The sequence below is a fragment of the Amblyomma maculatum genome, chromosome 3, assembly GCF_055883805.1.
Source record: "Amblyomma maculatum isolate TAMU_Amacu chromosome 3, ASM5588380v1, whole genome shotgun sequence".
Taxonomy (NCBI): Eukaryota; Metazoa; Arthropoda; class Arachnida; order Ixodida; family Ixodidae; genus Amblyomma; species Amblyomma maculatum.
In genome coordinates this window covers 32,943,508-33,231,865 of record NC_139346.1, presented here as the reverse complement: position 1 = coordinate 33,231,865, position 288,358 = coordinate 32,943,508, and the positions used below count along the sequence as shown (strand labels likewise).

At 46.3% G+C, this 288,358-nt stretch overlaps 5 protein-coding genes and 1 non-coding gene across 9 annotated transcripts; 4 read left to right on the top strand and 2 right to left on the bottom strand.

Moving 5' to 3' along the window:
- Positions 1-117: 117 nt before the first annotated feature.
- On the bottom strand, positions 118-10,528 carry LOC146194479 (hemoglobin-2-like). The gene is made up of 3 exons (XM_084596568.1): positions 10,166-10,528; positions 4,440-4,532; positions 118-399 (listed from the first exon to the last, which is right to left on the bottom strand). The coding sequence occupies exons 1-3, from the start codon at positions 10,526-10,528 to the stop codon at positions 118-120; spliced, it is 738 nt and encodes a 245-aa protein (XP_084452694.1).
- A 56,316-nt stretch (positions 10,529-66,844) lies between these two features.
- Positions 66,845-78,251, top strand: LOC146194478 (uncharacterized). The gene is made up of 4 exons (XM_084596057.1): positions 66,845-67,074; positions 67,974-68,103; positions 73,934-74,188; positions 77,866-78,251. Exons 1-4 carry the CDS (start codon positions 66,857-66,859, stop codon positions 78,157-78,159), a joined length of 897 nt encoding a protein of 298 aa, XP_084452183.1. The 5' UTR covers positions 66,845-66,856; the 3' UTR covers positions 78,160-78,251.
- An 11,318-nt stretch (positions 78,252-89,569) lies between these two features.
- Positions 89,570-89,675, top strand: LOC146194477 (U6 spliceosomal RNA). Its single transcript, XR_014706264.1, has one exon. It is a non-coding gene; the product is annotated as a U6 spliceosomal RNA (small nuclear RNA).
- A 22,884-nt stretch (positions 89,676-112,559) lies between these two features.
- On the bottom strand, positions 112,560-164,385 carry LOC146194476 (uncharacterized). Of its 4 annotated transcripts, XM_084597430.1 has the most exons (17): positions 164,109-164,385; positions 162,900-163,020; positions 153,363-153,622; positions 151,046-151,227; positions 146,303-146,492; positions 143,456-144,756; positions 140,523-140,960; positions 138,500-138,748; positions 136,816-137,063; positions 133,831-134,114; positions 132,970-133,184; positions 126,797-127,075; positions 125,453-125,569; positions 125,046-125,171; positions 124,402-124,529; positions 118,505-118,602; positions 112,560-117,627 (listed from the first exon to the last, which is right to left on the bottom strand). In XM_084597430.1, the coding sequence occupies exons 3-17, from the start codon at positions 153,520-153,522 to the stop codon at positions 117,614-117,616; spliced, it is 4,029 nt and encodes a 1,342-aa protein (XP_084453556.1). In that variant the 5' UTR covers positions 153,523-153,622; positions 162,900-163,020; positions 164,109-164,385; the 3' UTR covers positions 112,560-117,613. The 4 variants fall into 4 exon arrangements, with proteins under 4 accessions (XP_084453556.1, XP_084453555.1, XP_084453554.1 ...); XM_084597429.1 differs by lacking the exon at positions 162,900-163,020 and having other exon boundaries at positions 164,104-164,385; XM_084597428.1 differs by lacking the exon at positions 162,900-163,020.
- Positions 164,386-164,514: 129 nt separating this feature from the next.
- Positions 164,515-166,073, top strand: LOC146194475 (uncharacterized). Its single transcript, XM_084597432.1, has one exon. It carries the CDS (start codon positions 164,622-164,624, stop codon positions 165,237-165,239), a length of 618 nt encoding a protein of 205 aa, XP_084453558.1. The 5' UTR covers positions 164,515-164,621; the 3' UTR covers positions 165,240-166,073.
- A 275-nt stretch (positions 166,074-166,348) lies between these two features.
- clu (clustered mitochondria protein homolog) lies at positions 166,349-286,635 on the top strand. The gene is made up of 32 exons (XM_084597427.1): positions 166,349-166,528; positions 195,695-195,924; positions 198,205-198,376; positions 203,388-203,531; positions 206,409-206,524; positions 211,713-211,782; positions 211,912-211,996; positions 212,898-212,976; positions 213,978-214,128; positions 219,991-220,219; positions 221,136-221,253; positions 222,300-222,497; positions 223,694-223,734; positions 223,860-223,914; positions 224,485-224,563; positions 228,020-228,125; positions 231,003-231,096; positions 235,353-235,497; positions 238,486-238,548; positions 239,985-240,043; positions 242,203-242,280; positions 243,725-243,795; positions 244,247-244,319; positions 245,109-245,273; positions 246,820-247,143; positions 249,195-249,500; positions 252,427-252,552; positions 254,524-254,609; positions 265,106-265,235; positions 267,047-267,181; positions 272,373-272,446; positions 281,756-286,635. The coding sequence occupies exons 1-32, from the start codon at positions 166,405-166,407 to the stop codon at positions 282,009-282,011; spliced, it is 4,182 nt and encodes a 1,393-aa protein (XP_084453553.1). The 5' UTR covers positions 166,349-166,404; the 3' UTR covers positions 282,012-286,635.
- Positions 286,636-288,358: the final 1,723 nt, after the last annotated feature.

The window sequence follows — 288,358 nt, the reverse complement described above, 5'->3', positions numbered from 1 at the left end:
GCGAACCAGAGTCAAAGAATAACGTCGACTGGTCGCGGAGGATTTCGAGAAGTTCGTAAAGCGGCAGAACTCTTCATGAACGAGGTTGAAAACTAAGTCGACAGTCCGCCAGCCTCCCTAGGTCTTGACGTCCGGCTGCGCCGACGACGAGGCGGCGCCGGTGTCGGACTGGTTTTTGTGCACCTTCGACGACGAGCCGGACTTGGCCCGCTTCTTCTTTGCGGTGCCCTTGTTGCCGGATTTGGTGGGTTTGGCAGGACCAGAACTGCCCGGAGAGATGGTGCGGACACCGCCGCTGGGGGAGTCCACCGAGGCGTCCTCTGGATGGGTTCCGGTGGGTCCCGTGTCCTTATCCTGGGGGCACTCCTCGAACACCTTCACGGTGACCGCCAGCATGAACTGCGATACACACGAAGTTCACAAGGTCAGTAACGCCGCTCATCATTCAGGTGGCATAGAAGCAGATGATAAAGGAGATGAGCGGAGGCTTTACCTGGGATTTATTCGCATAATTACACGCGCTATTGTAGATATTGTGAAGTACCTGACTCAATGCTAATATTTCAAACCACGCATGCTCTATCCTCATGCATAAATAGAGACCGCATTTTCAAACGTAGCTTTATCACTTACTTCGTAATGCGAGATGCACAGAGATTATATATTGAGTGGTCGCAGCCACTGCTCCCACAATGTTCTAAGATGTTGTAGTACTACTGCTTTCGCCGCCTTATCTCGAAGTGCTTCCTTTTCTGAATCATGAATCATGAATACCTTCTTCAGCAAACGGAAAAACCGGAAGGGGACATGCAAGCATGGAAGCTTCTTCAGCATGGAAGAAGCCCTAACTGGGAGATAAAAAATGAAATTGATTACATGCTATGTTCTAACCCCGCCATTATACAGGATGTATAGAGGCAATCGGAAAGGTGCGATGCAGTGCCCGCAGGATGTTTAAGGTCTTGAATTAATCTGGATTTGAAGGGGGAGCGGAACAGATTAGTGAGGAAGAAGAAAGCGGTACGGGTATAAAAGGAAGAATTCAGGCTATCGCTGCAGAATATAGTATACTGAGTGCCAACCGAGGAAGCCGACCTCAGCCTAGAGGCAAGCATTACTGATTGCGAGGTAGAAGAAGGCGATAGAATTGTTAGAGAGGATACCGATAAGCTGTCTAAGGAGACAAAAGATTTGATTAAGAAACGCCAAAGTATAAAATTTTCCAACCCAACGAACCAAATAGAACTGACAGAGGTATCAAAACTAATCGATAGGCGCAAGGTAGCCGACATAAGGAAGTATAACATGGGAAAAATTGAGCAGACTCTAAAAAATGATCGTAGCCTGAAAGTGGTAAAATGGGAATTAGGCATAAGCAAAATTCAGATGTATGCACTGAGGGACAAGGCTGGCGATGTCATTACTAACATGGACAAGATAATCAAGGTAGCCGAGGAGTTCTATACGGACCTCTACAGTAGCCATAGTAGTCAGGACAAGAATGAAATTGGCTGTATTGAAGAGCAATCAGACGTTCCACCAGCGACGAAGGACGAGGTTAAGGAAGCCTTAGACACTATGAAAAGAGGGAAAGCAGCTGGGAGGGATTCGGTAACTACAGATTTGTTGATGGATGGAGGGGTATCGTGCTATAAAAACTGGCCACCTTGTATACGCAGTGCCTGGTGTTATCGAAAAACTTGAATCCAGGAAGAACGCTAATATTATCTTAATTCATAAAAAAGAGACGCTAAGGACTTGAAAAATTACAGGCCGATCAGCCTAATATCAGTTACGTACAAGGTATTTACCAAGGTGATCGGTAATAGGATCAGGACATCCTTAGACTTTAATCAACCAAAGGATCAAGCAGGATTTCGGAAAGTGTACTTTACCATCGATCATATCCACAGTATAAACCAAGTAATAGAAAAGTGGTAGGAATATAACCAGCCCCTATACATGCAGGCTGAGTCATGCCTGCATGACTCAGCGGTCATGCAGGCATTGCGAGATCAGGGTGTAGGTGAGCCATATGTGAAAGTACTAGAAGATATCTATAGTGGCTGCACAGCAACCATAGTTCTGCATAAATAAAGTGATAAAGTTCCAATTAAGAAAAGTATCAGCAAAAAGACACGTTCTCCCCAGTGCTATTTACAGCTTCCTCAGAGAGTGTATTTAAAGGCATGAAATAGTACCACTGTGAACTAGAAATAGATGGTGTAGCACAAGGTGGTTTCCGCGTGTCCCCAGAAAACGCCGTCTGCCTCGCGACGATTTCAAGAGAGTGCGATCGTATCGCCACGAGAAACTTAATGGTTTATGCATAGATTACAATGGCGCTTGAGCGGTTGTCGTTTTGCACTCAAAATACGGTCCGAATACTGACAAAGTCCAAACTCCAAAATATTCCAAAAGGAATATTTCGCTGTTTTCTGCATCTGGCATGCGGCGCACAAGGGTGGCCGGTTCTGTTTGCAGACGAACTTAGAAACCTCACAACGACACGTGTAAACGCGTTCAAAAGCGAATGAATGCACCGCCGCTGCTTCGTTCGTATATTTTTGAGGACAAACGCAACACGGAAATCACACCCGGGCGCGACACTGTACTTCTAATTCACGGTAACAGTAGCCTCGATAGAAAAGGTTGGACAGTTGCTGACATAGCTAAGATGGCAGAGCAATACGCATGGCATAAGGAGGCTACGGGTTCGGAATCTACAGGCATAGCAAGTGTAGGTGTCCACCGTGAAGAAAGATACTGCGCCTTTCTTCGCCAAAAGCCAATTTAATAAAAAAAAGATACAGCCTGCCACTTTTTACAAAACAAAAAACCTCGCGGCATGAAAAGGTGCGGTAAAGGGGATATCGCGTCTGCTCCTAGGTGAAGCTTGACTGCCCCCCTCCCCCTAATTTATTGAAGCTTCTTCACCTCAGTACATATCTTGAGATGTTAACGCCAACAAGTTCTCACTGAATCTTGAGCTAAATAGACCTATTTCGCTGGAAGAGTGAAATAAGGTATCGAATATGCTGCCACGAAAAAGGCAATATATCTCGTATCGTTCGTACGGTCGCGATCCCCATATGCCTCTCGACACGCTGCTTCTTATGTCAGCTGCTCCACATTCTGCGTACGTCCACAATGCTATTGCTCGTACCGACCACAGGACGGTTACAACCGTAGTCACCGCAATGTCCTTTTTTTCCCCGAGTTCCATCATCTTGCTCTGGACACAGCATCGCCGCATCAGAATCTCAGAAAAACTTCTCTACCATTACACAGGCCTATACCGTACTCTCCGTCAGGTCACCGCTGTCACCTATAAGATCACCCCCTCCCCCTGTATCGGAGTCTACATCAAGTACGGCCCCGTCTGACATGGTGCATGCATGTCTCAAGCCTGAAACCTACCACTCGCCGTGTCCTGGAACCGCCTAACCAAAACCGGGACGATGTTTCTCGTACCGGGGGCCACACCATGTAGAAGGTGAGAGAAGGGGACGAAGTGCTGGCGCGTTTGCTCTGCAGTTCTCTTCCGCTGTATGCCTTTTCTTGTGCCCTGGACCTAACCTCGAACCACTTAACAATATGATCTACAGCTAAAGCTCTAGCCACTGTACCTCAGCAAGGAGTGTAGCGGGCAAGACCCCCGTACCAGACTCCGGCTACAATAGTGCCGCTACAGGTTGCTGTGGCGTACTGCTAATTATTTTTCGAAACTTTACTGCAATACCTGCCGATATTTTAATTCCCGAGTATCAGGACATTGTCCATTCTACACGGACCTGGTTTCTCCTCAACGTTATCACTAATTTCTAGCGCAACTACTTAAGTTAATACAATAGGCACTACAGAAAGTCCTACGGGCCACCAGAAGGCACAGTCACTGCTTCTTAACCTAAAGAAGGACCATTTTCCAATAAATTAAAAACCGACAGTGGGCAATTCACCACGGTGCGCTTTGAGGTGCAACCGACACTGGGATATATTTTTCGCAGAAACAGAAGTGGATATAAATCCCCATATCAACCACGGCAACTAACTTCTATCCTGCCATGTTCATGCATCTCTACGTATTACATCAGCAAAAAATAAAAAATAAATAAACAAAATGCTTTACCGAGCCGTTCTCCTGATGCCATACTGCACACACACCGAGCCTTCCGCACAGTTCAATGTCGCTGCTTTCGAATGTTCCCCACAGAGTTTTGTTTCGCATAGGTGCGGCGAAGCAGCGCTTTAGACGAAATCTTGTTGTCACACGGAATACATTGTAGGCGGCATCAATCACTGCATGATGGCATGATAAACCACGCCGTACGTAATTCCATGGCAGAACGACTGGAATAACTGGTTTCGATCTTTACATACGCGTGAGTTTTAAAGAGAGCGTGCGATGGGGATGCCCGACTGCGCGGCCATATACTCACGGCGAACAACTTCTCCCAGCCTGCCACGGCCAGCCAATTCATAGACTTTTCGTCCCTGGCCTTCAGCGCCTCGATGACTGAATGCCCCAGGCTCTGAGTGGAAGAGGTGAGAAACCATTTCATGGGGTCACATTGAGCTTGTACGCCATGCCTAGACAAAATACAGCGCCGCTGACTGGGGTGGTGAAGGTATATGGGGGACACGGAGGCGCGGACAGTCACCCTTGTCACCTGCATATGTTATCTGAAGGGACAGTGAACAAAACTGCGTTCAATATTGCAATGAAAGCTGTTTATAGAATTGGTGCAGCCATATAGCCCTGTATTCTACGCTCGAATTTATACCGTCAGTCATGAAAGAATGATTACGTAAGCAACTGATTAATGTATTGATTCAAATAATAATTATAAAATAAATAACTACTTGGAGATGAAACAACATAAGTAAAGTAATATATTTATAACTTATAATAAAGACCTTTAATTTATTTGGGGGAGGATGACTGTAATTAAATACACAGTATTTACCCAGCGTTTATTGTGCTAGGAAAGAAACTGGGGAAGGAAAGACGGAATAGAGAAGGGCAGGAAATGGGTAAGATTGAGAAAAACAAATAATTGGTTTTATTTTCCCCGAATGCACCAGTAGTTCTGGCAAAGGAAGGGTGAGTTCCTCTTCGTTATCCTCATCCTTTACTTATGTTCCCGACCGTAGCCACGTAGTTCGCATACATCTGACTTTCGCGGAAACGCACGATAAAATGCTACTTCTTACCCCGCCGGGGTGGAGCAGTGGTTACAGCGCTCGACTACTGTTTCCAAGTCCCTGTTCCAAGTCTAAAGGAAGGAAGGATCAAATCCTGACCTCGGTGGCCACTTTTCGATGGCGGCGCCATGTGCTGTGCGATGTCAGTGCACGTTAAAGAACCCCAGGTGGTCGAAATTTCCGGAGTCCTCCACTACGGCGTCTCTCATAGCCTGAGATGCTTTGGGACGTTAAACCCCACAAACCAAATCAAACCACTTCTCGGCAGATATAGTTGGCATTGAACAAGACACTCCGCGCCTGCGAGATCGGCGTCCTCGTATAACACCACAGCCGCCTCTTTTTGCAGCTCTATGTTCCAGGAGTTCCACCTAATGTATCCAAGGTTTTAAAGGATATGACGTGATCTAGCCCGTGTGAAACCAACTAAGACCTGTTCAGAGTAGGGTGACGCTAGCATCGAGGTGCACCCTAGATTAAGTCGCCTAACCTAATCTGGAGTATTTTTGTTCACCTAAACTAACTGAATACTAATTAGGTATTTTTGGTTGCTACCTTGACGGGAAAAAGTATCAATCTAAGAGTCGTAGATCGCTCAAGAAATGGCTAGGTATACGTTGTGTCACACTACGTTTTAAGTAGCTCTATTTATTGGTCTTCAAAAGGAAGTTGTCACATGACCGGCTGCTTTTTTAAAGGTTCGCGGTTTTCTTTTTTTTTTTCTTCCTCTGTGACTGCGAGACGTCGCCCCCGGAACGCAAGAACACAAATAATTCTTGAAAATAGTAATTAGTAGCTCTGTTTTAGCCACCACAAACAACCGATTCAGTCATGTTTCTCTTCTTTCGTTCCCTCTCAAAGGGTTTTCACTCTCCTGCCTGGCCGTCTAGCGTCCCCACAATTCTGCTTCCTCCTCTACGTTTGGCGGGAGGCATGCTGTGCAGTGCGGTGTGGAGCGGTCGGTTCTGCGAACGAAGCGAAGGCTGTAGGAATGCACAGAGAACGGTCTCGAGTACGGACTCCGTGTGCGCGACAACGAAACGGGTCAGGGAAAAGTGCGCAGAGAGCGGCGAACATAATTAGCGGCCCCTGCACACCGTCTACACGTCAGTAGGAGAGAAGGACCATTGGATTCTGTCTTGGCTGTTGACGTCACCGTCCAAGATCGGCGACCAGAGTAGAGAGCAAGGAACATGGCTTTTGAAGAGGAGCACGGGACAACTTTGATTTCTATTTTTGTTGCTCCCCAGGGCGCCACTCGCTAGAGTACTTTGGAAAGCACTGGGCTTCTTTAAAATGCCATACTATATTGGACAGTGGCCCTTACTTTGTCATTCGCGATGTGCGTACACAAAGCTTCACCTGAGGAAGCAGTGCAGAGAGGTGGATTTTTTTTATCTGGGACGCTTATATGAACTTTAAAGTGACGTCGTCACGACGTTTTTTTATTCCGCCATGTAACGTTTTCGGCTGGAAAAACAAATTTATTTTTCATAAATGCTAGCTTGTTGGAAACAACCTAACTGGCCATTTATTGAGACGATCGGCAGCCCTTACTTTGATACTTTTTTTCCTCGTGGCATTAAATAAAAAGTTAGCTAATTATTATTCACGAATTAACCTATGAAAACAAAAAATATTGCAGACTTAACCGGACGACTCGGGACACCTTTTAGCTGATTTCCTCGGCTAGGATGTAGCGTATTTTTTATAACCTTGGTTAAATTTAGCTCAGACACCTGACCTATACTTGTATGAGGTAGTTGATACATAGTAAAAGGCGTCTGGATTCAGCAACACTTACCTGCTGGCTACGTGGTCTTTCACGATGTCAATGAACCAGTGCATAGAAAAGGCAAGATGCGAGGACGGTGATACGGTTTCCTTTAGTTTAGATTACATAAGGTTCACGAAGCGATATCGGCTATGACGGGCACCGTAATGGAGGGCCATGGTACTTTCGAAATCTTCAGACTTTTAACATGAAACGATTATGGCAAATATACGACTGCCTTGCTTTTCGCCTACATCAAAAGGCCTTCTCTGCGACCGGGTGTCAACCAACTCACGCCCTCGTGATCAGCAGCCTATAGCCAATTATTAGCTGCGGCGAGGAGAAGGACGACACGGAAGGATGCGCTAAACGTTCAACCTTACCTCGCAAGATAGAGGGTCATTATACGTTCTGCTACCAACGAATCAGCCGGGTAAGGTCCATTTGATATCAACTAAATTATCAGGAGTACCAAGACGTAATGTAACAAATAGAAAAACCTTACTAGCACAAAATTACGAAGCCAGCAATCATCTAGAAGCCTGTTTTTATTACACACAGGGAGAAAAAAATAAAAAATTTCGCGAGCTGCGCAAGAGGGTTATTGCGAAAAAGAATGAAAAACAAAGTGAAAGAAAGCACTGCGATGCTGAAAACGAAAAGCGATAAGATGATGAAAGGCCAACAGAAAACGATTCTAAAAGCGAAGTGTAACGCCAAAGCAAAGGTGAAGAAAATATCAGCAGAAAAACAGGAAAAATACTTCGACTCACTCAAATAACAGAAAACAATAGTATGGCAAAAAAATTGCCGACGATTACGTTAATTCCTAATGCGAAACTTGAGCCCAGCTCATCAGGTGATTCGGCATTTCGATAGATCGAGGTATGCGTTTCGGCTCGGGCAATGTACAGGGTCGTCCACTTTAAGTGCGAACACGGCTCCGCGTGGCCGCGCTCCGCGGAGCGCCAGCGGATCCGGCGCGTTCGCGCATCGAAGCAAAGCCGCGCAGGCGCACAGGGGCCCGGGGGAGGAGCTTCGTGTCGTCTGCTTTCCAGCAATGCAAGCGAGGTGCGCGCCAGCGCTGTAGCAGACGACACGAAGCTCCTCCTCCGGGCCCCTGTGCGCCTGCGCGGCTTTGCTTCGATGCGCGAACGCGCCGGATCCGCTGGCGCTTCGCGGGGCGCGGCCACGCAGAGCCGTGTTCGTACTTAAAGTGGACGACCCTGTACATGTCGAGGTCCGCCGCCACCGATCCGGCGCTCTGATTGCCGCCGTACAGGGATGGCATTGGAGGAGGAGCGAAGAGAGCATCTAATTTATTGGGAGGTCGCGGGAAGCAGTGCGTGGGCTCATAGGTGGCGGCAAGAGCACGCACTGCCCCGGCTGCGGAACTGGTTACGAGGGACAAAGGCGACGCCGACGACGACGCGAAACGCAGAAACGAGCGCCAAAGCGATGCGCTCTAAAAAGCATAACTGAATTATGTAATATTTGGAATCCTGTTATCCTGGGATGCCTTGAAAACAAACCCCATGACCCCCTGCTGGTTAGATCTAGTGATATAGCTGGCTGGGCCTTGGGGCAACGGAACATGTAAGGAAAAGAACGGGAGAAGGTGACGCTTCAGCTATCATTTCTTAGCTTAAGTAGATGGCTGGATATGAAGTATTTTTTAAATTAGAGACCAGTGCTTAATCGCTAATGTTTTTGTTTCTAACATGCATTGTTTCTGATTTGGTTTTGGGGGTTTAACGTCCCAAATTGATATTGTGACCTTGCCTGGCCTTGCCGTCACGACCTTGCCGTCTCAACCTAGCCTTCTTTCACAATATGCATTGTTTCTATGCGAAAAACCTGAGCCAAAAGAACAACCCCTTCTAGAACACCGAAAACACGATTTTTTATCAGGTATTACGCAGAGTATATAAAAAAATGTGTTTGTGCTCTAGCTAGGGGACTTAGGTTAGCTCAGCGAAAACTTTCGTCGGGCTTCCTGTCCTTTTGCAACGACTAAAAGGAGTAGCGCTGATACCACGTCACGGGAGGTGTCCGCAACACGACCGATGACGTGCACGTGTTGTCGGTCAACATGAAGACTCCTAACATCCGCCTAGTATGTCCTCTTAAAAAGGGCATATCGCTATAAGAAATCAATGTCATTTGTCATCCTACGGAGCTCAGCACTGACAGCGAGAGTTCTATATCGCGGCTCCCCTACCCAAAACAGCCTATTCGCGGCCCCTGTGGTTACAAATAGGGAATTATGGGTCGGATCGAACTGACTTACACGTACACAGTCGACAACACCCACTGTGAGCAAAGGCACCCATACCCAGAATAACATTCTCATCGTTCAGCAGGGAAATACGAAAGCTTTCGGTTAACACGATGTATAGTGAAGAAAACGAGAACGCGTCAATGCCACGACGACGGAGCTTTTTGACCCGGTAGAGTTGTCCGCTGGGGCCCGTTTGAGTTCGAGATACTTCTCCAGAGCATTTACCGTTCCGGGACTCGATCGGCCTATGGCTATATACCCGCCTCCAAGGCGCTTTCAGCGTATTTCACATGCAACGAAGACGGTGCTGTTGTTGACGCCAAGTAGCATTTATTGAGCTGCCACTTCACAAGGACTTTTATATATGTGCACCGATTTTGCCTCTGCCATCAAATAACAAACTGGATCCATAAAGTGTGCAGTCAGTCAAAAGAAGGCCTCGTCCGACTCATGTCACTATGGCGATGTTGTTAGCTGTGGTGGTGGTGGCCATGATTATGGCAAAGAAGGCTTTGTTGGTCGCATTAATTTGCTACCAGACTATTCGCAGCGTCGTTCACTTTCTTATCGCAATCATATCAACAGTTTTTATTTTCCCTTTCCCTTTCTCGAAAACATCATGCTTATTAGTTTTTCGATGTCTCTCGACCCTTAGCGGATGCCCAAGCGTATGTATGCACCCTCACTTGTTAGTAAAACAACTATGTCCCCCTACGCCGTGTCCCGATGACAACGACCTTTTGCACTACAGCAAGGCAGGAGCGCAAGGGACGGTAAGTAATGTTAATGGGATGAGGTGGTCTCAGCAGGCGCGAAACAGCGATATATTTGGGTATACGACTAAGGGAGGCTTGCAAAAGACTCATGTGGGGGCCCAAATGACGAAGGCCCCATGGCTGCCCTACCTGAAAGTGGAAAGGGTGGACGCCGGACCTCTCGAGGTGGGCGATGGCGTTCTTGCGGATGAGCGCCTCTAGCAGTACCGAGTCGCCCAAGCTGTCCACCATGGATGAGAGCTGGTAGCCGACGGCGCAACCGTGCGCCCGAAACTGCGGGTCATCCTGTAGCTGGGGGACGGTCTTGCCGCGGAACTTGCTGAACAGCTCGATGTACTCTGGGTGGGCAAGAAACAACGCCGAGAAGATGACGACGCCGTAGTCTTGGTTCGCGCTCACGAACTTCTTCCACGACGCCTGGACGGCGCGCCGCTCGCGCTCCTTCAGCCCCGTGCGGGGGTCGGGGACGTCCTTACGCAGGGCAGCACCCATAGCTTATTTCGTCTACGGGGCTGGGCGTGGTCTTCTTCCTCTGCCTGCCTTTATCTCGGCCGTCTTCTTCTTTTGCCTCCTACAGATGAAGGAACGAGCGAACAGGTTGCTTGTTGACGCTTCATGGAATTAAACCGACAATGTAAGCCCAGTAAAGATGGCGAAATGCACGAAGGAACTGAAGATGCAAGTGAGTCGGCAAAACTGAGAAACAAATATATGCTGCATCTGCAAAACGACCAATAAAATTCTTACAAAATGCTGCATGATTGGTTATCATATACGCGTGTCCACCGAGCAGGTGTTATATCAGTCGTTAACGCGACCACCGCAGCACTCTTGACTTCCCACGCTACCCAATTCACATACAGCTCATTCCTGTCCGTGATGTACTGAGGGCGGCTAACTCTGCCCACGTCGCCAATCAACGTGTGTGTGCACTTGCCGAGTAGACGGTGCACCAACACGGGCGTAGGATGGCGAGCTATCGAGACACTCTACGCGGATGCAGCACACAACGCCTCCAGCCCTATTATATTAGACGGTGGTGATGGTGGTGAAAATATTTATTATTATTATACACAGAGGTACAGTTATTAGGTGGGATGCCTAGACAGGCACTCCATTGGCGTTTGCCGCAGCCCGGGCGCGCTGCGTTATCGCCTTTTGGGCCTCGAGGGTGCAGCATCCGGACAAAGTCGCCTCCCAGATCTCTCGAATGAGGTGGGGATAGGGGGTAGGGATGGGTTCTTCTGAAAGGCCCACGCCATGTGGTAGGTGTTAAACACCTCCACACAGTGCGAACACCGCCTATCAAATTGGAGATCAAAACGTTTAAGAGTTGCTGGGCACAACATCGTATTGGTGAGCAGGTGGAGGAGGACCCGCTTGTTAGCCTTCCCCAGCCTTCTGCACGAATGAGTGAGTGAACTTTATTAACTGCTCGGGGATCTTTTTCTTCGCCTCTTCAGCCGAGGCTGACAAGCGGTTGGCGCCCCCAGTCCAGGGCACCACTGGCTTTCGCCAGTTTGCGAGCTCTTGTGACCAGGTAGATCTGAGCCTCCGGGTCAGAGCTGGCCAGCAAAGCCTCCCACTATGTTTCATTTGGGTTTTCAATTTTTTGTAGTTGATGTGAGCTGCATTCCCATGTTATGTGGTACGGGGTAGGGGTCTTCCCGCACCACGGGCACTCGTCTCTGAATGTCGTGGGATGCATCATGTGTAATATGTGTAAATTAATGAAGGGGCCCGTCTGTAGCCGCCTCAGATCTATGGCCTCCTCATTGCTGAGCTTTTTATGCGGCTTGAGATATACTTTCAGCAAGCCTCTGTAGTGTTGTAGAATTGTGGTGTAGTCAGGGTCAAGCGGAATCAGGTCCTCTGCCGCGAGACTGTTGGCGCACGGTAGGTTGCATGTCCTCGAGCCACCCTGTCTGCGTACAAATTCCCCGTGATCCCTGCATCCCTGGAATCCACACTAGTGTTTGAATGTATTGTTTTGTTGGCTCGCTTGTGGAAGTAAAGATTTGGTGCGCTACCTTAGATAATTTACCCCGTTGAAAATTTCTGCACGCGGATTGAGAGTCCGACAGTATCGTCAGACTCTCTCCCGTTTCTCTTCCTTGCCTAATGGCCAGTGCGATAGCCACTTCCTCTGCCTCCGTGACCGTGCAGTTTTGGATCGAGGCGCTAACTACCTCCCGGCCTCCGCATTCTGTGACCGTGGCTATCGCCCTCTTTGCGTTGGTTTCGTATAAGGCTGCGTCGGTGAACCTTGACGTGTCTTGTTGGTCGATTGTGTTTTCATAATACTCTACCCTTGTCTGTCTCCTTCCCGGGTGTAGGCGGGGGTCCATGTTTCTTGGTATGGGCCGAACTCGGTACCAATTTCTTACTTCCCGCGATACCTCTGTTGTCTTGTATAGACCTGTAGGTGTGTGCTATATCCCAGTCTTCCTAACACCCGTCTTCCCGTCCTCGTTTGTAGGTCTGTTTAGCTGTGACTTGATTTGGGCTAATTCTTGTATTGTATTGTGTAGACCCAGAGCTGCTAGCTTGTGGTTTGGTGTGTTCTTGGGGAGCTTGAGTGCGGTCTTCATTGCCATTTTGATGATGGCGTCCGCTCTGTCTTCCTCTCCTTTGGTCATATTGTCATATTGAAGTAGGGTAGAGCATACGCTACTCTGCTAATAACGAGGCTCCGGACACGTTTGAGTGTGTCGGGCTCCTTCATCCCCATCTTTTTGCTGGTCACCCGTGCTATCATTCGGGTGACCTGCTGGATCGAGGTCTTGAGCAAATTATGTGTTTTGAGACCTTTGATTCGATTGGAGCCACATCCCCAGGATCCTCACGGTTGTCTTTTCGGGTACTGTCTCTGATTGCAGCCAGATCTCGAGCTTGTGGCCTTGATCTGTGGGAGCAGAGCGGTTGCCCTTCCCTCGCCAGAATCTGATCAGTTCTGATTTTCTTGAGAAGCACTCCAAACCCCTCTGCTTTAGATATTCTCCGATGACAGAGGCTGCTTCTTGCAATTTTGCTTCTTTCTCCCCGAGTGATCCTGTGGTCGTCCAGATGGTGACGTCATCAGCGTACATAGCGTGCTGTATGCCCTCCACCTTCTCGAGGCGCCTGGCCAGGCCATTCATTGCCATGTTGAACAGCGTGGGCGAAATGACTGCTCCTTGAGGTGCCCCTTTGTTGGGCGGAGAGAAGGTCTCTGTTTCTATATTACCAATCTTGATTTCGGCCGTCCGGTTACTCAGAAAGCTCCTAACGTACTCGTAGACTCTGGTTCCACAATTCGTGTCAGCCAGACCATCTAGGATCGCCTTGTGACTAACATTATCAAATGCACCTTTAACGTCCACTGCCAAAACCACGTGTTCTGCCGAGCATGGGATACCCGTCAAGACCTCTTCTTTGATCTGCAGGAGAACGTCCTGGGCTGATAGCTTTTCTCTGAAGCCAAACATGGTGTCCGGCATCTGAGCGCTATCCTCTAAGTAATTTTGCAGTCTATTATTGACAACCCTCTCGAACATCTTTCCCAGGCACGAAGTTACAGAAATGGGCCGCGAATTCTCTATTGCCAATTTTTTCCAGGGTTTCTGGATCATGATGACCACCGAGTGTTTCCACTGCGCTGGCACCGTTCCTGCTTCTCAATGCTTTTTCATGAAATGCGCCAGTGCCTTGATATTGTTGTTGCTCATGTTCCGAATTATGCTATTAGTGATCTTGTCGTCACCAGCCGCTATGTTTCAAGTGGCACTTGCTATTGCCGTCCGGACCTCTTCCTCCGTGATTGGCTCGTCCCTTTTCGGATTTGGGTCTCCTTTGTAATCTTCTGCGTATGGATATGGATCCTCTAGCTCTACTCCGTAGCATTTGTCGTGGACGGCCTTGATCACATCTTGATTCGTGCCTGGGAATGTGTGTAGCAACCGCTCCAGCTACTTCTGCCCCTCTCACTTGGTCTTGGTGGGGCCCATGATGGCTTTTAGCATTCGCCATGTCTTGAAAGTTCTGAGCGTCCCCTGCAGAGAGTCGCAGAATTTGCCCCAGTTGGCTCTCGTCAGTTGTTCAGCGTACTACGCCGCCTTCTTTGTGATCTCCACGATCTTCATCCTAAGCTTTCGATTGTGCCTCTGTTTCTTCCATCTTCTTAACAGTCCCCTTCTCGCTTCCCACAGGTGAAGGAGATGGGCGTCTATTTCTGGTGTCGCATTTGTGCGCGTCAGTTCTTGCGTAAATCTCTGCTTGTTTTTTCGCAGCGCCCCGCACCAGCTATCAAGATCCTCAATCTCGCCTTGGTCCTCCTCCTGCGCTTCTCTGAACTTGTGCCTCTTGGTAATCCTGGCTGCGCCAACCTGATGCCTGATCTTGTATGTGCAGATGGTCGTGCTCACTATATAGTGATCACTGCCCATATCGTTAAGCGTATTTATCCACTCAACATCGCCGCAGCTCTTGACCATCGTAAGCTCCGGGGTAGTGTCCTTGCTCACACAGTTGCCCGTTCTCGTGGGCACTCCCGGGTCCGTTATCAGTGTTAATTCATGTCTGTCTATTAGCGCTCTAATAATGCGGCCTCTCTTGCCCTGTCGCGTGTATCCCCAGGCCGAGTCTTTTGCATTAAAGTCGCCTAATATAATTAGCTGATTTCCTCTTACCAAGTTTATTGTTTCTCCGAGAAGCCTGTCGAAGTCGATCTTTCGTTGGGAGTGGGGGCTGTATACATTTAGGATAAAAGTGCCCTGTTTTTTGTCACTCTTTTGGACCACCCCCACCAGGATATGGGGTGTTTCAATCACTTTAAATTGGTCATGCCGAATTGTTATAATGGTCTTCTCCGCCATTGTCGCCACCTTCCAGCTTTCGTCGTTGGCAGCAAAGACCTCGTACCCGCTAATTGAAGGGGAACTGCCAACCTTCTGTAGGGCTATCACGACCGGTGGTTCCGCTTGTGAGGCCAGCAGCTGTGACAGCATCCCCTTCTTGCGTCTGATACTTCTACAATTCCACTGCCAAATCTCTAGGCGGTCTTGCTTCTCCTTCTAGTGTCTAGTCATGATCGGTCTCAGATTGCAAGCTGGTCAGCCCGGGCCTGTGATACGGCTTCTCAGCTGTTTCTCTTACTGTGGTGGCTGTTGTTTGCTTCCTAATCAGTTTGGTCATCTCGATTTGCATCGCCTGAAACTTTTGCTCTATATAGCCTGTGACTTGTTCCATGCCTTTCTTTGTGATTTGCCTCCGACCTGGACTGGGACCTGGACCGCTGACGTGATGTTTCCTCCTCCCCGTCCGAACTGAACCACCTCTGATGCGTCTTCATGATGCCCCTCGTTTCTGGGCGGCTCTGACGTGACTTTGAATGCCCCTTTGTCTTCTTTGGGATCTCCTTGAGCTTGCTTCGGCAGCCGGTGGCTCCAGTCTCAAGTGCTCCTCCACAGAGAGCGCATTGGGGTTCGCACTCGTGACTTTCCTCCGGATCTTGCTTGTTGCATCATCTACATGCCCTGGTAGACGGGTTCGGGCATACGTCTGTTCGGTGTCCTGGCTTTCGGCAGGTGTTGCAAAATTGCTTCGTTGGCTTGTACGGATCGCATGGGGTCTCTCTCCCATGGTAGTACACCCACTTCAGTAGGATTGGCCCCTCAAAGACAATGAGGGCTGATTCGGACTTGCCCATTGCTCTGGTCGCGATAATTTTCACGGCCTGGGTCCTGACGAACAGTTTCTTTTTCCGTTGCCCCGGAGTTGATGCCGTGGGCCACCCCTTTGAGGTATTCTTCCGGTGTAGTCATGAAAGCGTTGACCGGATGGTCTTTTCCCTCGAAGTTCAAGCTTCGGATGCTCATCATGCGCTCCGCCATCTGCATGTCTGGGGTGCTGGTGACGATGATGTTGGATTCCGGTCGGAGGCGGACCAACAAGTCTTTCAGACGAAAATTCTGTGGATATCCGCAGGCTTGCGCTATAGCCTTGGCTGCTTAGGGTGGTGGGGAGAGTCTGACATGTGATATTCACATATTTCATTGAATTTGTATGCGAGAATAAAATCACAGTCCTGATCCACGTTATGTCCCATGGGAAATGTCCGGAGAGAGAGCGCGCGGACTATGTCGTTGGCTGCCTCGTTCCCATGGAGACATTGGTTACCTGGACCCAAAACGAGAGATTGTTACACGGGAGCCGAATCTCTACTACAAGTAGATGCGGTAAGCCAGAGGAGCATTCTACCCTAGCTGAACGTTCAGACTAGCACTCGTGAGTCCGTTATATTATGATTTTTGAAGGAGGCATCGGAGGCGGCTAGGGCGAGGGCAACCTCTTCTGCGTGTGTTGTTGACTGGGCCTTGAACGTTAGGCTGTCTACTGTTTTGCCCTTGTGGATGACCGCGGCTGAGTACCACCCCCTAGGGTTCGGGCCGGAGGCATCCACGTAAAAAGCACCTGGTTTGCTTCCATATGGGCGGTCCAAGGCTTCCGCCCGCGTCAGGCGCCAACCATTATGGTCCTCTGGACATGTTGGCGAGAGAGGCCACACGTGGAGGGCTTTTCTCCATTTTTTAGGAATTCGACATATCTCCTCTATGAGTTGGGTGTATTGGATGTGAAGTCGGGCTAAAAGACTGTGACCCGACTCTGTATTTGTCAGACACATGTATTGGTTGGAGAGGTGGGCCTCCCGAAGCTCCTTGAAAGTATTCACCACACCCAGCGCCCTTCTTCCAGAGCGGTTGGATGAACGCTGTTATGTTTGTGGTCTCAGCCGAGGCCCATGCGCCTCCAGCAGATGAAGGAAGGAGTGAAGCGGCTGCCGGCGAGTGGCAGCCATCGAGGACGGCGACGACGACGGGCGTTCCATTCCTACTTGCTGCGGCGGTCAGTTATCCTGCTGAGCCGGAACAGGGGTACGCGACCCTCGTCCTGTCTTTTTCCGCCATGCGAAAACAGGTCCAGCGAGGGGCCCGTCCCAGCTTGACGAAGAGCCTCAACCAGCCTTCTAGACGGAGGCTGGTTGAGGCTCTGTACTCTGCTTCCCCCCCCCCTCCTGGCCCCCCAGCCGCGGAATGCCCGGTCAAGAGGTTTGGCCGTCCCGACAGCACATGGCGTGACACTTCAGTCGACGACCTATGGGTACCAAAATTCTGTCCTTCCCCAGGGACAACATCAACATCGCCACCAGTGGAGCTGACTCTCGCCGCCAAGAGCTGCGAGTATGTTTCGGTGACACCTCGGGAGTGGGCCGGGCTCCTGTTGACCGCGCGCGCACCGGTGACTAGATTAGGTCAACTTAACTACACTTCCCCAGCTAGAGAACTGTGGATGGCGGGCGCTATATTAGGGCGTGGAACTGTATCCACGAGCAACTCTGTTCTCGTCTGAGTTTCTCCCCCGGACTCGACAAGCAAAAAAGTGTATATAAAACTTCTTTGCTGCTCCCGTCCGCCTGATCACGCTGCCCAGAAATCTCGGCCCCCGATCGCATCAACGCTCATTGGAAAGCCTTTAGCGAATGGTCTACCTGACCATAGCGGTCGTTGAGGTCAGCGTAGTCCTGCATTTTTCCCTCTTTGTATTCGACTTCAGCATTCGTACCTAGCTTGAACTTGGGCGAGATGGTGCATAGCTGTTGAGCGCTTCTTCCCTTTATCAACAGCATTAGTACCAAAATTATTTTCTCCTCCGGCATTCGTGAATGGGCTCTTTTTCAGACAATGACCGACTCTAAAGAATGCACTCTAATTATCAGAAAGCTGTAGTATTTTTGGCGTGAGAAGGCTCAGTTCGCGGATATTCCAATAGAGGGGCACGTCATTTAGCCAGTGTACAGCAAGGTTCAGTTGTGACACACGTAGTCTCTTTATATCTTGCTTTTTTTTTCTGCAGATTCAGCCAGGAACCACGGAAAACCGTATTCCTTGCCGGAAGAATAACCTCATCACTAGATAACGACATCTAAACTCAACTCAATTTCATGTCTCATATTCCTAGTGAAAATTTAAATAGACATTGGCGTGTCGGCTCCTATTAGAAGTGAGGTTGCATCCACATCAACGGCAACCATAGGCGTCACAAAACTGTCGCTGCTTCAGAGCAGGCATGTAAACTTCCCTAAACAAAGCACATTATAATTAATACTTTCGCATCTTGCTATTTCACAAATTCATTTACGAAATCGTATTTACTGCTCTATATTAAACGACTCTAGCGGTGTGTTCTAGACATCTCTCAAATAATATTCAAAATACTTTACCCTCGGCGACTCGTAAAAGGAGCGAAGTGTTTCCGGAAGCTTAAGCTCCGCCTATGAGGATATAGGGCAGGACAGCTGCTCGCGTCTGCGGTTTTTCTTGCAGATCATCGTTCGCATACATGCACTTTGCTGCTCGATTAGTCACTAATACTTTAATTTGTGGCTTCATTATCTCACACGTACTTATTAATACACAGTCACGAACTACCGCGTTATGTCATGGACTACCCGGCATACGTGTCATCCTCTCTTTAGCCTAGCCATGCCTGTGTATCCTGGGAGTAGCGTGTCTGACTTATAACACAAGGGACCGTAGTTGGCAGCTCCTACCTGAGGTGGAAGCTCCTACCCGAGGTGGGAGCTCCTAACAAAGAGCTAGCTACCCGAGTTGGAAGCTCCTGTCAAGCAGATCATGTCATGTGGTCTCGTGATGGCACACTTCCCAGCGGCCAGTCATTGGACGACCGTGTCAACGACGAGCTATCCTCTGCCAGATCCATGCTCTTAAATTTTCGCTCGAAACACCGAAAACGCCGAATTTTCTGGAAAACGGAGCGTTTCACACTCACGCGTTAAAGCGAATAGCCTTAAAAGAAGAATTCCTTCATTTACCCATACTACGAGGCAATAGAATGACCTAAACAGGAGGGGCTGTGAATAAAATCAGAAGCAAATAAAAAGAGGTGTATATTAAAAACAGCCTCAAACTTTAAAATATAAAAAAAAAGTGAAATGTGGTAATCAGACGAACGGACGTTCCATGTCAGAGGCGGGCCTCGCAGAATCAGGAGCAGCATCGTCAGCAGGAACGTCCTATAATTTGGAGGCCAGTGCACTTCTCTTTAGCCCCTCCCCAAGCACTTTTGTTACTAGACCCCATTCGGGAAGCATCTACCTTCACCTACAGTGAAATCGCGGAGTCTTCGAACTGGGCACCAAATCTAGAAGAAATCTTTCTTTATTGCAAAATAAAAATAAAATTGAGAAAGGTGGCGTCCACGCACAGGTCATGGCAGGCTAACCTAATTAAATTAAATAAAAACACGACCTTAATTGAACACCGAACTCAGACAAGGTTGCCTAGAAGATGTTAGTGTAAAATTACTGGTATACGCTCATCACTACCGACCAAGAATCTTGTCCGATCCTCTTTGTGCCATCGATCTGATTGGATAAGCTGTTTCGTGAGGTCACAACCACATGGTCTCGCGCGGATAACCGAGACTTCAACACGCCAGTCTCCTAGATTGATATTTTAAATTCTCCAGCCAGCAGAGATAGTGGTGTAGCCTACGGCTGCGCAGTGATCGATCATGCCTTCTTGTAGGGCATTCACATTTAAAAACAAAAATCGGAGCGGATGGCAACCGGCAAGGTTCTTGATCTTCGGATTTATCTTTGACAGAAATGGAATAAGTTACGAATCATGAATACCTTCTTCAGCAAACGGAAGAACCGGAAATGGACATGGAAAAGTCCGAACGGGGAGACTAAAAATGAAATCGACTTCATAAAGTGTTCAACCCCCGCCATTATGCAAGATGTAGAGATAATCGGGAAAGTGCGATGCAGTGACCACAGGATGGTGAAGTCCCGAATTAGCCTAAATCTGAAGAAGGAACGCAAGAGATTAGTAAGAAAGAAACCCATCAACGAATTAGCGGTGAGGGGGAGGGCAGAAGAATTCAGGATCTCGCTACAGAATAGGTATTCAGCTCTAACCGAGGATGGCGACATTACCCTAGAAGCAAGGAACAATAATTTCAGAGATATCATTACTGAGTGCGCGGTAGAAGTAGGCGGTAGGACAGTTAGAGAGGATACCGGTAAGCTGTCTAAGGAGACGAAAGATTTGATTAAGAAACGCCAGAGAATGAAAGCTTCCAATTCAACAGACCGGATCGAATTGGCCGAGATGTCAAAGCTAATCAATAAGCGCAAGGTGGCCGATATAAGGAAGTATAACATGGAGAAAATTGAGCATGCTGTAAAGAACGGGAGAAGCCTTAAAGCGGTAAAGAAGAAATTGGGCATAGGCAAAAACGAGATGTATGCGATAAGGGACAAGGCGGGCAACGTCATCACGAATATGGATAAGATAGTCAAAGTAGCTGAGGAGTTCTATACAAATCTCTACAGTAGCCAAAGTAGTCAGGACCGTAATGAGATTGGCGGTAGGGACAAACATTCAGACGTTCCACCAGTGACGAAGGACGAGGTCAAGAAAGCATTAGAAAATATGAAAAGAGGGAAATCAGCTGGAGAGGACCAGATAACTACGAATTTGCTGAAGGACGGGGGGGATATCGTGTTAGAAAAACTGGCCACCTTGAATACGCAGTGCCTGGTGTCATCGACGGTACCGGAACCATGGAAGAGGGCAAACATTATCCTCATTCATAAGGAAGGGGACTCTAAGGATCTTAAAAATTACAGACCAATCAGCTTACAGTCTGTTAAGTATAAAGTATTTACTAAGGTAATCGCTGATAGAATCAGGACAACCTTAGACTTCAATCAAGCAAAGGATCAAGCAGGGTTTCGGAAACGGTACTCTACTATCGATCATATCCATACCATCAATCAGGTGACAGAAAAATTCTCGGAATATAACCAGCCCTTATACATAGCATTCATTGATTACGAAAAAGCATTTGACTCAGTTGAAACCTCGGCGGTGATGCAGGCATTGCGAAATCTAGGGGTAGACGAGCCGTACGTGAAAGTGCTGGAATATATATATAGTGGCTGCACAGCAACCATAGTTCTGCATAAAGAAAGTAACAAAATTTCCATAAAGAAAGGTGTTAGGCAAGGAGACACAATCTCCCCAGTACTATTCACAGCTTGCTTAGAGGAAGTATTCAGAGACTTGGAATGGGAGCAGTTAGGGATAAGGGTAGATGGAGAATACCTTAGTAATCTGCGATTTGCTGATGACATTGACTTGCTAAGCAACTCGGGAGATGAACTAGAAATAATGATTGATGATCTAGACAGGAAAAGTAGGAAGGTAGGCTTGAAAATCAATATGCAGAAGACTAAGGTAATGTTCAACAGCCTCGGGAAGGAACAGCAATTTACATTAGGTAGCGAAGTACTGGAAGTAGTAGGCGAATATGTCTACTTAGGACAGGTAGTAACCGCAGATCCGGACCATGAAAAGGAAATAACAAGAAGAATAAGATTGGGATGGAGCGCATTTGGCAAGCACTCGCAGATTATGTCTAGCAGCTTACCGGTATCGCTAAAGAGGAAAGTATATAACAGTTGCATCTTACCTGTACTCACCTATGGGGCTGAAACGTGAAGGCTAACCAATAGGGTTCTACTTAAGTTGAGGACAACGCAGAGGGCTATGGAACGAAAAATGGTAGGGGTAACATTAAGAGATAGGAAGCGTGCAGAGTGGGTCAGAGAAATAACTCAAGTTACCGACATTCTAGTGGAAATTAAGAAGAAGAAATGGACATGGGCAGGACATATAGTGCGAAGAGAGGATAACCGATGGTCGCTTAGGGTAACAAACTGGATTCCAAGGGAAGGAAAGCGTAGCAGGGGGCGGCAGAAAGTTAGGTGGGCGGATGAGATTAAGAAGTTCGCAGGGGTCAAGTGGATGCAGCTAGCACAGAACCGGGTTAAGTGGAGAAATATGGGAGAGGCCTTCGCCCTGCAGTGGGTATAATCAGGCTGATGATGATGATGATGAAATAGATTGCCGTATATTGATTTCTCGTTTTGAGACATCTACAATTAGTTAATTTGAAATAAACGTGGCACTGAACCATGTAGATAGTTAACTGGGTTTGCGCTCAATTTGTTAAATATGATCTCCCGTGGCTACTTTAGAGCATGCGTCGTCCGCGCTCATTTAAGGAGTGGCTAAAGATAAATACTAGTTGCGGCTGAAACGTTTGGTGCATGTATGAATAAACCAATAACGCGAAACATGGAAACAAAACACTTTTATTCTCCTCAAATTCACATCTTTTGCCCTCAGTAAACTTTTGACATCGTTGATAAAGCTGCTGGAATGAATCGGCGAAACCCTCGTTCGCGGTCGATCGAAGCGCAGACGTCACACCTCTTTCAATATATGCTACGTGTCTGCAAAACACGTGCCCTTCAGAACGGTAACAGATCGTGCACTTCATAAATATTTGGTAATGATGGTGATGGCACTCTCCTACTAATCCCTAATTCCTCCGGTATCCATACGAAGTATCCTCAATAAACTGAACCACCACAAATAATTTCATTGCTCTATATGACATCACCCTCTATTCCCGCGCTAACTCAGTCACAGTCACTCAAGTCAATGTATTTTTCTCTATTTTACTTTCCTTTTTCCCTCCACCAGTTTGGTGTAGCAAACCAGGGTTTCTACTGCCTGCCGATATCCCCATCTTTAATTTCATTTAATTACTTCCTCTCTCTCTCTCTCTCTCTCTCTCTCTCTGATATCTACACAGGTAGATTCTACCATTTGACAACAGCACCTGTCGCGCCCGCCCATATCTATAGTTAACCCTTGTTAATTGGGTCGACCCGAACGTGGTTTGTCATCCATGTTTTTTCATTCCCTCCCGAAAGTGTTTGAACCAGCCCTAAGCGCATTTTCTGCTCATGGTATCTCTTCCGTACAAGCACCTTGACTGACACTGCATGTGCTTTTTTGACTGTTTTTTTCGAATATTAACAAAACTGCACGTTAATCCGTTGCTCTGCTTTAATTTGTCGAGATTTTTGCCCACGCGCCTTTTGACTGCCCGTAGCACTAATCTTCATATTTTTTATCGCTCCTTATTATGTGATATCTCTCCAAAAATGTGCGTCTGCGTAATAGCGTGACCGCATTTTTAACTCGCGTTGCTTCTCAAATATCAACCCATTCGCCGAACTTTTTAGGTGCATTTTTAATCTGCATTTAATGAAAAAAGTATATATTTAGTGAACTTACTCATATGAAGCAATATATAACGTTAGTGCAACTACAATGTCGGCGCTATTTTGTGTACCTTGCGAAGGATTCAAAAGCATTGTGATTAAGGCATTATTGCTTCAAGTGTTCTAATTTTAAGTAACTTGCGACGCTTGACACACTTTCTCCACTCCGCGTTGACCGGACCAAATATTCCATGTGGCGTTTACAGTGCACCCTCGATTTAATCGATCCACCTCGATTATGGGAGAATCGCGGAGACCCACCTGCTTCGCTATACCCGTAGGCCCCACATAGGACTGGCAAAAATGTAGCGCCGGGCTTCCCTTACGATTAGAGTGCCGTCCTCGAAGAAGCAGAAATATGAAACAAGAAAACAAAGATAAAAGCAGGAGAACATCCATATCGCTTTCCCGCTCAAAAATAACCGGTGGTGGGATAAGACGGCCTGTTTTATCGCTGCGTTTTTCGCACGTCGGACACCCTGTCAGCGAGATGAGCCGGAGGATATTCGTCGATAAGGAGACTTACGCGTGACCTCGAAAGCTACGTAAGGAGGTCGATCGAAAGAAATCACCCGGCGTTCGCAGAGCTGTAACCACCGCAGTAGAGAGCGCCGCTTCTCGTCGCATGTCCTCTTTTTCTACGAAAAAGGAAGAACCATAAAAAGAAAAAAAAACGCACTGCGCGGAATTCGATGGCTCCCGTCGAAATGCGTATCCATCCTCATGCCGTTTTCACCGTGATAGGAATGCGCCTACACTGCGGCATGCGACGCATTCTGTTTATTTTTCATCTCTCTCATTTTTTATTTATTTTTAAATGAGAGCAGTGCACCGAAAACCGCGCCGACATAGGCGGCCTAGAAGGCTCCTCGAGCAACTATCTTATTCATCGCTGCTCGTGTTGACTTTTTCGCTTGCTTATTTCGATATTTATTTCTCTTAGCAAGCACCTTTAACATTGCAGAACGCGCGACGTGCTGCCAGTGAATTCAGTGACGCCTGTATACATACGTAAGAACACACTCGTTATCATAGATAGGCGCTACACGCTTGAGGCTCGCTCCGTGCCATAACTTTCTAAAGGCGAGCACCCGACCTCCATAGCTCCAGCATTTTCTTCCTTGGTCTGTATCTCCATTTCTCTCGTGGAGTTGATTAAAATCGGTGCTGCTTTAAGCCCGAACTCCTCGTATTGCATGCACTGCAAGAGGGTGTAGGCGCATGAGTAGCGTCGGGCCTAGCGTGCCTCCGACTTGCTCAGGGCGTCGGCTCTTGGCCTAAACCGAAAAAGGGACTCTTGCAAAATGACGTACATTCGTTGGCTTATTTCGACCATCCTCTCCTAGGTCTGGTGCGTGAACTGAATCTTATTTACTGCTTCTCTGGTATCCGCGGATGGGGAAGCATTACGTGAACAAGGGGTCGCACAGTATAGGCCACAGCCTGAGGCAACTTTGTTAAAGTCGGAATCTTCGATCGTGCAAGACGGCCAGATGCCAGGAGTACCATGCCTATTCTTTTAACTCCGCCATGAAACAAAAAATCATAAGTCAGTAAAAAGAGATCAAAAAATGGGGTACATCTCGTGAGTTTCCGCATCAGTGATCTGGGACAATGCGAGAGACAGCGAGGCCGGAATGGAAGTTCTGGCACGGCAAACATGTCTACTTAATGGCGTATAGCACGTGACGTTCGACTGCTTTATTAATCGCAGTCGCTATTAATCGGCCCCGACTGTTGAAGTGTTTTGAATCCATGGAGGGGAACATTTTGTACTGTACGACCTGGTTCGAGGCCTAGAGCAGCTTCTGCATACGGTATATCTGTAAGAGCATCGTGGTCACGCACCCTTAGCAGCAAATCTCTAATTAAGAACTGTAGTAAAACTGCAGTTTAGGCATGTATATAAAACAGCGCAGGGCAAAGACAGAGAAAGGACACACATTGCGCTGAGCTTCCAATTGCGATTATTAGAAAGGAGGTGCTGCTTTTTAAAGCAAGACATCAAGCATGCGCGCATGCGCTTTGCCAAAAATGAACTTTTCATGAAATAAAATTGTCTTGTATCCGCACGTGTGATCATCGACCTTCACGTCTATTTGCAAGCCCACTTCCTTGGAAGACAAGGCTACTGAAAACTGGTCGACACACCCGTTTCCTTTATAAAGATATGAACTACCGCTTACTTGTCTTGTACTACGATCACTGTGAATAAGAAAATAATCAAGACTTTGATTTCGACGAAGAAAGGTGTACACTGGCACTCGAGGCAGTGCTTCGCCAAGTTTTGTTGAAGGCTTTCCAAAAGAATGTTGGGGCCCCAAAAACCGTACATTCACGTACCGGCCTGTCTGGCTAATGTACAGTGTTTCTCAAAAATGTAGATCCCAGGGGGTCTGCTTCTGAGCTGCTTCGTGCGGCTTGTATCGCATTTCCAGTGCTCCGAATCTCTCGGTGGTAAAGACATTTTTTGCCCTGCCCTCTCCGATGGAAAGGGCCTCCACTGATACTAAATCAGCGCCACTACACGGCTCAGAAGCAGAGCTCATGAACTCTATTCTTTTGACAAAGGCTGCACGTAAGGCCACGGAGCACGGGGATGTGATATATACCACAGCAATCTTACAGGGGACGCACTTGACTTCATAAATAATTTTTCAATTTGTCGTCTTGCCATTCCATCTTTCTTTATTTATTATTTATTTAATGATTTCTTTATTTTTTTTCTTTATTTATTTATTTATTTATTTATTTATTTATTTATTTATTTATTTATTTATTTATTTATTTATTTATTTATTTATTTATTTATTTATTTATTTATTTATTTATTTATTTATTTATTTATTTATTTATTTCGACAGCTGCTTCCACCTTATTACTTACTAGGAGCCAAGAACACAACATTGACATCATATTTGGGCCCTGCTTTCTTAAATGTGTGCGAAATGGAACGGACATGTGGCATCAAAGCTATATTTTTGCATCTTTCATCTGTAATGGTGTGCTGCTCAGAGTCGTGTTCAGGGAGTTTCAATTTTTTGAGGATCTTTCCTGAAGAAGAAACAAGAACGGAGTCCGAGAAACGGGCCTGCCTGCAGCAGTTCACCAGAGCTATGAGGTTATTTAGGTTATTTCTCATTTTGTGGAAATGATATTTCTTTAGTGCCATACTAATGCACCCAGCTGATGTCCCGTTTTTTTTTTTACAAGTTTGGACTGCAGTTGCAAAGAAGACAAACCTGGTAGAGTGTGTTGTAAGGCCTTCCCTAAGAACACGTAACAGTGCGCAATCTGAGTTAACCCGACGACAGATCAAGTATACTTTACAGGCCATGTCATTTTATCCAGCTGCAAACATTTACATCTTACGCATGTCAGCCTGCTTTATTTCCCTTAACACTAAGTTCTGATACTGCTACAATCGAGTTCCGTACCGTATGCGTTTGTTGACAAGCCTTATTCGCGAGAAAGAGGTTTTCGATTAATACTTTTGTCTTAAACGCTCACTAACTTTTGACGTCATCAGTAAATTTAGTACAGAAAGCTTGGTTAGTGCCTGACGAGTGTCAAATCTGATGAGCTACGCGCAGAGCAGGCATCGGCGGCAGGAAGGAAAACAATGGACGAAAACAGGCCCTTTGGCAGCGGCACAGCTGACGACCATACAGCTGCAGGCGACTCTACGTCGGGCGGCCATTAATATGTGTTTCCACAAGCACGGTGATTGCCCCGACCAGGGACCACAGGTGTACCGTGAAATCTGAAAACAGATAACCCGGATCATGCATTCTATGCAGAGGGTCGAATGGCACCCCGAAAAACTCAGCGAACTTCGCATATGATTGCGAGGTGCCACCTGGCGTTCCTGATGTTCTCAGGTGGCGCCTGGAAACAAAAGGACGCTGAAGTCGGCTCGCGTGCTGTGTACAGAACTGTGTCGTGCTGTGTGTGTGTGCTGTGTGTCGGATTGGATTGTAAAACCTCTATTGCGTCGCTCAGGAAGGTTGAAGGAGAGACGTACTATAGATGGCCGCTAGCCTATCGCTGGCGGCTACCTCATTATCCCGCTCGATAACCCGTGCTTGAATCATCGGGTACGATCAGACCAGCATAGCCTCCCCCCGCTTGGGAGAAGGTAACTGTAGTAATTCCGCCAGGGACGGATAATTTGCGCAGTTCCAAAGAATGTGGTCGTACGTGGCTCTTTCGCCGTATTTATGGCAGTTTGGGTCGTACTGGCCAGGTGCATGAAGGCAAGCACCGCCGGATTTAGAAGGAAGCGTGTTTGCAGTCGGCGCCACGCAACCATTACCACCTACTCTAACAAGAAAATGTTTCCTTAAGACGTCTACCTCTTACATCCACTCTGCCATCTCCCACAACTTCTACCCCACCCCTCCAACATCATCCCAGCACCTCGTCTCAGGCGTCGACTTCCACTCCTCCGCAACCAAAACATACTACCTCCAGTTCACCCGCTAAGCACAAAGCTACCTCCCACTTCGCGAGCTACGTACGTTACTTTTGGAGACCTGGAAGAATTTGAGGCTCGCCTAGAGGAAAAGTTAGAGGCAAAAATTGATGCTAAGCTAGAAACAAAATTTGCTGCGTTCTTTCCACAAATCCAATAACAAATAAGTCGCACAACAAATGCAACAACAAATCCAGCAACAGTTTAACATCATCATGCAACAAATTCAAACACGCGTCACAGGGCCACACGTTCGAGGCGACGCTATGACAGCCCTCCCTACAACCCGGGTCAAACCATACGGTAACTTGCCTCCCACTGCAGCCTCCTAGCTCCACCCGCACTTCACCATGGGGCCCTGCCATCTTCATATTGTGTAGCAATGAAACTGTAGGGGATTCCGCCGTAAGCGAGGCAACAGGAAGCAATCACCCCCCCCCCCCCCCCTATATAATCGCCCTTCAGGAAACTCATGACCCAGCGAAACTACCTGGCTATATAAACTGTACTCTCCGTGCATGACGGCGCTCCCGAGAGTGCTATGCTTATTCAACGCAGCCTGCCGGACGTCCAACGCTCCTTAGACGACGTTTGCGTTGACTGCGTCTTTCTGGAACTCCTCCATCGTAAAAGGTGCAATCAAAGCTCTTCATTCTAAATATTTATAGGCTCCCAAAAGACATAAGACGCGACTTCACCCCTCTTCTCTCCCATGTCAACAAGATTTCGCACCCCTCGGTTATCGTCATTCTAGGACATTTTAATGCCAACCACCCCATTGGGGGTACCGCAACGCTACACAAAGGGTAACAATCTGTGGCTGCGAGTGCAGGAATGGGGCCTCACCCTTATTACTGACTCTCACACTCCAACCGGCGTAAAAAACAGCATGTCTCTTGACACTTCGCCCGATCCAGCATTCTGCAAACATCTGCTGGTTGATCAGTGGCTAAACACCGAGGATACATTCAGCAGCGACCACTATATCCTCGCGACTACCGTTAGTACCTCCCCGTACTGCCGAAAAGCAGGCCCGACCCTAATCACTAATTGGGATAAGTTCCGTGAACTACGTTCTCAGAACGCCCCTACAACCTGAACGATTGGGTCTCCACCCTCCAGGCAGACGTCCCTACTGCTACAACGAAATCCGTTACCACGGCTGAACAACCTCGCACAAGCAGCCGTCTGCTCCATCAATGGAAGGCCCGCGAAAGCTTGCAAAACTATTGGAAGTCACAACGCCACAATAGAATGCTTCGGCGTGGAATAACTCATACAGATAAGCAGATCGAGGCTCAAACTCTTGCTTTGGCTACCCAATAATAGGGCAAAATTTGCGACAACATGCGCAACCCAGCTCGGGCTAACCCGCACCTGGAAACTTCTCCGCTGCCTTTTAGACCCAAGCGGTTGCGAAACATCCCAACAGGGCAGCATTTCATGCTTCACAATGTCTCCCCCGCCACTATTCTCCCTAGATTTCCCTTGTTAAAGTACCTACTAGTATATACGCACATTTCTATCCGGCCGTACGACTAAAGTAAGCGTTGGCTCATTACTCTCAGGCCCTATTGCCCTAGATAGCAATAGCACACCCCAAGGATCAGTACTCTCCCCCTTCCTTTTCAATCTCGCCTTGCTCACGCTACCTTCTAAATTAGATACTATCTCCCGGCTATCCTATACCTTATACGCGGACAATATCACCCTCTGAGTTTGAACAGGCAACGATGCCGAAATTGAATCCATACTTCAGCAAGTGGTGGATGTCATTGAACGCCACGTAGCTAGAGCAGACCTTTCGTGCTCCCCTCAGACGTCCGAGCTGCACCTCACCCGAGGTCCGCCCGGCTTTAGCGATCATCCTCCCACCTGCATTACTGTTAGCGGCCAGCCTATACGGGAAGTTTCCACCATTAGGATATTGGGGCTTCTTATCCAGAGCAATGGGAAAAACAACGACACTCTAGCTGGACTCACAGCCGCTGTCACACAAGCCATTCGTCTCATCGGTGCATTGCTAACAAACAGTGGCATGTGGGAGGCTGATTTACGAAGTCTGGTCCAGGAGTGTGTCATCAGTTACCTAACTTATACCCTCCCTTACCGCTAGCTGGCAGAAACAGGACCACGTTTACTGCCTTATTAGACAGGCATACAAGGCGGTTCTTTATCTCCATAACCGGACAACCTCACCTACAAAATCCTGGCATTAGGGGTCTATACCACTGTAACGGAGCTCGTGGAGTGGCATCTCACCTCTCAGTCCGAGCGCTTCACCCACACCCCCACGGGACGTCTCATACTCGCAAAGTAGGATTAGGCTTCGAAGCGACCGTTGCTTACAAGGCCCAGCTTCCACCTCGCATCCACAGTATCCTCATCGTTACCCCTCTCCCTAAGAACATAAATCCAATGTATTATATCGCCGGATAGTTAAGCGGGCGAGTTAGTGATACATTATCCGAAATAACAGCGCGAACAAACGGGGATGAAAGGAAGAAACCACAAGAACAAGCGCTGACTCTCAACTATAGTTTATTCACATGAAACGCTCTTATATAAGGAAACCGAAACAATAAAACACCAAAACCAGAATGCACGTGTTAATATGTGATATCCAGATATGCAACCTCACCGTCACGCAGGAGCAGGGATGGTTTGCTGACACACAATCTTTCTTTCTTAGCCATATTATACGCCTCAGTGATTTCTCTGGTCAACTGGTCGGGGTGTTTGCACAAAATGTCAGTAAAATGCAAGGACGGAAAACAGGATTGACACTCACGGCAACGATCAACTAGATTAGTGGAGCGATTAGATTCTAATGAGTTTAGATGTTCTCTGAGTCGTGTGCTAATACACCGTCCCGTTTTCCTAATGTATATATGACCACAGGAGAGGGAAATTTTGTAAACTACCCCTTTGGAGCACGGCACAAATCTCTTATCGTGTTTAACAGCACAAGACACTAGAGATTTCTTAGGATTGCGGGACTTATTTTCTATCACTAAATAAATTTTATTGAGCTTATTAGGGGCCGAAAAGACAACATCAACTTATATCTATGGGCCACATTTTTAACACCATGAGAAAGGCGATGTACACAGGGAAGGAGTGCGAACTTTCTCCGTTTCTGTTCTTTGTGTAAAGACGAAAGCAATGCCGGCGATTTAAGCTTTTTGACTATTTTATTGCAACCCAAAGTTATAAGCTCAGCTGGATAATCTTCTTACCTAAGCCTCTTAGACTGGTTACCGAAACTTCGTTTCATAGCATGGTCACAGGATTTTGACAACACAGGAGACAATGGTGAAACAACAATTCCACATTTCACTACCTTAGAATGATGCGATTTATAAGCAGCGGTTTATTGGCCCGTGGTGCTTAATTCCAACACATGTGTACCTTCCCTTCAGTCAAACACAAATCTAAGAATTGTATCTTGTTATCAACCGGTATCTCAGAGGTGAACTGCAAACCCCATGCATTAGCTTTGAATACTTCTAACACTATAGACATGTGCCTAGCAAAGTCCGTTTTTTCGATGAGAATCAAAAAATCATTGACGTATCTGAAAATTCAGGACGGTGTCACAACCAAATCTTCTGGATACCTTGATCCACGAATGACAAAAAAAAATTCACTAAGCGAAGGCGCTACTCTAGACCCAATACAAACGCACGCCTTCTGGGTATAGAGTGTGCCTTCCCATTCAAAAAAGGTAGATTTCACATAAAAAGACATCACTTCGCACTTGCATCGCTTGCATCACTTCGGACAATGCTGAGGAACAATTTATAAGGGTTTGCGGTATTTGAGTGTCTGGGTTCCTGGAATTGTTGTCTTTTTATGTGAAATCTACCTTTTTTGAATGGGAAGGCACACTCTATACCCAGAAAGCGGGCGTTTGTATTGGGTCTAGAGCAGCGCCTGCGCTTAGAGATATTTTTTTGTCATTTGTGGATCGAGGTATTCAAAAAGATTTGGTTGGGACACCGCCCCGCATTTTCAGATACATAGATGATTTTTTTTATTCTCATTGAAAAAATGGACTTTGCTAGGCACATGTCTACAATGTTAGGAGTATTCAAAGCTAATTCGTCGGGTTTGCAGTTCACCACTGAGATACCGCTTGATAACAAGATACAATTATTAGATTTGTGTTTGACTGAAGGGAAGGGGCACATGTGTTCGAATTACGCACCACGGGCCAATAAACCGCTGCTGAACTAAAAATCGCATCATTCTAAGGTAGTGAAATGTGGAATTGTTGTTTCACCATTGTCTCCTGCGTTGTCAAAATCCTGTCACCATGCTATGAAACGAAGTTTCTATAACCAGGCTAAGAGGCTTAGGTAAGCAGATTATCCAGTTCAGCTTATAACTTTCGGTTCCAATAAAATAATCAAAAAGATTAAATCACCGGCATTTCTTTCGTCTTTACAGAAAGAACAGAAACGGAGAAAGTTCGCAGTCCTTCCCTATCTACATCGCCTTTCTCATGGTCTTAAAAATGTGGCCCATGGATATGAAGTTGATGTCTTTTCAGCCCCTAATAAGGTCAATAAGATTTGTTCAGTGGTAGAAAATAAGTCCCGCAATCCTAATAAATCTGTAGTGTCTTGTGCTGTTAAACACGATAAGAGATTTGTGCCGTGCTCCAAAGGGGTAGTTTACAAAATTTCCCTGTCCTGTGGTCATATATACATTGGGCAAACGGGACGGTATATTAGCACACGACTCAAAGAATATCTGAACTCATTAGAATCTAATCGCTCCACTAATCTAGTTGATCGTTGCCGCGAGTGTCAATCCTGTTTTCCGTCCTTGCATTTTACTGACATTTTGTGCAAACACCCCGACCAGTTGACCAGAGAAATCACTGAGGCGTATAATATGGCTAAGAAAGAAAGATTGTGTGTCAGCAAACCATCCCTGCTCCTGCGTGACGGTGAGGTTGCATATCTGGATATCACATATTAACACGTGCATTCTGGTTTTGGTGTTTTATTGTTTCGGTTTCCTTATATAAGAGCGTTTCATGTGAATAAACTATAGTTGAGAATCAGCGCATGTACCTGTGGTTTCTTCCTTTCGTCCCCGTTTGTTCGCGCCGTATTTTTTTTTTTTTTTTTTGATATCATATCGCTCGCTGCAAGGACACGGTTCAGTCCCTTCACAAAAAATATTCGACAGTCTATGCCGATGCAGCCGAATACTGCTTTTTCGCTCGCGGTAGTAAAGCACTATATACGGCCATTGGTTACGTGCTCCATCCCCGTCAGATCGTCTGAAGAGGCCGAGAAGGCGACAATATAGCCTTGGAAATAGCCTCCACCTCTGCAGAGACCATCTTCAGTGACTCCACATCTACAATTCCTAAATTCGCCAAAGACCGGGAGCTCCCTCGTCGTCCTATTTCTCCTCCACTCCAACAAACTCCAACTCCGTCAGATCCAACTTATCTGGGTCCCAGCGCACTCATCCCATCCAGGGAACGAGGTGGCCCACAATTATGCCCGAGGATTCGTCGAACGGGCTGTCGTGTCACCCGTTCTGCGGACGGCGATAGACGGCGTGGTGACGTCATGATGGTTACGTTTCATGACGTCACCACGCACTACTTACACTGGGCTTGCCTCGGGACCCTCTCCCGCAAATTTGCAGCTCTCGAATCAAGGCCAGTGAGAGGCCGCGTAGTTTAGCTCCGGCTCGGACACGCAGATCCGGGTCGTGACAAGAGCCCTATACGTCGCTGAGCGCCACGAGCTCATGGCCCCTTAATGGGGATATACCTCCAAAATATTTGACTACTTCCTTTCGACGGAAATAAAGTTCATCCTCCTCCACTAATGATCTGTGAAGAGGGGGATATGTGCGCCTTTCTTACCTGAAGGGGTGGGTGATGTCATGAAGTGAAATTAGGCCGTCCCTCGTAAAAATCTGGCCGGAGTCCGCTCTCACTGCCCAGTAAACGAAACCTTGAGATTGCGCGGGAGCCGCATCGTTCCTCGAATTAGACAAGTTGATCGGTACCCAGATTAATTCAACTCATCTAATTAGAATATGTTTCACTTTTTTTTTTGAGGTTGCGAAGGGAGGTAGCTTTGATGCGGCCCCTCAAGAAATTGCGAATGGCTGTTTTAAATCGCTGATTATAGTATCAGCGGGCATGTTTGCTATAGCTAATGCTATGGCCGCTTCCTCCGCCGTCCCGGAGAAGGTGGTTTCGATCAATGTGGCTGACAACGGAAAACCATCTGCGTTTACTGCGACCATGAGAAAGTTTCTCTCGTGATTTCTCGACATTCCACCGCGTCCACGTACGCTGCGTTGCCGTTTCGACCGTATTCTCGGGCGGGGGCTTAAAATCAAGAGAGCGCTCCTGATGCGTGAAAGTAACTGTGTTTTCGCGTCCCTGTCTGGAAGTTGCTCGCACATATTCAGTCTGAAAGGATGGCCCTTTCTACTTTCTTGAGAGTAAGTCTTCGAGCTGGGAAGCAAGGTGCGTCTCACACAGCTACGAAAGAACGTTGTGAGCCCCAAGGGCCAGCAACCTTTCCGTGCGCGTGCTGTGCGGGAGCCCAAGTGCCTCCTTGTAGGACTGCCGGGTTAGGCCCTCTACCCTGATCCTCTACGCGAACCGCAGTTGCGTGAACAGGAGGGAGTAGCCCAGAAAATGTTTCGTATGGGGCATGGAAGGGAAACAGAGCGCAATCGAGCTGTTCGTTCGTTCGAAATCTTCGCCGCAGCTCGATATTCCCTGCGCTCTGCACTCACCACAAGAAACGAAAAAAAAAAATAGCGGAAGATTTAGCCTGTGGTTCAACCTGGAGTTACGCGAGAGCAATCTGCATGGCTATGCTTAGGTTCGGCTTGAAATTAAAGACAATGGCTTTGGTACATAGTAGTTTACTCTATGGTTGCAGCTTTATTTATTCCATGGGGGAGTCACTTCACGTATGAGCACCCCTTGCCTCTCGTCGTTGACCCTTCTCATTCGGGTGTAGAATGCTTCTAGTGGTACGATATCATCTCTACGTCGAACTCCGGGACACACCACCATCACAACGTTCGGACGAACCTTCTGTCCTAGCAACTCGCGGTTGTCGTTCGTCTCTACAAAACTACCGAGTTATCTGTCTCCTTCTTCTTTTTCTTTTTCTTTTTTCTACCAAGTACCGAGTTATCTGTCTCTTTTCTTTCTTCTTCTTCTTATTATTATTTTTTTTCTTCTCCTTTTTCTTTTTCTTCTTCTTCGGACAGGCACAAGCAGGCATGGCGAAATGGCGAGACTGTGGACATTGTAGCTCTCGCTGCCAAAGTAAACAAAACAAAAAGGGTAATCATGACGTCAGCTCCACATAGTGATGCCGTAGAAGCTACGTCACCCCTGTTGTCCCGTGTCCTGACATGAGCAACGTGCAAACTGTGCGCGCCGGCAAACTTAGATGGCGACGTCACTTGGTTAGCAGTATCTGCTTGGTTATTTCATGACTTCCAAAGCGGGGTGACTGCTTTTCGAAAAGGATAACAAATAAGACAGCACGTTTCTTTTTTTTTTTTAAAGGGGGGGGGGGGAGAGAAGGAGAGAGAAAGAGATCTTTGTGTGCTTTCTTTTTTGTGTTCACGTTTCAACTTTCGAATTCACGTCTCATTTGACATCACCGTATACGGGTTCGCCGATACCCATGCGTTTCCTCCATCGTGCCGTGAAACCAAGCCGATAAGACAGTCACGTATCTTCTCCACCTCGGCCCACGCAGTTCGGCCTGCTTCTTCTCGCGACAGCATCTTCCCAGCCCTCGGCATCACGAAACGCACGGCTGATCGCAAGCGACTCGCTGCCATCAACAGCCGCTCCTTGTAGCCCAGGGTGAGGGTTTGCAGGGGCCATGCTATTCATCGAGCACGCGCCTTGCGCTTCGTTTGGCACCCGGCCGAACTGCATGCACGCTTCGAAGACGAGCCGAATGTCGCGCGCCAGGATGCCGTCTTTCTTGGGCCGCTGCTCGTGCCTTTCTTCTTGATTAAAATGCTACGCGTATTTTGCTTGAATGCGCTGTGTGGGAACAACAAGTAAATGAAGCGACTGTCTGAGGCGTAGCCATCAACTCAAGTTTTCTTCGATGAATGAGGACATTAGAAAGGGTGTCAGGCAGATTGTTTTCGAAAGACTGAGTTGGGAAGGTGGTGGTGGTGGTGAAAACATTTATTATTATAATACATATAGGTATGTACACTAGGTGGGATGCCTAGACAGGCACTCCATTGGCGTTTGCCGCAGCCCGGGCGCGCTGGGGAAGACTTGCAGACAAAAGGTAATCAAGAATGCAGCAGTAATTACCCACTAATTGATGACGATGTGCTGTTAAGAATCTCAGAACAGCAGAGGATGATAGAGGACCTAAAGAGGGAAAAAGGTATAACTTTTAGACATACCTCAGAGGTATAACTTTTAGACATAGAGGGAAAGAGGTATGTCTAAAAGTTAACACAATGAATACTAATGTATTGTTCAATGATGTGGAAAGGGAACAACAACGAAGGTGTACTAGAGGTGTTGTTTAGAGATCCGTACATTGAGAGGGACTTAGCTAGGATAATAAGGGTAGGTTGAAGAATCTTTGGTAGGTACTTACGCATCGTATATCTGCGCACCGGTGCCCCTGAAAGAGAGATGGAACAAGAGTGGGGGGGTTCTCGCAGGTATTCACTTATGGGGCAGAATTTCGGATGCTATTGAGAAGAAGTAAAATAGAGTTAAGCGAGTTGTGGAAAAGAACAATTCATTTCACCTATTTTTAACACTCAAGGTCAAGGGCGCTGCAGAAGGAGAGCGGTGAAAAGGGGAGGTGAGCCTACATATTATAAATGCAGAAAACTAAATAAATTAATGATAACTGTAACGCTGAGAGGCAAGAAGAGAGCAGCTTAAGTCAAAGAACAAGTACGGATCACTGCCGTGCTTTGTTAATACAACCTTACAGTTAATGCGGACGACTCAAAATGTGGAAGTAATTGCAGGGACTAAACTCTTTCAGCGTAGTTATGCCTCGTTAAATGTACACTCCCTATCTGGTCAATGTACATCTTTTCTGATTTCTGCATGCAATACATAGGCCACAGAACGTTAGTAAGGTCAAGTACCGGCCCCAGTGGTCGCAGTTTCTAGCCCAGCGCAGTGCAAATGTCCAAGTGACTTAGCAACAACCGCATTTTGTGTAATAACTAAATTCTTTCAATTCTTTCTATTTAAAGGTGCCTGGTTGACGTGCCTTTCCATTCGTAATAACAGCAAGAATCGCTCCCGACCGAACCTCCCTCCTCTACAGTCTACGTTACGCTCAAAGCTACGTTAATTTAGCCTATATCAGTCGACTGCGTACACCTTACGTAACTAGAGAGTTGAGAAATATATTCTCAATAAAGCTGGCAAACCCAAACTTTGTTCGAATCTCAAGAGACTATTCGTTCGGCGTGGCCCATTATGCCTCCAAGAGAGATGATATCAATCTCTAAGCTCCCAAGTGGCGGGATACACGCAGTCTTTCTTGCAACATTCTATGACAAGCAGTGTTCAGCAAGGAAACTTGGCGTCGCCCCGCGACACGTTTGCATTTACGCATCGCTCAAAAGCAGGCCACGAAACAGCGGGCCGATTGGTATTGCCAAAACGTTCGAGGTAGCTCGCATTTGATCTCGTCGAAAGCACGCTAAGTGGGACAGCGGCTCACCTAGTGCCGATGCATACAATGCACGACGCGAGGCGAGCTCCTACACAACGCCACATTACTGGCACCCCCTTCCCCCGTTATGTCGTTACAGGATTGGAGCGCGTGCGTGCCACAAAATAGCGCCGCGGCGCAATCGGCACAAAGGTCCGTCTCATCCGGGTCATTCCAGACGCGAATATGGGGTACCGTGCACTCTGCGAGTGCGGCGCAACCGCAATACAGCTGGCCGCCACCGAGCATGAACAAAGTGGGCGCGCGCGACCCTCTTTTGTCTACACTGTGCCAACAAGTTCCGTGCACTGGACCGGAAGCCGGTGTCTGCGTATACATAGAGCCATGAGGTTGAGGTAGTCCCGAGGGGCGAGTATAGACGGGTCAGTTAATTTCTAGAGGGTGATGATGTCCCTGCTTTGGGGTTATCTGAGATTTATGCCCAACAGTCTCAGTCGTTGCTCTGAATTTATTCAAGATGATGGTAGCCTGCATATGAATAAACAAGCAGCTTGAAGATACAGGGATAGTAGAAGCAATAATACCAATAGCTGTGTAAGAAACAAACAACATAGATGTCTGAAATCCCAGATGAAGTGAAAACTTTCTCATCTGCTGCCAAACCCGAACGCATGTGGTGTATCAAAAGAGCGGGCCCACTGGGAGAGGCTGCTTAGTTAAGGGAGAGAGGGGGAAGAGATTATTACTTCCTCATTCACTTCACTTCGCAATCCTGCGCAAAGGGTTTTGGTTTGCTTACTTAAGGGCACTATACGTCACAATTGTCATCAATTCATCCCTTTAACAAATGGACAAGCTGTGAGCCGCATTGACCTTGCATCGCTTTTCAGCAATTCGAAATTATACGAGGACGAAGACGAGCGCGTCACAATAGGGGTCGCGTACTGCACTCGCCTTGGTCCTCGTATTACTTCGATTTGTTTCGTAGCGATCTTTAACAAAGCTCTGTAAAGGATCACGTGTTCTCAATAACTCACTGTTCACACCTACCTGAGCTTTCTGAGGGGGGAAATGAGCACGGTATTTGGCTTATTTTGGCTTGCAATATCGGCCACCGCTAATGGTTTGGTTTGGTTTATGGTGTTTAGCGTCCCAAAGCGCGTCGGGCGATGAGGGACGCCGTAGGGCTTCGAGAATTTCGACCACCTGGGGTTCTTTAACGCGCACTGACGTCGCACAGCGCACGGGCTTCTTGCTTTTTGCCTCCATCGAAAAGCGGCCGCCGGAGCCGGGATTCGATCCCGCATCCTTGGGAACAGCAGTCGAGCGCCCTAACCCCTGCACCATCACTTCAGGGCCTACCGCTTCTTCTCCATTAGGCGTTCCATGTGGAGTCCACATTTATCTTCTGCCTCGAGATTTCTCATAATCATTAGTAGATTTTTGAAGAGAGAATTGAGAAAAACTGGCGGAGAATGAACATATAGTTTTGCCAGAACCGAGAACACCAAGTGCCGGTTGGACGTACCTTTTTTCGCTATTTCAACAAGAGACGCGTATATCCCGGAAATGTTTCAAGCGTCTAAAGAGACCATACAATGCTGCTAGTTTGCCTCGTTGGGACTGTGAAGATATCGATTAAATTCGCGTTCCCGCGTTCGGCATCTTTGGACGCTCCACTCAACTCGTGAAACAAGATACGCGCATACAGTCCGGGCAGAACCCGCAGTAGACGTTACTATGAAGTGGTACCTCTATAAAGGCATAAATTGGTAAAGTGCTACGGGAGAAGGAGGCTGCAGTGTATGCAGAGGTGCACGCACGCTCTAAAAACGTTTTCTCAAGTGGTGGAGAGGAGGGTCACTACCACCCCTTGTCATGCCTTTCTCGGGGCCCGCTCGGCACGAGCCGATCGGTCTATCCGATCTCGGCACACCTGCAACAGTGGCCTCTCCGACCGCTTTGTGCGTTGAGAGCACAGTGGCCGCGGCGACCCGCAATGGGCCGGTTCCAGGGCGCAAGAGCTGCCATTCCAGGCCACGCGACGCCGCTCCCTCTCACCACAAAAGCGTACGGGTGTTTTTGTCCCAAGGTCAATCATGGCTGCCCTGCTCTCTCTTCCTACCCGTCGCGCGCAACATCTTACCCCTCACCCATTAATCCAGGGTCGCTTCTTCCACAACTTCTCTCCATCATTTCGCCGGCTGGGGTGACCATGCGCCCGCTGGCCAAGAAGGCGGTGACTGATAGGCGTGCATATGACCCCGCCCCCCGACGCAGGGGAAATAGAGGCTAACCACTGTTTGGACGGTCAGCGCACGTCTTCCGAGCACGACGCTTTCTTTGGGCGTGAGCACGTGATCCGAATAACGGTCTTCGCCGTGACGAAGTTCAGAGGTCGTGCTCGCGGAGCTCCTGTAACTGCAGTGGAATCGCGTTTGGCCGTGGTTATACATTCACGCGAACGAGACTACAGCAAAGCGAGGCCGCTACGTTGCGCTGCAGAGCAGTTCCTCCGCCCCGAAACTCTTGAGCGTGCAGAGTGCTTGGGGCGCAGGTTTGTGGCTAGAGGCTCAGTACGTCTCGGACCAACGACGGAGCAGTAATTTAAAGGTGTTCCAGTAGTTTGGCCTACCGCTTACAGACAAGGCAACGCGATCGGAGGAATAGTAGAACAGCGGAGGCGTCCCTTCTTTTGCAGCATCGACGTTATGCGGAGGCAAGATTGTTTCGCGAAGACAAAGGAGGCCATGACTAATGGGCCACGCCAGGACAGCGCGCACCTTTCAGACGTGCGCGCAGAAGGCACGCATCACAGTAATCGGAGACTACAACGACTCGCAGAACGGAAGGGTTGCTTACACTGTCAGACTTTACCAGTGGTTGGTCCCACGTCGACGCACTGTCATGCTGAGTGCAGTGGTGCCTCAGACAGCATAATGCAATGATGTAAAATGAGCAGCTCTAGGACGCGCCCTCTCGGCCGCTTCAAAGCCTGTCATTAGAGACCTGTGGGATTGAGCTGTTCACATTGAGGCTGTCGGATTCGCATGTTTGACAGTCTTTTCCTGCCACCAGCTGTGTTAATCAGCGTACGGTTTTCTACGGACGCTGATGGTGACCCCGCTATGCAAACCACTGCTGTGGGCTGCCCTTGATTGCTTTGGAGAAAGAATTAATAGGGCGGTCGAAAGAGATTATTTTTTTTCCTTTCTGGCGAAAATGTAAAATTTAGTAATTCCTTTAAATCGCGAACTACAGCTGCATGTCACAATTTTGGCGAAAGTTTGAACGCAAAGTCGTCTGGAACAGCACAGAACTCTTCGACATCGGTACAGGCTTCTTAAACTGAAACCATGTGTTGTTATTTTTGCGTCCGTTACTTCACCCAAGGCACCCAGCTGTTCTTCGGCGCTTACGCTGAAAATCAGAACAATGGAAGTCATTCACCAAACACAAGAGGCACATGCGGTAAGCAGAGCAGAATTTTCGGCATCGTAATCGATGGCAACGATATCCAAATCTTCATACGCACACTGAGCAGGAGACTGCGAGGCATAGTAATCTCACAGCCGCTTTTATTCAGTGTGTGCTTGTAATTTTTAGTGAGAAGTACTGCAATGAACAACCAAAAAGCGCTCATTTACACGCCCCTGTGAGATTAATCTGTACTCTACTTCTTCATTCCAAGACGATCGATCATGCATCGTCCGACAGCTTGGCCCCACGACCCTGCACTGCAGTTTCCTCGCACCAAGAGCATGTTTACACGATTCCAAGGAGGCCCAGACGGGTGTCGCTCCATTTTAAGCCGTACAGTTCGCATCCCCGTACGCCGAAATGACCGACAGAATGCCACTGCATACATCTTTACGCTCCGGCAACACGCGAGACAGCACGAAAGGGGCTTTGGGAAGAAGATGCGCTCCATTGTAACGTCCAGCGATGATGAAAGGTGCTTGAGTATACGCGTGACTGTACAGCCAGCTGTACACTATGGGCAAGCTCACCCACGCGTCTTCACCCTCGGAGGTGTTCCGCATATGCCAAGGCTTACGCGGACTGCCCGCCGAAAAACTTCGACGCTTGTCTCTTCACAGGTCGCCGTAGTTTGCTTTTCTCAGCACGCTCGTCTAGGCACACGGCGGTAGACCACAAGCCGTCTTCACTGGCGCATATAGAGCACCGTGGGGTCTTTTGGCAAAGACGGTCACGGAAGGCTGACCGCGAGTGGCCGAGGCTGACTGCGTAGGTGGGCCCGTGCTCTCTGGAGACGCCTCGCGTCGCCACGGGCGGTCACGTCAGTCGCTTTTCTCTTTCAGTGTCAGTCTACCTCATGTCTCGACCACAAGAGGACGACACGAATGGCATCTCGGCCAAATCACTAACTCGTTTGGAACTTGATATTTTTTTCTCTGTTCTTTCAGCGCCCGACTGATTTATGTTTCGACCGTAAGGGAAAGATTCCAAGGAATTGCATCTCGGCCAAATCATTGACTTGCTTAAAAAAAAACCTGGCATCTGGAGACGAGTTACCGAGCGCGCTTTCGTGAGCCCAGGGAACGTGTTGCGCCTCCTCGTCGCGTTATGCGACTTTCGCGCCTCCTCATGCGCAACGACGCAGCGAAGCAGCCTTGACCTCGAAGCGACCTGTGTGGCTGGCCCCGCAGTCTGGCCCCAAAAAGGCGCTCAAGTAGCCAGATCGTTGAGGCGGCGGCTGCTGGCCTGGAACATGATTCGGCATACCGTTCGCGAGCACACCCATTATTTTATAGCAACCGAAGCCGCGTGCAGCGAGCGTTACGGAGTTCGAAGACGAGTTTTCAGCATATTCGTAATAGCCGAAAGCGAAGCATGAGATTGTCGCGATCCGAGCGGAGCGCGATGTGTATACGAATAAACATGCTGCAGCGACTTCGCAAAAGAAAATAGAGGAGCGCGTGCAAGGTAAGTATCTCGGGTCGTGGACCCTCAGCTCACCTTTCACCGTCGTTAGAAAGAAGAAAGAAATAAAGCAGACACGACGAAGACACACACATTTAACACTGTGTGCAGTGGCGCATGAAAACGGCGCGAGGGCACGCCCACCAAGCGTGCGCAAGATGGAGGGCGATGGTGAAAACACGCGCAGTGATACCCGTTTGAAAACGGGTCGACGGGGAAACGATCCACTCGCAATACTGCGATGAGGATCGCGGAGCAGCACGATTATCGCTCTCTACGAGGACGGGTTCAGGAGTGAAAGCATTGCGTAAGCGGGGCATATAACGCTTCGCTCGCTTCGGAACTTTTCTCCGAGATTGCATAAACGAGGATCATGGTAGATCGAAGGCGGCATGTTATCTGCATGCGCTCGACACCGTGTCTCGGGTGTGCATGCTCAACACCGTTTGCATGCCGCACGTCGCACGCCACGAGGCGCTGGCAATATCGCTGATTGAAACAGCGCTCGAAGCTGCATGTGGTTATTACGCAACTGTTTCTTTTTTTTTTTTTTCCTGGTGTACAATCGCATCACGCGTGCTCACAGTACCATTTACTTTGAGGAAGCCATGATTTATAGTTTATAACATGCCAGCAGGGACAAGGCAATGCCACCGCAGACAGCAGCAACAGTGTACGTTCGATTCAGCGTGATGTCAGAATTGGGCGCGAGCTCCACCACTGGAGCGAATGGCGCTAGCTTCCACTTATAGAGGAGCAAGTAGGATCACGTGACTCCTCTGACTGCTGCTGTAGCAGGCGCTTAATTGAACGTGTACATTTTGAAAGCCATAACTCGCGTATCGTTTGCACTTTTGCTTGTAAGCGAATGCCAAAGTTGCGCATTTTGATCTCACTTCGTCGCCGGAGTTAGACTTACTTAAGCCGTTGTCATGACCCGTTACTGCTCTCTTTCGTATATCATTGCCGGACGTATGCGAGCATACCCTGAAAAATAAGCTCAGAGAAGCTTGGTTAATCAAGCACTGAATGGGCAAGGAAGCCAGCGATAATTCTCATGTCCGTAGCAAGCATTTCAGAGAGCAATATTTCATCGGTGTAGTTGGTGCAAACAGTTCGGACAGTCGCAGCTCTAGGACCGGCGCGCGAGCCCACGTTATTGCTTTTACTTCTTGTGGAGCTAAAGACGACCTGTTGCTAGCAGGGGAGAAGAGATGCTATAGTTCTTCTCAATGCAAGGAAGGCTCGCGCGAAAGCCGGGAGTTCAATAATTTCTTCCTAATTCAGACATTGATGCCCGGTAACGAAAGCTTCACTGAAATGAACTAAAAGGATCTGCCGCCACAGGCTGTGACAAGCATGATAATTCGTCTCAGGAAACTTCCCAAAATAAGGAAGTAGTAATTTCAAATGACCTAAAGCAAAAATAAAAATGAGCAGGAACACAACAAGTCGTGATCTGCTGAAGCAAGGATGGAATTACCCTGCGCGGGGAATGGTCGGAGCCAGCACACAAGAATTTTCTGCGCGAAAGGCATCTTTGCAAAGTTGCAATAAAAGATTGTTTGATGTATTCCACAGTGTCCACATTTCCGAAAGTGCTGAGTTCAAAGAAACATTAAAACTTCGTGGCTTCAGTTAGCTCTGTCCGAGGACATTACGAATCTTCTAGGCGCCTGACATCTCCGCTCCGATTCGGCCGCCTTTCGATGTTGACGAAAGGCCAGGCGCCCGTGTGCTGTGCGATGTCAGTGCACAATAAAGAACCCCGGTGTTCGAAATTTCCGGTGTCTTCCACTACGGCGTCTCTCAGAGCCACAATCGCTTTGGGTCCTTGAACTCCACAAACAAAACCAAATCATGCTCTCGTAGAGAAATCTTTTCACCAAGATTTAGTGGCCGCGTACCTGTTGCTTTCTAGCTTCAGCGGCTTACCTTCCTTCCATAAGAATGCAACAACGCTGGCCGGTGCGTGACGGCGACATGACAATAAAACTTTTTCGGGGTTTGCGCATGGATTTGAACCTAGTAATACGAGCAAAAGTTGTGTTATGGTTGTGTATGGTTTATTAAAGTTGTACATTGTTTCATGGTTTGAATTTAGGGGTCGCTCAAGCTTCGCTTTGAGAACTTCTGGAGCCCTATAAGCTGCCTGGGTAAGAGAAATCTTAACGAGCAGGAACAGATTCAGAGCGCCGAGGAAAAATGTCGAGAGGGGGATGACGCTTGGAATATATTACATCAGTTATTTCCGAATCCTTTAGGCTCGATGATAGAGTAATCTCCCCGAATGAAGAAACAGCTTCAGACAGCATAAAGGAATAGAGCTTACAAATGACAAATCTCAAATGGAAGAAGGCGGAGTCAAATATTTCCGTGGCTGTGGAGCTGGGCGAAATTACAATCAAGCTTGGTCCAAGAAGGAAAGGCATGTTGTTAAAGGTATTCAAAACAGTCATAACAAGTAAAGAAATTCCAGATAGCTGGCGAGTGAGTAGGGTGAATTTAATCTACAAAGGAAAAGGAGATATGAGGAACATTAAATCATTTTACCGATCTCGACAACGTCAGTTAACGTACAGGCTGACAATGCAGGCAGTGAAAATAAAAATGCAAGCATAGGTAGAAAGTAATAATTTTCTGGAAGAACTGCATAACGGGTTGAGAATTAGTAGGCGTATAGATTACAGCATTTTCGTAATCGATGGAAATAACCAGGGCGACAAATAGACCACTGTATACGACAGCGTAAACAGGGAACTTGTGATACATACTCAAAACTGAAGGCATCGGTAAAGAAATAATTGAATTATTAAAGGAAATATACAAAGATAATAAAGTTTCGATTGCATGGGAGGGGTTAAGAAGTACGTCTACTGTCGAGGTATGCAAGGGACTAAGGCAAGAATGCCCGCTGTCACCGCTGCTGTTCATGATTTATGTGAAGAGCTTGGAAAATAGTCTGCAAGACAGCAACCTTGGCTTTAATCTATCGTATAAACTAGGTGAAACGGACGTACAACAAACGCTTCCAGGATTAATGTACGCGGACAACATTGTTCTATTAGCCAATAGCCAGGAAGATCGAAAAGCATTGGTTAATATATGTTGAATACCAAGGAGATGCAGTCGGCTTTACCTTCAGCGCTCTTACGTCGGGTCGAATAGTGCGCTAATATTTCATTGATAAAAAGCTGATTATACAAGGGAGTGAGATACCAAGACTGGCAGAATATAATTATCTTGGGATAAACGAAGGACCGGCATAAACATGAACAGCTCACCAGGGCGAAGGGGCGAACGGATGCCGTGATAATGCAGCGCAGGGCATTATGGGTATACAACAGATATGAAGTACATAAATTTAATTGCAAAGTAGTAATAGAACCAGGGCTTAACTACAGGAACGTGGTTTATCGCTTGAGGACAGAAGTCCAGTCCCGGTTAGAACTAAGTCAGTGATCTGCAGGAAGGTTGGCACTTGGAGCCCACTTCAAAACTACAAGCAAAGCAGTACAGGGATACATGGGCTGGGCGTCTTCCGAGGCACGAGAGGCTCAGAATAAAATCATCTACGAAATCATGTACGCTTCGGGAAAATGTACGGCAATAGGTGGGCAGCTAAAGTATTTAAATACTTATACCGAAAGCAGTGGCGAAAAGGTACCAAAAACGTAACCAGTAGGAATGTAGAAAGGGAGAAAGGGAGGACGGAGAAATAACGAGCATTAGAAGACAATTGAACCGAAAAAAAGCCGTCGCTATACATATATAGAAAATATAAAAATCAGAATAAAGAAACCTTCTATGATAACTCAAGGAACAGCGACTTTCTCTTTGAAGCTAGATAAGGATGTGCAGTGACCACAGGATTGGAGGAGGTCAGTTTGCATCCCCATTCCAAAGAAAGGCAGTGCCAAAGATTGTTCCAACTACCGCACGATTGTGCTTATTTCGCATGCTAGCAAGGTGATGTTGAAAATCCTCCAAGGCAGGCTGCAGCAGTATGTGGATCGGGAGCTTCCGGACGTGCAAGCTGGGTTTCACAAGAGCAGAGAAACTAGAGACCAGATTGCCAACCTTCGCTGGATCATGGAAAAAGCAAGAGAGTTCCAGAAAACCATCTACTTGTGCTTTATTGATTATGCGAAAGCGTTGGACTGCGTAGCTCACAGCAGACTGTGGCAAGCTCTTTAAGAGATGGGAGTTCCAATTCACCTCATCTGTCTCCTCAGGAACCTTTATAAAGGGCAAGAGGCCACACTCAGAACTGGGCATGGTCTTACTGATTGGTTTCCGATTGAGACAGGAGTGAGACAAGGCTACATACTGTCGCCCTGCCTATTTAACCTATATGCAGAGTGCATCATGAGGAAGGTCGGTCTGGACGAGTCTTCAGCGGGAGTGAAGACTGCTGGAAAACGTATCAACAACCTTAGAAATGCGGATGATACCACTTTAATGGCAGAAAGTGAAGTGGAACTCAAGAGACTTCTGGTGCGCGTACAATAAGAGAGTGAGAAGTTTGGGCTTAAAGTGAACATTAAAAAGACAAAGATCATGGCGTCTTGCCCTATCAAGTCCTGGAGCATCAAGGTACAAGAAGTGCAAGCTATGACAGATTTATCTCTTCTTGGGCTCCAAGATTACCCCGGAAGGAGACTGCAGCCATGAAATTAGGAGACGCCTGCTTCTCGGAAAGAGAGCCATTGTTAGCCTTGACCGCCTAGTAAAGAGCAGAGACATTAATTACACTGCCAACCAAGATCCTTATAACTCGTGCTATGGTATTTCCAGTTGTGATGTGTGGATGCGAGAGTTGGACTGCGAAGAAGGCTGACCGCCGAAGAATTTAGGCGTTTGAATTGTGGTGTTGGCGGAGACTCTTGAGAGTTCCTTGGATTGCCAGAAGATCAAATCGGTTGATATTGTCGACCATAAAGCCTGACTGCTCATTGGAGGGTCAAATTCTAAAGTCAAAGCTCAGCTACTTTGGTCATCTGATGAGAAGAGAGGAGTCGCTGGAGAAAGATTTGATGTTGGCAAAGGTTGAGGGTCGCCGGAGAAGGGGTAGGCAGCGAACGCGATGGTTAGATGGCATCCTCGAGGCACTGCAAATGGAGTTATGTGATGTTAGGAAGATAGTGAGAGACCGGAAAGCGTGGCGTGATATGGTCCATAGGGTCAGGAAGAGTCGGACACGACTGAACGACTGAACTGAAATGAACTGAAGGATGTCTTAGAACCCGAAGCTACAGAAGGAAGATTAATCACGAAGATGAAAATTGCGCTATGAGCGGTAGATGCCTAGAAACAATTGAACATCTTATACTGGAATGCTGCGGTATCCATATATATGTCGACGCGGACATAGTCAATCTAGCTTAGGCCCTGGGGTTTAGAGGTAGCGAAGTAAAGGGGAATGAATCGTTGGTAAAGGTAAGAGACGCTTAGACGATTGGTGGATAAATAGCAGAGAGGGGATGCATGGAAGCTAAATCGAAATTGAACAGTCGTATTTAAAGGTAACCCAGGACTAAAAAGAAAGTGGCCACAATTTCGGTATTTATATCCACACCCTGGGTGCCCCATCTGCAAGTCTAAAAATATAGAAGCTGACATCCATCACCTACTGTGGGATTGCCCAGCGTTGAAGCCAACGCGGATCCGGCACCTGGTGGCAGCTGGCCTCTCCCCCCATTCTGTTTGGACACTGGGACCGCATTATCGTTCACTCCTCGATTTCATTGCATCAGCCAACCTTTTTCATTTATTTGGCCACACCCTTCATCCATTATAACATTCCTTTTGTGCCCTGAGGCAATAAACTTCGCAAAAAAAAAAAAAAGAAAGTCGGTAAAGTTGACGAATTATCTAAGGTTAAAAGGCGCGGATCTAAATCATAGCTGTCAAATCTCTTCAAATCCCGACTAACGAAAAACTAAAATTTAAGAAAAGAACAGACAAATCCAAAGATGCAAAATTAGTTGCAGCGGAGCTGGAGCCGCAGTAGCTTGGCGTGAGATAATGCAATCTCCAAACTACGATCTAGCTTCCTGTGTACTATCATCCATAGACGCGTTTGACCACACAAAGACCCATCACAATATCGGGACACCTGCCCATGGTGTGGTAGCAAACCTTCGTTATACCAAATCACGTGGCAATGTAGAAATAACGATAGCTTTTGTAAAGACCCGAGTGCGGAACAGTGGGAGAGCCGGCTCTCCAGCGGCGATCTGGATTGCCAACTAGGTCTGATCCAGCACGCCCAGCGAGCAGGGAAGCTCAGCGGAGGCCTGGAATAGGGGCACCGACCCTGTGAGAAGACGGAAAATGGACCTCTTCTGCTTCTAGCACAAGTCCTTCCTAGAGAAATTAACGTATTTCCTATCCTATCCTATCCTTGACCACAATTGAGAACCTCAAAAGACCATCGAATCAATCGGAATCATAAAAGTGCCCTTACAACGCGGACATAAAAATCGTATACCACAGGTGCGCTGATGTTGAAAAACAACGTGAACGAATGTGTTCTGACACTAAACCAAAGCGCTGCTCGATTGACCGCTACTCACACCGCATCAGTGGCTCGTGACCTGATCCGTGTCACAGGACTACATAACGACGAAAATTATTGCTGTACGAGGAAATCCCGCACCTGCAAAGCATTAGACTGCCGTAAGTTAAAGAAAAAAATTAAGAGTAACGTAACTTTGACTAAAATGCAACGTTTAGCTTTAAAGTGTCTTTTTTTAATAGAATATTAAGGCTTGATAGAGAGTGATGATGTCCTAAGTGTCCGGCGATCACCGAGGTTAAGACCTCACAAATGCATCTTTTAAAGAAAAAAGGAAGGTCTGAAGATGGCAGAATAAGTAGGAAGCAGAAAATGCCAGGCGAGCAGATCGCACAGGCAATTTAAAAGAGGAAAACATTAGCAGGGTTTCGCCAAAGGTTAAACCGAGTTAGACGTGCGAAAGCACGGTTTAATTCGAATTAGCTGTTGATCGGTATCTGTTTTTTTTTTTCGCACTCAGTTTCGATTTGGTCACGTTCTGGGATATACACACATTAGGCAACACGTTCACGTTTACGTCATCTTCTCTCCCGTTCCAACTTAGCACACTTCTTCGACCGCGACAGTAGAAGGACCCAGCTCACTCGTCATGGGTCTGACGTGCCGTAGCAATTGTGCGGTGCGTCTATACAGGCAACCATGGCGCGCAGCAAGATATCAGTCACATTGCACCGAGGCTGAGTCACTGCCGGTGCACACGATCAAAAAAATTCCGGCTAATTCGACAATGACCCCTGTACCGACGCGTGACGGAGGGGACTTTTGTCGCCACCCGTCGACACGCCTATTAAAGAAATCGGGTACCCGGCCCCCTCCCCACCAACCTATATGCAGCCATTTTGGTGCTCGACTGGAGGCGAGCTGTTCCTGCTTGGTGTGGCAAGGACATACTCAAGGTCAAGCAACGCACATCCTTAAGGCCCGGTTAGACCTCACGAAATAGTGCATTGGCACTAAAATGGTGAAAGCCGTTGAGCATGGCCCGAATGTCGGCCCTGTAAGAAAAAGAAAGCCCCGCAGTGGTGGTGCAGTGGTTAAGATACCCGACTACTGTGCCGGGGTGCCCGTGTTGGATCCCGACCGCCAGCGGCTGCGTTTCAACGAAGGCGAAACGAAGAGGCGTCCGTGTGCTGTGCAATGCAAGACTTCGACACGTGGCCTCGACATTCCTGATCGTCGGTGACCCAGCACCAGGTAATCCCTGACCTGGGTGAACCATCCGAGTAATTACTTTGTATAAAGAAAGTTTATTCTCTCTCTCTCTTTCTCTCCGTGTGCCGTGCGATGCCAGCGCATGTTGCAGGCGGGAGGTGATGAAGGGTGGCTGTTCCTGGTCCTACGGGGCTGGGACTGGTAGGTCAACGCCGCTTGCGGCGGGGACTAGCCTGTCATCGTATTTTTATTTGTTGTAGGCTATCATTGCACCCGCCACTGCTTAGGTGGTGGACGACGGCTCTTACGGCGCGGGTCTTTCTCTCCCTCTTCTTTTTTAAGCGAAAAGCTACAGGCTAGTCAACTCCGAGTCTCGCGTGTGCTCCTTCGTTAGAAACGCATATAAAGCCCCGCTTTAACCAAGCAATATGAAAGTGTCTTAGTGGCCTATAGGGGTAACGTGAATGCAACGTCCCTGTCAGGATGAGTCTGACAAAACCGTCCCATGTGAAACGAGAGACCCAAGTTGGCAGCTCCTGCCAGGGGACCACGATCATCGATGCGGACACGGCACAGCGGCACACAGGTTAGACCTGCCGTACTATTACTTTCGCAATAAATGCCACAGCTGCGCATGTGCAAATCACGTGACGTCACAGGAGAGGTGCAGGTGGTTGAAGCCGCCGCCGCCGCCGCAACCGCCGCCGCGACTCCGCCGCGACTCCGCCGGTTGACCTCTAACCGCTGCCGCGCGCTTTCACCCGGCTGTGGTTACGTCTATAGACCAACACCGATCTGTGACGTAAACACGCTGCGGTGGCGCTTCTATCGCCAACGTGGGCCGACTGGGGGTGAAAAGTAGGCTTACCGTCCATAGGAATACATGGAAGCGAAATATTCCAGAGCAGTTTTCTAATTTTACGGGTCATCTGTGATGTCGTTATTCGGTACAGAGCAACCATGAACGCCCTGGAATAGATCGGGAAGTGTGAAGTCTCATTACCGAGGTGAAGAATTTTTAAAACACCGCGAAACGTATCGGGGTGCGAGTTGAAAGGGCGACCCACAGAAATACATGTAAACACAACTTACGGCAGCATTTTGCTCGGTTCCCTGCATCTTCCCCGCAAGAAATCCTAGAAGAATTTCAGAATACAGGAGTTGGGTTTCTTCCAGTATATTGCTGTAGTAGAGAGATTAATTGGCATGCGTGTTGCTACAGAGTCTGTTATTCCAACTCTTGTTGGCTCCTGTTGCCCCGAAGAACTAAACATTTGCCCAGTTGTATACCGTGTAGACATTCTGCAACCTCGCCCTCTACAATGCAACAGCTGCGGGCTGTTTGGGCATAGCGGTAAAGCATACAAGTCGGTAACATGCGGCCGTGTATGTGGACAAAGGCATTCACCTGATAACTGCACATCAGACGAGCCTCATTGTTGTCTCCGCACCAGCAAGCACCCGGCTAATGATGCCGATTGCCCTAAACTTAGTGAAGAACTTAACTTATTACAGCTAATAGAAGAGAAGCGGTGCTCAAGAGCCGATGTACTCTTCTTAACCGGAGAAATGATTCATACGCAAATCATGTATGAGCTTCCATTGTGGACACTGAGTCCAATTTAACCGCCTCAATCGTGACCACTGTAGAAAAAGCCTTCAAGGTGTAGTCGAGCGAATGCTGGACATCTTTTTAGGGGCGCTGGCTTAACTTGTTGCAATCCAATCTGTGTCACAATTGCCGTCATTTCTGGCAGCAACGTCTACATCTTTTTCAGCTTGTACAGCTAGTGCTAGCCTTTCAACATCACCTACTGACGTTTCCCAGGTGTCGCCTAACATCTCTATTCCTGGCAGTTCATGTCGCACAGACGTCAGCATTATAGATGTTGAAGTGTGTACTACGTAAAAGCACCGTGCTTCCTCGCACTATCTGAGTCTAGTCCCCCTCCCCCCCCCCCTCAGGCGAAAGCTAAGAGAGGACCACCCAAACTTCTCTCTAAGAGCGATATCATCAAAGAGGCTGTTTCTGCCTCTTTAATTCGACATAATCACGGCAGGTGCCGAAGTCTTAAAATATAATTACCGCTCAGTATTCTCTTCTCCACCGGATCTATAACTATTTTTTCACAAACGTAACCCTGATGTCGTACTTTTAAAAGAAACGTAGTTATCACCCTGTAAATCATTTTCAAAAGAAATTTTCAAGTCTTCAGAGAAGATCGAAATACTGATAGGCGAGGCGGACTGGTAATCACGCTATCTAAAAATATGTGTCGTCAGGAATCTGTCTAAGAAAATTGTTCACCCTGCCTGCGAACTTTTAGCGATTGATATTTCACTTTCGCAGTGTGCTTATATAACAGCTAATGTTTATTTTTCTTCAGGTGTACACAGCACAAACTGTTATATAGCTTAGTCGCTTTCGCAAGCAGTGTAGTAATGGTAGGAGATTTGAACTCCCACCATAGCAACCGGGGAAGTCATGCTGATTTCTGTGGCTAGCTACTCTAGTCGTGGCTGTCTTTAAATAGCGTACGCTTCTGTAATTCTAAAGAAATTGCATTTATGAGAGAAGTCGCTCGCTCAGTCATAGACCTAACATTAGCAACAGGTAGTCTTGAGGCAACTGATTGGTCTAGAGATAATTCGGGTACATCTACTGACCATTTTCCTATAATATTCACTATCCGGTTATCTTGGCTCAGAAATAGTGGTCTAACCCATAATTTTGTGCACCACATTGATTATAAAAATTTATTGTCCGCCTCATTTTTCTATAGTAAGTACAAATGGGAATTTAAGGACTCAGCAGAGTTTCCCGTTTTTTGAAATGCAGTAGACCACTCAAAATTCACTGTGCGCACAGCAGCCTCTAAAAAATAGCCATCAACTTGGTGAACTGCGGAATGTGAGAAGTCCTATCATCCCAGAAAAACTGCCTGGAAGAGGCTATCCTACAGCCAGCTAGAACCCAACTAATTGGTTAAATTACCAATTCTTTCCGACATCTTTCAAAAGAACCATTGCAAAAGCTAAGGAGGAATACGACCCAACATTAAAGACATATCTTTCAAGTCCTTATAATCGAAGGCTCTCTATAAATTGATGAAGTGTAAGAAACGTTCTGCAGTCTGCCGCCTCTATAAACATACAGTGTTACACCACAAAAGGCTACGGAAACCCTGGAGCAATACGCTCCAGGGAGGAATAGAGGTCAGGGATTGGCATTACGTTTTCAGACACACAGAAATGTCCCTTCGGACCCTGTCTCACATTTCACATGTCAGAGCTGCTATTAGTCCTAGCAATGATGCATCCTGCAGCTCCAGGACAAGATGGTGTCATAGTTGGTATAATTAAAATTTTAACCCAGGTTTGACAAGAGACCTCTTATATGTTGGCAATCAGTTCAGTTCAGTCGTTCAGTCGGGTCCGACTCTTCGTGACCCTATAGACCATGTCACGCCACGCTTTCCGGTCTCTCACTATCTTCCTAACATCACATAACTTCATCTGCAGTGCCTCGAGGATGCCATCTAACCATCGCGTTCGCTGCCTACCCCTTCTCCGGAGACCCTCAACCTTTCCCAACATCAAATCTTTCTCCAGCGACTCGTCTCTTCTCATCAGGTGACCAAAGTAGCTGAGCTTTAACTTTAGAATTTGACCCTCCAATGAGCAGTCAGGGTTTATGGTCGACAATATGGACTGATTTGATCTTCTGGCAGTCCAAGGAACTCTCAAGAGTCTTCGCCAGCACCACAATTCAAACTCGTCAATTCTTCGGCGGTCAGCCTTTTTCACAGTCCAACTCTCGCATCCATACATCACAACTGGAAAGACCATAGCACGAGTTGTACGAGTCTTGGTTGGCAGTCTAATGTCTCTGCTCTTTACTAGGCGATCAAGACTAACCATTGCTCTCTTTCCCAGAAGCAGGCGTCTCCTAATTTCATGGCTGCAGTCTCCTTCCGAGGTAATCTTGGAGCCCAAGAAGAGAAAATCTGTCACAGCTTCCACTTCTTGTCCCTTGATGCTCCAGGACTTGATAGGGCAAGACGCCATGATTTTTGTCTTTTTAATGTTCAGTTTAAGCCCAAACTTCTCACTCTCTTCTTGTACACGCATCAGAAGTATTTTGAGATCCACTTCACTTTCTGCTATTAAAGTGGTATCATCCGCATATCTAAGGTTGTTGATACGTTTTCCAGCAATCTTCACTCCAGCTGAAGACTCGTCCAGACCGGCCTTCCTCATGATGCACTCTGCATATAGGTTAAATAGGCAGGGCGACAGTATGCAGCCTTGCCTCACTCCTTTCTCAATCGGAAACCAATCAGTAAGACCATGCCCAGTTCTGACTGTGGCCTCTTGCCCTTCATACAGGTTCCTGAGGAGACAGATGAGGTGAATTGGAACTCCCATCTCTTGGAGAGCTTGCCACAATCTGCTGTGATCTACGCTGTCAAACGCTTTCGCATAATCAATAAAGCAGAAGTAGATGGTTTTCTGGAACTCTCTTGCTTTTTCCATGATCCAGCGAAGGTTGGCAATTTGGTCTCTAGTTCCTCTGCCCTTGCGAAACCCAGCTTGCACGTCCGGAAGCTCCCGATCCACATACTGCTGCAGCCTACCTTGGCGGATTTTCAACATGTTGGCAATACTTAGTTAGAAAACGCATGGATTCCAAGGATTTAGTAGATGGCAAAAATTACTTTATCATGCTGAAAGATTCAGAAAAAAGTGACGTCTTATATAATATTCGGCCAATTACAATAGGTTCCAATTTAGTAAAATAGAAAGAATAGTGTATAGTCGCCTCCCAAAGCATGTTGATGGTGTTAACGGTTTCAGCTCAGTACAGATTGGCTTTCGTCGCGATTGCTCTATATGGAACGCACATGTGGATCTGGAGAGCAGAACCCGTCTCTCGCGGCACCTTTTCAGCCTTTGTAACACTTGATGTCGCAAAAACTGATGATATCGTAGAACACACTATCCTATTAAACAAACCAGCGCAACTTGATCATCCAACTTACATTTATGCAGGGATACGTGAATTTCTGAAATATTGATATTTCTCGGCACGCATTTTAACAATAAATATGTGTGCCGTAGAGATCGGTGCTTTCACAGCGGTTTTTTTTTTAATATTTTGTTCAGTGGCATCCCCATTAATCCTGATGTAAGAACTTTTGTGTACGTAGATGAAATAGCTGTTCTCGCCTCAGCTAGGGAAATTCGTTCCATTTAGCCCATTCTGCAGGCGCATGAATGGATGCTCTTGGAGTATGGTTGGACGGGATTATTGTATCTTCTATATTTGCAGCGTGCTGGCAATTCCAGCAGCAACTACTTTGCGCATCGCTCCAAGAAGATTACACAGGTGAATTCGGTTATATATCTGGAAGTTACTCATCACCCGGCATTATATTGGAGCATTCATATAGAGAGCAATGGTGTTTAAAGGAGAGTACTTTATTCAGGCTGGGACGCGAATTTCCAATGAAAAGTTTGGGATGCGTCGTGACACGTTGTTACTATACAAAGCCTATGTGAGACATGTCACATCTGCTTGAATTTGGTTGTGTGCTGTGCTCTGGTAGTGCGAAATACAATCCCTAATATTACTGGAAAGGCGCGCTCTATGCCTCTGCTTTGGTTTCCTGAAATCAGTTTCAAATGCACTGCTTTATCTGGAAGCCTGAATCCCTGACCTAAATCCCCGCTTCCAACTATTCACGGTGCTTACTTTCATCCGGCCGTTTAACCCGGTCATTGATGTCGGTGCTCCCATTTTTGTGTCTCAAATGACCCTATTCTTTTCTAATCATTAGCCACTATAATATCAAATGCTATATCAAATTGCGCTAACGCAGAACTCTTTAATGTCGATTGGGCTTGTGCTCAGTTAATTGCAGAGCCTTGCAGGCAACAGGGGAATTTCATTATGATTACATTAAGGAAACGTTTTTTTTTTTATTGTCCTTTTTTTCAACTTTTCTTTCATGGCTCCGCCACGCCATGAGGCAGAGGCTACCCATTAAAAAGGGGACAGCCGTCATCACCATCACATCCTCCCTTCTCATGCGAAGGAAATTTTTTAAATGGTCTTTTTTCGGAACACAACTGCTGCGAAAAAGTGGTAGTTGATATCTTTTCGGAGGATTTGACGTGCAGATATTCTATCCACATCCCAGATTATATTCCTATATTCAGAATTTTTGGCTCTGGTTGGCTGTGCAGAAAATTTTATGTCACGTGACAGCTGACCTTTTGTCAGTTTGTCTCACTCCAAACTATATAAAAATATCATTTCAGCCGTTTCCTTCGAGTTTTTATTCCATCCACTTCGAAAGAGGTGCGTTGTGTCCCCGGCGATGCAGGTATTCATTTAAATGAGGTGGCTGATTTCTCAGTTCTGCTCTTAATGCGTCAATGATAAATCCCATCCGTAACTTCAGTCTGTTGGCGATATTCAGGTTTCAGAGATTACAGGCTACGTGATCCGTTACTATTTACCCCAGGTTATCAACACTTAGCCTATAATTGGAACTCCCGAGTATATAAAACCAGGATGTGCGATGCTTCAATGGCATTGCTGTGGTGCAAGATTCCCGGTTAGAACTTATATCTATGCAGATGTGGCAGGTGTGGGCGAACACCAACGGACCTATGCGGGGAAGCTTAGCCTATAGAACATTTCTTCCTCTCCTACCAGAAGTTCGCACTTCAGAGAGGCCTCCCCCTGTATCCTCCAGTGTTATTATCGTTTGGTGCGAGCGCCAAAGAATCTGCATTGTGTTCAATTGCATGATTCTCTATGACTATTTAATTGTAACTAGTAGGCTGAATTGCTAAGTGCTTTAAATTTCTTCGACGCCTTTTTCCATCAAAATATTATGTACTTAATTTTAGTTTAAATGCTCTTCTGTCGCTTTTCATGTATACATGTTTCAAAATTCCAAATTACTTCTATTATTTTATTGTAACCGCCTGAGGAAGTTCTTATGTATATACCGGCCATTACACTTTGGCCAGTCCCCCCATGTCGGTGTGTGTTATGTTTAAAAAGCACAAAGAAGAATAATAAAAATGAACAAAAATGAGAGTGAGAAAAAAGTGTCATAAATATAAATAACGAAAAAGAAAATGACAAGGAAAACGTTCCACTTCCAAGGGAACAATGATGATGAATGGCGCATACTGTAAGAAAAAACACACGAAGAATAACATATCTACGCTATTTGTCAAATATAGCCTGAGGTGTTTGCTTCTCAACCATGTAGCGTCCGCTGCAGCGTTCGCTATCTTGGATGTACAAGAAATCTGGTGGGATACCCTACTCCAGCATATGTGTGCTTTCGTTACATGTAGGGCTTAGAAACACGCACACATGAAGCCATGTGTGAGCGTGGCTCAGGGGCGGGCACTAAGGCACACGAACCCACATGACTGATGATTCCATCTGCCAAGCACAGTAGTGTGGGCGACGGGATGTCTGGTTCACTGGTTGATTTGTGAGATTTATCGTTACGAGCCGGTGAAAACATTTTTGGAGAAACAGCGACTATTCATACCCTGGGTATCACACTGTTTAATATGCAGGAAGCCAGAAACCATAGACCATGCTTTTTGCACTGTTGGGAAGGAGTATATCTTTGGGACGTATTGCAAAGAACGCTAATGAAAGATTTTCCGCTAGACCCGCATCGCATTCGGTACTTATGCGTAGAAAGTGAGGATGGGATATCATTTGATTTAATTATGCTCATGGGCCTGCACTGTATGGCGCTCAAGAATGGCGAATTACCATTGCGATAAAGATGCACGGCCTGCCAGAATTTATTTTCGGCAAAGCGTGGACAGGTTTTTGGCAATCCATAAAGATGTAGCAGAACCTCCCGAGTGGCTTTCAAGGCTAGAGCCTTTGTTGTGTATGCGTGAATTTTAGTGTGTCATATGTAAATAGCGTATGTAAATAGCATTTCAGTGATTTTTGTTGACCCTATGACCAGTCACAGCAGCATTAATGATATGGCGCCGGAAGATGAGCCCCCCCGGTTGGAAGGCGTCCCACATGTTACTGGGGATGAACAAAGCGCGGAGGCTCTTGAGAGTTCCTTGGACGGCCAGAAGATCAAATCAGTCGATATTGTCGACCATAAACACTGACTGCTCATTGGAGGGTCAAATTCTAAAGTTAAAGCTTAGCTAATTTGGTCATCTGATGAGAAGAGAGGAGTCGCTGGAAAAAGATTTGATGTTGGGAAAGGTTGAGGGTCACCGGAAAAGGGGTAGGCAGCGAACGCGATGGTCGGATGGCATCCTCGAGGCGCTGCAGAGGAAGTTATGTGATGTTAGGAAGATAGTGAGAGACCGGAAAGCGTAGTGTGATATGGTCCATAAGGTCACGAAGAGTCGGACACGACTGAACGACTGAACTGAACTGATTTTTGTTGATTTTGTTCTCGTGTCAAGACCAGGCAAGACCAGGCAAGAAAGAAAAAAAAAAAGCCGGCTGTGGCTGTGAGGGACGTCGTAGTGGTGGGCTCCGAAATATTTCGACCGCATTGGGTTCTTTAACATGCACTGAAATCGGCACGCGAGCGCGTAATGTGTTTAAGCCGCGGCTGCACTACGCTGAGGAGCCGGCACAAAAGCATTCACCACGCGTTGTCTGTGCCCCCTCTCCTCTTCCCCTCACCTAGCCTGGCACTTGCCGCGGTAACGCAAAGCAGCATTCATTAATGTGAGGGACTAATCCACTGAGGCACCGCGAAAGTGCCACGCTGGCGAGTGAAACTATCCACACTAAGCTCGATCGACTCCAACCCTGCGTCCTTGTTAAGGTAGCTATCAGGAACGACAGGCGAAGCAGGCAACCTGTCAGTAATGTCCCGGATGATGGGGCAAGAAGCAGGGCAGTAGGCGACGCACCATAGTGGTACACCACATTGGCAAGCTGGCACATGCGCCAGCCAAAATCGATGAAAATAGGCAATGTACGGCTCGTGCCCTGCCACCATAGGAGAATAAACGTCACCATAGTCGAAGAAAAATATTCAGCCGGAAAGCCTGTGGACCTCTATTGAGTGGTATGCCAGGGACAAGCTCCCTTTAACGAGCACCCGAGCTTGGCGCTCATCCCTTGCAGCAAACGAAGAAGGTAGCGCAGAGCCAGCAGCCGGCTGCAGACAGACAAGGAAAGGCGAATCCACCCTTCGAACGTAACTGGCCGAATGCCGGACGGTACACCAACCCTGTGCGATCTCCCCCCATCAAAAAAAAAAAAAAGAACTCACAAGAGATTGAAGGGAACTTAAAGCTCTACGGATGTGTTACACGTACAAGGTACCACATTCGGCCGCAGAAAACAGTGTGAACAAGGTAGCGTTTCTCCTGCATGGGTAGTTCAAAAGCACTAGTTCAAGACGGCAATCCACGTCGAAGCTACTATCACACGTGCCTCATAATTAATGCCCACGATTAGGATATCTATTCGATTCTGACGTGACTTTGGGACGTCATACTCTCATAGTCACGTGACACCCAATTATCGTTAGTCATAAATTATTAACCCGACTGATCATGACTTATGACTAATGACCATGACTTTGTATTAGCCACTGCTTTTATATACTTCACTTGCTGACTTCACCACACTATTCCTCGAATCATGACTGGTGACGTAACCAACTGATAACGCCACATCCGGCGACACATTTTGCGTACACTTCCGGCTCCGCATAGCCTTGTAAGTGTAAGGTGAAAATTTGGGCGAGTTGAATCGTATTCATGATCTACTTCGGGTCAAAAACAAGAACCAAGGTGGAAGAACGACACAACACAAGCTCTATGTTTTGTCGTTCTACCACCCTGGTCCTCGATTTTGGCGCTAACTGCATCATCGACTAATAGGTCTATGGTTTTAATAAACGTGTTTTCAATAAATGTGGCACTGACGGCTGCTTTTATGTTACCAGCGCCATATTCATCTTCTCATAAGAGTGAGGGTCTCCTGCATAGTTATATAGAAGCCTGTCATATGCGAAACTGAACAAAGCATTGCCCTTCAAGCGGTTCAGAGACACGCATAATCTTGTCTCCCCTCTCATCTTAAACATCAGATCATTGGGTCCACATTTTATTCTGATAATTCATCTCGCCCTCTGTCCATTTCAATTTTATAATCCCCTACAGAGCACACGCTTTTCAAACCGCTTATGCACTTTCCTTCAAGATTGTTTCGAGACTCCGACTTCTTGATAGGTGGGGACTTTAATGTCCCACACATTATTTGAGGTTACCCACGCACCTTCCGACCTGGCTGCACGGAGCTCAATTAACTTTTTATAACACCCCAAATTCCATTACTCGGAAAGGTTACAGGCACCAGCAATCCACCGGGCTAGACCTCACAGTGGGCCGCGAACTGCGAGATGTCGCCTGGCAGGTTATAGATGAAAAACTACTCAGTGACCATTACATTATTCAAATCACTGTCCCTAGCTATACCAGTCCGCGTAAACGCAAAATTTTCCCCACAAACTGTAATACCTTTCGCACTATTCTCAGACACCTTTCATATTACTGACAGTTTTCGGAGCTCGAGAAAAGTACTCAAACAGGCCCAGAAACAAGCTACGCGAGATAGTTCCACTTCAGCCCCCTCGAATAGTCCGGACCCTTACCTTGTACGCATGTGGAAGAGGCGGAAACGACTCTTGCGCATCCTTCGCACTCAGCCCAACAATTCTCGCCTGTCTGAGCGTGTCACCGAATTGACGCGACAGGTTAAAGAGCACTGCGTTACATTTGACACGAATCAATGGAACAAAATTTGTAACACCATGAGCAGCACGCTACATTAAAGAAGAACCTGGCACTTATTCAGAGAACTCCTCGGACCTCAACCGGCTCCTGTTCTCATTCTCGAGAAGCACTATTCGTTACTAGGGGCGGATGCCTTAACAACCCAACTCCGCGACATCTACATTCCTCCTCTCCCCTACCTAGTCTTTATCCTCCGTACACTGGTGCTTCCAATGCAGAACTCGATTAGCCGTTTACCCTCTGGGATCTAGACTTGGCGCTAGAACAGCTAGAGAGGAAGTCTGTCCCAGGTGAGGACCAGATTACGTACTCACTCATTCGAAACCTCTCTGACAAGGACAAAGAACGTTTTCTGGGCATTATTAACTTACACTGGGAAGAACGCACCCTTCCAGCATCTTGGAAACAATCACTTATAACTCTACTGCCAAAGCCAGGCAAAAGCCCTGCGCTTCAAAACCTCCGCCCAGTTTCTCTAACATCTTACCTGGGAAAGACCATGGAACAGATGGTGCTCACTCGGCTCGAGGCTCATCTTGAATCCACGGATTTCTTTCCCCTCAACAATTTGGATTCTGAAAAAATGTGTCTACTCAGGATCTTTTTTTTTTCTCTTGACACACGAATTTGACCCTCCGCCCTCTTCCTGGATCCAAGTCATAGTGGCCCTTGATGTGCGTAAGGCTTTTGATAACCTGCCCATGATCCTCTCTTAAACATCCTGGCCTCTACTGATTATGTTCCAAAGATGTACGGCTACCTTACTGCATTTATTCGCGACCACACGGCCAAGTTCCGTCTCCCCGATTCTGTCTCTGATCCTTTGCCCTCACACGTGGTACTCCTCAGGGTGCTACTCTGTCACCCACCCTCTTTAACCTTCGAAAGGCCCCTCTACCTCGTATTCTAACGTCGACAGACATTTTATGCAAACGACCGCACTCTTTGGTGCATTTCTGGTTCTCCTGGGACAGTAGAGGAGACCCTACAGCAAGGTATCGATGCAGTCGCTAGTTATCTTCACAAAGTAGGGCTACTTTCCGCACCTGAAAAAAAAAATTACCAGGGTTCAAAGCTGCTGACCCAAATATTGAGCGAAAGCATTAGCTGCGCGTGACCGAGCGTTCTTATTCTTCTCGTTTTCTTCTTCCTCAGCCCACATATAAAGCCCTGCTTTAACCTACCCGTATGAACGTGCCTTAGTGGCCTGTAAGGGTAACGTGAATGCCAGGGTTCTAGCAGGCTGATTCTGACATAACCGTCCCATGCGAAACGAAGATCCAAGTTGGCAGCTTTTACCAGCCCACATATAAAGCCCCGTTTTAACCCAGCTGTAAGAGCGTGCCCGACGTCACGTATCACGTGAGCACCAGCTGCGCCTTTAGCGCACCACGTCGACTGCTTCTTTTTTGCCACGTGGGGTGTGACGTCACTCGCTGCGCCGCGGCTGTGACCGAGCTACGCCGACCGCTTGAGTTGGTAGCCCAGCTCTCACCCTTGTGTCACGGGGGGGGGGGGGGGGGGGGGTGACGTCACAGTGTCACGTGGGTGCGGCCGCACCACGCTTAAGGCTCGAAATCTGGAGTAGTATTTCTTTCGCAATAGAAACCGAATTGCTGCCGATTGCAAAAACTCGCTATCAACACCCGCATAACCATCTAATCAATCTCACAATGGCAGGTCACCCCATTCCTCGCGTATCGTCCTGCCTGATCCTTGTACTTCATATCTATGAGTCAACTAATCAGGCCAATGTTGCTACAGCCGTTAAAGTTTGCAATCAGCTTACGCATCTAGTTCGCGCATTGTCAATAAGCACGCCTGGCTGCGCGAGGGTCAAGTAAGGCAGCTTGTCCACGCATTAGCACTCAGCAAATTCTATATACAGTTCCATATCTTACTCTAACCTGTCTCTAAAGACATCAGATTGATGTTGCGCTTCATATATTGTACAAGGCTGCCCTTAACGTCCCTGTACATACGTCCAAGGAGTGCCTATACTGAAAAGGGCTTTTCTTGCCCCTGGGAGACCTCGTACAGCAAAATAGAGACCGGCAAATGGCACGTCTTCCTAGCACTAAACAAGGACATTGAATCCCTCAACAAGTCGCACTAAAACATATCGACCTCCCTATAAACCAGAAAACCTGAGTAACCCCCTTTCCGAAAAACGTTGCACCCGATACTAACCCAGGCTCGCGTTTCTAATCATGTTCATCCTGCTTATTCCACGATCGTCTGCACAGATGCGTCACGAACAAACGTCGGAGCGGTTGCCTACTCAATTGAGAGCTGCAGCGAGGTAGTGGCGCATACCCTCGGTTATTACATAGATCCTCCTCCTACAGCGACTCTCAGACCTTGCCAGTAGCCGCCAGTATTCAGGAACTTGCCTAAGCGCCTCCTAACCCTTTAGGATATACAATGTACACTGATTCAATACAGGCTACACGTGCCATTCACACGGGTCGCATTCCTGAAGAACTGCAAGATGATCTACACAAAGTTCTCACCAAACTACGTCCCAACACTGTTACACTGAGGTGGATTCCTGGTCATGCGGGAATCCCAGGCATGAGTTCGCATCGCCTCGCCCGCGAACTTGAGCACCGGGCGCCTGGGATTCCCTGGCCTTATCCACCCACGTGGGACGCAACATTTCACTACAAAAAAAAGAAAAGAAGATTCACTATGACAATATTAGCGAAACTCTTAGTACACTTCCTCTTCCTGATAAATCCCTCACTATCACGCAAATACTCATACTTAGACGCATGCAACTAAGCACACTCCTTACTCCCACGTGATCATTTCTATATCGAATTAGACATTCCTCCGCATGTCCGAATTGTTCTGAACACATGCAAACTTAGAATACTACATGTTTTCCTACAAATTTGCAGCACAGTCATCCCACTTTCCACACCCTCCTCCCCGAGCCTCTGACCAACTGAAATACCAGTATGCCTTGGTGACTCTGGCCCAAGACATTCTCGACGCCTAATAGTGCGTTGAACAAAGTTGTTTCCTCCTCCTCCTTATCTTGTCGCACCAACATCTCATCATCATCAGCCGGACTATAAGCACCCTGCGCATCTAACTTCGGAGCGACATGCGTGCCGCTTGTGACGGCGAGCGCGTCCCTGTCATGAAAGATAGAGCAGACGACCTTCACCCGCTGTGCTGTCCCGTGCTGTGCGCGTCGTCACGAATGAGCTCTGCGCCTCTTTCTCGGTCACAAGTGCCACATAAAAGCAGCCGGACATACTGCTATGTTGTAGCCCTGTCGGAAAAAACAACAGAAAATTTTCTGATGTTACGGCAGAATTTCTGTGTGGTTTTTGATGAGAAACCTGTTGTGACAACAGAACATTCTTGCGTAACATCAGAAATGTCTGTAGTTACAGCAGAAATGTGCTACAGAACTACAGACAACAAAATTATACTACAGAAAAACTACAGACCTACAGAAAAGTACTACAGAACTACAGAAAAATATGATGGTTACGACAGAATTACAGGATATTTTGTCGTATTTTTGACACAGGTCTGCAGTTTTTTTCGACTGGGAGGCAGCAATACTTACATGAATTCGCCTACAGGAACATTTTACGGCTTCCCAACGCGGCATTGGGAGACGTAACAACAGCAGCGTTGGATTCACCTTGTTCATGGCGAAAAGTAAGTTAAGCTCCGTTTTATTTTTTTATTGCGCACATCATTCTGTAGAAGTAGGCCCTCGCTGAAGTTTTAAAATGCGCAAAATGGACATTTCTTGGCATCTTCCGTGCATGCTGCACATACATGACGTTGGATAAAAGCCCCATAGCATTGCATGCGCATAGCAGAGAATTTTGTTTATTTGCTTTTATGTTTGCCTCTGCAGCGAGGATGGCACGAATTGGGTGCCTTCGGTGAAACCCAAGATATACAGCAGCCGTTTCGTAGGAAATCGAAAATCGGACTAGGAAGGGCACTCGTCCTACGACCCAAGTATTTTCCTCGCAGCCTACAAAACCGCAAGTGCAAGTGGTTCTTCCGGACGCTATCAAAGGCACCACTATAAGTTGCAAGAATATAGCGGTAATCTGGGCCGGTTGTTTCATTACAGTAGCAGCGCAAATGTCAGCATGCTAAAAACCAGCAGATAGACATATTTATTACCTTTAATTTCACGGTTTTTGATGGCTCACTGATGCTTGTCTGCGCAATGCACCGGGCTGTTGCTTGGACCTCATCAAACGAAATTATCTCCTTCACGTCGTGTACATGACCTGCACCGAAAGCTTCGTTCCTTTTCTGATGTTCTCGCCTCGAAAGAATTTGTCATCCCCATAAATAGCTCCAAATCCCGCATCAACAATCAGCGGCACACCGGCAGCAGTCGACGTCTCGGCGGAGACGCGGAGGGAGCCTTCATGAAAAGGACGAGGAACCGACCGCGTGGGGCGTTGAACGCAGCCTCTACGGTGGCGGCGCCTAGCGGGTTCAGGGTACCTAACCCACTGCAGGGCGAAGGCATCTCCCATATTCCTCCAATCAACCTGATCATGCGCTGCATCCACTTGACCCCTGCGAACTTCTTAACCTCATCCGCCCACCTAACTTTCTGCCGCTCCATGCTGCGTTTTCCTTCCATTGAAATCCAATTTGTTACCCTAAGCGACCATCGTTTGTCCTTTCTACGCACTACATGCCCCGCCCGTGCCCACTTCTTCTTGATTTCACTAGAATGCTATTAACTCGAGTAATTTTTTTTACCCTCTCTGTGCGCTTCCTATACCTTAACGTTAAACCTACCCTTTTTCGTTCCATAGCTCTCTGCGTTGTCCTAAGCTTAAGCAGTAGCCTTTTAGTTAGCCTCCACGTTTCAGCCCCATAGGTGAGTGCAAATAAGATGCAACTGTTGAATGCCTTCCTCTTAAGCGATACCGGTCAGCTGCATTGTTGGTGCGGTTGGCAACATCAATGTCTCTTAAGATAATCTGGCTCCAGTACGTTAGAAAAGTTTCGTTTATGAAACAGTTTCGCGAGGAATTTAAACCCCGGAAGCAACCTGTGGCGTTTACTGTGAAGTGCAGAGACTACCGGCTGATGATATCGTTGTTGTTGTTATAAAAATTGCGCGTACCCGCAAGGGGGATACCGTAGGATAAAAGCGGCAAAGCGCGCAGTATGCCACGCGTCTCGTGAAACGCGCATCCATCGCAAAGGAGGAAGAAGAATAACCGAGGAAATCAAGACGAATTCGCCATGGAGAACAAGGACCCCAACGACGTCTTGAGCGGCGTCACGAGCACCACGGGGCCGTCGCCCATAGTGCCTACGATAACGCCCCGCGAGCGGCGTCGCCGTCGCTGGCTGCGGCTGCTGCACACGCTGCGGCCTCGTACCCGGGAGCCTGTCAGCCAAGCTGGCAGTGTGCCGGCCGCCGTGGCCACAGTGTTGGACAGCTCTTCCATAGAGGTGCGACTCCCCACCTATGCACTCCGTCCCGCGCGCCAGTCGACGCCGAAAGCTTAAGTCAGGCGGGAAAGAGAAATGAAGATGTACGCTACTACTTTGTTATAGCAATGCACTTTTGGCACTCGTTCACGAGGAGGTTACCTTCCCCGTGCCTCCATGATAGTTTATGCGCGCACCACGGATTTCATATTACTTGGCTAGAAGACAGTATGTGACACAAGTTCCGCTGCTTATACATATTCCGACACTTCCGATTCTATGCAGAGGAACAGCGGAGAAATCACGTTACAGTATGTCGCGTTTCAGCATTTGTCAACTCTGCATACATGCGTCAATTTTCTGTTGGCCTGGAGGTAAACGCGGGATTTAGTTTAGTGCAAGACGTCGCTGCTACAATGCAAGACGCCAACGATAAGCTTTACGCGCCGTCTGACACCGATGCATGCCTCCGCAGCGCATCACGTTGATGCTGGGCTCCAGCCTGATGTGGACCATGCTGGCGGTGATGGCACGCCGCAACGGCAAACTGGAGCACACGGTGCGCCTGCTCTTCTACGTGTCCGTGGGCGCCTTCGTGGGCGTACTCAGTTGCTCGCTTCGCATGATCCGTCCGCGCACCACGTTCGGCGTCAACGTCTCCGTCGTCGTCCGCGGACTTACCACCGCCGTGGCCTTCGCCGCCAGGTATATACGGCACCTCACATTTCTCTTTCTAAGACGACGGTCTGTACCACATATGATCGTATACAAATCGATCCGTCGGCACTGCCCGCAAGCTCCACTCTTCGCAACTTCGTCCTCGGATTAACAAAAAAATGCTAATGTCCCTCTTCCTACACCTCAATTTACCCATCGCTTACTTTTCTGGCTACGCAGTCGTCGGTGGATGATAGGCATATTAAGAGCACTAGGTTTATTTCAATTATGCAGTATCTTTTACCCATGTAAGGCAGTTTTCTTTTACTTAAATTATACCTTTTAGAAAACAGCTTTCTGAAATGCCGTGGTAATCGCATGTTCTTTAGCGACGTGCTCTGCGATGCGATAGTACAGCTGTTTTATCCACTTTCATTTTTCAAGCTCTTTTTTTTTTTTAGAAAGATAACCACCTGTGTAACTAAAAAGTGTGTAAGAATAAATGCACATGACCGCTTGTTGCCGAATACGCTAGCAATTATTAAATAATAAAAAATACCAGAAGTCTATATCAAGTAACGTTCATGGTCGTGAGCTGAAGGGATGTTGAATAAGTATCTTTGCTGCCTAACAAGGTTTGCCGGCCTTGATTTACTGTGCCTGAAGAGGCACGTACAATAGAAACACCAGCACGCTAACGCAAAGGATAGAAAAAGAGGTTATGGTGTGCTCCTAACACCGCGCCCTTTGCCTTCAGTGTTAGCTACACTAGCACCCACATTATTTCAATGTCACAATGTAAAAAAAGTTCGTTCTACTGCTTAAAATCCTATTGAAGCTCATTTTTCCCCGGTAGAGAGCTAGCGATGATACTTGCCAACAGGTTCTGCTAATAAAAAAGTTACTGTTAAAAACAAAACGGAATGACACTGACACGTGGTGCGCAGGTTCATGTCCCTGCACCAGCTGCGCATCGTGGACTCGGCCGCGCTGACGAGCATGGCGCCCGTGCTGACCTGGCTGCCTGCGATCGCCCCGTCGTCTCAGCGTCGGCCCGGCTGGATGTTTTTTTCGCTGGTGAGAGCCGCATCCTCTGGCGTTACACACGTGGAAGACGACCGAGGAGCAAGCACAGAAAACGGCTACTCCCTTCCGAGACAGTCAAAGTTATATTTAATTTTCTGTGTCGCAATTTTAGTGCGTTATGCTCGGGGCTATCAATCCAGCGGTAAGTCGTTGTCCGTGTTTGCTCCTGCAGCAGCGACGCTCATATCTGGTCGGTGATTTGTGTGACGTCGTGACTGCACAAGCCATGGCCAATTTGGCAAATGCTGCCAACTTAGGCCCTACTATGGAAATCTAACCCACCAGGACCCTTGAATTCCGAGTTAGACAGCTTTATTAAAGCGGCGCTGAATGTCCGTGTGACTCCTACCAACTTGGGCAACATGAACTATAAGATATATCAACGAGGGTAAGCAAGTTCAACCCAAGTAAAACCCTGTAAACTTCAAGAAAAACAATGCAAAACCACGGATAACCCTCGCGAACGATAAATTGTCATAAGCATCTCTCTAAACCGCCAGTGCATTGTTTTCGGCTCCGCTATTGTACTTTGGCAGCGCTGGCCTACGCTGTCAAAGCAATAAGGCATGCTGCTGGCTGTGTAGACACGGGCAGTATGCCTTAGCAAACCGCGGCGGTGTAGACGCGGTCGGTTTTTAGATCTTTGTACCGCGGGTCTAGAAAAGATAAGTGCAAAATCAGAGTTTCCTCAAGTCTGAAGTAAGCGCAGTCTTGTTAGAAAGTTCACACACCTAACGGGTTTCACACTATGTCCAAACGGGCGGGTTGGTGAAACATACTGAAGAGCAAACAACGCAGAAGACAAACGCAGGAGCAGAACCACAGGCAGTACTGAATAACTACAGGCAGCGCTCGTCCTGTGATTCTTCTGCTTCTTTGTTTGTCCTTCGCGCTGTTATCCCATCGAACGGGTTTGCAGCTCATCGTATATACGAACAGGTAAGGTGAGAAGCTATCAGCCGTCGAAGCCAAGAGGGGAGGGGAAATTCGCTGGTATTGATCAGAGTGAAGAGTTGATCGCCTGATATTTTCGATGATCGCACAAAGAAAGTGCAACTGCATGCCACCCGCGAGATCCTAACCTATATACGACCTCTGCATGAGAGTACTGTGTTCTTCCAGCTACTTTACTGCGGCGGCTGTTTTCTGTTCTACATCTAAACGTATACGTAATGTGTGGAGGCCGGTCTACAGCATGTTCACCAGCGCCAGCCCGACCACAGAGGCTAACTTTGGACGGCTCTTTGTTTGGTCTGGTTTGTTTTCTGGTGTTTAACGACCCAACGCGACTCAGGTTATTAGAGCCGGCGTAGTGGAGGACTCCGAAAATTTCGACCATCGACCGCATGGGGTTCTTTAACGTGCACTGGCATCGCATAGCACACAGGCGCCTTGCTTTTCGCCTCCTCCGAAAAGCAGCTGCCGTGGCCGGGATTCGATCTCGCATTCTTAGGCACAGAAGTCGAGTGCCGTACCACTGTAACACAGTGACGAGGCCGTCCCAAATTTCTGCCGCAACCGCCGCTTGTAACATGACCGAACACAAGAACAACTGTGCAAGAGCCTTCCCATGCTACCCGGTAGTCTTAATAACGTGGCATCAAGACTGGCAGTACAAAGACCGTCGTTAGGCTAGTGAATGTGAAATAATAGGAGAGGAGATGCTTGAGATACGTACAGAGCCCTTAGTGGGAACACTACTCCGCATAGCCACATGCATCTTCAGCGCCATGCCACGAATCGTTGCACAGTGGCGCACAAGGAGAGGTACGTCGAGGTGGTGCTTTATGTCATCTTTCCTCTGCATTAGTTTGCTACTGGTTTGGATGTAATAACGCTCCACATGTATGCAACCACGGGAGTCGTGTTAGCGCTATGTGTGATTAACCCTGCAAGTATATACTAGAAAAAACCCTTCTACTTCCAGAGTTATAAAGGGTGCGGGGGTCATCGTATCTCGACTGGAAGTACAGTATACATACACCGCGATTTGATTGAAAAACTTTATTTTACACCAGAAGAAGCCGAGAAGAAGCCACCCCAGGCACGTAGGCCTGGGAGACGGGAGCCGCCGCGTTAAAGGCAGGCTGGCAGGCCTTGGCCCATGGCAGCCTTTTCCACCAAGTGGACGATGTTCCTCTGGAGCTCAGGGTCTGAGCTTTGCAGCAGAGTCTGCCAGATCTATCTACTAACTGTATTTTGTCCCACCCTGGAAGAGTGCGGGCATTCCCATATCATGTGGTCGAGGGTCCCTTTCGCCCCACGATCACTACATCTATCAAGATCTCTCGTCTCAGGGTACACATGGTACGCCAAGACCGGGTTCATGAACGTGTTAGTTTGCAAGCGCCTCCATGCAGCAGCTTCTTTGTCATTCAATTGATAATGGTTGGTTATTTTCTCGTAATTTAGCAACCACTCCACGTTACCCCAGTCGTAGGGGGGTCCCATGTCTGCCCGGAAGTAGAGTGCTTGAGCTAGCTCATGGGCCGCCTCGTTGCCAGGGACGGCAGCATGCGCGGGTGTCAAGCATATCTGCATTTTCCTGTTCAGTGGTTGTTGGCTAAGGATATTTGCCGCCTCTTGCGAGATCCTGCCTTTTCCAAAATTTTGAATGGCAGTCTTACTGTCGTTTATGAGGAATTTTGCTTTTGTTCCTGCGCAAGCTAAAGCGATCGCCACTTCCTCCGAAGCCTCTACATTGCGTCCCCGGCTAGCCGCAGCGGAAACTGGCACTCCTCGGCCGTTTACGACCGAAGCCACTGCCGCCCCGATTTGGCCTCCAGCCGCACTAACGTAGGCTGCCTGGCCGTCATCCATGTTTCCGAACCTTAGCTTTAAGGCCTCCGCTCGCTTCTCGCTACGTTCTTTATTAAAATCCGGATGCATATTTTTAGGAAGTGGGGGGACTACCAAGGCGTTCCTTATCTCCCTCTGCATGTCTACTTTCTCAATCCTTTCTCCGGGCTTATTCCTACTTTCGCAAGAATTACTCTGCCCGTATTCATCACGCTAATTCTCTCTAAGAAACTTAAACCGCCTCTGCTGACTCCCTCCACGTATTATGTACTCCCAAAGCGAGCCGTCGCTCCGTTGAGATACACATATGTAGCTCTAGTGCTCTCCTTGTGCATTTGCGTATGAGGGCGTCTATCCTTTTTCTCTCCGCCGCTTTGATATCCAAGTATGGCGTCGCATAGCTAATTCTGCTAATCACGTACGCTTGTACTAGTTTCGTGAAGTTTCTCTCTTTAAGTACTCTACCCTTGATTGCTATGCTTTTAATAAGCCCCAGAGTCTGTATCGCGTGATGTTCTAGCTTCTTTATGACCTCTCCATTGTACCCATTGGCCTGAAGGATCAATCCTAATATTTTCACCTTCGGTACTTCTTTACCTACCACCTCAATCTTTATGTCCGTCGATGTTTTCGCATCGGAGGTGTCTGGGGCAATAGGTACGACAAAATGGAAGGAGGCATGAATCTCTCCAGGTCGTGCGGCATGCTATATACACCACGAAATCGGGCGGCAAAGTTAAACTGATATGACCTGACAAAAAATACTGGTTTCTTGGCATTTCCTTGGTTTTCTTTTTATGCTCATCCTCTCGCTGCTTTCGTCCTTCATTCTATTTTACCTTAAGATTAAGTCGCCGTCCCGTTCATCGCTTTTATATGACGTGATATGAAGACAGCGCATATCCGCACCGGAAGCGAAGCTTATTTGATCATTCGGGCTACATTAGAGCTCATGTTTGTCCTCTCTTCTCCTTAATGGCTAGTCTTGGTATGCGCTTTTACATACTGGCCAACTACCAACTAGTCCTCAGTCCATGCAACGAGGTGTCTTCTTAAGAGCGTGAGCTCTTCTCACGCTTGGCGATTTCTGTCGGTTTTCCGGGGCTCCAGATATCTCCAAGTCCGAAGCAGTATTAATCATGGTGGTGTGCCACTCTAGCGATCCAAGATGGCGTCTACCTTAAGTTCCGAGGTTTGGACCGGTGCTAAATGATTCGTTGTGTTCATACACACAAAATTGCTGCTCGAGTCGAGCTTTAAAATGTGTGACGTAGTCGTACCGACGACCTCTGGTCATTGCAACCGTAACGAGGGTGTAACTTCCGCCCACCATGGCGATAAATTAAATTGGTTTAGAGGAAAAGAAAGGTGCATTATCAGTCACACTCAGTCGGTTGGCACTTGAACCGCGCCGAAGAAGAAAGAGAGAAAGAGGTGCCGTAGTGGAGGCCTCCGGAATAATTTCGACTGCCTGGGGATCTTTAATGTGCACTGACATCGCACAGCACACAGGCGCCTTTACATTTCGCGTCAATCGATATGCAGCCGCCGCGGTCGGATTGAACCCCGGTACTCTGGTTCAGTAGCCGATCGCATTTAACCACTGAGCCACCGTGTCGGGTATGGCGGGCGAACCAGTAGGCGGATGATACAAAACGAGTCGTGGTTACGTGCTCAACATCTTGATACCCGAATTGGGAGTGAAAATCAAACGTACATGCCTACCACTAAGAGGGGACCCGCTTTGGACAGCTAAAGCTCTTCGATCGAACGCCGATCGGTGGTGCGCTCAAATTTATATATTAATATAGATATGCAAGTGCTCTAAAATTGTGACCCTATTGATTGATAGAGAAACCGAAGTGGTGTCTAACGATAAGTCGGGTACGTACGCGTAAAACTGCAATTCTAAATCTGCTCTTATTTTGATGGGGGAGTCGTACCATCGACATTTGGGGGTTCAAAATGGTCAAAATTCAGGTTTTCAGGGGAGTGCGTATCTGGCGAACCACTGGTTGCAGACACACGTGGATGGTATATCACACAATTCGCCTCGGCGAGACCTGTGTGAAATGAGGCTGCGATTGATAACATATAAACGCCTATCGGCGCTGGCTGCATTTCTTTATTTTCTAAACTAATACACTGGCATATTCTGACCTTCTAAGAGAGCATGTCTTGAGCATTCAAAAAATTATTACACTTAAGTATGCGCGACTATAACAACGCATTCGTTTGTCACTCTTCTGATGAGACTGAGCGGAAAGGCAGCTGTTTGCATTTTCTTGTATATGTTTGCATATTCTGTAAAAAGCAGCAATTTCTAGGTTAGGTCGTTTGTTTATGGACCATTTCCTTAGCCTTCATCAAATGTATAAAGCGAGTTCTAAAACTATGCTGGAGTCCTTTTAGTGGCTGTATCGGGCAAAAAATGTGGGAGCTGTTAGGCGTCAGCAAATAAAAATTTTCATAGATTTCATTTTTTTTTTAAATGAGCCACACTAGAAACAAGCGTCTATATGAATTTTTTTTTATTTTCGTGACTAAAAATGAAACATTCCGTGTGCCAGTTTTATAGCACGCAGAGTGAAAAGGGGCTTCTTTTCTTTCTCAACACGAATAATTCTATTCATCATTGTGGAAACATCACCACTTCCACTCTGATGCAAAATTTCAGGACTTTGCAGTCAGAATATTTTAAGAAAAATTACTTATGTTGAAAAGGAAAACTAAAACAAACAATTCTACGGAAAATTTTATCTAGGGCTCGGCTGTAATGCCAGCTGCATTCATTTAGCAGATTTCCCGCAAATTTCGCAGTCGTAAACTTTGTTATGAGTGTACGCTCACCGCCAATCTTTCAAAGCCATTTTCAACGTCTAACTACGCCTCAGTCAGTCGACCACTATATAGCTCTGTTCCAACGAAGAGTCAATGTTTTCTGTGCCACTGAGTTTGAATTACTGCAAGCATCAGCACAGTCGGCAGCGATGCACCTCACACCTGCCTCTTCTGCTGGCAGGCGTGCATTATGACGGCCGTCGGACTGCTGCTGTACGAGCAGGAAGCAGAGCAGAAAATGCGCGCCGAACGACTGGTGGGATTCCTGTGGGCCTTCCTGTCAGCCTGCTTGGTGGCGGGGCAGCAGCTCTTCTCAATCGCCACCACCGATGTGCCGCAGGGGGTGCTCCTGCTACACTCCTCTTTCATCGCGGTCATCTGTTCAGCGATGCTGGCCGCCAGGGTGCTGGAAAGCCCGCGTCTGCTCCTCACACAGGTGAACCTCACTGCTTCAGCGCATGGTGCTTCAGCGTTAGAGAGAAAAATTACAGTGTCACAATCTTTTCCCGCATATTTCACGACAAGGCTGATGTATGGCGAAATTCCCACGCTCAGGGGCTGTGCGCCGCTTGGTTCGGCCAGTTAAAGCCGGCCGGCGCTGGTGTTGCGTAAAATCAGTCATGACATTAGAGAGATTTAGCATAGCGCGATCCGTCATCGTCACCTGCTACCCCACCCCATCCGTGCGTACGTGCTGATTGGTCTTAACGCGGCAGGCATCTGTGCCGACTACCACCGGTTCTATTACCACAGTCGTGACCGAGTGGTTTGGGCCCCCGTTTCGACTGCGGGAGGTGGTCAGATCGAAACCCGCCGCCGGACACCCTCCGGCAAAATTGGGTACAAGCGTCCCTCGGCCCGGCGCCCGGCTCTTTCAGGGGTGTGCGTTTCGAAGAGGCTCTGCTAACCCTGCTGGTGCTCCTTCGAGGGCTTAAAGTTTCGAACAACTAATCACGTGCAAAACCGGACTAACAGAAAAAAGCAGGCTGCGGTTTATAGAGCCGAAGCGTGGCCTTGTGGTAGAGCATCCGCCTCGTGTTCGGGGGGTACCAGGTTCGATCCCTGGCGCCGTCGGGTACCCACAGGCTTTTCAATGGGTACAAACTTCCCCCGGCCTGGTGCTCGGCTCTTTGGGGTGAAATGCTTCGGAAGGAGTCATAGGTCTCAAATAGTTACTTCGATGTGGCAGTGATAAGTTCCGCCATCGGACAACAATAAGTCTGCCTCGCGCGGCAAAAGCCCATTATGTGACTCATTATGTGATCGTCATCATCATCATCATCAGCCTGACTATACCCACTGCAGGGCGAAGGCCTCTCCCATATTCCTCCAATTAAGCCAGTCCTGTCTAGCTGCATCCTCTTGGCCCCTGCGAACATTTTAACCTTATCCGCCCATCTAACTCTGTGCTGCCCCCTGCTACGCTTTCCTTCCCTTGGAATCAAGTTTGTTGCCCTAAGCGACCATCGGTTATCATCTCTTCGAACTACATGTCCTGCCCATTTCTTCTTCTTGATTTCCGCTAGAATGTCAGTGGCTTGAGTTATTTCTCTGACCCACTCTGCACGTTTCCTGTCTCTTTATGTTACCCCTACCACAGGCGCCGTCATTAGCGCTGCAGCGTCACAATTTTGGAAGGCGATACTTAAGAATGCTTGAGGAGAGTTCCAGGAGCCTATCTACTTCTGCTCTGATAATGCGAAAACATTTTATTTCGTAGATTATGACAGATTGTGGCAAGCTCTCCAAGAGATGGGAGTTCGAACTCACCTCATCGGTCTCCTAGGGAGCTTGTATAAAGTGCAAGAGGCTACAGACAGAACTCAGCGTGGTCTGACTGATTGGTTCCTGATTGTGAAAGGAGTGAGACAAAGCTGCATACTGTCACCCTGCCTATTTAACCTATATGCTGAGTGCATCATGAGGAATGCCGGCCTGGACGAGTCGTCAGCTGAAGATTGCTGAAAAACCGATCGACAACCTTAGATAAGCGGATTATACCTCTTTAATGGCAGAAAGTGAGGAGGAACTCAAGAGACTCCTGACGTGCGGGAAAGGAGAAAGTAAGAAGTTTGGTCTTCAACTGAACATTAAGAAGACAAAGGTCATGGCTTCTTGCCCTATCAAGTGCTGAAGCATACAGGGACAAGAAGTATAAGCCGTGACGGGTTTTCTCTTCTTGGGCTCCAAGTTTACCTCGGAAGGTGACTGCAGTCATTAAATTAAGAGACGCCTACTTCTGGAAAAGAGAGCCATGGCCAGCCTCCTCGACCGCCTAGTAACGAGAAGATACATCACACTGTCAACCAAGATACCGGTAGCTCGTACCATGGTTTTTTCACTTGTGATGCATGGATGGGAGAGTTGTACTGTGAAGAAGGCTGATCGCCGAATATTCGACACTTTTGAATTGTGGGGCTGGCGGGTACTTGAGATTTTCTTGGATCGACCGAAGACCAAGCCAACCGATACAGGCGACCATAAACCCTAGCTGCTCATTGGAAGGTCAAATTTAAAAGTTAAAGCTCAGCTCATTTGGTCAGCTAATGCGAAGAGAGGAGCCACTGGAGAAAACATTGATGCTGAGAAAGATTGAGGGACACCGGAGAAGGCGTATGCAGCGAACACGATGGTTACATGGCATATTTAAGGCAGCTGAATCTGCGTAATATTTGAAAGGTCGGCCGGACAGCTTGTCATGATATGGATAGGGTCACAAAGAGTCAGAGACGACTGAACTTCACTTAAAAATGCCCAAATTTTGTGTTCATGTTTTTTGTTTCTATGTGGGGTGGAAGACTTTTTAAATACGTGTCATGTCCTGACATGGCCTAGCTAGCTTAACTTGCTTCTGACTCATGATAAGCCATTATAGCTGCACACAGCTTTTCTTTTGGTTTCTGTAACATTCTGCATATCTGGAGGCTACCAAACAGAGCTGAAGTTACCTTTCAGTTGCTTATCAAAGCATTCAAATGTTTAACCCTTTATTGTCAACCAAGCAACCTAAATGATCTCCTCAATGACAACCTATTAATTTCCTGGTTGTTCTTATTTGCGTGTACGTGTATCCGGATTGTATTCAATAAGCAAGAACTCAGTGTTTAGAGGAAGCATGCTTTCACACGTAGCGCACGTCCATTTACAGCTCATTACTACAGTCGCACGCGCTTTGTAATGTGTCCTCACTGTCCTCGCTATTTCAGACAATCGATCATTGCTCTGAGATTTAAATAAATTATTTCGCAAAATAGAGCTCAGCAGTTCTTAAACATTGTGCAGTTCCAGAAAGGTCGCATTAAGCCAGTCCTATATTGCATAAAAACTAAAAACCTATTCTGAACAAAACCTACTTAGATGTTCTTTAAAAGACTAAGGTCACCAATACTGGCTTAGTAAGCAGTGCTTCAAGAAGGCTCGAAGCTGTCTATGTGTAATATTATCACAAAGCCATTAGAACTGGGCAGGCAGGTTTACTTACAACTACGCAAAAGCACCGGCAAAAGAAGGCAGGGCTGGCTAACCGACTGGCGAGCGAGCACCGCGAGCGAAAAAGAGTGCGTGCCAGTCGCCCGAGCTAGCCATATGGCGGCGCCAGTAATAACAGTGGGGCAATATACATCTGAGTTGCAACTTTTTAGACATCCGGGTTTTCGTCACAACACGTTTTCAAAAGCCGCCTAGCTTTTCTTACGCTTTAATTGAAAGGCACCCTCGAACGTTTCTGCAAGAGTGAGAACACTCGCCCTAACCTTTTATTACCTTTTTCCTGTAGCTATTGTCTTGTGTTTTCAGATGGGTCACAACTGAGTGCACTATGTTCACAAAGTTCACTGCACATCGCATGGAAAATGCGCTGAAAGCATGACACACAAGAGGATGCATAGAACAGCACGAGCGCTCATCCTGTCCTTCTTATGTGTCGTGTTTTAGCGTATTTCCTCAGGGCTTCTGCAAGCGATCAAAAAGTATCCGAGAACAACTCCTGATAATTTCCTGCACAGCCCCGGCTGTCACTTTTTTGACCTCGGAAAGATTTTTTTATTCTGATCTCAGAAATTACAGCGCTAGCGATTTCGCTCCAGAAGTACCTTCATCAGTCGTTTCATGCAGGTGGATATGGGCGAGATGAGCGTGGCGAGCCAGATGGCGTTCGCCTACGTCTTCTTCGTGTCCAAGGCGCGCGAGACAGACCAGGGCCTGGCGAACATGTACAAGTACGCCATGGACGTGATGATGGCATGCGCGCTCAGCTGGACGTTCCTAGCCTCCGAGCCGGTTCCCCTGAGCAGCTACTGCGCCGCCGCGCTCGTCCTGTGTGGCGTCGTCTCGGCCGAGGTGCAGCGACTCTCAACCACGCCACGGCCCACGCCCGGAGGAAAGAGCCACATGCGCTTCTTCATGTGACGCTGCCGCCGCGCCTTCTCTTTCTCTCTCTATCTTCGTCTTCTCTATATCGCTTTTCTGCTCTGCGTTTTTATGTCTTACACTAATTCTTTCGGGACCATTAAATATGCGATGAAATGATCTCGTCTCTTAAGATCTCTAGAGGGTCACAAGAAGGTACTTAAAAGACACTCTTAAAGGTTGTGCAAGTGTGTGCAATCGTATCGTTCACGCAGCAAAGCCAGGAAACGAAAGCAAGTGCTTTCCTTATGCTTAGGTACAGACCATCGTCACCACCAGCAACAGCAGAAAATTCCCGCCTTGGTCGCTGTCTAAAGTGTACGTGAGTAGCGGCTGTACATCTGCGTGGTATTGCTGTTACAACACGTGGTCGTGGTCGACGAAGCGTAATTCCGTTCTCTCAACGGTAGGGTCCCCAGTAAGGAGTAGTGTCTAGGGAAGTCCTGAGAAGTCCCGCAAAAGCCCCAAAACATCCCAAATGAAACCCAAAATTACTTCATCAGGACGTACCAAGCAATACCGCCTTGCGACATGTTTGGGGAATTTTAGGAGCTTATTATTTATTTTTTTATTTATTTATTTACATTCCCCCTCAGGGCCAGTGGCATTACAGAGGGGGAGTGGTAAATACACAAAAAATGAAAGAGAGTACAGTATGTACATGAATGTCAAATAGCACCTGAGTATACAATGTTAGCTAGAGCTACGCGGAACTGCTCATAGTTAGTAATGCCAACAATTTTTGCGGGAAGGTGGTTCCAGTCTCGTGAGGTTCGCGGCAGGAAAGATTGTGAGAAGCATTTCGTGTTACATGATAAAATTCCAACTTTGTGTTGATGGTCAATGCAATGGGATACATAAATTGGACGGGGAATTAGGCGATCACGAAGAGCGGGATGATGGTACAACTTGTGGAACAGGGTTATGCGGAAAACTTTTCTGCGCGATGTCAGTAGAGTCTTCACAAATTAGTCTTCATGGCTGTTATACTGGCTGTTCGGTTGTAGTTAGCAAGAATAAAACGTACAGAGTTATTTTGAACCATCTCGAGATCAGTAATTAAGTTCACATGAGTAGGGTCCCATACCGGTGAAGCATACTCAAGTTTAGATCTTATTAATGTTTTGTATAGTAACAGTTTCAAGTGAGAAGGAACATTATAAAAGTTGCGACGTAAGTAGCCTAGCATGCGTTTAGCATTTTTAATTATGTTCTGGGTATGGAGGGACCAATCGAGGTTACTAGTAATGTGGACGCAGAGGTATTTGTATGACGGAACTGATTCCAAGGAAATGTTATCGAGGTAGTAGTGGGGTAGGGAGGAAGTTTTTCTAGATACGCGCATGACTTTGCATTTGTTAATATTTAGCTGCATTAGCCAATCCTTGCACCATTTACCAATAGCAGAAAGGTCTGACTGAAGTAAGGTAATGTCGTTAGCATTGGTTATTTCTCTATAAATGACACAATCATCGGCGAAAAGGTGAATATGAGAATTTACAAGAGAGGCAAGATCGTTCATTGGCGAAAAGGTGAATATGAGAATTTACAAGAGAGGCAAGATCGTTAATTTAAATCAGAAACAAAAGAGGACCAAGAACGGAACCTTGTGGAACTCCAGAACACACCTCTGTAAAGCTAGAATTATAACCATTAGCAGAGACAAATTGTGAGCGATTAAGTAAAAAACATTCAATCCATTTCAATAAGTTAGAGTCAATGTTAAGATTTGATAGTTTGTGAAGTAGTAGTTTGTGACAGACCTTGTCGAACGCTTTAGAAAAATCTAAGAATATGCAATCAGCTAGTGATGAGATGTCTAGAATGTGATGCAGAGCATGTGTAAATGATATTAACTGTGTTTCACACGAGTAAGATTTCCGAAAACCATGTTGCGCTGATGTAAAAAACGATTTCGATTCGAGGAAATTAACAAGGTTAGTGAATATTATATGTTCGAGCATTTTGCAACAGGTACTAGTAAGGGATATTGGACGATAATTACTAGGAGATGCTTTACTGCCGGATTTGTAGACTGGAACCACTTTTCTGATTTTCCACTCATTAGGAAGTGTTGAATGATCAAGTGATTGCTGGAAAAGTTTTGATAACATTATAGAAGAATAAGCCGAAGTGTTTTTTAAGAACTTTGAATTTATACAGTCATATTCCGGAGCAGAGTGAAAACTGATACCATCAATAAGCTTTTTGACACCTGGCATATCAATGGTTATTGGGGGCATGATAAAATAGTTTGAATAGTGTATTGTTGGCATAGGTACATTAGATATGGTTGTAAAGTTGTCAGTAAATGCGCGGTTCAGAATTGTAGCACAAACGTCGGAATGAACGGGGTCACCTGATGGGTAAGTTAGGGTGATGCTATCATCAGTGGAAGGATTAATGACACGCCAGAATTTTTTCACATTTGTGGTTAGCATAGAGGGCAGTACACGTGGTTAAAATTTCATTTTAGCTTCTTTGAGCACATGCACGTACATATGGGACGCAACTGTATATGAAGCCCATCGCTCGCTAGTTGGGGAAAGCTTCGCAATACGGTAGAGGCGTTTCTTTTTATTTGATAGACGCTTGATGTGATTATTATACCAGGGAGCGTTTGAGTGATCGGTTACCGTGCGAAGGGGAATGAACTGTTCAGTTAGTTGGGTCACTATAGCTGTGAACATGCTCCAGTTAGTTTGCACACTACGGTTGTCAAAGTTATCAAGGAAAACATTGATAAAAGAAGATAGCTCGTTATTTATCGCCTCAAAGTTTGCTCTGTTGTAGTCCCGTATAACTTTTTTCTTTTTAAGGTTATTCGTAGGAGATAGGTTAATGTAAAGGTGCAGCAGCAAGTGGTCGCTGATGCCCGGAAGGTATGCTATAGGTGATACTATGTCAGATCGATTTGTTAAGACTAAATCTAGTATATTCGCTGCGTTTGCTGCTATTCTAGTTGCTTGTGTGCACAATTGTACTAAAGAGAATGTTGTGCATACATCTATAAACTCGCGACCTTGAAAAGAGAACGGGGACATTGAAGGGGGGTCCGAGATCCATGTTATGTTCGGAAAATTAAAATCACCAAATAAGAAAAGCGGACATGAAGGAAAACGTGTAGTGACCATATTAATAGCATCATAAAGTTCTTCACTAAACGTAGGCAACGAGGAAGGTGGACGGTAGCAAACCCCTATCACTACACGCTGGTGATTAAGGGTGATCGCGGACCAAACTATTTCCAGGTTAGTCTGGATGTGTATGCATGATGAAGGAATGTCATTGGAAATAGCTAGGAGCACTCCGCCGCCTCGCTGCGTGCCACGATCACATCGAAAAAAAAAAAGAAAAATGTTCAGCGTTTAAAAAGATTTCACTGTCGTGAATATGCGCAGTGAGCCATGTTTCTGTTAAGGCGATAATTTTAGCGGAACAAGTGTCGATAGCTGATGTTAGATCGTTATACTTGTTCAAAACGCTTCTGACATTAGTGAAAAGAACAGATACTGAAGCTGTGGTTGCCTGACCACTACCCCTCCCGCGTACCTAGGATGTGTTATCCGAGACAGCGGCAGAGGCAGAACCAACATGTGCGCTGCGTGTATAAATGTTGATGACTGTGTCAGTGTTAGTGTCGTACATGTAACATGACTTGTTCATAATTAGCTTTTTGTAGCGCAGCTTGTGGGTGAGGGAACCAGGTTGGCTCTTAGCAAACTCGATAAGCTTTTTTCGTGCCAGACGTGTTGCCACCGAAAAATCTTCCGTAAGGGAGACCTGTTTATCTTTCAGACTGTTACGCTTGGAGAGGATTAAGTCTTTTGTTTTGAAATTTAAGAATTTCGCAATGACAGGACGACATTTGTTGGTTTTGAAAGTCCCTAATCGGTGGGACGGTCTTTCTGATTGGTTTCCGATTGAGAAAGGGGTGAGGCAAGGCTGCATACTGTCGCCCTGTCTATTTAACCTATATGCAGAGTGCATCATGAGGAAGGCCGGTCTGGACGAGTCTTCAGCTGGAGTGAAGATTGCTGGAAAACGTATCAACAACCTTAGATATGCGGATGATACCACTTTAATGGCAGAAAGTGAAGTGGAACTCAAGAGACTTCTGATGCGCGTACAAGAAGAGAGTGAGAAGTTTGGGCTTAAACTGAACATTAAAAAGACAAAGATCATGGCGTCTTGCCCTATCAAGTCCTGGAGCATCCGTTGACAAGAAGTGGAAGCTGTGACAGATTTTCTGTTCTTGGGCTCCAAGATTACCTCGGAAGGAGACTGCAGCCATGAAATTAGGAGACGCCTGCTTCTGGGAAAGAGAGCAATGGTTAGCCTTGACCGCCTAGTAAAGAGCAGAGACATTAGTCTGCCAACCAAGATCCGTATAACTCGTGCTATGGTCTTTCCAGTTGTGATGTATGGATGCGAGAGTTGGACTGTGAAAAAGGCTGACCGCCGAAGAATTGACGCGTTTGAATTGTGGTGCTGGCGAAGACTCTTGAGAGTTCCTTGGACTGCCAGAAGATCAAATCAGTCGATATTGTCGACCATAAACCCTGACTGCTCATTGGAGGGTCAAATTCTAAAGTTAAAGCTCAGCTACTTTGGTCATCTGATGAGAAGAGAGGAGTCGCTGGAGAAAGATTTGATGTTGGGAAAGGTTGAGGGTCGCCGGAGAAGGGGTAGGCAGCGAACGCGATGGTTAGATAGCATCCTCGAGGCACTGCAGATGAAGTTATGTGATGTTAAGAAGATAGTGAGAGACCGGAAAGCGTGGCGTGACATGGTCCATAGGGTCACGAAGAGTCGGACACGACTGAACGCCTGAACTGAACTGAATCGGTGGGCGCGTTCTATTGCGTTGGGGGCAAGGGAGCCAGGAAGGCAGTCGGTAAGAATAGCGGTTAGCTTTTCTTCAGATTCCTGCCAGGTTTCGTCGGAATCTGGAATGCCGTGGAAAATTAAATTATTGCGCCGTGATCTATCATCCAGCTCATCCTGCCAGGAGTTTAACGAGTTGACTAACTCTGAAAGTTCGTTTGTTTGAGTGTGAATGTCGGAAATTTCCAAGCTCAGTTCATCTATTTTTTTTACAGTTGTCTTCAAGCACATCTAAGCGGGCCTGAATGGCAGTGATTTTTGTTTCAATAGTTTTCTGGCCGGATTTAATAGCTTTAACGTCAGCTGCTAATTCCGTCTGCGCTTTCAAACTCTGCAAGGAGCGAGTATGGGCGTCTTTAAGAAACAAAAATATAACTTTCATCTGCTCTGCGGGGTCAGAGGGCAAAGATTCAATATCTAGGAGTGATTCCGAGCGTAAGGTAGGAGGCCCAGGGTTCATCTCGACATCACTAGCGCGCAATAGTAAAAGGGTCATAGAAAAGCACTCATAAAAAAAATCGCACAACACCTACAACACCTATGGACACGGAAACAGTACTAAGCAGACGTTGTTACTTTTCTTAGCGTATAAAGTAAGCTTTGTACACACCTGCATAGCAAAATGGGAGCGATTCAGTGCCAGATTGCAAGTATTGTCGCCGTGTCCACTGAAGCGAAAGTTGCTCAGCTGGGCTCTTAAATACATGGATGTGGATGATGTTGCTGACGATACGGAAGTTGGTTTGAAGATGAGTTGTACCGGACCAGATGCGTCAAGGAAGGGCGCGAAGGTAAGATGCAAAGGAAGCACCCCGTCAGACGCGCAGGCGTGGTAGCAACCCAGTGTCGGAGGCTGGATTCCGCGAAGTGGCCGATAACCACGGCAGAAGGAATGCAAGCAGGGCCTGCATAGCAAAATGGGAGCGATTCAGTGCCAGATTGCAAGTACTGTCGCCGTGTCCACTGAAGCGAAAGTTGCTCAGCTGGGCTCTTAAATACATGGATGTGGATGATGTTGCTGACGATACGGAAGTTGGTTTGAAGATGAGTTGTACCGGACCAGGTGCGTCAAGGAAGGGCGCGAAGGTAAGATGCAAAGGAAGCACCCCGTCAGACGCGCAGGCGTGGTAGCAACCCAGTGTCGGAGGCTGGATTCCGCGAAGTGGCCGATAACCACGGCAGAAGGAATGCAAGCAGGGCCTGCATAGCAAAATGGGAGCGATTCAGTGCCAGATTGCAAGTACTGTCGCCGTGTCCACTGAAGCGAAAGTTGCTCAGCTGGGCTCTTAAATACATGGATGTGGATGATGTTGCTGACGATACGGAAGTTGGTTTGAAGATGAGTTGTACCGAACCAGGTGCGTCAAGGAAGGGCGCGCAGCTAAGATGCAAAGGAAGCACCCCGTCAGACGCGCAGGCGTGGTAGCAACCCAGTGTCGGAGGCTGGATTCCGCGAAGTGGCCGATAACCACGGCAGAAGGAATGCAAGCAGGGCCTGCATAGCAAAATGGGAGCGATTCAGTGCCAGATTGCAAGTACTGTCGCCGTGTCCACTGAAGCGAAAGTTGCTCAGCTGGGCTCTTAAATACATGGATGTGGATGATGTTGCTGACGATACGGAAGTTGGTTTGAAGATGAGTTGTACCGGACCAGATGCGTCAAGGAAGGGCGCGAAGGTAAGATGCAAAGGAAGCACCCCGTCAGACGCGCAGGCGTGGTAGCAACCCAGTGTCGGAGGCTGGATTCCGCGAAGTGGCCGATAACCACGGCAGAAGGAATGCAAGCAGGGCCTGCATAGCAAAATGGGAGCGATTCAGTGCCAGATTGCAAGTACTGTCGCCGTGTCCACTGAAGCGAAAGTTGCTCAGCTGGGCTCTTAAATACATGGATGTGGATGATGTTGCTGACGATACGGAAGTTGGTTTGAAGATGAGTTGTACCGGACCAGGTGCGTCAAGGAAGGGCGCGCAGCTAAGATGCAAAGGAAGCACCCCGTCAGACGCGCAGGCGTGGTAGCAACCCATTGTCGGAGGCTGGATTCCGCGAAGTGGCCGATAACCACGGCAGAAGGAATGCAAGCAGGGCCTGCATAGCAAAATGGGAGCGATTCAGTGCCAGATTGCAAGTACTGTCGCCGTGTCCACTGAAGCGAAAGTTGCTCAGCTGGGCTCTTAAATACATGGATGTGGATGATGTTGCTGACGATACGGAAGTTGGTTTGAAGATGAGTTGTACCGGACCAGGTGCGTCAAGGAAGGGCGCGCAGCTAAGATGCAAAGGAAGCACCCCGTCAGACGCGCAGGCGTGGTAGCAACCCAGTGTCGGAGGCTGGATTCCGCGAATTGGCCGATAACCTCGGCAGAAGGAATGCAAGCAGGGCTTGCATAGCAAAATGGGAGCGATTCAGTGCCAGATTGCAAGTACTGTCGCCGTGTCCACTGAAGCGAAAGTTGCTCAGCTGGGCTCTTAAATACATGGATGTGGATGATGTTGCTGACGATACGGAAGTTGGTTTGAAGATGAGTTGTACCGGACCAGGTGCGTCAAGGAAGGGCGCGCAGCTAAGATGCAAAGGAAGCACCCTGTCAGACGCGCAGGCTTGGTAGCAACCCAGTGTCGGAGGCTGGATTCCGCGAAGTGGCCGATAACCACGGCAGAAGGAATGCAAGCAGGGCCTGCATAGCAAAATGGGAGCGATTAAGTGCCAGATTGCAAGTACTGTCGCCGTGTCCACACACAGGACATTGTTTAGGAGGCTTTCCTCGACTTGTTATGCTAGGCCCTGTCTTGCAGAGACCTTGTAAGAAGCATGCCATTATATGTTCCAAAAATGCTTTGTTTCTAGTTCCAAAATAATTCTCAACTCATGATGACGTTATGAGCAGACTCAAGATTCCATCTTTAATTTGTATTGGGAAAATTACGGCAGGGCTCCCGGTATGGGCTGATTCAACACATATATAATATTTGGTAAGATTCTAACGTACTCGATGAAAGTTGTGTGCAAAGCAAAATTCGGGGCGTTGAACACTGCTTGCTGCGCAACCTGCAGTATAATTCGGCATTATCATCATATGCCGAGTACTGGATGTCGTTTTAGACGCACAGGTCATGTCGCATACTATGTATAATAAGCACACAGAGAAAAACTTTTTTATTTATTGCTGGTTCCTGACAAATTACGCGTAGTTCAAACTTAACTACGCATTTGCGTTTTGCAAAGCATGCAGTAATCACCATCCTGAGATTAGCACTTTTCTCAAGCACTTCTTTATATACTCCTGCATGGGAGCACAGCTATAAAAAAATTCTCTTGATTAGTTATTTTGTTTGCAGTGCAGTTAATCAGTGTCACTTGCAAGATTCTGTCATTTGAGCCCCTTCATTTCTTTGTCTACAATAAAAATAAAGCGATTAGTAAAAGCTGTTCTGTGTTCTTCATAGAAGTTGGGCTCCACGTGCCATTTGGGCGCCACGATATCGGACGCCGCGATAGCTGGGCGCCACGTTTATTTTTGCGAAGATTCACATTGCAACTTACCTCTCATATCATGGTAGGCTGCAAGTAATGCAGAATATTTCATGGCCGCCTTTTATATATTTTTCAAAGGCACCAATTCCCATGCATCCGCTAATGAATTTAAGGCTGAATCACATGTACGCAAAAACTCACGCGCCGGGGGCGCGTCTGATATCATCCGTCACTGTTCAATTAATAGTGAAGCTCTTGTGCGCAGCGCCTAACGTTTTGTCGACGCGGGTAATGGGGAGCCGGTTGGTCCTCGTAAAGAAGGCGTTCGCCCTAAAAATGACCGGGTGACCGGGCGTCCAATGACCAACTATCTTAATAGCTCTTGGTTTCGCTTGGTCGATCACGACATCAATGGTTTGGCTTCATTTGAACTGCTTACCTCCTTCGACATATACATGTGGTGTATATTGACCTGTTTGGCAGGAGCGACACAGGTCGAAAGCCCTGCTTTAACCGAGCTGTACGAATGTGTCCTAGGGACTCGGCAGCTCATGCCTATTCGACCATGACATGTGGCCTAGCTGATAGCGTCACACAAGCTGCCGACCAATCATTTCGGGGCCGTGTCACCTGCCACCTGCCAGTAGAATGCTGTTGAGGAGGACACAGACAACGGCTCTTCGACACAGTGGAAGCACAGTGCTAGCGCGCTAAAGCCTTTTAACCGCATTCTCCAGAAAATCCGGCATTGAGAGTGAAAAATCAAGAGCACGCCTCTGGCAAGTGGTGACATGGCCGGGCACTATGAAATTAGTTGACAACTTTCTTGACGTCACAAGACCACATTGCAAGATTGCGGGTAGGATTACGGGTACTTCTCTATCAAAATTATAGCATATGTCAATTTCGCAACATTTTACTACTGTGCCGATGTTTATTTCACTGCTATAAACCTATCAAATAGATTCTTTCACAACGAATTCAACATGCAGATACCCCACGTCTGTCGGCTGCCTGCGGAGTGAATATCAAAACAGACGTCGGAGCAGGCGACATGATTGTCTTCACCATCAACGGCGGCGGATTATGCAGCACGTAGGGTATCTTCGAACAGCGATCGCGAGGCCAATCATCAAACCAGTGCGTCTGTAGCGTTGCATAGCCACTTTCATTCGCATATGATACGTCTATGTTTTGTCGGCACCGCTCATTTGTTGGCGTGTCCATTACAAAGGCCTTCCTTTGCAACGAAACTAGTTATATTGTTTCCACTAACAGGCACCACTAACGTCACATAGGATGTTAGCGCGCATAGATGTGTCTGCCCAATTGGTCGCCAGGAAAAATTTTTTAATTAAATGTAAATTATACGCTCCATGAAAAGCTCTCAGATATGACTCGAATACTCATAAGGACCACCTCTATGGATTCTTTGTATTAGAATATTACCACAAGTTGCATTCCATGGGCCCTTCAATGTTTAATTTCAGTGTGGATAATTGGACCCCTACACACCCCAAAATTGGTGCAAGGTGCGGCCTTCACCCCATTTGGGTATGAGATGTACAGTTACCGCCATTTTACCCTCCAGGCTGCACAGCGAAAGAAACCACGAGGATGTCACACGCGCGTACATCACTAATATAACGGGTGTCGCAGCTAACTTGGACCAAGGTTTTAAAAAATACGGTTAGCCTAACACAGTGAAACAAATTCAGAAGTGTTCAGACTCGCATATGCTAATCTGCAGTAATTTTTGTTCACGAAAGTTAATTAATTAATAAAGCTATTTTTAATTATTGGCCTGAGAGAAAAAAGTGTCAGTGCTGAAGTTGTAACCTTCTTGAAAGACGAAAACGATGCGTGGCGCAATAAAAAAAAACTTCGTTTCTACGGCTCCACTTTAAAGCCTCGAGACGCGTCCGAGATAACAAAATCCGCTTTTCTGTTCTCTGCGATGAAGTAGGTTGTATGCATTTGGCGAATGATTTAAAATAACAGCTCGTCACGTAGCAGGATTTTTGAAAGCCGATATCTATAGCGGCGTAAGTCATAGAGTGAAGGAAACAACCATTTTTCGAGATCTACAACTTTTGTATTGACGCTTTCTCTCAAGGCAATAATTAAAGAATAGCTAATTAGTCGTTACTAATTAATTACCTTTGGTGAACGAAAACAAAAAAACTGCAGATTACCATGGGCACCGTGCAGGAGTAACTCGCGGCGTGGGTGCGCCCCTCGCGGCAGGAAGGAGATTTTCGTAGTGGCCCATGCGGCCGGCCGTGCAGCGGAGACGCGGCGGATCTGCTGTGCGTGGGGAGCATTCGCCGTTCGTTCTTTCGATTCGCGCAATTCTATGGTCACAAATGAATGGCTAGGTTGCACTCCCTGGATTGCTGCTATTTCACACATATTCGCTGGCCTGATGAAATATATTTCTCGTCCCCGAATAAGCTTTACGAAGCGAAGCGACGCTAAGTTTGGATCGCTGCCATCCAACGAGCAGTGAGCTGGCAATTATGCCCTGGTATTGCCGCGTCCAGATTTACCGCGAAGCATTTTTCCCGAAAGAGGATAAACTAACCATCACCTGCATTAGCGTCCTTTCTCAACCTCCAAAAAAATTTATTTTAAAAAATTGCGCAACTCATAGGCATCGGCACTATCTGCATGGTGCTAATTGGCATGCTCGATAAATGGAATGCATGTCTACTGGGATCGCCGTGCGCTCCCAGTGGGCCGCGCTCGTAGATGAAGTTGTTCATGGCATAATTTTTATTTAAGCTGCCCTGTGGTCTATATTTCCCCGTCCACGATAGCTTGCATAAGCACAGTACAATGCAGAGAGTAATAAACGAGAACGGAGCGTTTTAATTGCATATTTACTATGTCTTGCACTTAGTTTCGCGAATTATGCTTGGCAACGTTTTTTTTTTTTTTTTGCTTGCTTACTTTCATTATTTTTTTCTTCCCTCTCAGCTCGTTCCTTTTTTTTCCTTCCACACCCTTTCCTTCCATGCTTATGCCGCTACTTTCCTTCTCCTCTTGGGTGGTTTCCTTTGTCCGTTCCCCTACTAAAATTGGAACGATACAGAAAAGATTAGCATGGCCCCTGCGCAAGGATGGCACGCAAAATCGTGTAGCATTCCACATTTTAGAGACCCCACCCCGTGCGCGTGTACGCCCCCTTTCCTACCACCACACTCAAAGGGATAATTCACAGACTGGACTCCATGAGACACGCGACACCCTCATAGCAGGTGTGCGCATCAGAGACAATCGCATCAAGCTCTTAGACGCCAGAATTCTCGACTCTTCGAGGACAGCACTTCTCACACTCGAAGGACCCCAACTCCCTCGATCCGTGTACTACGACGGCTGCGAATACCCGTGTTTCACGTACAGGCCAGCCAAGCAGTTCTGCCAGATATGCATGCAACCCGGCCATCACCAGGACGTCTGTCCGACACCAAACGTTCAAGTGTGCCGCCTGTGCAGGGTCCAGGATCCACCCCACACACATCAAAGCCAGCCCAAATGTGGCGGCCAGCCCGAGAAGGGAACCCGAGAGTGCCCGAAACGTCTCAAGCCTGCTAAAACATCACGACCCGTCACTGACCACGGCGACAAGACATTTCATCAGTCGCAGAAAGACATATGGGACCAAAGATCTACAACAGATGGTTCTCATCGGAAGACGAGGATCCAGGTTGGAGGAACAACCGCTCGCGAAGCTGATCCAGCTCCGCATTTCGGGTGAAGACACCAGTCCCGCCACCAGCCCCTCCAGCCAAGCACGGGGGAAAACAAGCTCCACAAGGCCAAAAGCAGATTAGCTGGGCAGAGAGAGCACAGGGTCCTCACGTTCCTACACACGACCCCCATTTCCAACAGATGCAGGCTACAATTGAGTCCCAAAGCGCCAAAATAGCCGAACAACACAAAAATTACAGCCCTAATGGCCAAACTAGAACAAGTCCTTCAGCAGAAGTAGGCGCCTCCGCCCCCATTTAAATATTAAGAGCCATCCCCCCCCCCCCCCCCCCAAACCTAACAGAATGTGTAACCGTTCAGATGCTCCGCGGCACCGAAGAACGGATTATGCATCGCCTGCAAGTCTCGATGTCCACAATTCTCCAAACACTAACGGAAAAAAAAAGAATGTCATTCACCAGACACTCGCGTGACACGATCACTTCACTAAATCAACATACAACCACCATTCAGGCACTTCAAACTCAATGCCGTAAACGAGCCTGGCCGCAGAACATGGGCGGGACCCCTCGCAAACACGTAGTCGCAATAGCTCAGTCAGCAGTGATGGGGGTCGCGCCACATTCCGACACATGCAAGATGGCCACGCATCCTAAAAGCGACCAAAATGCAGAACACATAAAAATCTGGCAGTTGCAAGTGCAAATCCGGTCTCCTCAAATAGTTCATCGCCACCCCTCCAATCCTAACCAGACCTTATATGCCTGCAGGAAGTGGGAGCCGACAAGGCCCCGTCGCTTGCAGGATACTGCACGATCAGTTAGCCCCTGATGCCATCGGTCGCAATGTTAGTGGCAAAAGAGATTACTGGCTCTGCCAGTAACGGACGCCGAACACCTGAGGGTCCAAGTTGTGCCCAACAAGCGCGGCCGAGCAAGCACCTTTGTCGTGAACATCTACAAGCCTAGGAAAGGTGACTTCACAGGTCTACTATTGGCTGCTTCTCACAAAGCGCAGCGAAATCAGCTCGTGATTGTGGGAGATTTTAACGCGCCCCACAGAGAATATCGCGAAAACACTGCAAGAGGCCAGTCTGTAGTGAAAGTGATACACACAACTCTGCCTTTCCGACACGAGAGGGGAATAGTGTGACTAGAGACTCCTGCACTGACCTCACCCTGGTAAAGAATGTAGACCACTCGAAGGGGACCAACCTATCTGAAACACTCGGGAGCGACCACTACATCCTAAGCACCTCTATCACTTCATCCAAAATGTGGAGAAGCATCGGGCCAGCCAGAATAACGGACTGGCCAAAATTTCGCAACTCAGAATTCCCCTCGCGACCCGACCATAGCATCTATCCAGCACTGGAGTGAAGCCCTTCGCCAGGCACACAGCACCGTAACCGAAGTGACGCACCGCACAAACGAGACACCTAAAATAGTCAGGCACCTTCAAAAATTTTGGGATCAGCGCGCGAAGCTAGTTCGCCGTTGGAAGAACCAAAAGTTGAACCGACAACTCCGAGTCCATATAGCCGCGCTCATGGAAGAGGCCCAAACGTACGCCGCGCAACTCCCGCACCAGAACTGGCAACAGTTCTGCGAGTCCCTGCGAGGCACTCCGGGCACCATCCCGGACCTGGGCATTTCCAGAAACCTAATAGATCCGACCAAGTCTAAGTCCGAGGCGACCCACTCTCACTTGCGAATGTTCCACCTGTTCCCGGGCGATGATGCGGATCTTCTCACAGCGCTTCACGACAGATATATAGGCGTTGCGACTACAATACCAAGCGAGGTTATCAGGGCACCCCGAACCGAGCTCTGGACGCCCTTACAACGACGGCAGAAGTATACACTGCGGCGCGATCCTGCATTCGTAATACGGCGGCTAGCGCGGACAAAATCACGAACGCCATAATATGCAACCTCAGCAAGGACCAAATTAAAGATCTAAGTATATTAACGATGAGCTCTGGGAAAAAAAAAACGTCATTCCTCAAGAGTGGAAGCACTCCGAAATTATCGTTATTCTGAAGCCAGGGAAGCTGCCCACAATCGAGGCGCTCCGCCCTATCTCGCTCACTCCTGTCTGCGCAAACTATACGAGCGGGTGATTCAAACCCGTCATCAAACCTATACTGAAGACAACAATAACCTCTTCCCTTCTTCCATGATCGGCTTTCGATCCGGGCTATCAGCCCAAGACGCCTTCCTTCTACTCAAGGAGGCAGTCGTGCGCATTCCCAGCGGAGTGGAGCGCATTGTGATGGCATTTGATCTCAAGGTCGCATTCGACAACGTGTGTCACGATGCCATCCTAAGAGTACTAAGCAACCTTAATTGCGGGGAACGCGTCTTCAACTACGTCCAAAATTTCCTGTCGAAACGAAAGGCTACAATCGGCATGGGCGACACACGCTCGGACACCCAGGACATGCCGCACAAAGGTACGCCTCAGGGCTCGATAATGTCCCCCCTCCTTTTCAATATAGCAATGATTGGTGTGGCCCGAAGACTTCACAGTTCCAAACATTGGATTTACACTGCATGCCGATGATATAACTATATGGACTACCAAAGGCTCTCTGGCAGCCAAGGAAGAAACTGCAGCAAGCTGCCACCTGCATCGAGCAGGCGGCCGCTCAGTGTGGAATTCGTTGTGCACCTGAAAAGTCAGAGATCGTCCGCATAGAAGAACGTAGCTACAGGTCACCAGGAGATATTCCGGTTCTCCTACACAGCGTCCCCGTCCGAGAAGTCCGACACATCCGCATTCTCGGCTTATGGCTCCAGAGCAACAGAAAAGCTACCCATGCCATCAAGTTGATATTCACCGCAACGCAGCAAGTCGCGAAAATGATCAGAAAAGTGGCACACAACCGGACAGGCATGCGGGAGGAGGACACACTACGCCTCATCCAAGCACTCGTGGTAAGCCGCATTTCATATGGCCTACCGGAAACAGTACTCTACTATCGATCATATCCATACCATCAACCAGGTGATAGAAAAATGCTCGGAGTATAACCAGCCCTTATACATAGCATTCATTGATTACGAGAAAGCATTTGATTCAGTTGAAACCTCGGCGATGATGCAGGCATTGCGAAATCAGGGGGTAGACGAGCCGTGCGTGAGAGTGCTGGAAGATATATATAGTGGCTGCACAGCAACCACAGTTCTGCATAAAGAAAGTAACAAAATTCCCATAAAGAAAGGTGTTAGGCAAGGAGACACGATGTCCCCAGCACTATTCACAGCTTGCTTAGAGGAAATATTCAGACTTGAAACGGGAGCAGTTAGGGATAAGGGTAGATGGAAAATACCTCAGTAATTTGCGATTTGCTGATGACATTGCCTTGCTAAGCAACTAGAGGGATGAACTGCAAATAATGATTGATGACCTAGACAGGAAAAGTAGAAAGGTAGGCTTAAAAATCAATATGCAGAAGACTAAGGTAATGTTCAACAGCCTCGGGAAGGAGCAGCAGTTTACGTTAGGTAGTGTTACGTTTCTCCACCGACAAGTGGGACAGCTGACGCAGCCACGGCATAGCAACAGGCTGAACCGCGAGCGGATCAGCCATTTCGACGCCGTTCATCGGCTGCGCAACGCTTCCTCCCGCGGGCAAGTCTCGACGTTATCCTGCCACGCGCAAAATGTGTGTGCGTGCGTGTGTGTGTGCAAACGCCGGTCAAGCCCGGAGCTCGGGGGAGAGTGCGCCGCCCTCGCCCGTCTGCAGGAGGTGGAGGAGATGCGGTCGGACCACCTGCGATTGAATCATCCCATCTTGCCCAGACTTGTCGGGCTCTCCATTTCCTGTGAGGGTTTTCCCTTTCCCTGTGAACTGGCAAGCCTATAAAAAGCAGCGGCCGACTCCGCTGAGACAGAGACTGCTTTGGCGAGCCGTTGACACGACGCTAGACACCAGCTGTGTGAGAGTGTCTGTACCTTGGTCGAGCCACTAGTTGAGACGGTTAGCACAGGCTTAATCGGCGAGAAGTCCGAAGTGACGCCGTTAAGCGAGGTGAACTGCATGCCGACCCAAGTAGCTGTAGGAGATACAGTTCCATCAAATGAGTGTAGGGAACTGGTAGTAACTGAACCGCCTCTCGAGTTAAAAGCAGAAGCTTGTGTAGAGCGTGGAGGAGATGGAAATGAGCTAGGAAAGGAGAAACTTTTAGTTTCCGAAATCAGCTGTGTCGTAAAGCAGGGTACACAGAAAAACAAAGTGCCGATCAGGGAAACTGCGCAGCCCGCGAGTTGTGATCAGCCAGGGCAGACCGACGAGGAGTGCGCGTCCGCTGTAGAGAGCAAGACTTGCGAAGGCGACAATGAACGGCCAGAGCAAAGTCAGAATCGTTCGTGTCCCTATACCACGCTAGGTTGTATTCGCGAAAGCAACCCCAGTGCGAACGCGGACCCTCACACCATCCATGACCCTCACACCATCCGAAGCACCCCAGCTGTCGAAGGAGCTTGATCGTGCGCCGGTTAGCTCTGAGCGAGGCGACGCACTGAGTGGCGAGCCGCCAGAGCAAACGCCTAGAAGGGGGATTGACGCGATTGGCGTGAGCAGTTGTTGTTCGAACTTGACTGAAAGTGAGTCCTGCGATGCTGGCCGCGATGCAGACGCGGCGCCGCACTTCGACGACACCCGTGCTCTACTTGCTCTGGTTACCGCTAGAACGTTGACCGCTAGCTTTTCAGAGATGGTTCAGAAAGAAAGCAGAAGGCTAGTATTCCAGTGCTGCCGACGAAAAACGCGGAAGGGCAGGCACGAGAAAGACTGCTGCCATCGTAAGGAGAGCAAACTCAAACGATTGCAGAAAGAAAGCAGAAGGCTAGTATTACAGTGCTGCCGACGAAAAACGCGAAAGGGCAGGCGCGAGAAAGACTGCTGCCATCGTAAGGAGAGCAAACTCAAACGATTGCAAAAAGAAAGCAGAAGGCTAGTATTACAGTGCTGCCGACGAAAAACGCGAAAGGGCAGGCGCGAGAAAGACTGCTGCCATCGTAAGGAGAGCAGACTCAAACGATTGCAGAAAGAAAGCAGAAGGCTAGTATTACAGTGCTGCCGACGAAAAACGCGAAAGGGCAGGCGCGAGAAAGACTGCTGCCATCGTAAGGAGAGCAAACTCAAACGATTGCAGAAAGAAAGCAGAAGGCTAGTATTCCAGTGCTGCCGACGAAAAACGCGGAAGGGCAGGCACGAGAAATACTGCTGCCATCGTAAGGAGAGCAAACTCAAACGATTGCAGAAAGAAAGCAGAAGGCTAGTATTACAGTGCTGCCGACGAAAAACGCGGAAGGGCAGGCACGAGAAAGACTGCTGCCATCGTAAGGAGAGCAAACTCAAACGATTGCAGAAAGAAAGCAGAAGGCTAGTATTACAGTGCTGCCGACGAAAAACGCGGAAGGGCAGGCGCGAGAAAGACTGCTGCCATCGTAAGGAGAGCAAACTCAAACGATTGCAAAAAGAAAGCAGAAGGCTAGTATTACAGTGCTGCCGACGAAAAACGCGAAAGGGCAGGCGCGAGAAAGACTGCTGCCATCGTAAGGAGAGCAAACTCAAACGATTGCAGAAAGAAAGCAGAAGGCTAGTATTACAGTGCTGCCGACGAAAAACGCGGAAGGGCAGGCGCGAGAAAGACTGCTGCCATCGTAAGGAGAGCAAACTCAAACGATTGCAGAAAGAAAGCAGAAGGCTAGTATTCCAGTGCTGCCGACGAAAAACGCGGAAGGGCAGGCACGAGAAAGACTGCTGCCATCGTAAGGAGAGCAAACTCAAACGATTGCAGAAAGAAAGCAGAAGGCTAGTATTACAGTGCTGCCGACGAAAAACGCGGAAGGGCAGGCGCGAGAAAGACTGCTGCCATCGTAAGGAGAGCAAACTCAAACGATTGCAGAAAGAAAGCAGAAGGCTAGTATTCCAGTGCTGCCGACGAAAAACGCGGAAGGGCAGGCACGAGAAAGACTGCTGCCATCGTAAGGAGAGCAAACTCAAACGATTGCAGAAAGAAAGCAGAAGGCTAGTATTACAGTGCTGCCGACGAAAAACGCGAAAGGGCAGGCGCGAGAAAGAATGCTGCCATCGTAAGAAGAGCAAACTCAAACGATTGCAAAAAGAAAGCAGAAAGCCTGTGTTCCAGTGCTGCCGCAGAAAAAAGCGGAGAGGCAGGCGCGAGAAAGAATAGAGCAAGTGAAGCTATCGCGAAAAAGAAAACGACTATCCCGGAGGAACAAATGCGCCCGTGCCGAGAAATCGCGTGACTGGTGCGCAAAGCGTAAGGAGATGGATAGGTTGTTTAGAAAAGTGAGCGACTCACGCTCATGTGTTTATTTGCACAGAAACAGGAAGGTACGGTTGTTCCGTGAAACGGACAGCCGAAGCTTTAGTGAAAAGGGTGATCTCAACTGTAATGCAGATGGCTTAAGTCGAAGCCCATAACGTGAGAAGAAACCTCAGTTTTCACTTCTTGGTGTTTTTCTTCCTGACATAGGATTTTGAACAGATTGCATTGTATTATTTTTGTTTGAGAATGATGTTTTGAAAATGCGATTTTCAAATTTGTGGACGCGTTCCAAGTGCTGCTGAGCTGCCCTTTAATATAGATGGGGGCATAAGAGGGAAATAGTCTGGCATAACTTAGTGAAGTTTGTGCCGTGCTTGCTGGCTGAACGGTTGAGTTTTTAGCGTGGTTGTGACGTTGTGGGTTGTCAGAAATCTCTCCTGAAGACAAGTTGCAGAGTGCCTTGGAAACCCGGACTTGCCAAGGACTTCTTCAGGCTAACTGGCTCAAGAGAAACAGAGTCGGACGACCCCGGCTAGCAGCAACATCCTGATCCCTCCGGACAGCGGATGCAATCCCCTGCCCTTCGGGATCTCCCTTCCCCGGCGTGGCAGTCTGTTACGTTTCTCCACAGACAAGTGGGACAGCTGACGCGGCCACGGCATAGCAACAGGCTGAACCGCGAGCGGATCGGCCATTTCGACGCCGCGCAACGCTTCCTCCCGCGGGCAAGTCTCGACGTGATCATGGCACGCGCCAAATGTGTGTGCGTGCGTGTGTGTGCAATCGCCGGCCAAGCCCGGAGCTCGGGGGAGAGTGCGCCGCCCTCGCCCGTCTGCAGGAGGTGGAGGAGATGCGGTCGGACCACCTGCGATTGAGTCATCCCATCTTGCCCAGACTTGTCGGGCTCTCCATTTCCTGTGAGGGTTTTCCCTTTCCCTGTGAACTGGCAAGCCTATAAAAAGCAGCGGCCGACTCCGCTGAGACAGAGACTACTTTGACGCGCCGTTGACACGACGCTAGACACCAGCTGTGTGAGAGTGTCTGTATTCTCTCCGGGTCAGCTTCTCTGCCCGTTTCTTCTTGATGTTGTAGTAAAGGCTGTATCGTTAGAAGACGCCTCGTCTTTGCTGGGACCGTTGATGCCGTCCGCCGTCCACGGAGCCGCCAGGCCAACGCTACCGAGGGGCCACGCGCCGCACGTAACAACTGGCGTCAGCGGTGGGCTGAGTACGCGAGCCACAAACCTAATAACTGGTGGCAGCGGTACGATGCCACAGGCACGCTAACCCAAATGTAATAGTAGCGAAGCACTGGAAGTAGTAGGCAAATATGTCTACTTAGGACAGGTAGTAACCGCAGATCCGGACCATGAAAAGGAAATAACAAGAATAATAAGATTGGGATGGAGCGCATTTGGTAAGCACTCGCAGATTATGACTAGCAGCTTACCGGTATCATTCAAGAGGAAAGTATACAACAGTGCATCCTACCTGTACCCACCTATGGGGCTGAAACGTGGAGGCTAACCAAGAGGGTTTTTCTTAGGTTGAGGACAACTCAGAGGGCTATGGAACGAAAAATGGTAGGGGTAACATTAAGAGATAGGAAACGTGCAGAGTGGGTCAGAGAAATAACTCAAGTTACTGACATTCTAGTGGAAATTAAGAAGAAGAAATGGGCATGGGCTGGACATGTAGGGCAAAAAAAGGATAACCGATGGTCGCTTAGGGTAACAAACTGGATTCCAAGGGAAGGAAAGCGTAGCAGGGGGCGACAAAAAGTTAGGTGGGCGGATGGAGTCAAGTGGATGCAGCTAGCACAGAACCGGGTTAATTGGAGAAATATAGGAGAGGCCTTCGCCCTGCAGTGGGTATAGTCAGGCTGATGATGATGATGCCCTAACATTAATTCGACAAGAACTCAAAAAAGTAAACGTCATCTTACGTGCTGCATACAAACATGCACTTGGCCTTCCTACCTATACTTCAAATGCCAAATTAGAGGCTCGTGGAGTGCACAGCTCATTCGAGGAGATTCAGGAGGCCGTTCTCCTAACGCGCACGCCTACTTCGCAGACACCGGAAGACAGATTCTGGAGCGAGTAGGCTACTCGGCAGACGTCCAAATCATCCAGAGCACGACAAACCTCCCAACGACGTATCGTTCGAGGGTCCACGTCGCCCCAATTCCTAAAAACAAATCGAGCGGAGCCGAGTTCGGCAGACGATAAGCCAGGATAAAATACATCAAGCAAACTGCGACAAGCAGCCCCTACACAGTGTATGTCGACGCAGCAACGTACAGCGAGATCACGAGGGCGACTGCAGTTGCTGTGAGCTCATCCCACAAAGAGGTTGTCAGCGCATCGTTGAAATACACGACGATCACGGAGGCAGAAGTTGTAGCAATGCTGCTAGCGATCCAGTATGGCGACGGCCTATAGGCCAGAGTGTACACGTTATGACAGACACCCAAGCAGCCTGTCGGCTCCTACTTGCAGGAAGAGTACCCAAAAAACTTTTAGGCTTAACCACCAACTCTCTGAGCACCAACTCCTCCCTAAAACATCAGATCACGTGGGTGCCTGGTCACGCGGGATTAGAGGGCAACGAGGTCGCGGACGCATTAGCCCGAGGGCATACCAACCGAACGGGCTCCAACGCCGACTCAAGTTCTCTTCCCGAAGTTTCCGCCACTTACAGCACACGACTCCCCTTCCTGAGACAGCAACGACAGCACTTTCCCCCTCCACACAAGAAGCTAACTGCTCAGGAAGCTCGGGACTGGAGGCAACTCCCGACAGATACATTCCCCAATCTCCACAAACACAGCATAAATTTTCCCGAGCGCCATAGAGGTGATTGCCCATGGTGCGACGATAGGCCCAACACTTACCACATCAGATGGGGATGCAAGGGCCCGAGTCCCCCGGACATCAAAACATTTAAAACGAAGAAGCAATGGGAGACCTCTTTGCTCAGCTCGGAGCTTGAACTGCAGCGCACACTCGTTTCACAGGCTAGAGCGGCAGCCAAGGCCAGTGGAGTTTTAAAATGAAGATACCAACCATTGTAATTTTTCTTCGAGTCTTTTATTTTCCTGGCTAATAAACGTTTCCTACCACTACCCAGCTTGACGTCTTTTTTTTTCCCTCGGCATCCTTCGCTTTTTGCCGCCCCCCCCCCCCCCCCCATTCCCGCTTCCTATAAAGTACGCACTTCTAACTGCAAACTTTTCCTTTGCGTGCCCTGTCAGTTTTCTTAGATGGTTTTTCGTTGTGCGCCTCTAGCTAGCCATATTTCCTAGGGATCCCGACATATGCTAGCGGCTGTGCATGTGTCATTGTCGGACCACATCCATGAGGAGCTCGCGGCGCATATTTTTTTTTTTTTTTTTTTTAGCATCCTAAGCGACACCAGCACGCCGCATAGTTCGCCATGACTTTGTCACCACAGATGAAACTCGTATCAGCGACTTATACGCTTTATTCCCTTAGTTGTGTTAATGACATTTCGATGTCTATTGAGCTGTTGAACCTCGAATGATGAGCTGTTTCCCATGCCATACTGCTCAATCGAGACTATAGTAAAAATAAGTTAAAAATAAACGTCATTTTTTTTTTACTTATTCGTGGACGCTCTGAACCGATCTTGCATTCATTACATGCCATCCTGCTCTAAACAAGTGATCCAGCGGCTGGCTGCCACCTGTTACCTTCCCCTGTCAAAACTAAATTTTGTGGCAATGACTTGAAAGTACCGTTAAAGAGGCAATAAGGATCGTTACAAAAAAAATAAAAACGAAAGAAAACTAGCAATAAAGGGTTTGAGGCAGGATGTTCTTTCAACAAAAGAGAAAAATAGGCATGCTACAATTCTGACATGTAACAGAGAGGAAGACATGCATGTGTATTAGAAACTGTAGGTCGCTTGTTGTGCCGCGCTGTAAGGGTGTTTCCATCCTCATAGCTGTAGACCGCGTGCCATCTGCCATCCTTTCCTTTATCGCCGAGAAAAGTGGCAACCGCCTCACCATAAAACAGATAAAGCTCTTCAAAAGCCGTCTGCGTAATACAAGTGCCTGCAGAACAGGCCCCGGTAATCGCGTTCTCGAATTTTCAGGCTTGTCGCTTTTTTTTTTCTCTTTTTTTTTGGCTTTTTTCTCTTCTTCGACTCCAGCTTCATTCCCTCCTATTCTTCTCCCATACTCGTCCCATCCTTCTCGGAAGCTCGATCCAGCTTGGGGTGGCTAGGAGGAGGGGTGTTCGCCACAAATGTTTTTTATTATGCGAAGCATATTAACCTAGGTTTCGGGCCTTCGCGCGACGCCCGGCGGTGGCCACCATTGACCCTGAAGTGGGGTCACGTGACATGACGTCACGTGATGACGCCACACCGGCTGCAGATGGGGCCTCATATCGCGCCGTCGGTCTATAGTCGGTCGCCTCCCGGCGGTGGCCACCATTGACCTTGAAGAGAGGTCACATGATGTGACGTCACGTGATGACGTCACACCGGCTGCAGATGGGGCCTCATATCGCGCCGTCGGACGTCGCCCGGCGGAGGCCTCCACGCTTCGGTTCGCGCCGTCGCGCGCGACGCGGCGGCGGCGCCACCATCGCTGCATCACGTGATATGTGACGTCACGCCAGGGATGAAGCGGCGCGCGCCCGCCGTCGTGACAGTCTCTGTGCCCGCAACCGCGCCAGCGTCTTTGTGCCGGGCGTATATGCGGTCAAGATGCCTCTAAACGCTAAGGACGTTAATAATAGGAATGCAAAACGAAGGCTGCAGAGTGCTACGGAAACCGATGAAGAACGCGAAGAACGTGCAAACCAAGAGTCATGTATTTACGGACCATAAGAGTGTGTTTGTCGGGCTGCAAAGAATAAAGTACGACGATTAACCGAAAACCACGTCTCCGTTACTTAGCCCCATCCACACTGAGGCAGCTGCTTAACATGCTTCGCATCCACTGGGCTTAACCTTGATAAGCCTCCAATTTTTTTTATTTTTCTACATTTTTACCGTGTTTTTTACGCCACCTCCCCCCCCCCCTCTCCACCCCTTCATTTTTTGCTCGCTTTTCCAACTGCGCGCGCTTCTCCTGACATCTTCCGTTTCGCGTGTTTCCAGCCTAGAAATAAACACCCAGCGAGCGGCCAACGCTCTCGAATTGTTTGTGCTTCGATATGTCACTCCAGCTGGCTGAAACTGCCACCTTTTCGCTGCGCAGGACGCCTTTTTTAAGCGCGCGCCCAGCCCAGGCGGCCGCGCGGGGCCACTACGAAAATGTTCCGGCGCTCACTCGTGGCGCTTCCTGTTCGCCGCGAGTAGAATCACTGGAAAATTGAGTACCGCATTCCTATTCCGCGCACCGCTGGCCCTCCTCCTGGCTGATACGAGTCACGTGACTTCGCGTCTGCATATGCCTACCAAGCGAGCACGCCGAATATGTGTCTTTTGCGGGAGTTCCTCTTTTTTCGATTGTTCGTCCAAATGGATAATTTTCGGCACGCATAGAAAAAGGCAGTATGCCTGGCTGCTGTGCATTTGGGAGTGGCAACAAAAAAAAAAGTGAGGAAATGCATTTTCTCTATTCCGGAAGAAAAACGATCTGCAATGGCGGCCACTGTGGGTTCACAGAATCAGCCGGGGAAAATTCGATGGTTTTTGTTTGATTAGCCACAAAACAAGCGCAGGATCACACGCAAAGTGCGCGTTCTCATTTCCAATCAGAATTGTGGTCATTTCAAGTCGTCGTTTGACGACCAATACCTGTCAAACAACGACTTGAAATGACGCAACTGATTGGAAATGAGTAAAATAACGACGCATAACTCATGACTACTAGCGAGTAGGAAACGACAATATATATAACGATGCCTTGTAAATGACCACAACTGATGTGTAAATATGCTTGGCTATTAGTGGTAATGATAACAATGGCTAGGCTTGTGACATCATGACTAGGAAATTATCAATATGTCAAGTGACGACTTAAAATGACTGCAACTGATTGGAAATCGCTAAATATACTTAGTTATATGAATGTTAATGACTAGGTATTACTCATGACTACGAAACCACTAATATTTCAAACGGTGACTTGGGTGACCGCAATTATACTGACTGGAAACGAGAGAAATAGGTAAACGATCGATAGGGGACAGGAAGGGTGGCTATAAGGCATTCTATAAGGGCTTGGATATAAGGCATTCTGCATGACTTAATATACACACGTCTCTGAGATCTTCGCAGACACGTTCTTTCACACACAGTCACTGCGCTGCCCATATAGAACACTAGGTGATCTAGGCGGCCGGGGATTTGAGAGTTCAGGCACCTGTACTTACTTTTTTCCATCGATTGATGAAAGTTAGCGACCACACAATCACTGTTGACACTTTTCTGAATAAACATGTCTGAACCTTATTCCTGTTTTATTGACCTTAAAAGCACGTTACAAGACCATGAAAGCGGTCACTCGCCGTACAGCCAACGGCCGCGCCCGGCGGTCTGGAAGGGAAATGGCTCCCGCGGGCACCTAAGTACTCTGAAAATTTTCCAGTAGTGCTGCTTCCTGGTTTTCTGCACGGTGCCCATAGGCCGACTATAAGCAGCTACAAATGGTTTCACGGGCTGGGGCCCACCGCATTTTTTAAAACCTTGCTAAAAGTTAGCTGGGACACCTGGTATACACACACACATATACATGCGTGTGTGTGTGTACGCGCGCGCGCCAAATGTCTTCAAGAACATTGACTGCCATGTGCCTGTAGATCCTCAGGTGGTCGAAATTACTTCGCAGCCCTCCACCACAGCTCCTCTCTCTTTCCACTTTCAATCCCACTTTTCTCCCTTCCCTTAAAGCGCAGTTCAGGTGTCCACAAACATATGACAGATACTGTGTCTTTTCTGTAAACAAATTATCATTACTAATTACATTCAGACTCGCCGGGGTGGTACAGTGGTAAGACGCCCGACTACTGTACCAGAGTACCCGAGTTCGAACGCGACCTCGGCGGCTGCGTTTCGATGGAGGCGAAACGAAGAGTCGACAGTGTGCTGTGCGATGTCAGCGCACGTTAAAGATCCCCAGGTGGTCGAAATTACTCCGTAGCCCTCCACTACGGCTCCTCTTTCCACTTTCATTCCCACCTTCCTCCCATAAGCGCGCGGTTGCTGTGTCCACAGAAATTAAGTGAGATAGTTACCGCGCCTTTCCCTTTCTATATAAATCAATAAAAAAAAAAGCATACATATAAGGTCGCAGCGGCAATGTTTACGTTTAGCTTTCACAAGGAAACGGACGACATCTGCGACAAACATAGCGCACAGCGGGCTCCGGACCTAGTATGTATACGAGGCCCCTTCCGGTCATTTTGTGGCGTTAAATTTAATCATTTATTCATCCTTCATCTCATACGTACCCTACTGATGCCCTGAGGCAATAAATATCGATTAAAAAAAAGTGCTCTCCAGCATGCCTTATACAGGCTCCTCCGTGCCTCGCATAAAGCGCTTTTTCGGAAGATTCAACATCATCGCCGAGGGGGAGGAACAAGCAGGTGGAGCCCTGTCCATGAACCCGTGCGGAATTAACCCATGCCCTTGCGGCTGCTGTAAACGATGCTGTGACGCTTTGGAGCTGACAATGAGAGAATCCTTGCCTTCCAAGGTGGCGCTGGTCAGCCACACCTCAAAGGGCGCATTGGGCGACATTTTGCCAATGAGCACCCGCGCCCCCCTTAAAATTTCGAATAAACAGTGCTCGAGAGAGAGAGATGGGAGGCATATGCATCCAATGTTTTTCTCTCGGCACTTTTTATGAAGAATTTTGACAACAAATTTTACAGCCGCGCGTGCATCTGCATGATTGAGCCTCTCGCATTGCTTGCCTTCGCGCCACCAATGAACAAGAGCATGCATCTATAGTATTTTTTTCCTTCATCGCCCCAACACGGGCGATAACTTTGAACCTCGCAGCAGACTCCAATTTAACTCACATAATGCATGCATATAGTAGCTCCTTTTTGGGACCCTTGAACAGCGCCTGCGCAGGTGCCCAAGGCCACGCAGGCCGCAAGACACAGAGCAATATATGCACGCCGCACAGCGTACAGTTTAGATCAAATGAGCGGCGATATTGTAGTGTCCAACTTTGCTTATCTTTTACCAAGAATGTTCAAGGTAGTATGTCAGTTTGATAGGGGCAGTGATTCGAACATCCTGGTTCGACATATCCGCGGACTTAAAGGGCCCCTGAGATGCTAATTGCAGCAATATTCTAATGCAAGAAATCTACAGCGATGGTCCTTATATTCAAATCAAATTTGTGAGCTTTGCATGGAGCGTATAATTTACAAATTAAAAAGTGCTCCTGGTGACCGCTCGCGACAAATTGGGGTGATGGTGGTTGTGACAAACGTTTATTGATTTAAAAGGCGTGGAGGTATGCATGAGCCGGATCTTTGAATATCAAGCCCTTACAGATACTAGGTGGGGTCCCGTACTGCGTTGGCCGATGCCCGGGAGCGCTCGACCAAGGCCTTTTGGGCCTGCAGGTCATTGAATCTGAGCAGGGTCGCCTCCCAGTCCTCCCTAGTGGGGTTGGGGTGAGGAGGAATAGCTGGGTTGGATGGGCAAACCCACACCATGTGGTAGATGTCTGAAGATTTCTCCGCACAGTGCGGACAGCTGCCGGGCACAGCAGTGTTGGTACGCAGACGGAGTAGAAGCCGCTCCTCCGTTTTAGATAGACCTTTACCCGGGCGAGGGTACCCGGGCGAGGGTAAAGGCTATGGCAAGATTGATAATAAGGAACAATGTCTTTAAAATACGCGGGTTTGAATGAGATTCTGATCCAGGTGGTCGAAATTGGAAGCCCGGAAAGAAAGCGCGCGGGCGGCGGCGTCGGCTGCCTCATTCCCCTCGAGACCGATATGAGCAGACTATTTTCCGGTAAGCGGGGTCTCCGCTGTAGGTGCAATTTTGAAGTAGTCGGTAGGATAAGTATGGCGCCCAGCCTTGCTCGATGTTTCGACTAGCCCCTCGCGAGTCGGAGATAATTGTTTTGGAATCAGTGTGGGTAGCTGCCAGCGCAATGGCGACCTCCTCCGCGTGAGTTACGTCACGAGCGCGAAATATAAGCCCGTTAACAGTTTTGGACTGGTGGACCACTGCGGCCATGTACCATCCGCCATGGTGGGTACCGGAGGCGTCCACGTAGTAAATGCCGGGCATCGACCCATAATGGCGGCCCAGGGCTTCCGCCCGCGCCAGGCGCCGGGCATTGTCTTCACGTGTCGTGTTTTTAGGAAGAGTGCGTACGTGGAGGGCGCATCTCCACTCGAAAGGGAGACGTACATGATCTTCCATAAGGGTGGTATGTTGGATGTGTAGCCGGGCAAGGAGGAAAATAAGACCCGACATTGTCTTAGAAAAGCTTGCGGCGAGGAGGAAAATAGCCTCGAACCGGAACGCGCTGCGCGGCTCCTCCTGTCTGGTATGTGGGGACGCGGGGATAGCAGCGGGGGCGGCAGGGCGTTCTAGGAGAAAGGGCACACGTTGTATTCTTTTGCACACTGAGTGTCTTGAACAGCCGCAAAGTATCAGCCGATTAGCTGATGTGAGCGATGTGCTTTATTTCCCTGTTCTTTGTTCTTTCGCCCCTTTCTTTCCTTCATTTCCCTGATCGTTTCATTTCCGCCGGCCGCAGTTTAGCTGCTAAGAGCTGCCGCGGCTGCTAAGAGCTGCCGCGGTTAACGCAATCTTTTTTTTTTACTCAGTTATTTGCATTAACAAAAAAATACAAACCAAAAGGAGATGGTTAACAGAAGATAAAAGATTAACAGCGGCGTATGCGCGTGTGTTGCTCTACACTCTTCCACTTGCAACTCACTCAATTGGGCGAAGACGAGCAGCTTCTGAATTTCAAGCCCCAACCGAAAATGTTTCGCTTTAGCAGCCTTTCGTGCGAGTTCCAAAAACTGTGTTTGTAGAGTAGAGACCGGAAAAACTGGGTACCCGTGCAACAACGGCAGACTTTGGGCAACAAGCGGATGGTATTCCTTGCGGCAAATATTTACGAGATGCCGCCAGGTAAAGAACTATTTCGATTCAGTCACCTGAGGTTAATGCAAGTATGACAGAACCTGTCCCACTTGAAGACAACGATATGCTAATAAATTGGTAGTCAACTTTAGTGAAACAGCGCTTAAATATATATATATATATATATATATATATATATATATATATATATATATATATATATATATATATATATATATTGAAAATACGCATCTCTTAAGATTTTGCTGCCGATAATAAATGGGAATATGGTCATAGGAATAGCAGAGATTGCTTGCAGTAAGCAAACCTTGCGACGAAAACTGGACTCTATATAATTGTTGACAAAAGCAACTTTCGATGAGGTCATTATATGGGACATAATTTAAGGTTCATATTCCATAGGTATCACTTGTCCATTTTATCTTGTATTTTAATGTCAGCATGACGGCAGCGTCAGACAAACGCAACTAACGTCCAGTCAGAGAAATTGCAGGATAGCAGCTTCCGCTGTTGAGGTCATCGCCACTCCCCGCACATACCGGCAAACAGGTGGTTGAGTCGTTGAGTCACTAGGCAATGTTGAAATCCGATTGCTTGGTAGTGGACGCTTGAACACCCTGCCCGATTGTCACCCAACAAAAGCAGCCAGGGTAGAGTAAATGGATCCGAAATGGATTATGGATACTTAAAATAGAACCCCAGTGGAGGTGTGGGAACTTCCGCAGTAGCCGCTCAAGCAGTAGAGACGGTAGAGAGTACCTATATGAATGATCGGTTGACCCAACAAATCTAGCGCGATTAGCATTGCTCCTAAACGGGACATGAAACGGCTACATTCGCTTTCTTTCTTTCCTCAAATTGTTACTGTAAGCAGTCTCTAGAAATCATTTAAGAATAAAAAGTAGATCGAAAGCTGCCATCACTGCCAGTGGTGCGCCGCCGCCTCTCTGTGCCACATAGAAGTTACACACTAATTGTAATCAGGCTTGTAGCCTTCAGCCGACCTGATCAGGAGCATAATGTTTTGTCATTTCTGGCCGAATGGCTTCGCTGCTACTGAAAACTTTTTTTTTCTTCTTTCAGTTAGGTACTTTCAGAAAGGAAAAATATGCACGCGAAAGCTCCAAAATGCCGATTTCCGCTACATGTCGCCTGTTCCGCGGATGGGACCCCACATACCGGCATGGCGGTTGTTCACAACTCGGCCGCTAGATGGCGCCACATACACAAAATGGCAGCGCCCATGATAAAACGGTTTATTGGTTGGTTAAGTGAGCCTAATCTCCCGGAACGTATTCACCATGCCCAGGCCCAGTAGACGCTGGTTCGAGGTGTTCACGGGGAGATCGAGGGCTCTTAAAATGTTGTGCAGGATGGCGGCACATCGAGTGACACGACGCCACGCGCAAACCTTCCATATGACATCACATGGGCTTGCTGAGCGCGCCCACTCACTGGACAATCTCAAGTGAAATCTTACCTGTACTCCCCTCTGGGGCTGAAACATGGAGGTTAACGAAAAGGGTTCCGCTTAAGTTGAGGTCAACGCAGAGGGCTATGTAATGAAAAATGGTAGGTGTAAAGTTAAGAGGCAGGAAGCACGCAGAGTGGGTCAGAGAAATGACGACATTCTAGTGGAAATCAGGAAGAAATGGGCATGGGCGGGACATGTAGTGCGAAGAGAGGATAACCGATGGTCGCTAATTGGTAAGATTCCAAGGGAAGGAAAGCGTAGTAGGGGGCGGCAGAAAGGCGGGTCAAGTGGATGCAGGTAGCACAGGACCGGGTTAATTGGAGGAATACGGGAGAGGCCTTCACCTGCAGTGGGTATAGTCCGGCTGATGATGAATGATGATTGAGACGCAGGCAGGACGGAGCGTGATGGGGCACCATCATGATTTTACATTTTCCTTGCACGCCGGCGAGGGCAGAGTTGAAAAGAGAAATAATGAGTATCATTTCCTATCGCCCATATATCATTATGATGACGATATTGATGACATACTTATTACTCGTGAGCATTTTCTAGTTTTTGTAAATAGCTTTTCATGGGTCCTAGGGCTAATGTACTTCCTGGAGCTAATTTGTAGAAAATAATTGTGGCCAATAAAGCTTTCATTGAAATTTTATGCTTGATGACTGAGGCGGACGACTGTCTTTCCCCTTAAAAGCACCGTGAAATGGCCATAAAGGCAACTGATAAAAGTTTTAATGTGTAAAATGAATGCTTCTGAGCATTCGCCCAGAATATAACTCCTTGAAACCAAGTCATCTTTTATTATAAAGTTCTTAAAGACTTCTTGGAATTCACAGGCTGATTGGTCCATGCATGGTACTGAGATTTAGAAATATTCTCCCTATTCTAGGTCAGAGCAATGTGATTAGAGTGATGACCTGTGCAAACACTGAAGATTCTGCCTACTCCCCGTTGCCCCCATCCATGGCCATGAGCCTTCCTATTCAATAAAAGACTTTCAACTTAACTCCCTCAGTTCAGTTCAGTCGTTCAGTCGTGTCCGACGCTTCGTGACCCAATGGACCATGTCACGCCACATTTTCCGGTCTCTCACCATCTTCCTAACATCACATAACTCCATCTGCAGTGCCTCGAGGATGCCATCTAACCATCGCGTTCGCTGCCTACCCCTTCTCCGGCGACCCTCAACCTTTCCCAACATCAAATCTTTCTCCAGCGACTCCTCTCTTCTCATCAGATGACCAAAGTAGCTGAGCTTTAACTTTAAAATTTGACCCTCCAATGAGCAGTCAGGGTTTATGGTCGACAATATCGACTGATTTGATCTTCTGGCAGTCCAAGGAACTCTCAAGAGTCTTCGCCAGCATCACAATTCAAATGAGTCAATTCTTCGGCGGTCAGCCTTTTTCACAGTCCAACTCTCGCATCCATACATCACAACTGGAAAGACCATAGCACGAGTTATACGGATCTTGGTTGGCAGACTAATGTCTCTGCTCTTTACTAGGCGGTCAAGGCTAACCATTGCTCTCTTTCCCAGAAGCAGGCATCTCCTAATTTCATGGCTGCAGTCTCCTTCCGAGGTAATCTTGGAGCCCAAGAAGAGAAAATCTGTCACAGCTTCCACTTCTTGTCCATTGATGCTCCAGGACTTGATAGGGCAAGACGCCATGATCTTTGTCTTTTTAATGTTCAGTTTAAGCCCAAACTTCTCACTCTCTTCTTGTACGCGCATCAGAAGTCTCTTGAGTTCCACTTCACTTTCTGCCATTAAAGTGGTATCATCCGCATATCTAAGGTTGTTGATACGTTTTCCAGCAATCTTCACTCCAGCTGAAGACTCGTCTAGACCGGCCTTTCTCATGATGCACTCTACATATAGGTTAAATAGGCAGGGCGACAGTATGCAGCCTTGCCTCACTCCTTTCTCGATCGGAAACAAATCAGTAAGACCATGCCCAGTTCTGACTGTGGCCTCTTGCCCTTCATACAGGTTCCTGAGGAGACAGATGAGGTGAATTGGAACTCCCATCTCTTGGAGAGCTTGCCACAATCTGCTGTGATCTACGCAGTCAAACGCTTTTGCATAATCAATAAAGCAGAAGTAGATGGGTTTCTGGAACTCTCTTGCTTTTTCCATGATCCAGCGAAGGTTGGCAATTTGGTCTCTAGTTTCTCTACCCATGCGAAACCCAGCTTGCACGTCCGGAAGCTCCCGATCCACATACTGCTGCAGCCTACCTTGGAGGATTTTCAACATCACCTTGCTAGCATGCGAAATAAGCGCGGTCGTGCGGTAGTTGGAACAATCCTTGGCACTGCCTTTCTTTGGGATGGGGATGTAAACTGACCTCCTCCAATCCTGTGGCCACTGCAGAGTTGTCCAAATCTTCTGACATAATGTATGCAGAATGTTAACAGCGTCATGGTTGAGGTTTTGAAGCAACTCAGCTGGAATGCCATCAATTACGCTAGCTTTATTCTTAGCAAGGCTGGCTAAGGCCCATTCAACTTCACTCTTCAGGATGCCCGGCTCGAGATCAGTAATCACAACTGTCTTATGTTGGGTTTGCACTTTCGGGTCCTTCTTGTACAGTTCTTCTGTGTATTCCTGCCACCTCTTCTTTATCTCTGAGGCTTCAGTGAGGTCCTTGCCTCGTTTGTCCTTTATCACGCCCAGCTAGCACAGAAGCTTCCTTTGCTATCTTTGATTGTCTTATACAGAGCTCTTGTGTTCCTTAATTGGCTGTTGTCCTCAACTGCTTGGCACTGTATGTTCAGGAAGGCATTCTTATCACTCCTTGCTATTTTCTGAAAATCCGCATTGAGAACCTTGTATCTTTCTCTTTCCCCCATAACTTTTGCCATCCTCCTTTCCTCAGCTATTTGCAAAGCCTCTTCAGATAACCAGTTTGCTTTCTTGCATTTCTTTTGCTTTGAAACTACCTTAGTAGCAACTTCTTGTATTATATCACAGACATCGGTCCACATCTCTTCGGGCTCTCTGTCTTCTAGATCTAATTCTTGAAATCGATTCCTCACTCCCACAGCATATTCTAATGGAATTTGATCCAGATCATACCTGAAAGGCCTTCTAGTTCTCTGCGTTTTCCTCAATCGAAGCTTAATTTTGGCAACAAGAAGCTGATGATCGGTGCCACAATCAGCCCCAGGCCTTGTTTTTACTGCTTGTATAGCGCTTCTCCATCTCTGCCGGCAAAGAATATAATCGATCTGATTCCTGTACAGACCTTCCGGTGATGTCCATGTGTACAGGCGCCTCTTGTGCTGTTGAAAATGAGTATTCACTATGGTCAGGTTGTTTTCTTGACAAAACTCTACTAGCCTCTGCCCAGCTTCATTTGGCTCACCAAGACCGAACTTGCCTATAATTCCGGATATTTCTTCACTCCCGACCTTAGCATTCCAGTCTCCTACGAGAAAAACGACGTCTGATGAAGGGGTGCGGTCTAAAAGGCATTTTAGGTCCGCATAAAATCTCTCGTCAGCTTCTTCAGCAGTAGTGGTCGGTGCATAGACTTGGATAACTGTTATGTTGAAAGGGTGACATTGGATCCGAAGTGAAATCATTCGGTCGTTTTTGGGGTTGTACCCTAGCACTGCTTTGCCCATTCTTCTGTTTACTATGAAGGCGACCCCATTCCTTCTCCTGGATTCGTGCCCACAATAAAAGACATAATGGTCGCCGGAGTTAAATTTTCCCATTCCAGTCCACTTGAGCTCACTGATACCCAAGATATCAATGTTCAATCTGTCCATTTCTCGCTTGACGACATCCAGTTTACCTTGCGTTATAGATCTTACATTCCATGTTGCTATTTGATATACTATCTCCTTGCAACATCGGACTTTCCGGTCGCTTCCCGACACATCCACAACTGAGCGTCCTTTTGGCTTTAGCCCAGCCGCTTCATTCGTCCTGGAGCTACTAGGAATCGCCCTTTGTTCACCCCAGTAACATTTGGGACGCCTTCCAACCTGGGGGGCTCATCTTCTGGCGCCATATCTTTAATGGTATTGTGACTGGCCATAGGGTTTTCTTGGCAGGAAATACTGGAGTGGGTTGCCATTACCTTCTCCAGTGAATCACATTTTGTCAGAACTCTCTGCCGTGACCTGTCTATCTTGGGTGGCCCTACACAGCAGAGCTCACGACTTCATCGAGTTTCGCAAGCCCCTCCGCCACGACAAGGCAGTGATCCATGAAGGGGAACTTAACTCCCTATTCTCCTTTAAATCGTCTGTGTCAACTGCAAAGAGCGACAGGCGACTAGAGCAACTAGAGGCCACCATTCGATGCAGCCACGGCGTCACGAAACACACTTCAGGTAACTGCGAAAGTCGTCTGCTGTGCGCTGCTCGAACCTCTCAGAAATTCGTGAGCAAGGTTAATGCCTTTGCGCACATGGTTCTAATTTATTAAAGCCACATATTTCTGTCGGTGGCTCCACAGCTATTCACCGTGTTCTGTGCGTCCGCTAAGATGAATACGCCTTGTTCTGTCATCGGCTGCAAAGCCAGTGACCAATGACAACTGGAAGTCTGCGAACCAAACGTCATCTGATGACCTTTCATGATGTCTCAGAGTGTTGAGTTGAGGAGAGAAAAGAAGGCAGCCATTTTTAATCACCAATACCTTGCGTGTGAATGAAGCTAGCTATAAAATTTTTGTAATGAGTGACTAGCGACGGAATACCCATCACTCATCTGCTTTAGTCAACTTCGTCTCAAGCATTTCATGGTCCCTTTAAATTCCCTTCTGCATGCACAGCAAGACAACAGGGGTGTGTTATTTCTACAGCAGATACTATGAGCCTTAGTGAGGGGCCACCAGATTAATCCAGACACACAATACGGGCACTTTGTACATTTAACCTCCATGGAAATGCGGCCGTCACAGCCGGGAATGAACCCGGGCACTTGGCTAAGCAGTCGAGTGCCCTGACCACTAAGCCACCTCAGTAATATAGCTGCAAACTGAGCAGCCAATGCAGCATCCAACAAGCATTATACCCACTTGCCACTTTTTGGTGGTCAACCAGGACAAAGAGTCAGCACTCACAGAAAGAATGAAACATGTTTCATTTCCACTGTGTACACAAACAATGTTTGCACAGGCACCAGTATAGCCCTCCACTGTGGAAGCACTGATGGGCTAGCAGCAAGCCCATAAGGTGCAGCTCGCAGAGATACCAAAGTACAAGGGGTTGCGAGAAAAGAACACTGCTGGAAGCAGTATGTATCAAAACTTCACACAAGTTGACCTACCCAAATTTTCACAAGCAAGTACTGAGCGCGAGGTCCAGAACTGTCAAGCCAGCAACACAAGCTACCACTTCAGCTTTGAAACTAGTCTTTGAAGATCTCACATGGAAACACTACTAGTGTTTGCACGAGCTAGACGCCCACAAAAAGTATAAAGTATTGCACCGTCAGCAACGTGTGCACCACCACAAAGGCTGTGCACTCAAGAACAACTGGTTTTAGATACAGAGATTCTCCAAACAACGAACCAGCAACACTGATATCATAGCATCACAATGCATATGATACGCTTCAGCCACTGCACTATGTTTTTTTGCAGTCCCGAATGTGCACTGGTACCTTGTGGCAAATATCACTTGCTACACTCATTGTCAGCTTGACATGGCTGAACCCAATCCGGAAGATGAGCACCCAGTAGAGGTTGCTGTTGAGACGAAGGAAGAATTGGTCTTGTTCCTGTGCTCAGAGCTGGTAGTAACAATGCCAAACAAAGGCCCCAGTCGATTATAATCAGCCACTTTATATCCCATTTTCCAGTCATCATCTATGGCTATTCACAGCCTCCTTATCACAGTAAGAATTCCAGCCTGACTATTACACTAGTTTCGCTGTCTCCATTGAGTATGTTTAACTACCTCTACCATACACTGTGCAGCACTAAATAGGTGATCATTCGCCTGCTTTGTGCGACCAATGCTTGCTTAAAACCCTTGCAAAGTTAATGGTGAGTTAGAAATGCCGAAGCTTTAAATCCAGTTCACTCTACTGCGTCTGTGGAACCCTCAGGCACAGAACACTACTGTATTCTTTTCAGTGTGGAGACGTATGCGCCCACCACCACTGTGACAAGAGTGGATCCACTTCGTTAATGCACAACTGCAATAGACTGTTGCAACCCTGAAGCGAGGAGATGAACACATTCTCATAAAACAAATTGTGCATTTTCCTTAGCACTGAGCCCAGTTGAAGCAGTCTTGGACTGTTCCTGGTAAAAAATTTCAAAATTTCCAACCTCCTGGAGACTAAGCACGATCGAAGAGGGATAATGGACTTGCAAAAAATTTGTGCTATGGTGAAATCACAAGCAGTCCAGGGAAACATAGCTGCTATTGCCACTAACATCACGGGAAATGAAGATCAAAGACGTAAAAATGTTTCTTTGAACGAGAGGCAGCCCTAACTCATATCAATAATTATTTTAAACGCTTAATCAGTATGCTGCTAATCAACCTTCATTCCGGTGATCAGGTTGAGGTGGAACATACTCAGCTTGCTACCATCTCAAAGCTAATATGACAGTCCATGACACCTACAAAACCCATTAGTTGTCCTGGTGGGCAAAACCAACTGGGCCTCAATTCTACATGGCTAAAATTTCTGTATTAAAAGTTACCATCTAATCTGATTGCCACCGCTAAGTCATAATTAACATTGTGCAAATGGAGCAAGGCATAAATGAAACAAAGCTGCATCACATGCCTGTTCTAATCTGCAATACAAAAAGATTACATGCAAACGCACCACTGCAAAACTTGCAGTTGAGAATAATACATTTTTCTTGTAGGAGCAAAACAAATGCGTTTAATACTCGCTACTATTTTCTAACTATTATTGAGCCTGAAGTCACTACCAAGCTGAACTACACAAACGTGCGGATGTTTTGAGAGTAAACTTGCAGCCTGATTCATTGAATTTATCTGTTGCAAACGCATTCAAGGACAGCAATTCCGCACCACCATCACTGGAGAAGCACATTAATAAGCTTCCTTTATCCAATACAAAGAATGAGCCAGTGCCTAAAACGGCCAGGAAAGAACATTTTTGCTATTAACACACGATCTTAGTTACCATACGTATAACTGCACCATCAAATCACTGCAGCCGCTTAGATTAGCCAACGTAGACCACATAACAAGCAGCACTCTGCCGGCAAAGCAGTGATGACTCAGTCAAATCCAGGCAACATCCCTGAGTAGCAGATGAAGGTAGCAGTCACAAACATGTTCTGTGATTTCTAAAATTTTTGCCCGAAACCTGCCTACGCAAAGCCCTCGAGGAAAAGCCCTCAAATGTATTCTGCATTAGAAGCCACAAAGAAAACAACTGTGCAAAACATTCAGATTTCATTACTACTGGAAAAATAGTCTTCAATTATCCTAAATAAAGCTTCGGTACAATTCCAATAAAGGCACTTCATTCACCGGTTCATGTTAAGCATCCATGAATCTCAACTGCACCAAACAATCTGAGAGATTGTTGGATCTATCATAGGGACTCCACAGAACTCTGTACAATTGCACTACATAGGTCACTTCACTCAATACACCCGTAAGCAAAAATGGGAGACCAAGCAAAGCGCTATGACTGCCTTTTTTTTTTTTATAAGAAAAGGTGCCAGAAAAGATTGCTTGGGCAAGATGGCAAGTATATTTAGGAGTGTACCTTATGCCTATCTCCGAAATAACCACCGTCAGAAAAAGCTGGCGAGCAGTTTTCTTGAATCATGTGGTCTCTCCACTTTTGCTCATGACTACATTCAGACACGCCGAGAGACAGGCAGCTGTATCCCACATGAAATTACGGCCTCGTATACAATAATCAATTTCGTCCAGAAAACAAGAACAGTGACCAGAGAAAAGAGCATGACCAGATTAATTTGGCAATAAAATAAAGAAAAAAATCTGCCATTATGAAATCCCGGATGCACACTAGCTTGCCAGGAATCAATGTAAATCTTGGCCTGGTTGCTCCTGTAAGAATGTCACTCAATAAGCAGGCAGTGCAACATGTCATATTGTGTTGCCCCATTATTTCAGAATGGCCTAAAAACATAAGGCCTGTGCTCAAATTTGCGTGGCGCTCGCTATCCAGACCTACACATTTCTCAGCTTCAAGAAAGCCTAAATCATTATCTGAAGGGTTCAATCATACGAGGTACCATATACTCTTGGATGCACATAAACAGCAATTAATAAAAAAAAAAATTGTGCGTTAGCTTTCAATGTGAGAACATGCTCATTTGGTCAACACCTCAGGACACAATTCCAACTACCTGTGCTGAGCTGAGGTATTTCAGCATTCGTCACAACAGGTAGTATAGCTGATAATGGGAAACCACATGACAAGCAGAAAGCAATGAATGTGACACAAGCCAGCCTACAGAACACCCAAAAAATTATGCCGAAACAAGGAACAGGCCTCACACACTGAAATGTCTGTACAGAATGCAAAAGAGCATTTGGAGTATGCCTATGGACCCAGTTCAAAGCTTTGTTTCGTGTAAACATAGTAAATAGCATTTCATTCATACTGAACACACAAGGTCACATACCTGCTAGGTCTATACCAAAGTGCCCCACATGAAGAGAAGGCAACAGGCCGAGAAATGAGAAAGGTTTAGCAAGCACGTGTGCAAGAAAATGTGTGGCAATAAATAGTACCAGTACTGCCATTTGCATGGTAAAGTCACCTGACAAGACAAACATAATCTAGTACAGATTTGAAGGTGGCAAACTTTTACGTAACATGAATAGCACAGACATGAAACATTATGAATGAATCAGTCTTTCCTTGAAATCGGCAGCAAAACACCCGTGTGCAACTCCATTTGCCACACAAAGACGCTGATATTGTTGTGTGGCCTGCTTGGCACGGCACAGAGACGCCATGACGCCACTTTCAAGGTTGAAACTGAGTTGAAACACAATTCCATAAAAACTGAACTTTAGTGTTCAGAGTACACCGGTAGCGTTATCTTGTATAAATGACTCTATAAATGGCCCTGGGGTTGCCACAATCAGCTCATACATCATTTGCACACACACACACATTTCTGCATGAATGTGACACTCCTAACCCTTGCCCCAGATGAACTGTGCATTCACAGACTAAATGCCAAGCCGACTACAACAACCCATTTCATTCCGATAGGCCTGAAAAAATATGAGGAGTGATACGACTACTCTCTAATTTCTCCTACATACAACGAGGAGATACATGAACACAGTGCATACAATAATAAAGACAGACACCCAACACCAGACTGTGAACAGTGGCCACAACACAGGATAGAAAAATCTTATAACCTGTTTCTTGAGTAGCTTCCCCTATCCCTCCTACCCTCCCCCATTTCAACTAGCCCCATTCCATCAAAACACCGGGAAAAGCATTCGTTCTTTGGCATATGTCACCGCAATGGAAGACCAAGGGGTATTTGCACTCCTGCCGGTGGGAGTCTTCACATCACAAGCTCTGAAAGGTAACAAGTACACAAGACTGAAGGTCATCCTCAAGCACACCCCACATCTAACATGTCACGCAGTGCTATGGCACTAATAGCACTGACAGCTGGTGACCAAGGCTACACCACCTATCAAGCCCCGTTCGAATGAATAGTGATTGCAGGGAAGCCACAGCTGAAGCGCCCTTTGTAAGAACGCAACAACCACTTTGATAGATCAAATGTTCCTCAGAACTATAGTTTGATAAATGTGAACATCACTGCTTGCTTCTTTTTTTTTTGCATGGGATTTTCCATACGAATCCTTGAAGTTCAATATAAGAAAATATGATATATCCAGAATCGACTGTATTTTACTTCGTCTAAATACCTCAGAAGCCCCAACTAGAGTATTACATTGGAATTGTGATGAAATAAGGACCTCAGGCAAGAATTTCGCTAACTTCTTTATCAAGCCTACCACTAGACATACTTAAGAAATTTTCGGACTGAAATGCACTGTGCGCAACATGCAGATTTTTGCGTGCTCCGAACACTTGCCCGTGCTCTTGTGAATACAGGAATGCAGTAGCTGCGGCCGATAAGCGCTGCCCTCGTATCAGGAATGCTCCCATGACCCACAATTACGCAGTGGACTCTAAAAACATGGCGCAGTGGTGCAATGCTCGCAAATTGTCGATGCCAGAGTCGCCAGTCACGCATAATGCAATGTGAGCACAGAGCAGTGCCTCGAGGCCCTAATTAAATCCTCATTTAAATCCTGTCACTGATCTCATTCCCCACTGAGGCTCATCTTGTTCTTGCACCTTTATGGGCATTTTATGCCAAAAAGGAGAGCATGTGACTCAAGCCTGCTGTACGGTCAGCTGTGCTATCAGCATGACACACCTGCCTTGGGCAGCTCCACGTTCTGCCGAATCTGACTGTGCAGTGTGTTCAGGTCTTGCTTGAGGGAGTCCAGGCACACCTGAAGGCTTCCCAGGGGCCTGCACAGAAAGGAGGGTCCATTCAGTTTCCACACATTAGGGCACCAAAGCTGACAGACCAGAGATGTTGTGCTTGAGTCACAGAAGCCACCTTCTGATGTTTAGCGAGAACACTTTAACATACAGTGCTCTGACTGTCCAGATTAAAAACAAGTCTGCTACTAAAAAGCTCGTTTTGACCCCTAACACTATTAAATACAGTACACTCTCATTAATTCAAATTTGAAGGGACCCCAGAATTTTGTTTGAATTATCGAAAGTTCTCGCATATAGCAAGATTATAGTGCACATTATAATTAAGTATCCACTTAAATCACATTTTAAGCACTTCTACTCTTTTATTACACAATAAAAACAGCAGGGGTGAAGGATCCAGAACAAATTCATTGGAAATCTATGGCTGGCTGGACCGTCTGAAGAAATCATGAATTGTTGATTGTTTCTTTTTTGCATGTGCATTCAGAACAAAGTTCTCTATTCCAGTAAGAGCAGCCAGTTCTTTTTCAGAATTTTCTGCTGCAGTCAGAAATTTCCGGACCCCGGCAAAGTAGTGGAAGGCTTGTGCTGCTGTCATAGAGGATTGCTCTTCTGATTCCTCCTCTTCACTTTCGCTGCTGTACTGTGCTGGCAACAACTCAGCTACCAAGTTGTCCAGAGTGTCTTCCCTGCACACGCAGAGGTCATCGTCAGCAGCTGCAAATTCACTGAGGTCAGCAGCTATGTTGTGTGCCTGGAGGGCAGAAAGCACTAGCCCTGCATCATTGCTCTGCATTTGGAGGCAGTCTTCATTTTCAATTTGAGCGCAGCCAGGCAAAGTATCACTGCTATGGCCTGGTATGCGGAAGGCATACTGGAAGCAATTCCATATCGTTGCTGGCGTTACTGCACTCCATGAGTCAGCTAGCATTCCCACCGATGACAGCAATGTTACGCTGTACGACATGGTATTGTCTATGCATATTAGCATCCTCTTAAGGAGTAGCTTCCTGTAGTTTGTCTTCAGTCATTTGATCACCCCCTGATCCAGGGGCTGGAGAACAGCAGTTGTGTATGGAGGAAGGAATTCAAGACGAATTGCCCCCAGGCCCTCCACATCACCGTGAGCGGGACAGTTGTCAACAATCATCAGCACTTTTCTTTTACCGCGCTTGAACACCACGTCAAGTTTCCACAGCCACTCTTCAAACAAAGACTGCAGCATCCACGCACGTGAATTTGCTGCATATTAAATGGATAGAGTCTGGACGCCTTTAATGTACCTTGGATGCTTTGATATGCCCACAACGAAAAATTCAGGCTTGCGGCTGCCATCCATATTGGCACAAACCATGCCTGTGAGCCGCTCCTTGCTCAGCTTACCACTGGTACAACGTTCCCCCTTGCGATACAATGTTTGCTGAGGCAGGTACTTGAAGAATAGTCCCATTTCATCAGCATTATAAATATCAGCTGGGGAGTATTCAAGCAGTAGGCTCTGAAGACACATCTGCTGCCAGTTGGTAGTAACCGCCTCACTCACCGCTGCCGCTTCTCCACTTACAGTTTTGAAAGCGAGGCCATGTCGCTCCTTGAATCACAACACCCATCCAACACTACACTTCCAAAGCACACAGACAGTTCTTCGGCCTTCTCTCGCAATATCGGTCCACTTACTGGTAGATTGGAGCTCCGAGCGCACTTAAGCCAAAGGAGAACCACCTTCTCAAGCTCCGGATGCGCTGCCTCCCAAAGCCTTTTTCTGTCAGCAGCAAAGCAACTTGCGTTGTTTCACAGCTTGTCTTTCACTTTCACAATCGTTGTCAGTGTACTTTTCGTTATCCCATACTTCAATGCCACAGCAGTCTTCTTCATTCCAGCCTCAACTTCTATGGCTGCCAATTTTTCTTTCCCAAAGAGCATCCGATACTTCACTTGTGGAGACATGGTGCTACCGCCGCGGGCAACCGACCAGGGAAAGAAACGCACGAGCGATCACATGATTCGCAGTCGGCCGACGCTACTCACGTCACTTTCACATCTTTTTTTTTTTTCTCCTCCAGTTTTGAAAATTTTTACAGGCGAAGGCGGACCATCGTCTTTTCCACAAGTTTTGAGGGTTAAGTGTTGTTGTAATTTCGAATTTTCTCCATTGAACTGGCTAGCAAGCCACAATAAGTTGAGCAGCGACCTTCGGGAGGCTTTTGTTTTGTTTCGAACGTTTGTTTGTTAGGCTCTTCTTCGCTTTCTTTTATTTTTTAAATCATAGTGCGCTTATTTTCACATTTTCCACTGTTGTAGTGTTATAAGAACTCAAATTTTTCGCCAGTGGCGGAAACAATAGCCGATAATTTTCCGGTATGGACAAGCAAAAAGTATGAATTAACCGAATTGCTGTGTTTGAATTAAGCGGCATTAAAATATATTGAAAACATGATGAACCAACCAAAAATTTGATTTGTGTTTGAATTAACCAAAAGTACGAATTATTAAAGTTTGAATTATCGCGAGTCTACTTACAAATTGGGCAAGGGCATTCTATGAAACAGCAATGCATGCTCTGAGTTTTTGAATCTTCTCAAGCTGCTTGCGCACTGAAGCAATATCCTTTGTTGATACCTAATGGCTACGTAAAAGCTCGTTAATTCAAACTCGAAGGGGCCGAGAAAATTGTTCGAATTAAGCGGAGTTCAAATTAACAGTCGGGCACTGGAATGAGCGCCCTCGTGGCCCACCGTGCTGGCCGAGCCCACATGTTGACTCATTACCATGAGTAAAGAGGGCTAGGCGCTTACTGCACGTTAACAGAGGGCGATTCCGATAATTTTTGCAATTGAGCCGCAACGGCGAATGAATGGGACTAATCGGTCAGTCATGCGCCGCAAACAAGAACCGGAATGCATTCGTGTGAGTAGCGAGCTTCAAAACATATTTATTTACATGGAAAAATAATCGGTAATGTGCGTTTGCTTGCGTTTCTTGTGCCGCGACTCCACAAGCATCGACTGCAGCTTGCCCAAGAGTTCCAGCGCAGGATCCGAATTCTCATCGGTGGAGAAGTATCGTGCAGCGAGATCGAGCGCCGACGCTACTTCACATGCACTAGGGGGTGGCACCGGATCGTTGCCTTCGTCGGACTCTTCATCGCTTTCAGTCGTGTTCGCCACCCGTGAGCCCTGTGGAGCATATGCAGCCGCGATTATATCCTCATCACTCAAGGGCCCTGACGTCTCCACACCGTTGTCAACGTCAACATAGGCTTCAAAGGCGACACCCTCCGACAAAGCCGCGTAGCCACGGTCAAGCACGACGGAGTCATCATCAGACGAAGCCTCCGCTACCTCTGCGCTGCATGTTTCTAGGGCGTCCCCGAAGCCACACTTGCAGAAACAATTTTTGATAGTTTCTGGCTTGACGGTATTCCACGATGATGCCAGCATGTGGACAGCTCCAAGCAAATCGATGTCGTACGACTTGCCACTGTCCAAACAAAGAAGAAATCTCTCTAGGAGGTGGCGCCTGTATAGAGTTTTTAAGTTCTGAATAACTCCAAGATCTATAGGCTGGAGCACAGAAGTCGTGTTTTTAGGCAAAAATTCCAAGCGGATTGCTGTCAGTTCACTCACGTCACAATGAGCTGTACAGTTGCCCACGAACATAAGAACATTCCTGTTCTGTGCAGCGAATTTCCTGTCTAGCTTGCGCAGCCAGTCGGGTGAAAATTTCCGTGTCATCCACGACTTTTTGTTTGCGGTGTAATCAACAGGAAGCGTCTTGATGCCTTTAAAACAGCGAGGCTTTTCTGCCTTGCCGATCACCAGCAAGCGGCACCGTTCCGTGCCCGTCGCATTTGCGCACATCATGACGGTGATTCTTTCTTTGCTTCTCTTTCCGCCAGCACAAGTGTCGCCTTTGTAAGTGACGGTCTTGTTGGGGAACAATTTGAAATACAGCGCCGTCTCGTCAGCATTAAATACATCGCTGAGCGCATAATTAGCAAGGAGTTCCTTCAGTTCACTGGAGACCCACTGTTCACACGTTTCCTTGTCGACTTCAGCTAACTCCCCACAAACGTTTCTAAATGTCCGCCCGTGACGCGCCTTGAAACGCGACAGCCAGCCTTCCGACGCGCCGAACTCGCTGATGCCCATTTGGCTGGCAAAGACTGCAGCCTTCGCAGCAATTATAGGCCTGCTTAACGGAATGTTCCAGCTGCGAACTTCTTTTATCCATGCCATTACGGCACTCTCCACTATGGGATGGGCCGACATCCGTAGCCTTTTGCGAGAGGGCTCCATAACGTCTTTACGAAAGGCAGCACTGATCGATTCCTTGTTCCTGAGATAAGTTGACAGCGTGCTCTTCTCGATGTCGTACTTTTTGGCTATATCCGTCTTGGATAGGACACCACGTTCCACCTCACTCAAAATCTCCATTTTCGTCTTGAGGTCCTTTGCCGTGTATTTACCGCGGTTTGCCATGGCTGTCACAATCGATGAGTCGTCGCTGGCAAAGCGGTCAGGCAACGAAAACGGTAAAACTTGGACCACCGCGGCACGAACAAATGCACGACACCGACAACTGCGTTGTGCACACAACGTGACCGCAGGACAAAAAGAAAAAAGGCTTGTCAAAAGCGCACCCAGAAACCGCGGTGCAGCCAAAACCTGCAACGGCTTGCGCCAGACCGTTGGTGTGATGGAGCCTGGCGGCACCCGGCAGCGAAAACCTGCTACGGCATGCACCGGAATGCTCGCTGTGACTGTCGAGTGCGCACCTCGTCTCGTGCGTGCGGGCAGATTTGAAAGATTTTGTTTTTTGCGTCTTTAGTAATCTTTCTGCGCATTGTACACGGTATAGGCCAACTTCTGTCTGCGAGGAGCTGTGTGAGCCACGGGCTCCTAGTTCGAATTAACCGTTGTGGATACTGGCATGTTCAAATTATCGGGTGTTTTCTCCTATTGAAATACATAGGGCCATGCCGGGACCCGAGCGTCAGTTCGAATTAACCGAGTTCAAATTAACGAGGTTTTACTGTAATGGTGCAAGTAACAGTCACACAGGCTCTAAGCGAAGCCAGCTCTGAATATGTGATTACATAAAGATTATTTTTTCAGCCGTTACTGAAAATTGTAGTTGCCTTGCTTCTTGAGTGAGTTTTCTTCAGTGCTGTCAGGCTGGCATCAAGGCAGAGGGAACAACATGAGAACACACCTACATCTGTCATCACTTAAGTTTATAACATAGCAATGATTTACAATTACTAGAATTTGCAATTTGGGATGTTCTAAAAGAGTGATTGTTTGCCCTGAAAATCTGCACATTTACTTGAATATAATGAGCACGTTTTATTGATGACAGAAACGAGAAGTCAATGCTGGTGTTGTGCTTGGATCAATTCCATTGGAAGGACGATCATTTTTTCTCACTGTGCACAGCAATCTCTGTGCTGATGTTGTAATTATACTACATTTGAGCAGATAGGGTAAATCATTTCAGCTGCTCACCTAGACAAATGCGAGCAGTGTACTTTAGTTTCCACAGACTGCTGAACCAGTATCAACCAGCAGTTGCTCAAATTCACTCAGTGTATTTAGACACGATAAAAAGAGGAGAAAAGTCTGGGATGGATTGACCACAGGCAATAGATAGCGACTCCTACTATTACCGAAATCCGATCCAGAAGTGCAGTAGAGTTACATAACGCCAACAGCACCCAGCAGCAGTGCAAATGTACATGGGTACTAGGTGGGAAGCACGTAAAGGTAAAGCAAGCCCACCTATTGCTAATAGCCAAAACAACAGTGCAACAGTATACCTCACCTGCTCGCAGGTTGAGCTGGGGACTGCTGGAGCAGTTCTGTGATGTATGAGTCGTCATAATCTGGCGCAACATTGGGCAGGGCAAACTCAGTAGTCTCTGCCAGCTCGGTCAGCTGCCTCTGCAGCTCCTGAAAAGCAAAACGTACGAATGAGACTCCCTAATGTGACACTTTGGGCATGTTATTGGTACTAGCATGACAGGAATGCACAGCTCACAATGGACGAGCACACACGACAAAGACAGTGGGAAAACTTTCAGACTGACAGCCTCATTCTGAAGACTCCAAATGGCTAGGCATGATGAATACTTGCAGTAATGCCCCCACTGCTTGTGCTGAGTCTTCGTATTTTCTCTATCCTATGCTGCCCAGTGCTGACACTCATACACAATACACACCAGCTGTCTGGTCCCTTGTCGTCCACATGTGCCCTTCCCTTCCCCCGCACTCTGACTGCTCCACACAGCAACACTACACCCCTTTCTTACCACCCTGCACCCTTCCTCTTCTTCTACTCTCCATACACCATACCTCCTCACAGTCACCTATGCCAGCATTGTGGATCTGAGGTTTCCTCCCATTAACAGCTACCACTGCCAAAGCAGATGCCCAGCATGAACACCCGTGACAAAGGTGTACACTGACCTTGCACTGCGCCATGCGTGAGCGTAGGATGTTCTTGAGCTCCTGCACCCTGGCCTGAAGGGTGAACTTCTCTTTGCGCACAGACATCAGCTCAGCTGACAGGCTGGACTGCTGTTGCTGGACCTCCTGCTCACACAAGAAGTGAGCACAACACTATCAGGCATCAGCAAAGGGAAGACTGTGATTTGTACCATGAACCAGGCGCCGCCACCGCAGGCACCTAAATTACACTGCACCTTTCATTTTACCTGTGCTCCACAACAACTTATTATGAGGAGACAAGAGAGACAGCTGCTTTGGAAGAGCTGCCAATAAAATACCTTAAGAACAAAAAAAACAAGGATGAGTACAGCTATGGCCATCGGAATATGCCCATGGAAAGGAAACGCAAAAATGCCATGGCATACCTCGAGCTGTCGACGCAAACTCGACCCCTCTGTCTGGTGGGCCGCCTCTGCCAGGCGTAACCGCTCCTGCATGGCTGCCACTTCCTGAGTCTTCTCCTTCACGTTCCAGCTCAGCAGCTGCACAGAGCACACAGGGAGGTTACTCGACCACTGATTCACACGAGATAGACACGCAATAAACCCACTAAACAGGGTGGCAAAAAGTGGACTACTGGTATACTTTGCATGGACACTTCGCAACGCTCATAACCAGGAGCGAAAGTGGGCAAAGCTGGCATCAGCAGCTGAGAGCTTAAGCTCGTTAACTAGGTTTAACTGGTTTGAACCCAGCCAATTCCTTAAAATATTTTCTGTGCAGTAAGGTAGCAACTATGCAGAGCACCATGACACTGCACACACACACCCTTGACAGCAGTGTTGGCAGGGATGGCTTCTTCAGCGTACTGCTATATGGCTGGTTTTGTGCTCAGCATGTTTGCTTCATCTCACTCCAACTGGCCGGCGCTGTCCACTACCACAAAATCATTGGATTGCGCTAGGCCATAGCAAGCACATCTTAAAGCGAACCACATGATTTCAGCTCAACGCGAGCTTTTTCTTTTTTTGATGGATGGACGAATGGCCAGACATACGATATAAAATTTCTAAAGTACATTCTCCCTCCTAAACTGATGTAACTTCTTTTTGAAAACAAGTGTATTCATTATGCAAGTAGATACAGATATTCAAACACTTTACATAGCCCAATGAGCTTCAATTAATGCATTTCCACTACAACTGCATTGCCATAGTGGTGACAAGAAAATGACAACCAACCACAATAACAAACTAATGCAAAAAGTATACAAGCCATGAATGGTAAAAGATTACGAACTACAGCTTTTGCTTCATTTTCTGTCAAAAAGAATAAAGAAGATTGTGGAGGTTTATTCCAGTTAAAACAATAGTTCAATGAGCAGAAGCTCTGTTAAGGGCATGGTTATGCATTAGTCTGACATCTGTACTGAAGCGCTGACACACTCGGACCAGCACACAGGTCTTCCATGGCGCAACTGAGCAACTAACAGGGGCTAAGCAGTTGTTAAACTCTCCATTTATTCATGCGGTACCAGAGTGGACAGCCTTTGAGCAAGCACCGTAGCTGCGGCTCCCCTAAAAAGGTCACATGGAGTAATTTCGCTGACTACGCATCTACTAAAGTGGCTCAAGGTAAAACATGTGAGTGAATGGCCTTGGGAGCGGCAGTGGAAAGAGTAGAGGCTCTAAAATAAATGGTGAGGGTGTGTGTGTGTGTGTGTGTGTGGTCAGAATGCCATGCAGTCCAAGCAGAGATCAGGTTGCTACCTTCATCTGCTGTTCAAGAGCGGGATCCCGCTCGTGGGCATTGCGCAGCTGCACCTCCAGCTCATGCCTGGCTGCTTGCGAGGCACCCAGGTCCGCACGAACCGCCTCCAGCTGGCCCTGGCTCTCCCGCAGCTGGGCCTCGAGGGCCTGCACCCGCTCCGTCTGCGTCTGACACTGGAGGCGACGGGCATCCGCCGACTGGCTCGCCTCTGACAGGGCCTGCTTCAAAGTCTGCAGCTGCCTCTGCAGCTGGCTCACCCGACGCTTCTCCTCAAAGATCTGCAGGAAGGGAACAGAGCTCAGCAGATGACACAAAGAACAGCTGGAGCTAAGACTGACAGCTGCTTGCCTGAGTGGTTCACAATCTTTTTAGCCACCGAGAACCTCAATGGCATAAAAAAGATACTGACAAACTCTATATGTCTTGGCGGCCCCCTCTATTTGAACATGCATGCTGACACACAAATCCTCAGAAAAAAAATGAAAATTTCCTATATCAACAAACAATGCCTCGCTATACAATGCAACAGTGTGCTGTAAGCAGTTACAGCATAATAAGCCCCCCCCCCCATCTCACCGCCCATTTGATACAAAGATGCGCAAAGGAAAGATGACGGCTGAGGCATGCATGCATGACTCGGAGCACCCTCCAAGAAACCCAAAAGTCTCGCCAAACCCAGTTTAAGCACCCCTGGTTCATGTTAGCCTTTTATACTGAGCATTTAAAATAAGCAATTACAGCATAATAAGTACCCCCCCCCCTTCCTCCCCCGCCCATTTGATACTGCAGCGGCTCGATTCCTACTTATTCCTGCTCTGAGTTCGGTGCCACAATATGAGCTGTGTGTGACTGGATATGCTGTGACAGTGGCCATGAGCAGCCCCACCGACAGCACCGCGCGCGCCTGTGTGCCCTTCCTTCTCTCTCTTTCTTACCCTCGCAGCGGCGGCACGCCTTCGCGGGCTCTCCGCCACCGTTCGCGGGCTCTCCACCACCGGGCTCTCCGCGACTCTCACTGAGACCCACGGAGAATAAACAGTCAAAAAGTACGCTCGTCTCCGTTGCAGTGTCCTTTCTCCGGGGATCACAGCGCCTTACAATTGGTGACCCGACTTATGGTGATGGTGGCTGTACCCTTTGCAACGGTTGCCAGTGCCTCGCAACGCACCTAAGTAACATAGGTTGCCCGCCTTTCCCTGCAGTAACCACGATTGGACGCAAATCCAAACAACAACCATGAACATGACATCGTTGGCTGCGCTAGCTGACAAAGTGATGGAGGTGTCTACACCAGATCTCAGCGTCGCTGCCATCAAAACGTCCACACAAGCTTCGCTGTTCGCTGCGCCTGTCACCACTTCCCAGCCGCCTCATCTCGTCGCTACTTCCGAAGTTCACCGCCTTCGTTCACGGCTCGAGCAACTCATCGCGGCAAGTACAGTCTCTCAGAGACACCCCGACGCCATGGACGCCAACGTTTTCAGTCCTCAACGCCTCGCCGGCGTGGAGAATGCAAAACGAAGTAAATCAGGAGGCCCCACAGCATGCTACTATCACCGCCGTTTCGGCGCAAACGCCCGTCATTGCCTCTTGCCTTGCACCTGGGTGGAAAACCGGCAGGCCGACCACTAGTGGCGACGAGCAGTCAGTGCCAAAAAAAGTGTCGCCGTTCCACATCTTTGACCGAACCACCGGACAAAAATTTCTCATTGACACCGGGGCCCAAGTGAGCATTCTCCCAGCCACATAGCAGAGCCCGCTTCCACTGCAATTTTCTACCTCCAAGCAGTGAACGGAACTCGTATCCCTGTGTGCAGGCAGCGCTCTTTGATGCTCAGCCTGGGGCTTCGAAGAGTCATCTGGTGGGTGTTTTTGGTCGCTGACGTTGGTTATGCCATCATCGGCGCCCACTTTCTGACCAAGCACAGACTCTTCATCAATGTCAAGCGAAAGCGCCTACTTGACTCCGCAACTGAACTCTTCATTCACAGTAACGCAGCGCGTGCAACTACTGATGCAGCACCTTCATGTGCTACAGTTGCCAAAGAGCCGTTCGCATCCCTGATTAATGAGTTCCCCAAGCTAACGTCACCCCCGGATTGGACTCAACCTATGTGTCACGACGTTCAGCACCATATTATAACATTGAGACCACCAGTTTTCTCACGCCCACGACGCCTAACTCCTGACAAATTCAAAGTGGTCCGTGCAGAATTCGAGCACATGTTGGAACTTGGCATCATCAGACCCTCCTCCAGCAGCTGGGCATCTCCACTGCATCTTGTTCCTAAGAAGTCAGGAGACTGGAGACCATGCAGAGGCTACAGGTTCCTAAACAGAAAGACCACCCCAGATCGCTACCCACTGCCAACCACACAAGATTTCACATCAGCACTACATAGTGCAACCATCTTCTCTAAAATAGATTTTATTTGGGCCTTTCACCAAATCCCGGTAGTAGAAGAAGACATCCCTAAAACAGCAATCACAACACCATTCGGACTGTTTGAACTCTTAAGAATGCCATTCGGACTTCGCAATGCTGCACAAACCGCCCAGCGTTTCATCGACTCCGTCATACGTGGCCTAATTTGCGTGTTCGCCTTTGTGGATGACATTATCGTGGCAAGTTCATCCCCCGAAGAACACCTGGAACACCTGTGCCTACTTTTCCAACGCCTTTCGGCAAACGGCACTGTTATCAACACAGAAAAAAGCGAATTCGGAAAACCAGCACTAAAGTTTCTCGGCCATCACTTGTACACCAACGGCATCCGCCCACTTCCCGACAAAGTGCAAACCACCATCGAGTTTCCCAAGCCCACTTCAACCACGAAGCTCTGCCAGTTTCTTGGCCTCGTAAACTTTTACTGCTGATTTATAAGAAACTGCACCACCTTCCTGGAACCTCTCGACCGCATGCTTTGCGGCAAAAATTCGACAGAAACACTGCATGGGACACTGCTACGGATGATGCCTTTGATGCCATCAAGCGCGCCCTGGCCGACGCCACTTTACTCGCCCACCCAAACCTGGAGGTCCCCTCATGCTCATGACGGATGCTTCCAACACAGCACTCGGTGCAGTTCTTCACCAGCAAGTCAGTGGCGTGTGGTAACCCCTCACATTCTTCTCAAAACTCATGGCCCCTGCTCAGACACGGTACAGTGTTTTCGGTCGCGAACTCCTCGCCATATACCTAGCAGTGCGTCATTTCCGCCACTTACTTGAAGGCCGACCTTTCACCGTTTTCACGGATCACAAGCCACTCACCTACTCAACTGGTCGTTCTGCATCCTTTTATACACCTCGAGAAGTGTGCCAACTCGCCTTCATCTCTGAGTTCATGACAGACATCCGACACATTAGTAGTGTTGACAATACCCCGGCTGACACCCTCAGTCGCATCGATGCTGTGACACATAGTCGTTCTAAAACATCGACTTAGTCCTCCTTTCCCTTTGCAATACATGAACTATCGGCAGCGCAAACGGATGACTCTGAGCTCTCACACCTACGTACAGTGCAAACATCCCTTAAGCTTGAAACAGTCCCGATTGAAAATGTGCCAATCATTTGCGATACCTCAATGGGAACACCTAGACCATTTTTGCCCATTCGTTTCCGCAAGAAAATTTTCGATTCTCTGCACAACATCGCCCATCCTAGAATTCGTGCAACCCAAAAGCTGATCGGATCACGCTTTGTTTGGTCCCGCATCAACGCCGACATTCGCGACTGAGTCCGCGCGTGTGCACCATGCCAGCGTGCGAAAGTTCACCGGTACCCAGTGCCGCCAGTTTAGCGTTTCCTGCAGCCTGACCAACATTTCACAGTTGTCCACATCGATATCGTTGGCCCCCTGGACTCTTGTCAAAGCTACCAATATTTATTAACATGCGTCGATCACTTCACCAGATGGCCTGAACGACAGTCGTCAACAACACGGCAGCAACCATCGCCTCTGCCTTTGTTTTTACCTGGGTGGCGCGTTTCGGCTGTCCCACAAACATAGTCACGGACCGCGGCCGCCAGTTCGAGTCCTTGGTTTTCTCAAAACTGCTCAAACTGCTCGGAACTGCACGGCTGCGAACTACATCCTACCATCCGCAAACCAACAGACTCGTGGAGCGCTTCCATTGTCACCTTATGTCAGCGCTAATGGCACACGGTTCTCCGGAGAAATGGGTTGATGCCCTTCCACTCATCTTGCTCGGAATCTGCTCTGCTTTCAAAGAAGACTTTTCATGCGCTTGTGCCAAGCTTGCTTATGGGAACTGTCTACGCTTGCCAGCGGACTTTTTCGAAAGCACACCACCAGCTGTCCCGCACGCAGCGACTACATCGACAGACTCCAAGGGATCCTCCGCCACCTTCGCCCGCAGCCCACGAGAGCCCATGCAGGCATGGTGTACGTGACTTCAGACCTAAAAACTGCAACGCATGTTTTTGTCCGTTACAGCCCATTGCGCGGTTCCCTGCAACCACACTACCTCGGCCCATTCCATGTGATCGAGCGTCATTCGTCTACTTTCGTCGTCGACATGGACAGAACATGAGATGCAGTGGCACTGGAGCGGCTCAAGCCGGCGTACGCCCAGGCCCCGGTTTCTTGTGTTTCGGTGCCTGTTTTCCAGACGCCAATGAACTTTCCCGACAGACACCAGTCGCCCTCGGTTCATCGCATTCACTTTCATCTCAACTGCCTGCTAATGTAAATCATTCGTCGCCTTGGCTTCCTCTCTCGGGGGAGAGCTGTGTAGTGGCTCGATTCCTGCTTATTCCTGTTCAGAGTTCAATGCAGCAATATGAGCTGTGTGTAACTGGCTATTCCATGACCGTGACCATGAGCAGCCGCCGACAGCACCGCGCGTGCCCGGGCGGCCTTCCCTTTTTCTCTTTCTCACCCTCACAGCGGCGGCACGCCCTCGCGAGCTCTCCGCCGCCGCTCGACTCTCACTGAGACACATGGAGAATAAAAAGTCAAAGAGTACGCTCGTCTCTATTGCTGCGTTCTTTTTCCGGGGATCACAGCGTCCTACAATACAAAGATGTACAAAGAAAAGATGAAGGTTGAGGCATGCATGCATGACTCAGAGCACCCTTCAAGAAACCAAAAGTCTTGCCAAACCCAGTTTGAGCACCCCTGGTTCATGTTAGCCTTTTATACTGAGCATTTAAAATAAGCAGTTACAGCATAATAAGTCCTCCCCCCCCCCCCCCCTCCTCCCCCGCCCATTCAATACAAGGGTGCCCAAAGGAAAGATGAAGGTTGAGGCATGCATGCATGAATGCATGACTCAGAGCACCCACTAAAAGCATTCCAAGAAACCTAAAACCCAAGAATCTCGCCAAACCGAGTTTGAGCCCCCCTGGTTCATGTTTGCCTTTCATATGGAGCATTTAAAAATGGACAGGAAAGAATGGGTAAAGGGACTGGGAGCAGTTTTTGGCAGAGCCTTGCTCCCTTAGGTGAAGTCAAAAGAGAAGGGCAATGAGAGCAGTCACCAAAAGAATGGGATAAAAATAAAACTGCAAGCCGCCCGGCCATGCATGGACAGTGTAAGCTAGTACACAGTAGAAACCAGCTCTTTTTGATCAAAAGCAAAAAACATCTGCTGATGTCGAAAAATGAGCATAAAGATGTTACGCACACACCCACCACTGCCAACAAAATTTCCTCTATTGCTGGACCACATGTCCTTTTTTTTTCCTGTCCATTTTCATCACGTCACTAGTATGATTCTATTTCTATTCTCCCCAAGTTTCAAAGGCAATGCAAGGCATGCGAGCCTATGATGCACAGATTGGAAATATCATTTCCAACATTCTAAAGCTGCTTTAAGCATAGAAAATCCACCAGCAGGAAGTGCATGGCACTTCCTGTGCCATACTGCACAAAAAAGAAAAAGGCAAAAAATAATGAACATTTGATGGTCTCCAGAGTTCAACAGGCAAAAGTGGATTTACTGCACACCAAGGCTTCTCCCACAAGGGCGATATCTATACAAACTACCTGCACGAGCTTCTCTTAAGCTAGAAAGTGAACTTGAGAGCTTTTGGCTCCCACACAGACACTGCCAACACTGCTTGCCAGGGAGGAAGCACGGGAATCTAGCTGCCCCCTCTTCCCCTGAGAGGAAGCACTCCCGGGCGAACAGTAGCCCCTCACCCTCTGCCGGAGCTCCTTGCTGAGCGTGCGTTCTTTGGCCAGCTCCCGCTGCAGGTCACCCAGGGAGCCCTCGTGCAGGGTGTCCGCCTGCTCGGCCCGCTGCTGCACCTGCTCCAACTGGCAATGGAGCTCGGCCGCACGGGCACCCTCTTCTGAGAGCCGCCTCTCCAGCTGCTCCACACACTCGCGAAGCTCCTCCTGTGCCTTGAGGGAGCCTGTGCAACAGCAAAGCAGCAAGTTACTTCTGCTCACAAGGTGGGACTAAGCAGGGGTGCATCGGAGTTCACTTGACATATGACCGCAATGCTATGCCGGTGCTCCTCCTGTGCTCGTAAAATGCAGGTTTTCACCGTATTCCTGGACGTAGCAACTGCTAGGGACTCAGTGACCTAGTGGACGATTACATTGGTGACACTCCTTCAGTCAATAAGGAAAATGAACGAATTTATAACTTCTGTCTCCACTTCTCCACTCCTTAAAGCCGAAGCGTCATCATGCTTGGCACGTATTAGTGCCACCTCCTACAAAGTCAGCACTGCCACAACTTTCACAATTGACACAATAGTACTATGCCAGTTGCCTTTTTTTATTTCTTGGTGTATTTAAGTGAAAATTATTGTGCATGTTAGTAATAATTTTATGAGCATTTGAAAAACAATTTGCCACCAAAAGGGCAAAATGCAATTCTAGGTCTTTCTAACTTTTCCTTCATCCAAGTGGAGTTGTCGCAGCTGAATAACAAAAAAAAAGCAGCCTCTTATTTAGTGGCAGAGAAAAAAATAGGGAACGAATGAGCATGGACACTGCTGGAACACCACTGATAAAGTGGATTAGTGGCACACTGGTTGGTGCACAGCTCACCAGCGAGTCTGCCTTGCTCCCGTTCTAGCAGCAGCAGCAGCTCCTGGTGTTTTTCTTCAGCAAGCTCCTTGTCCGCTTCCTCTGTCGACGTTGCAGTCAGCTCAGTCTGGACTTCGATGCACACCTTCTGTGCAGGCTCCTGGTGAGGTGGCGCCCCATCCTGGCCGTTCTGTGCCCCAGTGGTGTTGGCCAGCTGAAGGTGGGCCAGCTTGAGCTCCTTCATCTTCTCGCGCAGTTTGCGTGTCAGCATCCGGATGTTTGATTTGTGCATGCGCTCTTGCTCCCTGCACAGCCGACGGACATCCAGCTCACTATCAAGAGTGGGCTACAGCTACACACTGAGGAACTCCCTTTAGTTGCCACAGATCAAATAGAAACATTTAAAACAAGGCTCCATGAAAAGCAAAGAAGACTAAAGCTTGACTAGCCCAAAAACTCAAACTGTGCTTGACAGTGCAAGGCTGAGAGGCACTCCAAATCGGTTGCTCCTACCAACCTCTGGGACAAACACATCTCACGGATAATGTTTCAACCCCAAAGACCACCACTCAAAGTGTTTTTTAGTGAGAACTTCCTGGTCCAGAGTAAAGTGTCTTCTTTAATTGCATCAAACAGTACGAGAAAGCACGGGGACAGAAGAAAGGACGACACAGGACGAGCGCTGCACTGTGTCATCCTTTCTTCAGTCACCGTGTTTTCTCGTGCTGTTCGATGCGATGAATTGTTACCGACTCGCCTAAATCGCTCAACTTCAGCATCTTGTTTAGGTAACACAAAGGTTTTAACAATGAACCACACTCTGTCACGGAGAAATTCAGTGCAGCCATCATTGTAGACTTAACTTGCATCCAGCGGGCAGTCAGCAGGCAGTACAGGACTAGCAAGTGAGACAAACGGGACAGGGCTGAATTCTATGGACACCCTTTCCAGCAAACATCGACATCAAGAGAAGAAACTCAAGCTAGTGCATATGAAATGGCAGCATGTGCGATATTAGATTTGCCACAGCCCTTGATGAACTGAAATGCCATTCTGGCACAGCAATGGTGCAATCAGAAACCAACAATCTGATGTAGTATGTAGCAGATTTAATGCAAAGTCACATGTTGGTGTAATTGATGCAGTATCCCCAACCCTGCCAGTGTTATTAATATCATCCCTTGCAGGCACAGGGCAAAACTCGCAATTTTTTTCAAGCCAATTAAGCAAAGTAACTTTTTGAAGTTCAGAGATGTTTTGGACTGTTCTATTATTCAAACCACTTTTAGTGCTGTGCGGAGTCCAAGAAAACAGGTTGACCACAGGTGCTGGCACGAGAACTCCGGTGTTTGGTAGAACATGACAGCATCCCAATGTAGCTTTTGTATCATTTACGGTGCCAGTCATCTATCACAAATCACTTCAATATGAAGTCACTACGTGAGGCAGGCTAGCCAGTTTGCTTGCACTATGGGACTAAAAGGTAATCAACTGATGTAACAGAAGCAACGAAAATAATGTGCGGGGGATGTTTGAGCCATTAGGATAAGGAAAAAACATGAAACTGCAAGCAGAAAATGTTCACGGAAACCATAGCCAAGAGCTACCCGTGAACATGGCAATGGCCTCCATATCATCAACAATATTGGAGAGGCAACAGTTAAGAAGCACACGCGACAAAATCCAGTGCTGCAAAGACTCAAGTGCTTAACACTCCTGACATTTTGCACAGCAGAGGCAGCTGAGTTTTAGGGCTAGCTATTGGTTCAGCTGCCTGTACATCACTGCACTTACAACTCTTGCCACCACTGCTTAGTATTTCATACTGCAAAGCTATAGGCTCAACTGACTTTTTCATTATTATCCTTCCACACTCTATGCAGCTCTTTTGCGGATTTAATTATCTCAAAGGCCAAAGCAGCAGTGGGGGAGATGGGGGAGAAATATTTTTTTCCACGCTGAAATAAAATAATATAAATTTATTTCATTCAGCAAATATTACGGGTATACCATGCCCACGCAGGAGAAGTCAGTAAAATAAGTTAAATACGACCAAAAAAAGCATCATATGATAGCAAACTTTTGCAAAATAAAAACAAAAAATGCACAGTTGAACAAGTACAAAACTGAGTGTTTTTCAGTAGGACATTCCGTTAATATCAGAATCACAATCCTGGAGACTGAGACCAATCACCAAAAAAGATTAATTCTTGTGTTAGACGACCTCTGACCATGTCAGCCAGACGAGCTCGCCACCTCAAAAAGGAAAAGAAAAAGATGCCAGCGAGCACTGCTGCACCTGTACCTGCTGGCTTTAAGAGCCCCCCCTTTCCTCCCCTTTCAACACCCACTCCCCTTCGTGTATTTGCTCCTCCATGCCTCTTCTTTCGTTTACTTATGGTAGCTCCATACAATAGGCACAGCCTCACCCTTGAAGGAGTCGAACTAGCTCTCCAAAACATTGGGTTTCTCAGAATTAAAAAGTGATGGTTGCAGAAATTTCAAGTGTCACTGGACACAAGCGCAGGAGATTAGTGGGGAGGGCTGTAACAATTAAGCTGCTGCAAGTGGACCAACCACAAACGAGAAAAAGAGAACAGACAAAATGAAGGAAGCAGCATCGTACACAGAGGATGAAGGCGATGGGGAGACGGACACGTTGGCAGTGCATGAAAATAACAAAATATTTCAGGGGAGATGGAAGGATGAAATTCCCTATACCCTCCTCCCCATCTAGCTAACTTGCAAAGCTACTCCCTACCTCTCCTACCTCTCGTCCGTGCTTGCAACGAGCTTCGCCTAGACAAGAGATGTCGGCTTCTCATTGCAAATTAAATGTTGCAACTGCTGAGCTTGATTCAAATATCAGGAGGATGCGAGAAAAGAAATCTGGCCCTATATTCATATACTGGTTCCAAATGCAATGATTGGAGAGAAAAAAAAAACTTGTATTCTTTTTATTGCAAGCACAAATGCCCGACTTGGGAGAAACTGAGGGAGACTTACCTGGTGGCCATCTCACGGGTGGCTAGCGTCTGTTCCAGCTCGCGGACGCGCGTCTCCCAGGTGGACTGGTCATGCAGCCGCGGCTGCTGCTGGGCCTCCTGAAGGCAGGCTGCCCAGCGGGCTTCCTCACGGGCCATCCGCTGGGCAGACTCCCGCAGCTGCGTCTGAAGGGACGCGTTGCGGTGCGACAGGGCCTCCACCTCGGCCTCTGCACGGCCCAGCCTCTCCTCCGCCTGCCTCAGCTTCTCCTGAGGTGGGAAGGGGTACAGCAGAAATGACAAGCCCTGGCTAGCTATAAATCAAGTCATGCCAAGGGGAAATACCACCCTATGCAGGGGGAGGTTAAAACATGATCAGTGCAGCAACGGAGTCACTAAATCCTCCATTGCACAGCATGCAGACTAAAACGTGAAAGTCACCACATTGTCATTATTGTTGTGTGCGAGTGCTGCAGGCCACAGGAGACATTCAAGCATGGGACTCTAGATTATTTATAAACTTCAAGTTAAGCTGGAATTATTTAACCAAATCATAGTACAATGAATTTTAAGCACCATAGCCTTCCTTGAGATGCAGTTGTAGTCGATGCACAAAGCATCGACTGCAACTGCATCTCAAAGAAGGCTATGGTGCTTAAAATTCATTGTACTATGATTTGGTTAAATAATTCCCTTAACTTGAAGTTTAAGTATCGGTTGCTGATAGCATTTAAGCATTGGTATGACTGGGCACCTAGTGATGAATTGCGGTTTGCTTGGTCAGATTTACATGACCAATGAACTCTACCATTTTGCCTGCTTTGGTAGCGGGATGTTTCTCTCGGCTCAAAACAGGTCCTGAACAACCTCGTTATCAATCTCAAGAAGTGGCTGTCAAACTGCACAACATGTCCCAAAAGATCATTTTTCCTGAATGTGCAACAGAAGTGGAAAGATTGAATGAAAAATAATTTTCTTTTGCCATTTCCCTCAACTTGAACACAGCTCCCCAGATCAACTTATATGCCTCAGGAAGCAGTTTTGGGCTTCTGTTTCACCTGCCAAAGCTACCAGCTGCCACTGCTGCCCATAGCAGCCTGGCCGTCCATTGCAGCTGCTTTAAAGTGCTCAGCCGACCCCAGAACTCTAGGCGCCATATTATGTCACAGAGCTGTCATGAGAAAGAAACCCAGCCTTGCTTGTGTGAGCTACAAGCACCAGTGGACTGTCTTACTTGGCCAAGCATATCTGGCCATAGGAGCTGAGTTTATTGACTGCGCGAGACAATACGCCATATTCAAATGGCTTCAAGTTATGCGGCCGAGCTACACTGAATGGTTATGAAATTCAACTGCTATGCACAAGATTGCGATATCAAATCACTGCCACAGCAGCTCATGCCAAACATATTAGATGTGTTGTACTATGTTAGCGCATGCCAAAATCCTTAGGTGGCTCAAAATCATTCTGGTCCCCTAAACAACAGAACCTTCCATTGTGTGCCAGATTTTACCCTCACCTTCATCCCTTTTCAAATGACTCAGTTTTGGAGTTCACTAAGAATGAGACAAAGGCCTCTGTATTCATGGGTTTCCCAAACTGACCCCAAACACAGTTTGCGTAGCATACTTCCAATCCTTCCACGTAGTCATGCCAACCAGTATGTGTGGGGGCCAAGCTGGCGAGGCAGGAGGTGGTGAGCTCACCTTGTCTGTTCTGTTTTGTGTTGCAGCGTCCCTTCCTTCAGCCAGGGCCTTCCGGAGGTCGGTCTCGAGAACCTGCACCACGTTCTGGAGGTCGGCATACTGCTTGCGCAGCTGGCTAGCTTCCACAGCCTGCGCCTGGGACTGGGAACTCGAAAGGGACTCAAACTCCCGGCGTGCCAGTGCGAGGGCGGCCTCGGTCTCTGACAGGCGCTCGCTCAAGGATGTCTTCTCCCGCTGGAGCTGCTCAATCTGCGACAGGCAACATTGGGTTGCACATTAGATACACACTGAATAAATAGTAGCATTATAAGCCATGTTATAGAATAATTTCCTTCCTCCACTGACAGACAAGCTTTAGCATGCACCTGGAGGCTGTACCAATGGAAAGTCAAAGCGACCAGAAAATTTTTGACACAAATTCCCTTCTTGTCAATATAAACTTGATGTTGAAAATTATCAGGCAATCCAAAGATACAAGCATATACAGTGAGAGGTCCCATGGTACAAGACCGCGGGTAGGACCTCCGATGAGAATAAGATTCAATAAGCAACTAAATAGAAATGTACACGATGTATACTATTAAACAGCATGGAGAATAAAGATGGATACATAGTGTAAATATGAGTTACAGAAAAGTACGAACAATATAATGCAGAAAAAGGTACAATAAAACACTCATGGATGCCGCAATACATAGGATCCATAACATGAAAATCACACATTAAGAAGGAAAACCCCTAACTTGAACTTGAACAATTCAAAGAATTCCAAAATGGTACGGAGAAAAAAAGAAGGCATTGTTTCCTGTAGTTAGTTCTGACCTTAGGTAGTAAAATGCTATTACACAATGCAAAACTTGTCACGCTGTTGCTTATGATCATGCCAGGAGGAAATATGCTTAGCAATCAACTACTGAACCAAACCTGCATCAAAGCAGAACAAATATGAAAGCAGCTGTTTGCAAATATATAACTGCAAAATAAGGCTGGCCCTGCAAATATTTACTTCCATAGAAGGAACTGATACCTTTGAAGGCAGCATCTCATGCTGCCACCCCATAGGTGGTGATATGCAAAGCTGGCAGAGGCATTGTCATGCAAGAGGCAAATCCTGCTATATGTGCATCTACAAATAAAAAGTCGCTCTAGTGGACCCCAACAATGCTGCAAGGCTGCTCAGTTAGTACTAAGCATTTGCAGCATACCATGCCAAAGAAAGGAAAAAAATATACCCCACAATTTCGATGACATAAATGCAATGGGGCTATGAAAAATATATCGTGTCAGCTGAAGCTCACATCATCCAAAAATGAACAAATCTGCATGCACAAGTACATATAAATTGCGTCCACATAGATCTCTTAGCAGCAGACAAGATCTATTTACAGTTGCACTAAATAACCAGGCTCACAGTGCCTAATGCGCAACAGGTGACCACAGCGTTGGTAATGTACAAACTGCACTACACTTCTCAGTGTTTGCAGCGTGTGTAGCAGCACTCATGGCATTTGCAGTTTGAAGACAACATTTAGTATTCACAGGTGCAGTCGCAGCTCCTGCAATCATGTCATCTGTAGTGGCATGGAAGACATTCAGAACATTCAAAATTCTGCCCATTTCACACAAAGCAATTCAGTAAGTGAACTTTACAGATTCGTACTGTGCCGAGATTCGTATCATCCACAATTTTGTCACAGCATTCCTGGATGCTCCTGAAGGCAGGTGCAGCTCAGGACACAGCCCAGGCTCTGCTCCCCAGCATTATTAGCAAAGTGATGAACAGGGCTATAAAGGAAGAGTAAGATAAACCCCTAGGTGAAACAGCTTCACACGGGCTGGACAGCTCTCTCTTTCCAGCTGCTCTGGTGGCACATCTGGGTTCGAGATGTTTTCTATAATCATTTTGCCTTCATCAGTGCAAGGAGGAGGCTAAGAATGTAGACAGCTAGTGTTTGTGCACCCATGAGAGATGCACGCCCATAAAAGCATACAAAAGAGCCTGACTTGGCGTGGCACCCCTTACCTGCGCCGTCTTGGCCACCTGCTCGGTGCGAATGAGCTTGAAGTTGCCCTCGAGCCGGGCCAAATTCTCCGTGAGGGTGCCAAGTGATTCACCGACGACTCGCTTGTCCTCGTTGGCGGCTGCCAGTGCCACCTCGAGGGCCGCCTTTTGGCTGCGCAGCTCACTAGCTTGTTCCTCGCTGGTCGCCAGCTCCGCCTGCAGCCTCCGCACCTTGTGCACACCCTCTCGCAGCAGCTCGTCCTGGTTGCGGCGGCCCAGCTCACTGTCGCTGAGCCGCAAGCGCATCCGCTGTACTTCCGTCACCAGCTCCGTGCGCTCCCGTTCCAGCGCCGACAGGGCAGCTGACCGCTCGGCCAGGGTGGACTCGTATGACCGTAGCTGCTCCTCCAGCTCGGCTATGCGCAGCTTGGAGGAGAGGCCCCCACTCTCAGCTGCTGCCTGCCAGTAATGCAAAAGTGAAATTTGTTTCGTTGTTGTTCATATAACTAAAGCAGAGATCATCACTTGTGCTGAGCTATCTACAGGGAAGAAGCCTTTCCCGGGAACTGCATACCTCTCAAACATGTTACTCCGCCTGCTTTGCTGCAGCCCTAGACCCCGTTTCTTCCTCCCCTAGTTATTCATCTCATCACTTTGAGGGACCAGTGATCATCCCATCTCTGCGCCACATATGTCCATTCCCTCTCAATTTCATTTATGCGATATATAAAAACCTACCTGTTTTCTCTAATATACAGCACTATCTTCCTTTCTATTAAATAAAAATGTTTTCATTCACATTACTATTTTCGACCTGTAAGCGTCAAGACATCTATTTTTGGATAGCTTATATTGAGCACGACAGCATTATACTAACAGTGGGTCCTAAGTAATAAGCACTGTTTAGGTAACTGCGATTAACAATTCGACTTAAGGATACAACATCAAATCTATTGTTAAAGGGGTCTCAACAAGTAGAATCCAAACTAAGATGCCAACTCACACAAAAACCATATAAAACCAAGCTTTCGCTCATTTAACTTGATTAAAGAAACCATGAAGCAGAAGTAATACAGTATCACTTGATGCTTACACGTTCACAGCACATAAGGAGGCTCAAGTACCTCTGGTAGTTGTGTAATGTATACAGGGTGTCCCATGAAAATGTAGCCAAGGTTTTAAAAAATGTGGTGGGCCCCAGCCCAGTAAAACCAATTCAGAGCTGTTCAGAGTCACCTATGCTAACCTTTAGTATTTTTTCGTTCGCCAAAGTGTAATTAGTAAATACCAATTGATTTCTTTTTTAATTACTGCCGCTAGAGGAAAAGTGTCAAAGCAAAAGTTGTAGACCTCCTTGAAAAAGGGCTGGCTATGTTGTTTCCATCACTCTACAACTTATGCCTTCAGAAAATGCTGTCACATGACCAGCTGTTATTTCAAATCATTCGCCAAGTGCATAAAACCAGCTTCATCATAGACAGCACGGCCCAGAAAAGCAGATTCTGTTATTTCAGACACATCTCAGGGCTCTAAAGTGATGCCGCGGTCCCGAGAAAGTTTTTCTTATTGCGCCAGGTGTCGTTTTCGGCTCGTAAAAAATCATTTTAATTCAATGGAAACAATGTATTAGCCGTTTCTCAAGATCTACCTACAATCCTTGCATTGACACTTTTTCTCTGAAGCCAAGTTTAACAAAATAAGATTTAGTCTTTACTAGCCAGTTACCTTTAGTGAACGTAAAAAATAACTGCAGATTAGGAAAGGCAATTCTGAACAGCACTTAACTGATTTGAATGCGCTATCGCTCACCATAACTTTGAAAAACTTGGTTACATTTAGCTGGGGCACCCAGTATATTACTGACCTGGGTAATTTATCATTGAATTAGAAAATATATCAATACAAAGGTGATATGGAGGTAATTCTCATATTAGGGTTATGAGAACACCTGTCCACACTTTCAAGATGATATACATATAATCATGAACTAGTTTAAGAAAATTTTATTTTTATAAATTCTCATCCAACAAAACATTAACTATAAAATCTAAAAAAAATTTCAAACCAAAACAAACCATTATACCTGCATGCTTTTACTTGTTGCTCATGTGAATGCATGCCCCTGCAACCTGAATAAGCAGTAAATAAATAAACATTTTTGTGGACAAACACCTAAGCTGGAATAATCCCGTGAAGCACTTGCATACAAATCTTGGCCGCTTTAAACTACAATTTTCGTGAACTTTTATTTTGCACTTGTGCCTGACCTATCTTGTGACTATCATTACTTGCCATCTCTTTATTTTTGTTTTTGTTGACAAGGAAGGGATCCTGCTAGCTGATGACTGCTTTGCAAAGATGTGCCTTTGCAGCTTGTGTGTGTATCCACATAGCCAACAAGCACTATGTGCTTTGTCTGACCAGCGGACTTATGTGAATGAAAAAATAAATAAATAAATAAAAGGAAATTGGCTAAATTAACTGTAGTGTGCTATATTAAAATGATGGTGTTAAAAGCCCTGTTTTTCTGAAAATCCGCCTACAGAATTGTATGTGAAAGATCATGGGCATGACCCTAGCAGGTGGCAGCAGGAGCTGACACCACCTTGATACGGAATAACAATTCGGTCTTATCTTTTGAGATGAGTGGTTGAGGGGAGCCCTCTAGGAACCTTGGATCGCAAGTCAGACATATCATGTCTGGACCATGCATGAACACTCAAAGGGTTTGGTTACAGTGGGCCATTTTACCTTATGTTTGGTGGTCTATCATGTATTACGATAGGTTACAAGCGTATGCTAATGAGTATGTGCAAAAGAGGCAAAGCTAAAGGATTTGTGGTTAAGTGAGTAAGAAGGTGCTTGTACATGCACCCATTACCACTGTTGTGTCGGACCCTTAAAGGCAGAGCATAAGTACAACATTGCATTGTACCGTACTGTACACTACTCACTCGGTGGGGCTGTGCTGCTGCAGCCGCCACAGCAGCTTCCTGAGTCAGCACAGCTTCTCTCTCTACTAGGTCAGCCTCGATGTCTTCGAGCCTCTTCATCAGGCTCTCTTTGTCACGCACAGACCGCTGCCGAAACTCAGTCAGCTCTTGGACCAGGCGCGCATTTTCGGCTCTCAGGGTTTCTGCCGTGCTCTCCAGCGCAATCTTCTCAGCTTGGATGGCCACATGCTCCTTGTGCAGCAGGTTCCTGCCCTGCTGACTCTCGTGGAGCTGTTCCCGGAACCAGTCCTTGGACTTTTCCACGACCTGCAGCTGCTTGCGGAGGCTCCCATTCTCAGACTCCAGCTGAGCTCGGGCCCGCACGGCTGACTGACTCTCCACGTGGAGCTCTGCAATCTTGCTCTTGAGGCCCTCGATGGCACCACACCGAGACTCAAGGTCCACCTTCAGCTCCTCCAGCGCAATCTTCAGCTCACGGTTCTCATTTGAGAGGACAGAAGCCTCGTCGTGAAAGAACCCTGCCTCTGACTCCTTGGAGTGGATCAGGCTGTCGTAGTCACCCATCACGCGGCCGTACCTCAGAGAATCCATCTTTAGCATCTGCAGCTCCTGCTGCAGGCTGGCTTCTCGCTGCACGGCTGCCTCTTTCTCCTCTGCGAGTTTCTGACAGCGGGCTTCAGCAGCAGCTGCTCGTGTCTTCAGCTCCGACTTGGCTTGGACCAACCGGCCCAGTTCCCCCTGCAGTGTGTCCAGCTCGCCTTCCAGGTGGGCCTTCTCCTTGAGAATCATGAAGTGGTCCGTTTCGTCCGTCTCAACGCCGACGTGAGTCATGACATTCCCGGTCGAGGACAGCGAGTCTGTCTGCGTCGCAGTTGCTGTTTTCTCTCTGCTTCCGGGCAGAGACATCAGTGATGCCCGGGGCACCATCATGGATTTGAGCATCCTAATCTCGTCGTCAACGTCGCTGACCCACGACAAGTTTGACTCAGTCTCTGAGCAAACAGAAGCAGAGTCAAGATTGTCGATGTCAAAGCCGGGGTCCTCGGACGGTCGCCTCCAGTTGTGCACAGATGGCAGCTCCCTCCTGGCGACGGCAGCGGGAGGCTGGTTCCGAAGCAGGGAGCTAGGCTTGGTGGTGGGACCGTTTGCAGAGGCGTGATTGTTGGCAGTGGCCGAAGTGTTCAGGATGGTGCGCAGCCAGGATGTGCGCTCATCGACAGAGGCCACGATGCTCTCTGGTGGGTATTCGACCAGTTCCTGGTAAATGGCTTTAGTTGGCACAGATGGCTTCAGTGGAGCACCTGCATGTGTGAATCATTGTCCACCTGTTTATCAGACCCTGTAAATGTACACAGTCCATGCCAAGAGAGAAAATGAAAGGTGTGGTGGGAAAATATAGCAGTGATATCTCCCACTTTCAATATAAACATTAAACAAAACAACTAGATTATCACATGGCTGGCTGGCAGCATGGACACAGATGTGGACACAAAAGGCTTGTGTGAAACTAAAATGTTTAGTTGATAAGCCTGTGGGCACAAAGAATGCAGCAACTTTACTGAGTGATAAAAGAGTGAACGTTATGTTTGTCAAAGCGTAGAGTCACCAATGCCATGTGCTGACTGTCAAGAACGCACAACATGGCAAAACAAACATACACTTTGCGCGAATACTGGTTTTTTTACTCTTCCCCACTAGGAGGCAGTGCTTGACCACGAGTTGCTCCACGAGTTGACCACGAAGTGAAAAAGCGATTGGAAGATTGCTGGCTTAACAGCAGAAAAATGACATGATGCTAGTAATGTAGAAACAAAAATTCTATAAGTGGAATGAAGGTATAGTTAACCGATCTGAAACAATAATTAAAATATAAGGAAAAAGAAACAAGCATGATAGCAACTGGTATCACCCCGTTTCAAAGGAGACGCTCCTATACTCCATCCATCCATCCATTGCGGTTCTGTGCCTTTGAGGGAAGGGACTCACACAGACCTCAGCCACAAGGCCAGTGAGGAGTGGACACTCGCAATAACAACCAGATCACATGATCCAGGTATGCTTTTAGGAGCGAAGTTTTCCAGGCAGGTGCCGTGCAGCTCGAACTCTCACTTTTAGGCAGCAAATATCCTGACCTCACAAGGCTGCACAGAATCCTGTGTCACCTCACACATCCACGGTAGAATCAAGCCTCTCAGGTCTCTATTACCTGACCCGTTACCTGAGGAGAATGTCTAACTACAGGCAACATAACAGGCTTATATTACAACACCACACTGAGCCTACTGCAACCCTCAGCCCTATCTGGCACAACGCTTCACATTCAATAAATGGTGCAAAACCCACAGGTTCAAATAAAACAACAAAAAAATTGCATGTACAGTGCTGTGTAAAATGCTGTGTAAAAATGTAGATACCATGCGATGTGCTGTGATTGGCGATTTTCTATATAAGAATGTGTGCTTAATGAAAGTATTGGGCGAACGGGCAAGCATATCATGGGATTACCATATGCAAATAGTGAAAACAGCCGCTGCTCAGTCAGGAAACGCTGGCATGCAGTTTTGTAAAATCGCGCGATCGCACCAATTTTGCGCAGCACTGTAGATTACCTTGTTCTAATAGTCAGAGAACACAACATTCATAGGCATTGCACACTTGCAATATGGTTAATATTTCTACCAGCACAAGAGAAAGCTGACTAGCCATTGACAGAAATTTGAGCCATGCCCATTATCTTTAGCAACATAGCTGCAGCACAACTGATAAAATAACCAACTGGACAACTGAGAACCTTCGTGCCCGGCTCATTGGCTGATGGACTGAGCGCATACATCCACAGTTGCTCACCAATGGTGGACTGCTGCACGGAGAGGGCATCGGCCGCCTGAGCCATGCACTTCAGAGGTGACCGGGGTGTGGCAGAGCAGGCTGAAGCAGTGGTCACCTTGCGTGGCGAGTGCACCCGCGAGTGCTCCTCAATGCACCGGGCCACCTGGCTGCACAGCGTTGGGTTCTCGACCGCCACATACTCTGCCACCTGTAACGCCCAAGCCAAGAGGCGGCAAGGCGTTATAAATGGTACGCCACTTCAGCCTCAGTAACCGCAGCATCCATCACTCAAATAAGCAAGGCATGTCATGCACTCTGACACACAATTTTTGGCCCCAGCAGCACAAAATAACACAGCGTGTTACATGAAAGGGCCGTGCAAGTATCAAATCCCAACTAACCTACAGAGGCCTCTCGGCACACTGAAAGTCAACCAGATAAACTTTTACCAAAATTTAATACCTAATCAGCTGCATAACTTTTGTACTAGTGCAGTTCTAGAAACCACAGCCACTGGCATCATGCGCTGACATACAGAATTTCAGAACGCTTGAATAATGCAGAAAAGAATAAGGGGCAGTTGAAATTCCAGAGTGCGCTCGAGAAGATAGCACAAAATGAAGCAGTAGCTGTAATGCTGATTATCAGAAAAAGCACTGTACTGCTTATCTAACAACAGTGGTATCAAGCAGATGATTCTGCTCTACAGGCTGGCCCTTTCCTGTTTTTCTTTTGAATTTCTTTCTGTGCCTAAATAGCCTAATTCCTTTTGTCCTGCCATCCTTGAGCTTTTATTGCTTTCCAGCTCTTTCAGTGAAAGCTCTTGATGCAGTGGGCCCAGCTCTTTAATCCGTAAATAAATATTTGCTTTTACATAAAATGAAGTGGACAACACAAACACTTCAGTTGCTTGCAGTGCGAGCATAACAACTCGCCCAATGTACCTGTAAACAAAGACAGCTGTGTGGCAGCGGGTGTAGCCCACTGAACCAATGAATGTCAGCATGCGACACTGCCTGCTCCAAACCAATAAGGATCAGTCGCACCGGGGACACTGGACGTCTGCATTCACTCGGCCCAGGCAGCTCAGCATAAAAGACATGGGAAGCCAAATAATGTACAATGCTTGGATGTCCAGTGCAAGACATGCTCTGCTGGAACGTCTTTGGTTCAGAAACAGGCCGATCACTTTAATGCATCCAAAAATTCAGGGAGAACTTTGACGATCTAAGGTGCGCAGAGGCGAAAGCTCATTGTGCAATTGTGACGTCATTGCACGTGCGCAGTTGTGGTGGCTACAGGTGACAGTTGAGATTTGCATACGAAGACACATATAAAGACATGCATAGTGCATGCATTTAAGGTGTCTCAAAGCTTACTAATTAAGTAATTATCATTACCTAATCAACTAAATATAACTTGAATAATTGTCTCATTATCATTAATTAATTAGACTTGACAAATTAGCAAATTATTATTAAGTAAGGTTCTCACACCAACTACTACGTTATTTATTGATTAACTATCAGTACTGAAACCATCCTAATCCTTCTGGGGATGACTGACAGTTGCCGTGGACGCGCGCACGGTGAGTCGAGCCATAAAAGGCCGTCGCCTTCAAATATAGTGGAACATTAAGCCACTGTACCTTGCTGTCTTCCTGTGAACCTACCAAGCTGTGTCGATATGCCAACAACCCACACTCATTGGAGCCCCCTCCATGTGCACCAGTGCCCAGCTATGTCTTGCACATTTGTCCATCTGTGCCTCTGACTGGATTCAGGCTACACCTGGGTACATATTGCCAGGAGTGCTACTGCTCTGAGCGTCCTGCCCCAAAGACGGCCATCTTGTGCATTGTGCTCTGCTGCTGCCCTTCTAAGCATCCCGGCCACCTATTCCCTTTTTGTGCTCGAATACCATTTGGGTGCTGATTTTTCTCGGCCGGACAGACTAATGCGTATAGGTGACAACTGTGTTTGCATTTGTATCAGTGACAAAGTGAAGGGACAAAAAAAAAATGCAGACAAGGACAGAATACACAAGAGAAAAAAGATCCGCTAAATGCTCAGTCCCGATGAAATACAGACCATGTCATAAAATTAAGAAGTCCCACGTAACAAGCCTATGATTTAAAAAAATATCTACACCATGAGGAGCAGAATGAAGTCGCAGCCATGCACAGTGTTATGTATGGTCTTTTTTTACTCCCAAATAGCATATCTAAGTGCCAAGATAGACTTCTCATCTTCTAGATGTAGAGTTTGACTAAAATGCTTTGGCGTGTCCAAAATCGTAAGCAAAGAAAAAAAAAATGTCCCACTGAGTTTCACTGTCTTGATGCACATAATCTCCCCACTTTTACAACGCTACAACAGGTCTAGTAAACAAGAAAAAAAATGTTGTAATGCATGAGCAGCCCCCGCCCAGATTCTTACAGTGGGAGCAGCAAAAGTGCAGCAACAGCCAGCTACTGTTGCGGCTTCTCCACAGTGTATGCTCGCACAGCAACCAAGAATATCAATGACAATGCCAACGAAGAGATGCCAGCAGTGATTCCCCTGCACACTTCTTAGGCAGTGTACAGCTGCTACCCTCCCTGCCATTTTTTGTTTTCAGGAAGGGTCATCCCCTCCTTGTTTTCTAGAGGCGCCCACCTAGCTCATGCCAAAGATTTTCTTTTTTTGTTTCACTGATGACTACTAAAACTATTGCTTCTCCTCTTACCATGTGACCCCCCTCCCTTATAGAAATTAAGACACCTCGTTAGTTTTAGTTCCTGGAGAAACATCTGGATCCCAACTAATTTTAATTGGGGCATCACTAGAGTGGGCATATGCATAGCTTCTTCCACACTAAAAATAAAGCAAATGTGAATATATTGATGTCTGCAAGCACTGAAAAAGAATCCCTTTCAACTAGAAGGTCAAATTTTGAGTCAAAAAATATTGACCAACACATCAGAAAGTGTAAATTCCAGTAAATGCTTTTCCACATCATTTTTGCAGTGATGATTCTTTGTTTGAACCTTTGTGACCTTAGTAGCATGATGTGAAAGGATCAAGCGTCATTAGCTTCGCTGATGACAACAATACCACAGCCCAAAATACCGACTAACTGCAACATACTCTAATGCTGCAGTCAGATAAAGCAGCTGACCCGCTCTCTCTAAAATGGACCATCCTCTCCTTAGTAGCAGTGCTAGCATTACGTACAAAGGTTGTGCAGTTTGTTTCTTTACAAGCAAGTAATAAACAACCTGGCTGTATGCATAAGCTAAGGGAATAAAAACTAAAACACCCCACCTCCTCCTCCACAACAAAATGCAATTTGGGTGGTGCACTAATCTTCAAAATTTTCTATACCCAGCAACCCGAATTGCTCGCGAAATTAAACAAAAGATATTTAAAATTATTTGGAAAAAAAAAACTGAATATGTTGCCAAGATTTATTTTTTAGCTGGCATGAGGTTTAATGACAAGGCATACGAAAATATTTCTGGCATTTGTTTTAAAAACCACCCATTAAAACCCTGCTCACCATTCTTGTGAGATTGGTCTGTGCAGGATGGAGGTTTGGTTTAGTTTCGTGGGTACAAAGCGACTCAGGTTACGAGAGATGCAGTAAGAGAGGGCTACGAACATTTCGACCCCTTGAAGTTCTTTACGTGCACCAAAAAAGCACAAAACACAGGCACCTTGCTTTTCGCCTCCATCAAAACATGGCCACCACGCCAGGAATTCAGTCTCGCATCCTTGGGCACAGTAGTCGAGCGTTCTAACTACTGCACCACCACGGCGGACCGTAGAATGGAAAGCCCGGTGCCGTGACACAGTGCACTCAAGTAGAAGCACTCAAAGCACGTACGTGGCAGCAAGGGATCAGGTATTCTCAGCAAGCCACGCTTTGATGCCTGTTTTCGAAAGAGTAACTCACAATACGGCTTTTGTGGTGCTATGTCATTCACTGCAATCCGCAGCAAAAGATGATTTTCCTTCACATACAACATGACTGTAACACTTATATTAAGGTTATTAAATTATTAACAAGTTCAATATTACTAAGCACTGACTTCATGTTGTGTTTTTGAGAGCTACAGCCATAAATTCACAATGCTTGGCATGATTTTTTGAAATTTTAGTTTGCATATGCTGCTGGCCTCCCGGCCCCAGCAGAAAGGGCAACATAAGAAAGACTTGAGCAGGATAACACAAATAATTAATGCAATAATATATAGCACTTCCCAATAAATCTAAACAAGTACTAGCACTCCAACCGCTTCCAAGCATTATTATCCTCAGGAAGTGTGTTTTCTAAGAATATTTGCAGAATTTAGAGTATTCACAAAAATAATGAACAAATATTTGAATCAACTTTCTGCAAAGCTATTCTTACTCTATTTGGTATCTAAGCTACACCATTCATTTTTAAATAAATTTAAAAAAAGCCCTATCTGCACATACTTAGTAATCTGTTAAAGCCAAAAGCAAGGTAAGCTACTTAACCGTTGCAAATGAAATTCTGCCCAACACCAACACAGAAAGGCACAGTGACCGGAAAACCAAATGGATGGAGTAAAAATCCCTTCGCAGCCATTTGAAATCCAAATAGTTTCACCTGGTCTCAAATACATTTCAAATGTGTTTTAGACTGTTCCAATTGGCCTTATTTCCTTCTGGTTACCATCACGTGATGCATTGTTCCCTCGCCTGACAGAATCACAGCAGTATAGAAACCGGCTGTTAGTCAAAGAGTGCCCACCCGAGGAGAGATGTTTGGATAGACTGGATCATCGGGAGGCGGTGGTGGTGGCTCTCCTGCTTCAATGGGTTGGGCCACAGCGGATGCAAGTTGCTGCTGTGGTGGCCCAGCTGGTGCTCGGGCAGCATTCGCACTCCCCACCGAGCTAGCCACACTGGACCGCCGGCTCTGCTCCGACTCGGCTGAGGCGGCAAGGACAGAGTGTGAGAGAAGAGGTTGTGAGAAGGGAAGGAGAGGGGAAAGAGAAAAACCCAGCAAAGGAACCCCGTCAGTGGCAGTCATGGCCATGCACAGCTATGAACAAGCACTAGCAAGGCAGGTACAATGGATAAACACATGATAAACTGAACCACCACTATGGGCTTCAAATCCACAAGGAAGTTTTCTATTCGAGATATTTAAGAAGCTTGATCTACATTGGGCAGCTCATGATTGAACAGTGAATATGAGATGTCTCTGCAGTGACTTCACTCTAAGATTACTGAGAAGAGCCTACGAGGTGTGGGCTTGCAGAAAAATAAAATTCGAAAATAGTTACCACTGGGGAACATGAGATTTAGCAAAAGCTGTTGAGGCACTAACATTTTATGATACACTGAAGTAAAAAACCTGGAGAGTGACATGCATATAAGCACAATGATAAGCACTCCTTTTAGTTTTCCACACATAGCCTTCCTTAAAATAGCGCTCCTCTGCAGACCACTCTTCTGGATGCACAGTGCTATCACTGCTGAGCCTCTCTTTGGGCAGCACTTTTCACAGCAGCTGCCACAAAAGAACAATGCGGCATGACTATGCTCCATTTCTCTAACACACATATAAGCTCCCTCCGATGTAACGGGGAAAGGCAGTAATACAATACCTTTTTTTCACACAACCCAACCTTGTAGAAATTTGTCCATGGCTATGCATGCAGAACATGTTAACACCCATAAGCAAAGCGGGCAAGCATGTTGTTAATGCTGCGAAAGCAAGCTTCTGACTGGCATTAAAATTCCAAGAACAGCCCATGGCTACCATTAAAACGTGCCAAACACTGAACCACCCCAAACATCAGGGTCAGGCTCGACATGCAGTCGAAGGCGGAGAAATACAGCCAAAAGCTGGAAGAAAAAAAAGACACCCGAAAAAAGAAAAAAAAGAACGTGAAGCTGATCGTGCTCAACTAGTGCCACTTCCTGTTTTAAGCCCACACACGACTTTAGTAAAAAAATATACCTATATATATACTCCGAGTGTGAAGTCATGGTTACCACACATCAAACATTAAAATTGCCCTGTCTTCATACATGCAGGCATTACTAGCCTATTCAGCCTCAACAAATTGTTGAGTTAAGTGACGCCTACAAAAAAAAAAAGATGAGATGCAACTTAGGCAAATACACATTGCATACGTGCCTGCCACACAAGGCTTGACTGCCTTTTTTGACCGGGTAATGAACTCCAAAACAGACACCTAATGAGAACTTCGCAGCAGCGTGCCGTTTTCCCACTTCCACCAAGCAAGCATGTGAAAGCCAACACCGCCGCCATTTGTGGATGTTTGTGTTATGCACATTTCTGGTGTGTCCTCCACATCCACTGGATGATAATGCATCAGATTGCATGCTGCAGATTGTTTCATTTCTCTGTTCTTTTTGTGCAGGCTCACTATGGGCCTGGCCAGCATGACACCCACTAGCAAAAGTATATACTAAGAGCCGACTGAGGAATTCTCAAAAAAAAAAAAAATACTTGCTGTTCTAGCAGTGTAACACAGATATACGATTACACATTGCGCCCAAAAACTTTGTTCTGAATGAAATATGGAACTTCTGGTGCAGGCTTGGGGCAGATTTCTCTTTTTTCATACTGTAACAGCACACTGCCAGCTATGTGCCGTGCCAATGTTGCACAGCACAGAGATGCTATTTGTATTTCATCTACCCTGAAACGTGGCCACCACAGCTGGGATCGTCTACTCAACAGCATGACTGATTGCAAGAATGCTGTGTTCTTTCACACTTCTTTTCATGTTGATGTTTCTAGTCTCTACTATTAATTTTCTTTGGGTATTGGTTAGCTCCTCTTTCCCAAAGACACCAAGGTGCAAGTGTACATGTAACAAGCCATGAAAATTGCTTAGTTGTTAACAGTTTGGGTTAATAAGTAAGCTATCAGCCATGTTTCGTCATCTGCCAAGTCAATGCTGCCTTACAACAAAAAGACAGAGCTCAGGAAGACCAGACCAGTCAGGCAAGTAGGTACTATAGCAGAAAGGGATTTAAATCCCAAGATTGAAATAGACACAGGAAGAGATGCCCATTGGGTTCCTCACCGAGGAAAAATGTGGCGGGGCCAATCGCAGCAGGCTCGGCAGAGCGGATGTCGAGCCGTGGGTCGACTACGCTAGCCAGGGGATCAATGTCCTGCGCATGGTAGGGGAGCAGCTCAGCCGCCTGGTTCACCTGTTCCACGTTCAGCTCCAGGTAGGCCATGGCCCCGGTTGATGGAACAACCTCACCGCTGGCTCAGCTGTGCCACATACTGGCGCAGTGTTCTGCTATGGGGCTCACTATGATGCCAGACGACCGTGCCCTACAAGATGGAAAATTGTCAGAGAGGTAAACCCTGATAAAATAAAAAAAGAGTGGGGAAATGAGGGCATATATAGACAAGAAGCAAGGTCAACATGAAAGAACAAATGCAGCTAACAAAAAAATGTGCAAGGTCTTTCAGCTTGCACATTTAAAACTTCCTAAAACAGGCTGGCTGAAATATATATTAAAAAAAGACTGTTTAGGTGTGATAATGTGAAAGCATGAACATGACCAAAAAAGGCCACAGAAGCCTACAGCACCAGCACGGCCACAACTCCTGTGCTTATACAAGCACTCACAGTCTAGAATTTCTAAGAGCGCACGCATTTCTTCAAAACATCACACGTGCCAACCCAGCATTGCACCTGTAAGGGGCGCACTGCCATATGCAGAAAAAATGCTACGGCCTCCAGAGAATGCGAGGAAGAGGCAACGCGTTGGCCCGGTCTACTGAGTGCCAGAAGATTTGAGTCATTCAACTCCTTACAGCTATATGTCGCTTGCTCGTTGGACGCCCCAAACTCTACGTGCCCACATATGCATGCTTCCAAGAGCTGCATCTCTCCCTTTCCAAATGTGCCCACTCTCTTTGTACTCCTGCCGATGAACAACAGCTGAGTATTGGCACAGCAAAATTTCGTTCGGTCAATGGGGCTAGTTAAGCTGTCGCCTTAAAAAAAAAAATATCTCAGGGACACACTCCCTGATGTTTCTTGAAAGCTCCTGCTAGCCAACCAGCTAATTAAGCAACGCTCATTGAATTTCAAATTGACACTGTTTGGTAATCAGTGTCAAGTGCAAGTTCGTTTTAAAACAAATAAAAAGTGATTCTGTTAAAGCCCTACAGTGCAAGAAGATCCAATGCCTTTTTCCACCCAAAACTAAAACTGGCCTAGGAGGAGCACAAAAAGCCTAGAACAAATACAAAGCCTCCTAGTGAGGTGTTGCAGTAACAGCGGCAAGCCCAATCTTCATGCTTTATTGTAAAATCTGCTCCGTCACTCCCAATATCAATGGCAGTAGTTGGTGACAATTTCGTCTGCTCCTTTACCCATTTTTTTTTTCCAGATAATGTTAACCTCGCTGCAGTTTTTACAAGCTGTCATATGAAATGTAAAGTCCTGAGCAAAAGTGGTATACGACACGCAATCAGTGGCAGAGCTCGGGAAAACTGTATCTAAACGCCATCTAGTGACAGTGACAGCGACAGTGACATATGCATGTCGATAAAATGGAGCCCCGCCATAACTGTCTTCGATCCCAAATGCTGTAGCTAGATGGCATTAAAATAAGCTCTGCCACTGGCTGCAAATTGTATACCACTTTCGCTCACGACTGTACATACAAGTTGTATTAACAAATGTACTTTTGCATTCTCTAGCTCAATGATACGTATATTAAGCTGTATCAGCAGGTCAGAAATATATAGAAATAACAGGAGGTAAAAAAAACACAGCACACTCAGAAGAAAAGGGCATACTGAAACATGGAAAACAAAGTACTTAAACGATGTTATTTTATAGTGCGACATCAATGTAATACTTAATCACTGAGTAAAAATTCTGTCAGGTTTACAAATTTTGGCAAATGACGTGTTAGCAGTCATTCAGGGATCCAACTTTCATTCTCTTATGTACTGCAAGTAGAAAAAATGAATGTACTTAAAGGAGTAGGCACACCAAACGCTTATTCCGTATTCTGTCTTTGAATGATGCACAGGATATTACAAAACGTGAATGTCCATGTGGATCGCGTGAAAAAGCGAAAAATATAATACATGACAATTTTTTTCTCTTGTGTAGCTTTGCTTGCGGTTCCAACCATTGAGCAGTGGCTGCAATGTAACAGACGCATTGAAATCACGTCAAAGACTAAGTATGGTAGCTGCTTTGTTACTTTTATTTTGCATCAACCTTTATACAAGCAGGCCCAATAATTGAAATCGCATAAAATTAACAACCAGTGACTATATGGCAGTATTATTCCATGTATAATTTAGACTGAAACTTGTCTTTGATGTCACAGCTGCCATTGAGTGGTAGAAACAGAAACTGCATGAGACATATTTGAATTATAAATAATTTGGATGGGTGCAGGTGACTTTCACACCATGCCTCATGTAGACTATTGTCTTGCGCATTATTGTAAGGAATTAAAATGCATCAGAAAGTTTGGTGCATCTACTCCTTAAAAACACAGTGAAGAATGCATACTACATGAGAGTTAATGCATGCTTATGTCACAAAGGGTTGGATTTTGCCAGAGTTCTGTAGCAAAGTATCTATGTTTGGTGTATTGGATACTAAGTGGAACAAACATTTTAGCCATGCGAGTCTGGAGCAGTTTTGCAAAATATGAATGCCAGCGCTGTTTAAACAGCTGGAATGGTGTATCATTTGTCCTATATTTGACAAAGATGAACCCAACTGTCCTTCAATGCTGTATGCCCCCTATTTTGTGCAGTTGCATAACAAGCAATCGAACCGTGCCGCCATATAAGCCAATAAATGCACTTTAGGCTAATAGTTTGATCTCCAGTGGTGTTTCTTTGCCTTTTGAAGATTGATTGATTGATTGATTGATTGATTGATTGATTGATTGATTGATTGATTGATTGATTGATTGAAAACTTTACTACCACCGATATAGGAGGTTCCTCTACTCCCCCACACAGGTACGCAGACCCGAATAGGGGGCTGTGATTCCGCGACTAGAAGCATGTAAGAATACACTGATTCTTCGCAGCCTCAGCTGCCAGGCGGACAATTTCTTTTTGGGTCTCAAGGTGTTCGCTTTGTAGAAGGGACTCCCAAGCTTCCGAATCTTGAATGTTGGCCATTGTTCCATGCAAAAAGGGGCATTGCCAGATTATGTGGTCTAGTGCATCTCTTTGTCCACAGTGTTTACAGTTTTCATGTTGTCTGTCTTCAATATTCAAGTGGTGCAGCCATACTGGGTCGGGGTAATTTCTGGTCTGTAGTCTGCGAAGACTTTTGGCCTCTTCATTGTTTAGCTCTTTACGTGGAATGGAGAATGTTTTTCTGTTGAGTTGGTAGTATTCACAGATCTCATGGTAGGTGTTTAACCTCTCCTCGGGTTCTAAGTTGTCGACCTGTTCGACGTTCATCTGGTGGTACATATCTCAGGCGAGCGCGTGAGCGGCTTCGTTTCCAGACACCGATTCGTGGCCAGGAGTCCATTTTATTGTGATCCTCTGTGAAATCTCCCTGGACTCGCGAATTTTCTTAGCCATGAGTGGTACTCTTCCTTTTGTGAAATTCCAAATGACTGTTTTGCTGTCCCTTATAATCGCTTTAGCTTTTGTGCCGACGCAGGCTAGCACAACTGCTACGTCTTTCAGCGATGACCGCATTTCTTGTTTCTATCGATGCCGTGATTAGAAGGGCTCCGGTTCCGTCCACCACTGCCGTGACTGCAGCTCCAGATTTCCCAGTGACTGCGTCAGTGTATGCCACGGAGTTCGGGTCAAGCTTGCTCATCTCTTTTTCGATGGCTTTGGCTCTGTCTTCTCTTCCATCTTTGTTGTGAATGGGGCTCATGTTTCTTGGCATGGATGGGATATATCGATTGATTTTGCAGTTTTGGCTCAGACTGGCCATGGGGTCTGTCCCTCTGTCGTGCTGGAGCCCGACCCACTCTAGAATTTGCCTTCTTGTCTCAGACAAAGTCTCTCTATTTGTGCTATTCTTGTGGCTTCCATAAATTCCTCCCATGTGTTGTTACCCCCGTTCCCAGCAGTCTGGTCGTGGAGGTGTCGCTAAAAAGGCTGAGTGCACTTTGGTGCTCTTCCTTATTACGACGTCTATTTGTTCCTTTTCCCTTGCTGTCAGGTTTAGATAGGATGTTGCATATCCTACCCTACTGATGATATAAGCCTGTACTAATCTTAAGAAGCTCTTTTCTTTGAGTCCCCTGTTTTTGAGCGATACCCTTCTGATGAGACTCGTTACTAGTGCAGCATAGTTCTGTAGTTTGGCTATTAGGGACCCATTTCTGCTGTCTGCCTGGATGATGAGTCCAGGGATCCTAATCTGATTAACCTGGGATACTTTTTTACAATCCACTGTGATTTCGAAGCTTGGCTTCTCCTTTTTGTTCGTGTAGATTAGTAACTTTGATTTTTGCGGTGAACACTTGAAGCCTGTATTTTTTGCGTACTCTGTGATCATTTTAGCCGTGCGCTGGAGCTTCTCCGGTATTTTTGCGACCGGGCCTGTGTTTAGACAGATGATGATATCATCTGCCTAGAGGCTAAACTTCATACCTGGTATTGTTTTGAGCAGGGGCGGGAGGTTAATAATTGCTATGATGAAGAGCGATGGGGAAGCACCGAAACTTGTAAGCCCCTGCCTGCTGTCGTGATGACTGGGGATTCTGTCTCTAGGGATTTTAACTTGAGCCTTCTCTCTATAAGAAAGCTGCTTACGTAAGCAAAGGCTCTTGCAACAATGTTTAGCTCTTCAAGGTTCTTGAGGATTGCGCTGTGCCTTACATTATCAAAGGCCTTAAGTACAGGCCTAGGGCGACCTTTGTGTCTTTGGTTTTTCTCTTGTCCATGATGTCATTTTTGAGTCTTAACATGTCTTGCGTATCGAGGAGCCTTCGGAAGACAACCATTTCATGGGGCCATAATCCTTCTGCATCCATATAGTTGGCAAGTCTTGTCTGGACCACTTTCTCCAAAAGCTTCCCCAGACACGAGGCGAGGGAAATGGGTTTTAGATTTTCTAACTTGAGTGGTTTCCCTGGTTGGGTATAAAGATGACGTCTGCTGATTTCCATTGTATGGGGTGCTCCCCATTCTCCCATATTTCCCGCATGTACTTCATCTTGTCAGGCTGCCTTTTGAGGAAAAACAACCTTCCTATGCCAGCATACGCCTGGTGTTTATTGATTATTCAGCCAAGGTGTTCATATTCATGAGCTGGGGTGAGTGATATGTTATCGATGCAACATGCAAAGTTGCAGCTCTATTTTTGGGAAATTTATAGACAAAAAGACATTCTTTAATGCAATGGCTTCAGGGTTCCCATCACATCAAAACCCTACAGCCATAAGAGACAGAATTCTTTAATTGGTAAAGACAGTTATTATGCGATTGAGGCCACATGACTAGGAAGGGCCAATCACAGAGTACCATGCACGAGTCAAATGACAAAATGGCCGTCTTCGCCCATACAAAGAATTTGGGTCCTATCTTAGAAGTCGCACCAAAAAATTTACTACATAGGCGATAAAACTGTCTCACTGGCTGAGACAGTGATGATGGTTTAGAGCTCACACGACCACGAGGGATCAAACACACAATACCACTAGCAAGAATCAAATTCATAACTGGCCCCTTAGCCTGGCCCAAACAAAACAATTGGTGGGAGTTTAAGCATGGCTTGAAACTAGCGAATCGAGCAAGGCTGTGTGAAGCATGGTTAAGCATGGTTTGAATTAGGGGGATGCGAAGCTACTTCTTGAGAGTAGCCGCTATAGCCCCCGTAACACCGCCTTAACCACAATTTTCTTTTTTTAAATATTTTTCTGTTAAGTTTTGGCAAAAAAGGATGATGATGATAATGATAATAATAATAATAATAATATTAATTGGGTCACAGAAAAGGAAAGACGCAGTATCTGTCACACTTGTTCAGTGGTCACCTGAACCCCGTCATAAGGGAAGGGAAGGTGACAGAGAAAGTGGAAAGAGGAGCATAGCACAGCAGCCAATGGTCGGGATCGAACTCAGGTACTCCAGTACAGTTGTTCGGCATCTAAACCACTGCATCATAGCGGCCGGGCTCGCAAAAGGAAGGTGCAGTGTACTTTAGGGTGGAAATCATAGAATGGTGGACACCTACACTTAATAAGGTCACACCACTTTTTTCACGGTCATTAAGCTCGAGCAGGTTGACCTTGAGAGATATATGGTGCAGTGAAGCTTTTGCTCCAAAATTTGGCTCCAACTATAAACACCCACGGGTGGGTGGTGACGTGCTCATGATTGCAGCAATGAAACTGAGGCAAACAAAGAAAGGGACACAGCTGAGGACTCAAACGCTATCCCATTCCTTCCGAAAGAATATTAAAGGCCTCATCAGTTTCTTGATGTTCAGTTACATTTACCATTTCCTATGCGCCATGTCATCACATCATGATGTGCGCTGTTTAAATTATTGTAGTTGTCTTAATCTGGTTGAGAAGAATGCAATAATTGGCAGAAAGCCTTACTTTAGTCTTTAAGAAAGATAAGGAATAAAATGGGAGAAACCACGCACTAGCAGAGCACTCCTGACCTGAAAAGCATAGCTGATGAAATTTCATTCTGGAATACAGCATTACAAGTCTACAGCTTTGTGTTTATTTGGAGACGTTGTTTGCAATGGCTATGTGGCTCAATGGTTAAGAACCTTTTCAGTGCATACAAGAAACACATAAGTGATTCTTAAGATGAACTTAAATGGGTTGTAAGTGGGGTGCAAACACTCCTCCTTTCAACAAAATGATCTTCTTTACTAATGCCACCACATCTTCTCTTACCATTAACATTTCCCTTCTAACAACTGTACCACTGAGGAAGTGGCTTTATTTTGCGAATTGAAATGCAGAAAAAACTATCTGAAGAGTTGTGCGCTGATTTACTGTCTGAGTTAACTTCAGTGTATAACTGCAGGTAAAAGGTATGCAATAATCATAATGGTTTATTTTAAACTAAACAATTAAGGGTGACCTTGTTATTTGGACATAAAGCAAACTTGAATTCTCAACAGTGAGGCAGATGAATAACATTCATTGCACATTAATTTTATTTCGGTCAAATCAAGACCAGCAAGAACAATATTGCAAATCTCAAGTATATATAAGCAACAATGCTGCAATGTATCCACACTGTCAATAACTAAGATCTCATATACAAATAGACTACAGTGCACAAAAGGCATGTAATCAGTTTCCCCGAAAGTTTTCCTCTGCTAAAAAATAAACAATTACAATTGAACCTTTTTTCTTTTTTGCACTGCTAACACCCGCTCCAATTAAATGAAGGAAGTTCCTCAAACAATGCTTTGTAATCTAATCACCACAACCAGGAGCAGTGGGTTCAATTTTCTGAAGAGATGGTTTGGTTTATGGGCTTCGTTCTAAAGCTACTAAGGCTATGAGAGATGCTGTAGTGGAGGGCTCCAGAAATTTCGACCACTAGAGGTTACTTAATCTGCACTGACATCGCACAGCACACGTGCGTCTTGCTTTTTCCTTCCATTAAAAGGCGGCCTCTGCGACCGGGATTCAATCCAGCATCCTTGGCCATGGCAGTCAAGCCCCCTAACCACTGCACCACCGCAGTGGGGCATTTTCTGATAAGAGTTCACGTGCAAAGCTGGCTTAATTACTTTGAAACAATTTTTGAAATACAACTTTGAACTGCTAGAGGTGCTGCAGCTGAGGACAAAAAGACCAGTTGAATAATGCATGCTAAATTATCCAATTTTCAGGACCCTTCCGAGACATTGTAATAACAACATTTACACAAAACACACCACACCAGACAAAAGAAAGAAACACACAGGCTGAAACAAGGGTGACTCGCAATTCACTTATCGAATGAAAAGTGTCAAAGTATATATATGCTTGCAAACCTGCACAGGTGCCATCGTACAATAATCCTAGAAATTCACGTGCAGAGTTTAACGCAAGAAACAAGAAAGTAAGTTTACCTTGCTTTCATAGAGGGCAAGAGAACTGCCCCTTGCGCAATCATGAACTGCTTTTCTGATCAAAAAAGTCTCTAAAATTTCATGAGCAGTTTTTTGCCTACTTCTTCCTAGGATTCTCAAGCAACGAAGCTACGGTGTACTATCAGTGCAATCTTTACAATGGCCGATAATATGCATCTGTTCATTATTAGAAAGATCTTTTGCATGCTGAAAATGGCAGAAATGACTGAAAACCAACTAGCCCAGCAGTTAACTCTGTTAAAGTACATCTCTTCAATATACTCACGGCTTACTTAGCTCAAGCGAGGAATAAAACTGATACAAGCCAGAGAACCTGAAGAATGAAAATAATGCTAAATATTGAGAGTGAGTGATGTCTCTTTTCTGAACTGAACACTTACGAGAGTCAACCTGCTCAAATGAAATGTTAACTGTCTCTGTGAATATTAATGCCAATGCATTTAAGAAGCTTGCTCAAAAAAGCCCACCCAATGCAAGCTATATTTAATTCTAACACTACACGTTGCTTAAGTGATTTTAATCTCTACCCCACATCATAAAAAAAAAAAAGAGCATGACTAGTCTCAGGGCTGGAAAATACAAGGTTGTACTTAGACCCAGTTTATCCATCTAAAAGAGTAAACCTTTTGAACAAGGTCAGTCTTGTGTTCTAAATTAACAAACAGAATGGTTAGAACCAGTGGTTTTCAAATGAAATTCTGAATATAAGAAAGGTTGTAGCAGATTTCAAAAAAGGAGGTCACAGTGATATGCCAAACTTTCAACCCATAACTGTACTACCATCATGTAGCAAACTTTAAAAGAAATATAAATATCCTTAAGATTCCCACCATTACATACATACTTGCACTAACTATTCTACAGAGCCCATACGAGAGAATAACTTCTGAAAATTGATGCTCTGGATCATTCCACTGAACAAGGAATCTTGGCAGGTGCTATTTTAGTAGAAAGGCTTTTGACACAACTACTACTTCACTTTCGAAGCTACAATCTTAAAAAATGATAGCCCAATAAAGGCATATGCAGGTGACTACTGACCTAATACAAATAGTCAAATCTGCAAACTTCTTTTTTTTTTTTTTTTTCAGCTAGTGAAAAGAGTAAGCAAACCTTCCATATTTAGGTGCATTGCTTTTTAACAAATGCATTATCTATTTGCCAAGCTGACATACTAAACCTCACTACATTCTTTATCCTGACGACACTTGTGTACACTTGTCTAAGAAACAAATTAATTGCTAGATGAAAACTGAACTAAAGAAAATTGCCTCTCATCAAATTGACCACATATAAGTGAGTCACAAGAAAATAAATTTTATGCTTTTTCATTCTCATAGCATAAAACCTATATATATGTCGTTTTACTCATATTATCACACTGTCTAGACGGACCAGATTTGTTGATATCTTATATACTTGATGAACATCAGAAGTTTAATGTGCACACTGAATGCACGTAAGAAGCCTGCATATCATCATGCAGGCATATCTGCAACTTACTGCATATCTTCATGCAGCAATATTTACCTTGGCCACCCGATGAGCATCAAGCTCATGTAGTAGTAATTCCTTCAGCCTTTTTTCACGCGCTCTCTTCAAACTATATACTGAAGTCTTAATTCATCCCTCAGCAGCGGGTCTGTACTACCTGGGGCGAGAAAAATTATACTACCATGGTTACTGCACGTTCGTCAGAAAAGCTCATGAGAGACGTATCGCTTCTCGTACACTGGACATTAATCATATCCGTGATCCTTAGATCACGGATATGATTTGCAGTTGATACCTTTCCTTTATCCCACCTCCCAAATAATATATTCTCGCAAGATATTCGAATGACAATAATCTTTTGCTCACCAAAGCCAATGGTAATCTTGGGAGGCACACAGTTTTGCTCGCAGTAATATCATAATTCACTACATGCCTTTGTACATTAAACCGGAGGATTTTTTCTTCAACAGCACCAAGGGCTATGTGAGAATATTTAAATGCAACATTTTATTTCATTAAATCGCTCTTTTTGAATGAAATTAGCGTAACATTATAATTTATATGCCACTTCTCGGTTAAATCTTTGCACGTTTATCGTGCATTTACACACATCACCCATTTTATTTCAGGAATTGCAGAGACCGAAGTGCCAACGCCAGCTCGCGCCTTTGCTGCTCTGGGCACAATTCTAGTGGCCACCAGAGCCTGCATGCTGTACTACCTGGGGCGAGAAAAATTCATACTACCACGGTTACTGCACGTTCGTCAGAAAAGCTCATGAGATACGTATCGCTTCTCGTACACCGCATATTAATATTCACGTTCACTTCGCTCAGTACATGACGCATGTCAGAATGAAAACATTCCTTTCGGCAAGAACACTTTTACATCGCCAAGCAGTAATCGAAACTGCGGCGCGCAGGTGGCACACGATGTCACCATCTGCTCAGCGTAAAGTGCATCGCGCGTAAATCACACAGAATCGCGTCGGGTCAAGTACGCTATTTTTGTTTTGTTTTTGACATTCGCCCATGCCACCTCTCCCCCTTAGCCCTCCCCCACTTATCCGCATACGCGAAAGTGAACTAGACATCATGAAAGAGCAAGCGTTTAGCCACATAAATAGCAGCGGCAGGCTCCTTCCGTATCGGAACACCGGCTGGTTAGTCGCTGCGTGCATTTCCCGAATAAGAACAGCAGGCAAGCGTTCAATTCCAGACGCCTTGCTCGCCAGCCGCACCTCACCGTGAGCGACGTGGATCACGGCACCGCTTGGCAGTGGCTTTGGGGGCCTCTTGCGCTGACCAAAAACAGTAGTAGGCAGTTCAAATCACCATGGCACAGAGTTAAACGTCCCCGAGATTGCGATCCACAATCAAATTGTTGTGTTTACGTAGAAAAGAAATACAACACCGCTTCGTTCCACGGACATGACAGACGACATCATGGAGACTGACGACGGTCGCGCCACCAGTGAGTGACGCTGGTAAGGACAAAAAAGGAGAAATTAAGCCTCGTGTCAATTCATCTCACAAAGCAGCTACAAACCACATAATTTTGAATAAATAAGTAACAATTGTTTTTTATATAACACATTTAGCAATGCTTGTTGGTTTCGATATGGTTTTGGCTTGCTACGGTCCTACGATCCACACCCTGAGTCGTCGGCTTCCCCGTCGAGCGCTCGCTAAGCCTAAAATTGGCTGGGCGCGATGCAAGCGATGTTTAGGAGTTGAAAAGAAAACACAGTGCGGAGGCATGCCTCGGGGCAAGCCCAGGGGTCGCCGTGAAACCGGCGATGTGGTAAAGTGGCAGATCATCGAGCTCTGGGAAGCGGGCGTCAAGAACAAGAGCGAGATCGCGCGCCGACTCCACTTGTCGTGGACGGCCGTCAACCTCTGGGTGCAGCGGTGGGAAAGCGAGGGCCACCTGAACGTGCGGCCTCGTTCGGGCCGGCCGCGCACCACGTCGGGCGACGACGAAACTACCGTGAACACGTACACGGCCTTCTACGGAGCGCCCAAACCGCCCGTACAGGTCAAGCTGGAGCGGCCGGCGGAGGAGCGACTAGGCGCGCCGCACCCGCCTTTTCCGGCGCCGACTTCTGCCGTCGCAGCTAGCGGTACTACAGCCGCTTCTCCAGTGGACAGCGGCAACAGCGGCCCCTTGCCATTGCTGCCGCTGCGGCAGCTCTCGGACCCCACCTGCTTCGCAAATCACGAGAGCGCCTTCAAGCGCAGCTTCGAGAACGGTGACCCGCACCATCCGGCCGAGAGGCACGAAGAAGTGGTCGGTCTCGACCCGCCTCCGCCGCAGCGTCTCAGCCTCGCCACCCAGACGGACGGCACGACGCCGCCTTCCGAAGTCGCTGGCTAGCAGCCCGATGGACTCCTTTTGCCTAATTTATTGCTGCCCTGACTACCCGCGCCGCGATGGAGGTGGGGACGGGCGTCTGTTTACGGAGGCGCGCGCGCAACAAGCACTTGTGCTCACGCATGTGATGCAACAGACTGCGGCGGCGGATAACCAGCTGCTGCCGTGCGTGCGCTTTTCGTGTGAAGTGAAACTGCAAGTGTTGCCGCGCGCTAGACATTCCAGAGCGCGAAAAAAAAAAAAAAAAAAACTACGAGGATGGGGAAGAGGGAATTCATATTAGCATCACAACGTAGAGGTGCGCTAACAAAATACAGAAGGGGCGGCGCAAGATGATGCAAGACTGCAAGACCAACTAGCCAGGCGTAAAGCTTTGCTAAGTTTTGGTGACACTCATTGAATATCGCCGTCGTGTATATCGAGCATTTACAATGTAAATAGTGTGCGCATGTTCGCCCAATCCACTCCAAGTTTGGAATGTCAGCAGCGGCCGATCATTTAGACGTAAATTGCAACGAGTTGCGCGGCTTTCAGAGACATCGATCGTAATGTGCATTTGTTACGTTGCGCGCGCTCAGCATGCTTTTGCAGCTTGTACCAGCTGTCACACTGGTTCTGTAGAGCCTCCCTGAACTTATGTTGTAGACGTCCGGTCCTCAGTGATTTTAATATATTTATGAAGCATTGTGGAATAAATGTAATTCATTATGCTCTGACTGCGCGTGGTTATTGATAGGTAGACACTGGGATGTGCAACCAGCGATAGGTGGTAAAATGCACAGTTTACTCAACCTAGAGTCCACGCTACAGGAATGTTCTCTGTAAGTAACGTGTATTGTACGCCCCACACACGCCGAGCATTTTGAGTAACCTGTTCAAACGAACGACGCAGAAACGGCAAAAATCGTATGCGCATCACCGGTCGTCTGCTATTCATTGACCGAAGGAGGCTACATCGCTAAAAAGTATGCGTAAATATGAGACTCTGAAGTGCTGTGACGGACAACTTCAATATCGAGAGAGGGAGAAAAAAAGTTGTTTTACTGTTATTTTCCTCTCTTTAAAAGAAAAAGGAAATCGGTGGCATTTACGAGTGGCGCTAGTGTCGACATGCCCGGCGGCTCCGTCTGCGAGGCTTTCCACGTGCGAGCGGTTCATTGCAGACGATATGACTCTCGTTGGTACTCTGGAAAATGAGCATTCGGCGAAATTGCTGGCTGGTCCGGCACTACAGGAAGCAGCAGTGAACGGAGTAGACTTGTGCGTCTCCACCGGATGCGACGGCTCCTCAGGTGAGCGTCTTTTCGCTTGATGCTTCTTCGTCTCCGAGGTGTAACCCCGAGCGCATTGGGCAGCGCAGCTCACATGTGCTGCGGTGCGCTTGTCCGCGCCAGCACGGTTGTGCCGATTTATTTCTGCCACCGTGAAGCGGTTGTGCTGAAAAGTGCACGAATGACCGGGGAATCGAGTGCGGCAACTCCTGCGCCGACTGTTGGGCGCGATTGCACGCTCGAATGTTATCTACGAGGCATGGCGAGGAGCATTTGCGTCGGGCTACCTTTATTTGACCTTTTCCTCCGGAGGTTAGGCCTAGGCATGTCGGCTCGTGCCCGCGGCTCTCGCTTTGAACCTCGTATTTTGCGTTCTTCTTTGCTTTGCCTGATCGGCTGGGGAAAGGTGCTTGGCAGTAATCGGCCTAATTGTATCCGACATCCCCCATGCCCTTCCGAATTCGCGCCCCAGAAAAGCGGTGCGAAAGCACGTTTCTATCAACGAAGTGTCTAAAGGTACGTCCGACGTATCCATTCGATTCTCGTAAAGATACGGCGGACGTCGATATACAGGCTCATGGCTATATACGCACGTCGAACGCGGCCACATTCCGCTTGCTACGCGTGAATGAATCTTATCCTCTATGATATCAGCTAGCCGCGACTCTCGATGAGGTGCTACGAAGAGTGCATCCGTTCTAACATAGATCACGGTCTTCACTTTGGGTTGTGTACGGCAAGCATCGCTGTCACGCACATAGCTGCAGGCGATGCTACGTACTGCACCAGCTCCACCAGCTGGCATCGAGATACGCACATTCACGAGCAGCTTTCGCTTCGCACTAAACTATTACCTCGATCTGCCCGTAATGTAAGCGAGCTACTCCTAGCATTTACGCTGTCTTAGGTCCCGCATCGACCTCCGAAGATCTAGCGCCGGCACAACACACACACACCTCGCCGTGCAGAACATTCGGCAGTCCAAAGTATGTATGTGAAATGGCATTATGCTCGTTCCTCACATGCAGACCGAGGAAACAGGATGTTTCTAGCTAAATTCTTCGTTTAAATTCTACCTCAGAGCCGTGGCAGAAGACATGCCGAATTTACTAGAGGCCTGCGCTGCTACTGCGGCGAGCTGCACATCGACTCGTCGAGGCGAAGACCTACTGCACCGCACCGCAAGAGTGCACAACCGGAAAGCCGGAAGCGCGAATGATCCGAATTCCCTGTGAACAGCAATGTTCTTTGGTATTTAGGGGAAGACTATACTAAAGTGCTTAGCCTGCATCTTTTTCTTGTCGAATTTTGCGTACATGTAGTTTAAACCCCCGCATGCTCGAGGTTAGCATGACCCGACTGAACGGGCCGCGCAGCTTTGAAACGATCGGGATCGATATGCATGCATCGCCGGACTTGGGTACGCGGTAGAAAATGTGCGCTGCACATTTCGTTGCAGAAGCTGACTCTTGGACTTTTGCAGAGTGCGCCATGCAAGTGATCGTTGCTACAACCACACATCCATGTTCCAACGGCTGGCCTACCCCGAGGCGCATAAATGTTCAACCGATGGACGTATCAATGATCGGAGAGGACAGATTTTCACAATATTGGGCGCGAAATCGATAGCTACCAGTGCTCAGTGTTAGAGAAATTCTGCCTTGATCATGCGCAATTCAGTGTTTCAGGTGTGGTCAGTAGCTGTAAGTTTGAACAGTTCGCCTGTCAAGTCAGCGGCGCCAGCGATGGACCGGCGGAGCTATTTTCCACGCTACACCGCTGTCTTGCTAGAAAGCCTACCTAGGCGGCGTTTGACATTCAGCTGCTTTTTGTGGGCCCCGTAATTGAAAGCAACGCCTTCAGAAACGCGTTAAATGTTCAAAAATGTATTCTCTTCAACAGTTTCACTTCAGGCTGTCAAAGCAGGCGGACGTTGATAAAACAGTTGAGCACTCCAGTCTTTAGAAATCTGTAGAATCGCCTTCAGTTTGTAAAATTATTGGAATAGGTCACTTTCCGATCGCTGGGACATAGACCCTCATGACAGCGCTTTCACGTGAATAAGGACCACACCAGACCGAAAGCTTGTCTCATATAACACAGCTAACCAAGGTATACCTTACAGCATTGTGTTGATTTTTATGGTGCATAAGCGACTAATGCTGCCATGCACCAAGAACAAGGTTTAATGTATTTATTTGTGTGTAAAGACTAAAATGTTCTTTAGGATGTAGCTTGTTTAGGAACATTTTAAGAAACCAAAAGTGCAGGAAATTTGCACGTCTCTCCTAGGATTACAGTCGAGAAGAGCGTGTTGTCGGGCTAGTTGGTTCTGCATAGTATATAAGAGAAATGCGCAACAACTTAAACAGGACACTTATTCTCTTATTTATTTCCTAGGATCATGCTGGGATGGAAAGGGATCTGTTGCAAAATTGTACAAAATGTTTCCTCTTATTTTCTCGACTCTGGCGCACGTGTAAAATATGGTTTATTGTTAGTTCATCTCCACACTCCTTGCATATTGGTTTGTCCTCTTTCACAAGTATGAAGCTGTGTGTGAGGTGTGGGTATGTGTTTTGTGAAGATGACCTAAAATGGCCTCCATGTTGTGTTTTTGATTACTGCATGATTTCCATTCCTTAATGACAGGTTTGACAAGTATAGTTAATAGTTTATTTCAATGTTTCAAAAATCCTGCCATTTCACTCACATTTCTTTGTACAAGCTTCTTGGTATCTTCATGCAGCATATTCAACCTCTGTCATTTAGCATTGCGTCAAGGTAACCTGGTTATTTCTTTTCATCACCTTTCAAGACAACTGTCCCGATTTCATAAAGTGTAGGGTTTCTGACGACAGGAATTCCTTGGAAGTCATAGAAATAAATGAGATCCACAATCATGAGCTGTCTAGGGTATGCATATACATGTCCATCGCTCAGTGGAATGGTGTCAGTACGCTGTTAGAACAGGTCTTGTGGTAACAACAACCATTGTCTGAGGTGGTCCTTTAATGGGCATTGAAATGCTATGTAACTACAGGTACTGATAGAACTCTTGATCATGTTATGTGATGATGCGATCCTTGCATGCATATAGGTATACATTTCAGAATCTGCAGTGCACCACTTGACCATTTGCCACCAGTTTGTGTGAAAATGTATTTTTCATGCATGTTAACCAGTATTTAACAGATGACCCCTGTGCACAAGCCAAAAGTGCCACGAGCTAAATGTCACGAGGCCACACGACATGGCAGGAGGTGTTAAGTCAAGCTTACAAAGTTATATTTGAAATACGTTCTGGGACGTTTCAGCTCCAATTAAGAAAGGTTGAGGCTTACAGAGGTCTGTGCCAGGTTGTCTATCACCTAACAGGGCAGCCTACGACCGTATGCTAATGAGTATATCTGAGATAACAGAGACATGAATTAAGGAATTAGTAATTATGTTTGTAGCAAAGGGCATGTAAATTAACGGGAATCCACAGTGGGATCTGCAGACAAGAACCATTAACGCTGGCACACCATACCCTTACAGGTGGAGATTAGGAGTCTCCCTAATTTTTTTTTCTACTCAAAGCTTGTCATTTCCTTCATTCTTCCAGATGAGGAAGATGTGAAAATGATAGCATCGAAAATTCCAGAGACCATCGTTAACAATCATGCTGATCCCAACAGCGTAAAAAGGAATTTAAGAAAAGATGGGTGACTAGTAATGCTGGCAACAGTTGAAGCTAAGTGGAAAGGCATGAAATTGAAATGCAACATATGCAGAGATATGTTGCGAGACGACCAGTCTGTGGTGTGCGACATCTGTCTCCGTTAGTTTCATCAAGTGATTGGCCAAAGCAGATGGGGCTTGTGGTTTTGTGATAAGTGCAGTGTAGTAGCATAGATGCAAACTTGCCCATTAATAATTGGAGTGGAGTAAGTGCATTGTTTTTTTGTAAGATGTTAATGGTTTCCATGCAAACATTATGAGAATTTTTTTCCTAGAGAATGTTTGCTGAAATGTGAATATAATGTGCAATAAAACTAGTGTTTTCTTGCTATTTACTTTTCCTTGTATACATTAGTTCTGTGAAGAAAACCACAGGCTAGAAGGAAATGTAATGGCATGCATTTTGATACTTAGCCCCATTATGCTGGCTCAGTAGTTAGTGCTTGGCTGCTGAACCCAAAGATGCAGATTTGGTTCCAGCCAGAGCAGGAGCATTTCAATAGAGGCAAAACAATAGGCCGTCATGCACCGTGCGGTGTCAGTGCATGTAAAAGAACCCCAGGTGGTCGAAATTATACCGGAGCCCTCAACTATCGTGTTCCTCATAGCTGTAGTTATTTTGGGATGCTAAAACAGATATATATCACATCATACTCTGAGTAAGATGCTATTCATGGTCAGTTAATCATACACTAAACGATCAATTTTTTTCTGCATGGTACAGCAGCTGCTGTACAATTCTACTTTAGCCTTCATGAAGAATATCACACTGGCTCCACATGGTCTTCTGTTGACCCTTGATATGCATCACAATCACACACCCGAGTATGTATTTGTCTAAGGGCACCTATGCATGCAAGGAGGGGACCGTTACTTTCCATTTGTCCGAACTGATATGCACGATCCACATCATTTCTGTAATTCAACTGCCTGCTATTTGAACTGTCCAGCATTGATGCAAGTTTCAAAAAACTGCAATTAGCAAATTAATCCAAGCAGGAAACCATGCCAAGAACTGCTTTGGTTTCATCTTTAACAACTGTTTGAGAACTAAAATTAGCCAAATGTTGCAAAACATAGATGAGAGGTTACAAAATCTAAAAAACAATGCAGCCTACCTGTGGCATGTAGGGTTTCACATCCTAAAGTGACATATGTAGCTATGAAAAATACCGTAGTGGAGAGCCCCAGACTAATTTGACTGCCCGGGCTTTGTACTTTGCGTTGACATCTTGCAGGAAACAGAAGCATTTGCATTTCACCTGCACCAAAGTGCGACTGCCATCACTGGCATTAAACATCACCACCTTGGGGCAAGTAGCCGAACGTGCCACTAAGATGTCGCAGCGTCTACGTACATGCTATACACGTCAACCTTTCTAGCATTAAAGCTGTCACATGCATGGCAGATATTCATGTTCAGCTTTGGACTGACAAGTTTAAAAGTGTACTATTTGTGTTTTTCTAGCATGAAAAACAAAGAAAACTAAGGAAAAACGAAAAAAAAATGAACATATGTTGAAAAAGCACTAGTCTTAACACATAAAGCATATTCCTTCCTTTATTAATGATAAAGTGGCCTTCAACAATAGTACAAAGCCTGAACATTTAGGAAGGTGCTGTGCCGGCAGCTATTTTACAGAAACCTGACCCATTTCACCTGTAGTAATGCGCATCCCGGCGGTGTGGGCTGGGCACTTATTTTTCGGTCCACTAGCTCCAACATGCGAAAACTGCATCATGTGCATTCCCATTTTCCGAGTTTTGAGCTCTGTAGTGCAGGCTAACAAATTGTCGATGACTTATTTTCGTCTGATTGTTGCACGGCGCGTGTAAATAAATTACCACTGCACCTAATAAACACTGACATGCACGTGCAACATCGCCGATCATAAACGGGCACACTGATGTCCGTCCGGACATCGGCGCACTCATCGCAGCACTCTTCGTAGTCTCACACAGCACTCTAGTAGGACGTAATCCGTACATCACAGCATCTCACGGTAAGCACAAACCACACCTCCAACAAACACGAATAACGCGATGCTTGGGCTAGAGACACGCCGGCAGCACCCAGCTTTTTCAGCGACTACGTAGAACTTGCAGCACCAAACCTCAATGCGAGCAGAAAGCGATGCGTTACGTGACGCATCTCATCACAGATGGAAGTGACGAAACTTTGAAGAATCAAAACTACATAACTACATAACGACCGTCGTAGACGTTAATGCACATGATAACGAGGACCAAATGAGCGGGCGTGCGGGCCGCGGGCTGGCCGTCAACACCGCGATTACATGCGCTTGCGACCCTGCCGCGGTCCAACTCACGTAAACCTATCATCATGCCATCACGTAGTATACCACCCATTCTAGGCACTATTCTTGCCACTGTACTATTCTTTGTAATTTCACATTTCACGCATGCAGTAGTACATACTTCCACCTCGCACCGTACACCTCATACCAACTTCGATTTGGCTACATATGGCTACCATGTTGTTGTTACAACCACATCTGGGGATCTCGGATCCGTCCGGCTTTCCCGACGGATCCCAACCAAGGCCCATATCGGAGAAAAATGCGTTGGGTCCGTCGGAAGAACCCTACCGATCGGGTCCGTCCGCCGTACCTCTGAAAAATATTTCCCGGATCCGTCCGTCGTATCCCGAAGAAAAACGCACCGGGTCCGTCGGACGTACCTTTAAGACCATTGATCGGGTCCGTCGGACGTACCTTTAGCCACAGCCTTCTATCAATCGGCAAGTGACCGAAGTTTTTGGAGCCCACCTCTCCTCTCGCCGTTCTCCTCTCAGCTGTTCTGTTTCGCTCTTTCCGTACGGTGCGTCCCGTAGTAGCAGTAGTAGTTTGTAAGCTTCGCCGCCTCTTGCTTGAGCCGCTTCCAGAATGGAAACGTTGCTGGCGTGTGATTGTCCTTTCCCCGTTACGCGCACTGGCACAAATATTTACGGGGATCTCTCGGCCTGAGTGCCGGAAATAATTTATCCATTTTCGTGTGCTCCCGGCGCTGGCATTCATCTATAGTATATGCCTTGCGCACCATTTTGACGGACTTGCCAAGAGGAATCGACGGTGTGTGTTTTACTACGGCCGCAGGAAATAAAACGAAAATCGAAACTAAGAAAAATAAAAGGGTGCGTCGCTGCGATAGTCTTGTTTTGCTCCGAATCAGCCGTATTTTCCAAAGAAAAGGTGCCGCATGCGGTCGGCAGATTGACGAATTTGCTGAATGCACCATGAGGTCTTTGCGGAAGGGCTTCCGCGCGCATTATTATGCGGCGATTGCCGTCGTATCTCGCGTCACGCGTCGGCGAATTAAAAACGAAAGCCCCGGTGCAGGGCTACGAAAAAGAAAAGTGGGGGAACCCGGCTTACAGCGATCGGGGGAGCGCGCATGGCCAGCTAGCTTAAGAAGAATTGCCGCTCGGTTGACTTTGGGCGATGTATTGCGCGAGGGTCTGTGATTCTGAAGGTCGTGGTATGCTGTAGCGCGCATTGTGCGACTACCACTTTGACGCATGCTCGCCCTGTGATCGTGGGGGCAAAAGGAAGACTCCCTCCTTATTGCGCACCCGGAATTACGGGCTCGTGACTGCGGCGCGCGTCCGATATCGCGGATGTCGACTCTCGCTACCTCGGCCGATGTGTGCTAACGGTAAGAGACGTTCATCGAGGTTGCTGGGCGGTAATTTCGCTACCCGTCTGTTTTTCTTTTTTTTTTTTATTCTCTCTCTCTTTCTCTCTCTCTTAGGTCGCGAGCATTCGTGCATCATTAATCTGGTCATCGTCGCTCGCGGTGCCTTTCCCAGTATGTGATCACGGCCACACGAAATTCGATTGCAGCTACGTTTTCCTAATGCGTTCCCCTGTATATGAATCTTTTATTTACAACGCATTCCCCGTGGCCCCCGTCGATAACTTCGTTGATGTCGGAAGGCGTATCTTCATGTTTAATAACTTTATTTCGTCATTTCATGCCTGGAGGAGTTCATATATGGGCCAGATAATAAATGTCTCCCACTTTCAACTTCGTGCCGTTCAGGCTTTGGAGCGCATGGATTTTGCAAATGCACAGTATTTGTGTTGACTATATTGATTGAAGTGCAGTGGAAGATTCCCATTCTGAACTCCATGTTTTGCTGCACTGTGCTTTAATAACAGATTGCGCTATGGGGCGTAAATGTTAAATTGAGCCACTGCAATGGTGCTGCATTTTCATTGTGCCTGCATATGTTTGAACTGCACTTGGACAGTCATCACAGCCTTTCGTAAAGTCTGTGTGCTGGAATGAAGTCTTGGTGATGTGGAGAAGTGGTGGGGGACTTGTTGCATGCAAATTGCTCTGTGTGGAAAAATACTTATCCATGATATCAGTGGTGAACACCCGTCGTATCTGCCATTTATCCCAGCAGTAGTGTTCTTTATCTGCGGCACGTTTTATGTTGCCGAGTGGCAGCGTACAAATGTTTATACAAGTATTCGCTGAGTGAGACTAAGCAATGCAGTGAAAGACAAGAGCAGTGGCTTTATCATGCTTTATATGACAAGTAAGTACAGCACGAGTTACGTAAACTTGCACCAATATAATGGCGAAAAGTTGTGGAATCTTAGTTGGGGATGTCAAGCTTTTGGAATCCCATGACACTATACAGCATGAACTGTTGTATATTGGTGACATATTGGGAAGCAGTGGAATTCAAGTACTTTCTTGTAGAGGCATACCTGACACCTTTACTATATTGAAGCACCTTCTGCCTGTTTTAGTTGGCAAGTATGGTTGTGTGTACAGAGTGCGTCAGATTTTTGGTTACGGCTAGAGTACTGTTGGGCTTCCCACTAAATTTGTCTGTGTTTACATTCCATTCTAACTTCTGATGTGTAACGTTGCAATCCATTTTGAACTTATTTATAGTTTAGAGCAGTGTTTGCCCTTGGAGAATTAATACACAGAGAAAGTTAATATGTGAAGTGAGCTGTAGAATTTAGTCATTCAGATAGGTGTGACTTGAATGGTCCACTCATTGCATCGTGTGAACTTCAGTAAGGTTCACATTTTCTGGAAGGTGTGCGAGTGCCTAACTGTACAGTCCTATTTTTGGCTTGCTTGATAGTCTGCACACACTTGTTCATTTTATGGTAAAGGTCTTGTCATTACTTTGTCGAGCATTTGGTTTAAAAAAGCATTTATGTCTACAATATTGTTACATGACAGGAGACATTCACACCATGTATAACACTGTTGCACTCACACCGAGTGAAACGTAAGCACCGGCTGCACTGTACGTCAAAACACAGAATGCTGCCAAAGATTTGGGCCCGAGCGCACGTCAAACGCACCCACACATCGTCTGTCTCATCCTCGATGAGTCTGCCAGTATCAATATGATTTTCCCTTTGATCTAGAGTTCAAGTTGCATGTTTCTCCAGAGTTCTGCTGCATCTCGTGGACGCAGATCGCTCTGTGCTGTAATTCTAACCACAGTATACGGGTCAGATTTCCTTGCTCCGTTACACCTGCAGTCAAAAACTGCCGTTTCTAAACACGCTCACGACATACACGGTTTCGTTTTAGTCTCGGGTGAACCTCCGCTTTAGTGCCTCCGCTTTCTGCTCGATCGCCAGCGCGCTAGAGAAGTCTTCAGGCATCTATCACATGGTGTGTGGGCTTGGCCATCCAACCCAGCTATTCCTCCTCACCCCAACCCTACTCGAGAGGACTGGGAGGTGACCTGTTCGGCTGCTACTACCTGCAGGCCCAAAAAACCTTGGTCGAGCGTGGCCGGGCAGCAGCCGACACACTGGGGTCCCATATTAGGGATCCCACTTAGTATTTGTAAAAGCTGGATCTTCAAGATCTGGCTCAAGCATGCCTCTATTTCGTTTTTAAATAGTAAACATTTTTTGTCACCACCATCACCACTAGAAGCATACGTACATGTGGTAATGATTGCTAGGCCTTGCCTGAAATTAATTCTTTGACACTCATCGAAAGCCACCGCGCTATGCATTCGTGGATCGGGCAATGAAATAGCTGGTAGTTGTTTGTGAATGAGCTTTTGAAGAATGAGAACAGGTGCCAGTGCTACTACCGTTCTCGATCTCTTCAGTGTTCCCACGCAGACTAAGCTTCAGAGAATAGCAGGATGAGCGAAGTTGCGAACAAGTGGGGCATTTTGGCACTATGTTTGTGGTGACCGCACCCTGCAGGATTTTTGTCTGTTAAAAAGCAATCTTTCAGACCCTACTGGCTTAGAAGCTCAAAACGCAAACAAAAGCCTTGGGGGCAGCCACACAGGTGCATTTCTTCGTCTTCTACCTTGATAAATGGCACATACCCACGAAGAGGGACTGGCCAGGATTCAGTGTGGACTGCCAAATGTCCTACAGATACTGATGTAGTGTAATAAATTATCAACTAAACAAGAAATCTAAGATTTAAGATCACAGAATTGAATGAAAGGAAAAAAAACAGGGAGCAAAAGTTTGCAATTCTGTAAATTTGGAATACAATTAGCAAGAGAATCTGTCTGTAGCTTTGATGTAGTTATGTAAATCATACTGAAAAGTGTGCGTGGACACAAAGACGAGCGGAAAGACGAAGACGAGCGCTAACTCACAACTGAAGTTTATTCAAGACGAAAGCCCAAATAAATAGGAAGGAACAACAAAAACCAAACAATGCTGAAAAGAAGAAAAAATGCTTGTTGCACAAGATATCTTAGAGGTTTAGCCAAGAATTTAAATTCCCTATCAGAAAAGTATACTGAAGTCTGACTTGCGCACTTATCCCCACTGATGTGCATGTGGAAGGCTTCCATAATCTTGAGCACAGGTTGATCCCTGTGCCTAAATATGATTGTTGTTTTATTGAAGCGAAGCTATGTAAATATTTGAGGCAACGCAAATCCTTTTGCATTCACACCAAAAGAGAGTAGAAGCGGGACCGACAACGTAAATCCCAATTGTTCTATTGGAATTTCTAAATGTACTCTCCTCTGATGTGAAAACCTTCGGCAAGTGAGAAGCAAATGTTCATTATTTTCAATCTCACCGCAAGGCTCGAAAAGGTTTGTGGGGCTGAGAGTTAGCTTTACTCCACACTGCCGTAATTGACATGAACGAACTTTCCATGAGTATATGAGATGTTGGCATTCTGTTATAGATAGCAAGGGATCATTGCATGAGGCAGCTATGTATTGATAATGCTGAAAATGGGGCATTCCAAAAATGATGATATTAGGGATGGTACATGGAACAGATGCATCAAGAGCTGATTTAGCCAAGAAGTCTGTTGTTTCGTTCTGGAAAATACCGCAGTAACCGGGGATACAGATGAAGCTTATTTTTTTTCACACATCCCGATATGAAATACTTAGTGAGCAGCTCAAAAGAGCATCCCGTGCTGACTCCAGGGACAATAAAACAGAGTCTGATAGAAAAATTATTTTTGACTGATTGCAAGGAACTTTTAAAAGTACAAGCCCAATTGCCATAAACTCTGCTAAAAAGACCGGTGTATGTAATCCGGGACACGCACCGAAAAACAGCGTATACAATGGTGCCTCCTCGCACTGTATAGTTTTGTTTTCAGGTATTCGCCTCACTGCACACGGCGATAGAATGCATCATCAGTGTTAATAAAATTCAAGTCGCACGTAAACACGTGGGCCGTCATTCGGGCAATTTTCTGAATGGCCTGAAACTCAGGCTGCTTGGTGCGCCTGTGAAAGTGCACATCGAACATCTTAAGGTGCGAGTGCTACTGTTATGAAGAATTTAAATCACGGTAATATTAACATGTGGTTTAAGCTGAGCATGGTTGTTGTGCTAGAGGAAAATAGCACTTCGAAAATTGTCCAGCTGATGCAGCAATATTTGAGCCCATCACTGAGCTGCATACAGCAGCACCAATATGCGAATTCTAAATGGGTTGCGTCACTTCGAGAAAGTCACATTTGACTAACTGTTCTGCCAGTGCTACTCTCCAGGTGTTGCATGGCAACATGGCAGCATACCTGACAACTCTGAACAGTTTTCTGTAATATGTATGGATTTGGACTCCTCTTGCAATTTTATGACTGTTGAATAAAATTTCGCAAAATATTGATTTATATAAAGAAAATTTTAGATTCTTTAACCACTGCATTGTTGCTGGTCGTGTATTGTACTGTCACGAGAGGGAAATATGTATCATCCATGGAATTAACAGCAGTAGTTGCAACATTGTGATTTCAGCCATCTGTCTACGGGGGCCACAAATTCATATCTAAAATTCGATAACCACCTCCATACACCTGCCGCATTACTGTTATTACTTCCCGTCACCATACCTGTTTCCTGGTGTGCCTTTGCCTGCGGGTTTGGCCTCTCTTTCTTTTTCTTCGTGGTCAGTTGCTTCATTTGATGCAATGCGACATTATTTCATAATCGTTGTAGCTTTGTAGTGTAAATGTGTGCTTGAATCCTCGGCAATGCTTTCAAGTATTTTTTAAACATCACATTTCAAAATTTCTGTTCTTTGGGCTGTCAAAGAAAAGGGACAAGTTTGGCTGATGCACTAGGAATGTGAAGTTGTGAACTATTGCTTAGATCTGGCACGAAGCAGGAAGGCTAACATCAAAATCCACATCACTTCGTAAGAACTCCAGAGCCTGGTAACTTAAGGACATGAAAGTGGTACTTAACTTCGAGTAAACTGATACAGAAAAGGTTCGATGCAGGCACAGAACAGCAACTGCGATAAGCCCTCTCTTGTTTTCAGTACCATTAGCAAAATTCAGTGGAGTTGTTAAGATTTACAGGTAAAACTTCTTGGGTTGAAATATATTTTTGTAGTATTTTTGCAAAAATAGGTCACTTGGCAACCCCTCCTTTGCCTCCTTTCAGTAAGATTTACTTTAAGCCTTCAGGTTGTCAGGCATGATGGAAGAGAGGGTGCCATCCGCATGTTTAGCTCGAGCCGTGCCTGCTCGTTCGTCTTGCAAGCTTTGTTTTTTCTATTTGGCTAGCAAAGCACCACTTCATGCCCCTTCAATAGTGATCTCTGATGGTTTCTGCCAATGGCATTAATCCAAGTTAGCATCATGAAAAATAGCACCAGGAGGATTCTCTTTCAGTGATGACATTTTAGTATTTTGTGTACATTTTTCCCTTTATCATTGTTTCATTCCAGTACAAGTTGATTTATTTTTAATATCTTTCTTCTGTTTGCCTATTGTACAATGTTCTCGAAAGCAAGAGTGCTGTAACAAAGTAATATCTTTATTGCCTTTTTTTTTTACTTTGATCCTGGTGAATTCTTGAACTTACCGGCTGCAGTGCATGATATTTGGCTACAACTCTCCTGTTTGAAGAGCTGGAATTATGGTATGAAACTCCTTTATCTTACATAAGGTAGAACATCTACTTCTTGATGCCATTTTCCCCACTACAAAAGTTACAATTTCTGCTGCAGACTTCAATTTCTTCTATGACAAAATCTGCTACAAGAAGCGTGTTGTCTGTTCCACCACTGCAGCATGGCATGCGAGTTGTTCTGATTTTCTTTTGGTTCACCTCGATGGTTGCAGTGCGCAGCTTCAATCTTTCCCCTGACATTCTGCCTGTTTGTCTTCTTTTCTCTTTTAGAGTGCCGCTCAAGTCTTATAGATGAGCGCATTGTTGTGTGATTATCTTGCTCCTCAAACAGGCCTTGATATGGCTGTGCATTGGCTTTCTTTCGAGTGAGTCTCATTAACTCGACTCGGGCCATATCCAGCTGTGAGCATTCAGTCACTGAAGCACTGATTGATGGCAAGTGGTTGATATACGTAGAGTTTTTTTACGGTGCCAGTATCTCATCAGCCTTCTGCTCCTTGCAAGTTCAGTTAAAAGGAATTAAAAGGTAGTTTGGTTGCGAGTTGGCTTGGGAGAAAAAAGGCAGTGGATGTACCATAATTAACTGGTGCGCAGTGTTGCATGTCATAGGTGCGAAATAAATTTTAGGGACACTCGAGCTTCGTTGTTATAGGGGTGGCGTGACTGCATTTATGGCTCCCATCTGTGGAACTCTTGCAGACCCTCCTTCGCGCAACTGCGCTTGCTCAATCATTAAGCTCTCAATTTGTGCCTCTGTTATCTCACACATGTTCATTAGCATACAGTCTTAATCTACCACATTATGTGAAAGGTCACTTGACATATGAAGCCAAGCTTTAACCTAGCTGTATGACATTGCTTGCATAGCCTAAGATCAGCATGTCTGATTCGGGATGCAAGAGTCCGCAGCGCCTGCCAGTTCAACCGTGATGTGTTCTTGTGACGTCGCACAAACCGGCGACCAGCCAGTGCCTGGTCATGCCACCTGACAGAGGCACAGGCTTCTTAGGAGAACCGGACTGTTGGCGAAAAGCAGGAGTTGTGGTATTAGGGCTAGCACGCTAAAAAAAGAGAGAAACATGTTATTCTAACTGCATTGCAGCAAGCAAGCAGCGTATGATGGTCATAGCACCCGAAAAAAGTGGACAGGAAGCCTGCAACCACCTTGGCTTTTTTGGCATCAGTGAAGTGCCGGTCATTGTCCTACCAGTTTTGTGTTTGAATTGCAACATACCTCATGACTGTTCCACGAGCAGTTGTTGAGCACAGGGGTAGGCCTCTGTTGTTCACCATGGTCTTTAAAGGTTTAGAATGTTGTGACCCCATGTCAACAGTGCATGCAGCAAGCACTCAAGAGAATCAACTCGGGTGGCAATCGGAGTAGAATCAGGCATGAGCATATATTTGTTTTTGTTTTTTTTTTTTTTTTTCATTATTGCTATTATTATTTTATTGTGCCAGCACTAGGGCTTCCACTCGGTCATTTAGCCATTGCAGTATGTCTGAAGCCCCCAGGCTCGTGCAGCAACAACTTTGTGCAACACACTCGATCTATGCTAGTGGTCGGTGTGTTGTCACGAGACCGCACATAATGGCCAATTTGGTAGGAGCTGGCAACTTGGGCAGCACTTACAGGGTGGACTCTTGGATCCAAAGTCAGACACACGGCTCCTAGGCCATGCAACCACGTTTGTGCAGCGAGGTTAAAGCAGGGCTTTATTAATTTATTTATTTTTATTTGGTATATACTGTCATGGGGATTGTTACAGGAGTGGGTTCATATACAAGAGGTATACAAGTGTACATTCAAACCAGCTAAACCATTAATATCAGCGGGTCAAGCAGGAACTGTACAATCAGGTATACAATGAAAAGAGTTGCAAAAACATTCATTATTGGCATGTACATCAAAAAAAAAAAATACACAGTGACCATCAAAGTGTACTTTGGTGCAAGGGCTATCCATGCTTTTAAGAGGAGATGAACCGCATTTGGTGCCATCATACTTTACACTATTTACCACATTTTATTTATTCAAGCTTGTCCTTTTGAGTGCATATTCAGGCAGTCGTCCTAGAACTGGGTTTAGTTGCATCATATAAGAATCAAGAGTACAACCAGTGTATGATGGAAACAAATTTGCATATATTCAAGAAAATGAAACACAAAACCATGATGAAGATCTACAAGAAGGCATCAGTTTTTGCTTGTTGACAGCAGCGACTCCCTAGAGAGCCTAACAAAACTTTCCTGTGCGTCGTGCGACATTACAAAGCTGTCCAGTGTGTTCCATTCACGCTAAGCCCGTGGGAGAAAAGAATAATAACATACGTTGTTGGTGCAAGAGTACCCTTTGATCGTATAGTCATGCTCGTGTCATGTTGCAATAGAACGGCTGAAAATGACATAAGGGACCAGATTTATTTTCAGCGCATAATGAGCTAGCAGATATAAGAATTTGATTTATGCAGGGTTGCGCGGCTTGATAGTGTGGTCAGGCCTGTGTGTGAAAGCAGCTCAATGGGAGAGTCAGTGCGCCGATACTTGTTGTAGATAAAGCGAGCTACTTTCCATTGCACCGACTCGAGCATGACTATATCTTTTTGTAAAAACGGGAACCAGGTGATGTTCACATATTCTAGAATTGGACGGATGAAAGCCTTGTATGCGAGCAGTTTGGTTTCTTGAGTGGATTAACGTAGGACGCGTTTTAGAATGAATACTCTTCATTGCTTTTTTGGTGATATATTGCACATATGCATTGGAATCGAGGTCTTGTGTAATTGATACACCCAGGTATTTTTTTCGGTTACAGTGTCAAGAAATGCGTGCCACTGCCATAAGAAAAGCTTTTTTTTTTTTGTACTGACATGGGGGAAACAATTTTTTCTAAGTTGATAGACAGTTATTTGCCAGAACCGGGTTAAGTGGAGAAATATGGGAGAGGCCTTCGCCCTGCAGTGGGTATAATCAGGCTGATGATGATGATGATGATTTGCCAGCTATTGCACCACCGCACGATGTTATTCAGCGCGGTGTTCAACTTTGCCTGGTCTTCGGGAGTATTTATTTGCTGATAAAGCACACAGTCGTCTGCGAACAATTGTATGTTGACATCCACGTGGGGCGCTATGTCATTTATAAAAACATAGGAATAAGAATGGTGCCAGCACAGAACCCTGCAGAGCACCAGATTCAACCGAGACTGTATCGGAAATGGTGGCTTCATACTGCACAAATTGCCGGCGTTCGGACAAGTAGTCTGCTATTCCTCTGACGACGAGCCCATCTCCAACTGCACAGTTAAGCTTAAAGAGCAATTTAGCATGTGACACTCGGTCGAAAGCCTTTGAATAGTCTAAAAATATTACATCTATTTGACTTTGACATTCCCTGTGTGAGGTCATGAAAGAGTTCGACAAGTTGGGTAATAGTAGACACCCCTCTTCTGAACCCGTGCTGGTTGGGATGGATCATGTTATTGGCCTTGGCATGCTCTTGAAGAAATTTTAATGATATGCTCTAACATTTTGGATCAAGTGCGTGTGAGAGAGATTGGCCGGTAATTGCATGGGGACTTTTTACATCCCCTGATTTGTGAATGAGGACTACTTTGGCTACTTTCCATTCAGTTGGTAGGTGGATATCCTGAATTGATTTGGAATATATAAAATAGAGGTACTGACTAACTGGTTCTGCATGTCGCCTTAGAAAACAGTTTGGTACACCATCCGGACCAAACCTCTTTTTGGCATCTAAGTTTAGTAACAAAAAAAAAATGAAAAAAGTCCAGGTACGGTTATGGTGGGAGTGCCCAACAGATGCATGGAGCTGTCACAGCGACACGTTAGTGTCCCTAAAACACCGTTGTTGGCCGTAAAAACTTGAAAATAGCTGTTAAAGGAGTCAGCCTGTTTTTTTGTTTTCGTCTGTATAGCCCCCACGAGCACTATATTTATCGCTGATGTAGTTCCAAAACTTACTCAGCGATTTTTTGGCAAAGCTGCCGAGCATGGTGGTGGAAAAGTTTTTTGGCCTCAAGTACCTTTTTTTCACTGATCTGGTTAGTGAGCATATGTTAAGCCTTGGTTCTGAATTCACGTGTTGCCTATTCCTTTTCCATAGCCTGTTAATTTTGCGTTTCATGTGAATTATTTTGCGGGTAATCCATGGATTGTGCTTTTTTATGGATTTACGTTTCAGCAGAATGAAAGAGAATGCAATGTATCACATGTGTTTTAAAGTGGAACCATTATGCATTGACAGTTGTACTTCCCTGGGTGTATAAATTAATGTTCTTATATTCATGTTCAAGATAAGTCATAACCGCCGCGTCATTGGCTCTGTTGAATGCGGGTATATATTTCCTTCGAGAAAGCAGACGTCTCACGTTTGGCAAACGTAGCGAGCAGAACACCACCTCAGGGTCAGAGATTCCCTCTGAGACCTCTATTGTGCAGTCATCTTTTGTGCGATGTTGACTGGTAAAAACTAGGTCCAGTGTAGAACTAGATGTTGATTGGAGTCTGGTAGGCTCCTCGACAATTTGCTCAAGATCAAAGGTAAACAAGAAATTCACCATAGCATTGCTGACTTTATCCCACACTTAAAGACTGTGAATTTGCACCCAGACAGTTGAAATCACCCGCTAGCACGAACATGGAACCGTGGATTACCCCGCGCGGGATGGCAGAGTGGTTACGGCGCTCGACTACTGTTCCCAAGGACGCGGGATCGAATCCCGGCCTTGGCGGCCGCTTTTCAATGGAGGCGAAAAGCAAGGCGCCCGTGTGCTGTGCGATGTCAGTGCACATTAAAAAACCCCAGGTGGTCGAAATTCTCGGAGTCCTCCACTACGGCGTCTCTTATAGCCTGAGTTGCTTTGGGACATTGGAGCATTTTGAATAGAGCAAGTCTTCTTCTAAGAGCAGAGCCACACCCCCTCCTCTAGACCCTATCTTTGTGAATAATTGTAAAGCTAGATGCAATCAAGTCTCGGTGATAATAACAATATCAGAACTTAATGTGAGAAGGATAACTTCCAGCTGATCGACCTTATTGATAAGGCTGCGTGCGTTTATGTTCAAAAGGGTTATCGATGGCGTCTGCGTGTTGTTCGTTTAGGTGCATTGCTTGAGTTCTCGTTTTTTCCCACTCCGATTTCTTTTTCCACTTCTACCATGCCATTCCTCACCTTATTTGAAAAATTGGCCATTAATGCTTACTTTATTGTAAATAAGGTACACCTCTTTTCGGTAATGGTTCTCTTTTGTCATGTCCCAATGTTTCTAATTTCCAGAATAAGGCACGAGAAATCTTCACTAATGGAGTATGCGGAACCTTTCAGCTTTGAGCAGCATTTAAAAATGTTCGCTTTATCCCTATAGCCCAAGCTTCAATATTACTGGCCTGTTGTAGGATTCATCACAATCTTGCTCATCCCAAGCGGTGAATCCTTTCAATGCCTGAGACTTTAACTTGCAGTATGTCTTTGAATATATCTCTGGTTAAAGTTTCTTGTAGACTTTCCGCTAACACATTCTCTTACTCTTTCAAACCATAGATGATGATATTAGACCTGCAGCTTCTGTTTTCGAGATCTACCTTAACAGGTGTGAAACGTTCTGTTCGAGCTTAGTTATTTTTTTATCGCGTTCAGACACTTCTTTCTCAAGCAGACCAATGCCCTCCAGCTTTTTTTCCATCGCGGCAAATTTTTGGTTGGTTGTAGTTTTACTTTTTTTTTTTTTTTAGTATCTTTTGTAATAGCCTTCAACTGCTCCGGAATCGATTCATCAGCTGGGCCAGGATTTGTTTTGATGTCACTGCCCAGTAGCAAAAGAGACGGTAAGAAAACTTGCAAAATACAACTCAATCAATGACCGGTAGCACGGCAGCAATAGCAAGAGTGAAAGAGACAGCAGTTCCAATGCTGAGATGCCTGGCGTCCGTCCGACTGGCGCGAGCAGCAAGCCCAGCACAACCTGTACTAGTGCCCTCAAAACAAAACTGAGCACACGAAGATTTCGTTTCATGACATGCCCTGCTAGCGGATGTGCATGTATATATCCTGGGGGCGTGTGGGACACCGGGATGTTCAGCTTGACACCCTTGGTGTTCGCCTCATCGGCAACCCAGACAAAGAAGAGCACTTTTTCCACAGGCCCATGCTTCATTTTATTTTGGGGGCATTAGTACATGGTAAAGAAATGGGTGAGACTGCATCGTTGCATTGCCGCCATGCCGACTTTATATCTGTGTTGGTGGGGTGGTAGATGACGACTGTATGATAATGTCATTAGTATATGCTACCCATAACGAAATGGAGACTGTGGTACGCATAATTTGCATTCGGCCTAGCTGGGCTAAGTCTTGAGGTCTCCAGTCTTTTTCAAGTAACCCAGCGTGCGACTCTTCTCAGGTTCTATTTTTGGTGAAAATGGATGCTGTGGCTGTAAAGCTCATTTATTGCTTAGAAAATAGTATTTGGTAATTTCTTCTTCACTTGGTTAGGTTGTTATGTTGTGATGTGTGATGTTTCGCCCCAACCTGGTACGCAATTGTGGTGTGGTCTGCCTCGAGTATCTGCTCAAGAAAAAAAGTCTATGCTTTCTAATCGGCTTGTAAAAACGGCCAATAGTGCTAATACCTGTTCACAATTTTTTTTTAGTTTTTCTAGCTTTGAGAACCTTTGTTCTTTGTTAAAGTACTTTCTTTGACTTGGTTGTGTCAGTTAATTTTCGTATGCAGTGTGTGCCATATTTATTTTATAACAAGGGAGTAGTCACTCATTATCATCCATTCATCCAAGCAGCCAGTCTGTATGGCGTGTCTACTTAGTGGCCTGGAAATTCCCAAAAAACACCATACTAACATCTTGCCAGCCTTGCATTGTAACATGGCGCGTGTATATGTGTATTTAGTGGTGGCAGCCTAGGCTGGTGGAATGAAGCTTTCTTTTCGGGTAGGAGTTGATCAATTAGGGAATCACAGGTCACTGAGTATACTGATAAATAAGTATCTACTCTTTCAGCCCTCATTTTTTGCTGTTCAGCCACAGTGACTTTTCTTCAGGTAGCACTCGTCCAAGTGTTGGCCTGGGCAGAATCCACTTCATTACCGTTACTCATGCTCCTCTCATCTCAAAGGGGTGATCGAAATCTAGGGTCAGAAACTTCCGTGACCTATGTGGCCTATTGACACATTGATTTTTCATAGCTATATGTTGCTAAGCACGAGTGAGAAGTGATGCTGAGGGTCTTGTGTTGGGCTTTCTTTGGCTGTCCACAGTTCTCTTTCCATTCTCAACCACAGCCTTGAATGCTCTTGTCTGCTGAATTCACATGCACTGCTCCATGTAGTTGCAGGTCTCCTTTCGTATTCCTCTCTTCTCTTTGTTTTGAGGATGGTATAATTCACTTTTGCTCATCTGCCATGCTGTCACTGGAACTGAGAGTCCGAAGGACAACTGACATTTGCCTGTTTTTTTATTACGTCTAATTATAACACCGCTGTCTATCTCAGTCCTTTTTATTACGCAAATTTATTAGGAAAAAAAAATTCCTGAATTCCTTTTTGACAGACACAGATAAGGTTTGGATGATGTGTGACAAGGATAGCAGAGCTCTCTGAGGGGTGGTGGCAGCCACTTCTATTGCTGTGCTGGGCATGTTGAGTAGACGTTCCTTCTTTTTGTGACATCACAGCCGCACCTGCTGCTTCGGAGCAACCCTAATCCTTCCCAGCAGGTGTGGCCAGCTGTTTCCTCGGCATCTGTGTGCATGAATTTTATGTGCTGCTTCTCCACATGGCTGCACTAGTTGTGAGGATTGTTTTGTAGGCCGTGATGGGAAGCCCTTTGATCTAGTGTCAGTGCTTAGTAGAGTAGTCAGTTTAAAAAAAAAAAAAGTGCATAGTGCATAGCAAAGTTCCCTTTATCTGCACTAGGTGCAGTTGGGGTGCTTTTCGTTGCTACAGCGTTATAGCCCACATTCTTTTAACCAAGGAGGTTCAGCACTGTGGACAGGAGCTTTTCTTGCTTTTAATATAATTTAAGAGGATTATTTGTCGTCATACTTGCTTTCGTAAACAAAAACAAAATTCAATGTTACATTAGCATAGAAAAAACTGCAATTTGCAGAATGCTTTCAAAATTGTTGCCTTCAATTTGAATGGATCATTGATACAAGGCTAGGCAAATTTGTCAAAGTGTCATTCATATTACAACATATAGACCTAGGGCATTATTTGGAGCACAGAAGAGTATTGCATTGATGTTGCTGGAATAGTGGCTGCCCATTATTTCCGCTTAGCCTGATGATGTGCACAGGTTGTGACCCTTTGCGGAACCCTGTCCATCTTCGTGCTTTGCTTTGCTGAATATGTGGATGCTTTCCATTCGTTTTTCCACTCCTGAGAAGTGTTTCTTTTCTCAGAGCCTGGTTAATGCTGCCAGAAGAGGTGCAGCTAAGTTTAATCTCATAATTCATGACTAACAGTGCCACTTCAGTATAAGGAATGGGGGTTCCTTCTGTATGTAGACTTACTGCAATACAGCTTGTTCTCAGATTGAGTTACTCTGTGCAAGTTGTTTTCTCTTCTTTTTTTGCCTTTAGTAAGTGCTTTGCTGGGTAGTCCCAGGCTCGAGCCACAGCTGTATTTTCACATGCTTGCAAGCATTGTCTCACTGGTTGGCTTAGACATGCTCTGCTGAGAAGCTTTCATGCTACTGAACCCGGAAGTGTTGCTATGTTCTGGTGGGAGACTGGTATTGTTCGGTTGGCAGTTTTTATTCTTTCTGTGGCTGCAGTCCTCTGCCTTCTTGCTCATTTTTGATACCCCGGGTCATCTGAAGTTAGGATTGCACTCAAAGTACTACTAGCATGTATGCCTGCTGCTGGTTTTGGTCACATTGTGCATTCTTTGCACTAAGCAGAAAAAAAAAAAAAAAAAAAAAAAAGTCTTTCCAAAAACGCACTTGCATATTTTTCTTTGCTTGCAAAAGAAGTCACACCTTTGCCAGATAGGAGTTAGATTATAGTCAGAATGGCAGCCACCTTTAGTCAGCTGCTGACATAACTGTTGTATCTTTGCAAAGTCTGCAAACCTGTTGTGCTGTCTGCATTTCTGTCAGTGGTTATAAAAATATGTACCTTTAAAACACTGATAACCTGCTTGCCGAGCTGCAAATGCCGAGATCATCAAGACCTTGTAGAGAGAAGGGGGGGGGGGGGGGGGGGGGTGAATAAACCCATAAATGAAAAACAAAGAATTTAGCTATTTGAAACCTGCTGGCATGCTACTCTGCACAGGCGAGGGGGGGGGACTGAAGTAGAGAGGCCCAGAAAATGGTAAAGGCATGACAATTGCATCTATAAAAATATTGCCATTCAGTTTGGATTGAGATGCATCAAAATGATGTGTTGAGAATAATAAAAAGGTGAAGTGTAGTGCCCTATAGATATGCTTGCAATATTCACTTTAGGGATTGTATACAATGATGGAGCACATGGAGGCTCTAGAGGTTTTTTAAGAGTACAGTGTCATTTATCTAGGTAGGGGAATACACAGTAAATTTCACGTTTCTGCTGCCTGTAGCAGGCTGAGGGACCGCATACGCATTCTACAGTTAAGAGGCACTTTGATGGCTCCATAGGGGGCTCGAAATGCTCAGGCTCATTGGCATATGTTGGGCATCCAAATGGATATTCTGCACTGCTTTGATTGAGCCCCCTGTAATAACTTCTCTTCATGCCTACTGGTAGCATTTAGCTGCATCCAGTAAGTCTGGATGGTCCGTGTGTACAGTGTTCTGCAACATCATCGAACCTCAGTTTGAAAAATTCTTCCGCCTCAACCGGAGGCTCATTTGTGCTGAAATAGTGCAAAAAGCTTGCGAGTTGTCCCCTTCTTTATGAGGTAAGTTTGACCATGGTGCTTACTTGGTTTTGCCTCGCATGATGAGAAACAAGAACCGTCTGCGATGACCCTGAGGAGCGAAAAAAGTCAGCGCAGAGTCTCTAGCGAAAGGCAGCTGTGGCGTCATCTGGTGTTGCTGGAGGAAATTGGTGCAGTTCAAAAGCGCCGAGGCAAGCATGGTACGTTCCTGTAATGGTGCTAGATGGTGCCACTGCTGCCGTTCGGTGGAAAATTTGTTTGCGTCTTTTGCTCCTCAGTCTTGTCGCAGACTGTTCTGGTTTCTTGTCATGCGTGGTCAAACCAAGTAAGCACCATGGTCAAACTTACCTCGTAAAGAAAGGGACAACAACATGCAAGCTTTGTGCGCAGTTTCAACGCAAATGAGCTTCCGGTTGAGGCAGGAGAGTTTTTCAAACGGAGGTTGAATATAGTTGCATAACACTGTATATATAGACTTTTTTTTTTTTTTTTCCCGAATAGGGATGGGGAGGGGTTGCAACCTACATCAGAATTTTTTTCCATTCTGTCTCTTAGTCAGCATGTTTTGTCTACTTTGGACAATGTAGTGCTCTTAGCAGTGGCATACTCAAGTTGCCCTTCATTGAAAGACACAATTTCATCCATCCCTCTATGAAGAAGGCAAAGTGCCACTGTTCTAAACACTTACAGCTAGATCCTGTCATAAGCAGAGCTTTTTTTTTTTTTTTTTTTTTTTTTTGTCCATTTTGAACGTGTTCTTTTTTTTTTCCTTCCTTGATTGAGGCATTTTATTAATGATTTGGCTTCTTTAGATGGGCAGTCAAGCATCTTTGTTTTGAAAAATAGCGTCCTCCAGTTGTGTGTTCATCAGCATGTCAGACCAACTGGCCCAGAACTTCATCCTGGTCAAAGTAATTAGTGATGCACTTTTCAGAATTAAGGGTCTCTTCATGGCTTTTGGCAGCTGACAATGCGAATTTGTTAACTCAGAAATGTTTGTTTGATTTGGGCTTAGATGTAGATGCTGCTTGTCTGTATTTAACTGTGATACAAACAAAGATAGGAATTGGACTGGTTCCATGCTTGTCATGATGGAAAAAACGCGATGGTACTGGTGCATGTGTGGTGCAGTTGTTGGCTATCCCGAGCCCTTCAGCATTTTTTAAAGACTTTGCGCAAGCTTTAAGAGAGACATTGTGTTATGTACTGCCAAAATTAAGTGAGCGCCCAACTGGAAAAGGGAGATGTGCTGCCTGGCAATGGGGGAGAGCAGTGTTTGGTGTCTTTTTTTGTACATGCACGTAACTTGGATGCAGGCGACCCTTCGGAGTTGTAAACCACCCTAAGCCTTGATGGAGTGATGAGAGAGCAGGTTAGCTAGAGAAGGGCAGGGACACTCTAATTACCAGTTTTTCTGAAGAGGGCTGGGGCCTCTGGGGCCTCGTGTGCTAAAAATCCCGAGATAAGCAACCAGTAAACAGGCCTATCTCTCCCTCCCTCTTCCCTGTCTCTGGCTGAGCCCATCTTATCTGGGGCCAGGGCTCTCCCTCCGCTTTCTTCTCCCAGTGTGATTTCTCTTAAAAGTCCTTATCTCGCTTCCTCTGCCTGCGAGAGGCGAGAGGCGAGGGGAGGCGCTAAGGAGGCTGCCATCAGTAGCAGTAGCAGCACACGGTGGAGAGTGGCTGACTGTGGTGTAGCTGGCATTTTAACACTCTGGAAGGAGCCCAAAATGCTCTTGCTTGTGCCCCTTGAAGATGGAACAAAGAAAGCAGTCTACCTCAGTCAGGGATGTCTTTTGAAGCTGGCAGCCGGAGAGCAGTTGGCTGGTGGCAGCAGCTGTGGGACTGGTACGTGATGAAAGCTTCCTAATTGGGGGGGGGGGGTGATTTTAGCACTGCATTCTTTATCTGCAGTTCAGAACGATGGCTACAAGCGGAGCCCTTGTGTAGCTACTCAAGAGTACACAATAGGGATAACTGTATCAAATAGCTATTGTTAGTGAACATTGATCCTCTGGCTGCCCCTGGCTACGGCGATGTTAGTACAGCGCAGAAAATGTCATTCTTGTCAAGAAAAGTCGCTCTAAAGATTTGAACTCAAGTGGCTCAAACTCTCTAATGCATTTTGAAACGGATGATGATCCAGCATAGATAGCCTTTGGCATTCACTCGAAAAATTTTTGTTGGTGCAATAATCTTACTTGCGAAATCAGCCAGTGTCGGCGACACCTTTTTTTTTTTCATGCTTGTGAGATGTCAGTTTTACTGGTTTAGACTGGTGTGTTGTCAGAATGCAGTTGGCAGTACCCCATGAGCACGAGGCTGCTTCAATCTGTCCATACCGCCGGCTCTTTAGTTTATCACAAAAGACTTCTGTGGCAGATATGACAAGACAAATCGTTGCGAGGCCACAGCACCTAAGCAGGCTCGATGAACTTGTGATGCCCACATTGAAAGTGTGTCGGATGTTACCGATAGCTCGAGTGGCTTGTATGCTTTTCTATTCTCGGAGCTTGCCATGCAGATTTTGAAGGCTCATGCTTTGCTTGCCTTTGCGGAAGAGCAGGCGTTGGGCACTCAATACACGAAAGGTGCTTCATTTTATCTTGCCAGAGGGACCAGTGCTTAGTTGTGCAGGCTTGTTTTGCTTGCAGCACTATGCATTCGGTAATGTCCTCTAGGCCATGGCATTGTGCTGGTGTTAAACAATGGACTTGGAAGAGCTTGGTCGTGTTCTGACACGGCTTAGAAGGATCTGTTTTTGTTTTTCTGGTTGTGCAGTCCTATAGGGAAAACGTCCCTTTTTCTTTTTTTCTTTTTGACATCAATGCTGTGGGTTTGGTCTCAAGTGTCAAGAGCCTCTTTTGTGCATTGGGTGCCATTTCCAACTTGTATGAAGAGCCATTTTCTATTCTGTCTCGAGGTGTGACGTCTTTATATCTTTATAGTATATGGACATAGATGGTCAGCAACGTTTTCTTTAGCTTGTTTTGAGGTGTGCTATCTTCGTGGTATCAAAATAAAGAGGATAAGCAGTGTTTTTTTTATTATTTAGACCATGCATCAGCAAACCATGTGCTCTTTTTTTTTTTTTCTTTTTTGTGGAAAAGGGGGATATCTGCAACTGTGTCAGTAGCATAGCTTTCCTATTGTTGCATAGAATTTAAGGATGCTGACGTGAAAAATGGGTCCTTAAATTTTTATATCTCTTTAGTTGGTGCAGTACTGCATATGGGCACAGCTTATGAGGTTAGTGCTCCACTATATGAGCTAAACTAACTTGTTTGCTGCATGAATGCGTTATCAAGGTGCAATGTTTGTGTGGACTTCACACTAACAAAGGTATGGCAGCCAGAGGTCCCGGGCAGTTTTTCCATCAACCTCTTGCCATCTACAGAGTTGACTTCTTGCCCATCTTGATGTATCATTGCATGACAGACCTTCCTTTCTTTTCTTTATGGAGTAAATTGCATATACTTGGAATTCTTGGCTAATGTATGATGGGGAGTGGTATCAAAGAAGGACAAGTACCCTTTCCATTGTGTTCAAACATCCATTAATATGTTGCTGCAGTCTATATTATAAGTATTCATTCAACCTGCTTCATGTAAACCTTGTATGATCACACCTTTGGCGATAAAAGCAAAATAAGGTGATATTTGAAGTTTTTTCTTGTTTTTTTTTTTGTTTTTTTTTTTTCGAAGTGAGCCAAATCCAGGCTCCGAAATTGGGTGAATTTCAGCTGTAGTTGTGAATTTGCCAAGAGAGCTTTCCTTTGAAAAGGTAATGAAATGCCAAATAACTTCTGTTTTAAATTATATCACTTTGATGCTTCCAATGTATTGCTGTAGGTAAAAGTTTTCAGTGTTTTGCTTGGTTGTTGCCAAGATGGATATGGTTCATTTTGGGAAAAAAGAAAAATGCTTCATTTATTTGGGGTCAGTGGTGAGGTGGCTCAACTGCTGAACCTAAAAATGCAGGAATAATTTTTAGGTGGTTTGTATTTCCGGAACCCTCAACTGTGGCATTCTTCATACATACGTAACCTGAGTCGCTTTGAGACAAGAAAACCTCTAACCAGTCCAAATCATACCTAACCTATGCCATGCCTGTTCTGTGCATTAGTGATGCTTGCCTATTAATTGCTGACAAGGACGATGAAAGCTTGCTGGTGAATAAAGAAAACTGAATCTCCATACATAGCATGTGAGGCACCTCAAACTATGCATCACCAGAACTTTGTAAAAAGCAATCTTGTTTTGCTCTATTCCAAAAAAAAAAAAAGGAAATTCAAGCCACGCTTTATAAGGATGCTCAGTACAACACCTATCCTGTGAAGCATCTTGCCTAGTTAATATTTCTTGGTCTTATCATTGGCAGGCACTTTAAGTTTGCATTACGCATAGCTTTCAGTTCTTGAAAAAAAAAGCCTGTTTATGAACATATGATCTAATTGCCGGAAATCATAGCAAGTGAGGTACAGGAACGGATTTAGGGCAGGAGGGGGAAACTGGTCACAGTTGCCTCCCTCGCCAGGCAAGATTTTTTATGTGGAAAATCGCATTCTGCTCCATTTCTGTTTGTTTTTTTTTTACTAAAGAAAGTCCATAAAGTACATAGTTCAAATGGGGCTAACCCTTTATTCATTTTCTCCAAGAGTGAGCCATAAATCCACCCCTGCTCAGGTACTATTCTTTACTGTGCCTTTGTCCACACTCTTATAAATTAGCTTTTCTTTTTAATTGGGGTAGCAGGTGTGAGAGCTACCTGAAAAAAGAGCCCTGGTGATAATACTGAACACTTGCTATAACATCAGAGATCATGCAGATGACTGGACATACCTATTATCTGTGGTTTAGTTGCACATGGTCTATAATCTGTAACGCACCAAATCATAAATGGTCAACTGGGCTTAGCGAACTCAACCAACGGCGGCTGCGTTTCAATGTCAATGCACGTTAAAGATTGAAATTACTCCGCAGCCCTCCACACTGGCACCTCTTTCTCTCTTTTTGCTTTCACTCCGACCTTCGCCCCTTCCTTTACGGTGTGGTTAAGGTGTCCTCCAAGTGTAACAGATATTGCATCTTTCCTTACAGGGATAAGCCAATTGACAATTTTTCGCATGCTTCAGGCATTTTTAACCAAGGAGGAGGCTGAGTGGTCACAGATGTTCCTAGTGAGAGAGGTCATAGTTGCGGACGCGGGGGCCAGATCACAAAACTGTGTTCGCTCATCTGCGCTGAAATGTAAAAAAAAAAAAATTAAAATAAACTGTGTTTGTTAATCTGCACTGAAATAGAAAAAAGGAAGATAAAGTTTCTTTGTTTATCTGCATTAAAATATAAAAAATGAAAATAAACAATGGCCCCACCGCGGTGGCACAGAGTACCCGGGTTCAACCCCGACCGCCGGCAGCTGCATTTTGATGGAGGCAAAACGAAGAGGCGTCCGTGTGCTATGCGATGTCGGTGCATGTTAAAGATCACCAGGTGGTTGAAATTACTTCGAAGCCCTACACTTTGGCACCTCTTTCTCTCTTTCCGCTTTCACTCGCACCTTTCGTTTCCTGTAAACTAATTTAGTATAACATAAATAATGTACAGAGAACGCTAATCCTATACATGAGAGCGCTTTATATCAAAGCAAAATGAACCATAAGAAGCTGTAAAATGAATAGAAAAGTATACAATGGATAAGCTGTGCTGTGCACGCCTACTTCGCATTTGATTAAGTACTCAAATTGCTGTAATTTTTTTTCTTTCAACCTTTCACATATGGATGAGATGGCAGTGCCCAATTCTGCACAATCTGTTTAAGTAGTTCTGCTATGGATGGCTAAGCAAGAAGGAAATTAAAGACATTTGCTCCTTCAGTTTGCACTAAATCCCTGAAGGTGCATGTTTTCCAAGGCTGGGGGGTGGACTCAGTGGACAGTTGCTCAGACATGTATGTAAAGTGATGCAACAGGGACACTGCAGTGTTCTGCTTCATCGTTCTCTTCCCATTGCTTGCATCAGTCGGCAAATCAGTGCTTGCTGTTCTTGGCAGCTTTGCCATTGGCTTTGGTGTTGAGGCTTCAATGGGTTAGTGCAGCTGCTTTCTCGAAATATTCAAAGCAAGATGGCAGAAGCAGAAATTGTTGCTTTTCATAGTGGTTGTAGCTTCTCCTTTTTATTTTTTCCACACAGAATCAAAGCCAGAGGCCATGACTGCTACGTCAGAAGGGGATGCCGCCAGCCTAGGCTCTGCCGAAGACAGTGGCAAGGGTTCCTCTACATCCGAGGAAGAAGATGGGGCCGCATCAAAGTTGGGTGTGGGGACAGCAGGAGAAACTGGAGGACAGGAGCTGGTCTTCATCCAGGACACGGGTTTCAATGTACGAATTCAGGCACCGGGCCTGGAGCCATTCGACATTCAGGTGAGGAGGCTGCAGCCAAGCATTCTTTCTTCTCCCTGTGCCTCCCTCTGCCTTTCTGTTGTGCGTGCGTGTGTGTGTGGGGGGGGGGTGATCATCACAGCACGAAAAGTGGTCTGAAAATGTGTTCTCATACAAGGCCTTTTTTCACCTTGACCTTTATTTTCATTTCTTCTTTTTTCTCTATAAACCAGCTTTATATACAAATAAGCGTTTTGTACTTTACAGGAAGCATGGTACAGGGAGTATTTATTGGCAGGGTAATGCTTTTTTATGAATATTTTGAACTTTTTAATGTATTGAAAATCAGTTTCGTACAGCCTGAAAGTACAGACTATAAAATACTTCATAATAGCTGAAAAGGTCCTGACTGAGAGTTAATTTCACACCAAAGAAATCAGAATCGGACAAATACGAGATGGAGTAACGAACAGCACCACTGTGTCTCATGCTTAATTATGTGGTAGTTTACTCCTGGAGGTTTGCTGCACCACTGAAAGCATTCCTCGCATGGAAACAAGTGTGCATTGAAATAACAAGCTACATGCTGTTGAGCATGTGTGCCTTCTATATAAATTGTGCCAAGCCACTGGTTGAGGATAATGTGCATATTCCAGCTTTCTCACTTTGTCAGTGTCAATGTCCACTAAAGGCACCCTTGTCAATAATCTGCATTACTGTGCCACATGCTCAACTTTAAGGCCAGAAACTGTTCTCAGCTTCATGTCAGCAGCGCTGTTGGTGCTCCAAGGCCTCCAGCTGCACAGACAAAAACATGTCGAACATGGATACAGCAAATATTTGGCCCCATCAAACTCTTCCAAACTATGCTTAAAAACCATAGGCACTTTTTGCTTATACTGTACTGTGCCTAACACAGTTGGACATAACACATTCGCCTTGCATTTGTGAACTCTCATTTGGGAAAAAAACTCTCATCAGTGGGTTTCCTGATGTGTGCTTCTCCCTATTGCATCAATGGTGAGTGCTCAGCAACTCTGAGTTCTGGAACCCCACATCTTCCGCATGCAAGGCAGATGCTCAGCCTCTTTGTTTGGATGGGCACAAAGTGGATGTATATCAAACTTTCCAGTGCCGAGTGATGCCTGCTCCAGTGAGTTCACTGAACTACAAAAAGGCTAGCAGTGGTATGGCAAGAATCTCCCACACGTCAGCGGTGTTGCAGAGGATAGAGAGAGGTGGAGAGTTGGTAGCCGGGCAGCCAGCGTGCATTCATGCAGAAGCAGCAGCAGCATAGACAGCTGTAGGTTTGCAGTAATCATCTTGCGCTGCGACTGCCCGCTGACGTCAGCTGCCTCAGAGGTAGCAAGCAGCTTTCATTCTGGTGTACAGTTTTCTGCTTGAAAACATTGTAAGGCTGAGAAGCCACCTGACTAGTATTTGACTTGTGGCTACTGCACGCTTTGAGTGCGCTGCGGGGAAGCTAACTCTACTGGTATCTGGCACCGTTTTTCACAGCCTCCACAGTCGCTGCAAATGCTTTAAAAATGGCTGAAACTTGCAAAAAATGCCTCTTGCTGATCTCTAGTAAGGTTTTCTGGTCTCCTTTTCTTACATTGACTAAATTGCACTGTTCTTGGATGCGTTTTGGACAAAATTTTATCTGACAAATTTTTTCTATATAAAATTATTTTGTACCTGTTCTCTATGAGGACGTTGGTCGGTAGTATCGGGATGCACTTGCAATAACTGTGATGTCTTGTCATTTAACCGAATGGTGTTCCCATGGGTCAGATAATTTTCTTTTGCATTCATTGTAACAGCAGCATATTGACCAATTTCGTTTGTTGCCTGTCAGAAATGATCGCAATAGATCTCTTCATTCTCATCTACTTCAGGACAGATTGCTGTGTTCTCAACACTGGCATTGCAATCTGCAACATATTTTTATCAGGGTCATTTAACATTGGTGCCCCTTTGATAACTCTGTGATAACTCTGCATGTCTTGACGGGCACTCACGAATGCTTTTATTTTCATAACTTGAATTATTTTACCAACTAAAAAAAAGATGTACAGTGCTCATTACAGCATACACAGACTGTTTACAATACCTGTGCAGCTGTTGTCTTGGCTCTTTTGCCAGTGCTAATTATTTTCAGCCTGCGTTGAAATGAGTCGCTCGCATGTAAAGGGGAGGTCCACCTTTAAATGATGCAGCAAGCTGGTTCGTAATTGCAGGTGAGCTTGGTGGTGCAGGAGCCTATCGTCACAGGTGGTTGTACTGTGCTGAGGGCTGTTGCCTCTTTTCGTGTGCGTGCAGGTGAGCTCGATGGAGCTGGTCCAGGAGATTCACCAGCTGCTCATGGACCGGGAGGACACTTGCCATCGGACATGCTTCAGCCTTCAGTTGGATGGCACGACACTGGACAACTTCGCTGAACTCAAAAACATCCCGGGACTCAAGGAGGGCTCACTCATCAAGGTTGTCGAAGGTGAGTAGTTCCCATATGGCAAAGGCAAGAATGTTTATGTGCTTGTGCCTGTTACACAGTGTCCTATATTTTAATGAATACAGTAAATCTTGGTGATATGAGCTTGGTTGGTTTAAATTTTGGGATGATAATGAATTCTTAAAATTTCCTCACCCAAGTGCATTGTGTGCAGAATTTCGGGTGCTACACTCTCTCTACAGCAAGACAAAGAGCCCGAAGAGATGTGGTCTGATGTTCATGATATAATACAAGAAGTTGCTACTAAGGTAGTTCCAAAGCAAAAGAAATGCAAGAAAGCAAACTGGTTATCTGAAGAGGCTTTGCAAATAGCTGAGGAAAGGAGGATGGCAAAAGTTATGGGGGAAAGAGAAAGATACAAGGTTCTCAATGCGGATTTTCAGAAAATAGCAAGGAGAGATAAGAATGCCTTCCTGAACATACAGTGCCAAGCAGTTGAGGACAACAGCCAATTAAGGAACACATGAGCTCTGTATAAGACAATCAAAGATATCAAAGGAAGCTTCTGTGCTAAGATGGGCGTGATAAAGGACAAACGAGGCAAGGACCTCACTGAAGCCGCAGAGATAAAGAAGAGGTGGCAGGAATACACAGAACTGTACAAGAAAGACTCAAATGTGCAAACCCAACATAAGACGGTTGTGATAACTGATATTGAGCCGGGCATCCTGAAGAGTGAAGTTGAATGGGCCTTGGCCAGCCTTGCTAGGAACAAAGCTAGCAGAATTGATGGCATTCCAGCTGAGTTGCTTCAAAACCTCAACCATGACGCTGTTAACATTCTGCATACATTATGTCAGAAGATTTGGACAACCCTGCAGTGGCCGCAGGATTGGAGGAGGTCAGTTTACATCCCCATTCCAAAGAAAGGCAGTGCCAGGGATTGTTCCAACTACCGCACGATCGCGCTTATTTCGCATGCTAGCAAGGTGATGTTGAAAATCCTCCAAGGTAGGCTGCAGCAGTATGTGGATCGGGAGCTTCCGGACGTGCAAGCTGGGTTTCGCAAGGGCAGAGGAACTAGAGACCAAGTTGCCAACCTTCGCTGGATCATGGAAAAAGCAAGAGAGTTCCAGAAACCCATCTACTTCTGCTTTATTGATTATGCGAAAGCGTTTGACTGCGTAGATCACAGCAGATTGTGGCAAGCTCTCCAAGAGATGGGAGTTCCAATTCACCTCATCTGTCTCCTCAGGAACCTGTATGAAGGGCAAGAGGCCACAGTCAGAACTGGGCATGGTCTTACTGATTGGTTTCCGATTGAGAAAGTAGTGAAGCAAGGCTGCATACTGTCGCCCTGCCTATTTAACCTATATGCAGAGTGCATCATGAGGAAGGCCGGTCTGGACGAGTCTACAGCTGGAGTGAAGATTGCTGGAAAACGTATCAACAACCTTAGATATGTGGATGATACCACTTTAATTGCAGAAAGTGAATCGGAACTCAAGAGACTTCTGATGCGCGTACAAGAAGAGAGTGAGAAGTTTGGGCTTAAACTGAACATTAAAAAAACAAAGATCATGGCGTCTTGCCCTATCAAGTCCTGGAGCATCAAGGGACAAGAAGTGGAAGCTGTGACAGATTTTCTCTTCTTGGGCTCCAAGATTACCTCGGAAGGAGACTGCAGCCATGAAATTAGGAGACTCCTGCTTCTGGGAAAGAGAGCAATGGTTAGCCTTGACCGCCTAGTAAAGAGCAGAGACATTAGTCTGCCAACCAAGATCCGTATAACTCGTGCTATGGTCTTTCCAGTTGTGATGTATGGATGCGAGAGTTGGACTGTGAAAAAGGCTGACCGCCGAAGAATTGACGCGTTTGAATTGTGGTGCTGGCGAAGACTCTTGAGAGTTCCTTGGACTGCCAGAAGATCAGATCAGTCAATATTGTCGACCATAAACCCTGACTGCTCATTGGAGGGTCAAATTCTAAAGTTAAAGCTCAGCTACTTTGGTCATCTGATGAGAAGAGAGGAGTCGCTGGAGAAAGATTTGATGTTTGGAAAGGTTGAGGGTTGCCGGAGAAGGGGTAGGCAGCGAACGCGATAGTTAGATGGCATCCTCGAGGCACTGCAGATGAAGTTATGTGATGTTAGGAAGATAGTGAGAGACCGGAAAGCGTGGCGTGACATGGTCAATAGGGTCACGAAGAGTCGGACACGACTGAACTGAACTGAACACTCTCTCATGCCACTACGGATGGTGTTAACTTGTGAGCCGCGACCATGACCTCGATCACTAGTCGTGTTATGCAGAGGAAGTACAGTCGAGCCTTGATATGATAAAGTCCTACTTGCAGCTGCGAATTTCTTTACGTTGAGGTTCCCATGTTCTAGCTGCTCAAAAAAATTAACTGGTTAGTGGAACACTGCTAGTAAATGGGAACTTGTAAATTACGAATTCAGGAAATAAGCAAGGAATTCTAGCAATAATAGTGCTAACGAGGGTACTGGATGTTTATTTGTGTATCAGGAGAACGATGAATAATAGCAAACGGGCGCGAACAAGCCATTTTTCTGCAAGTGAGCAAAGAGTGAGGGCTGGCGCGGCTGCCTTTGCGCGACAATCTTTTGTTTAAGCCTCACGTAAGCGTACGCATAATGAACTTGCCTCTAACTTTTGCTGCCAACTTAAAAAATTGGTAGTCGTTAGCGCATCCCTCCGTTGCTCGCCACCGCAATGGCAGGTCACCAAGATTCCGCCCAGCCAGAACTTCATGGTATGGCTCGTCCGGTTGCTCAGTGCTTTCCCTTTATCATACAACAGTTGGGGTGGGCACTGTCCGCTGCCACAAAATCAATGCAGCATGTGCAGCAGCAAACTCCTTTTGAAGCTAACAATGCTTCATGATCACAGCTAACCACATGCTTTATTTTGACGACTGATGGATGGAAGGATAAACGGCTGTCATAAAAAAAAAAAAAAAGGTATTTCTTTTCGCATATTGAACTCTCCCTTCAAAACTGACCCCGATGTCAGGCAAATGCAAAATTCGGTGTGTCTCAGCTGAAGTTTTAGTTCTCATCCAAATTTCAAAGTGGCTGCTGATACAGTGCAGTACACTTCGATACCAGATATAGCGATATATCGCTTATAACGAACAAATTCTTAAGATATATCATTTTCCAATTGCCCCTATGTAAAAATAAACCAGATATAATGATCGATTGTCGGCGGTATATCGGATACGATAGCTTTATCTCCGCCGCCAGTAGGTGTTTACCACGAAAATTTGATTAAATATTCAATAAAAGATAAAATATTAAGAAGGCAATGACGTGAAAACTCAACATATACAGTGAAAACGGAAGGAAATGAGCACTATCATCATCATAATTGCTGCCGAGCAAAGGGTGCTGCTGCAGCCATATCGTCATCGCCATCGCCGATTCTGCATCAGTGGGAGATAGTGGCAACCACATTATAATCACATTGACGGACTGCGTGATTACTCACGAGATGAAACGGCAGATTCATTGGGATTTTTGGTAGGATTTCAAGGTTGGAAACCTCGTGAAAAGGTACGGACATGCACACTCTACGATTTTAACGATCATTAAAGCTGGGGATGTCCTTCAGTTCATCCAGTCGCTAATCGGTTTTGTGCATGCAAAAAGGACTGCCGCCAGCGTGCACGCTACTGAAGCGATGCTCACAGCGATTGTCAAGCTTCAGCTGCCACTCAAGCGAGCGCATACTTGTGACTTTTTTAAATATGGTTATTTTGTGGCTATTGAGGTATACTGTAATAAAGTGTTTGGTGCTCTTTATCATGATTAGAGTTGGTCAACCCTATTTACTCATCGTAAGTAGGCAGGCCTACATGCATGGGAAAATACATGGGTGTGCTTTTTTTTCTTTCATTTTTTTTCCCTCTGGTCCAGATATAACGATACTAATGGTTATAACGATCGGATTTTCAGGTTTTCTTTTCAGTATTGTTATAAGTGGACTGCACTGCATGCATGTGATGTGTGAGGACATTGTTAAATTGAAAGTGAGGCATAAATGCATAAAATTACTTCGTTAAATCCCCCCAAAAAATACATGGTTTTCAATAGGGCAGAAATTGGGAAATAAAAAAAATGTGTTACGTCGTGGATTTCACTACATTGAGGTTTGTTATACCGAGTTTAGACTGTAATTTGTGATGGCACAGGGCCCACACATTGTTTACTGCAGGATCACTAGTCATGCTGTATGTACAGGAAGTAGTTAACAGCGGTGCATGTCCTGCACATCATTGACTCTGCAAACACTAGTTACATGCTGTATGCACAAGGAGAGGAGGGCAACGGCTTATTGCCCTCACATAGCTGACATCGCAATCGCCAGCCATGCTGTATTCACTGCCAGTAGTGAGCTATGGCCGCAGGGAGATAAAAAAATTCGCTCTGCCATAAAAAAATCTATGATGGCATTTCATATGCTTTTGCATACATATTTGGTTCGTTTTGATGATGGTATACATTTTTTCACGGTCCGTAGCGATTCAGATCACAGAAATTTCATTTTGGTTGCCTCTGCTATTATGTCATTTCTTGGAACTCCCCATACTAGGGTTTCACGAGAGATGGTGCAGGTGTGCTGAGAGGTAGGTTCTCTTGTTCTAGGGGCCCTTTTGATTGTTCTTTGTGCACTTGTTACTTGCTGAAGAAGTTATTGTTGTGGCAGTTGTGAAGAACAGCTGACGTTTCACATTAAAGAGCATTGTCAGAGAACAGAAGCATTGAACGGCGTCGTAGCTAACAGCTTCCCTGCCTCTTCTATTTTAAATTATTCTTGTTGCTGCCTTGGTTAAGATTAATGTGCAGAAGTGCTCTTCTGTCTCATGTCAGTGGACATTGTTTCCCTGTACAATATTAAAGGGAGGGGAGGAATGAAAAAGAAAAGCAGAGGAATGGAGAGAAATGCTTGTAGGAGAGGTCGTGCTCGTTGCTTGCTGTTGAAGAAGCGGCCGTTGACCAAATGGGCTCCTTTGCGGATACCCCTTGCAGAGCCATACACAGTGCGGGAAGCACGCATCCATGTGCGTCACGTGCGAGACCTACTTAAGTCCCTGGACCCTGGGGATGCCTACAACGGCCTGGATTGCAGCTCCCTGGCCTTCCTCAACATTGTCACCCAGGGGGATATCCTTGGTAAGAAGGCATTTGCAAATAACGCCACATCTTTGTGTGTCGTGCCAGTCCTTTAGAATCTCTATTTTTGTTGCCTTTTTTTCCTTTTACATCCTTTTACTAATGCTTCCTAATTTGACTCTGTTTGGGAAGGAAGAAAAGTTTTGCTGTAACTAACCTAATTATTGCTCATAGGGGCTATTGAAGTCAGCATAATGGCGCAGGCTGATTTCCCTTTTGCGTTACTCTGCTGAGCTGAGATGTGCAGGGCCATATCTCATCTGAAGTGCAAATTTAAGAGCATGCTTGGAGTTTTCAACAGCTCTTCTCTTTGTGTGCTCGACTTTTATGGTGGTGGCCTGCATTCTGTAGGCGATCTCACAGCGACGTTCATTTCAAAGGCCCTGTCAACATTTTCTTAACAACGCTGTCATTTTCATGACTGCTGTGTTCCTCAGAATGGCAGAGTCGAGGGACCATGCAGTTCACGCGCAGAAGCAATGTGCAAATAACTGCAGTAGTTGCATTGGTCGACATTGGACAGCAGGCAGTATGAATGGTCAGGTACAGCTTGTATGTTTGTCAAGCACAAACAGCAAGGCAAGCTTGGTTCCTGATTGGTCAGTGTTGGGCATGGTTTAGCTGCATAGTCCCAGTTGCACTGTGGGTGCCATCTTTGTTTTTCCTTCTTAGTATTGCCTCAGTCCTCCGGTGTGCACCTGCACTATACGGTTGTGGCTTTTGCTTTGAACAAAATGCAGAATAAGTTCCGTTACCATTTAAAATTCTGAGTGTTCGCACAGCCCTTCGTTCTGCTTCTATTTCAAGCTTAAAAAAGCTTCAATGGCATTTGAGTCAGCACTGCATCCAGTGCTACGTGTGGTTTACCATCCCAGAATTTCACATGGGCTGCCAGAGTTACTGTTAGGAGAAAGATGTACAGTGAAAGCTCATTAATTGCGGAAAATATGAAATTTTGAATAATTCACTGTGCTACTTGATTGGTGGTTGACATATAAAAAAGCGCGTTCAAATTCGAGCCAGTTCCATTGTGGATAAGTTGAACTACAGTCGAACCCGGATATATCGAACTCGAAAGGGATTCGATATATTGATAATTCGATATACAGAAATCGGCTTGTGACGGGACTTCTGATACGAAAAAACGATACCGTATTTGTCGCGTAATCAACCCACTCGCATAATGAACCCACCCTCCACTTTTGCACCCAAGAATTTGAAAAAAAAAAAAGGCGTTAAGGCCAGCTCGCTCACATGCAAGCAACTGAGCGATCTCAGCGACGAGCGGCAGTGACAGAGCGAAAATTTTCAAACTTGTTGGAACTGCGTCCCTCTCGCCGCTCGAGCCACCGCAGCAGCTCAAAACAAGGTTTCTGTGTCGCTGCGTTCAGAAATCGCGAGCATTTTCGCTTGCATGTCGATGGCGCGCGTCAGTCCGTTTCGGTCGTCTCATCCACAGCTCATTGGCAGTGTGCCACGATGCTGCGCAGCGATAACGTCAGGGCGCGTTTATCTTTTGATAGCTGCTGCGGTGGCGGGGAGCGAACTTGGCAGAGGGCCCGTGATGGCTTGATTGCACAAGCCTGGTTCGATTTATCACGCCGCGCTTGGGGCGGGTGTCATGATCGCAGCAGCTGACCGCGTGCTTTCGCTGATTCATACATGCAAGGATAAACGATAAACATAAATAAATAAACTAAACATCCCCGCAAAAAAAAAAAAAAAACTGCCGCTTTTTAACGTCTGCAGACGCATATCTTACGCTACGCCGCGCGTACAGCACAACGATAAGAAAGGATGACTCTCACAAAAAAAAAAGACAAAAAACGGAGAGAGCTGCCGCTTCTTAACATCCGCAGGCGCCATAGCCATGGTAGAATTAGTAGCCACGTCCGCTGCCGCGCCGCCGCACGCAGAGGGTTCGCAACACACGCTGGAGAAAGCATCCGACGTCTGTCTGAAAACGGGCTGAGCTGCTTGGCGTATGCGTTGCGCATGCTGAAGGAGAGAGATAGCTCTGCAAAAGAATGGGCACACCCACGCACGTGGCTTTCAAACTTCATGTGTTGCCGCGCGGGAAACGACAACTGCAGACGCGCGCGCCTTGGGGAATGGGCGCGGTGCTGCCCAGACCAGCTGTCGCCGAACTGTCCCCTCCCATTCCTTCCGCGTGTGGCTTGAAAACTTCACGCGGTAAACGGCCAAGGGTGATGAGATCGTCTTTGGGGAAGGCACACTTTTCAGTGCGTGGTGCGGAGTTCGATATATCGAACGAACGGTGAAATTGAGTTCGATATATGACGCGGCTTTCCTATACTTTTACATGGAATTTTCAAGGGGATATTTCGTGAGTTCGATATAAACAAAATTCAATATATCCGGGTTCAATATAACCGTGTTCGACTGTATATACTGCTGGAGCTGTGTTTGGATAGCTTTAAAAAAAAATGTGATGGCATAAAAAAAAAGAAAAATGAAAAACAAAAAAAGAGCAGTTGATCGCTGCCTTGCAAAAGTTGCAAGAGGCTTTTGTCAGCTTTTTTCAGGGTCATTTTATATTTCGAATTTTGGATCATTCATACTTTTCCTAATCCCTTGAATTTTGAAGTAACAAGGTTTTGTTCTGGGTTGATATTTACCCTTTCGGATTCGTTGATGAGGACTGAAAGGTTGAGGTCATGGCTGTTGCCAGACTTGGTGACTGCGACTGTACATCGTTGCCTCTGAGCCACTGTTGTACAAAGGTTTCGGTTCTCTTGCTGGTTGCCGTTCATGTCTGAATTATGAAGGGGAGAGGTGACCCATTGGATGGCATGCCGGGATCCTGAAAACCTGCTTCTTCTTCTTCCTCTCGCCCCTTGGCCCTGTGTCGTGCAGAAAAAAAGAGCCGTGGAGGAGAGTCTGTCGACTGCACACCGCCCGACCACATCATCCCAGGCTCCAAGGAACCGCCGCCACTGGTGCCTCTGCTGCCGCAGGCCAAGGACCAAAAGGTGCTAGCTCGTCTCCCCTTCCCTGCTTCGTGTTCATTGTTCAGCGAAGGCTCAGCTTCAGCTTTCCTGTAGCAAATGCACCTGCATCAGATTAGAAAGAAGTCAGTGAAGTTTAAAAAAACAACAAAGCACAGCTCTAGCAACTGGTGGAAGGGAAATTTCAGCTCGGCCTCCGATTCTTTATGAAAAAAAATAAATACCTTTTTGGGGAATTAGTAGACAGAAAGCTTGAATGTATTTTCGTATTTAGAAAATTCTGTTTTAATAAATGAACAAAGAGGTATGTTAATTATGGCGCCACTCATTGCAGTGACAGTATCACGGAAGGGGACATGAATGTATGGGTGTCACTTCGTGTGGTGTCTGGATGCGCCCTGGATGACAAGTGGGCACTACTGATTTGCTGCCTTTTCGGGCTGCTTTCTGAGAAAAAAAAAATTTAAAAAATAAACAGACTCTGTTCAGTGCGAGATATATGCCTTGCACTTGCGTTTGTTCAAACGATATGACTGGTCAATTTCCCAGGGCACTCATTTAGAGAGCCTTCTTTGGTTCCGTCGCATTTATTCCCTCCTGGTGGCTCCTGGGAGGATGAGTATGTGCACTTTTCTGTGGGAGAATTTAAAACATTACAGCAGCTGAGAACCCCTTGCAAGCGTTCAGTTACATTATCAGTGCAGTGTAACTTTACTGTACCAGCTGCACTGTTTGAGAAATGCATCAGCTCCTCGAGGTGACAGAGTTGCAGAATCATTTTTGAATACCTACAGTACAACCTCGTTACTTCGAAGTCATCGGGACCGCGAGAAATCTTCGAATTAAGCGGGTTTTCGAATTAACCGAACACACCAAGAAATAAGACTTAGGCAAAAAAATTCGTTGCAGGAACGTGTTACCTTTATTCGGCATGTTTTGAATTACTACTGAAAGTAATCAGAGATGCTGGTTTGCCGCGTCCGGTAGTTTGCGGCTCCTAAGGTCATGCTCTCGAGTTGGTCAAATGACGAGACATCTCTGAACTTCCACCGCGGCACTCAACAAAACTGCGGATAACGTTCAGCGATCCGATAACTTCACCAAGAGCAGGTGCTCGGGGAGGCTCGGTGGCGTCGTCGCTATCGTCGCTGTCATCGCGCATGTTCGTACCAGCAGTGATCTCTCTCTCCAAGTCAGAGTAGCCAGTCTGCTCTTTGCTCTCAATGTTGATACAGTAAAAGTTTGTTAATTCAAATTCCACGGGGCCGCCAGGCCAGTTCGAATTAACCAAAATTCGAACTAATGAAAGTGAGCAAAAATGAAGGCGTTTGATGCCCGGAGGGCACGAAAAACATTTATTTAGCAAAAAATATCATCTTCTGCTTCTTCTCTCTGAGGGCTACCGTACTCACTCGGTCTTCTAGCATGCGAATGTGACGAAGGGAGTCTTCTTCCCCCTCTTCAAAGCTGAAGAAAAGGCGCGCGACATTCAGCGCTCCCATAACTTCTGCCGCGGATGGACGCACGGGCTCTTGCTCCTCGTCGTCGTCCTCGTCTTCTGCCTCTTCTGGGACAGACTGCTCCCCAACAATTTCAGCGACAATGTCCTCATCACTTAGGGCACCGCACACTGCTGCATCGCTGTCTACTCCAACGTAATCATCAAAACTGACATCCTGCAGCACAGCACGCACAGCCGCAGGCAGAGGCTCCGGACTCCCATCGTCGCCACTTTCTTTCATACTTCCGGCAGCAAAGCCACAGTGGTGGAAGCAGTTTGCAATTGTGGACGGCGTGACCTGCTCCCATGCACGCACCAACATGTGCATTGCTGTGAGCAATGTGATGGTGCTGGTCTTCTGGTTTCCAGTGCACAAAGTCATGCGCTCGATCATGTGGCGCCTATAGAAACATTTGATGTTTCTGATCACCCCCTGATCCATCGGCTGCAAGGCCGCAGTCGTGTTGGCGGGCAAAAGACGAGCCTTGTGGCTTTCAGCTCGGCGTCGACTTTGTGTGCCGAGCAGTTATCCACAATGAGGAGAACTTGACGCTTCCCTAGCTCCATCCTCCGATCGAATTTCAAGAGCCATTTTTTAAACAATTCGCCCGTCATCCACGCCTTGCTGTTGGCGAAGTATTCCGTCGGCAGCGTCCTAATGTTCTTGAAACATCTAGGCTTATGTCCCTTGCCGACAACAAAAAGAGGGACCTCTCCGTCCCGGTCATATTAGCGGCGACCAGAACAGTAATCCGCTCTTTGCTTCGCTTGCCGCCAGCGCAGCTGTCCCCTTTAAATGTTACTGTTCTGTCGGGCTGGAGCTTATAAAACAAAGCCGTCTCATCAGCATTGAATATATCATGTGCAGAGTAGCTTTCTAAGTACTGCTGCAGAGCACCGCTTCGCCACGTGGCACAAGTTTCTGCATCCACTTCTTTGGCTTCTCCAGACAACACCCGGAAGACAAGATTATGTCTGTCTCTAAAGCGGTGAAACCATCCTTCGGAGGCGACAAAATCTTCCACATTCAAGCGCAGGGCGAAATCGGCCGCCTTCGCCATGATAATTGGGCCGCTCAGTGGAATGTCAGCGCTTCTCATTTCTTTCACCCACGTGATCACAGCGGTCTCAATTTCCGGATACTTGGCTAACCGAAGCCTTTTTCTGTTGCTGGCGAAATCTTCGGCTTCATAGGCATCCTCGATGGCCTTCCTATTTCAGACGTACGTCGACAACGTGCTTGGTGGAATCCCGTGCTTTTTCGCGATTTCCACTTTGCTGGCCTTCCGTTCATCCACCTCGCGTAAAATAGCCACTTTCTCCTTCACCGTCTTGGCACAGTATTTCCCACGCGAACACATCTCGCGGACACAAGCTCACAACAAGCGGCGTGCAAAACGAGGGCTCACGAAATGCAACACGAAACCGTGGTCGATAACACTAAAACGTCGTTCCTCGAAGGAGTCGCGGCAGGAAAGACTGTTTAGTACTTGTTCCAGCACCCTAGCGGCGCCCCGATGGTTGTGTCATCTATCGTTCTGCCGTGAAAGCTTCCAACGATGGTTTTTAACAGCGCCGCTTGGCGGCGCGCAGTTCGAATTATGGGTGACGGCGCCAATTTTTGAGTGAATTAACGAGCTGTTACGCGCATAGACTTCTATGCACTGCGGACCGGACCACGATGACTATTTCGAATTATCCAAAATTTCGAATTAACGAGTTGTGAATTAACGAGCTTTCACAGCAGTGATCTCACTCTCCAAGTCAGAGTAGCCAGTCTGCTCTTCGCTCTCAATGTTGATATACTCGGCGAAGCCGACTGCGTTAAACTCATCCTCTGCGCAGAGCGCATTGATGCGGTCGCAATACTCTGCTCCTTCTTCGTCAAGAGTAGTAGTACATGGGTGGTCTGCATCGGCATCAACAGTGCTTTCACTGGAAAAACCAGCGTGTTCAAAACACCGCCTGATCAATGTGGGCTCCACTTGTTTCCAAGCATACACCATGAGGCATATGGCTCCGAGGAGGTCGATGGAGTACTCCTTGCCATTGTCGTAGCAAAGGAGCATGCGCTTGAGCAGGTGGTACCGATAAATCTTCCTAGTGTGGTGAATGACGCCTTGGTCCATAGGCTGTGAGATCGAAGTGGTGTTCGGAGGTAAAAATACCATCCTGATGGCCTGGAGATGTGGGATGTCGCCATGTGCCGGGCAGTTGTCGACGACGAATAGGACATTCCTGCCCGTGGCCGCGAACTTGCGGTCAAGTTGCCGCACGTAATCTTCAAATATTGCACCTGTCATCCAGGCTTTCTTATTGTGCCTGTAGACGAGTTCATCCTTTGGCGGCAGCCGCACATTTTTGAAGCAGCGAGGCTTCCCCGTCTTTCGACGACCAGTAGCGGCAGCTTGTGTTTACCGCACATGTTTGCGCCGAACAGCACAGTAATCCTGTCCTTGGCCTGTTTCCTACCCTTGATGGCGGTGTTCTTCACTGCGAATGTTTTTGTTGGCAGCATCTTATAAAAAAGTGCAGCCTCGTCAAGGTTGTAAATGTCGTCTGCACCGTACTCGCTAAGCAGCGGCGCCAATGTGTGGTTTCTCCAATCCTCGACAACGCTCTCGTTAGTGCTGCCGCTCTCACCACAGACGGTGAGAAAGGTTAAATTATTGCGTTCTTTAAAACGGCAAAACCATCCATTGCTGCACTTAAATTCCTCATGCCCAAGTTGTAGAGCTAGGTCGTTGGCCTTCTCCCACAGTAGCGTTCCATTGACAGGAAGGTGGGCAGCGTTTGCTTTCTGCAGCCAGCGAAGCAGAGCAGCTTCCACATCTTGATACGTGGGAGCCCGCACTCGTGACCGCTTCAAAGAATAGGTCTTGCCGTAAGCCTCTAGTATTTTTGACTTGTTGCTCAATATTGTGGACAACGTCGAGAGGGGCACGCCATGCCTTTTGGCCAACTCGGTCTTCGAACAAGCGCTCTTGCCTGCTTTCTGGATCAAGCAGAACTTCTGCTGCAGCGTTAAAGTCTTGTACTTTGGCATTTCTGCACTGCTACGGTCACAAAGCTAGCACTTCTGCACAGTCCCGCCCAAAAAAACGGCACAGTAGCCGACCCCTAACCACAGCGCACAACACAAAGAAATGGCGCAGGTGAGACCGGCGCGGCGGTGGTGGTGGCGTACTTGCAGCGTCGGAGGCACGGTGGAAGAGTGGGCGAAGCACACCAAGGGATGGAGTGGGGGCGAGGTCACATGATAAAAACCGGTATGCCCGCCGTGTTGCAGTGAAGCACGTCTTCTCCTCTGCAGGCGCGTGTTTCGGCGGTGCGCGAGGCGCACTGTGGACCGATTTTTGTGCAGAGAGTGCTCCGGCTGGGGCGCTTCGCCTATAAATCATCACCATTACTATGTGGCTTTGCCTCGCGGCTCCGTAGGGCCGTCGTTTCGCCGGGTTTGCGGTGAAACATGGATCAGGCATTGCCACATAGCAGTCCAAATTTTCGAATTAACCGGGCTGGCGCAGGCCGCCTGTTCGAATTATCCGACCAAATTTACATTGGAAAATACGGGACCGCAGAAAACCTTCGAATTATCCAGGATTTCGAAATAACCGAGTTCGAATTATCGAGGTTGTACTGTATTTCTTTCTCTCTTGATGGTCTTGTGCCGACGATGCACAAAACTCAGCCGTTTTCCTTCTCTTGCAGAGTTATCAGGCACTCAAAGTTTTGACCACCAGTGGTTGGAACCCCCCACCTGGGCCGAGGAAACTACATGGTGTGTCTCTTTACATTTCGTTGCTTTTGTGAATTTATTACTTTGGTGCGAGTCAGAAGCAAAGCCATGTGCACACTTTCTTGTGGAGTCACTTGGCACATGGGAGGTAATTCTTTTGTTGTTGTGCAGGAGACCTGATGTATTTGTACGTTGTGACACTAGAAGACAAGAGGTACCACATCACAGCGTCCACGAGAGGCTTCTACATCAATGAGTGAGTGAGCCTGCATTATTGTCACTATCACTTGCCTTTTTTACATTTGCTGCATCTGATTCCGAGGTGCAGCATGCCTGGAAGTGCCATTTTTTTTATTATTTTTATTTAAACATACTGCTAGCCTCGCATTTGAGGCCGTTGCAGGAAAGGGGCACAATATACATTGAAACAAAGTTCAAATAGGCGCGGACATAGGACATAGGTTAATGCAAGAGGCATTTGAACCCTGCAGTAATGAAATCGCTGAGAAGGGCTAAACTTTCCACCTTCCTAGGAATTTCCTTGTTGCAAAGGCAGGACTGTATAGATGAATGAATAATAACATGACCCTACAGAAATGAAACTTCGTTTGAGAAGGGCTTATGTTTGTGGGACGGGGGTGGGCGACTTGCTTGGTAAACTAGGCAAGGCGCCAAGATGCTTGTTTAGGCCCTTCAAGCCTGGTTTTGTTGATGGCTGAACGAGCAGATGTGTGTATGATACGAAATTTTGACTCTCACAAAAAAAAGTCTGTGGGCATTTTTTTGCCGCATAATGAGCTCCCTCACAAACTGGTGTGAATTTTTCTTGTTGACCACATTTTGTGATTGTGCTAACCCACATCACAAGTAGGTTCATTACATAAGTAAACATTTTTTTTTACATTACGTAAGTAAATATGGCATTCACAGTCATCATCAGCAACTCATAAGCAAAGAGGACTGTGCCCATAAATGCACCTATTGGAGATGTAGAAGTGTTTAAAATCTTGACAAGGTGTGTTGTTAATTTCAGCTACCTATGGTTCTTTAGCCAAGGCCTCAGTGCGAGGGAGTGTTTGCATTTCTTGTGAGCAAATTAAATTTGGGCATTGTGCCCTGCGTGATTGTAAGTACTGCTGTTGCCTTTCCTCCTTCAGGTCGACAGAAGAAGAGTTCAACCCAAGGCCTTGCTCCCCGAAGCATGTGTACCACTCCCTCGTTGACCTGCTCAGCCAGGTAGGGAGCTACCTTATCTATCGTATAGCTACATTTACTCCAACCAGTGATAAAGAAGAGTGGGGCCTGCTGATCTCTACTTTAATAGTGTGTGCTCTTTTGTCATGGTAGTCACTGTAATAAGCCGATTCCTCTATTACACGTCCTTTTCCTTGAGTCTTTTTTACTGGGACAGAGAAACGCAGCACGACATGATTCTTTGCTGCACGTAAGTTGCAACGTTGCTTAAGACAACACCCCCCCCCCCCCCCCCCCCCCTCACCTAATAAAAAGGGCAACTTCGAAAAATACACTGCCATTACTGCTGGATCTTCAAAGATCTCCAGCCCTGCCCCACTTAGTGAAGCCAGATTATTTCCTTTGTGCAAGGGATGGGGAAGCTGTGTTGTAGCAAGAGGGCTTCCACAATATTTCAAAAAGAATTTCTTCCCCTTCTCACTATGCCAATTTCCTTTGCGAGCTTTGAGGTTGCCCCTTTGTGTGATGATGACTCCACCGTTTGCTGAACTGGTTATTGGCTTTCAACTCTGAGGACAGTTCTTGCATCGCACCATTTTAAAAATACTGTAGAATCTTGCTCACGGGCTCACGAAAAGAATTCACATCTGAAACCTTATATCAGAATAAATAAAATCTCCTATACAGAAGCTTTGAAAACGTACGCACACAGACCTGTATAACTGGCGAGATTTATTTATGGGTGTGCAGCCACAGCAACTTGCGATTACGACATCAGTGTTGTGTGTCACTAGAAACTGGTCACAGTGTGTGCAGCGCAACTGGACGTCAACGAGCTGCATGTAGTGGTTGAGGTGGTAGTCGTGGCTTGCGCATTCGTATGATGCACAGCAGCACGGGAGAGTGTTCAGAACATCAGAAATTTTGAAAACTGGTATGCAGTGAGACACGAGCTCAGGTGAGAGGGGTGGTGACATGCAATGCAAGGCAATTGATGTGGAGAAGGTGCAAGAATGGGCCCTCGACCTGTTCTGTCCTTGCAGATGAGCAGCTCGTTCAAGAGGAACTTTTCACTCATCCAGAAGAAGCGGACCCAGCGGCACCCTTTTGAGCGGGTGGCTACCCCGTATCAGGTCTACTCGTGGCTGGCTCCGCCGTCCGAGCACAACATTGACGCCATTCGTGCAGAGGATGGTGAGACCCCATTTTGCGCTTCCTCTTGAGGCTCCGGAATTGTGATGCACGGATTTGGGCCACGACTGAACCAGGTGTAGCATAGGCTTATAATGTGATGGGTGCAGGAGCATAGGACATCTCTCTAGCCCCTTTATAGAAAGTTGTATGATGGCACGATCTGCCATGAGTCGCTGGTTATGTTATGCTACAACTCTAATGTCTCTAATATCGGCTAAGCTGGTTTTATGCAGCGGCAGGAAGAGTCCATTGAGGCATTTTCTCAGCGTTGTTTTGCTGTCATGCTCAATGGGGCTGATGGTTTTGAGGCAGAGATAGTGGACTCCCAAATTGTTGCTCAAATGAGGAGTTGTGTTTGAATCTGCGTGGTATCTAGCCCAGAATCGAGTCACAACTTTCACCATTCATCAGTGGGGAGTCTAACTGTAAACCAAGGCATGCATCGATGTCAACGGCAAGGGTGTCTGGTGTAGAAAATTGCAGTGATGCTTGGTGAAAACAAAATTTATGTGCCATGCATTTCTTCTTCATAGCTTTGATTTGTGATAAAGATTTGTTCTTAGGCTCAGTTAAGGGCAACATTAAAGTTATTAGTAAACGTTTAATTTCCAACCTAGTTTCTATTGTTTCCACTCACTTTGCAGGCAGAGAAATGTGTAAAAGCTCGTTAATTCGACTCCCGTTAATTTAGAAAATCGGATAATTCGACCTTCGCACTTGGTCCCCAGAATTATGTATAGGAGTCTATGGGACGAAACTCTCGTTAATTCGGACGGATTTGACCGCACAACGGATAATTCGGACAACTTCGGGCAGCTACCGAGGCTCGAAAACGAAAATAAGACGAACGCGGCGCAATAGCGATACCCAAAAACAGCATCACCATGGACATCAATTAATCAACTTGGCTCGACTTGTGGCTGGATGGGCGCTTTTTCTTGTTTTTTCACGAGTCTACATTACTGGCGGTGCCATTTTGTCGTTTTGCTGCTGTCTGTGCGCTACGCTGTTGTATTGAAGTCTGCTCGCTTTAGTGCGGCTTATTGCTTCTCTTTTGTGCGCTGGTATCACCGCACTCTCCCCCGATGGCAACACCGGCGAAACGGCCGAAGAGCTACGAGGCCAAGGACTTGGCTACCAAAGTGGAAATTTTGCGGGCCCTTAAGAACGGGCTCTCCCGACAAGAAGCAGTGAAAAAATATGACGTTAAAAGGAGTACTTTAAGCACATATGTAAAAAATGAAGAACAGATTCTTCAGGCGTTCAAAAGCGAGAAGTTCCAAGAGTCAAGAAAGCGTCTGCGAACAGCAGCTCATCCAAAGTTGGAAGAAGCCTAGCTTCGGTGGGCGGTCAACTCGCGTGATGCAAACCTCCCATTGAGTGGACCCCTCATCATGGCGCAGGCAGAAAGGTTTGCACTGATGATGCATATCGATGGATTCAAAGCATCAGAAGGGTGGTGTGCGCGCTTTAGAGACAGACATGGTCTCGTTTTATAGACTGTGTGCGGCGAAAGAGGTGCCGTCAACGAAGATGTTGCCAACAACTGGAAGAATGCTCAGCTGCTGGAACATATCGCAGCATATGATCCAAATGACATTTTTAATGCTGATGAAACAGCACTTTTCTTTAAGGCATTGCCTGACAAGACTGTGACAATGAAAGGAGATCCCTGCATCGGAGGAAAAAGGAGTAAAGAACGAGTCACCGTTCTTTTAGCCGCGAACATGACAGGGACAGAGCGCTTGCCGCTTGTTGTCATTGGAAAGGCACAAAAGCCACGGTGCTTTAAGAACGTGCCTGCTCTTCCGGTGGAGTACCGGGCTAATAAAAGGCCTGGATGACATTGGAAATTTTTCGCGGCTGGATACAAAAGTTAGACCGACAGTTTTCCACGAAGAACCACAAGGTGCTAATTGTCCTTGACAACTGTAGTGCACATAACAGTGCCACCGGACTGAACAACATTGAAGTTGTTTTTTTGCCGCCCAACACTACATCAGCCTTCCAACCGATGGACCAAAGTATAATTTAGTATGTGAAGACTAAATACCGCAGGCGCGTGCTGGAACGCATGCTACTGTGCAATGAAGTCTGTAAGCAGTACGACGTGGATCTTCTGAGCGCGGTCAACATTCTTGCCTACGTTTGGAAGAACACGCCTGCGCACGTCATCGCTAACTGTTTTCGACACAGTGGCTTCGTTTTGCCTGAGCCCTGCAATGACATAGTGGCAGAAGTGTCTCTAGACGACAATGCAGATGTCTGCCCGGATTTCAGAGGTGTGCTGCTGGATGCAGTGACACTCGCCGATTACATCAGCATTGATGACGGCGTTGCTACAGCCGGCTCTCTAACTGAGGAAGAAATTGTCCGGGACGTACTGCACGGCGAAGATTCGGAGGAGGAAGAGGGGCTACGAGAGGAGCAGCCTCGGCCCCTTCGCACTATGAAGGAAGCAGCAGAGGCCCTCGTTGTGTTAGAGGAATTTTGTTGGGGCACTGCAGATGGCATGTGCACTGCTGAGCACCTGGAAGGACTGAGGAAAATAGTATCCGCACGGGTTTCTGCGGGAAAGCAGACAAGCATCCGTGATTACTTTAAGTAATAAAGGTATGTTGAGATAAAATCGTGCATGCTTTTGTTTTTTGTTCTCTCGATAATTCGGACATTCGGTTAATTCAGACATATCTTACGGTCCCTAGAAGTCCGCTTTTGCTATCTACATACTTCTGTACAGTGAAATCTCGTCGACATTACATAATTTCTTTTTCTTTCCTACCTGATGCCCGATAGAGATAATACAGTTTCGTGCAGCTAATATGATCATATTGGAATGTGGGCTTGGATAATACAGTCGAACCCGGATATATCGAACTCGAAGGGGATCGCGAAGTAGTTCAATATATCGATAATTCGATATAAGGAAATCGGCTTGGGACGGCACTTACGATGCAAAAAAACGATACTGTATTTGTCGTGTAATCAACTCACTCGCATAATGAACCCACCCTCCACTTTTGCACTCGACAATTTGGAAAAAAAAAAGCGTTAAGGCCAGCTCGCTCACATGCAAGCGATTAAGCGATCTCAGCGACGAGCGCCAGCGACAGAGCAAAAAATTTTCAACTTGTTGGAACTGAGTCCCTCTGCCGTTTGAGCCACCCCACCGCGGCAGCTCAAAACAAGGGTTTGTGTGTTGCCGCGGCAGAAATCGCCAGCGTTTTTGCTTGCATGTCGCACTCCGTTTAGGTCGTCTCATCCACAGTTCATTTCTTGGCAGCGTGCCAAGATGCTGCGCAGCGATAACGTCGCAGGGTGTTTTTATCTTTTGATAGCTCCCGCAGCGGCGGGTAACGAACTTGGTAGAGTGCCCGTAATGGCTTGATTGCACAAGCCTGGTTCAATTTATCACGCCGCGCTTGGGGCGTGCATAGTCCACTGCCACAAAATCATTGGAAAGCGTGATACAGCAGCTGCAAATGCTGTTTGAAGCGAAAAATGCTAGAAGCCGGTGTCATGATCGCAGCTGACCGCGTGCTTTCGTTGATTCATACATGCAAAGATAAACGACTCCCGCAAAAAAAAAAAAAGAAAAAAAAAAGCCACTTCGTAACGTTATATCTTACGCTACACCGCGCTTACAGCACAGTGATAAGAACAAATGACTCTCGGAAAAAAAATAAGATCTGCTGCTTCTTAACTTCCGCAGGCGCCATAGCCACGTCAGACAGAGGGTTCGCAACACACGCTGGAGAAAGCGTCCAACATTCTGTCTGAAAACGGGCTGAGCTGGCTTGGCGCATGCGTAGCGCGTGCTACTGGGAACGAAGGCCGGGAAAGAGGAAGGAGAGAGATAGCTCGGAAAAAGAATGGGCACACCCTTGCGCTTCGCTCTATCGCGTTTTTCCCCTCTCGTTCCCACCAGTTCTCTCGGGTTCATTCACGCACATGGCTTGCAAACGTCACGTGCTGACGCACGGGAAACGATAACCGCAGATGCGCGCGCCTTTGCGGAATGGGCGCTGTGCTGCCCTACCCAAACTGTCCCCTCTCATTCATTCGGCGCGTGGCTTGAAAACGTCACGCGGCAAATGGCCGACAGTGATGCGATCGTCATTGGGGAAAGCACACTTTCTAGTGCGTGGTACGGAGTTCGATATATCGAACGACCGGTGAAATTGTGTTCGATATATGACGCGGCTTTCCTATACTTTTACATGGGATTTTCAAGGGGATATTCCATGAGTTCGATATATCCGGGTTCGACTGTACAGTCGCAAAAATGTATGAAAATCTCAAATGGATTCTAGTTTATAGAACTGCAGTAATGATAGCACTGTTGGCCAATATGTGGTATGAACTTTGATAGATACGTGCTTGCTCACAAATAAGTCCCTCGCCCGCCCATACATGCAGACAATTTTGTCATTGAGTATTTACTTTTTTTATTTTTGTTAAGTATCCCTCAATCTCCTCGCACCCCTAGCACTGACCTTGGCACCGTGCTAAAGGGCTGCACACCTATAACATCGCATCACATCTCATGGTGGGTATCTATAGTGAGGGTGGCCCTCTTCGCTTTGTTGCTGGCATGATGAAACAGTGACTTGTTTCTACGAGTTTCAGGAACGCTTGCATCAGAACAAGGAGAAATGAGTCCAGCCCTGTGACAGGTTGTTTTAAAGTAGTACTATAATGAGTGTGTGTTCTGTGCTAAATAGTGTGTTTCATTCGCAGCTGTTTGGAGCCTGTTTTGGGTAACTTAATTTTTGATGTATTGAAATCTCGATATGATTCTCACAGGAATCTAAAATTAAAACACATTAGCTTAAAATTATATTACCCAAAACAGGCCCCTAAAAGTTGTGAACGAAAAATACTTAGCTTTTGTCTCTCATGGTCTAGATTCTCGAAGCAAGGTTTTTCAAGTTTCAAGACTAGTACAAGAAAGTCCCAGTTTCATTGCCGGGCTAGGGACAGTTGGACAGTGGACAAAACCCGCCAAGCTTCGTCTAAAACAAAACTTGGCCAATTGCCAACTTTGCAGAGAGGGTCAACCCCGCAGCAGTTTTTGTCAAAAGATAAATACATGGACATGTTATGACCGTGCCAGCATCTTGGCATACTGCCAAGGTTAGCGTTCAGCTCTGGACTGCAACAGCGAGAGTGCGAAACTCATAAGGAAGCCTTCTACGAAAATTAAAAAAAAAAAAAATCCCAGTGTCAAAAGTGTTAGGAGGTTCATTATGTCAGCAAATAGTACTGAAGCATCAATCGCAAGGGTGTTACTGGTGTTAACCGCCTCCCCCTCAAAGCTTTTTCGCTGCCTCTCAAGGGGAGGGGTTAGAAATCGTGAGTTTTTCATGTATTGTTGCGATTGTATTATCCATACCCACGTGAAAATATAAAAACACATATGATCATTATTAGCTGTATGAAAATTTAGGCAAATGTTTCAATTTTCAATGCCTGTGAGTATTAGTAGAATACCACTCATCAAAGTTCTTGAGCTAAGAACTTTGCCTGGAAGTTAGCCTCTTGTTTAGGTAAAAAGAAAAGCTGCAACAATACACTGCTTTCCGTCACGGCACTACATTGTGTGGCAGTTAGTGTGGACTTAAGTTGTGTGTGCCTAAAACGTTGAGGCTTGAGTCTTCAGCAGTAGTTTAGCATTCTTATTGCAAGTTAGCAGCACTCTCTTCTTTGCAAGGCTGCCCCACTTGGGCTGATAAGCCAGCTGCAGTCATTCCGACAGTCAAGCCACAGCAAATCCTCGGTGTTGTGACGCAGCGCATTCTTGTTATGCCACTACCCCCTGCACTTTCTGGGTATAATCTATAGCGTCTCCCCTTGCTGCAGCATTCTCCTTCAAGCTGGGCTACGAGGAGCATATCCCAGGGCAGACGCGTGACTGGAACGATGAGCTGCAGACGACCCGCGAGCTGCCCCGCAAGACCCTGCCGGAGCGGCTGCTGCGTGAGCGTGCCGTCTTCAAGGTGCACAGCGACTTTGTGGCCGCTGCCACACGGGGCGCCGTCGCTGTGGTCGACGGGAACGTCATGGCCATCAACCCTGGCGAGGAGACCAAGTGAGCCACTTTCCCCCGTCAGAAATTAGTTGCACTTCTGGAGAGAACTTCAGAGTTGACCAGCTGGTCTCAGTCTCATTGCCCACGTGCAGTGGCAGACTTGCCTCCATACACTCGTAGTAAATAATTCGGTGGAGCTGTTCTCGAAATAGGTTCTGCAAAACCTTTTTGTTCATTAAATTGCCTTCTGGTTTCTCTGAGCATTTAAATTTCCACGTGTGCATCAACTTCCACTTTCTTTCTACTGACTTTATACATTGGGACTAATAATCTCTTTAGTAATCTCATTAATATTCTTCTAGCTCATTTTGAAATCTGCTAGGGTTGCCTGAGGCTGAACTGGTGTAGAGCATATGAGTTAGTGGAAGGAAGAGAAACGAGTAATCGTGCTGCACCAGCTCTGTCCATGGAGGGACTCTTTGTGCTGTAAAGGTTAAGTTGACCGAACAAGGTTTCAGAGCAGGGCTGAAGGGTCTTTCATTTTGGCTATCTTGGCCATTTTGACTGAACCTGTAGTAGTGATCAGGTTACTGTGAAGCTCCTCCCTGATTAGTTTTGTCTATATCATTAACAGTGCTATCTCCAAAATGCTATCTAGCCGTGCCTGATAAAGCATTATTAAGTATGCTGTGAAGCAAAAGCAGGTCACAGTACAAGCCGTTGGAGTCGGCGACTGTAGCAAAGTAGAGGCTGAAGCCTTGCCACTTTAAATTAGTAGACTCCGCACCAATGGAAGCACCGTTATTTTCCTCTCTGCCCTTGCCTCCTCCCGCTTGAGAGGAATGCAAAGCTTTGCATAATATGTAGGGTCAGGAAGTAAATACCATCCAGGGATTATTGTTTTGCAGGAAGGGCAGGCAGAGTGAGGCGTGTGGATATTTGCAACTGGCTATAGAAAGGGGTGTCTTTGCTGCAGGATGCAGATGTTCATCTGGAACAACATCTTCTTCAGCCTGGGCTTTGACGTTCGGGACCACTACAAGGAACTGGGAGGGGATGCAGCAGCCTTTGCAGCGCCCTGCAATGACCTGCAGGTATGCCGAGGGTGCTTCTCCTATTTTACTGTGGAAAGACTAGTGATTAATAAGCACTTGAAGCAGTTCAAGGCTAGAAAATGTGTCTGACTTTTCATTCCTTTTTTGGCAGTTTGGGAATTCTGAGGGTTGTTTGAGGGTTTACAGGTCTTTTGTGTGACTTTCTTTCCTTTTTTTTTTTTTTTAAGAGTTGCTAATGCTTAATTTGCAACCTTTTAATTTTGCATGCTTATGCTTATCACAAAGTTGGGCAGAGGTAGTTAGAAACTTTTTTTTTAAGTCATGCTTCATTGTTTGAATTCTTCATGAAATGCAGTAAAACCTCCATAATTTGACCTCAGTTATATCGAAATCTCAGGTAATTTGAAAAACTTTTAAAGTCTTATTTTCTCAATGTATATTTGATTGGGTAATTTGGAGTGGCGGCCTTCATCAGCCCGGTTAATTTCAGATTTTGGGTGCTGTGTGGGAATGCCCATTCCCAATTTTGCTCTAAACCAATGAAACGACGCCCCTTCATGCCACAAAGCAGCGCTACGAAGTAAGACCGATGCTTGGCATGGCTGTATTGCCGATGCCCACAGGAAACTGCAGAACAAAGGCAGCAGCGGAACGGAGCACGGGTATGCGTTGCGAGTTTGCGCAATCAATTCGTTGCCTGGGTCCAATTTGTTTTATTTGTTTGGTTAATTTTAACATTTCTTGTGGCCACTGTAACTCTGAATTAGCAAGGTGCCCCCTCCCCCCCCCCCCCCCCTCTTTTTTTTTTTTTTTTTTGAAAAACCAAGTGATGAAGCTGAAAAGGCTGATGTGCAGCCCGGCTCAGTGTTCCTCTGTGTTGTGATAGTTGGTCCATGTGCTTATTGGGTATTACTAATAGCTTTACTTGGTTTTCAAGTGTGTAGCAAATTGCACTATTCCTCAGCCTTTCTGCCAAGTGAGTTTTCTCCCCTCTTTTGCATTGGGGGGTAGTGTACTGCATTCCCGCACTGTCATCCATTCGTGTAGGAATAAAGAGATCTGTGACACTGCGTGCTTGATTGCAGGGGGTGCGGGCGTACGCAGCAGTGGACGTGGACGGTCTGTGCACGCTGGGCACTGTGGTGGTGGACTACCGGGGCTACCGGGTCACTGCGCAGTCCATCATCCCGGGCATCCTGGAGCGTGAGCAGGACCAGTCGGTGGTCTATGGCTCGGTTGACTTTGGCAAGACCGTGGTCACCCACTCGGACTACCTGGAGCTGGTACGCTGTGTTGGCTAAGGTGTTGATGTAGACATCCATCCACAGAGTGAAAAAGAATATGATGGTCAGCAGTTGTAGGATAGATACAGATGCAGTGTTGCTCCCATTTCCTGATGTTTCTGCTAGTTTTGGTGGACAATCAATGCAGCCAAATATGGGCCCATTGACGGGATTTGCGGAGCTGTTGTAATTGGTCCTGCGGGCAGTGGAGCACTACCAGCATAAGGCCACAGCTGTAGCTCATGATATCAGTTAGAACATGGTAAGACAACTGCTTTGCCTTCAGTAGAACACGGGAGCAGAAACATGATAACTTAAATAATAGTAATAATAATTGGTTCACAGGAAGGGAAAGGTACCGAATCTGTCACTTGTGGCTGTGGACGCCTAAACCACACCCTTAAGGGAAGGGGGGGGGGGGGGGGGGATGTAATTGAGGGTTCCAGAGTAATTTCGACCACCTGAGGATCTTTAACATGCACTGACATCGCACAGCACACGGACAACTCTGTTTCGCCTCCATCAAAACGCAGCTGCTGGCAGTGGGGATTGAACCTGAGTACCGTGGCACAGTAGTCGGGCATCTAAACCACTCCACTACCGCGATGGAGCAACGTAAATAAGTGCCATTTGCTGCATTTAGGTGGTTTTATGTGGTGTCCTGTGAAAGAGAGCATTATTGCGAGCGTTCTCTGGACCACGCAGGCATTTGTGTAGCTCATGTGTACATGACAGTAATTGCTGAAAGGCAGACATTTACTGCAACTTGGGTAGTTGTACTTCCAACCATTACTCCCACCTGAGGTAGGGCAGTTGTTTGCCACAACTAGAGGCACTTCAGTTAAGTACCAATGATATAAACCTTATGCATCATGAAAAATGTTTGTGTGATCCGAAACTAATGAAATGTACATCTGGGAATGTAGGAAAAATGCATGTACACAGAACTGTCTCATAGGTATTATACTGCGAGATAAAATGGAAGCCATGTTGCTGTTACAGGGTAGTGCCGAACATTTCCTCATCCACATGCTGTCATGTCTGGTGGCACTACAAGTTACTGCTAAGTTTAGGGATTGTTGTCAGTTCTTGAGAGTGTCTACCCCCTCTGATTCTGATATCTTTCTCCTTTTAGAGTTTGTGTGCCTTTTTTTTTTTTTTTCTCACATTCTTGCTTGTTTTTTCTCTTGTTCCAGCTGAAGAAAGCTGCAAGTGCCCTCAAGATACTGCCTCACAGGTGAGCACTGTTTGGAACTTGGCTGCCGTGTTCTCGTTTCTCTCTCCTCTCTTGTGCATTGCCAGCCTGACTTCTAAAATATGTGTGGTCACTCAATGCCTTGTCTCCCTTGCATGCATCTGCAGTGTGATCAACGAGAAGGGCGAAGAAGTGGAGCTCTGTTCGTCTGTTGAGTGCAAGGTGAGCTGTGCATGTTAGCTACTCTTCAGAAGTAGCTTTTTTTGGTGCGCCTGTATAATATTTGCTTTGCTGCCAGTCCTTGAGACCAGTTCTGATGTATGTAGACTGTCCCCTTTGATCCTTGGCAGCAGGGGCAGCATTTAAGGGTGGGCAGAGGGGCTTATTATTTCTCACCTCCATCACAAGATGGAAATTTTGCCTTGGAAAATTGTGCTGAATCCAATTTCTTCAACAACAATAACAAAAACTAACCCTTAGCAGCTCTTCTTTTTTCTTTTTTTTTTTTCCCCACTGGGAGTAATTTTTGGGATTGGAAGTCCGGTTACTGTCCACGTTCACTTGGTGCTGTGTTGTTACAAGGGATAGACCATGGTACCAGAGAGTGAACAAGGTGAAGGTTTGGTGTGCGTGTCTTGTTTTTAAAGCCTGTAAGATTTAAATCGAGGCGCAAGGAACAAGTTTCTGAGCCTTGCTGGCACAGCTGTCTCGCACCATTTGTGAAAATGAAACATACTATTCATACAGGCAGAGGTTTGGAGTAATGTGGCGCCCGTTGGTCTCCCTTTGCAGGGCATCACAGGCAATGACAACAGGCATTACATCTTGGACCTGCTGCGGACATTCCCTCCTGATGTCAACTACCTCATTTGTGAGTGGTCCCCACTGTTCGTTCTATAAGTGCTGCTATTGTCCATACATGGAGGCACACCGAAACAGCAAGCTCAATAGCTGCATTCTGTGAAACTGAGGTTTTCCTGTCATTGCTAGTGCATTGTCATTATTGTGGAAGGAAGAGAAGGTTTGCCGCTTTTATCGGAAGTCCGGATGGGCTGGGGCATGGGCTGCTGTCAAGTGTTCTTAATTCCCAAGCAACCACCGACATCCATCGGACGGCCAATGGCCATCCGTTTCGGATGTTCCGGATGGCCGATGGACGTCCGCGAACAGCCAGTGGACGTCCGTCGGCCGTCCGATGGGCGTCCAAATGGACATGTTTGTCTGGCCAATGTACGTCCATTTCGGACGTCCGTTCCCGGATCTTTCTCGCATATATGCTGCATGCATGCTTTTTTCGCTCCCACGAGGCAATAAAATAGAAAAGCAGCTTAAAGTACAACAGGCATATTTTATTGTAAAATGTCTAATTCCTCAATATGACGTAAAACTTGAAGCGCACATCCATCTTCCGTGATGAAGTGGAAGCAACCAGCTTTCTGCAAAAAGAGAAAAAAAAAACAGGTTAGTAAATAGTCTGTAGCTCATGCACTGCATAATCCTTGACTTGAGGTTTTCTGGAGGATAATAAGAAAATTGAGTATTTCTCATGTTGTACCTGCCCTACAGCACTTGTTACAAGCAGTCAAATATCAGCGAGGTTCTGCCCTCCTTTCCCTTAGTCACGCCAGTTATATCGCACCTGCTATCTTTCGAATATCACAGATTCATCTGCAATGCTTCAAGGATAAAGCTAAATAAGCTAAACAGTTCATAAGGCAGTATCATGCAGGCCATACCTAAATTAAAATAAGCTGATAACGCGTTTTAATAATTTCAAGCACAGAAAAGGCCACTTGCTATCTGAAATGATTTTTTTTTGTAGTGGTGCACAACTTTCAAGCTCGCGAGCTTGGGCGATTATCGCTTATCGCATTGTACAGGAGCAGTTATGCATTTTATCACTGTAATGCACTGCAGCGCAGACTGTGCCCTCGCAACCTGCAACTTGCATCGAAAAATGCAGAGCATGCCACTTGCGAAGGCAAGCATATTAAAGAAAAAAAAATCTTTGAAGACCGACTGTTTACCCAGAGCCTTGGTTGACGAAAACAAGGAGGTTGGTTATAAGCCTCGCAAGATTGCAAGAGTGGAACGCGATAGCACCTCCAGCAATTTCCTAGTTTGCGTAGAGGAGAGGAAGAGCCAACTCAATCGACATACACGGACGCCACCGCGCCGATTACTCCTGGTTTTCGGTGTAACTAGCTCTTTAATGCTATCGCGTTGAAATGTGTCAGTAGGTTCACTGCGCTGTTACATATTCATACAATTTTCGCTGCGCAGATTTTCACGAAGCTCGATCGCAGTAGTCACTTTCAAACGCGGTCGCTTTCGCCGGAGTCGTCCGTCCTGACTGTTGCTCCAAGGGGGTAATCCTTTCACACTAGGAACTGGCACACCTGCGCAATCGTTGTCCTTGCAGCGCACAAAGATGGATGAAGGCATTCGAGCATAGTTGCGTGCACCCGCACAGAACCAAAAAAAGACTGCTGCCGCGAGCCGCGGCGGCAGGACGACAGCCGGCAATGGCGGCACAGAAGCGTGTGGCACGAAACTACGGCAGAAACATTCATGCGCAGAAATGAATTGGCCGTAATAAGTTAACACTATATTTTTACTGAATATTGTTAATTTCTTTAAATAGGAACCCTTTTTTGTAAGGATATTCAAGCGAAACCTACCATCCCCCCTCCTCCCCTCCAACACACACACAATGCGATGGAATACGCAACCTCCAACCACACAACATGGCCGGCGGGGACTGGCGGGGATTTCAAACAGCAAAAAAAATATATATATATATTTTTGTAAAGACCCACAGTGCAAGGTAATCCGGCGCTTTCGTTCGCCAAGACGTGGTCGTGGACCATCGTGGATGGCGAAGCCGCGCAGGTGGTACATGTAGTACATACGTTCAGGCTCAACTAGAGTAACAATTGAAGATCAAGACCGCCGCTACCAACGGATACAACGAATTGCGGCATGAAAGCTGAGAAATTAATGACAATCGCCCCATACTGTGTATGTGCCAGAGTTTTTTAGGCCAACCAGCTAATCATTTGGTATATAATACAATTCGCTATCTCAGGGGCCGAATGGAAGTTGCAAACCTAATTGGATTTCCTATTGGAATTTTGAGTACCATTTGGAAAATCCGAATGGAATTTTACACGCAATTAAAACTATTTGGAATACCCAATTGGTATTTGCAGAACCATTTGGTTAATCCAACTGGACTAATCCATTGGAAAGGTGGTGTCCAATATTGGGTCCAGATATGACCATTTGCAGGTCCCAATTGGCCCCAATGTTTTTTTTGTTTTTTTTTTTACTAGGCAGGACACATCTCGAGCATTGAAGACAAGTGTGAATGTTTAAACAGAATTTTGTCAGCGAGGAAATATATGTCCTGGAAACATACTCGTCCGTACGCACATCGGACGTACACCTCGTCTCTCATGCGGATATACAAAAACGGACGTAGTCCGTACGTACATCGGACATACACCTCGTCTCTCATGCGGATATACAAAAACGGACGTAGTCTGTACCTCCGACGGACGTACGAATACGGATGTCCGAAACCGGAGGTTGTACGTATGTCCGACGGACGTACAATTTCGGCAAAGGACGTTTGGCTCTAGCTCGGACGTACAGTGGACGTCGGTGGTTGCTTGGGTTGCTGATTGAATGATTGGCTTGCTGCTGTGTGGATGCAACTCCCAAGCTATCTTTTGAGGCAGGTCAGGCTCCGAGTGGAGCTGGTTTATTGGATTCATCTCGTTTCTTATCCGGGCAAGCATTCTAGACCTGCAATATTAAAAATTTTTTTGATAAGCGTGAAGTTTTTGAAGATTGCTGCTGTGAAAGGAACGTGATAGCAGTGTCATTTCCATGACATTTTTTGAATCGAGGTTCTTTTGTGATGCGCTTGGGACAGTGCAGTGCTCATATGTTATACGTTTGGAATAAGTGTTTTTCAGTATGCTTTCTCGAGATGGCTGTCAGATCATAGCTCGCGTAACATGCTTGTCCACTAGGTTGAGTTAAACTGAACTTAGCACCGAAAAGATTTCAGAGATGCTCTCACTTCAGAATTTTATGAAAGTGAAAGCAATGCTGTCTTGGTTTAAAAGTGGTTGCACAGAGTGATGCAGTTTGAAAACTTGCTAACTTTAAACTTTAAAAGGCCTTTTTTCATCTCGACTGGAAAGTAATGATGGATAATATGAAGCGCAGATATTCAGTGATGCTGTTTTCTAAGTGTGAGTTTTGGCGGCGTCTTCTCAAGGTATGACTTGCGAAAATCGTCTTTTATGCCCTGCAGTGGATGGTGTGGAGCTGTGCAAGGAGTCCCGTGCGGCCGGTTTTCCGCGGGAACACAAGCACAAGCTCTGCTGCCTCCGCCAGGAACTGATCGACGCCTTTGTCGAGTGAGTGGGTTTGCAAGGATGATGTTAATGAGGTCTTGTGTACTGTTCCAATGTTCTGTTTTCCTTCGGAACTACTGCTCAACATCACTGGCAATTTGTTGGTCTGGGGGATTATATTACTAGCAGTCACCGGTGTAGTTTATTCAGAGTTGCTGATAAGTAAAAAAAAATTTAAGATAAGCTCACCCTTATTTTGTTCTGAAAAAGATTTTGTTTATTTTATAGCCTTTCGTACACACTTAATCCACTGAATTAAAAATTCTTTGCACAGAGTAGAGCCTCGTTATAGTAAACTTTGATATTGCAAAGTGAAACTAAGTCCCTGTTCATCTTCCTTAGACAACTGTGCATTTTTTTCGCTTTATAGTAAAGACATTTTTGATAAAAATCGGTTATAGTAAAGTGCGTCATGCGCTACTTTAAATCGCAACGCAATCTTTTTAAGGGGGGACTCTTTTTTTTTTTTTTATGGCTTTACCTTTGGATTTAGCAGCACTCAGGAGAAGCCAACTTTACATAGGCTTTGGAGCCATGAGGGAAAGCATGCAGCGCGTAGGAAAAGAAAAAAGTAAAGCCATCTGCAAGCACGGAAAGAAAGTGGCACGGTCAGTTCCGAAAGTAACAGAGACAATGTGCAGTAAAAAATGGGGAAAGGAAGAACTGCCAAACATCAACAGCACTATGCAGCACGAAGCACGGTACAGCGGTGGCCAGAACTGGAGGCATGGCATGTGCATGTTTTTTACTTCCATGCGCATTTCTCAGCTATTACCTTTTAAAAGACAAAAGCAGTGCAAGATATAGAGTCTTTTATTTTCACATGAAATCAAACTCTGTTGTGCTCGTAGCCACATTGCCCTTATGCTGATGGTATGAAGAGATAAGAGAAAGATGGAAGGTAATTTAAGGTGTTTTATTTATTTATTTTTTTTAATTGTGCTCGTAGAGCCTAAATTCGCAGTTCCAATCTCGTTATTAACCGGCGCTATTAGCATCAGACTTCGCGCTAGAGGAGGCGCTATCTAGTGGTGGCGTCGGCTGACCGTTTTGATATTTCCGGTTTCACCACGCTGACCCCGCGATCCTCGCGACCACGATGCTCGCAGCACACATGCGACCTGAAGGAGGTCGATCGCACCTTGCATGATGTAAGGATGGAAAAACAATGACTCAGCACATTGCACGGGTCTCTCACTGGCCTCTCCAGCCATGCTGGCTCCGTTCTACAGCCGAATTGCCGACACTTGACCAGCATTACCACGAAGCGCTTCAGTCGCGCCTTCGAGAAATGCGGAATACCGAACGCGTTTAGAGGTAGTAGGAAGATATCTTTAGGAAGTGACTCTCAGCAAACAGGTAAGACTGCTACGATCTCGAAAACCCAGAACCTGAGAACACTTACGAAGCGCACACTCAGAGGTGTGAGCGCAGTGCTTTCTAGCTGGGAGCTTGTGCGCTGCCGTCCAACGTCCGAGCTGGAAGCAGCCTACTAGTTTTAGAAACGTACTGCGGACCATGTGGCTTTCGCGATGGCCGGGGTGAATGCGAGCTGCTCTCGAAAACGCGGAGTGCATTTGCCTCAAGAGGCAACTGTGAAATATAATGCATATAAATACTTTTACTCGTATTTACTCGTGGATGAGAACTTTTTTCTTTTCTGTTTTCGCTATTCTGAAATTATTCCTCGTGTTATGTGGGTTCATTTTATACATGGGGTTTTACGGTAATTACCAGACAGCATCTTCAGGACCATGTCATCACCAAAAACTGATAGAGTAAAGATCCTTATATAGAAAATTTTTTTTGCCAGTCCCAGTATTCTACTGTATGCACATCGAAATACACACTGATAGTGGCAGGCAAATTTCATTGAGTAAGATAACATTTTCTCTCTTTTTTTTTTTTTTATGTGATAGTTTAAGTCCGCAGGAACTCTGCATTTTCATGGAACTTTGTGTGCCATTCTGGGTTCTTTTATTTCATGAAGCTTTTTTTTTTTTGGCGCTATTAATATGTAGGGGTGGAACTTGTTTATTTTTTTTTCGCATGGGACGTCCATGCTTTAGTGCATTGGTCTATAGTTGGAAGTCTGCTGCTTTCCTATTGGGCTCCATTGCCACATGCAGTGCACAACACTCACATCTGTCACAACACCCTCCCCCTCTCCACACACAGATTCATTTCCATGTCAGCCGGCATATTTGCTCTCCTTATCTCCAATGCACTAAAAAACATTTTTTGTGTGGCACTTTGGAAGGTCAGAGTTTGCAGCACCTGCCAAACGTAAGGTCAGGAAGTCCTAAGTCCAGTTAGTGCTCGGCCATGTCAGCTGCCACCTACCGCCTCCCACGTAACAATAGCATATTAAAGCTTATGCCATAATACGTCCCCCTTTTGGGGGGTGCGGGCCCACGGTGGGCTTTGGTTGGTTGCCATGTTGGGTAGCATCACATGACCTGGGTGGGCCTTAGGGTGGCCGCCAACTTGAATGGCATCACTTGACCTATGGTGGCATCACGTGGCCTTGAGTGGCTGCAAAGTGTGACGCTTTCTGCTAACGACAGTATGAGCCATTAAAGGCTTTCGCCTTAATACCTCACACCTTTTGGCTAACAAAAATTTTGATTTCATTCATGTGGAACTTATTTGGTAGCATTGTTGTTAGAAGCATACCGCTATAGAGATTCCCTCAGCCATATATACATGGTCTAAGCGGAGGTTGGCCTCAGAACGGTTGCACATGACCACCTGGTGACAGTGAATTCTGTCCAAGCTGAAGCAAAAGTAGACTTCAGCAAAAGTGCAGTATCAGCCCACTCTGAAGAGTGCACTACAGTGGCACATCTGTTGTGACCATCGTCATGTGTGTGCTTGCAGTGCCCGGTACGTCCTATTCATGAAGCTGGCCGCTTTCCACCTGCGGAGCCTCGAGAAGAAGCAGATCACCACGGAGGGCGAGGAAGAGGCCAAGGTGAGTTGGCACTTGAATGCCTCCCTGTCTCGATGGAACCATAGCAGAGGAGCGAGGGAAGGTTTCAGGCAGCAGTCAAGTCCAGTCCTCTTGTCTCACTGCAGCTGTGTTGGTTATGGCATAGAGTCAATGGCTTATAAAGCTGGTCATTGTTCGAGAAAATCAGATGGTGATGCTAGCTGAGATTGGGGTGTGCACAACGGCAGCCATTATCAGTCTTTGAAGCCAGTAGTGGCCATCATTAGTGGCATTTTGTGCAGCCCTGCTGAGGTCGCAGTGCATGCAGCTTTGAGGGTAAGACTGCGGCTTGCTTTTGCTGCTGCCCGTGCTGCCACGCTCCCTTTGCAAGGGAAGCAAGAATGGGAAGAAGTGGAAAATGTTAAGTTGGCCCATGGAATGGATGCAGTACTGTGCTCCCTTGTCGTAAAGACTTAAAAAAAAAAAAGAAATCATCCTGCCTCAAGTGCTGGTTTTTTAGTGGTGATACTGCACAGGGAACTGGCCCACTGCATTAACTTTTATGCTGAGGTATGTTCGACAGTGGTGCATACCTGGTTCTTGGCAACCCTTAGTGATCTGCATTGATGAGCAGGAACCAGCAGCCACAAATGCCAACTGTTGCCTGCGGGGCAAAATGCCATGATACGATGGGCACGATGTCGTAAAATGTGCAAGCCCTTTGAGTGCGCTTTTCTCTGCAGACAGCACCACTATCATCCTTTTTTTTTTGGCTGCATGGCATTGCTGGCTCTTGTCATTCTCAACGTGGGCAGTTATGAGTTTGCATCATGTGCAACTGAAAGGGGGTCATAGTGGTGTTATACATACTAAGAGATAAAAGGTAGTGTAAGTATATAACCTCAGTGCACACTTTCACCGTAAATGAGCCAGCACTTGGAGCGCGGAACATTTTAAAAATCTATCCAACAAAGATGTGCAATCCATATATATGCTGCAGCATAGTAGTGCCCAAAAACTGGCTAGTTTTGATGTCGCAGTGGTCATCTGTTTTATTTTGCAAATGTTCTGGGCAATGTCTCGAGTGTTTTTAAGCATATGAAGATATGCTTAAAGAGCGCTGTCACCGAAAAAAAGGCTTCAGTAAATTTCTTTTAACGTTTCTGATAGCTTCAAAATTAAGACTGACGATATGCTTTGGTGCAACCTTCTCTGCTGCTTCGTACATGTCCAAGTGGCAGGTCTTGTGTGCTTTAGGGAATTCGATCATTGCCTTCAGTCCTCCTCCCAAATACTGAGGCTAGTTCAGTTGAATGCTTTGTACCCTATGGGGCCAATGTTTGAGTAGTGACTCTTGAAATAGCATTGCTCGTGGATGCTGTTTTGTAGTGGCTGGCATGTAGAACACCATTGGCAGTGGTAGGAGTGATGCATGGTTTCCTGCTTTTGATGTTTCCTTTATGTCGTCGTGTTGAGGGGGTTTCATTGGATTTGTCGCACGTGCTACCATTGGACCATGTCTGGTCCTTTATTTTTGCTGTGAAAGCTGTTTATGGGAAGCGTTCTGTAAAGGAATGAGCAGGTGCATTGCTGGGAGCACGCCACCATGAGGGGGCACAAGGTGGCACTGCAAGTGCTTGTGTCTGAGATGGCGAATGTGGATGGAACAAGCAGTAGCTGCAACAGGGTTCTCCCCAGAAAATTCTTAGAGGTAGACAGAAACATGTTCTTTGCAGAAACATAAGCAGTAATGGAATCGAGTAAAAGAAGAAAGCACTGGCCACATTGTGAATACAGTTAGGGCGCGCTAGTTCGGCCTTCAGGAAAAAGGTTGGACTTACCGAACTACCCTAGAAAACAGCCAAAAACCATTTAAACCACAGGAATTTTATTTAATAGACAGCTCAAATATGGTTGTCTATACCTTTGAAGTGAAAGCTAAGCAACAAGGATGGTCCTTGGCAGATTCATCAGGTTGTTTGTTCTGCACTCTCTGTCGGTAGTGTCGAACAATTGCTCCAAAATCGCAGGGATCACCTTAGCCCTTTTCGCAGGGCTACACAGTTACAAACGGACCTGTTACACTTTGAGGATGATGCTGCATGCACTGCGACCTGTGCATTGAAGCATTCCCAAACCGCAACGGTTCATTGTACTCAGTGAGTGGATGCAACAGAGAAAATTGCAAGTAGGCGTTAGAACGGCTTGACACCTTCCCGAAATAAGATCAAAAGGCCAGTGGCGTGCACTGCAGTGTTTGAAATGACGTAACTGGCCACATCACAGTCACAGAAAGTTGTCCCCGAGTTGAAACCTGAGAAGTAGACGGTTGGTTGGAAATGGGACCGGTTAGCCAGAAAGGTGAGTGGCAAAACCACTGCCAGCACCCATGATGAAAACTCTGGGCAGGGTGGATAAAGTCAATTTGTGAGCATGGGGAGGTGGAATAGGAAGGGGTGAAGGTGCTTGCTTGTCACTATGCATCCACTGCGAAGGCTGATGGGGAAGAGGGGTCCTGTGAACAGCTAATGTTCTAGCACCATTTATACAAATGAGCATGCACGTGCATCTGTCACACCCATATGCCCTAAAGACTCGCGCGTAATATGAGGTATTTTTCCCCGATTTTAGCATGCCAGGTTTCCACCTTACATTATACGCAGACCTGAACAGTTCCGATGAACAAGTTTTGGCCTAAATTTGCAATTTAGGCTGCATTATTATTTAGCGCTGTTAACATGCAGACCCGAACAATTCCGATGAACAAGTTTCAGCCTAAATTTGCAATTAGGCTGTGTGTTATTATTTAGCGCTGTCAACATCAAGCTTTGAGCAGTGGCATTGCTTGTCTGTTTAATGGTTGCGGTTTCATCAATTTCACCATGCGTACCTCACAGCACACATGCAGTCGGAAGCAGGACGAGCGCATCTCGTAGGATGTTGCAGCCATCGTTGAGACCACTCAAGCAGCACTCAGTATAATTAAAAGAAAAGTAATCATAGCAGCCAAAAGCACTGGCACCACATAGAGCATTGCTGGACTGTATAGGGCAGGGAGAACTTGCAGATACTGTCACTGGACGGTTGAAGCAGGCCTGTCTAGCCATGCTGGCCATGCCCTGCAGTCAGATTTCGGCACTTGATCAGCATTCTCAAGGAGGACGTGCTGTCAAAAAAAGAAGGGGTACCACTTGGAGGTACTGAAGAGAAGACCCTTGGCGGACTATACACCGGACGACAACGGTCTTACGCTTTGGCCACCTGCACGCGGTGCGCAACTGGAACGGGTGCGAGCGTGGCGCATGCTGGTCGGCAACTCATGCACTGTCGTCTCGCGTACGAGCTGGAAACTGCATACCGGTTTACAACCGCCGCAGTGCCACATGGCTTTCGCGATTGGTGGGCGAATTTCAGCTGCTCTTTTCTTCAGTGGGACATTCTGTGGTCAAGCATGTCAGCGCGACAACGAAAGTGCGAATCGGCACATAGGCGTGTGTGCTCTTTTTGACCTCTGGCGCAAAATTGCATTGGACGCACAAATGCATAGTGCCTACGCCTCGCGGGGCAGCCACTAAATACAGTGCAAATAAAACACTTTCACTAGGGTTTCCTCATAGGGTTTTCTCAGTCGCATTAGGCATGGATAAAAACCTCCTTTTACTTATTTGCTATCCCGAAATTTCCTGTCATATTTGGGTTTTTACGATAATGCCTTTAAATAGAACACGCAAACAGATTTTCGTTGGCATGGCTTCTCAGATGTTGGCGTATGCTGCCCAAACCAAGCACTATGGATATGATGGAGTAGTGCTGTCACAGCAGGTATATAAGGAGCAGTGGGAAGCATCATAGATACCAGGTGTACTGCTCACTAGTGTTCTTGACTTCTTGTGTACAAAGTTTTTACATTGTTCTTGAAAAAATTTGTGCAGCAATGCACGAACATTGCATAATTTTTCTTTTTAACCGCTGCCACATGCTTTGTGCATCCTTCGGCATCCACATAATGTTGCTGCCCCTTGCTTGACAACTTTAGTGTTCTTGTCTTACATCATGTCCAGTGAATACCTACAAAACTTTGCTTTTGCATGATGCGATTCTCCACGACAAATTGCTGCTCGGTGTGCTGTTGTTGTGTATGATGGCTTAAAAGAGCACCCCAAAAAAACTCGATGAACTTGAGGGGGACTACTTTTTCGTCGGCACTGCATGGACTTTGCCGAAACATGATGAATCTGTCTAGCTGCACTTACCCACTTACTCAGCAGAGGGACTGACTGTAGCCCTGTGCCTTTCAGGACGGCTCCAAGGAGGGTTCCCCAGCTAAGGACATAGAGAAGCAGGAAAAGGCAGAGCCACCTCTGTTGCCAGGGGAGATCAGGAAGACACCAGAGCGGCTTACCAACGGCGACAGCCACGTCACCAATGGCGTGTCTTCCGAGGGTAGGTTGCCTGGCTGATTGTTCCTGCCACCTTCGCTTTTTTTTGTGTGTGTTTAGAGCTGTTGAATGGGAGCACCATAAAGTGGCAAAGTTGTGAGGTGAATTCAAGTCCTGCCTGAAAGGTATCACAGTTGCGTGTGGTCTTCGTGTCATGCCAGTTCTAAGAAATACTGAGCCTGTGGCAACAGGGGCAGTTGAGACGCCCAGCTTGTTGGTACAGTCAAACCTGGTTATAACGAACTGCGTAATTCAACGCAATTTGTTCGCTATATAAAGTATTTCGCTATAACCAAATTCGTTATACACGATGTCCAGACAGCGCAGCGAAAACGCACTAACTAAAGAAAAACTGTGCCGCTCACCATGAATCTACAAAAGAAATTTATTGCAGATAAATGCTCACTTATTTGCAGTAGGCAGTGATCTTCGCCTGAACACTGCATTTAACTCCATCAGCGAGAATCGCACTTTCCACACGCGACATCATTTCCACAAACTCCAGTCCGCTTCCCTGTATTCCGGAGCAGTATCGGCGCAGCAGATCGGTAGCAGCGAGGGCTTCGTGCAACGTCGGGCGAGGGCGATCGTCCTCCGGCGGCGGCTCCTCGGTCTCCTCATTCGCACCAGATGCCAGCATGTCGGCAACAATTTCCGAGTCCAACGGGCTCGCTGTCACGGCTACGTTGTCGTCAACAGTGAGAAAATCCTCCAGGGCAACTTCTTCGGGCACAGCGTCCGGAACATCAGCGAGTTCTTCCCACAGCGTGGCAACATCGCTGTCATCTTGCACAGTGCGCGCTTCACTAGCAGCTTCTGCATCCTCTCGACATAGTCCAGCATGGTGGAAGCAGTTGCGGATTGTGGATTGCGTCACGTCTTGCCAGGCACGGTTAATCATTTTTATTGCGGCCAGCAAATTAATCTTGAGCTTGTTGTTAACCCGCAATTTCAGCAACAGCCGCTCAACGACGCGTTTCCTGTAGCCCAGCTTGAAAGCGCGGATGATCCCCTGATCGAGGGGCTGCAAAACCGCTGTTGCGTTCGGTGGCAGGAAACGAAGCTCGATGTTCTTGAACGTGACGCCACAGTGGTGCGCAGAACAGTTATCGAGGAGGAGGCAAATCTTTCGCTCGCTCGTTGCAAGTTCCTCGTCCCAGCCACGCAGCCACGCTTCGAACAACGTTCTGGTCATCCAGGCCTTAGAATTTGAGTTGTATGTGACTGGGAGTGAAGTGCATCCTCGCAGGCACATAGGAGACTTGAACTTGCCTATGACAAGCGGCCGCAGCTTTGATGAACCGTCCATGTTTGTCGTGAGAAGAACGGTGACTCGGGCCTTGTTCAATTTGCCGCCATGGCACTTCTCATTCTTTAGCGCCAAGGTTCTGCTCGGCAGCAGTTGCCAAAACAAGGCAGTCTCGTCGGTGTTAAAAATATTGCACGGTTCGTATCTCTCCGTGACAGCACGCCCCACGTCTTGCACCCACTTTTCAGCACTCTCAGCGTCCACTGCTTGGCTTTCACCTGCAACCACCTTCCCGGTGATGGAGTAGCGGTCTTCAAATCGTTGGAGCCAACCACTGCCCGCTGTAAACCCCTCGACGTCCAGGACGAAGGCAAAATCTTTTGCCTTCTGTTGTAGCATGGGGCCAGAGACCGGCAGATTTCGCGCGCGAACGTCCAAGGACCATTGGTACAGCGCTTTCTCTACTTGGTCGTAAGCCGGCTTGCGGTGGCGAAAGCCGTCACCATTTGGTCGTTCCTGTGCATTGCCTCTGATGGCCGACTGGTTTTTCAAAATGGTGCTTAACGTGCTCCGCGGAATCTTGAAATGCGCGGCAACGTCAGACTTTTTTTCGGCGCGGCCAACGCGGCGAATTATCTCCAGCTTGTCGGAAAGCGGTAGGGCACGCCGCTGCTTCGTCGTCATCTTGCAGGATGCAGCGCCGGAATGCAAGCCAGCAGCAACGTAGGCACGTCTGGAATCGTGAGGATAGCAGCAGCACGACTTGCAAACGCGAACAAAGAAAGCTCCGAGGATGCGGGAAAGTTCGCCACTGACGCATTCGTTGTTCGGAAGCTGCCTTCCCTTCGCCCAAACTTGAAACCAGTTCTGGCCGGTGTTGCTTCTTTCTCGAAGCGCAATAGGTCCGGAGCTGCTCGAACGTCTTTGATCACATGGTAGGCAGCTGCCGAATAGGAGCGCTGCAAAGAGAGGCTGGCCGATGGCACGGATTTTAAAGGCTACTCACGCTACTCCGGGCGACGGCCGCGCATGCGCACAGGAGGGTCTCTCGTGGAAGCTGCTGTAGAGAGCCCCTCCTGCGTTTTACGGAAGCGTGGCATCGGCGCAGAAGCAGCAGAAGCACCCTAGCGGGCGCGTGATGACGTATGCGCTGTGTGAGACCTTGGGGAACGGAGCCGTCGCCAATCCCCCTTCCATCTGACAACGGCATGCGCTAGAAGTATTGCGGCCCGGCAGCGTGGGCTGCCCGGAGAGAACTCGGAGCCGGCACAAAGGCCCGCCCGTTGGCGGGCGTTTGGCGACCGATCGCGCGCGCTGAGTTCGCTATATCCGATGTGTAGTTCGTTATAAAAAATACATTTTATATGCATAATGCTAGCAGAAATTCGAGTGTTCGATATAAAACATAATTCGCTCTATCCGAGTTCGTTATATTCGGGTTTGACTGTACTGTCACTTATTCCTGGCTTGAAAGTGTAGGCGATTGATATGGCCGAAAGATTTTCTACAACAGAGCATTTCTCTGGCTTTGCCCTGTTGCATCTGTAACCTCGTGTTGCAGCTTCATCTTGTTTGTACAACTGGCACCAAATGGAAGCACAGCTCAGGAGCACAATCATTCTTGATGGGCAGCGTGAAGAGGGGGGAGGCGAAACTGCTTTGGTAGGAAATGGGGGTGATATTGCATGGCTTTATAGTCTTGTTTACTTACTTGCTTAACTTTTCTGTTTTGTTTCTTTGCAGTCGAGAGTCAGAAGGATGTAATAGTCAAGGCAGCTCGGGGTGTCGGCTCACTCAAGGACAGTGGTGAGAGCCTTGGCAGCTTCTGCATTTTCCTAGCTTTATTGCAATGCAGGAAAGCCCTTACCAGTGTATACCACTGGTGGGGTCAGATGTCTTTTAATTATGTTGTAATGAATGCAGTGGCTCAGGCTGTTTAGTGAAATTGAGTGAACAAAAATTCATTTGTACTTGGGTCTTAGCAGCGAACATATGGCACAAACCTGTGACACATGTTACTAATGATGCAAAACTGACATTAAATTGACTATCAACAGTATTGATAGCTTTCTTAACTATCGGTAGTAGGATCTGTAGTATTACTAGCATAGTAAAATCAGTATTACTGTTATCGGTAGTAAGGCTGTCCATAATTATGCAGTGTGGGTAAGCAATATTCCCAAACCTTTGTGCTACCTGATTGGTTTTAGGGTTTTATGGGGCTTAACATCTCAAAGCGGCTCAGGCTACGAAGAACTCTGTATCAAGAGCGCAGTAAGTGGATGCAGGTGGTAGACTACCAATAGCGAACTATCGATAGTTTCGTTTACCATCAATAGTTTGATACTGATCCACCTATTGATAGTACTATATCAGTAGTTTTGCATCACTACCTGTTACCCAAGAACTCTGCCTTATCAGGCCTCTCTTGTCAAATGTCAAACATGATCATGAAGTGCAGCTGCAGACAATTTTCGTACACATACAGCCACATTCTTTGTGCCCTTTTACTTGCACACACTGGCTTCCTTGAGAGTTGTTTATCGAAACAAGCACAGTAAAATTTGTTAACTCAGTGTCATTGGCCAGGGATTCTCAAACCCCTGGAATACCTGCTACGATGGCTTGGCGGTGTTGGCACTTGGGTGCTGGTCACAATGTCTCGAGTTAAATCTATTGCTCATCACGAAATACAAAACTGGTGGTGTTCTGTGAAATGTCAGCTTATGTTGAAGAACCCCAGGTGATCTAAATTAATCCGGAGCACTCCACTGGTGTCATCCGTCATAGCCACCATGTGTATTGCCTTTGGATATTAAACCCCAGAATTAAATAAAAATAACGAGCTATTGCTATATACAGCTGGTGTTTTCAGTGTCAGTTTGAGACTTCGTAACTTGGAGCCACTGCTTTCTGCCATAGTTAGACTATTATAAGTCAGCGATCATATGCTATGGGGAGTGCCCTAGAGCAAATGTAGAATTATAGTCATGCTGTAGCATCCATGATATATCCTATAATTTATTAGTGGTGCAGTGTCCTGGTGTCGATTGACAATTGACCCCTTCCCACCCCTCAATTTTGGATGGATATTCAGCTTATAAAAAGGCAGGTAGCATTACAGTCGTGTGACTACTGCACATATTGTGCTGGAAGTCAAGTCAACGTTTTGTACACCACTTATGAGAAGCCCTGAAATTAGATGGCCGAAATTCTTTTTTTTTTCTTCCCCCTCCTCACAGAGTTCGACATCCGTTTCAACCCTGACGTGTTTTCTCCTGGGGTGAAGCACGCGGGTGATGTAAGTATATGCATAGCACATGCGTGCTGTTTATCTGAGCACAATGGCAGGGCTCATACTGGAGAGTTGGGAGGGTGACAGGGCGTTTGCCATGCATGCGGGTGTTTATGGAACACTTTGTAGAAAAGTCAAAGGAATAAAAATGCAGGCTTTCATATCATGATCGCGAAGTGTGCAGTCAGCTGTCTTACCGCAGAATTTCTCATGGGGCCCAATATGGACAGGTCATAAATTGACCGGCCCATGCAATGAGCAACAGAAAAGGATGCATGTGCACCTTTTCTGTGACAATTTAGAATTGATCATCATACAATTTTCCTTTATTGAAGTCAGTGGTATTAAGGGGGGACGCGGGCTTTGAAAGTAGAAAAATCGCGAAAAAGTCGGCTTTTCAAAAAATACATATCTCGGCTGTATATGTTATAAACTACCTTTCCTATAATTATAAATGCCTAATTCATCGTGGAACTGCTTTAAATTAAATATACAACTGGGCGCGGTAGCCCCAGAGTCGCGAGCGAACGGCAAAAGTACCCAAACTTTGCGCGCGCGCCATTTCTCTGCCGCTGAACCGAGCGCCGCCATCTTGGTCTTTTTTTGTTTGTGAATGCTTGCCCTTTTCCATGTTGCCTTCGACGGCGCCGTCCGCGGCGTAGCAGAAGCATGGCTCGCTTGTGATTGGGGGCCTCACAGGGATTGTTGAGCTTCCCGCGTCTCTAATTCGGGCTGTGATTGGACAAAGCGCGCGCTGACGCGGTGGCCCCTCCCTGGCGCGTCGTCTGCTCCGGCTGCCTACTGAGCTGGCGTTCTTGGTGCGCTCGCTGAATCGCTTCACGTTTCACCATTTTGAGATCACCGTGATCATCGCTTGTTACGAATTCTGGTGGCGTGTTTTGAACGGTTATGTGCACTTTGTGGATTATTGCACGGTCGGCCACGATGCGCGCTAAGAAGTTCAAGACACTGCATACTTCGTCGTTCTGTGAATGCCGTCTGAATCGCGAAGTTAGCAAAGGGCGTTGCCAAAGGGCACGGAGACGCTTCTAATAGTGCTGCTTCTGCTACATCACTACTAGAACGACTGCGCTGCCACTTCCAACTACGTCTCTTTCGCGTCAACGTAAGGAGCCGGCGTTAGAAGCGTGCCTGCTGTACCGATCATATCAACCTCGGCGATCTCGGCCTCCCGTATCGCGTCTGTCATCGCAAGCGATAACACGTCAGCGTCGTCCGCTGTTCGCATGAAAATGCACTTTCTGAGAGAATCGGGGAGGTGAAGCGGGTGGAGGCACAACGTGCTGCAGTGAAAAACAAACTTTAGACTTGAAAATGCTGTTTTAAACTTCAAGGGCCATTTTCTCAGAATGAATTTTTTTCATGGTATGGTTGCTTATTCCTGCAGTATTTCTGGAACCGCTAATCGGATTCCCACCTGGTTTTTTTTATTGTGTGCCTGAATAAATTTCCGAGGGCAAGACAAGCTCATTTTTTCAAATTATTGAGTCTGGAATTTATAATAAACAATCAAAATTAGGCTAATGCAAGTCCAATTAGTGGCACTAACCTCAATGCACTGCTAAAATTTTTCGGCAGGGAAATTAAAAAAAAGGGCTCTGTCTTGCCCGTGGTACCTATTCAGGAACCTTCATAATGAATTTCATAGTGCCAACACATTTTGCAAGTTCACCAGGCATGGTACAAGGAACCCATGTGAACCTTTCTGATATACTTCTGTAACTTGAGTACCAATGTGTGCAGCTCCATGAAGCTTTGCAGTTATTCAAATGGCTGTGCCATGAGTCTACCCTGAAAATTTCATTCAATTATCTCAAGAAACAACAAAGTTGGTATTCAAAGGTAGCCTCCCCCTTTAAGTTGTTGCCAGCTGTTTGGGAATTCGGGATATCATTTTCTTAAGTCTAATGTGGGCCAAATGACAAACATGGTCAGTTCATATCTGAAATTTTATGCATCTGGACACCACTTGTTAATGACACTTGCTATAGCAGTTTTGCCAGCACAGTGTCGAGTAATGGTTCAGCATAAGGCATTGCATCAGTGCACGCTTTCATGTCCGTTGTGCAGAGCAGTATTTTCCGATGAATAGACCTCAGTGCCTGGCAGTGGGGTGCCTAAGCCACCTTGTTGTTTTCCGGCAGGAGGAGCAGCTGAAGAGGCAACGTCGTCTAGTCATCGAGGCAGCGGACTTCTTGGTTGCGGACCAACTGCCTGCCTTCGTATGTGTTGCTGGATGGAAAACTTTTTTCTCCTTTTTATCCTTAGTGGAGCCATGCAGCATTGTCATCACAGAATGCAGAGTTGCCACATTTAAGTGCTGCCATCTGGGATTGTTTATTATTTTTTTTTTTTTTTTTCAGGGATGAGATATTAGACTATTGGTATACAGTGAAAGCTCGTTAATTCACAACTCGTTAATTCGAAATTTTGGATAATTCGAAATAGTCATCGTGGTCCGGTCCGCAGTGCATAGAAGTCTATGCGCGTAACAGCTCGTTAATTCACTCAAAAATTGGCGCCGCCACCCATAATTCGAACTGCGCGCCGCCAAGCGGCGCTGTTAAAAACCATCGTTGGAAGCTTTCACGGCAGAACGATAGATGGCACAACCATCGGGGCGCCGCTAGGGTGCTGGAACAAGTACTAAACAGTCTTTCCTGCCGCGACTCCTTCGAGGAACGACGTTTTAGTGTTATCGACCACGGTTTCGTGTTGCATTTCGTGAGCCCTCGTTTTGCACGCCGCTTGTTGTGAGCTTGTGTCCGCGAGATGTGTTCGCGTGGGAAATACTGTGCCGAGACGGTGAAGGAGAAAGTGACTATTTTACGCGAGGTGGATGAACGGAAGGCCAGCAAAGTGGAAATCGCGAAAAAGCACGGGATTCCACCAAGCACGTTGTCGACGTACGTCCGAAATAGGAAGGCCATCGAGGATGCCTATGAAGCCGAAGATTTCGCCAGCAACAGAAAAAGGCTTCGGTTAGCCAAGTATCCGGAAATTGAGACCGCTGTGATCACGTGGGTGAAAGAAATGAGAAGCGCTGACATTCCACTGAGCGGCCCAATTATCATGGCGAAGGCGGCCAATTTCGCCCTGCGCTTGAATGTGGAAGATTTTGTCGCCTCCGAAGGATGGTTTCACCGCTTTAGAGACAGACATAATCAGAGGGGGAAAAAGACTCCCTGCGTCGCATTCGCATGCTAGAAGACCGAGTGAGTACGGTAGCCCTCAGAGAGAAGCAGAAGATGATAACAGACTTTTTTGCTAAATAAATGTTTTTCGTGCCCTCCGGGCATCAAACGCCTTCATTTTTGCTCACTTTCATTAGTTCGAATTTTGGTTAATTCGAACTGGCCTGGCGGCCCCGTGGAATTTGAATTAACGAGCTTTTACTGTACTTCTTTTTCTCAAGCAAATTTATGCAATTGAAAAAGAAATACCTCATTTGGCTAGACTTATTGTTTCTTTTTTACTTTTTCGAATTCACATTTTATATTCAGTACTGTTTTTTGGCGAGACAAACTCAGAAGCGTTTTTCTTTTTTCTTCAAAGGGGAATGTGCAGGCTGTAGCTAATATTGCAGATACAAAAAGTAGTAGTTTGTCATTGCTTTTTTTGTATGTTATGTTGATCATTAATTTGAGTCATTCCATGCTGGTGCAGGTGAAAGACTGCGCAGAGCACTCCTGTTCGCCTATTGACGGCATCACGCTCAGCGAAGCCATGCATAGCCGGTGAGTTGTCAGGCGCAGTCACGCTTTTTGTGAATGCATGTTTTTTATTGTTCTGGAGCGTGAATGCAACAGGCTCACAATGCTGCCAGCAGTGGTGTGCTGCTCTTAAAGCAGCCCAATTTATATTGTTTTGGTGTAGTGCTCACAAATTTTTTAGAATTACATGACTGCCTTTTGAAAATTGAAAGTTGAAAAAAATGCAGAGTATAGAGCATTGCTTTGTTATTACCCTTTTATTTATTTTTTTTTTTAATACAGAGTAAATCACTCCTCCTAACTGCTTCCCGATGGCAGTGTACTGTTTTTTTTTTTCCTGTCCACTTTTTTCTGTTTGAACTTTAGCTCGTTTGAACTGCCTTGGCACACTCGTGCAATGTGAATTGATGGTCGTCTCCTGCATTGATTCTCGGTTCCTTTCAGTTTGTTGTTTGTTTTTCTTGTCCTCGCATAGGGGCATCAACATGAGGTACCTGGGGCGCCTTGCAGACATGGTGGCGCCTGTTGAGCCGCTCAAGTACCTTCATGTGAGTTGCATTCCTGCAGAAGGGCACTTTATTGGCCCTGTTGAAACCTCCGATCGCAGTCACCGTCAGCGCCAACATGGCTGGTGTGGCACTTTGTGTTGGCTTGCAGTGGTGACTTGCACCAGTGTTGCACTGAAGCAGTTGGTCACCATAGAAGCCTTTGGTAGTTGAAAGTTGCATCTTGGCATGCTTTTATGATCTGCGCTGCAGGTTGTGCCGACTGCACGAAGCCGAGGGGAATGTTGAGTAAAATTAGCTTCTAAAAAGCAGTAAATTCTTAGCAGCAGAAGTGTGTGTAATTTTTGGCTGGGAGGGGATTCATTACACAACCAGATACAATATCTGTCAAAGATAGTTTTATTTTGTTTTATTTTTTTACACCAAGAGCATTGAAATAGCTTAAAAACATTGAAATAGCTTTAAAAAAAAAATAAAACAGCGCAAAACGCACGGACGAAAGAATAGAAACAGACACCACAAGCGCTGAGTGGTGTCTGTGTTTTGCGCTGTTTTATTTTTAAACTATGTATCACCAACTCGCCCGCTTTGCCATTCTAATGAAATAGCATTACTTCAGGGAGGTTTGCAAAAGGATATGCGTCCTTCTTTGAATACTTGCTGCAACATCAGCAGTGTGGAACACACAGTAAGAGACGAGGACCGCATCAAAGCAGTGCATTTCAGTACAGGAGAAAGGAGCCTGTCTATGCAGATTTGGTAGTCTAGTATGGAGGTTATCACACTGATAGCAAATTATATTTGCTTGATCCTGCACTGAACATTATGCAGGCAATAGTAGTGGGTGAGCTTCTCACCCGGTCAGCCAAGCACCTGCTAACCACCTACCTGCAAGGGGTGGACCCCACCAACCTGGCAGCGGCCATCAGCCACTTCCTCAACTGCTTCCTGGCTTCACCCACGGCCAACGTCCAGGCACCCGTCTCCTCCGATGAGGTGTGTACGGGAGTCCTCCTGGCCCATTCCGATCTCTTTCCTGGTGCCATTGCTTTGTCTGTCTTTCATTCTTGCATGCTACTTTCTCTAGCTTGATTTGTCATTCCATCAAATCATTGGTTTCCGAGGAAGCGTTGGAATCGAATTGTAAAGTAATTTTGAATCTTGATTGCCAAGCACAGATCGCTGAAGGCTGGAATGACTAAGCTTTGCCCGAAGCTTTTGAAAAAGACTCTTTTAGTAGAGGCATTTTCTGAGTCTTGTAATGCTGTGCAGTTGCATTAGTTAGTTTTGACCAAAAACAGCCTATCTTTGTTTGTATGAGCTTTAGATGAAGCAGACAAAAGCGACTCCTAGTGAGGCCAGAAAAATGTGCTTTGATTTTTTTAAACCCCAAGGACAGCAAGGCACCGACTTCTGTGTGACCATATCTGCATAAGATACACCCAAGGGACCTGGTATTTTATTATTATTATTATTATTATTATTATTATTATTATTATTATTATTATTATTATTATTATTATTATTATTATTATTCTAGTGTGTGGAAGTGCTTGCAAAGCAAAGGTCCCAAACGACCAGTGCAACATTATTTGCATTTCTCCTGTACTCAACTTGAGCTGCTAGACAACGACCAATCTGTGTCTTTGAATTTGCTTGCACTGTGGTTTTTAGGCCTTTGGAGTTTGAAGGTGTGCAGGGGGCTGGGTGCTCTCAGGTTGTAGCAGATTCTTTGGCAGTTGCCTGTTTTTGTACTCAACCAAAGTAGTGGCTGCACACCCAGAGAGGCAAGAAAAGTAGACTCTGCTGCTGATGGGTTACAGAGTTTGTGAACAGCGCTCTTCTTCACTCCACCCTTCCCCTCTCTACTCCTCTGCTTGACTGCTGCATTTCCTCCCCTCTACATGACCCCTCCCACAGAGACTGAGTCCCACCATCCCTCCGCCTTGTTGCAATCGATCAGTGGCAGCAGCGCTCCACTGATAAGCCCAAAGATGCGGGATCAAATCCCGGCCACACCAGCCACTTTTCGATGGAGGTGAAAAGCAGTTTTTTTTGGGATGTTAATCCCTATAAGCCAAATCAAATTACCTCCCCTCCACATTCCTCTCAGTGACATCTCAAAGTACCAGATGGAGATGTTGTGAAGATAGTAATGCTAATGCTGGACAGTAAGCTGGCCATTACTTAATGTGATGAGAATTCAGTACACCTTTAGTAACAGCTGATAACTATTCATGTGCTTGAGGCTCTGATTCTGTTCCAGAACAAAGTGTTTGGGTTGTCTCGAGTGCGTGTCACCATCATCATCAGCCGGACTATACCCACTGCAGGGCGAAGGCTTCTCCCATATTCCTCCAATTACCCTGGTCCTGTGTGCGTATATCCTGAGTGTGTGTATTTGCTGGCAGCTAGTATGATACAGAGAAAATTTAGGGCTGGTCATTTATAATGTGGAACACTCAATTCAAGGGCCTTGCTCTGGTGTGCGCAACCCCACTGTTCACCTCACAAAACCAGTTCCTCTTTCTCTCCCCGGCAGCTGAAGAGCAGCCGCAAGAAGGGCAAGCGGAAGGGCCGGCACAACCTGCTCTCGGTGCAGGACACGAGTGAGTGGGCCTCCCTGACTCCACGCTCCCTGTGGGAGCAGCTGCGTGGGGAGCTCCGCTCCTACTATGCCTGGGAGCTGCCCCCGTCGGCCGTGTCTGCGGGCGCCTGCCCCGACGAGTACCTGGACACACTTCGGCTGCACAAGTGCTCCCTGCTGCGCTCCATCTGCCTCAAGACGGGTCTGCAGTTGCTGCACCGCGAGTACGCCCTGGAGCACCGCTCACGGGCACCCTTCACCGAGGACGACATCCTCCAGGTGGGGGGCAGGGAGAGAAGTGCACTAATATGCCAAACATGCAGTAGTACCCTTCTGCAGAATGGTGTGAGGCATCTTCCACATTTCTAACGCCACTTGGAAGGCTTTGACAGTGTGTTGCAAGAATTCTGACGTCCGCAAAAAGTGAATGTGATAATGTTTTAATGTCTCTATTTCATGCAGCACTTCTAGTGCCAAGTTTTTACAGACTAAGTGCCTACTGTGTAGCCTTCCTATACAACAACGGTGGTGTCAGAGCTGGAAACCTGGAAGTATTTATCGTATTGTAGCAATACTAGTGCATCCACCGTGTAGCGAAACAGTGATGCCACTTCTACATTACTGCTTCTGTAGAAATTTCGGTGTATGCAAGATAAGGCATGAACAGTGGTGTGAATGCGTGCTGCACCACAATTGACAGCCATTTGTTTAGTGTGGTGAAACCTGTGGCTTGACAGTGGAGATTTTGATGCCCGCTTCCTTTTTTTTTTTAATGAAAGTTTTAACCCTTTCACTGCTTTTCCTGTACGGGTACTGCACCAAAAGCATAGTGTTAAAAAAAAAATGTTAAATGTTAAAAAAACACTGGGGGTGAATTTTTCTTTGGAATATTTGACAGTCAATGGGTTAATAGGATTGGTATATCTGTTATAGCTCTACATTCTGTCGTGACAAGTGCAGTGTCACTCCTGTGACCAGACTGACTTAGTGGATTTAATTATTTGGCTCCTGTCCCTCAATGGGTAGTTGTCACGGTGGGTAGGAAATTTCCTCTCTAGTTTCATGTCGAAGAGGGGGAGGGGAAGTGTCTGAGGGAAGAGAGGGTGGGAGTATGAAAAAAAACTAAGGGTAGTGGATTTGGGCGGTGGCTGCTAAGCCTAGCTGTACTATTTCTCTTTTTGTCCTGCCAGGTTCTGTGTGTGAGACAAAAGCTGCACATACTTGTCAGCAAGATTTGATGAGTTCAGTGCTTCAGAAAGTATTCCATTATATCTATATCCAGTTGCGTCAAGTTCTGACTGCAGCAGTTGAAATTTACATTCATAGCCACCTCCGCATTCCAGTCACAGAGAGTGGTTGCAGTACTGCACTGGATGTTATCTCACTTGGCTCCTTTCCTCCTGTTACAGTAGAACCCCGCTATAGTTAACTCAGGTACAGTAAAAACTCTGATATAGTAAAGTGAAACTGAAGTCCCAGTTCGTTCTCCATTGACAACTGTACATTTTTCCCCCTTTACTATAGTAAAGACATTTTTGGTAAAAATTTGCTATAGTATAGTGCGCCCAGCTACGGCGGCGACTCCCACGGTTGACATCGCCGCCCGTGAACTGCCTAGAATGGCGAGAAAAAGATTTTTTTGTATTTGAAAACGGAAAAATAACACAGTGTGTCTGTGGCTTTACCACCAGGTTGAGCAGCATTCAGAAGCCTGCTTTACGAAAGTCTTGGAGCCGTGAGGGAAAGCATGCAGCGCATAGGAAAAAAATAAAGTAAAGCTGTCTACAAACATGAAAAGGAGGCGGCGCAGTCCCTCGGGAAAGTAAGGAAGAGTAAAAGTGCAGCAAGAAATAGGGAAGGGGAAGAAACGAGTGAGTATTCACAGTACTGTGCAGCACAAAGCATGAGGCAGCAGAGGCAAGAAGTGGAGGTGCAGCGTGTACGGTCTTGCAGCACTTGACTGCCTTGCGCATTTATTATTTAACTGAAAAAAATTGCACTAAGAGATGATAAGAGCGAGATGTAAGCTATATCAGTGTTTTTTTTTTATTATTATTAAGCAACAAGACGGGCTCAGTAAGTGGCCATTTAACTACCACACATCTTCAGGACCATGTCATTACCAACAACTGATATAGCAAAGACCCTGATATAGTAAATATTTTTGCTGGTCCAAGCGATTTCACTATAAAGGGGTTATATTGTATTTTGTTTCTCAAACCCCCAAACGCAGAAATCTTGATCTCTCAAAAGCATGGGGCAAAGTGTTAGAACCCTTGGCCTTCATTTCACGCTTTCCTTCTCGTTGACTTCACCCATGCCATGTGCAGGTGTTTCCAGTGGCCAAGCACGTGCATCCGCGGGCAACGGACGCGTATCACTTCTACCTGACGGGACAAAGTAAGATCCAACAGGGCCTGCTGCGTGAGGGCTACGAGCTGGTGAGCGAGGCTCTCAACCTCATGAACAATGTGTACGGTGCCCTGCATCCGGAGATCGCCCAATGCCTGCGCCTGCTTGCCCGCCTCTGTTACGTCATGGGGGACCACCTGGAGGCCATGGCATACCAGCAGAAGGCTGTGCTCATGAGTGAGCGGGTGAATGGCGTCGACCACCCGTACACCATCACTGAATATGTGAGTGCACACTCTCGCTTCTTTTATTCTTGCTGCACAGCGCGAATTGATGACCAGAGGGGTTCCTATACCCTTTTGATGGAACTTGTCTGAGATGCAAGAAGCTTATTCATTATGAGCGTTGTTGGTGGAAATAAAGATTTCATCTTGAAGTAAGAAATGTAAAAAATGCAGTGGAGTCATGGGTCTAGGATTCCAAAAAGTGTGAAATTAGTTTATTTTTAATATTTGAATAATTTAGTTTTAATCGGTGTTTAACAAGAAGACAAGTAGGCTCATCTGGACCCTACTTTGTATATATTAAGCGGGGACACTGCTCTGCGACATTTCTGCAACTATTTGCAAATTTTGGTTGAATTCGCAAGTTACAGTATTCCAAAGTTGCGAATCTCGCTGCTGGGTCTTTTAACCCTTTGACTGTCGAATATTCCGAAAAAAAATTCACAACCAGTGTCAAATTTTTTTTACACGCAGAGTGCTCAACGCAGTACCCGAACGGCAAAAACGCTTCGGGACGTAGTGCGGCCGCAGTACCCATACGTCAAAAACAGTCAAAGGGTTAAATTGAAGTCATATTGCGATGAGCTTTGATTGGCCGCAATTCGACAAATATGTGCTCCGATGACATCATTTTTATCTCGTTCAAAAATCGTGGTTCAGGCTATTCCGATGTCATGATTGGCATCCATAAGCAAACACCCAAAGTGGTAAATAAAGGGACAAAATTGGCCGAAACACATGCTCTTGGGCTCCTAGAGCATGTGGCCAAACTGACCACTTTTCGTTGGCTACCGGCATAGTCTGCTTGCAGCCTGGCACCATTTTGAAATTGTTGCACAGTTATGCGTAGCCAGCTTAGCTCCACTCAGTCATCACGACCACGGCATAAAACGCAGAAAATTTAGATTCAGGCGCGATATTAATCTAGAAAACGATAAAAAGTGGAGCTAAGAGGTGCACCAGTGATGTGGCATGGCTGCATCTTGTTATCGGCAATCAATGACAAACGCCGACACTCCGTGATTGGCGGATAACGCCGCATCCGGTTATGCTGGGCGCAACAGCGAGGATCGCGACCGATTTCCTCGAGGCAATTCCTGCCGCGTATGGACAGTGTATTCGTGACGGTGCAGCTGAAAAAGTGATACCTAAGACGATTTCACGGACGCGACAGAGCGAGCACTCTGAAATATTAGTAGCACAGCAGCAGGGGCGGTCACGAAACGACATGATGTGCAGCATGTGGAATTTCAAACCTTGTCAAAATAAACCTGCTTCTAAGTTACTGGGGCAATTATCTCAACAGGAAGCATTGTAATGCCTGAAAGGGCCCTTAGGGTATATAAATAAATAAAATAAATAAATCCACACCAGAAACCAGTGAGAACTCACTTTAACCTGCTGCTGTTAGTCTTGGTAAATCAAAAATAGGCTAAAATCATTTTTTGCCAATTTCTCAATATTGCATCTTAGACATATTCAGCATTTTGGAGGAGCGATATCTCCTGCTCTATATCAGCTGTCACTATAATTCTTTTTTCTTTTTTGTTAAAAAGATCAACTCATAAGCTCTGCAGTAATTCTAATTTTTAACCACTTCTTGTTTAATACAATTATCAAACTAAATAATTGGTTTGTCATCAAAATGAGCTTTTTCTTTGTTTAACAGGCCTAGTTAACAGTTTAACAGGCCCTAACTTTCATCCAGATCATTCTATACTGTTCATTTTTGCCTTACTGCTGTCCTAATTGTGATTCTAGGTAATTTAAATATAAAAGTCTTCTCTTCTCCAGAAGATCTAATGTTTATAAACCATGCTTTCTCCAAACAAAAGACCAGCTTTCCTTAATATGTTTAAAACTACCACCTGTGGGTGAAAGTTTGCTGTTTTTGGAATCGGCACAAGAAAGAGTACAAATGGTGCAGATGTGGTGCACATTTGTCCATAAATAAAAGAAATGGTTCTAAGAGGGGTGTTCCCCCTTAAAGGGACACTAAAGAAAAAAATGAAGTGGGCTTGCGTCGATAGAATGCCAGTTCTTGGTTACAAAAAAGCCACTCTTATTGAAAACAGAGCTGTTATAAGGTAGTAAAGGAACAGAAATACAGGTATCACCGCCACAGCCAAAACGGCTGAGACACGCAGCTCAAATCATGTGTTGTGCAAGGGATCCCGGAGGCTGACAAATGCGAATTACGTTGCCCGTTTGAATGCGGTAGTAGGTTTTGTCTCGGATGTGATAACATGCTTTTATCACATGTAAACTACGGCGAAAAGACAACATAAATATTGCAAGGCAAATATAAAACTATACTTGGCGGCGCCACAGGCGTCCACTTCAGTTTCGGTTATATTCTGGCTCATGCACTTGTGCGTGCTAGGATAGTTTTGGTTTGGACCAGCGGCGCCTGAAATACGACCTCGGAGCAGCAGATACGCCTACCCTAAGTGCGTATCGAATGAAGGTCAAGACGCTGGGCGAAGTATTCTCCGCTCCCCGCTTGCCAGCAATCACCGAGTCTCCTCTTGCTTCACAGTGTGCGTCATGCTAGCCTACTATGTAGTAGGAGAATACAGTTTGAATTCGACTGGCAGGAACAAAAAAGAACTCAACTTCTTGTCGCAATATCTCTGCAATTATTCGATTTTTTGCTGCCGAATATGCGGCGGGAGTGTCACCAAATGCAGTTTATTTAAATTTGATAGCATTTTTGGGTGTTTTTAGTGTCCCTTTAACTCGTCATTTTGAACTTGCAGGAACGAGTAGAAATGAGTGCTTTTCATTCGTGCCGTGTACAGAAAAAGAAAAAAAAATCGATTATGCTTCTGTAAGCTCTTTCTGCATGATGTTGAGACAGTGTTGCATGAATATAGGAGGCTTGCATAGTGAATGGGGGTAACCGGGGGCTTGTTGTCTCTGTCAGACCCACCTGGCGCTCTACTGCTTCGCCAACTCACAAGTGACGACGACACTGAAGCTCCTTTACCGGGCAAGGTACCTCATGCTGCTTGCTTGTGGGGAGAACCATCCTGAGATGCCTGTGCTTGATGTGAGTCCCATCTCTCAATACTTAGTTGTGACATCTGCTTCACAGTTCAAGACCAATTTATTTTCACGTTACTACTCCAGCTGTACCAATACAGGACGAGGCTCAAGACATGCACAAATTTTATAAATGCAAACAAGGGAACAGGGTAGAGCAGGCAGGCAGTGCTTCAGTTTGTAAGTACAGTTGCCAACAGATTTTTCGGACTCTGCAAGACCCCAGAAATGGTCCAAATAATTGGCACAGTCAGAAAAATTTGTGAACTTAAAAAGTCATTTCCTGCAAAAAAATTGGCTTTGAATACCTCAATGTTCAGTGCTACCCACATTCAGTTTGTAAGCTGATAACAGCGACAGCACCCCATACCCTTCGCTACCACAATCTGCATTGGCATGCCGCCAGTGTGCACTTGCTGATTCACCAGGGCGCATGCGGCTCCCTCAAGATGACATGCGTAGTGGCATCCCGCTGAAGCTGCTCTCGCTATATTATAAACCTCTTAATTAGATTATCTGATCCAGAGTCATGCTTTCATCATATCTGCACTGCTTTTGGCTGCAAGTCATGTTGCGAACAAATGGGCACACCGTGTGAAGTAATATTCTCTGTTTTCGGGGCTAATGGTTGTCGCGAAAACCGCAAGATGGGACTCGCAGAAAGAGAGCTGATGGAATGGGCGTCTTCGAATGCACCATGCCCGACGCGTAGCGCCGTTTTTGAAGTGACAACAGGGGCTGATCCTATCCCGTTTTCTGTTCAGTGGTGCACTGTTTGTAGGCTACCTCAGTGAGACCGAAAAGCATACCATTCTTTTCACTGACTCAAACAACAACAATGAATAAATAGCCAGACTAATCCGTTTGAATAACTATGTCTAAATTCAAGATGGCGGCTTTCACAGCTGCAAAGAGTTGTTGGTTGTACCAGCTATGCCTGCTCGTACCTATATCACACCGAAAAACAATCCCTGCAATTTTGTTGTCACCTAATTTGGCCCTTAAAATGAGCTTTTGGGCTTCACAGAGTCTGAAATATTGGTTGGGAATATGTACACATCTCTATGGGGTACATGACTGTCACCGAACGAAGTCTGTGATCTCGCGCAAGTCCGAAGTATTGGCGTCAGAAATATCAGTCAGCTACTGTGCCCACACAAAGCGGTGTAAAGTTAGCTTGAGACTGGCATTCATAGGTCTAGCAATCGTGTTGAGTATTGCGGCAGTTGTGTACAGCAGCTGACGCAAGAGAATCCGAGATATAAGAATGACAGCTTTTCCTGTTCACTTGTAGAAGCATATAAAATCCTTTCTCACAGATCTTCTTATGGCTTAGGGGATTTGCTTATGGTCATGCGGGCTTCACTGATCACTCTTGGGGAATGCATTGTAACCTGGCAGGTGCGATTTTGGCAATATGCAGGCTGCCGCACTGTTGCAAACTACTCCCTGTGCGTAGAGTGCAACGTGCAAGCAGCGCATAGTGGTTAAGGTTGCAGTCGCATTTGTGTCATCTGTATTGGTGCGGGAAAGCTTGGGATGGGGCGTCGTGCAGCCGCAGCATCTCCTGTCTCGTGCTCAGCCAGCGCACGCTGGAGTGTGTCATTGTCTTCAGCACGATCCCTGCGATACATTGAAACCGTAGCGCGTACAGGAACATGTGAAATTCAGCACTTTGTACACAAACTATGCACTCCTTTCAAGGCATTTCACAAGTTCACATTGTCTCTGAATTGGTTTCAAGAGTTCATGCCACTAAGATTTTACGGTTCATAGATGTTTTGCATAAATCTGACCTATTTGATTGCAACTTTTATTTAAACCTAGTAGGATTAAATGATCTTGCGTAACAGCCAATCAAATTGCATTGCATGCTAATGTCATTTGGCACTGGGTTATTTAGGCTAAGCTGTGCCACTGTGGACTTAGCACGTGCAGCTCTCTTTGACCCCCCGTCTGTGGCCATTGCTGGTTACAGAGTAACATTGGTCTCATCCTACATGCCGTGGGCGAGTACGACCTGTCTTTGCGGTTCCTGGAGAATGCACTCAAGCTCAACATAGCGTGAGTGACTCCTCTGCTTTTTGCAGTCTGAATCCTCCAGGCTTTTTCTGTGACTGCAAGCGTACAATGCGCTTATTTAATAAGACTAGACAACTGTTAGCATTCTTGTATCCTTTTATTATAAGGCAGCAAAATCAAACAATTTGTTGCCTTACTACTTGAACTTGATTAATTGTGTGCATGCATGTGTTCAGGTGGGCAGGCGCACTGTTGGCAGTATGCACAATTTTTTATAGATGTGTTCAAGCATTCAAAACATTGAATAGTTTGTGAATATTCACTACCTTCAAACCTCATGAACGTTCAGAAATTAAGAATTTTCAGTTCATCTCAAGTGGCAGCAGAACTGTGCTACTTTTCACCACAAACCAAGTAATGGCCTTTCAGAAACGTCAAGTAGCGCCACAGACCGATGCTTATGCTTAGTATACAGTGTACGCGCGCTAAACGAAACCCGCATAAACGAAAACTCCTTTTAAATGAAACAATTTCAAAAAAAGTAATTGGTTTCATACACAATCTGTGCAGTCGCGCCCGACAATCGAAACCCCATTTTGCTTTGCAACTCGGATAAACGAAACCGAAACTGTGCATGAGTCATCTTTGTTGATGTCGATATCCAGAATCCAATTCAGTCCAGTACCTTGCATGCCTTGTTTTTTTTGTTGTGCGGGCGCCATTTTGCTCTGTTCCGTGACTGTGTTTCGTGACTTCTTTCCGGCGTGCAGTATGGAAAAAGCTGCTAGAAAGCGTCCCCATAATGCGTTGTCTGATGAAAATTCTTGATGATGTGAAGTGTGCCAAGGAGTCGAAAACTGCTATCGGGAAAAGGCATGGCATCCCAAAGTGCATGCTTTCAAGGATTCTGAAGGATCGTGACAAGATTGAAAAAGCATATAACAGCGGCGCTTTCGCCCCCGATTGGAAAGGGATGCGTCTGGCCGAACATGAGGACCTCGAGAAGGCACTTTTCCTGTGGTTCAAGCGTGTTCGAAGTTCCAGTCTTCCAGTGACCGGGCCTATTTTGGAGGAGGAGGCGAGAGACATTGCACTGCAGATGGAAATTGAAGATTTTAAATTTAGCGATGGCTGGTTAAGCCGTTTCAAGAAGCGCCACGGCCTTTTTTCCGCACAATAGCAGGTGAAAGTGTCATGGTAGATAACGATGTTTGCTCTGACTGGCAGCAGCAGAAGCTTCAAGACGTACTTGCAAATTACGAGCCGAGTGACGTCTTCAACGCGGACGAAATGGCGCTTTTTTATAAGCTTCTGCCTAACAAGACTCTCAGCTTTAAAGGTGAGAGGTGCACGGGGGGTAAGCACAGTAAGGACCGTGTTACTGTTCTTGTGAAAGCGAACATGGACGAGTCCGAGAAGTTGAAGCTTCTCGTTATCGTGAAAGCAAAGAAACCGCAAGTTTTTAAGGGTGTCAGAAACCTGCCGGTTTTGTATGAAGCGAATACCAAGGCCTGGATGACGCAGGCCACTTTTGAAACCTGGCTGCGGCAGAGGAACGCAGAGTTTACTAGAAAAGGCAGAAAGGTCGTGTTTTTTGTTGACAATTGCCCTGCGCATGGTGAAGTGCGAGACCTGACTTCAATTCACCTGGAATTCCTCCCCGCGAACACAACAGCCGCACTCCAGCCTATGGATCAGGGCGTGATTCGCAATGTTAGTTTGTTCTTCCGTCGCCACATCCTGAAAAGGACGATGCTGTGTATGGACAGTGGCAAAGAGTACACCGTGGACCTCCTCTCTGCCATCCACATTTTGGCTCTCTCGTGGGATGAAGTTACGGCAACAACAATTCAACGTTGCTTTCATCATGCGGGCTTTTCCAAGGCAGTGGCCGGTGACCAAGAAGAATCTGAAGAAGTTGCTGAAGCACAAGCTGTTTTTAGTGTACTGGCTCCCAAGTGTGGCACTGTGACCATGAATGATTATGAAGCTATTGGTGGTGATGCTGTCACCTGCCGTGAGGACACCTTGACTGACATATTAAAGGAAGTTGACGAGGCCAACAATAATGACAGTGAAGAGGAGACCGAACATTATAACAATCAAAGCTCTCCAGTGTCGACTAATGAGGCTAGCCAAGCAGTTCAAGTACTCCAGCAGTACTTTGAGCGAGAGGACTGCTTGGAACACACGTGCAGCCTAGATAAGATGAATGCCTATTTAGTGAAGCAGCGGCATGCCAACCTGAAACAAACTACGTTGCACAGTTTCTTTGGGGGTCACAACCCTTAAACAAAACTGCCAATAAATGAAACAGATTTCCTTGTCCCCGTCGAGTTTTGATTAAAGGGAGTCCACTGTACTACAGTATTTACTCTCATAATGCGCGCATAATTTTTCGCGGAACATTGATGCCAGGTTGGGGGATGCGATAATTATACGGGGAAAATTTTCGAGCAAATGTTTTGAAGCATTAAAAGCAAATTTAAATAGGTGAATCGGGATTCTAAGGCCAGCTATTATAACCAAAACAATACTTTCAAGCAGAACTTACCCTTGTTATAAAAGTACAGGATCGCCAAAAGCACAAATTGCAAAAGCGCTTTATTTGCCTCACGCAGCCTCATTATCACTCCCTGCATTTCGTGATATCATGCTCACAGCAGACCATACAGTTTTACTCTTGATCAGAGACTTGACCCAGACGTGTCGACACTTCAGTCGCTGTCTCCAGTAGCATACTATGCAGAACTCGTTGACGCCGAAGTGCCTGCTGGCAGCGCAGTTGCTATGCTGTGGCACGTCTGTACAGTGAAAGCTTGTTAATTCGAACCTCGATAATTTGAATTTTCGGATAATTCGAACTAGGCTACTTGGTCCGGCCAAGCTCCATAGAGATCTGTGTATAAAAAAGCCCATTAATTCGAACGCGAGTCGGTTCCGCTACGGATAATTCGAACTACGCACCGCCGCGTCTGGGCGGCTTGGCGCACATCACGCGGGAAAAAAAAAAAAAAAAACATTTCCGCGATCGGAAGGCATAGTTAAAGGCTGCGCACGTCCAAAACGGGGACAGAAGATGGAACCAGGTAAAACCAAGGAAAAGGGGGTAAAACTTAAATGGCGCCATGACCGGCGCGGCGGCGTTGGAGGGAGGGGACGGCGGCCGCGGCAAGGTCAGTGCATGGCCGCGACGGCGGCGGCTGCCTGCTTTCTCTTCTGCGCAACGTAGCTCGGAACTAAATACTCGTTAATTCCAACCCTGTTAATTTGGAAATAGGGATAAGTACTGTCGGCGCGGTCCCAGCCAATGCCCAAGAAAGGCTATGATCTCGGACGGGCACTACGGGTTAAACTTTTTTTTTTGCGATAGCCATCCGTCCTTCCAACCATCAGTTGTCAATGGAAGCACGCAGATCATAACGCCATAACGCTGCTTCAAAAGCCGCTTGCTGCTATCGCGCGTTCCGATTATTGGAGTGGTGGTAGACGCGCCGCCCGCCCCAGTCGCTCATAGCATGATAAAGCGAACCTACTGAAAAGGAGGCTTACACAACACAACCGGACAAGCGCTGGCACTTTGCCAAGTTCGCTTCCCCCCACCCTGCCCGAGCTAAAGTCAAAAGATAAACACGCTGTTATCGCTGCGCAGCATCTTGGCCCACTGCCAAGAAATGTGTTGTGGACCGCGACGGCGGCCGCCAAACGGAAGGGACCCACTAACGACTGACGCCTTTTTTTTTTTTATTCGTTGGCACAAATCGGGGCTGGGTGGGTTCATTATGCGAGCAGGTTCCTTACGCGACTATATATGGTACATTTACAGTAATACAAATGGTTCTTGTCAGTTTTTTCGAGGCCATTCGATAATTCGAACATCGGATAATTCGAACTTCTTTCCGGGTCCCGTGAAGTTCGAATTAATGAGCTTTTACTGTATAACGTCTGTAAGCAGCTGTATAACTTGAGTACTGCCCCATCGCGATGCGGCACCAAGAACACGGTAGACGGTGGAACAAAGCAAGTAACACGGACTGAACGAAGGAACAATGACAACGAGACACGGAGACACCTCACAAAATTGTGACGACTACAACCATTATGGAGGTAAAAAAAACCAAAAAATTACTACATAACTTGTGATGACGATGATCTACCCGAGCACGCTATCACCGCCTGGTAGCACATGCACACAACGTGGCCAGCTAGGTTCTGTAGTGCTCCAGAAATCGTGCTTGTTACTGCTAGCAGACGACTCTCACGGTAATAATATTGGTGGTGCGATGATTATGCGAGGGAAAAAAAGATTCCAATTTTTGACGCCCAATGTTGGGGGTGCAAGCATTCTGTAAGTAAATACGGTAAGTACCTCAACCAACTTACACCCTGGTCAATAAACTAGTCCATTTTAGTGCTTGTGGACAGCCAGAGCACATGCCTGCAGAAGAAAAAAAAAAACGTGCTTTTCTGCAATGTGGCAGAGGATGTAGGCTTCAGTGTCACATGCTCTTGGCACTTTGTCAAGGCCCATGCCCAGACTAAAGTCACGATGCACACGCTCATCACCTTCGCCTCTCCTCTCCAGCTCGACCACGGTGTCTAGCGGAGGCTCTAGCGTTTAAGTACCTCCTATCTCTAGCAGCATTCATGCATGTTCCGTGACACTACTCGATTACAGACTGACAGCACATAACACCAGCTTGCATCATTTTTTTTTAGTGGTATACCGTAGTTGGGGTTAGCGGCATATATGGTTATAATGTTGACCTTCCTTCAGAAAAACAAATATGCAAAATTGGTAGTCGACATAAAAGACAAGCAGCAGCGTATGCCCCGTTAGGACGCTTGTTGTTGGCAGGGCTCCATGCACCCAAAATATTATTTAGTTGTTTTGTGCATCAGTTCTACTGAAGGAAATTGCGATTGCACTCTTTTTGCGTAGCTCGTTCATGCATGCGGTTGCTTGCATGGATGAGCAAGATGTCCAAGGATAGTAGGATGTCTAATCCTGTTGCGATTATCGTATTTACCCAGTTACAATGCGCACCTTTTTTTGGACAAGAATAGGTGCTAAAATCGCATCTCCTTTAGATTCAAGTACGAACTGAAAACAAACTGAAACTGGCCTCTAGCTCTGCCCATTGCCGTCGCCACAATGCGGGTATGCCAGCTCACATGCGGGTGGCAACCATACCAACACGTTTGCTGGTCGTTTTCGGCATTGCAGGAACCATTTGCTATCGGTGCAGTGTTGTCATTCGATTCGTAGGCTCTCTTGTACGAGAATCAATGCCTCAACGGCGACGAAGACACAACGCCACGAAAACAGTTTTAAGCCTAAAGTTATTCCATGTGCTGAAGAGAGCGGCAATAGAGAGGCAGCTTGCCATTTTGGCATGCCTGAGGCTTGTGTCCATGACTGGCCAAGTTTTAAAAAGTCAACCTTTGAGAGCAAGGCATCGAGCAAAGGCCGCCATGGTCCGTAAGTGGGGAGGTTTCCAGACCTTGAACATGAGCTGGCTGATTTCACGAGGCAGCGGCGGGGGGTGACTACCGAGGTGCTGAAGGTGAAGGCCCTTGAGCTAAACTGGTAAGAGCTTGAGTTTCGCTTGAATAAACAGCCTGTGTCTACCTGAAAATAGGAAAATGTTCACGTGCTTTATTTCATTCGCGCAATTCATGTGGCCGTTAGAATTGGAGCTTGCTGTTTTTTCTTCTTTCTCACTGCAGTCGACCATGTGCGCATTCGAATCACGGCTTCCAGTGTATTTTTTCTCTCAAGGTCGTGTAAATTGAGTGTGCGTTAGAATTGGGGAGCATGTTAGACTTGGCTAAATACTGTATGAGTCTCTCATAGCCAGAGTCAATTTGGGACGTTAAACTCCACAAACCAAACCTGTTGCGATTGCACTAAAATAATCACTCATTATAGTTAAGGTTAAATAAATAAACCTCATCTGTCTCCTCAGGAACCTGTATGAAGGACAAGAGGCCACAGTCAGAACTGGGCATGGTCTTACTGATTGGTTTCCGATTGAGAAAGGAGTGAGGCAAGGCTGCATACTGTCGCCCTGCCTATTTAACCTATATGCAGAGTGCATCATGAGGAAGGCCGGTCTGGACGAGTCTTCAGCTGGAGTGAAGATTGCTGGAAAACATATCAACAACCTTAGATATGCGGATGATACCACTTTAATGGCAGAAAGTGAAGTGGAACTCAAGAGACTTCTGATGCGCGTGCAAGAAGAGAGTGAGAAGTTTGGGCTTAAACTGAACATTAAAAAGACAAAGATCATGGCGTCTTGCCCTATCAAGTCCTGGAGCATCAGTGGACAAGAAGTGGAAGCTGTGACAGATTTTCTGTTCTTGGGCTCCAAGATTACCTCTGAAGGAGACTGCAGTCATGAAATTAGGAGACACCTGCTTCTGGGAAAGACAGCAATGCTTAGCCTTGACCACCTAGTAAAGAGCAGAGACATTAGTCTGCCAACCAAGATCCGTATAACTCGTGCTATGGTCTTTCCAGTTGTGATATATGGATGCGAGAGTTGGACTGTGAAAAAGGCTGACCGCCGAAGAATTGACGCGTTTGAATTGTGGTGCTGGCGAAGACTCTTGAGAGTTCCTTGAACTGCCAGAAGATCAAATCAGTCAATATTGTCGACCATAAACCCTGACTGCTCATTGGAGGGTCAAATTCTAAAGTTAAAGCTCAGCTACTTTGGTCATCTGATGAGAAGAGAGGAGTCGCTGGAGAAAGATTTGATGTTGGGAAAGGTTGAGGGTCGCCGGAGAAGAGGTAGGCAGCGAACGCGATGGTTAGATGGCATCCTCGAGGCACTGCAAATGGAGTTATGTGATGTTAGGAAGATAGTGAGACCGGAAAGCGTGGCTTGACATGGTCCATAGGGTCACGAAGAGTCAGACACGACTGAAGACTGAACTGAACTGAAAGTTAAGGCACAGGTGGATACTGTGATGTCTTTGGCAGCAAAGCATTTTATTTTTTGTCGATACAGACGCCTTGACTCACCTTCATCTATGATTCTTCTTGCAGACCTTGATCCACTAATTGAAAGCAGAAAGAAAGCCATTCAGCCTTCCTTCAATCGTTATATTTTGCCAAACTTGGCATTACACCTGATTCCTACCTGAAAAAAAGATTCCTCCAGATCCTCTCGCTATAAGCACTGTCTTGCCTTATCAACTATATTTGGCCGAACTAATATGTACAAATTCTCAATTTTTTTTTTCAAGAGCAATCGCAGACTAGAACGCCCTACCGATTGACTCGCCGTTTTTATCGCCTCCCAATCCGCCTTTTGCGCGAGTTTTCTGCGCATGCGCGAAGCCCCAGCGGCGACTGATGAAAACACATTGAGAGGCGTCGACGGCGCTTCTCGTCGCCGCACTCATAGCCAACGCACGGGGGCTGGAGGTGCGGTCACGTTCACAGCCTCGGTAAAACGATGCCAACCACCTGTGCCGCTTACGGCTGCCACTCTCGAGGCGTGCCGGGATGCAAGACGCGTTTTGTTAGGTTTCCTTCGGCGAGCCGCGACCTGCAACGGCGTGAAGCTTGGATTAGGGCAACCAAGCGTCAAGACGTGAATGGGCGACCTTGGCAGCCGACTGCGTGCTCTCGACTGTGCGAAAAACACTTCGTTACAGGTATGTATGCATCTAAAGGAAATGTGCATGATGAAAAGTATCTACCGGAGTTTGCACCAAGCCTGTAACCCACCAGTGATAGCCGCAATGAGCACTTGTTCGGCGCGTCTGATGGCGATGTATTTTGTCGTTTATTTTTTTTATGTGCGAAGGGGCCGGGTAGTGCAGATATCACAGGTGGCTGTGTGCTCTAGACCGTAATATTTAGCATGTTTTATCGCGACTGCCGTCTGACTAAAAAGAAAAAATTGGACGTTTGTTGTGATGCACCGCCGTTCGCGAGCCGAGTGGTTGAGCTGGTCATGAGGCTCGCGAACGGCAGTGCATTAAAACGCCGTATTTTTTTTTTTTTTTCTTGTTAGTGAGGTGGCAGTCACGATAAAACATGCTAAATATTACGGCCTAGCGCACACAGCCGCCTGTGATATCTAAGCTACCTAGCCCTTTCGCACATAAAGATAAGAAGGGACAAAATACATCGCCTTCAGGCCCCGGTGCAACTGAAGCAATCACGCACCGAAGAAATCCTCATTGCAGCTATCACATGGTGCGCTACAGCCTGGGTGAAAACTCCAGTAGGTACTTTTCATCATGCCTATTTCGCTTAGATGCATACATACCTGTAGTATCTGTGTTTTTGCCGCTCGGAGCATATGACGAACTTGACACTTGCACGACGCACAGTATTTTTTTTTTTTTAATTAAAGGCTCGCCTTCGTGCACGCCAAAGCATCCGGATTTTGTTCCTTTGGTGTACGAATTATCAGATGCACTTCGTTAGGGAGCTTGATAATCGTCGTCTTCGTCCAACCGTTTGCAACGTCAAGGAAACCGCCCGGCACAATAAATGAGTCTCCTGGAGGGTTCATGCTCGTTCACTTGCAGAGTGGATCGCTCTGGGCGTAGAACAGGGTTGGTTCCTGACCGAGATGCGCATCAGATATGTAGGAGATTCACATGTGTCACCAAGTTGTTGATTCCGCAGAAATCGCGGCGGAGGCAGAAATGAACGTTGGAGATCCTTTCACAACAGAATGACCATTCTCTGCGCACCGAGAACCGTTTCACCACTGCGACAACATCCGTTCTGACTCCTGAGGCCAGAAACCGGCTACAGCTCTGAATCATCCATTGCCAGAAAAATGCAGCGCGTTTCCTGCAGGTGTGCATTCCGGCCGGGACAATGCCCTTTTCACGGGGTGTGTATATGTGACTCTCTGCCGATCTTCGTGGATGAAATCCTATAGCTGCACGGTTGTAGATGACGCGAGGAGGAAGCGACGCCCATTGCACCATGCCGCGCCGCGGTGGCCGCATTGTGCTCGGTAACTCAAGACACCCCGCGCATATGCGCCGCTCAAAGTCACAGGAGACGATTCCACCTAGCTCTGCAGCATCAACAAACCCCTGGCTGCTTTGCCCTTTGAGATCCCTCTCTCTCTCTCTCTCTGCCCCCACGCTCTCCTGTCTGCCGAAAACCTGCACGCTGAGAGCGTCTCATTCTGTCACGTCGAACACGGCCCGCGCTACACGCTCTTACAATACGAAGATAGTATATGCGTACGTGCGTTATGAGTGGATTGTGAAAACGCTCTACCTTCCCCCATACTGCGTGAACATGATATGCTACAATCACTGTCACTACTTTCCGCTACGAGGCCAAAAAAGGGGGGAAGCTTTCGCTTTCTACCAGCGTTGGCGTGGGCATTTCGTATGGTGCGCTCTCGCGTCGTCTGCTACACTGCCGCTCAATGTGTTTCCTGCCCGCTCCCGCATGATGGCGCCACATCCTCGCGCAAAAGGCGGATTGAAGTGTCATATGTTCTACTGTGCACTGTATTCTTTGTGTTATCAGTTCATCGCTGCGTAAAATTCTTTGTTTTAATTTTTCGAACTACATGACATCTGATGTAACGACCTCCCCTGCTTGGGCATGTAATAAGCCTGCAGTATTGCTTAAATAAATAAATATAAATAAGAAGAGAGGAGTCGCTGGAGAAAGATTTGATGTTGGGAAAGGTTGAGGGTCACCGGAGAAGGGGTAGGCAGCGAACGCGATGGTTAGATGGCATCCTCGAGGCATTGCAGATGAAGTTATGTGATGTTAGGAAGATAGTGAGAGACCGGAAAGCATGGTGTGACATGGTCCATAGGGTCACGAAGAGCCGGACACGACTGAACTGAAAGTTAAGGCACAGGTGGATACTGTGATGCCTTTGGCAGCAAAGCAAGCCGCGTGAAGGTTGCATCTAGGCTGTAGCTAGATGGGCTAGCTTCACCACATGACAGAAGTGTTGCAAGGAAATTGAGTACAAATTATGGAGGCCACCCTCAAGCACATCTCATGTTCACTTCTTCACATGGTTACACAGCATTGGCGCTGGCCCAGCATGTGCCCAGGGCTCCGCTCTCCGCTTGTGAAAACAGATTTAGGAGTGCCATTAGGGAGAAGTACTACTTGTTCAGCGTGTTGAATGAGTTTCGAAATTGAATTTCGACTTAATGCGGAACTGTCCTCTACTTTTAATGCAAGATTATCAATGGCTACCTGTGTGTTCGATATATCCAATAATTTTAAATGTCTGGGTTCAACTGTTCTTGACTGTATAATGGTTTTTAACCTGTTATATTTATGAGTAGTCACTGCAAAAATTGCATACAGCATAAGCCTGCATGTGACAAATAGCTGTTACATCTGACTAACTATAGGACAGTTCGGATAGTGCTGTTTGCGTACCTGGTTCTGCCTGGGTGTCATAGTCAACTTCTCTCAGCACTGTTGTGGCTGTGTCACTTTGTTAGGGAATGGTGTTAGCACGAGGGGTTTTTGCCTTCCTCCTGAGCTTTCTCGCAATCCATATGTGCAGGTTTTATGGCAGCCGCAGCCTAAAGGTGGCGGTGAGCTATCACCTTGTGGCTCGTGCCCAGTCCTGCCTGGGTGACTTCCGAGGGGCTTTACAGAATGAGAAGGAGACGTACGCCATCTACAAGGCACAGGTGGGTGCCCCTGTTGTAACCAGCCTTTGATGCCTTTTGGTGTGGCTCATGGCTGCTTTCTTTGCTAGCATTTAAGTGGCTAGCATTTGACTTGTGGCAAGGGCAAAAATTTTGGGCATATACCTGTTACAGTTATCAGTGATAAGTAGGGGTATACGAATATTAAAATTTCCTATGAATTATTTTTGAAAAAAAAACTTAGAATAGAAAAATAGTGTCATTGTCCGTCTTGTTTTTTTTTTTTTTTTTTTTTCAGAATTCACATGCATTTGCAAATAAAATTGAGCTAAGTACAAAGTAGTATATACAGTAAAACCTCGATAATTTACTCTACTTTCCTGTCCACGGGAAGAATGGTGGTTTTTTGATGGTGTCATTAATATTTTATTTTTTTTAACAAAACTTGCTTGGTACAGGAGTGTCTAGTATCAAATTGTAGAGGAGGAATTCCTCTTCACAATGGGGTATTAGTGACAATCAACATATTTATTGAATAAATTATGAAAAAAAAAAACTAGCAACAAAAAAATTGTAGTTAAAAAAAACGCACACACAAAACCATCAAAGTTTCTTAATACAAAATTTTTAAAATATCTGTTTTTTAAAACAGGGACCAATGCAACATTGCAGCAAATTCTAGCTTTCTGTGTACAGTATTCGCTGAATTAGGAAAGAAAACAGTAGCCGAGGTCGACCCCTGGCTGTCGTCTAGCGGAAAGCATGACTCCCTGCGCTGCCAGCTGCAAGTAATACTACCCAAAAGACGTTGTCACCCTGTAGATAACAGTTGTGACCTTCAGAACAGTGATTTCTTCCGATCAGCTCGCATCAAAAGTGGAAAGTTTTGGAGAGTGAACGCAAAACTTATCGAGGCATGGCTGTCGATGGTTCTGGTTGATTTTAGCTTCGCTGTCAGTGCTAAAGTTTGAAGATCTGAATTCGTCTTCAGAGTCGTCATTGCTGCTGTTCACATCCAAAAACGACCTCTCCGACGCGTCAACTTACGCTGCAGCAGCAGCGCGCGACGTTGACGCCATGATGAAAGCAAGGAGCGCCAATCACCTAACTCCGGAGATCATCTGGACAGGCGCGACACAGCGGAAAAATGAAATCAAAAGCAAAACTGAAAGAAGGGTTCCTCTCCATTAGATGACGCCACTTGTCAAGGAGCACTTCGAAAGCAGCAAAATTCTAATCGTGAAACCATCTGTAGCGGACTATCGATGGGAATAGACATGAGCAGGAAAGTGTTAAGTAATCTGAAATATGCCGAATAAAGGTAGTGCATTTCTGCAACGAATTTTTTTGCCTAGGTCTTATTTCTTGGTGTGTTCGGTTGATTTGAAAATCCACATGATTCGAAGGTTTCTCGGTGTCCCGAGAAATTCGAATTAACGAGGTTTACCTGCACCCTGCTGAAAATTTCAGTGTGAATTTTCTACGGGATTTTTATTTTGGTTTATTGTATGAGGAGGAGCTGTATGAAATTGGGTGGCGCTGTCATATCGCTTCGTTAAGAGGACAAGGCTCTGCTGTGTGCCATGGTGTGACATTGTGACAAGCATGTAAAGTGCATTAGAAGTGGCGGTTCCCTGGGTGGATTTTATTAACCTGGAACCCAAGAGTCGCCGCACACTCATTATTCAACTTTTTTGTGCTGTGCTAGTTGTCTTTCGCTCATAATTTTGTCACACTAGGATTGTCTGAGGGCTTCGGAGGGGAAATAAAAGCTCCACCGAGATTTCTGTTTGCATGCAATCTGTGACATAAAACATTTCTTGACCACTCGTGTTTCTTGCCTTGACTTGCAGCTCGGTGAGGAACATGACAAGACCCGAGAGAGCTCAGAGTGTCTGCGCCACCTGACGCAGCAGGCAGTGGTGTTGCAGAAGAAGATCAACGACATCTACAAGAAGAACACCACGGCTGCCCTGCCACCCATTCAGGTACGTGCTATTCAAACTTTGCTGAGTTGCAGGCAGGCAGCTTGGGGAAAAATACATAGAGTCTCCCCACTGCATGTGCCAAGCGGTAGAGGCTGAAGCAGTACAATGTGTTTTGGGTTTCTTAAAAAATGCGATGGAAAAATGTATTATCTGGGAAAACATATTATCCAAACCGTCTAATTTAAAAAAATTTAACTGCTGATTGAGGTGCAAAGGCATTCAGAATTGACTTTCATTGCATAAATGTGTAGATTAGCATTTATAGACAATCAGTATGCACAGCTCCTTCCTTTTAGCTCTTGCAGAATTCAGTCTTTAGTCTTTATTTGTGTTGTCCTACGCGCGGAAGAGATTTAGTAAGAAATCCAGTTCATAGAAGGCAATGACGAGCCAAGATCGCTTCCCAAGTTGTTTACGGATGCTTCGCCCCCTTACACCAATGACACATGGAGAAGCTATCGCAATGGCTTACAGCCGCTGCGTTTTTGCTCATGCTGCATTCCTCAGACTCGGCCCGCATGTATGCAAGCTAATAGTTGTAGTTATCAGATCATTCACCCCTGTGCCCCTAAGGCACCGCAAAGGAGCCACCGCATTTCTCCCCATGAGGTCATGTTTCCACAAGAACGGCCACCTTGTATGGTGGCTTTTGTTTGATGCTTCGCCGCTTTGCACCTAAGCACTGTAGGAAAGCAACTGTGGCATTTGAGTACCGCTGATCATTTTATCATGTCACGAGTGCTCATTAGCACACGTCCGTTTGGTTGCAAAGCATATTATACGACCATAATTTGTCAAAATTTGGAACATAGTATAGGGGAAATTGTGTTATCCAGGAACATATTTACGGGGAAAAAAATAGTACTGCCTGCAGTCTTGAATGTATAAACGGGAAATCATATGAACCGGGAACGTATCAGCAAGGTTCTACTGTGTTTGCTGGGCTGCTGATTAGCGTGCGAGTACAGAGCAATAGCTGTTGAATCAGATGTCAGATCAAATGAGGGACCATGGGTTGGATGCTGTACATGGAAATATTTTTTCATCTGTTTTAATTTGGTTTCAGCAGCTGAGTGATGCCTCTTGCATCCAAATTGCGTGTAGGTCACGAGGTTGATGAAAAAAGTGCTGTATAATCGCCCCTTTGTTGTTTTGGCTCAGTAGAACACTGATGCTAGCTTGCCTGAAAAGCTTGAATGGAAGTGGAGAAGAAGTAATTATACCGCAGTTTTTCATCCCTCACGTGACATATACAGTTGAACCTCGCTATAGTAAAGTGAAACTGAAGTCCCAGTTCGTCTTCCATAGACATCTGTACATTTTTCCCCCTTTATAATAAAGACATTTTCGATAAAAATCGGTTATAGTAAAGTGCACCTGGTCGCAGTGATGGCTCCCGCAATCTGACATCGCCGCCTGTTCACTGCCTAGAATCGCAAGGAAAATATATTTTTGCATTTAAAAACAGAAAAATAATGCTGTGTCCTTTAAGTGGCTTTACCACCAGACTTGGCAGCATTCGGGAGAAGCCTACTTTACGGAGGCCTTGGAGCCATGAGGGAAAGCATGCAGCGCGTAGGGAGAAAAAAAAAAGTAAAGCTGTCTACAGACATGGAAAGGAGGCTGTGCAGTCTGTTCAGAAAGTAAGGGAGAGTAAAAGTGCAACAAGAAATAGGGAAAGGTAAGAAACTGGCGAATATTCACAGTACTGTGCAGCCCAAAGCATGAGGCAGCGGAGGCAAGAAGTGTAGGTGCAGCGTGTGCGGTCTTGCAGCATTTGACTGTCTTAACGCATTTATTATTTATTGCCTTTTAAAAAATACAGCAAAAAGTGGCACAGTGTTCATGCAAGGCTATGGTTTTCGCATGAAATCAAGCTCTTGTATTCGTAGCTGCATTGTCCTCATGCTTAAGAGGTACTTCCACTAAATGTGAGAATTTTTATAACTGAAAAAAATTGCACTAAGAGATGATAAGAGAGAGATGGAAGCTATATCAGAGTGTTTTTTTTTTTTTATTAAGCAACAAGACGTGCTCAGTAAGTGGCCATTTAACTACCAGACAGCACCTTCAGTACCATGTATCACCAACAAACTGATATACAGTAGAACCTTGGTGATATGAATCTCACGGGGGCGCGATAAAATTTGTATCATAAAAAAGAACGAAAATAAGCATGCAGAAGCATGGGAGAGGCAGTCTCGCAGATCTGTTTACGTCCGGGAGGTTTATTACGGTCGTACGGTCACAGCTCGCCACTCGTACACAGCGCGACAGGCGACGCGTGGGACGCGTACCTCTGCGGTCTTCTCTCGGTGCGTACAGCACGACAAGCGGTGGCGACGGGCCAGCTGCGCGGCGCCGCAAACTGCTCGCGATGCATACAGCGCAACTAGCGGTCGCGAAGTCTATGATGTGCGGCCCGTGCGCTGCCGACTACTACTCACGACCGTGTGCCGCTGCGAACCTTTCGCGGCGTGGAAAACGATCGCGATGCCAGCGATGTGCCATCCGCCCGCCTCTCCTTACTTCTTGTGGCGCGTACAGCATGACTGGAGATGGCGACACGCGGGCCACACGGCGCCACAAACTGCTCGTGAATTGCAATCGCGGAGCCAGCGATGTCAGGTTCGTACGCACCCACCGCGTATGTTGTCACCAGCTACGGTGATTGCGGCGTCTTGTGGTTTGTCGGCCACGCGCTGCTGAAAGCTTTTCACGGCGTGAGCCCGACAGAAAATCACGTCGGCGCGGTGCTGACCACGCGTCACCGTAAACTGCTCGTGATGCATACATACAGCGTGGCTGGCGATCACAGAGTCAATGATGTGTAGGCGGTGCGTAGTGCTCAAGGTTGCGGACGCATTTCACGCGTTTGTATCATCCGTAGTGGCGCGGGAGAGTATTCGAACCATCCAAAATTTTGCACATTGTACACAATGCACTCTGGCCGGGGAATTTCGCGAATTCGTATCATCCCGAAACTCGTATCAACCGGATTCGTATCACCTAGATTTTACTGTAGTAAAGACCCTAATGTAGTAAAGATTTTTGCTGGTCCCAGTCGCTTTACTATAAAGGGGTTCTACTGTATCGAACTTTGACATCCTAGCCCTTGCACGACTGTTGAGACTGAAACAGCTAATGGAAGAAATTAGATTTTAAATTGTTTAGCGGTCGTAAGTAAATACCAGGTGGTGTTCCGTGTGTAGCAACTCATTGCGCACCATTACAGAGAATAAAGCACTCACACTCGCACTAATTACAGAAAACAAATGTTAGCATATTTACTTCCACAGCTACTTAACTCCACTGCAGACTCGCAATAACTGACACCTGTATTTCAGTGTATTTCGTGCTCACATGTCTTCATTACACTAATAAGGCTTGTTTATAGATGCTTTTCGTTTATTTTTTTTATTGCCGATTCCTGCTACCATGTGAACAGGGTGCTGGCCGTTGTCAAGCCATTATTGGCTTTTTGCCAGCACCCGCAGCATCAGATGTATTGTTGCTTTTTTTTTTTTTTTAATGCTAGAGTAAAGTAGACTAAATTGAACCAAGAGTTATGTGTCTGCTCAGTCCTCTTCTATCGGAGCCTAGAAATTTTTATTCTTAAGCTTCAGCCTACAAGGCAAATGCAGATGATTGAAGCATGCTTTGGAGACAAGCACTACTATATTTCATAGAGCGCTGCTCACCAGACAGGGTTGAGTTATTGCACACGCTGGCATAGGTGCAGTACGCCGGAAGCCACCAAACACGATTGCAGTCCATGGAGTCTTGCTTTGGCCAGTCTGGCATCACTGTTAGCACGTGTGCGCTTAATGTAGGTTGTCCAAATACTGGCACAGGGTAAAGGCGCTTTTCTGATTTGATACTCGAGACATATCATGCTACTACAGCTGCAGTGTAACATCCCAATCAGTTTTCGATGGGGTTGTGGCACAGGAGCATGGGGACAGTTAAGCGCCGCCTTTGAAGGTATGATGTGGTGTCATTGATATGGCTCCCATTTGGTTGTTCTTGTGGTTCCTCATTTGCATACATGTTGTTTCTGCTCTTTTTAAAGACAGAACACTGGAATTTAGATCTGAAATTTTTTTTGGCGCAATGGAAAGATTGATGTCTAAAATGTTCGATCCATAGTGGTTTTGGTAGAAACTCTGCTGAGAATTTACTGAGAATTTTTCTATCGGTGCATGTGCCCGTTTTTACATAGTCCGATGCTGGAAACCATGAGCAGCAACCGCGATATGACGACTGGTCATCGACAAAAAAGACTGTGAGGGAAGAGTGCGGGCATAAGCGGACCAATCCCACAAGGGTGGGACGAAGGGAATGTGCTCGCGTGTAGTAGTGCTGATCTTGGAGGCCGAGTGGTGTGCGAGTGTGGAGGTGCAGATCTCTGAGGCCGAGTGGGCAGTTGCTGGGAAGCGAATGAGATGGCGCGGATGCACATAGATGGGTGGTGAAGAAGGGACGCAGGGGACTTTGGCTGAACTGCGCGGGAATTGGAGCGTCGGATAGAGTGGTATTGGAGGGACAACAGTGTTGTGGTCGAACGTGACAGGACTTACCAAAAACGAAGATAAATTTCACTCACCAGACAGTAATTATACATTTTTTGCTTAGAGTAATGTCCTTTTCAGTTTCACACTCAAGGCTTTTACGGCACAATAATGCACGCCTCGTTGACGAAGTTTTTGTGGGCACTATCATCGCTTCATTCACAGAATTCCAAACACTGTGGAGGGGTTGTTTTTATTTAAGGATGCAATTGAAACACAAAATATAATAAATGATAACAAGCACTCCTAGAAGAAAAAAGAATAGTGTGCACTTAGGAAAATCAGCTATATTTTGCTGGCATAAAGTCATGTGGGGTACTACAGCAAAAGTAATAGGGTTTCTCCGCTAGATAGCGCCTTAGTTGTTTTTATGCGATTTTCAATGGCAAATTAAAAGTGTAAAGCCTCTTTTCTTTGATATTGTAGTGCTCGATCTGTACTATATGAGGCAAGGTCTTTTCATCTCCACCATAATCTCGTGACATATTTTGGCCAGTGTTTTGTCCCTTTTTATTTCAATGATTTGGCAGTGGTTGAGGTCTTCCAGTTTGTTAATGTAATAGTGCTGTTGGTTTGCTTTTGCACATTGTCATGAGTTTCTTTTTTCTTTTTATTTTCAGATCCAGGCACCGTCCCAGAGCAACGTCCTTGAGATGCTCAACATTATCAATGGCATTCTTTTTGTACAGATCAGGTAAGCACTGTTTCATGGTGCTCTCATTTGCACTCCAATTCCATAAACGTCTTCTGATCCGAGCTCCCTTTCAGCTGGGACATTGTAAGAATGCAACAGAACAGGCAATCACACAGAAGAAACACACAAACGCAGACAAGGATGATGCTTGTTCTTGTCTGTGTGTGTTTGTTGCATGTGTAGTGCGTTTTTATTTTTGATCAATTAGCTCAATGTTTTCATGTACAGTTAAACCTGGTTATAATGAAACTGTAAAATGTGCACGATTTTTCGTTATATTCAGGTTTTCGTGACATACAGTTTTCGCGTAAAGAGCCAAAACAACAATGTAAAACGAAAACCAGGTTAAGAATTGGTATAAGGGAAACTACCTCGAAAGTGTTTACGGTAAATCAGAATTATTCAGTCATCGAAGCGGTGAAACGTTTCGCGAGTGGTGACAGCCTCCACCTCCGCTGCGACTCGCGCGACGCGTCTACGAGGGGACGGGGAAAGGGGTAGAGGAGGAATCAGTCTTGGGGAGAGCACGTTCTCACCACCGTTGCCCCAGGAAACCGACTCATCCTTGCGTCGCCAGCGTGCTCCCCTGTACCCGCTACCAACGCACGGGATCCCGCGAGCAACCGCGTGGCAGCTATGGACGCGCCGCACTGCTTGCCCCGTGTATTTCGTCTGTTATTTTTTGCCTCTTTTAAGCATGAACTATTGTAGTGCCATGTTCCAGCAGCGAAAGCAGTGGAGACTGCTGCTTCTGTCTAGGAGATGCGGCGCTGAAACACAGCGTGTTGTATCAACTGCGGTCTATAGTAGGCGTTCCTATCATTTCAGTTCGTGTTTCATCACGATACTTGTGGGGTTCTACCAAATTTGCAGTAACTCAACACTAGCTAGGAGACAGTCGGTTGCGCAAGTTTGTTATATCAAGATCAACTGCCGCGACATGTTCGTTACATGGAGTTTCCAAATACATGCATTTTAATTGGGGGGCGTTGAGGAATTGAAAAACTTCGTAATATCGAGGAATTCGCTACATGGAGGTTCGTTACATTGAAGTTTAATTGGAGTGTGTGTTTTTGGCTGCAGTATGCATACATTAGTCGAGGTTCAGTCAAAACTTCAGTTTTTTTAACTGCTACCTGATGGTAGGGGCAGTAAACATTTTCATGTAAGGCTACTTGTTTGTTCATTTAATACAGTCACCATTAATTTTCTTTTCACAGCACCATATTCTGTATGCCACTGCACTTCTACAGTCTGTTCATCCTCCTAGGTAAAACTCCCCCTGCAATCTCTATATATCCACACCACATACTTGGTATCTGAATTGAGTGCAGATAGCTGGCAAAGCAGGGTCACCACAAACGAGTTTAGCTGTGTTCATGTATTCGTGCCTCCTGGGTCCGTGTTTCAAGTTTGCATCGTTGTCAAATGTTTCGCTATCTCTCTCTGACCTCAAGCCATCCAATTGGTGGAAATAGCGGAACAGGATGTCAGTTTGGTTGCTACCACTTCTTGTTCCAGTGTTTCCGTCAAACAGATAACCCATTCTCAAAGCCTTCTGGTGATACTCAACCTGCACAGACTGGTTCATCGTCGTCATCGCCACTGTCACTGTCCTCCGCACCAGTGACTGCTGTGACGATAGCACCGCCTGTCAGCTCTTTATCTGTCGCGACTGTATTGTCGACATATAAAAATTTCTCAAGTTCTGACGCGTCGCAGTCAGTACCACTCATTGTGGACCAAAGTTCGGTCATCGCTTTGATGGAAAGCGGTGTTGCGCAGGAGGTATGCGAAGTACTTCGCCTTCTCTGCTAAAATCTGAAAACTCGCCACTAATCGACAGGTTCGCTGCATGGCCGTTGAAGAACCACTGGTAGAGCGCCTGTTTAAATTATTTATTTACCCTCAGGGCCCGGAGCCATTACAGAGGGGAGTGGGATACATAAAAGTATATGAAAGTACAGCAAAGTTACAGAAAAAATACAGTATAAGTACACAAAAAACATGCGCAAAAAGAAAAAGGAAACCAAAACTTCAGAATGCAGTGGGGATAAGTAAAACCTATGTTCAGGAAGTAAAGGGCAACTACAGTTGAATCCCGCTATAACGAAATTCACGGTGCACGAAAAAAAATTCGTTCTCGCGGAACTTCGTTATCGCAAAAATTTGACGTGAAACGCAGAAAGAATTGCCCAAGCAGCAGCAAAGGCGTTTAATGCCAAAAATCTGTAAGCTTGGTTTGCTTACGCTTCACGGCGAGCAACGCCGTCACGCGATTTTCGCACTCGGTCAGCAAACCCATTGCAACATCGTCGTCTCGGACAGCAACGAAATTCCTGATGACATCAAAAGCGTCCATCACCTGTACGGCGGTTGCCGCAGCCGGCGCTTCCTGTACGTCGTCGTCTTCTTCATCGGAAGAGTCCTTATCATTCCGGGCAGCTTTTATGATCTGCTCATCACTCACATCTTCGTGAACAACAACACAAGCGTCAGCGCCGATGTATTCGTCGAGCTCGAGATTAGGCGGCACGGTTCCTATTTCTCCCAGCGTTTTCCAGGCGGCCGCGATCCCCGGAGCCGGTGACGCCTCTTCGTCGTCGTCTGTAACGCCTGGTGTTAGGCCAGCAGAGTGTACGGGTCGACCTTCGGCAAATCCGGCGTGCCTGAAACAGTTCACAATTACTGAGCGCCCCAGTGTGCTCCAGGCAGCAGACATAATCTGCAGTGCCACGTACAATTCCCCTTTTTTTCTCGGCCGGTTTCAGTGTTAAAAAGCAGCCGCTGAATTAACCTCCCGCGGTAAGCGCGCTTCAGGCTAAGAATCACGCCCTGATCGAGAGGCTGTAAGACAGACGTGCAATTGGGAGGGAAAAACCTCAGCTCCGTGTTAGTGAGCTTGACTTCGTCGGAGTGATGCGCTGAACAATTGTCCAAAAGCAAGCAAACTTTACGGCCCTGCCGCTTCATGTCGCGGTCGAATGCCATCATCCACTCGGTGAAAATAGCGCGGGTCATCCATGACTTGTTGTTCGCCTTGTACTGCACAGGTAGGCTACGAGTTCCCTTAAAACAGCGCGGCTTGGCACTTTTGCCTATGACTAACGGCGGACGCTTGTCCGAGCCATCCATTTTTGTGCAAAGCAGCACTGTGATGCGTTTTTTGCTGTGTTTGCCGCCGTGACAGCGCTGCCCCTTGAAGTCGAGCGTCCTAGCCGGCAACATCTCGTAGAATAGCCCGGTCTCGTCGGCGTTGTAAATGTCTGCAGGCGCGAAGTTGCTTAAAATTCCGGCCATGTTACTCGCCTTCCAAGCAGCTGCTCCGTCCACGTCTGCTGACATTGACTCGCCGCACAACACTTTTCCAACGATGTTATGGCGGGCCTTGAAACGGTTTAGCCAGCCAATGCTGGCTTTAAAATCATCAATGCCAAGTAGGCATGCATAGTTCAAGGCTTTCTGCTGGACGATGCTTCCGGACAGGGGGACGTTGCTGGCTCGTGCTTCCACAAACCACGCATGCACTGCTTTGTCCAACTCTTCATGGAGGGGCCGCGTCACCTTTTTGTGCTTCGAGGATGTGCCTGAAGCAAGTGCCATTCTCACGCTGTCCTTATTGCCTAGAATCGTTGACAGCGAACTTGCAGGAATTCCGAAGTCTTCAGCAATTGCCGCTTTCTTCCTTCCGCTTTCTGCTTGGGCGATTATTTGAGCTTTTTGCATAAGGGAAAGAGTTTTGCGTTTTTTCACTTGCGTTGCCATCGTGTCCTGCGGATGAAAACTCGTCGTTGTCGAAGAGAAAGGCAGCGAGTGAACAACGCGACCACGACACAAAGCCAAAATGGCGGAACTGCAATCACGTGATTTCATGCTTAATGTGGCTTTGGATTTGACTTGGACTTCTCGCCAATAAAACTAGTTTCGGTTTCGATTTTGAACGCGAAAATTTCGTTGAAGCGGAAACGCTCTGCAAAAATGGTTCGTTGTGCAGAGAAATTTAGGCCATTAATTCTTATAGGATACTCGCGGGGAATAAAAAATTATTCGTTGTCGCGGAAATTTCGTTGTGGCGGTATTCGTTGTGGCGGGATTCAACTGTATTAACATAGTAACAAGCATATATACATTCAAAGAAAAACAATGGCTTCGCGAAATGTGTCGCTATCTGGTATACATGCGATATCATGGGAAAGGTGATTCCAACTGACACAAGTTCTAGGTATGAATGAGTCATGGAAACATTTTGTGTCGCTACATGGAACCCCAGCTATAGGGCGGTAAGACGGTCTTGTTAGTAATCTTTCTTTCAGGTAGCTGTTGTGGTAAATTTTATGAAAAAGGGATAATGATGCTACTGATCTGCGGTGAGATAGAAGTGGAAGGGACAAACTTGATTTCATGGCAGTTACACTACTTGTTCTGTGATAGTTGGCAGTATGAAGCGACAGGCGCAGTTCTGCACAGCTTCCAAATCGGAAACGAGTGAATCAATGCCAGGGCTCCAGACAGATGCAGAATATTCTAATTTAGAGTGTACCAGAGTTTTATAAAGCAATAATTTTAAAGAACTGGATGAACGAGAGAAATTTCTCCGAAGGTACCCTAGCATGCGGTTTGCGTTATTTATGAATCAATTTGGGGTTTCCAAGATAGGTTAGAAGAAACGTAAACACCTAGATACTTGTAAGAATACAGTCTCAAGAGAAACATTGTTAATCTGATAAGTAGTAGGTATGCTGGAATTACGAGAAATATGCACATGCTTACACTTATTAATATTTAATTTCATCCATTCCTTACACCAATCATGAACCTTGTTAATATCAGACTCAAGGCAAGAGGCATCATTAACATCATTAATTATGCGGTAAATAATGCAGTCATCAGCAAAAAGGTTAATTGAAGAAGAAATGTTAGCCAGTAAGTCATTTATATAGATGAGAAAAAGGAGAGGCCCGAGAACGGACGCCTGAGGCACGCCAGAACGGACAGTTATAGAATGCGAGTCAACGTTATTTGCTGTAACATATTGTGAACGGTTTGAAAGAAAACTCTTCAGCCATGCAAGCACCTTAGGGTCAATGTTCAAGTTATTTAATTTAAGGAAGAGAAGCTCATGAGAGACCTTGTCAAACGCTTTAGAAAAGTAAATAAATATACAATCTGCCTGAAGCCCGCGATCAATGATGCAATGAAGGTCATGTGTGAAGCATATTTGCCGAGTTTCACATGAAAATGACTTACAAAATCCATGCTGGGTTATGCTGAAAAAGGAATTCGACTCTAAAAAAGAAACAAGATGCGAGTATATAACATCTTCCATGATCTTACAAGGGATACTAGTGAGTGATATAGTACGAAAGTGGTGAGGACAATGTTTATTTCCAGACTTAAGCAGAGGAATCACCTTCCCAACTTTCCGATCATTGGGAATACAACCTGTTTCAAGAGATTGATCAAATAATGTAGTAAGGATTATGGAGCAGGATGACTGTGTTTATCAAAAACTATGGATTAATATTGTCAACACCGCAGGAGGCGGAGACCTTAAGATTTGCAATACGATTCAAAACGCCTGATACCTCGAATAAAACTGGATCCATGGGAACAACATCAAAAACTGGGCACTCGCGATTAGCAAGAGAAACATTGTCAGAAAAAGCTGCCGCGAAAGCATTGTTAAGAATAGAAGCACATTCTTTAGGTGGAAACGTAACACCGTCAGAAGATGTGAGTATAATATTGTGGATGTGTCTTTCTTGTTGACAATGTTCCAAAATTGTTTAGGATTGTTAATCAACATAACAGGTAAAGTATAGTTAAAGAATGAGTCCTTGGCGCTTTTTAGCGCAGCTTTGTGCTCTGTTGCTGCGAGGAAGTAGAATTCCCATCGTTGCTTAGAATTTGACAACTTGGCAGAGCGAAACAAACGCTTCTTTTTATTGGAAAGTCTTTTTAAAAGGTTATTAAACCAAGGAGATTCCCTGTTGCACCTCAAGGACCTAAGCGGCACGAAAGTTTCAGCGAGACGTTTGACAGTGTACTTAATTAATTTTCAGTTAGTGTCAACAGAACGCAGTGAGAACCTAAGTAAGTATTCGTTCAGAAAAAGAGCTAGTTCGCAGTTAATGGCGTCAAAGTCGGCCCGCTTATAATCTCTAATGCGCTTAATCTGATGGAGGTGGCTACAAGCAGAAATTTGCAAAGTGCAGCAAGGAATGATCACTGAGGCCAGGCAGGTGCAAAACCGAAGAGATAAAATGGGGTACGTTAGTTAAAGATCTAAAACGCTAGATGTGGATGAAGTAGTTCGAGTAGGTTTAGAGACTAACTGTGACAGGTTGAAGTCCAAACACGTCATCAAAAACTTGTTACATTCAGTGCAGAAAGGGCTCAGATAAGGCGAAGTATTAGTCCACACAGTACTAGGGTAGTTCAGCTAAGATAATAGGCATGCTCGGAAAACGTACAGTGATTAGGTTAAGGGCGTCATGCAATTCGTCAACAAAAGTCTGGCTCGAAGACGGGGGACGGTAACATATGCCGAAAATCATCTTCTTGAAATGTGCACTAAGTTCTACCCAAACCAACCCCAAGCTACTAGAAAAATTAATAGGTGATGCAACAAAATTATCCGAGACAGCTATTAAAACTACTCCGCCACATCTTTGACCTCTATCTAATCTAAACACATTATAACGCTTTCTACAATCAAACAGTTCCTTGTTGGCTATCATGGAAGAAAGCCATGTTTCCGTTAATAACACAACGTCAGCATCACACGAATCAATCAATGACAGAATTAAGTTCATTGCGCTTAGGTAATAAGCTTCTTATATTGGTAAAAAGAACAAAGCGAGTTTACAGTACCAGGCGCCGCCCCACTGCCCCTCGCACATCCCTACGACGTGGGACCTGTCAGGTCAGGTGTATCGATACTTAAATGCTGATTGTGGTCCTGCAAAGAATCCAAGCGATCAGCATTCTTAGTATGCAACGAGCCAGATGTGACGTCACTAGTTTCACCATCAAGAACTGGTGTAGGTTCCCGAAGCTTACTTTCAATGAAAACACAATCGCGAAAAGGGTTATAGCTGTAGCATTGGCCATTAATATGCAGTTTGTTGTACCCAAGTTTGTAATACACGTCCTGTCCCTTAGCGAACTGAAGCAACTTTTTCTTAGCCTGGCGTGTTTGAAACGAGTAATCTTCACTTACAGTGATACTTTTATCTTTTAGTTTGGTAGACTGAGATAGAACCTGTTGCTTCGTTTTAAATGAGCGGAACTTCACGATAACAGGGCGGCATTTTTTGTCTGAGAATGCACCAATTCTATGAGCACATTCAAACGCATCCTTTGTAAGCACTGGACTAAAGCAGCTGGAAATCATGTCTAACAGCTTTACTTCGGTTTCGTCCCATGTTTCCGATGGACTGTCAGGCAATCCAAAAAATATTAAGTTGTCTCTTTGCTGCCTGTCTTCCAGCTGAGATTGAGAAACCCGCAGTCTGGCATTTTCACGAACCAGGTTGTCCGCGAGTTCACGCAGGGTTAGCAACTCTTGTCGAGCTGCGTCAGCGGATGATGTTTTGGTTTCAACCGCAGACAGCCTCGCATCAATATCAGAAATGCTCTTCTTGATAGTTTCCTGGCATTCTTTAATCTCAGTAATGGAAGTAACTAGACGTGACTGTTCCATTTCCATTCTAGCAGTGCGTGCATTAACACTTTGTAACAAAGTCAACATATCATTCAGCTTTCCCTGTAGTGTTTCATCTCTTTCATTGTCTCTAGACCGCGTAACAACACCAGAACGACTGGAACCAGGACCAGGGTTAAGCTGTACGTTTTCCGACTGCAAGAGCAGCTAGCAACACGCATCAGATGACTGCACAAGCAAACCTAGTAGCACTCATGGGCGTGGGAACAGCAGAAGACAGGCATTACTGGACTTCTTAGCAAACATGGAAGTGTCATTACTGACCTGCATGAACAAACGCATCGTATCAAACAACCGTAGAATGATGCTGTTCACACACCCACTGGAAGGCGCGGGTCACTGGCGTCCGTTTATATCCAGAGGAAATGGTGATGCCGTTGGTAACGAGCTGTACTTGTGTGAGGGAGCAATGGTCCAGGATGGTTGCCAGGACTTGTTATATCCAGTGAAAACTGCGAGCGTAAATGCGGGGATGACACCTGGGGCGTCTGATGCCGCGTAGATTTGAAGGCATCCCGCTATCTGCATGAACGAACGCATCGTGTCAAACAACCGTAGAATGATACTGTTCACACGCCCACTCCTACGTCTTTGTAGGCCCCGTGTCCAACCCCTTTACGGCCATCGTCCACTACATGGGCAGCACTGGCATCGCTTTCATTCTCAATCTTGAGCGCGTTGCTGACGATTGTCAATACTGTCGGTTGCATCAGGCCATACTTGCCCACTAAGTTGCACACTTTTAAACCGTCCTTATGCTCACATACAATGTTCCGCCTATTTTCTAGGTGTAGTGTTATTCGCTTCCTCTTCTGAGCCGGTTGTGTCGCACTTCATGAAGTGCAATCCTCTATTGCTGCTCATGGAAAATCAAGGCTTGCAAGATCGTGTCAACAATGATGGCACACTAGGAGAACCACGTTAGAATAACACGTGCAGAATGACATCTGCTTGCCTTCCACAAAATGTGCAGCCGTAAAGCGGGGGCCTGGACAAAGTAAATAAGGGAGGATAGTGCAGCGCACCATGATCAGCGCACCCTAAGAATGGACTGCTCCACCGTGCAGAGGCATAGAGGAGGCGAGTTCCCTAGGCCGTGGGTGGTCTAGAGGGGGAGCGCTGACAGCTGTTCCTCAAAACGGCCGTGCCTAGCAGCGCCTTAAGCATTCCCTCTCTGCATGTGAGGAAGTCTTCCGTTCTCCCCCGCATCTCTGCGGCATGCAAGCTTTCCTTGTCCTAATTTCTTCCCCATCTCTTTCTTTTTTTTTTTTCCGCTGCATTGGCGTGGTTGGCGTCTCCGCGTATGCGCGAGCTTTTGTGGTCGCCGCATTTCTGCTCTTTGTTGACTTTCAGTGACCATATTTGATTGGTATAACCGATAATATAATATGACATTATTGTAATAAGCAGTTTATTTTACCATAGAACACATACCAAACCCGATGGCACAGCGACTGTGCATTGTTATATCCAATATATGTATTATTAAAACCAGTATTGTTATAAGTGGGTTTAAATGTACCTGGTAAGGGCTACTGCTCACCACCATACCTTTTCCACTTCTCTTCCTTCTTTGCACCCAGTCCCCAGGACATAGAGAACTTCAAGGCAGAATTTGAGCGCCGGCAACAATTGGCAGCGGCCGAACAGAAAAAGTCTCTTTCCTCTGCATCCGAAGAAGGTGCCACAAAGGAACTGTTGGACTCTAGTAGCAGTGCCACCACTGTACAGTCCGGTGACGGGGTGACAAATGGCAGCAGTCCAGCCGCTGAGATGACAGAATCCTCTTCCCCTTCTGCCCCCGCCACAACCACCACGTCTGAGGAACCCAGCCGGTGAAGAAGTGGCGCAGAGGACGGTGCTTTGTCGCCGCCGTAGTCATCACCATCGCAGGTGTGCATCCCTGTGAGTGCATGCCAGAGGATCAAGAAGACGTGACTGGTGCCTCGAGTGTTGCCACACTGGACTGTGCTGTGTTGTACGTGCAGCATTGTCTCTGCCTCCCTCCCTCTTTCTGAAGCATTTTTTTCCCCCGTTCTTCGTGGTGCATCGAAGTAGCATTGTAAATTTTCCTGCTTGTTCTCTGTTTGCATTCGCCACACTCCCCCCTTTGCTTTTGCAGTTGTTGACGATTAGTGAGCGAGTGTGTGGTCACTGAGCATGATTTCTTCCTGGCTGCAGAAAGGAAACTGAATTGTGCTTTTGTTTATTCTTTTTGTAGATCTTATATTATGTTCCTTTGTTTTAATGCGACAAGTGTGCTGTGCATATGTGTCAGGCTCAAGGACATTCTCTGTGGAAGGGTTTGCCCTTTTAGATGTATTTCATGGCTTTTTCTTCAACTGTTTGGGAGCGAGAATGATTTCATTCTCCCACTTAGCACCACCTGTGGCGGTAAGGAAGGAAGAAGAAAAAGCCAGTTTTTTTATTTTTATTACCTCTGGACCGAAGAATAGGACAGAGTCATCTTTTGCAGGTTTCATCCCCATGAAGTATTTTGTCAGAGGGGCTACATTTTAGACACAGATCAAAGTGGAGCTGGTGAACTCGTGTAGGCTCTGCTGGAAGTGGTATGCGTGTAGTAGTGGTTGCTAGTTAGTGCGAAGCCAGTTGGGCTGATAGTGCAAGAACATGCTGCGGGAAGCCGCAATTGGAATCGGTGTGAGCGAGAGGGACCGGTTGTGTGTTTGGGTGTGTATGGCGTCAACTAGTTGTACTTGTCAGTCAATGAACTTTCATATCTGCCGCTGCTGGCGCAAAAGTGCTGTTTCATTGCCCTTCGGCAGTAATGCGATGACGATGCTGCGTCCTGGGCACTGAAGGGGTTGCAAAAGATTGATAACATGAGAATATCTCCTGTTGCCTTGTCTAACAAGTGCACTGTTACGTTGTTTCCTGTTGTATTTGCTGTTTCTTCCTTTGCTCGACTGATTTGCTTGCCGGCAAGCGATGCAACCATTTTATACCAAACAGTCATTAGTTTCGGTAAGTTCTGGTTGCTCCAGGCAGCTCCACTGGAGGGGCACCATGATGCTTGTCGACTGCATACAGCCTTGTCAAAAATACAGGCTACCAGGCTTGTTTTTCGAGTTAGGCAGCATTAGGCATTTTATTGCTAGTATTCCAAGCCTTGTAATCATTCGAGGAATTCTCCTTTCCGCTTTTCCGGAGCTTAGGTCTTCGAAGGTGCCTCAAAGCCCTGCTTTGCGCGGCTTAGATTGTTCTGCGCATTTTTCTTCCGAGTTGACCAGAGGCTTCTTCCATAGTGTGCAATCTTAGTGATTTCTTTTTCTGTGGCAGGGCATGACATCACTGCTGGTGTTTGATGAGTGACCCAGGTTCATCTGTGATTTCTCAAGTTGTGCAGCATAATAGGCTACATATACAGAGAGAAGTTAATAGCACTGCTATTACTACCTTAAAAAATAGTTTTGTTTCTTTATATACTATGTTGAAACTGCTAGAGAGCGGTGGCAACGGGTACACAGTGTCAAGCCATCCTTATTATTTACATGCTCTTTCTTTGCGTAGCTTCTTGCTCAACAGGTGTGCTTATGGCTTCAAGCATAGCACACGCCCGCACTTTAGTGTGGAACTGTTTTTTTTTTCTCTACAAGTGGCACCAGTCATATTTGCAAGAGCTGCCTGCTTATGGAAAGGCACCAGTGATGCTCTGTGCTTGACAGCTTACATTGATAATTACCGCATGTGTGTGCAACAGAGGTGGAAATGGAGGTATTCTATGAAGTCTCGAAAACTGTCAGTGATATTGTCACGGGTCCTTTCGACCATGGGTGACAGTATGTGGAGTTGTCCTTGTAGCGCTTTTAATCATACTTGGCTTTGCAGAATGTGGTGTTAGCGAGCCAGTTTTCTCAAGCATTGCACTTGTTGGGTTGAAGGACCGACGCTGCCCATGCGTGTTGGAAGAGGGGCTCAACTTTGTCCTTTTTTATTTATTTTTGTTGTTGTTGGGCATTGTTGAAGCAATAGTTCCTTCCTCTCAAAGCTGTTGGAAATGATCCATTGTTTGGCTTTCCCACCAGTAATCTATGCAAGAGTCTCCGACACACATTGGGCAGCCCCTCCCTTTGGGCTTGGGGGCGGAGATGCACTTTCTGCATCAACATTTCTCCTTCTTGCAATGTTGGGGACAGGGACCCCGAGACATAGCGACGGAAGCATTTTGAGAGGCTGGGATATTGTTTGTTGTTGGGAAGATTATATAAGAATGGCTGGCACCATGAAATGCATGACGAGATGAGCAGTTAAACAACGGTCACCTTGCACCCATAACTATTGCTCTGAAAGGCAGTCTCATTCACTACAGTCTTATTTTTGCTTTGCTGAGCAACCCACGAGCACTGCGGGCTGGCTCAACACTGCTGCTCCTCCTCTGGTTATGGAGAGAAGCCCCCAGTCGAACCAAGTTTCAGTGCCTTGAAAGTGCCGACAGGTTCTTTGTTGTCTCAACTGGGCAGCCTAGTCTCATATGCGGGGACTGGTGCAAAACAGTCCTTTCAAACGATGCCATGTCGTAGGCTCATGTTAGGGCTGTAGATCAGGATTGTATTTTTTGCAGCCTTCCGCAAAGCCAAGGCCACAGAGTCCCCTAACTTGCTCTGCATGGCCCTTCCTCCACAAGAGGCCTAAGAACAGCATCCGGCTGCTTTGGAGGGGCCTTGGAGGTGTGTTCTCTTCAAGGGTATTAGGTAAGGTTAGTATGGGAATGGTGGTCATGACCTGAAGTTAGTGTTTCTCGCTGTTAAACAGAAATGTACAGGCTTCTGCATGATTCCTTAGTGGTGGGATGATGCCGCTGCATCATCCGTCGTTATAATTTAAGCATTTCGGCGCCTCTAAACACTTGCTATGCTGTCTTCTGTGCTGAACAACAAATTTGGAAACTCTTGTGGCTCCGTCAACTCATTGCCAACCTTGCTTTGCCACATCCATTATCATGTTCCTTCTTCCTTGCCTTCACTGGAGGCCCATATGGGTCATCCGGGCAGAGTTGCTTTGCAGCATTTGCAACCGGTGATGGACTGCAACCTACGATACGATCTCTGGGACACTGTCTGAGTGACCAATCGAGGGGCCTTCTGCTTACGTTGTGTACCGTGCATTCACAGTCTTCCTTTATCTCTGCACTATTCTCTTCGTGTGCACATTGCATCGGTGTTCTGGACAGGTGTGTAACTTGTTGTATGTATTAGGGATGAGCATAGCTGACACTGTTGAAGCCCACCTTTTAAATATATATATATGTATATGCCAGAGGCTGCTTTCTTTTTATCATTCATAAGCACTGACATTTTGTGTTTGCATGAATTGATAAGCTGTGTAAAAGGTGTTCACTTTTTTTTTTTTTCTTCTTCTTCTTCACAGCATACTTTGTGTAAGCGAATGCTCACTCAAGCTATATGCTTTCCTTTTGCCAGATTGGGCGTTACACAAGAACTGCGCCCTTGCAACTAGCATATTTAAGTGGCTTACTTTACCAAATTGGCAATGTTATTGACCCCTGATTTCGCATGAGTTCACCACGCTTTTTCACAGGCTTGTTCGAAACTGTGTGCTTACTGCCGTATTGTAGTCATGGCTGCCGGGCAGTTCAGTTTTGCTATTGGACTTTGCTTGCACAATTCATGCGTGTCACGCCTGTCCAGCAGTGGCCATTTTGACAGTGTTGCGTCCGGAGTGTCATGCCGACTAGCGTTGGAAGCAGGGCAAGGAACCAAACACTGCATATAGCTTGCATCCCCAAGTACAAGTTTCAAATGACTGCCAACATCGAGACACAGAACCACACTTGAGACTCCTTTTTTCCTAGTTTGTCCTTGTCTTGTACAGTGACAGAAGGAATTGCAGATGGGCCTGCCGCGGTCAGCAGTCTCTCGGTGAAAGCATTGTTGGTTATACACAGCCCAAACTCTGGGTTCTGTCCAGAAGTGGTGTTCAGCAGCAGGCATTGATGGAAGCTGCTGAAGTATATGCTAGGCCAGTTTCAGATGCGGGATCGTAGTCCCACTAGGGTACTTATATCTTAAAACAATTCCAGAGGAACAGCTTAGGTATTAGCAATTTCTTTCCGGTTCATAGTCCAGCATTCTGCAAATACACAGCGTAAGAGTTTGTAGTGCCCAAAGTTAGTCATTGTATTGATGTGCCATTTTAAAAGAACAACGGAACCCGGCTGGTGACTTTGTTGATGCCTTAGAGGTCCACGTGTCTTTGCCTCTGCTGCTCTGTTTTTGTGGACTTCCTTTTATTTTTTTCTTTTGCTCATGGTTGTTGAGTATTAGCAGTTATATAGGAGCTGGGCTATATATCTTTTTGTTTGAATAGATCCTAGCATTCCATGTGTTTCATAGAGAACAACCTAGCCAATTTGTTGTACAAATCAGTCAGCTTGTAAGGTAGCCATTGTTAAAAAACAAATAAAATGTTGCATCAGTGCTAACCTGCTGTCGGAGTTGCAATATTTTTCTCATCCAACTTTGACACACTGATAACATGAATAGGCATTCCAGTACGCAATATTTTAATATTTTCAGACGAATCCTTTTGGTTAACCTGCTCCTCAAATGAATTGGGAGGCACTATTCACAACACTAGTATCTTTCAAGTAAATTGCAGATATTTTCGCATCAATAAGCATCAATCGAGGAGGAATTGCTTTTGAGTGGCCTGTGGAGACTTAACTACAAGGTTTAATGCAATTTGTGGTTGCCCTGAGAAAAGCAGCACATTACAAAGTTTCAGAAGCAATTCCAACCAGCTCCAGTCTTCATTTTCTCCAGCCTCTTGGTCCATAAAGAATAAGTGCTAGTAAGGGCTGGCATGCTGAAAATACTGCTACCTACAGGCATCATTGCGGCGGTCCTTTTTCAGATTTTGCACATTTTTTAAGTGCTCTTGCTCTTAATTGATTAATGGAAACTGAAACTGGATGTCACCACTCACAGTCTCAACCGAGTTGACTCCTGCTTCCAGTACTGTCGCCAAAACTGGTGAGGAAAAAAATTACACATCTCGGAACAACACAGTTCAGAGTATGTGCCCCGGTTTCTCATCCAATGTTTGTTTTCATGCCTTAGTTTTGTTCATGTGTCCATTTTCTTGCATTGGTTCTTGCTTCATTTAACAGCATACTGTTTTCTTTGCATCGGTGCTTGAAATGGTAAGCAGGATGTGCAATCGGAAATTGCTTCTAAAATATGCTCATAGATTTTGCATGTACCTTAAATCTTTGCCATTACAAAAACGTCTTGCGAGCACCACAAACTTGAGAACACAAAACTATGGTAATACAAAGGCAACTTATCATTTAAAAAATGTGCAAGCCCACCACAGTGGCCTAGTGATTATGGTGTTCGAATGCTGAACCCAAGAACACAGGATAAAATACTGGCCACAACGGCTGCTTTTTGGTGGAGATGAAAAGCGAAGGCACACGTACTGTGAAATGCTGTCGGGGCATGTTAAAGAACCCCAGGTGGTCAAAATTCTTGGAGCCCTCTGGTGCAGCGTGCCTTATAAACTCAGCCTCAGCACCTTCCTTTTTACTTGAGGAATGTGTCATGAGCCATACCTTGAGGACGTTAACACTGTAAAGCTATTTAAAAAAAAAAAGTATGCTGCCTTCCTTGTACTTGAGTCACTTTTGAAGCTTGCTCTCTGAACACTACTGAAATCATTGTCTTAGGACATTCACTGCAAGGGGGCCAACAAAGGCACAGTGGTCTTGAAAAACAAAAAGTGCGCATTCTGAACATTTTATATGCTAATGTTTTGTGACACATAACGAAGTTGCAAAGCTGGTTTGCATACCTTAACCGTTACAGTTTCCAGTCTTGGGTTTCATCTGAGAGGAATACTTTTCTGAGTGAGTAGCATAATTGGGCCTTCACAATAACTATTTGTTAGTTTTCCCACCTCATAATACTTGCAGTTACATGTGTGTACAAACCATTTTTGGTTGCATTTTTAGTCGTAATGATGAAAGACATCTGTATCCATGGATCACCGTATACGATTTGCCTATGACCGCTAAATAATGTATTATCGAATTTTTTTTTTCTCACCTTTTTCAGTTTTGGTTTCAATAGCTAAGTGATAGCTATGACGTCAAAGTTAAGTATAGGTCACGTGAGGGATGCAAAAAAAACTTACAATTGCTCCTG

Bases quoted from the DNA above. Each gene is read 5' to 3' on its own strand.
- LOC146194475 (XM_084597432.1), top strand. From the start codon at position 164,622: ATGCCTCGGGGCAAGCCCAGGGGTCGCCGTGAAACCGGCGATGTGGTA.
- LOC146194479 (XM_084596568.1), bottom strand. From the start codon at position 10,528: ATGGGTGCTGCCCTGCGTAAGGACGTCCCCGACCCCCGCACGGGGCTG. The intron at 4,533-10,165 runs GTAGGGCAGCCA...TCTTCCACTCAG, and splicing joins TCCACCCTTTCCACTTTCAG to AGCCTGGGGCATTCAGTCAT. The intron at 400-4,439 runs GTGAGTATATGG...TGTGTATCGCAG, and splicing joins GCTGGGAGAAGTTGTTCGCC to TTCATGCTGGCGGTCACCGT.
- clu (XM_084597427.1), top strand. From the start codon at position 166,405: ATGACTCTCGTTGGTACTCTGGAAAATGAGCATTCGGCGAAATTGCTG. The intron at 211,997-212,897 runs GTGAGTGAGCCT...TTCCTCCTTCAG, and splicing joins AGAGGCTTCTACATCAATGA to GTCGACAGAAGAAGAGTTCA. The intron at 265,236-267,046 runs GTGGGTGCCCCT...CTTGACTTGCAG, and splicing joins ACGCCATCTACAAGGCACAG to CTCGGTGAGGAACATGACAA.
- LOC146194478 (XM_084596057.1), top strand. From the start codon at position 66,857: ATGCTGGGCTCCAGCCTGATGTGGACCATGCTGGCGGTGATGGCACGC. The intron at 68,104-73,933 runs GTGAGAGCCGCA...TTCTGCTGGCAG, and splicing joins GCTGGATGTTTTTTTCGCTG to GCGTGCATTATGACGGCCGT. The intron at 74,189-77,865 runs GTGAACCTCACT...CGTTTCATGCAG, and splicing joins CGCGTCTGCTCCTCACACAG to GTGGATATGGGCGAGATGAG.
- LOC146194476 (XM_084597429.1), bottom strand. From the start codon at position 153,522: ATGGCCTACCTGGAGCTGAACGTGGAACAGGTGAACCAGGCGGCTGAG. The intron at 138,749-140,522 runs GTAAGGGGTGCC...TGCCTGTCGCAG, and splicing joins AGGTGGCCAAGACGGCGCAG to ATTGAGCAGCTCCAGCGGGA. The intron at 118,603-124,401 runs GTGAGGTATACT...CTTTCTGTGCAG, and splicing joins CCAGCTCAACCTGCGAGCAG to GCCCCTGGGAAGCCTTCAGG.